We start from the raw sequence: 223,406 nt of genomic DNA, 5'->3' as shown, positions 1-223,406 counted from the left end.
ATCTCAATTACAAAAATATAGTAAAGAAGGTAGCAACCTCGCACAATATACTTGCTCAAGGAATTCAGTAACAATTAAATAGTTCAAGTATGCACAAGCTTGCAGCTGAACTGACACACAGTGGTTTATGAAGACTCCTAATGGGACTCTAGTCCCTAAAGGGACTAAGTCCTAGAAGTCCTAAAGGAACCCTAAGCACAAACCAGTCAAAATTCAGTCCTTAGAATTAACTAATAACAGGCACCAATAAATTAAAACCCAAAAGGAAATGGACCTAAATATAAAAATCTCAACACTTGCTTTCACCACACTGGAGACCTTGCATATTTTTTGGCATGCTCAACAAGAAATACAAAATTTTATCAGTGAAGGCATTGAGACAGCAGGACAAGAAAAACAGTCCAACATTTCTTTTTTCAACTGACAGAACTGCATACTTAATGTTGTGGGGTTTTTTTGTTCCTTTTTTTTTTTTTTTTTTTTTGAGTTGAAAATGAATAAAGTTATTTTAAGAACTTATGTTGATAGAAGTATAAATGCTTACTTCACCCTAAGAAAACAGCGCAGCACACCCACTTAAGATATTATGAAACAAGCATCACCTAGTGCTTATTACCATATTCTGAAATTTGTGACACTATGGAAAAAAAAAAAAAAAAGGAATGACATGGAAAGAATTCTAGCACTGAAAACTCTATCTTAATAATATGCCCAGAATGCAACTTTCAAAAGTTTATAAGACTGAACTTTTTCATGGAATTCCTCATCTTCCAAGGCTACACACATCCTTTTACTATTCCATGCAGTTGCATTTTCAGTTTTTTTGTTTGTTTTTTTGTTTGTTTGTTTTTTTTTTTAATATGCATGTTTCAGGCTTGTTCTAGAAGTTACATGAAACAAATGGTGAAAAACATTTTTTATTCCAACATTCATAATAGAAAATGCAAAAAGGATTTTTTTTTTCCAAATTAGAACAGCACCCTTGGCAAAGATCAAAATATTTCTGAAGTACTATGAGTGAAGAAATCATAATCAAAACTGGATTATAATCTTTGAAAAACCCTTTGTGCCCATAGAAAGATTAACCAATAATTGTTTTAATTTTCTAAATAACTTTTAGAGTGTTATAATTGTTCCAATTGACAATGTCTTAAAATACAGAGAGGGGTAATTTGCTTGTAATTATTATGTATATGACTTATTTTTGAATGAAGAAGCAGAAAACTATCCTTTAAAAATTCTGTTAACCTTACATTTTTATATCCCTTTGATTTTCACTGAGAATGTCATTACTATCATGGCACCCAACCTCTGGCTATGTATATTCCTCAGAAGGGAAGTACATGGCTTCCCTGTGAGCAAATAAAATCAGTGGGATGGTTATTTGGGTAATACTGACAGCACTTCCCACAGGACAGTATGTAAGTTGATATGCTAAGCCTACCCAGGAGCATGGAGTAAGATTCAAAAGTCTATCTTGTAACATGGGAGTCCTACATACCAGTGTAGCACACTGTTGGAAGCCACTCAGTCAACTAATTAAAGACAATTTTATAGCCAGACTACTTATTGTCCTTATCCCTCACACACATAGAATAGCCTAAAGGGAGCAATGGCTCTCTAGGTATTAAAAACAAACAAACAACAACAACAACAACAACAACAAAAAAAACACTCTTTCACCATATATCTTCAAATATAACTCTTACATTTACATGGATACGCTGCAACAAAGCTCTTCAGTAACATTAATATTGATTAACAGTATTTTTGAAAATAAGAGGTGGAAACTGATTTGAAGGTATTAGTGCAGCAAGACCGAAAACAATGACTAGAAGAAAAGATGACCTAAATAAATGAAAAGTAAATGATAAAAGACACCCAGTGGATTTTATCTAATACCATGAGGATAAACAGCCCTTTGGATCTAACTTTGTTTTTCTCTATTTCTTAATTCAACTTCCAACAGTATATTATCATATTTCTGTTTTCATATTATTATCATAATACCTTCTGAAATATGCCATTTTGTAGATTATTTCATTAGTAATACTATCAATAAATGATGAAATAACATGACTATATCATGTTATCTAACATATCATGACTAGGTGTTAGGACCAGTCAGGGATTTTCTGATATATTATTTCTCAGATGGAAGGTGTTTTTCTATTAAAAAGTGTTCACAGGAACATGGTGATTTGTTTTAAAATGAAAAGCATTAAAGTTAGGGTCAAACATTCTGATCAAACATTTGCAGACTAAACATTTTTTTAAATAATAACTGATTAAAAACTTATTTTAATATCTATAAAATTTGAAGTAAAAAAAAAAAAAAAAAAAAAAAGCACATATTCCCTTAATTTTAAGCTTTCTGCATTGTGACAAAGGAAAAAATATTGTCATTCCAGTAAAGGAATTTCAAAGTGCCCTTCTATATATCTGAGAAATTCACTTTTAGTTTATGATGAAACATTTCTGAAGCTGGTACAATGTTAAAGTACAGTGCTAGAAATACCTATTTACCATCATCTTCTTATATCCAGTATCATCCTTCAGTTAAATAAATTCATAGAAAATCTAGAAATGTTATTAGGTGGTAGGGGTATTTTTGCAGAAAACTAATGTTAATTAATAGAATGAGGAAGTTCTGATACTGCTAATATTTCAAAGCCAAAAGAACTTCAAAGTATCAGTATTTCTGTTAATGCTTTGGATAACAAAATTGAATGCATTTATCAAAAGTATAAGTCTGTATAGGTAGATGTATGAATTTCAAGATTTATACACCTGCCTTTCATCGTGTATACAATAGCAAATACTAATTAGGTCAAATTTTCACATTTCAAATGAGTTTTGGTCATTCAAAATGTCTTGCTCAATCTTCAAAAACCACAGTAATCATTTTTACAGTTACTTTAACTGCAAGTACAATAATCACATTAGCGGCAGAAAATAAGAACAAGCAGGCTTGTTTTCAGGTTAAGAAAACAAGGCACAACATAATCATTCTGAACGTGATCCAATACTCATTATGAATTGTTATGTCAAAGAATTCTTATCTGTGCATTTAATACCACGCATATCAGCACTGAACCAAATGGCAATGTGATAGTTTGGGGACCGTACTCTCTCTGTAGAACATAAGGTAATGAGACGCTATAAGAGTAGTTACAAATAGCAAAGTGATAAAATATGCCTGTAAGGTATGACTTCATCATTATACATGTAAATTTCACCACATTTAGTAGCATGCACATCAGTAAAACAAAAGTCACACCTTGCATTTAGCTGTGACATTTGTTACATTCATGTGTCACAGTCCTATCTTTTGGCAGCACTCTTTCCTGTGATAAGACAAAGTCAAGGAGGTCTGCAAAAGCAGTGACTCAGCTCTCCAGCCAAACCACACAATGTGTATTCCTACAAGAACCAGGCACACAGCTTTTCATCCTATTTAATCCTGGTCATGAAAAGACTACTTCCATCCCTCAGTGCTCCACAGGAATCTCCTCAAAAAAATTTCTTTCTCTGTCAGGATCTTTGCTAAGGCCACTAGTTTTTTATGCAGCTTCTCCCTTAGCAAAACCATTCTTCAACTCCATTTTCCTTCACAGTGATGGCAACAAGGGCCGTTAGATTTCTCATCAAATTTCTCACCTAGTTTGTGTCCAGTTTGTCTCTTCGTAAGAGATTGTTTTTATGGATATAACAGTACCATCTAGTCTCCAGAGGAAAGAGGCCTCTTGCTCAAAGAAAGATGTCTATACCTTTTTTTTTTCAAGCCATTGAAACCCTTCTTGGCAAGAAGTTTTTCTTTCCTCTTGTTCTCGCTTACTGGCTTTTATTTACCTTCACAAAATCTAAAAGTCAGCACAAAAAGGACACTGAATTGGACCTTTGCATAGATCTCAGACTGGATTTTTCAGTCTTCCTAGTCTTTCCATTCCTTACTGCATCATTCTTGTCTGCATAAGGTGTGAGGGCTCATACCTGTCCATCTTATAAGCAAGATAATGAAGATGATTGATAATTCTAAGCTTGAAATGGTATGGTCAGCTGTGTACCTCTAACATTTTGTATTGACACAAACATCTGTATTTCTCCCTAAATTGAAGGAACTACCAATCCATTCAATTTTCAGAGTCAAAAGATTGTTTTCTTTTCCTGAATCAGACAAAACATCTAACAGTGATTCTCCCAGATTAAATGATACAGTTCATGTTGAGTTGCTTGGGGTTTTGTTTTCACCTTGCCTTTGAAAACATATGATGTTACCATGTATATCCATAGCCTATTTAGAAAACATCTCCTTTCAGTTTTTGCACTTCATGACACTTGGAGCAAAGTATTATATTTTTTTGACCTATCAGGACAGGTGATTCTCATTCAGTACTATATCTGACTAGTGTTTCTAGATGCCCTACATCAGAAACTCTTGAACCTGCCTTCTATATACCGTATTCCAGAAATTGGGGTATTGCTTTTTTGGTGTAGTTTGTTTGTATTCTCCTCATGTGGGCTAATCTTATGAGGGCTGCTTTTTCAGCTACCCATATCTGACCTTAGAAATAGGCACTGTCTTGTCTAACTACATTATCTACAAGCAGGGGATTGAATGGCCTCACCTATATTCAGACCTAGAGACACAAAGACTGTGAAAACTGAACTAGAACATATGCTCCTTTACTACTTCAGCAAACCAGTTTACATCTCCAGACTCTAGCTAAGAAAGCCTCATAATCATTGTACTACATTATCTGAAGTTGGAACTTATATAGAAATAGTTTTATCCAAAAAACAGAATTGAAATGTTTTTTCACTCAACCCACTAAATAAGAAAATATGTCTTTACAATAGGCTAGGTAATAGACTTTATCTAGCAGCTTAGATTATTTGATTTTTACCGTCAGCAAAAAATTCTGAAAGCTGTCCAAGTGAAAATTTCAAGGTAGCCACATTAGCCATCCTTCTAAAGAAATGGTCCAAATTTTACAGATCATGTATAGCCTCCTTGAAGAAGCTGCCAGAATTTACTTGGATTTTTACTGAATTACCTATAAATGCTAGTTCCAATGTCCTATCACACTTCTCCACTCACTGGTACTAGGCCTTCTGCTCATTTCTGTTGGGTAATAAACACTGAAGTCCCTGTTGAAATTTTTTGATTGTCCATAAGGTACTGAAGGCTTTGCTGGTGTTATTGCTTCCAGTTTAGTTTCATGACTACTAAGAAAGTGAGAGTAAATGAACTAAATGTTAGGAGCGAGAGAGAGAAAGAGATTTCTAATGTAATATATGTATACGTATGTATAGTATAACTATATAGTATGTATGTATAACTATGTATAGTATCTATAGTACAGGTGTATATATATATAATATTATATATAATATTTTAACAATATTTTATAATATAATATTATATAATATATATATATTATATAACATTATATAATTTATTATATATAATATATATTATAATTATATAATTATATTATATTATTTTATTATTTATTATATTAATATATATTAATATAATGAATATATTAATATAATTTATTAATTATTATATTGTTAATAATTGTATAATATATTATATTAATACAATTAATATTAGTATTAATATAATAAATATATATATTATATATATTATTGATATATAATATATATTATTATATAATGATATATAAATTATTATATAATAATATATATTATATTATATATAATATATATATACCTATGTATATAGGAATTATACTTTTAAAATTTCTTAATACTTCTAAACATTTTTAAGTGGATTAGTGGGGTTGGGTTTTATAGAAGTTGTGAACAAATGCTTTTATCTGCATTTCATATAAAAATAATGAAGAATGACATTAAAATGATGAGGTAATAACAGAGTAAATTGTCAAAGGGTAACAGCGTGTGCCTCCATTTCGGCTGCATGCCTAAATGGAGAGATGTCATCACAGAGACCAGCAATGCATTCCAGTAAAAACGAAAACAGGCTTTCAAGCATGCATCAAAATATTACTACTTACATTTAACCACCAAAATCTTGGCATAATCTCATTACCCCAACATTACTTTAATAAAGAAATACTGTTAAGTGCTCTTCATATAATACCCACAACTCAGCGTCAAGGGAAAGTGGGAGTAAAGAGAAGACAGGATGAAACAGAAAACATTAGGAAAAACAAATATTGGTGTTGTAGCGAAGGAGATAAAAATCTACCTCTCCAAAAAACCTTACAGGGTGAAGATAAGCAAGTTGACATACCAGCAGGTAATTTTGACCTTAGAATTAATTTAGCACAAGACAGGAGACAGTTATGTTATTCTGACAGGGCCAATATCACAGTGAAAAGTAATAAAGTAGCAATCTCTATTAAAAAATACAAAAATAAAAAAATATAAGTTCTCATTACTATTTCCCTTTCTTTCAAACCCTGAGTACAGATTTTGAGAGATAAAGCAAAATACATTTGCAACAGAATATTATGTGATGCAGTGCTAAGACAAAATAAAAATCAGTCTAAAAGTTCTCACTAGCATGAAAGAACTTAGATTTGGTATCACTGTAGAACACTTTGCATCATCTAGCACCATTGACAATAACTCAGAGTCAAGAATGTAGATATGTTTACATAATTTTCTAAAATATATTCTCAGTTCCCCAGAGGTTTTGTAATTTCAGCATTGCACCATAGCTCTGTTAGTACACTAGACATAGGAAGTAAAAGTTAATAGTAAAGAGAATGTAATTGAGCAGCTTAATTTACCTAATCTATTCTAAATCAACTGAGAAAAGTACAAAGTGGGCATAAAAGTGAAGAATACAAGATGAAAAGTGAATATTTAAATTATTTTTCAAAAAGCTACAATTGCAAAAATATTAACCTTGGAATGTCTTCAGTGAAAACAAAGCTTTTTATTTCTATTTTCATGTAAAAATGAAGAAAACTACATACAAAGAACTAGGCATTTTTCCATTTTCTTAGGAAAAGAGTAAATATGAAACCAATGCAGAAAACAATGTGAAGAACTGTATTGCATCTGATTTCACAGATAGTTTTTACTCCTCTGTATTTTATATTTTTGTTTCAAATGGCTCTGATTCCTCATTAATATCTACATAAGGTGTGGCTCCCATCTTCCTAGTACCAACTGCAGCATTTAAGATCTAGATAAGAGCCCTATTATGTAGTAACTCCTGACAGTTCAGAAACAGCTTTATCCAAAAGACCAAAGTTGGGCTGCTACACTATCAAGATAATTGCGTGCACTGAGCAATATTCTTACAAGGAAGTGATTAAAAAGGAATGGGAACTTACTGATGGTGATCTTAGTCAAAGTTATCTGAGATTTTATTTGTTATTGAACACTTGGTGAAAAGGAAAGGATTTTCAAGTCAGCAGAAGCAATGACTTTTTTTTTATCCTTTTCCTTCACAGAGGTAACTACAAATCAAAGGGAAAAAATAGGGGAGAGAAAGCATACAATAATCCTAAACATTAATGAAAAATTAAATGTAAGTAAATGAACCATTTTATATAATTCTCCTAAAATAATTTATTTATTCACAGAAATACAAAAGTCTACTATGGAAAAATAGTAATTCATTTCACTGGAAATATTTTCAAACTTTTGATTAAACTGGTATCTTTTTACATATAAAAAGAGCCAAAACTAACCAAATAGTTGCTTCAGTTCTCACATAAAGAAAGCCAGCTCTGATAATACTCACTTCAGAATCCTTCAGATCTTTCTTTCTAGTCTGTAGCAACTGTTCATATGTTTTTTCTTCACGCTTGAACCTTTTTTCATATTCTGCTAGCTCATCTTGTAGATGATTAAATAATATCTGCACATTTTGCTGTTTATACATCACATCACTTAAATTTTTCCTTTGAAAGAAAAAAAATAAATTCAGTGAAGTGATCAAGATTATGCTACACTATTTTAGTCTTTATTTATATGCTTAATGTTTAATTTTATAATAGATAAAATAGGTGGTCTTCTCACAAATAATGTTACCCTGTAAAAGAAAAAAAAACAAGCTCACAAACAAAAAACAGAGAAAAAAAAAAAAAAAACCAAACAGCTGCAAGATGGAGCTTATCATGACTGTAAATACCACTTAAAGACACTCTACTTAACAGTAGGTCTCCTTATCCAATGAGTTTATTGCGATACATAAGTCTCACAATTTTCAGGAACAGCTTGCATTTTTAAAAATAACTTTCTGAAGAATGGACTGGTTCACTCCCATATCTTCTGGAAAAATGATATTCTGAGATCCAGAATGAGCTCCTGATCAGTGACATATTGGGTAACCACTATTTTATTACTTGTTAGGACTGGAAATGGGAGCTTCATACCATCTGTATATTTCTTTTATGTTTCTGTCCTTATCTAGTATTGTTTCTTTAATCTGTAGGAATTAAATAAGTAAAATAAAGCATTTTTCACAGGTTTCCAGTAATTACTAAATTTCTGTTCTCCCTGGATTTGTTCTTCTGATGCTTTTAGAAAGGAGAGTATTTAAACGAAAACTAACAAACAAAAAGTATATTTAATTATTTTTCTGCAACGTAACCTAAACTAGAGCCTTTTTAACTCTTGGCTGCATAATAAAGACTGTATCACAATGTGCACATGTGCATACAGAAGAAAAATCTCAATAGACAAGTTTAAGCCTAATTTTTCCAATATTCAGGCTTTGTTGTGTTACTTTAGAATTATTTTAATACCAAAATAAAATATTTTCTAATTTTAAAACAAATCTAACAGTCTGGAAAAAAAAATCTATTACATAAAACTTATTACATAAAAGGTATTTAAGGGTTTTAGATTTAGTTCTAAATTCTGGAGGTCACAATATCCTCCTCACAGTCTCTTCTGAGACTTTTTGCAGCAAAACAACCCTCTTTGCAGAAAATTAGAGCATCTAAAGCCTCTTCTAAATCAGTGCCTACAAAAATCTCTTTAAAGAGGGGCTGAGTAAGTGATCCAGCAGAAACTACCTGGAGTTTCTTTTCACTGAAACACCCTTCCACTCTTCCTAATCTCCAGCACATCCCCTTAACTTGCTTCCCACCCTTATTTCCTTCTCACTGGGTTCACATGGTATGTGAATTGATGCATATCAGTGGTAGGGGTTCCAATTAAGCATGCTTCTAACACAGATCTCAAGTTCACAGGATTTGTCCATCATCCTTAAATTAGCACCACACTTCGCTGAGATTTAAAAAAATAGAATGTGTGAATGTATTTCATGTTCATTCTTAACTTCATATATGAGGACATATATTTATCTCTTCCAAGAGTACATAAACAATTTTTTCCAAAGCCGTTGGTATAAAACACTTTCTAGGTGGGATACCTGCAACACAATTTTCCCTTGTTTAGCAGGTTAGTCCAAATTTTGCAATAACCTTTGGAATAACCTCTCATTATCACTTTTTATTGACTTTATCACTTTTTTTTCTGTGAGTCTAAATACAGCATTTCATTGATATGAAACTACTAACTAGTGGCTGAAGAGATGAGGAAAATATGAAGAGATCTCCAATTGTGGAAGGATGCCTTCAATTCTTGAAGTAAGTTTAGTAAGTTCCACTGCACACTGAGTGCCTCCAAATCATTCTGTTTGAATCAAGAGTTGCAAAAGAACATATCCAGTCCCACATATACAGCTATAAAAATGTACTTATAAAAACACCTTTTTTTTCCCCAGCCAAGAATTTAATGCAATAATCTCTCAAAGTTCTTTCAACACTGACAATACATTAAGTGAGTGAGATGACAGAGAAGGAGCTGTATTATCATGGCACCAGGATGGCTTTTTTATTATTTAGCAATCTTGCACAACTCAACAGCCCAAGCTATTTTCTCTTTGACATTGCCTGGCAGGTTCACCTTTCTCCTTAAAGAGTAAGCCTGCTATGCAATCAACATACATGGCCCTCCAAGGCTTGAGTGGCCTAGAAGGTAGTCTGCATTATCAGTTGGATGGAGACCTCTGAGACTATTTTCAGTACTCATCAGTCACAATAAGCATAGGTCCATAATTCTTAGACTAGAGAAAACACAGGATGCAAGGAATTCTCCATTAATTAAGGATGCAACTAACCATGAATATTATTAGATTTCCAGAAGTAATTCTGATACACAAAATTCAATTTGGTAGGCAGATAATGTATCATGAATAACTTCTACAAATACCTTGAAGCAGTAATCCCACAAAAACTTTCAAATTATTGAGGAAAAGTGAATTATATTTCCTAGAAATAATACTGTAAAATAATAAAACTACCTGTATTAATTGTAATAAGTAAAATTATTAAAAGTAATAAACTACCTGTACAAGTTCATTTAAGAGGGAGGTCTTACCGTAAATCGACAAAAGATTTTTCTGTGTTTTCCACCTGCATTTGCTTCATGTTCCGTAACACAGCAAGTTCTTTAAGTTCATTTTTTAAATTTTCCACAGTGTGAGAGTTTTCAGCAATTTTACTGGAAACAAATGATTTTTTTTCCTGGAATTAAAAAATATGTAGCATGTAAACTAGCAGGGCTAGACTTCCCAATACTGCAGTTTAAGAATATGATTATGGACAACAGTTCATGAAATTGTATACTCAAAGAAGCAGAACTGCTTCTAGAGGGGGAGCTGAAACACTTAGTGCAACTGGAATAATTGCATGTCTGTTAGGGCATGATTTTGCACATCCAGTTGTAGCCTTACAATTTGTCACACATCTAAAAATCCATAAATATTATTATGACACTTCTGTTTTTGCAGTTGCCTATGTTGTATATGTATGAATGGAAGTTTGTAGGCCACCTTCTTGATAAAATACATATTGTCTTTAGTTTTTGCTCTGATTCATAAAACTTTTTCAAATAAACAGTAGCTTGCACAGCAAAAATGTTAATGACAGTGAAAAGGAGAAATTTTCATATATGACCAAGTTTGGACCTATTTATTTCAGCATATCCAGAGTCAATGTCTTAACTGGCCACTTTTATTGCTTTGTATTGCTTACACAATACAAGTGTTTTAGGCAGATACCTAGAAAAATGAACTTTCAGGAAAAATTGTATTTTTAGATGCTACTGACTTGAGGCAGAATGCAGTTTACTCATTATCTCTGAAAACTGGCATTACTCATTTAGTTGCTTAAAGAGAGAATTTTGTTCTTTTGGATACCATTTTTTTTTTTTCATAATGTAGTTTCCCTGTACTCCATACAGAAGAGGACTGAAGCACAGAGGACAAGACTGCTGAACTCCTGCCTACCTTCCTCTTCTACAAGTACAAAACTTCTTAGAGAGATGCTGACATTAAGCTGCTGAAAAACATTACATTAAAAAATCACTAAACTCCCTATTCTGCAGAAAGGATATTAAATTGTAATTTTTTTTTTTTTCATTCCAAAAGTGACTGATAATTACGGGACCAAAAAATAAAAATAAAAGAATAAAAAAATAAAAAGGAAAGATTCATGACAGAAGCAAACACTACTTTCAATAACAACAGTATCTGGTAAACAAAGCTGCAGTTTCTTCCGAATGAAAAAGGCAAATACCAAGCACTGTAGTGGTACTATAGTATTAAACAGGTGGAAGTCTACTATTTGGGTGATACTTCTAAAGTGGTCTTACTGCATTAGATTTTGAAACACATACTAATGTGATGTATGCCGCTATGTAAATGAGTTAAAGTAAGAGGGAGGAAAATACCTTTTGATTATTTTATAAGGACACATACACATATATAGAGATAATTTACATATGCACACGTATAAATACAGAATTTTAAGAAATCACAACTTAGTAGACAAAGAATGCACGTCAGTATTTAAATCAAGGTCAGTATTTTAATTTTTTTTTCTTTAGATGCCACACCATTTTTCTGAATCAGTAGCCTGGTGCATAGTCTAATTATCTTTTTCCTTATAAATGAAGTGCTTCATAAAAATATACCTAAAAGGTAGCTGAAAAAGCCAGTAACCAAAGCTTTTGTAACAGATGTGAGCACATAGCACAGAAGTGTGTGAGGTACCACATGCACATGAAATTTTTAAGGCCTCTGAACTTTCTGAAGTGTAATATGCATCTGTATAGGATTAGGTGGAAATTTCAGGTTTTCTGCAGAAACATAGAATCATTAGAAGGAAAATGAAGATATGGTAATTAATGCAAATCCCTGTGCAACTGAACCGCCCATAGAGAGTCTCAAACCTCTGAGGAAAATCATATTAGTTTTAGGCTCAGCATCAGGGGTGAAGAAATGTGGTAGCCTGTGATATATAGAATGTCAGAGCAGATTACTTGTTTGGGCCTTAAACTTAATCAAATTATGAAATCCAAAATGATTGAGGTATGAGGGTCAGATATAAAGAAAGAAGTCATGATGAGTTGTTTTGTTTTTGTTTTTAATTATTCTGTTTCATTAAAAATAAAAAAAGTCTGTGTTAGAACAAAACTGCCAGTGAAAACGAGTTTTGTTACTTTGACATCCTGTACTCATTTCAGGATTTTTTAGCAGATAAGGCAGATAAGAACTGGAAAACCTTCCAAGCATAGGTAATAATAGCCATTGACTCAGTACATTCTGTTACTTATTACAGAAGACGGAGAACTTGCAATCAGATTTTAGAACAAACAAATAAAAATGAGTTATGCTACATTCTGTAATCTAAATATTGATGGACTGAATATCCACCCTTTAGGGTTTTCTGTAGTGGATAACAGTCCAGCATCCTGCGTAAGTTGACTGAGTCTTTTGACACCGGGATGTTATCAACTGAACACCATTCATCATTCTTCTCAGTTGCTGAACTAGACTACCAGTGTATTATGAGGTAGAATTCATATGCTCTTATCATGATATCCAGCTTTTAGACATTTAAATGTCAGCAGAACAAACTAAATCACTTCAAATTCCATGGTAAGATGCAGTAGCCTCCAGTGTGTGATTTATCTTGTCCTAAGACAGATAAACTATGAAGGACTGGGTGAATTGCTTGATCAGTTGGAAGTTGGAGGCTCTATGTTGCTCCTGTACTATGAATACTGTGGAATCATTGCCATTTCTTCCATAAAATCATTTAAGCCAAGCACTGAACAAGCTTTAAACATGACAATGTCATATTCCTGAGAGAGTATTAAAATCTCTGAATATATCTTTAAATAATTTCCTTAAAAACAATGTAACATTACAGAATAATATAGCGTGCCCCAGCATAGTTAGAAATGTAATTTATTATTAAAAATGTGACAGACGCTTTTATAAAGCCCTCCTCTTATGAAACTTCAATTGCTACAATCAAGGAACTTCATCAGGCTCTAAAAATGTAGTATTTAAGGTATCCAAGTATTGTTACTCGTTCAGTACTCTAGAGATCTCACAAAATAGGCTTTGTGCATTATTTTATTCCACTTACGCAGAACACTAACTTAGATATTGCTAAAGCAACTAATGGAGATAGTTATTTACAGTTACTAGGAAAGGCAGCTTTAAAATTAATTTTTAAAAGTATAGAAAAGAACTGTACTTAACAACAATGTAGAATTAATGAATATTGGTATGCTGATTCATGAGTCATTTCCACATAATCTAAGATATGTTGGTTAACCTGCAGTTAGCTAGAGCACAGTCTTTAACAGAAATGGATGTATAAATTCTGTCTTCCCTGCCAATTTTAGAAACCTATTGAATCAATTAATTCCTCAGTCCCTAATTTAAGATTATCATAAATAGGAAGCCTCAGAGTTTTTTCAGTAGAAATTATTGGATTCATGACATTTCTATTCTGAACAACGTGAAAGCTTTTTTTTTTTTTTTTTTGAATCTATATGACTCATCTTTGAGACTGTAATATCTAACTTAGGTTTATACAATATACAAATGGAAGTGTAATAAAAATGAACAGACTCTTAGAAACAAAATGCTTGTTTCTTGTAATTCTTATATCCATATTTATATACAGCATAGTGTTCAGTAATGAATTTCAGTAATTCCCTCAGTGGATTATACAGCTTAGTATCTGATACAGGAGATACAAGCCATCATTTACAAAAAGATGCCATCTGCTGAGCAAACATGCAATCAGCAGGCACTTTCTATTACACTAGAATCCTTTTCGTCCTTTATTGATTTTCTTCATTGTGTTTCCAGAGCCCCTCAAGCAATCTGAGCCAGTGCAGCAAATGAAGAAAGCAAAGGACTTTTCAATGACCCCAATATCAATTCTGCTTTGTACTTTACCCTGTCTCAAGGCTATGGACCTCATAGGTTAGTACAGCAAGAAACTGAAAGCAGTATGTACGCTATATGTATGTATATAGGTCCAAAACAATTGTGTAGAAATGACGGTCTAAACTTTGAGATTAAATGTATGTCAAAAAAAACATAAAAGCTTTATGATTCACCTGTATATCTTTTAATTGTTTCAGCAGAATAGCTCTTTCTTTCTCCAGTTGTTGTTCTGTTTGCTCCTGTTGTTTATCTAGCTCTTGTAGTCTCCGATCTAAATAGGAAAGCTTCTGGAGAGAACATTCACAATGCGATGTGTTAGTATTCAAAAGTTATTGTCTTTCATTCCAGAGAATTCAGATAATACATTAGTTGTTAAATACTTTAACAGTCACCATGCTTAAGCTTATTTTTGTTTACCCCTAAAACCCTATTTTTCCATCAACAGTATGCTTATTTGTATGTTTATTTACTGTACACTTTGAATGAAAAATCCACAACTAAAATGCAGCTTTGCAATATTTATCAGTGTCTATAAATATTAAATATACAGCAAAATATCACTGCTTACTCTTCTTCCCATGTGTCTTTACATTCCTTTTGTTAGGAAGCTACATATAAAGTTCTGTAACCAAAACAAATATTTTGAATAGCTTCCATGGAAGTTGTATAAAGGACAAAAGAAATGTTTACTACTTATTATCACTAGCTCATGAAAAATACAGCTAAAGACAGCTAATGGGAAGAGGAAAAAGAAGGAAAATAAATGATTGGGATATCTCACTTTTATATTTTTCATCAATCCATTCTGTTATTAATTAGTACCTCAAACAAAACAGAAGTTCTTGTCTATTGTATTAATTTCATTTGCATCATTAGTATGAGCACCAAATATTAAATGATAGAAATTATTATTAATACATGTAATAAGGACAATTTTACATTATGAAATATACTTATATAGATCATATAATAGATACATTATTAAAAGCTTTAAATTCAATTTCTTCTATAATAATAAACATTAAAATCAGTACTAGTATTTCCATTCTGAAACACTTGGAACCTTTAATCAATAAGAAAGTTCCTTCTTGAAATTACCAGTATCTTTCACACATCATTCACATACAAATCTGCTTGGGCAAATTCTGTTTCCGGGCTTTTAACACAGAAGCAAATACATAGCTATAGACGATGATATATAACTTATACCACACCTCTCTAGGTTTCCAAGAAACTAATGATGTGATCTTTGTCACATTGTTTCTACTCAGGTTTAGCTGGGGAAGGGCTAACAATATTAGTCACTGCCATTAATGTGTTGTTTTGAAAACACTATTAACTATTAGAGGAATCTTTTTTTATTATTTTTTTTATTATTATTTTTCAATTTGACTTATTAAACCTGAATCAAAAATAAACTATCACATAATTCATTATCTCAACTAAAACTATTCAACATTCTCCATTGCATCTACAAAAGAATTGAAGTATTGCTACCTGCAGACTATATCAAGAACCCTGCAAATAGAATAACAATAAAAACTGGAGAAGATCTCCAGTAGCAAGCTATTTACCAGTAGGCAAATAACTCAATCATAAACCTACAGAGTGATGCTGCTACAGCTTCTTATAGATGAGGCAGCAGAAACTCTTCTGTCTGGGCTTTTACCCCAAATAAAAAACCCTGTATCTAAACTAAATATGTTCAAAAGATGTTGACCTTGCTTGATTGTGAGAATGATATGGAAGATGTATATGGATTACAGAAAACTCCAACTTTTGTTCTAGACAAAGACCATCAATAGCTAGTTTTGTTTAGCGTTGATTTTGAAACAAAAATGAAGGTATTTTGCTTTTGCTTTTATGACAGTAATGCCCTCCTCTTTCAGATACTTAAGAAATAAATCCTTTTACACTGATTATTACATTTTCAGGTTCAGGTACAAAGAAAAACCACTTATTTCCTTTGCCCCCTTTGAAAGGGATGCCACCCAGAGGGACCAGGACAGGCTTGATGGGAGGTGGGTTTCTAATCTAATGTAGTTCAGCAAGGCCGAGTTCAAGGTCCTGCAACTGAGTCAGGACAATACCAGACATGAATACAGGCTGGGCAATGAGTGGACTGAGAACAACCCTGCAGAGAAGGAATTGGGGGTACTGGTGAACAAAAATCTGAATATGAGCTGGCAATGTATGCTGCAGCCCAGAAAGCCAACCATATTCTGGGCTGCACCAAAAGAGTCATGACCAGCAGGTTGAGGGAAGTGACTCTAACCCTGTACTCTGTTCTTGTGAGACACCACCTGGAGTGCTGCTTTCAGCTCTGAGGCCCACACTACAAAAAGGATATGCAAGTATTAGTACAAGATGTGGAGGTGTTTTTTAATCAGAGAGTGTTGTGATAGGGGTATTATTTTTAAATGAAAAGAAGGTACATTTAGATGAGGTATAAGGAGTAAATTCTTCACTCAGAGGGTGGCAAGGCACTGGCACAGGCCACCCAGAGAAGCTGTGGATGCTCCATCCCTGGAAGTGTTTAAGGCCAGACTGGACAGGGCTTTGGGCAATCTGGTCTGGTGGGTGGGATCCCTGCCCACAGCAGCGGAGTTGGACCTAAATGATCTTTATGGGTCCCTGTAAGCATCAGTTTATTCTTATTTATATATTTATATTCAATAAGTAATAGCACAAATTAAATTACACTACAAAATGGTCCAGAATTTACCACTTTTACCTCATGGTTTTCTTTAAATAATTTTTTACTTCTTTTGTACTTTGTTTCTAGATCAGCTACTTCTCTCTCCCTCTCTCCTATCATCTTCATATCTTCATCTCTTTTCCTCAGTTTCTCTTTTCGCTCTTCCTCTAGCTCATCATATATTGTTTTAATCCTGGCCTGTTTATTAAAATATATATAGAATTTGCTTTCAGTATGAAATCAGAAGCAGAAGTTAAACATGAAAAATCTGAATCTGAAAGAACATCAAGTGAATACTATAAATAGACCAAAAAAATCCATATACAAAAATAATTTAACAAATATATCATAAGATGATTAGAAACGTCTTCAGAATGAAGGAAAAGTTGGCCTTTATGTCAGCATATGAATAGTCTGAATAACCAGCACTACTGTCAAACAAACACAGCAGACGAACCAGCAAGGAATATTATGAAATGCAAATATTACACTGAAGCAGACAATGAATTTACAGTAATACTTAAGCAAACAGTAGAATAGAATTCCATAAAAGATGGATTAAAATTCCAAATACTAATGCCAAGAGCAAAAATCTTTTCCAAGGGGAAATTTTATCACCATAGGCATGTTCTTAAATTAAAAAAAAAAAAAAAAAAAAAAAAAAAAAAAGAGAGAGAGAGAGAATGAAGACAACAAAGAGTGGAAAATAAATAAATAAATAAATAAATGAACGCCCTTCAATGTTGGAAAATACAAAATACAACAACCAGGCTACATTCCACCTGAACCTTCTCCCTGCCAAAGAAATAAATAAAGAAAGAGAAATGTTATATACAAGACATGTTCTTCAGGAAGTGCAGGCAGGCATTACATACATTTTCAATTTCTAATACATCCAATTCACCATCACTTGAACTCAAATAATTATTTATCTGTCTAGCACTGAGTGAACTTATAATATGTTATATTATATATGTTTTATATATATATATATATATATATATATATAATATATAACATACAAGTGGAATGAAACTGGTACTATTTTGACTTCCTTTCATCTGTAGAACCAGAATGAAAGATGCCAGGAAGATAATTGAAAAGAAGTCTGGGAATGACCATACATATGACTTAATCTTTTTGAAGTTTTAAATCATAGTCTACCTATTTATCCTTACTTGGAGTATTTCAAGTAGTAAATGCAGGAAAATTTCTGAATTCCTATAGAATGGCACAATATTAGATGAAGTTATGGATAAAGTTCCAGATGACAACATTGTTGGTAATTGGAATGGACAAGCTTTCCAGAAGACCATTAGCATTTCTGGAGCTCTGGTGCTTTACACTCAGATGGCATTAGGGGATTCCTTCTAGTTATGTTAGAACAGACCCTCATCTAAACTGCTGTGCACTTGTAGAGTCACTAGTTAATGATAGTTTTTGCTTCTTCAACAGCCTTTCACATCATAATTTTGTTTTATTAGTAAGAAAAATGTGCTTGGGATAAAGGATATAAAGTTCATCTAACCCAGAAAAATTAAGCTTTGGAAAAAAAAAATAGAAAAATTTGTTTTAGTATAAAAAAAAGAACTTAAAAATCTCCTTAAAAGAATTATAAGATACTTACAAAGATCATCCTCTTTATTCTGAAAACATATGGACTACAATGACAAAAGCAGATCTGAGAAGCAAATTTGTTTCCCATTAGGGAAGTGTTCTGTTCCCATCTGTAGAAGGGAAGTGGGCTAGAATTGCCACTGAGTGGTCTTTGCAAGACTGAGAGAGAAGAAGAAGACTTTTTGTTCCAACAAATAATCAAAATTATCAGCACTAATTCAAAAAAAAGTAAGGAAGATGTTTGGAAGCACCAAATCAAACCTGTCATGATGCATCAGTCAGATCCTTCAGCCTTCTCTTAGGCAAAGACTGAATCAAAAAGAAGTTGTGCATCAAAGACAAGTACATATGGCAGAGACCTTGTTCAACACATGGCTTAGAAGAGGAGCATTCAGCACTTCCTGCTAATGTCAGGAATGGAGAGGAACTGCAAAATCTCTCTTAGAGACTGTCTTTCTAGAAGTGCGAGATATAGATACTAGATTCTGCTGTTGAGCTCTTGCAAAATTGAAGTCACAAAATGGTAAAGAACAGGCTTTGTAACTGAAGAAAGATGGTGACTGTAAATATCCACAAGCAAATAAAAAAGGATCAGACCTCTCAAAAAAATTAAATGGGAATAAAAGTCTCAGAAGGAGATATAGTCATCACAGTAAATTCAAGGTTCATTTCTAAAGAAGAAAAGCATTCAAGACCTCTCAAATTACATCTCTCCTGTCTGAGACAACTGCAAAAGAAGGCAGAAAGGGATTCTGAGTTAAGAGGACTTGCAGTAAAGGACTGCAATGCCTCCAAACAGTTCTGGCTATGTTCTTTAGATTAGTATCTACATACATGGATCAGAATCCAACATCAGAACACTCACAGCATGTGAATATTCATTTCAGGATGAGCCGCAAGGATCAATGGAACCAAACAATCTTGCATCTCACAATAGTGAGGGTGTGCATATTAATACTAGACATATTTTTCACAGAAGTATTACAAGTCTCCTTCTTAGGAAGGAAGAGGTGAATCTCAATGGCATTCATTTACCAATTATGAAAGGGCTGTCTGGATATTTTGCCTACTGCTGTGCTAAATATGCATCATAAGAGATCTTTTCCAGTATCAAAGTGGTCTTGGATAAGAAGAAATTGATTAATTTTGCTCCTTAGCTGCTACCAATTTTAACTAAGAAGAAGGCAATTCTTGTACTGCTTGCAAGGGATTTGATTCAGTTTGTGTAGGGTGGTTCAAGTTTGGCAAGATCATTATCGCTGTATCCCATCTCCTTATAGAAGATGCCCAACTGTAATTGGTTATATACCGCTTTCTGTTCTCTTGTCAGCAGGAAGCAACAATGACAAGGACTTTACCAACAGCCAGTTGGCATTTTGCTAATTTTTGTCTGTATCATGGAGGTCTCTGTGTTACTGGATTGCAACTTTGAAAAAAACATTGATTTTCATCTTCTTGCATAATAGGGGATTATGTAATGAGCTCAGGAAAGTTTCTCAGACTACCAGAGATCTCACAGAAGCTAGAGCTTGGTTCTGATAACCCCACCTTAAGTCCTCCTGTCTCTTGCTGGTGACACTAAATGCAGAAAATTAGGATTTCTTCAGAAAATAGTCTTGAAGCTTCCACTCAGTGTCTTGCTCAAGGCTATAATACTTTATAGTTACTACAACACATTTAGTATGACCGTTATGCGTGCTCTCATAGGAGACACCTGAAGGAATCAATTTGCCAAAGGATGGAAATAGATGGAATATCCTTTTTGGTGATGCCATTATTGGGATTTCAGTCAGAAAAGCTGAAGAAGTATCAACACTTGCCTGAGGATTATTGAAGAGCATTACTGAAGTCCAGAGAAAAATAAATTCTTTACTATGGGATTGGTGAGGCACTGGCACAGGCTGCCCAGAGAAGCAATGGACACCCCATCCCATCCTGGTCTGGTGAGAGACTATGGCAGGGGGGTTGGAACTAAATGATCTTTAAGGTCCCGGCTAATTCAAGCCATTCTATGATTCTATATTTGACTACCAAAAAAAAGTAATACAAGCATGTCTTGTGCAAATTCAGCAGTTCACACCAGAAGAATATAAAATGGTGTTAAGGTAGCCTATTTTATATATGCGTGTGTCAATATAAGGCATAGTAAGTCTGATTGCACTTTCTACAGAAACTGAAGTAAGAAAAACTTACAAATTCAAATTACAGTGTTGCTGCATATATATATATATATATATATATTATTACTGGAAGTTTTTTTGTTTGTTTGTTTGTTTGTTTTCTTTCCTAGCAAATTGGAAATTATTGTGAATAAGTAGGTTATAATTAAATATACCATGTTTTCATAAGTATTAAAATTTTCCTAGTTGAAAACAAAAAACAGCAAACATTACTACTTAGCAAAACCTATTAGCTTTCTATGTGAATTGGTTAGAAGTTACTCTAAGCTAATTTGTGATTGGAATTAAAAAGAATGTAGAAGAATTTAGATTTAAATAAACCAGTTACTGTCATGTTTACCTGAATCAATTTCCAAACTTCTTTTTCATCTTGAATTTCCTTTTTAAGATTCCATTCTAAATTCTTGGAAAAAAAAAAAGCCATAAGCAACACATAAGAAAACAAATTAATGAACAACAACAAAAATTTAACACTAACATCACATTAAGGATGACCACAGATTTTAAATTTTCTCTCAAGTATCTCAAAAATATACAAAAAAGGAAATTACAACACCAACTCAGGCACAATAGGTAAATAAATATAGATTATACTACATGAAAAGAAAAAATATTTTCTTAATTTGAATAAATATAAAAATAATTTAATTTAATTTTGGCACCTTAAGATAATTAAATGCATGAAGAGCTGAATGAGTTGGCTTACCTAATTGGCTATTGAACATCAAATGCTAAAATTTAAAAATATCTCAGTACCTTCTGTATTTTATATGATGGAACTTTTTTTATTATTATTATTTTTTTTAATTTCTACTAAAAATTGGAACATTTTAGGCCTTTCTTGTATGAGCATCCTACTCATACCACTTCTAGGATTACAGTTATATAGAAAATTATTATAGATTGCACATCGAAAACCTCTAGTTTAATGGGTCAGATTAGCAGACAATCATAACTATACCTGATTATAATCTAAATCAAATCCTAATTAGGGCTGTTAAGTGAATTAAGGGACTGCAAAACTGATTACTTAAGCAAAACTAGGTGCAACATGGCTCAATCACTTCTATTTTTGAAAAGTACTTCTTGAATATGTTTTATTCACATCCATGTCTGCATTACAGGAGCGCATATGCCATCTACACTCAGAGAGGGAGGTTTTTGCATAAGCAAGTCATAAGCATTTCCCAGATGCCACATACATAGCAAAATACAGAAGCAGGTGACAAACAACCCCATTTATCCTCAAACCCCAAATCACAAAGATTATTAGAAACTTCAAGGGAATAGAAGACATGGAGATCAGTGTTCATGTGGAAAGTGCATTGCAAGGAAATCCTCTAATCAATGAGCTTTTTTTCTCCAGATGACAGTTCATACATTTGCTCCATGGAAAACTCTGAGCAACAACCTGTACCATGGCCCTACATTTCCCCTCACATATGCATACAGATTCTCTGAATCTAAGTCTACTTAGTCTACTAGGTGGAGTCTAGCTCCAAAATGCAGCATTATTTTAAATGACTAACAATAACACTTGGTAATTGTGTGAATACATTCTTCAGTCTGTTCAGTAGCCCACAGAAACAGATTAACTGGTGGTTACAGACAGACACTTTTATCAAACACACCAAGGGTTGATTGGTCTAACAAAATAACAGCAGAGACCAGGCAGTCAAATTAAATATAAATATAAATATAAATATAAATATAAATATAAATATAAATATAAATATAAATATAAATATAAATATAAATATAAATATAAATATAAATATAAATATAAATTGCACCTTTGTTTATATGACCATATTCAAAATTCGTCTCTGCTCAACTGTTTCTTAGACAGAGAGGTATCTTAGCTTCTCTTGCACTCTATTCTCACTAAACTAGCAACTTCTGGCCACCTTCTCTGTGTGTGTCTTCATATGCTGTTAAATTATTATAACCACAGTGCTTTTGCTAAGTTACAGTAGCTGAGACTAACTATAGGAACATTAAAGCTGATAACAGAATGATCATTCTGCAACTGTTAGTAATGGAGGTATTCAACAACAGGGGTATTGAATCTACTTGAGTGGTGCTGGAAAGCTATCTTATCACTGGAGATGGACCATTAGCAATGGTTTAATGTAGAAGTTAAGTCATGATAACACATACAAAATTAAATTCCCTTACCATAAGTGTAAAGCATTGAGATACATTTCTTACTGACTACTCGTCCAGGATTCCAACACTATTTATGACTTGAGAAGGGACATTAAAGAACAACAAAATCCAAAAAGTAATGCTGTAGTCAATTTAAAAAAAAAAAAAAAAGATTTTTTTTTTCTGAATACTTTATTAAAAGCATTACAAGAGGCAGTCAACTATTTGCATGTCAGGCAGAGATTACTTATATATCTTAATTAATATAATATTGGAGACCAAAAGCACATTCATGTCAAGTTTTCACAAACAGTCTGGAAATATCAAAAATAAAATCACACAGAAGAGAAGCTATTAGCAGCTTGACTGTATGCTCCAAAATTTGAAATTATGTCTAAAAGAAGAAAAATATAAAAGATCCTGAACTTTGCCAATTTAAATCTAAAAATAACGCCACACAAGTAAGAGTTTTTAGAAAACCTACAAAGAACATTAGAACTAGTAACAAGTCTTTTTCCAAACACATCTGAGTAGGAAGGCTTCTAGAGACAATATAAAACCAACAGATGATCAAAAGCATTGACATACATATTTGAACATGAAGCATTCAAAATATGATAGAAAAAAAACAAAACAACAACAACAACAACAACAACAACAAAAACACTAAATCCCAAAGCAAATAAAAAATTAAAAGCCCTAATTGGCAAACTGATAACATGTATTATTATGAAAAAAATACATATATTATTTATGACTGGAAAGCAGTGCTGCAAAGTCATCAATTTTCTGAAGGATGTAACAAGTATGTGGAAAAGAGAGTCTGGTGATACAGTCTACCTGGACTCTTAGCTGGTATTTCATAAAGTATTATATAAATGACTTCATAAGAAATCAGTCCTAACATGAATATATAATGCATTCAAAGGTAGAAGACCTTCAAAGGTAGAAATAAATCATCAGTTTTCAGAGCATCAGAGCTACAATTGGGTCCTGCAAGGTCCATGCTGGATCCTGTGGTTTCCAATTTATTCAGAGACAATGTGGAAAATAGGATATTTTGCAGAATGACTTGGTAAAACCATCTGGGTTTTGCTAACAGTAGACAAAATTCAATTAATGTAAATGTAGATTTATACATTAGGGCACTTTTTAAAATGTATTTTTTTATACAAGACTGGATTTTGAGGTGGCTAGTAATCAAACAGGAACAATATCATAAAGGTAAAACAGACAGTTCCATGACACTGTGAATAAAATTTTCCACTGCATTTAAAAGAATAAATGTAACGTTAAGAACTATTAAGAAAGGGAAAGATGACAAAAAAAGAGATCATCTTTATACCACTGTACATGTATATGCCACCGTGTGTCTACTTATTGAGTATTCTATGCAAGTTCTAGTCCTGCTTTCTTCCGCCACAATAATAGAACTGGAAACAGTACTGAACAAATAGAATGATGACAGATATGGGGCAGTTTTCATTCATGAAACAATTAATGGATCAGGAGTTTTCAGCCTGAAAAAGAGCAAGAATATAATAAAAGTAATGTGTGACAAGTGGAAAGTAAATATAGAATGACTGACTATTACTTCTTTGAAAATAAGAACTGGGGCCTTACGTGGATAGGGCATCCAAAGCAGAAAATAAGGGAAAAAAAATTGTCACACAACATTTGACTTTATCACAAAATGTTACAGATTTTAAAAATTCAAAATATAACTGAATATAATAGCTACATGAAAAAGATAAATCAAGACAAAAAAAGACATAGGACAGCAAATAAACAGGGGCTTTGCCTGAAATTCTTCTAAAACTCTTATTTCTCAGACTAATTTTTAATCATTTCCTAAATAACCATTAAAAAAAATCAAATAAGAAAGAGTATAATAGACTCTCCTGCTTGTGCAGTTAAACATCTAATTGTGTAAAAATTTCAGCACACAACACCGAGAATGTAGAGAAAGTGGTGCTCATCAAATTTATACACAAACAAAACAGCGCAAATTTAGCATTACAACGCATGTCCACAGAACAGCATAATATACCAAAAAGATGATTTATAGGCCAAAACTACATGGTGAAAATTCAGGTATCGCCTACAATATAAATTGAATCCAAGAGAAGACAACTTGGCATAGTGCAAGGCCTTAACAGCTCCAAGGTTCTCTAGCCTATGTTTTACATTTTTTTGCTTTGGCTCCATACGTCTTTCAACTGGTTCGGTTTTAAATCACATCCAACAATTCCTCGTTTATTTTTAGAAACAGAGTCTGGTACTTAGATGTCCAAGAACTTAGGTGAAAAGGAATGCAGGAAAAATGTGGAGTGCCTAGTATGCCAATTTATACTATAAACTGGAAAATGCTATGATGTTCTTAATTTTACTGATTAAGTCAGGAAATCTTAAAATTATTACAGAGAATAAAACTGTTAAAGTCTTTTCTTCCAGGCAATCTATACTATACATACAGTAGAACACTAATGAGGAATATACAAAACACACTGGCATAAAGACCCCTGAAAATTCCCCTGATTATTTCTTTTCTGTATTTCTGAATGCCGAATTTTACACCTTGCAATAACACTGATAACACTGATATGTACAGTGTTATCTATTAAAAATTATGTAAAGTGAAAAGACAGAAAAATACTTCTCAGTCTCATAAGCCTTCACAATCATGTCAAGACTTGTGGATGAATTTCATAAGGATGAATTTCAATTTCAGTTCTAGATAACTAATGACATCCAAGTGATAATTAAATAATTTCATTTGCAATGTTTACATTTACTAACAAGTAAAAATATGTTGACTTGCAAATCCTTGTAATCATGTAGTTACAAAAGAACAATATGGTTATTTGTTACTATCCATGTTGAATCACCTATGAATAACAAAATCTTAGTAGTCTTTAAAATTTGTCAACTTTAATTTTTAGCCTGTCATTACCCATGACCACTTAGTAACCAATTTATTTTCTTTTTCAGAGGTTATTATTTTCCACATTTTCAAGTGTTTTAAAGTACATGTTAAAACACAGAAATTTTACATTATTATTTGCTTAATATTAGGTTGCTTGCTCAATACTTCTCTGTTACAAAGATCTTTTTTTCCTAGTCTTCCAATCTAAAAATGAATTTAAATTAAAAATAATAATAATAAAAATCACAACCTTGTAAGAGATTTTTTCTGCAGTTATTTCTGTTTGGATTTCCTCATACTTTGCTTTTTTTTCATTATAAGACAGTTCATTTTTACAGAGCTCTTCATTTAGCCTTTCTATTTGTTCTTCAGTCTTCTGTATGTTTTTGCAGATAGTTTGGACTTGTGACTGATACGACTTCTTTTTTCTTGAACTGTTAAAATAACACAGACATTATCGTACATAACCTTTTATAAAGTACAGTAACTAAATGGAAAACCCAGTATCAAACTGTAAAACAAAAATATTTGAAAATCAAAACCAAAAGCAGTATTTTAGACCCTTTTATTTGATGCTGAATACATGAAGCTCTTCCTCAAAACTTTAAGCCTTCTCTATTCATGACTGTAAGCCCTGATTGCTCATTCATATCAAAGAATTATAAGTACCTATTTTTTATTATTTTCCTACATATCCATATTGTTAACCTTCATCACAGAATCACAGAATGCTTAAGGTTGGAAATGACCTCTGGAGGTCACCTGCTCTGACCCCCTGCTCAGGCAGAGCCACCCAAAGCAGGGTGCCCAGGCCCATGTCCAGGTGGCTTTTGAAGATCTCCAAGGAGGGAGATTCCACAGCTTCTCTGGGCCACCTGTGCCAGTACTCAGTTACCCACACAGTCAACAATTGTTTCCTTATATTCAGAGGGAACCTCCTGTGTTTTCATTTTTGCGCATGGCCTCATGTCCTGGCACTGGTCACCACTGAAAAGAGCCTGGTTACATGCTCTTTGCACCTTCCCATCACTTATTTATATACCTAAAAAAGATCCACCACAGACCTTCTCTTCTTCAGGCTGAACAGCTCCAGCTCTCAGACCTTCCTCACAGGAGAGGTTCTCCAGTGCCTTTCTCATCTTTGTGGCCATACATTGGTCTCTCCCCAGTATGTCCAGGTCTTTCTTGTACTGGGGGGCCCAGAACTGGACTGAGCACACCAGGTGTGGCCTCACCAGCACTGAGCTTTGGGGACTGATTACCTCCCTCAACCAGCTGGCAACACTCCTAATGCAGCTCAGGATGCCATTAGCCTTCTTCATGGCTCGGGCATACTGGCTTCCACCTACTCTAGTTTGACTAAGATAAAAACTTCTTAAATGTTCCCTTCTCTAAGATTATACAGAACAGTTAAAATGAGGTAAGGCAAGCACATATTCCCTCCTCCCCCCCCCCCCCCCCCCCCCCCCCTTTCTTTTCCCTATTGAAAACATAAAGGTTGAATATTGAATACTGGAATGCACAAAGAAACAGCACGAAGAAATTATGAGAATGACAAAGAACATAGGAGACATTGTTGGTTCATATTGATTCATGGGTGACCCCCAGCATGTTCTGGTGCCTGGGGTTGTTCCTCCCGAAGTGCAGAATTATCAGCTTCCCCTTGAACTTCATGATGTTCCTGTCAGACCATTTCTGCAGACTATCTACATCCCTTTAGATAACAGCACAACCCTCTGGTGTGTCTGCTACTTCTCTCAGTTTTGTATCATCTGGAGTCTTGCTGACGGTAAACTCTGCCTTGTCATCCAGCTCACTAACAAAGATGTGAAACAGGACTGGACCCAGTACTGACCCCTGAGCTACACTGCTCATTACTAGCATCCAGCTAGACTTCATGCTACTGATCACCATCCTCTGTGCCTGGCTATTTGACCAGTTTTCAGTTCGCCTCACAGTCTGTCCGCCCAGCCCTTACATCAACAGCTTTTATATGGGGGTATTATGGGAGGCAGTGCCAAGAGTCTTACCGACGTCTAGGAAGACTATAACCATGGCTCTCCACTCATCTACCAGGCTGGTAATTTCATCATAGTTTATCATGTTCATCAAACATGACTTCCCTTTGGTGAATATATCCTGACTACTCCTGATGCTCTGGAGGTATATAAGAGGCATGTAGACATAGAATTAAGGGTTTAATGATAGGACATGGTGGATATGGTAGGTCTGGTTGATGTTTGAACTTTTTGTTCTTGAAGATCTTTTTGAACCTAAATGAGTCTATGATTCTGTGATGTTCCTGTCTTTGTGAAATGTGCCTGGAAAGTGGTTTCCAGTATAAGCTGCTCCATCACCTTCCCAAGGACCTAGGTAAAGCTATTAGTGAACACATCAGAAATGGCTTAAAGGGTGTCCCCATCAAGTTCATGAGCAACAAGTTTAATCTTCTCTATGAAAGAAGATCCTTAATAACCTTAACATCTTCCCTAATTTCTTCAGAAATTCTATAGCAATTTCATAAAATGGAGCAATTCTACCCTAATGCAAAAGAACATACAGAAATCACAATATACTCAGAAAGGAGTGTGAAAAACAAGGCACAATTATATTGAGAATGTTTGTGGGAGGCTACAAAATGCTCAGACCATCACACTAATGATCTGATATGCAAAATATTTCCAATATAATGCAAGAGATTAATAGAAGATGAGAGAATTTAAAGGTTTCTGAGAATAAACATTCTATTTCCTCCATGATACTTAATGGCAAAACAACCAAGAGAACTATAATTATTTGTAGCCTTTAGTTAAAACACACCTATTTAGCCAAGAACTCCAATAAGATAAAAGATTTTCAATTTCTGTATTACCCAGACAAAAATCCATACTAACAACATTATTCCTTTCTGTCTTGCTTGTATTCAGTAGAATAAGAGGAATGTAATTTATCTGAAATTTTAGTATAGATTAGCAACTCCTTTTTCTCTAGGAATTAATACTTCTCATGCGAGGTTACTGGTCATGAAATTAGGATTGAGAATAGGCAAGGGTTCTATAATAAAGTATCTCAGAAAATCCTTTTAAGAGTTAACTAATCATAGGAAAGCAATATACAGAGATCAGGGATTGTGTTAGGCTGACTAAGAATCCTTTTCTTCCACTAAAGCAAGATATATTTTTAAAGTGTGTTTTTTTTTTTTTTTTTTTTTTTTTTTTTTCCCTAGTGAATTAACACTTTTCTGTAAAAAATATTTAAAATTGAATAAGCTTCCTCTCATTGGTTTCTAGGACTAAACTAAATAGCTGTCTAGAAAGGTATTTCCCCTTCAGAATGTCTTCAACTCATCCATTGAAAAAATAAAAAGACTGAGTTCCTGGAGAGCTTCATTACTAGGTACTTGTTATATTGACTGTCTGGGTCTGTGATCCAAACTTTAGCATGCATTTCCTGAATTCCTGAACGTGTGGAAGGACACGATAATCACGACACACTCAAAACAATACTAATTATATATTAAAAAGATAATGCTTAAAAAAGATTAAATGCAGTTGAAACTAACAAATTTGTAAAGGTAAATAACCAACTTTTAATTCTAAAATGTTCTTAGTAGTAGTTCTGTGAATATCAGAACTCTAATGAAGCTTGGTTTCATACCCATTTGAGTCCTATGGCTGATTTGCTTGATTGTGCAAGGTATGAGCTCCAACTTGGGAGCATTAACAGGGACAGGAACATACCTTCTTCTCTTTTGCATCTTTGTGTTTATACCCTCCCTCCCCTCTTTCCTACATCTCTTGTATAGAATTGTTGGGGTCTAGTAAGGAATGTTTTCATGCTGACAGTATGTCTATTGAACTCAGTTATTGATTTTTACAGTACTTGTGAGAATACAATTATTTTCAAATTTTTTTTTCTTTTCAGTGACTTTGCAGATCCAAAAGATCACAAGATCAGGAGGATAAATAGCAATGTGTCAAATACCTAAAAACAGCATACACCTGATGTCCAGATGAAGAAGGAACTGAAAATTGGTTTTATTTATTTTCTATTATGTTATTAATGCACTGAGAATATTAAGCACAATATAGTTTAAAGTACAGCTATTTGGAATAAATAAACTGAAGAGCTAAAAAAAATGTGCATAATGTCTAACAAGAACTCGAAGAAAGTAGAGAAATGTAGTATTTCAGATTCTATTTTATAAAGATCATAAATAAAAATAAAATCCATACAAGCTTTGCCAAAATGTTTTTAAGACTGAGTTTTTTTCTAACAAAGAGAATTCAGAATCTTCCTTGTTTAATTTTAATTGTCAAACTATGTACATACTCTTTGGCAGAATTTTAGCTTTTTTTCTTTCAAGTCAAGGTCAAAAAATCTCAATGATAAATTTCTGCCTGAAGAGACTTGAAATTACTGAAATATTAATTATAGACAGACTTAAAATAAAAGCAAGGTTCTGTTTTATAGGCATGTTTTCAGTGAAAAAATAATGCTTGTTTCCTATGTTAATGTTTATATTGTTAGTATTACCTATCTCTGAATTCTTGCAAAAGCTCTTCATTTTCTTCCTCAAGTCCTTCATTTTCATATTTCAAAGCACCCAGTGCTTCATCAATTTTGAGAAGCTTTTGCTTTATATTCTGTAGATCACTTTCTCTGGTGGATTTCTAAGGATCATTAAAACATTAAGACACCTTTAACATAAGTCAAAATAAGTCAGGTCAACACAGAAAATAAAAGTTTGCAAACAAAAATGCAAACATTTTTGTTTCAGTTACATAAAAAAAAATAAAGAACTTACTAATTCTTCCATAGCTTTAACCATTTCAGAAGATGTATCTGATATTTTTATGCTCTCATCAGTTTGGGCAGCTACTCTGTTATTCATGTCTTCTACCTAGAATACATTTTAAACAATTAAGTAATTAATAATACAAACATCTCCTACATTTCTTTGTAAAATTTGAACAATATATCTTACATTAAAATTTGAAAGGAAGGCTATTAAAGAGTAACTGGAGGTATTTCATGCTCTGTTATTTATATGCATATTCCAATTGTTATGTATCCAAGCAGAATCTTTGGACTTCACGGTATCAGTAAGAACACACTCATAGCCTGCAAATTCATACATGACATATGGTGTGCAATTGAACAAAATACCTTTAATTCCTCTCAGCTTCAAGATTTTCCTTAATATCCTGAAATATCTATCAAATTAATACAGAGATTAATACAGAGATTCAATGATGGACCAACCAACGGAACTAAAGCAAAATGAGGATGTTAGGGAAGCAAGCATCTACAGGATAAGGAAAACATTTAAAGTGGATTTAAGTAGGTAAAGGCATACCTGCTCACACTGAGCTTAATGAACTGTGCTTTCTTTCTCTCTCGTTCCTCTGCAGAGACTGAAATAACAGAGCTATCCTGACAGAGCCTACCTATACATTCTCTATAGAGATATGGGTCTAACTGGCATATGATAAACTAGAAGCTGGTATATAATCAACAGGATGAAATTAAATCCAAACAAATACAAAATGTTACACTCAGGAAGTATGTGACAGACAAATTCAGAACAGAAAATAATTGTAGAAAGACCAGTTTTACAAGAGAGACAGTTGCAAATGTTCGTTATTAAATACAAAATAATCATATAATTTTCTAGGTCAAAAAAATCTATTTAATATTTATAGAAATCAATAAAAACTACTTCATTAAAGCCTGAGGTGTAGCAAGTCCTCAACTGAAGTAGTACGTATATTTCAGGGCTCCATAATTTAAGATATAAATATACTGTGAAAGTCCACAGAGAAAGAAAAATGGTTAGGGATTAGAAAACATGGTATATTTGGAAAGACTGAAAAGAAGCACCTTTAGCAATCTAGAAAAAGCAGATCAAAAAGCAATGTCTTTCAATATGTAAAATATTCTAAAAAATATACAGAAATCAACTATATTTCAAGGCACTGGGGGAACAAAAAGAGAAACTGGTTACATTTATAGGGGAAAAAGAAACAGATTATGAGCAAAATTTCCCAATTTTTAAATTGCTAGTACATAGAATATTTTAGAAATGTTTTTCCCTTTTTCATATGTTTTTAGAGCAAATATTTTGACAAGAATGACAATAAATACTACCACACTGTGCAAGGTATATGGTGTGACTATTTTCAGGATAGTCTCTTGAAATCCCTTCTAACACAACACTTTTAGTACTTTCAAAAATAAAGCAATGTTTTTAATACACAGCATAATAAAAAACAAAACCAAAACCAAAAACAAACAAACAAACAAACAAAAACTTATAATGACCTCCATCTCCTAAATTTATTCATTTTCCATTTGTCTGTCGTTTAAGCAGGTTAGGTAGTTTGCAAAAACAAAGGCAAGTCTTTAAGCTTCTCACAAATTAAAAGCAGAAATCTAGAAAGACCCAACTGGAGCATAACACAGAACTGTTGCTTGATCTTTTATGTGCTATGTGGCTTTCCAAAGGAGATCTAAGGTATAAAGGTATATGTTGTCAATTCAGACAACAAATACAGACGTATAAAACCACTATTTGTAAAGCTCATTGTGCATTTGAGCATTATGAATACTGTTCAGTTGTTACATCTCTTTTTCATCACATAACCGCCTCTTAGTTTTCTATCACTATGTGTGAAATATGGTGTTAAATCCAGTTATGGAGTTAAATCCAGCTGGTGATTAGTGGTGTTGGGGCTCACTCACTTTAATATCTTTACTGATGATTTGGACGAGGGAATTGAGTGCACCCTCAGTAAGTTTGCAGATGACACCAAGTTGAGGGGAAGTGTCAATCTGCCAGAGGGTAGGAAGGCTCTGCAGAGGGACCTGGACAGGATGGATCGATGGGCAGAGGCCAGTGGGATGAGGTTCAACATGGCTAAGTGACCGGTCCTGCACTTTAGTCACAACAACCCCATGCAGCGCTACAGGCTTAGGGGAAAGTGGCTCAAAAGGTGTGCAGAGGAAAAGGATCTGGGGGTGCTGATTGATGCTCACCTGAACATGAGCTGGCAGTGTGTCCAGGTGGCCAAGAAGGCCAATGGCATCCTGGTTTGTATCAGGAATAGTGCAGCCAGCAGGACCTGTACTCTGCTCTGGTGAGGCCGCACCTCGAGTACAGTGTTTAGTTTTGGGCCCCTCAGTACAAGAAAGACATCGAGGGCCTCGAGCGTGTTTGAAGAAGGGCTATGAAGCTAGTAAAGGGTCTAAGAGAACAAGTCTCATGAGGTGTGGCTGAGGGAACTAGGGTTGTTTGGAGAAGAGGAGGCTCAGAGGAGACCTCATTGCTCTCTGGAACTACCTGAAAGGAAGGTGTGGGGAGCTGGGGATCAGCCTCTTCTCACAGGTAACTAGTGATAGGACTACAGGGAATGGCCTTAAGTTGCACCAGGGGAGGTTTAGGTTGGGAATTAGGAGACATTTCTTCTCAGAAAGAGCAGTCAGGCATTGGGACGGGTTGCCCAGGGAAGTGGTGGAGTCACCACCATCCCTGGAGGTGTTTAAGAAAAAGGTAGAAGAGGTACTTAGGGACATGGTTTAGCAGGCAATATTGGTGGTACACGGATGGCTGAACTAGATGATGATCTTAGAAGTCTTTTCCAACCTTAATGGTTCTATGATTCTATTATATCTGTCCTCTTTTAAACTATATTATGAAGTATTATTACAGAATCCATTTTTCTTAATTCCTTCTCCATTTTTCATCATACTCCAGATAAAAAGAAAGGAAATTCTAACTAAAACCTCTCCTTGATAGTTGTTTACTTTCAACTATTTTGATGTAGATTTACTGCTCCACATAGCAAAGAACTTGAAAACTTAATTTACACTTTTTTTTTTTTTTTAAATCTGTGTAAGAAGACCAGATAGTGTTAACATTCTTGGAAACAGAAGTAAAGATCTGGAATAACTTGACTATTAAAGTCATTAAATCTTTGCACTTCATGTAGGCAACAGTTTATCTCTTTTTTTCACACTTTTCAAGCTGGTCCAAAAGAAGCTGTTGAATCACAGCTACTTTGCAGTTCTTCACAATAAGATATAGTGTATATAATGACTTAGAATAAGGCAACAAAGTCTTTGAGAAGACGTAAGATCAGACTGAATAAATTTATTTTGTCTAGAGCAGGGATGGCAGAGCAGAGACATTACAAATCTTCAGGCATATGCAATATGGTCATAGCTACAAAGGGAATAATCTACTATTTGTACCTGATGTAGCAAGGAAAAACAAACAAACAAACAAAAAGGAGTAGACCAAATTTTACAAAAGCATATTAGAAAAAAAAATGCTTCTTTTAATTGTTAAGAGCATCTGTATCCTGCTTATGCAGGATTTACAATGTCCTTCAGAATTTTTAAGGGCAGAAGACCAACTTGAAGGGGACTCAGATACAAATCCCTTGGTCCTTTGCTCCAAATAATTTGTTGTAGATTGAGTAGCACCTTCAGATGAAGAAGTCTTAAGACTTCTTAAGTATTTTAACATCAAATTATGCCTTTGCATAGATGCAACAAAGATATGAGCCACATAGACACTAACTACAACCAAGTAATACTTAGTATCTGATACTTTTCTATCACTTCCTTTGTTTCTCAAGAAGTATCTCAGGATAAACCTTTATTTTTTTGAAAACATTTCTAGAAGTTCCCTGTACAGATCATTAAAAGTAGGTTTGCAAATAAATCAGCATCCAAAATTTCCTAAGTCTGATTTTCTATATACACCTACCTCATAACTTTTTGTTTGTTTGTTTGTTTGTTTTTTGTTATACAGAGCATTATAAGGAAGTGGGTATGAAGATACTATATTTATATAACTAATTTGTTAATGGGCTGTTGTCTGCCTCAACCATGTCTACTATATTATTCAATGCCCAATCTCTTTCTGCTGCTAGTGGAAACAAAAGAGCATTAATTTTGCTGCATTACTGTATTAGGAGGGCATTGATTCCCCTCAGTGCTTGGAAAAATATTTTGATGGCAGGCTACCAAATGAATGAATCTTAAGTCTCCACCAAGTTTCAGATTCCAAACCCTCTTCCATTAGTTAAAGGGTAGGAAAAAAAAAAAAAAAAGTGTTCTTGAATTGTTGGACACCAATGAAGGTGACAGAATAATGGAGATGTAGGTAAATGTGAGATTAATTTTATGAGGAGGCTTTTTTCTCATCTTTGAAGAGCTATGCCCATACAGATAGAGAAAGGTGGTTTTGATGCATACAGATGCCTGTCTTATCACAAACCTCAGCAACATGGAAAAAAATAACACTCAGATTTATCCTTATACTGCTAAAAGTTGTAGCATTTACTAAACAATAAACCACTCCTACTAGATCATGTCAAATAAATAATAATAAAAAAGCATTAATCAAGACAAGGGAAAAAAGACAGAAAAATATTACATCACTAATTATGTCTTCAGACTTGTTTCTTGATAATAAAATAATGATGTATGTGACAGTTAGCATGTTGCAATTTAGATCCAATTCAAACACCACTTAATTTGCTAAAAATAATCACAATATTTTCTCATTACTCCCAAAATAATTCCATTCTCCCACAAATATTTCCATGATGATCAGAAAAATCACTTTGAGCTTTCTGAAAATCCTCAATTACTTCTAAAGGTTTACTAGCTTGTAAAGGTTTAGCCATGTTTTTGAATGAAACTGACAATAACAGCTCAACTGTGTGCTAAGCCTAGCTCTTATCTTCAGCATAAACTAATCAAACCAGAAGTGGTCACAAAAGGAACAGTTCCATGCTCCACCTTATCCCTGTTGCACATTTTACCTTCTCCCTTGTTTCGGTTTTAATACCCAATTGGTACCCACAGAAATGTATCAGACCAGGAAAAAAAAAAAAGATGGAAAAGAAATCCAGGGTGGTGGGGGGGGAAAGGTTTACTAATAAGTACTGGTTCAATTTGAGAAAAGCATTTTTCTACATACCAGTAGCAATTGCTAGTGCCAGTAACAGTAAGTAAACTGTAATACACAGTTGAGTATTGGAAAAAAAGGAAAGAACATATCTATCAAATATCTGTCTAATATGCCTGTATATCTCTACCTTTTTTGGTCATGCTAAGCAGTTTCAGTCTCTTGGGGAATGCAGGAAACACTCCACTTAGATTCTGGACCTCACAATCTAGATGCACAAATTATATTAGTATTGGGCAGGCACAAGAGAATGAATTTCACAGAATCATGGGATGTTTGAGGTAGGAAGAGACCTCTGGAGGTCATTTAGTCAAACATCTCAGACCAAGATGGGCCACCTAGAGCAGGATGCCCAGGACCATGGCCAAACAGTGTTTGAATATCTCCAGTGAAGGAAACTCCAAATATTTATTTTTAGAGTTATTGTTATTTTACTGTTATTTTATTTATACATATACATGTATGTACATGTACGCATAGGTATAAAAAATTACAAGTTCTGTTGTGTGCATATAAATCCTGTTTTAGGCACCTGAACATTGCTTTGGGCCTGATTCATCCTTTTCTCTAGTGGTCCCACACATGGAGCTGTAAATTAATTGAAAACTCCTCGTCAAGCATCATAAGGATCTCCAGTTCATGTTTCAAACTGCTGTGTACAGCAATACAAGACTAAAAAAGGGATACCCAACAAATATAAGATAAAACAGGAATTTTAAGTAAAAGAAACTATCATTCTGCATGATGTAGAAAAGGGTATGATATGCCAACTCAGGACAAAAAATCTACTAATTCAATAGGACAATCATGTTGTACTGTTAAATACACACTTCCAGATGACTTAAGAAGATAAGCAATATTAGGCAGATATGCATACAACAACTAAAAATGCACAGGTCACTCAAAGCAACATAAGATGACTACAACATTTTTCTTAAAAAAATGCTGAAAACTGATAACAAAACACAAGAATGAATAAGAGAGTTTTATACAATTCTACCATTTTTTATTTTTAAATCAATACTTGTATTTTTACTTTTACAGAGGACCGTAACTCTTAAACACACAAAAATATTCAGGCATTCATGTACTTTTCAATAAAAGATACTCATTTACTTGCTTGTTTATAAATATTCAAGACTCACTTTGCTGTTCCAACATTTTGCATCTTCCTGGATTTCTGCTTTTTGCTTCACTAACTCCTCAAGGTGTTTTTCATCCTTTATAATCTTCTCCTCTGTTTCTTTTAACTTCATACAGTATTCGGTCCAAATAAATTCAGAATGCTTTAACTCATTCCTAATAGAAATACACAGAAAGTGAATCAATCTATTTGGAAATATTCCAAGGTAGTCCCTCTCTATAAAGGAAAATGTAAAGCAGATCTGAATTAGTAAAGATTTATTTTGATTCTCTACTACGTTTCTTGAACAGGTATGCATGAGAGACTTTCAAAATATCTACCCTGGCAGGTTCACACAGTTTCAGTCAGAAATCAAAACTAATCAGGCTACCAGTTCACTTGTACTTGAAACCGTTTGCCAACACTGAAACTTCTAATTGGACCTCTAAACAGGTATCAGTGTAGTTGAGCAGAAGACTTTCCATCATACCTCAACATATTTATTAAACAAAATGGGAGTCAACTTCTTTTTCTACTAGAGGCTAAATATAATTTAGAGTTATTTTCACTTAATCAAATTACTTCACTGTCATTTTGTGGACAATTGTCATTTGTGAAGAATATTTTTTTTCTGTAACCAGTATTGTAACCAGTATCTTTGGTGCCACCATGCAAGTAAAATGCCAGTTCTTCATGCAATAAGGAACTTGCATAGAGTAAGCAAGGTCAAAGGAGGGGATAAAGACCTTAATTTAGCTCTGAATAGCAGATTTCTCAGCATACACTGCATTTATCACAAGGAAAGCTACTCATAATTACAGAAAGAGGTAGTAGTAACTACAACAATAGTCAGGACAACACTCCCAGGAGACACTGTTAGGCCTCTTTATAGGCTGCGCGCAGGTCTTTTGCTACAGCTGTGTAAGAGAATGGATTTGGTGAAAGGCAAAAGAAATAGAGTGATGTCAGGTTAAAACTTTACAATGATTGCTGATGTTTTTCCACTATTTTTGTTTCAGCAGGTAGAAAAGAGTCTCTCCCATGCTCCCCAGAGAACTAACTCAGCCAATAACATGATTTAAGCAAGCACACCTTAAATGGCAAAATAAATCCACCACAGCAGAACTAAGGCCAACAGTAGCTGTATTTTACAAACATCTACTGCATTACAACCCCACAAAAAACCTTGAACAAGTGTTGCATACCTAAACACAGTAAAAAAATAAATAAAACAGTATGACAAAAAGACTTCAGGACTTCAAGAGCCATTCCTACAAGATTACTTGATAGACACTTCCTTTATTTGCTTCCAAGGTATCTATCCAGTGATAAAGACTTACTCTGCAAAATCACATTCCAAAGGTCACAGAATATGAGCACGAAACCAACAATTCAAACACGTCTACTCTCTCAGGTCCCACCAGTCATGATAGACATATAAATGACACTTGGAATTATTCTGATAACAGAAATTTAACAGACATAGACTGTAATTTTCTTCTCATACTGCCTATCAGCCACAACTTTTCTGAGTACAATCCCATGGAAAAATACACTATTATCAGCCACAGTGAATGTGCAAAAATAACAGACTGTGCTGTGTGATGTACCCCAGCCTCAATATTTCAAGTTTCATCATTCATCATTATCTCACTTATGGTATTGAACATAAAGAAAAAGGTACCATCTGAAGAGCAGTCTTTTCAAGACTATGCCATCAGAAATTTGTCTTTCTCACACCTATACTATTCTAATCCTCCTTAGACAGCAACTGAAGGGTCTGCTTCTTCTGGAATGTAAGCCATTCTTTAATTAATTCTGGCATTCTGGTTTTAATTACGAGTCTAGCAAATGGATGGAAAAAAATACAGTAGACAAAAAATTAATTTCTTCAGTGAAGGGTAGAAAAAAATATTCTTGACTTTTTCTTGTAAATGCTGATATTCCCAAAATCACTGCTATCACAAACAGGACAGGTTGTAAGATGCACAACAGTCCTCATCATTGCCATGTTGTACAAATACAAAATCCCTTAACTAGGTGAAACAGAAAACATACATGGTGTATTTCTATCAACATGAGGAAGTTGAGGTATTAGTTACCTATTGCCATTACCATAGGGATTTCACTTCATTATGATTGTTTCAAATGAACAGAGATTTTTATTTTTTTTTCTGTAAAGCAATGTTAATGCTCCCCAGAACACAGGCTTGTGACAAGAAAACTGACAAGTGACAATTCACCAGTAACTACCTGATGATCTAGACTAATGCCACAATTTCTTTCCATTAATATGAAACAAATTCAAAGTCTTGATTTCCACCAAGAATACCAAAACAAAACTTGAAAACTGCCCACACTGTCCTAAAACTACTAAATAAGCCAACAGCTGTGATGCAGTGAGAGAATTCCAAAGAGAACTGAACAAAATCCTGCATAAAAGACTATTAAAGAGTAAAGTAGTTCTAACACAAGCTACAGAATTCTAATACTAATGAAAAAAATACAGAAGTAAAATTAAATGGTCAATTTTCATTAAAAGAATAGGTCAATAACATGGTATCTCAACATCCCATATCTGCTGCTTTGTTATATTTACTAATGATCTGAAAGGGCAAGGTGTAGTGAAATTAAAAGTCTGCATGTAACATGATTTAGGATAGGCAGGGCCAAAAGAGCTATGAAGCTTAAGAAAAAAATCAAGATAAACTAAACTGGGGAGAACAACAGCATGTAGCATTTAGTGTCCATACTCAAAAGAAGTATAAGACTGGAGAGGCTGAACAATCCGTACACATCAAAATTCTAAATTAATTATTTCAAATTAAGAAAGACATGCACACATTTCCATAAACACCCTGAAGCTCTCCTCAACATTTAACAGATATAAAGAAGCTAAGGGATTAGATTAGGAAATGGAATGAAAAACATTAGAATAAAAAATGAAAGCAAGACATCCCTGTTAAAGTCATTGGTATGGCTTCATTTGGAATATTGTTTGCATTAGCTTTTAACCCATTTCTGAAAAGCATATCACAGAAATGAAAAACTCAGAAGACACCCTGGAGAGGTCTGAAAGCACACTGAAAATAGAGAAAGTTTATTTAGAAATGAGATAGGAAGAAGGCACAAAGCAAAAATCCAAAGTCACGGAGGATATATATATATATATATATATGATGGAAAGTGAAGTCACATATTGTTTGCTCTGATATTGTATAATAAAAACATGTTCAGCAGTGGATCACCATAACCACTAACAATTCTTGCCAGCAGCTAGTAACTTAGACAAGAACATTAACAGAACATTAAATAGGCAAGTGAAATACTAAACAGATTTGCAGTGAATCTGAATACATAGTAATAAATCACACTATATTTTTAGTAATACCTCTTACCTAGGATCTGACTTTTCCCATAATCAACATGAGGTTGCAATGAACTTTACCAGTTGCAGAATGAGGGCCAATGCTGCCAGATTTCTCTCAACTGGAACCCACGGAGAAGCTAATAAGCATGTGATCAGAACATCTCTCTATATTTAAGCTAAAATTAAATTCCAAATATTGTGAAGACATTCCAAAGCTTGCATTCACAGCCTCATACCCATCAAAAATAAGTATTGACTCCTACCCTTCACACACTTCTTCCTTTGTACACACATAGTGACTTTTAACTGGAGAATCACATGATTTCCAGAAGTTACACCAATTTTGACAGGTATTGATATTACAGAAATCTTGTCTCAGGATTTGTATATTAAAATATTTGGGATTTAGCTATATTTCTGAATATGATTTTCATTTTCATATATTCTTTCCACATTTTCTATTATTCTTGCAATTCTAGATTGCAAACTAGACTCTGGAATGAAAAACATTAAGCTTTAGTTAACTAAACTAAACATATGTGAATCCCTTTATTCTGATCAGAAATAACATTTAATTAGCATAAAATAATAATATAAAGGTGAAAAGAATATAGTGTCAAAATTATTCTGAACTCAAGTAAAGTAAGAGCTTTACTGAGAGAAATTCATAGTAAAGGTCAGAATCAAAAAAGGAAAAAACAAAGACAAACAACAACAACAAAAAAAACCCATGCTGACGAAAAAAGCAAGTCAGACAAAGAGACTTGTTTTTTCTAGCATTGAATAGCTAAACTATTAATCTTCAAGAAAAATACATTTTTATCCTACTCTGACTAGACCTCACTGATGTCACACAGTTTATATCTCATTACAAGACACAAACACTTTGTGAGTGTTACAATTGAAATTTCTTGAGTAGCAATGTCATTCGGGGAAATACATGTGACCTGGGATTCCTTCTGCTCCTATATTGATGTATAAACATATGACAGGAAGAGCTATGATCTTTCTTTGATTCTGATGTGGTTCTGAAAAATGACCAAGAGATCCACAGTGATGTGGTATATCTCTAAAAGAAACAGAATGATTGCATCTAAATAACCTTTCTTTCTCAGAATGTGTCAGTAAGGCCTCTGTTCCAGCTGACTGGCAAGCTCAGATTTCCCTGAATAGCAGACATCAAAAACACCAGTCATATTAGGCAACTTAATGATTTACTGAGGTTGATCTCTTCCCCAAAATACACTGTGAGACCACTCTGTTTTGCAAAAGTTGGTGTTTCAGATGCAGGCTTAAAGACTTGCAAAATTCTAAGGCAGGCAATAAGTACTCCTTTTACGGGCCTGAAAGAGGCATTTCAAGTTCCTGAACACCAATTATTTTTTGAAATTAAATTGCTGAAATGTTAGAATGCACAGATATTCTTGGTCTTAAGTGATTAAAAGAACCAACCAGCAACCAGCCGCGAGTGTCCCTATAGTTCTACTTGATAAATCAGGGGTTAGTAATCTGACCAGAGGTGACAGTGAAGAGACTGCAACATACGTCATTTTACAGAAGCTACCTTCCAAGCCAATTAAATTATATTAATGGTGTTTGTTTGTGGGATAAAAAAAAAATGTATTTTGATAAGGTAAAAAGTACTTCTTGTCTAGAATTGTTTTATTTAACATGCAAATTCAAAATTAGCTATGGTACTATGACACTTCAGTAAGTGATGCTGTTCAATGCAAGTAATTTGTGTAGTCAATAAGAATTATAGCAAAAAAATCCTGTGAAAGGGAAAAAAAATCATAATTAATTAAAATAAGGCAAAAATATATACTTCAAGATCTTCATGGAACCTTACATTTGTGTATATTTGTGGACACCATCCCTTCCCTAGTTTGCTAATACAAACTAAGACAAAGCAAACACATATTTTATGTAGGATTCTATTAACTTTAATTTTACAAAAATAAAAAATTAAAATGTTTTCTACATGAAAACTCTCTATAGTTTCATTGTTACTACTAAAAACTAACACAAGCATGTAACACGATTTGACTATTTGAATAGCTCTTACTTGTATTGACTTAGTAGCATCCCAGAATATTTAATTTTCTCATACAAAGATTTTATCTTCTTTTTCCCTTCTTCATCAATTCTCTTCATTGTCTTTTGGATTTCCATGAGCTCAGAATGAACATCGCTATATATTTTTGATGCCTAAGCAACAAAATTAAATAAGTTTTCTGAAAGATGTTATATAAAAATACTATATAATATTAAAAAAAATCTAGATTTGTCTGATTCTTTGCAATCTTAAAACTGAAGTTTGAAGTTGAAGCAGTATTTTGTGATGCCGTAACAATGAATTTTGCATGGTCTGCAAAGACAACAGAATGTGTATTTTAAAACTGCATGACATCAAGAAGTGTTATCAAGAGGCCTTTCGCTCTGTAGCAAAACTTACAAGTTATTGTGAAAAGGTGGCTACTTCCACGGGAAGATAGTGACCTCTGGAGCAGAAAGAAAGAAAGAAAGCTGAAAGAAGCCATAGAAGTTTCACTGCCAGAATCATTAGTTAAGTATATCCCAGAGGATGTACAAGCCCTGCAGACACCTGTGTAAAAGAGGGGCTTGAGACAATGCAGACAATGAACATTTTCACTAGTATAAACAGCAGTGCTCCTATCAACTTTGGGCTATGCACAAGCCTATTGTCTTGGCTTTTGAAAATGTTACAAATGTCAAAAAATGACATGATATAAAATCTTTATTACAATCTAGCATTTACCTGCTCAAACTAGTTATCTGGATTTTAAAAACGAGAGCTTCAAGAGTAAATTTTTTTACTTGCAATGAAAATTCAGTATTAGCTGCTTTTTTTGCTTTTTTAAGGCCATAGGATGAAAAAAAAAGAGTAATGTACAGCATATTAATTAGAGCACAATAAGAATCATAAATGTTTCATTTAATAATTAGAGGTTTTGTTGAAATTAAATATACAAATGAAATACAGGAACAGTAAATCTATATTCTTAAGACCTATAGTCACTTTTTGGAAAAAAAAAAAAAAAAAAAAAAAAAAACAACACTGAAAAAGTATTCATTTAAAACAGTCTTTACAAATATGTGTGTATGTATGTTTTAAGCCAGTTTCCTAAGTAGTATTTTAGAACAGCTCAATTTTTGACTGCATAAAATGTACTCAAAGATAAGAAAAAAATTATATAAAATAAAAATCAAAATGACTGATTTTAAACTAACATTTTAGTATTAAGCAATTAGTATTTTGTATTAGAATTTAGTATTAAGATAGCAATTAGTATTTTGAAAATATATCAGTATATATCAGCCAGTATTTTGAAAATATATCAATATATCAGAACTACCAGACATTTTAAATGTCAGAATGACGTGTAAGTTTTAGTGTGCAGAAATTTTTTTCCAAAAATATAGATATAAGGAATTTTCAAGCTGTAATTCATAAGGAATTTTCAAGCTGTAATTCTCACACTGTCTCATGATCTAGTCCTGCTGATATTTAACAAAGAAAAAGGAAAAGAATCAGAAGGACTTTATAACAATTATCATATTATTTATACGATGTAATATGCAATTAACTCTTTTTAATTTTAGAAGCACATTTACATGTTTTTTGACTCCTCAAAATGTGAATTAAAAAAATAATAATTTAGACCAAGAATTTTTATTAAGAATCACCCACAAGCATAAAACATTTTTAATGTAAATATAGCATCTTGAAATAGATTCATCTCTAGGTTTGCAAATAAAGCAACAATAAAACATATATCAAAAGTAATTAGTATTAAAATCTAAACTTGAGTTAACACAGTATCTCTCATTTTCAGACACCAATTTTAAACCACCTACAACATTGCTAAACTTTGATTGTTCAGTCTGAAATTAAGTTAATTTGGCATTTATTGTCAACAAATAAGATATGGTTATCGATATTGTTATCAATAAATACTGCCAACAAATAAATTAGGGGGAAAAAAAAAAAAAAAAAAAAAAAAGAGACACCAGCACTTGAAAAGAATTAAATTTTAGTTTGTTTTACAACTTCTAACACCTATACATGCTGGAAGAAAAAAAAAAAATCTCTGACTGTGAGAAACCTGAAAAGAATTTATGCAGACATCAGATATATGACATTTATATTTCTTTCAAAAAAAAAAATCCACATGGAATCAACTTACAAAGTTAGAATTATATTACACGTATGCTTGTGAAGCATTTAAAGGCCAACAACATTATCCTCCCTGGATTCTGTCTACACTGAGTACCTGTATGTAATGGCCTGTATGTACAGGCACACAATTCTCAGCCTTTGTGTACAAAATTTACAACAGACTAGTAATGCCAAAATACTGCTGTTCTCTAAAAGGATATACACTTATCTAGTGGAAAGGTCCTAATAGAAATGTCTTTGCATGATTTGTATTCACCTTTTCATAAGCCAGTAATACATCCTTCACGGCTTCACCTTCCAGATTTAGCTTTTCTTCCAGCAGAGGGCTGTGTTTCTTCATGAAGTCTATATCCTCCTGAATCTTTCTGTTGACTGTTTCTATCTTAAGTATTTGGGTTTCTACCTGTCGCAGCTGACAGCTTTTACAATCAAAATGCCATCGTAGCTCCAAGGTGTCTTGAGCACACATTTCATATTCTGTTAAAAAGATAATTAGCATAACAAAATGTGTATCTGAGGGAAACCATGAATACTTAGTGAGATTAGGAAATATGTTGTTATAACAACGAGTACAAGACTTGCAAAATTTTGCTGTAAAATACTTTAAAGGCCAACAGAGGACATCGCTTACAAACGACATCACCAAATACTGTGTTAGCAGTAGAACCATTTAGAAACTCATATTTAATAATTTAACTACATCATTCAAGCAAATTGTCAAAGTGAGAGGTGTTTTTGTGTTTATGAAGGAAACTAAAAACACCTGGCATCAACTTATATCCTGAGGGGGATATTACCACACAAAAACAGCTGTACAGAACTTCTCTGTCACCAACAATGGACATACGTTGATGCAGAAGAACAGGACGAGTATATATCCTAGATCACCTTAATATGCCAACTGTTTTCAGTTCAGGGACACTTCCTGAATTAAGGTGGCTTCAGAAAAGCTAGACTAAAGATACACATTTGAAGCCATCAAATAGATCATGTTCATGTTGCCACACAGAATTGTGTCAGTCTTAATTCACTTCATTGCATTTACTTTTCCTACTCCAGCATAAATTTCCTAAGGGTCCTTACAAGAAAATATGTAACTAGATCATTGGTTGCTGAATGACAGCATATATTTTATCTTGCTCAGAAAAAAAGGCTTATTACAGACTGTGTCGTAACAGTCCTGCAGCAGTTCATGTTCTACATAGAGAAAAAGTATTGGCATGAATCTAAGGAAAATAAAGTAAGATTATCAGATAAGAAAAAATATATATATTCAGAAAATATCTCAGCAGGAGTAAACTGCTCCAAATCTGAGAGAAAGCATACATTTCACAGAGAAAAACAGCTCGCAAGCTCTAAGAAGTAGCTGTGGAATATCCAGTGTAATCCCTTAACATTGGATAAAATTTGCTGCGTTAACAGGACATAAATCACAAATTTAGATATTTATTATTTCATTGCCACTAAAAGTTAAAGGGACTTTGTATGAATAAGTGGTTTTTCTATGTCATACTAAGTGATGCCTAACAGTAAGATGAATAAAATGTGTATTACACTGGATTTTTGTTATATTTCAGAGAAGGTCAGTTCTGAAGATGGGTTATGTCACTGCAATTAGTTGAATGTGTTACAGTACAAAAAGGCAGCAGGAGCTAGCAATAATGGAAATCAAAGGAAGTCTGAAGAAATAACAGGATTCTGTGCCTACTCTGAATGGGTCATGCAAACTCTTAATTAAGAATCTCCTGGGTTTGTAATACTTAGATTAGGGATAATTATAACATCCCTGAGGGTCTTTTCCCTTTATCCTCAATTCTGTTTTAACATAATTTTTGTCTTATAGATAATAGTGTGAAATATTAGAATCCTGAAAATGACAAATTTACTCCAAGGACACAACATTGTACTACCATAGTCTACTCATAAATCAAGGGGGAGAGTTGGTTAATCTTCACAGACAAACTTCATGCTGTTTTGTGCTTTTTTGTTTGTTTTAATAGATATGGTGTATCATTATATATATGAACATAATGAACATATATATTATCATAATGAACACAATGTGTTCAGTATATTCTACTATTCCAAACTTTTGATTTTTTTTATATTTGCAGATAATGTTAAACAGCAAAGTAAGAGTAATAGATCGGTAGAGTATCACACACATATACATATATATGTGTATATATATATATATATATATATATATATATATATATATATACTGCTTTTTGCATCACTGCAATTGACTTGTAACATCCCTGCAGTTCAAATCATGAAATACTGTGCTAGAGAATGAAGCTCTATCATTGACCTTATCTTCTTGAAGCTTTTTTTGCTTCTATAATTTTGACCTTTCAGTTGTCACAGGATTTTCTCCTGCAAGCATTTTCTAACGTCCCTATGAATGAATTTTAATTCTGGTTCTTTATTCAATCTCTTCTTTTGTTTTCAGGATGTTATAAATTGCCCTTTAGAGGAAACTGATTAAAAATGAAAAAGAAAAAAAACAATCTCTGCAAACTGGTAAAACCTTAACATGTTTCTTGTTTCCAATTAGAGTTAGTTATTAGCTAAAATAAATAAATAAATAAGAAAATAAATATAAAACAAAAAAATTATTCTCACATATTGTCAGGGATCTATCTGTCCAATTTCATATTTTGTCTTTCTAGGGAAAAAAAAAAAAAAAAAAAAGTACATGTTTGGGACTAAAAAAGTACTGGCTTGCCTTCATTATGCACTCATTTTCACGCAGTGTTTATCCATCAATAAACACAGTTATGAAAGACTCTTGCTCCATAACCATATGGATTGTTACTGGATTGTGAGGGAGGTATTTGTCAAAATCTTAGGAGGTTGTGCACCAGAGTATGCGCCTTAGTACTGACTATGATTTCACATCCAGGAACCTACTATTATAAATTATGCCACTTCTTTTCCTCTCCATCTTCATATCTCTTGTGGCTCCTGATACCATTCTGAAAATGATGGGAAGATTGTAGAGAAACCACTGCTATGTTTTTCAAATTAGTGTCTGGGAATATTAACAGGTGTTCCACCACCTCTAATTTTAGTGCAGCATCACAGTAACAAACAGATGTAATGGAATACCATGATGGTTCAGAGCCTGTATTTTCCTCTTCTATGACTTACTTAAACAAGACAGTAAAAAGTAGTCAAAAACACAACTGGGAAGATTGGACTGACATTCTCTGAGGCCTTTTTCTTGGAATAGTTATAAATATTGCTCTACTGCTCTCAGTGTAAGAAAGGCACTGTAGACTGAAAGGATAAGATGAAGCTCTATAGAGCTAAAATGGTTACAAATCACATGAAAACCAGTTGAGTGAAGACACATTGACCACTGCATCTCTAACATCAAGAACCTAGATTTTGTCAGAACTCAACAGTTTTCATTATGAAAATAAAAGATAGTTTGCCAGCCAAAAAATAAGCATTAGCATAGAAAGTTTAATGTCTCATTTCCTATTTTTAAGGTCCTTACTCTTGTTTGCTGCTGTGGTATATTTTGTTAGACATCTGGATATAAAAATAATAAACTACCCCCACAGCACCTACAGGATAACCTGAGGCATTTCTGTAAAAAGGAATTGGGAGATTTATAGCTGTCAACTGGAAGACTTAAGAGAATTGTGTACCTTCACATAATGTGATGTGTTGCAAATGTAAAGGAACTAAGAACAGGACCCTAAAATCAGAAATAAAGATACTATACTTCCAAGGCTGATTTGGCAGCCTCCAAGATAGCCACTACTCACTGATAATAAACAAACATGGTATCTTGAAATATTATGGTGACATATTGTAGAAAAAGCTGAGAAGTTTGATGGCTTGATGTTGTTATTGCTTATTCCCTGGCTATAGGAATATGAACTATACATTTATATCTATACATGTAAATATATAGATATGAATAGAAAGTTAGGAATATGAACTATTTAGAAAAAAAGAGGGTGTGTGTTAAAATAAATAGTCAAAATAGTCAAATATGTATGTGGGTTGCCAGCCACAATATGTTGATTTACTGATTTTACAGATATTGTGCATTCTTATGCATTAAAGGGGAGGATCATCCTGTCCACATGATCTTTTGGTATACTTTGGCACACACCAGCCATTTCCACTATTGTGAAACTTCACCTTTTACTAATGAAACACATATCATCCCCTTCATTTTTTTTTTTTTTTTTTGTGAATTTTTACTAATATTAGACAAGAAGAATTAAGACTTCCTTATAAGTAAACAGCCTATTTTATTCATTAACGACATTGCAAAACAAAGCCAAGCAACTCAAACCAATAAGGTTAAGAGGAATACAAAGGAAAAAAAGTTTAGAGATTTTAGAGTCCATAACCATGGGTTCACTACCATGATGACATACATACACTTCTTCCCAAGAAAAAATAAAGAATTTGGTGGAATTTGGTGGTTAACCTAATATGACACTACTCAGGTATACTACATCAAAAATTTTGCTCATCAATATTTGCCATTCTCTCTTGGCACTGAATAGCTTGAAATATACAGACAAATGGTATTCCCAGAACAACAACTTGAGCAGTTTTTTCATCATAATTAACGGACTTTCTAAATTCAGTGCAGGAAAACATATTCTGAAAGGAAAAGTAATCCACCATTATGGAATCTGTTCTCCAAGACAGCCAGTCATCTTTTTTTCTTTTTTTTCTTTTTTTTTTTTTACATCTGTTGACTGCCCTATCATCAGCATCTCTGTTAGAAAAAGACTCCTCTAAATGAAGTAGAAAATTAATTACGTTGGATCCTGCATTAAACTGACTTCTGTAAGCTTCTTCAGAGCTTCCATTCTTCTCTCACTATAGCAAACTCCTCAGTTTGACAACATGAATATGAAATCATTAAGCATGTCCTCTAGTGTTCATTTTCTTTAAACCATTAAGACTGACATGCACCTGAGGGTGGTGCTTGTGTCCATACAGGTCTGAAACTCCAAAGTGTCAACTACAGAAGGCAGACACGTAACAGTTTTTCACAGAAGCTTTGTTTCAAAACTTTGTTTTTCTTTTCTTCTTTTGCTTGGCTATTCTGGAGTATTGTGCAGTTAAGTTTCTTTACAGTCTCAGAGGCCAGGAGCTAGCTGTCATTTGAAGCTCTCCTTAATACTCACTCACAAAAGGATTCATTAAAGCTTGAACTTTGATAGAAAAAATCAGGGCTCTGGTAGACTGCACTGTGACTTACACACTGTGTTGCCATGTTTTGTTTCTTTAAACACTGGGATGGAAGGTATTTGATTCTCTTAACATCTTAAACTGGGCAGAATATCTGTTTCACAAGGCATACAAGAGAAGAACAAGCCTTGGTAGTTCCTAAGTAGTTCTTTGGTAGTTCCTAGTTGGAACAAGCGTAGGTAGTTCCTAACAATGGTCTAGTACAGCAAGTGCTTCATTATTGGTAAAAAGTTTAAATTATTCAGAAACTGAACTGTAATTCCAGTAAGAGCTCTCAAAATTATTTTCCTTTTTCCTACAAACACCTAATGTGATTTGTTAAATAGCTGTGTGAGATTCTTTAGACTACCTTGATCATATTTGCACTAAAGACCAACATTAACATCTATAGAAAATAAAAAAAAAGAAAAAAAGCCAAGGTGAAATGTTGTTGCAGAACCATACACATCTTTTCAATAAAAAACAGTAATAAACATGGTCAAAGAATAGAGAACAGATCACAGTACTCAGAAAGAAAGATCAGGGAATAAGTCTCAAGAGCAAAGAGACAGTAACCTTAAAAAAAAAAAAAAAAAAAAAAAAAGTGATCACAACTAAAAAGAGGTGATTTTAAGACTGCTGTCATCATTTTTCAATATTAAGAACACATACACACAAAAGCTGTAATAGTTAAGTGAGAATTTGGAAAGAGTAATCCACCCCCAATCATAGCATCTATGACTGTCAATGAATATGAATGGCTTTTGACATGATACAACACTGATAATGCTAATGCATGTTTATAATTTTCCTCTAGATATATGTTTTCCCCCAAGCAACAGGCTATAAGTCTAGGTTCAAATGCTACCTATTTTCCGGTATGCCTTGTGACTCAGAAGACAACAACAGCTGCAAAGTAACTGCTTTTTTTTTCCTTTTCTTTTTTAATTCTATAGTGTAGATGTCAGTTAATCACAGAATATCTTAGAATGTCCATAGAGTCTGAGATTTCAAGGAGACCTATTGATGGTTACATCAAACCATTCATGTAAATATGTTATGCAAATTTATCACATTTTATTAAAAAAAACAAAACAAAACAAAAAAACTATCTTTTTAATTTATGGTTTAATATACAGTTTAGCACATTGCATTATTTTGTAATTCTTCTTAAACTTCTTATTCCCTGCCACAAGCTGAGTATCTCTCATAATCTTCAGTGTCTTGTTTATTCTTAAGCTATTTCTCAAACAATGTTGACTATTCTGTTAATGTACATTCTGTGTTGTTGTTGTCTTGTTGTTTTTTTGTTGTTGTTGTATTGTTTTGTTTTGTTTTGTCTTCCCATGGATACATATTCAAGCATACAAAATTCAGAAGCATAAATATTGTAGTTCTATTACACTAAACACAACTATAGTCATAATTCTTATTCTTGGTAACATACTTACTGAAAAATAACAAATATTCTTAGTTTCAATACTGATACCTTTTTGCACAGCTGCAGGGAGCTGCTGCAGCCTCCAGAGTGATATACGATCTATTTCCATGCCAAGCTTTTTCCTTCGCTGTCTCTCTCTCTCCAAAGCTTTTTCTGCCTCCTCACGATCGGCCTCCAGTCGCTTAATTAGCTCAGTAACTTCCAATAGCAAAGCTTCTGTTTCGCGCTTCAAGGTTAATGTCTTGCTGTCTTTAAAAATACATTAAAAATTATTTTCTTAATGAAAGCTTAGTCATATGCTTTTTATTCCAGCTTCATTCTCAACACAAAGTTGGCCTATCCCCATGTATCATGGTAAGCACAATTAGTTACATTGCTTTTAAAAAATACATTATAATTACTTCTTGTGAAAGCTTAAAAATATACTCTATTCCAGCTTCATTCTCAATAGAAAGCTAGCGTCAAGGCAAGCACAATTAGTTGCAAATAAAACTTGCAATTTCAGTAGCATTTTCCTCTGGCTTAAGTCAAATGCAGAGTACAACAAAAATACATTAATAAAGATGGTACCAAATTTTCATTTTTGCCATGTTGCTTGGGTCAGTAATCAAGTTCCTAATTATCTCAATTTTTAAAGAATACTTGCTTTGCTCTATTTTATTTTATTTTCCCCAGGAAGTATCAAAGTCTTCAGATTTCTAACAATATTCAGTGTAATATCTCAAAAACAAACAACAAAAAAATGTTGGGTCATCTTATTTTGTGAAATGTGGCTATCAAGAATGCCTGAGTTATTTGTTTCCATACAAGATTTTTTGAGGCCGTCTTCCATTATCCCGATCTAAAGAAGCTACAGAATTCAAGACCTTTACATTTAGATCTCACAGTCAATAATCATTAATTTCCCAAATTATTCTGATTAAAACTGTGAGCATTGAAAAAAAAAAAAAAAAAAAAAAAAAAAAAGATAACTACTTAATCTACTTTCACTGGAAAGAACTTTTGGCTTTGCTGGCATCAACAAAAATGTTATCACACAATTTACTGCAGACAGGATTGCCTCAGGCTAGCAGTAATTAAAATGTAGTGTGGCTTAAAAAGTGCATATAATCTCTCTAATACTTAAAATAATTTTAAAAAGTATAATCTGAATAAAGAAGCAAATTGTAAAAAATAGAACTCTGTCTCAGGAGTATATTATGAAAACCCTGCAACATTGGTGCAGATATTTGTTTTACTGAAATTAAATGGAAAAAAAAAATAATCTAGATTTTCCAGCAACCAGTGTAACTAGTTTTACCGGTTCAACTCCTACATGTGTTAAAATGCAGTATGAATCTAAATACAGAAATGTAAATTACTGTCTTGCAAACAGGATGATTTAATAGTACTTAATATAACATTTTAAATGTATGTCTTTCAGCTTGACAGAGAATACACAGACAGATTTCAAAGGACACACTCATCACTTACATAAGATATACCAAGTAATTAACAACTATTATTAAATGCAAAGCATATATTAAATGAGGGTAAGTAACGATAACCACTCAGACTGAATACTATAAAACATTTTACCTTCACAAGATACATTAGCTTCTTGAAAATCCAGTGACAACCAGGTATCTTCATTAGATTCAGCACTGACCTGTTTTGTTATCCTGTAGATAAAACCCCCCACCACTAAAATTTTAGACTGAATTTAAATTAACGCTGTTACATAAATATTATTTTCACTAAGTCAAAAGTGTATCTTTTCAGTCTTATACATTTAAACATTGGTTTAGGTGAACGGAATAATTGCTAAAAAACACTGCAAGTCATACAGAAGAATTCTTAATTGTACAATTCCCATATAAACGCTTTTCTCACATTTATTTACAGAAATACAAGAAAGAGATTTCTTTAATATCTGAAACTGTTGTGAGAAACTGTTCTGGAAAAGTTGTTACTCTTTCCAAGCCCTGAACTTGGCAGAGCAATATATACTTTCCAAACTCTTCTAAACAGCAGAAGCACTGAGGGTCACTATGAGGCACAGACATATTTTACACTGCAAGTTAGATGTAGTTTCACTTTTATCAGTTTAAGGTAAGTCATCACTGAAGGGTCACAATGAAAAGTATTAAAGATTTTTTAGAGATACAAAGTTCTTCATCAGTTTCCAACAGACAAGCTTTTGAAATCCTGGGAGACTCAAAAGCAGAAAAGAGGAGGGCATTGTTAAAATGAGATCAGGACAAGTTTAACCCACAAGTGACAGAGGGAAAGAAATAACTGAAACAGACAAATTAGAACACAAGCGAACCACAGCTCTCATGTGACCTCACGAGGCTCATTAGCCTGCTGGAGTTTAGAAGAAAGAGGATGAAAGATCACCACCACCCATTTATGCCCACATGTGCAGGTTAAAGAGCACATACAGGTCTGTCACATGCACCTAAGACAACAATGAAATCTGTTTTCATGGTACATCGCACATACATGCACAAAGTGAAAGTGCAGAGTTGAAAGCACTGCACTGAAATCTGGGGTTTCTATGAAAAAAAATAAAAATATATCTGGGGTTTCTAAGAAAAAAAAACATCAAAAAAATCTGATGTCAAAAATAGAACTGAAGCCTCCCTAGATCAACAAAAAATACATGTAAAGTACTGGGAAGAGAACAACAACAATAAAAAGATTTTTGATAGGAAAACTTCGACTAGATGATGGAAGAGATTTCAAATCAGATGCAGAAGCAGGAGTTCAATGAACAGGTTAAGTAGACTGACCACAAAGTAACTCAGTAGGCATATCTGACAGAGTGAAAATATACAGAGAAATGGAGTGATCATTGAGGAAAACAGTCAGGACAACAAGCTGTGTGCATGAGACACTTTCTCCTCTTCAAACTCTTCTTATTAATCTTTGTTATGAGAACTACATTATAAAGTAGCCTGCATCATGAACAATACGATTTAAAGTCACACAGTCAGCTTTATTTTGGGTATCTTCTAACTTGAAGCAATGAGAGCCTAAAATAAGGGCAATGAGCTGTATTTAAGTACCTGAGATTAGGCACAATTACAGAAGTACCAAAAACTGAACAACTCTTACCAACAGAAATTCGTCATCTAGGTGGGTCTTGAGACATGAGATCACTTTGAAAATTAAACACTGAATAGGAGGGATATAAGAAATACTCCATAAATACTTTAGGGCTCCTGAAATAACCACCTCCTGAAGGTACTAAAAATACTTTAGATAAATTTTATGCAACAGAAGAATTTAGTATAGTCTATAGTTCATAGAGCAGACTTTATAAAGACTTTATAACTTTATAAAGTTAGTCAGACTAACTTCTCATCAATTAATTACCTGACATTAAAACAAATACATCATTTTGTATGATTCTGTGTGTTTCTTTGTATGTTTTGTATACAATTCTTACCGTGGCACTTTTTCTTCCTTAAACACATGGTCATACTGCAAAAGTAAAATAAAAACTCCATCATACATCTCAGATAATACATACATTTCCTCTTTCCTAATAAAAAGGCCAGCACATTTTTTATCATAAGAGGATATAATCAGTGTACATACAGATGTATGTTTCTTACCATCTTAAAATAAATACGAAGTTTTTGAATTTTTAAAAACTGTGATCTCAAAAGGTTGGTAATAAAACAAAATGTTTGTAGATAAGTGTCATGTATTACTTAATTTTGTAATGTAATTTTTTAAAACTAATTTTATATCGTTAATACCATTGCTGCTCTTTTAACCACCATACTTTGTTTTTAGTCTCAAAACTATTGGAGAGTGTCTGTCTGAACTTTGTATGCTTTTTCCTCATTAGGGTTATGTTTAGAACAGTAAAAAACTACTAGGCTGTTTGGGCCCAGCAATTTTATCACCTACATCATTAGATTGTTACAAAATCTTATTGCTGCAAAATCTTATTTGCAAATCATTCCCAGTTTCCAAGCACAGTTCAGGAACTGGAAAGAGTGAGAAACCAGTCCCCAAAGCAGTGTGCACACTGTTTATCAAATTTAACAATAAGTACATGAGGTTTTCCATTTCTACTGGACACGTTAGTGGTGATATTTAATTGACTATCAGAGATGTACATAAATTCATATTTATCCTAGTAAAGTCAAAGGCTCTCTATATTTGTAGCAGTATATTCATTCCTGTAAATATTCCCAATTTTGAATTTTAGAAGCATTCCTGAAATACAGATGCTGAAGCCACCCTGTCTTTTTTTCATCTTAAGTCATAGTTGTAACGATGTCACTGTCTAAAGGCCTTAAACTATTTTTAAGCTCTGTGTATTAAGTATGCTCACAAAGTTAGAAGAGATGTGGAAAACATGCACAAGACTGCATATGCATTAATATGAACAAGTATCTAGAGTTTATCCATCTAATTCCTGTATATTGATGACAAAATTATGATATTAAAATCATTTCACTGTTCTCACGTCATTTTAAATACAGGTGAATGAGACAATATAAAATTTTCTACCTGTCTATGCTGTAAATTGAGATATTACTATAGTTCATACACCTTGGATTCTTCTACTACCTATGCTGCAGTTGCAGAAATCTCCCTGAAGCATGTTTAACAATGTTTTTGGAAGATTAATGTAAGATAGTCTTCCTGATGTGCTGCTATGATGGCACTATGGTCGATACTCGAGCTAAATTATTTAAATATAACTTGTCTGCAAAAGTAGCAATCAGATCTTCTTACTGCAGTGTAGATATATACAGAATTTATTAACATTTGGAAAACACTCCTCCAGTAAAGTGAATTATTTAAATAATACTAATCATGTTCTCAAAGAAGTTAATGGGAAGATTTTACTATACTTTAAAACAGAATATATTGCACTTTTATTCATCTGCCTACCCATTTGTAGTTCCCCCTTATTCTTGTTTCTATTCATACAAAATCTGTATAGGCTATGAAAACATCATATATTGCTAGAATCAGAAACATAGTATTTTCAAATTTACAACTCTGTTCACAGAACATAAGAATAAAGAATATTTAATCAAGGAATTTTTAAGTACTGTTTAGGAAAGAACATTGCTTACTATAAGTGACAGAAAATGGCACAGAGATCAATCTGAGTATCTAGTCAAGATTAGTATCAAGAAATATTTTGTAGACTATCTACATCATCGAAACGATTCTGTGTGCATCCGAATTGTCATATATGAATTTACTAATATATATATGATATATTATATCAAGACGCTGTGAGACAGTTTGATTTGCCTAAACCATTAAGCAGATAATACATCATAACTAGTAAAAAAAACCTGCTGGGCACTGTTTTGGACCACACATACCAGCTGAAGTAACATTTTTAAATAGAAATCACCATAGTAATCTTACTTTAAAAATATACTTGTTACACAAAAAAGCACTTGGACATTTTCAACCATAAATGTACCTGTTGAAAGCATTTATACAGCTTTACTTCCAACTCTTGAATGTGATAAATAGCTTTATTAATACATGGCAATGGAGTGTTTACAAAAGCACAGCTACGTTTCCTTATGGTGGTCCACTCGTTCTTACCTGGAGAAAGAAAGAAAATACAGAAGGTTGATAAACGTTACATGCAGGCTGATATCAGATTTTCTGATACATTATTTTTTTCCTTTACTTTGGGATTCGATAAACCTTGGTCTTGACTTTGACTAGGAGAATGTAACAGCTGCATCTATTACTATGCTGCACACTTTATGCAAAAAAACATTGTTCCTTTTCAACACAATCTCAAAAATGAGGAGAGGAAGACTCAAAAATGAATGAAGAATATGAAGGAATAATTTCAAAAAGATGAGAAAAATGGATGAAGGTCAGAATACAGTTTGTTATAATTAATTTTATGTAATTAATCCCAAATTATTTGAATTTGATAATTTTAGGCTAGTCCTCAGTGAAGATTTTGTCCAACCAGAAAAAATATCAGAAACCAAAAAGGCAAAGCTGTCAGATACTAAAACAAACAAACAAACAAACAAAAACGTCTCAAGGTCTGAAGAGGCAAGCTTAGGCTGCTCTTATGCACACAATACTTAGTTCCAGCCAGTGTTTGCTTCAACTTTTTGAAGGGATGAACAATTTCTTAAACTCTGCTAGCCTTATAATGACATAATTAAATTATACTGTGTCACACTATTAATGTTAACTAATTAATACACAGAATGGTAATCTGACTGCAGAGATCATTAATGAAAGGTGTCAGGAATCAGAACAAGACACTGAAAGCTAACAGCTAATCTATGAAAAAAATATAAGCAGCTGTCCTACAAAGATGGAACATTAACCTAATTAAGTTCAGGGGGACAAAATGCTATAAGGGCCTTGGAGATTAACCAAAAATAGCAATATTAATAATAGGGATTACACAGTAAAGCAGATAGATTTACAGAAAACCTTCATATACAGTTTGTGGGTGGTTGTGTTTATTTATTTATTTATTTACTTTTAAAGAATAAATTCTTAGTATCTTGATCTGCATCTTGTCTGTAGGTTACATAACATTCTTCTAACCTTACTCTTTTATGTAAAGAGCTTTACTGAAATGGAAAAGATGGTTTGAAAATTTTTATTTGAAAAGGAGCCCACTAAAACTGGTATTGAAAACAACCTCACAGGATCTCACTCTGCTTGTTTCTAGAGCCTTCACAGGATGCCTACTGTCCTAACAAAGCATATAAAGACTTTGGATAGTTCTTACACTCTGATCCACAACATACAAGTTCATGTTTCCAGATCAATATTACTTCAGTTTCACTTAGTTGTTTCTACTGCTATTGTTTTCACGTTTTACTAAATGAACGTTAATATTGTCATAAAAATTATTTCTTTTCATACATCATTAATGTAACTAACAATAACTTAATTTAAACAAAATCTGGAACTTATAAACAACATAATAAAAAGAGAATTTTTCTCTTACTTCTTTGGTATTCCTTGGTAAATGCAAACATTTTTACGAGTCTTCTAAACCATTTGTAAAAACAAATTAGAAATACAACTCAGTAAGAAAGTGGAATCATTCACCATTTTCTTACAATCTAAACAAAAAAATCTATATGATGTGAAATACAGCTAATTTTGCTTTTTCCAGGTAGAAAAACTGAAGTATGAACGAGTAACATCAATGACTGACACTCAAAATATACAAATGCTATGAAGGATTTTGAGCAGCATGACAGATAACCTAGAAAGAGGACTAGCATTGCACACTATTAAAATACAAAATATACAATATTTAATTATGTCTTAAATCTAAGCCCTTCTTTAAATTACTTGAAAACTGTATTATAGAAGACATCTGACATACCATGGGGTGCCTCACCACTGTCCTTAGAATAGGAAATCATCTGTGTTTCAAACATTATTGCTGGTAGTGCTTTGCAGCCTAATAATTAGAAAAATAACAATACATATATACATAAATACACCTTTTAAACACTTCTTTTCATCAGCACAAAATTCATCCTATCAGTGACATATATCTGTAGTATTTTTAAAGGTTAGCAAATCTGCTTTCCCTTTTTCTACTAAGAGAGAGACAACAATTAACCAGTTGGAATTACAAATTGCCCAGTGGAACCTACATAAGTAATGAAATTGTAATAAAATAAATAAATACACGTAAATAAATAGGAATGAGACAGGCAGATTTCAACCCATGTGTCCCAGCATTTTAAATTACACGATTTTTTTTGAATCCCACAACACTAGAAATTAGCCCTAACTGGACAGATGTGTAGAGTGGATAACCTATGAGATGAATTTTCATTACAAAACTGTCAGTGGAAGTCCATAAACCTGTCAACTGAACCACTGCCCACTCAACGGATAGATAACACAGAACAAAACAATCTATTTTGCATACAAAACGGTAGCTTTTTCCATTTCCTGAAACAATTATTGCCTGAAACAATTATTGGTGGGTCTCAACATTGCTTAAAGAAATATGCCAACTTGGCAAGCAAGAACTTTTAACTCAACGTGTGATAGTATGTCAGCTTCTTGGACTCAGCAAAGCAATACCTTAGCCTCTTAGCCACACTAGCTCCAACAAGGAATACAAAAGATTCTTAACTCTCAGAAAGTCAATGAAAATAAGTATCTACAGGCAGAATGGCTTTAGAGCAAGAAAAAAAGAGAAGAAAAAACATATATACAAAAGGATGAAATCCAGAAGAAAAAAGAAAAAAAAAAAAAAAAAAGCTTAAGAAACAGTTCCAGTTCATCATTTCTTATAAAGCCAGCAATGCATCAGGAAGGAGGTACAAAACAGACTATTATCTGATATACAAGTTATAGACACCTACTATACAATCTGATATACACCTTGTTAGGAACAAGGTGTGAACATCATTTGCCTGATGCAGAATCGTTCACATTACACAGAATACAAAAAACTCATTTCACCGTGCATGACAACCTGCTCAAACTATATTGGACAAATCCAGACTTGATGACAAAAGTCTTGTATCTGTCTGAGGCTTGGAAAAAAAATAGTCAGCACTTAGTTCACTCAGTATCTTTTGAAAATCTTAGCTTCCATATACATGTACATAAATACTACTTGTGTTCATAGCTGTAGTTATAAATATACAGATGAACAAATTTCTTTAATACTATCCTACCTAGACTAGTAAGCCAAATCTAGTGAGTTAGCACTGTAATTCTGTAATATGTATCTCCAACCTCCAGGAAGTGTTATTCTGCACAAATAATTTTACAGCATTCAAACTGACTTTCTCACTCTGCCAAAGATAACCACTATGTTAAGCCACACTGCTAGAGCATACCTTTCAAAAGCCATTGTATGCTACTTCATAAAGGAGTAAGAAAAAAAAAAGCATTGTGAATGTTTTATCAGGTATGTATATAAACTTATTAAAAATATATGTCAGATATATTATTAAATATGACTAAAGCTAAATTAAAAATACAACACAAATTATTTTCTAGGTACTTTAATAGAAATAATTGGTCAGCTGCTAAAAACAAATGTTTAATGACAACATCTCAAATAGAAAGATGAGGAACTAACAACTCTGTTAAAAGTAAAACTCTTAACAAATGTTTTTCTATGAAAGAGATTAGACTCCAGATGTTAGAATTACTGTCCATGTAACATAAATTACTAATACTATTTCTCATCATAAAAACCATTCCCCAGGAAGAGTCTGGGGATATTCATAGATACACTCCATAAATAGCCTATTCCATATGAACCTTTCTCTCATCAACTCCGATACTTACCTCTTCACCAAAACTTTCATTCATCATTAAGCAAACTATGTGCAAATTGAAATTATCTATCTCATAAGACTAACAGGTATGGCCCAATTACAGGAGAAATTTGTTAGAAGTGTTTTTGCTGATTCCTGTTTCACTGTGGTCATGCCATTTGTGTTGGAATTTTTTCTCCTTCCCCCAAATGCAGTTAGCATAAATAAAAATTATGAACTAACACATAGTTTAAAGGAGCTAACACTCCGTGAACAATCTTCATTTTATCCTATCATTTCCTGACCTCCAAGTGCTTGCTTTCTGCAAATACAACATTTTATCATTTGGTGTTAGGGTGCTAGGACCTCTTGCACAATTTCTGCTTGTCCTCAAGCGATGCAGTGAATCATTTTAATCACTGAAATGTAGCCCAGGTTTACTTCACAATATGCAAGAAACAATTAATATCCCTAGGATTATTCCCTCAAGCTACATTTAGTGTGGTATTTCAAAATAGTACACAGTGTTTTTTAAATAGTAGTTTGCAACATTAAAATGTTTTATAGTGATACCAAAGTCTCACTCTTGAAAACAAGACTTCATGCACAATCTTGTAGGCAGTCTAATATAAACCAACAATACTAACAAAGGGAATAACAAAAATTAGAATTATTTCTTTCACAGAAAAAAATCTCTGTAAAAGAAATTGTCCCTCATACTAGCCACTACATGTTTTAAGAAGGGACATAAAATCAATAAAGTACTCTCACAAACTTCTACTGTTGTCCACAACTATATATTCTGTGTCTGAGATCTTACCACTATCATATAAATATCCAAATACTTTTGATAGTTCTGTATCTAAATCAATTTGAATTTTAGTCCAGTATTCCACTATTCTTAGGGTTCACTGCAGCTATATAGTCTACAATGGAAGTGAACTTAATTCCTATTCTTTTGGAATAAAAGGCCTTAGTGTAAATATGAACTCTAAAATAAAAACCAGACAATTAAACAAGTTGAAAAACAACTGGAAATCTCTAAGAGGTAAGGGTATTAAATCCATGTGCTTTGTGCCACAGTCTTGAATGATGCACTTTGTCATTATATATTCTCGAGTTCCACCTCTGTGACATGAATCAGAAAAGAGGAATTACTCTCCTATCAAGCAGCATTGAGAAAATAAATGCCTTAAGAGCTTCTCACATTCTGTGACATGGATTCTCACAAAATGCAACTACCTTTGACTAAAGGCACTACCTAATTTGTTATTTCAATGTTCCTCCTCACACATTCTAAGGCCAGAAATGAAACAACAGAATTATTAATCTCTTCCTTATTCCTGGAAGGTCAAAGAGACCTGACAGTTGTAGGAACAATCTCTCTGCTCAAGCAAAAAACTAATTCAATTCAATTGTTAGAAATAAGCATCCGAAATTCCATTACCAGAAAAATCATCCAAATATGTTTTAAAGATGATTACTACCCACGTTCATGCTACTAAGCGTGTTAGTTATTTGATCCATCCCCATATCCATAATTAAAATATCACGTACTATAGCACAATATTTTTGAAAAGATTATTAAACCTTAAACCTAGCATTTTCTTCTGTTGTATACGTCTAAATGAAATACAGTGAATATTGGTTACCATAGTAACCACAGAACTGAAGAAATTTAGTTTTGGCATAATTGCCGCATATGTTCATACAAATCACATCTCCTATTCTGAGCATTAGATATGTAGACATTTTTGAATTTCATTTTTTTAAAAATAGAGTAATGAAGGAACAACAAAAAAAAATTGATCAAATATTTACAGATCTTGCATTTTATCAAGCCATTAAGTACTATTATCTTTTTACTTACTTATAATTAAGCCAGTTCTGTTGTTGCTATTAGATTCAAAATACTATTTTATAATAATACATAAATAGTCAAACATCCAGAAATGGCTAGAGAAATTTCAGAAAAAACGAACAAACAACAAAAAGAAACAGCCTGTGACAAACTTATTTTATTTCTTTTCACTTGCAATGAGGTTCACATTGAATAAGGATGAATTTGCTTGTTTCTTTAGTTTCAGGAAATAGTAGAAAAGGAAAAAGTGCTCTAGGCATGCTGACACTTAGTCTTACAACAGACTAATTGTCTCAACAACATTAAAAAACATGCATTCAGCAGGAACAAGTTAACTCAATTCAACTAGCCAGTGAATTAGCTACAAACTCCTCTTTACTTCCTTATCAGCTCTCTGAATGAATGAATCATAAGCATCTAAAAACAAAAACAAAAACAAAAACAAACAAAAACAAAACAAAAAAAAAAAAAAAAAAAAAAAAAAAAAAAAAAAAACACCACAACCTTGCCAGTCAGATGAACAGTACAGTTGTATGTTTTTACTTCAACACTAAAACTCCTCTGTTCTTTCCGATTCCTAGCTTTGTTTGCTCAGTAACTTCTGTACCGGCTGTTTCAGAGCTGCCTTATACTTACCAAGTTCATTGCCATCAATACCTTTCATTTCAATGTTCAGAAATACAAATATTGGAATTTCAGAGAGTTTGGCAATACCGAACAGATAAACAGGCAAATAGATCTTGCTTAAAAACAAACACAGACATCATCTCTAGTCAAAAACTTTAATTCTTGGTGACTTAAAGCATTTTCTCAATCTGTTAAACAGTGCACAAGAATCTGTAGTTATCAGCGCTGCAACAAAGGGACCCAAAGAAAAAGTCCAAGAATTTCTTTAGCACGTGCTGTCATGCTCCTAGCATGAACTACGAACAATATAGCTTTGGTCTACTTTGCCTCCTCAGACCTCCCTGGTATCTTAAAAGATCATTAAAAGATTAGTGGGTCAAGGGACTGATGGAACTGATCCAGTCAAATTTAGAAGGATATAATAGGTTCTCAAAAAAAAATAAAATAAAATAAAAAAGGATAAGAGATGAATGAAAGATCATCTTAGTATTTAGAAATGGTTACTATTTAATACCTAATGGGCTCTCTGATGTTGCAAAGAACAGAAAAAGGCCACTAAAAATATTTTACAGCTCAGAAAAGCCAGCAGTTCCCATAACCATTAGACTCAATAATAGAGCCTGGTTTCCCCTGGAATTTTGTGCAACATTCCCTCAAAGAAAGCCAGTTCCTCCCAGCGACACAGAGCCTGACCAGCACAGCTTCCCTTCGTATTCCCTTCTGGGTGTGCACACTGGATGGGAGCTTTACAGACATGTGCTTGCTAACCAAAAGCACAGTGGATTATTCAGCTGACCGCTACCCTACAGAATATGTAAAGGGCTAATTTGTAACTCCTTTCTTACAGTCGAGGGAATAATTTGGGTCTTTCTTCCTCCTACTCTGCTGCCAATTTTCATGAAACTTGGAAGAACTTTGAGACTCCCACCTATCTGTCAAATTTGGATGAAATTGGACAGTATGTTCAAAAGCTTCTGGAGGACAGGCACTGACAGACCATATACAGTGACAGACCATATACAGTGACCTTGTTTCCTTAGATATACCAAAACCCACTCTTTAAGTGGAGGCTACCTAAAATGACTGTATTCTCTTCTTCCATAATCTTTCCATCAAACTGTATTTTGTAAGGATCTTAAAAACTGATATTTTAGAAGTAATGTAGATATAGGACAAAGAAAAAGAGACATCATCTTGTATATGCTAACAAAAAAAAAAAAAGGAAAAAAATAAAAAGAAAGAAAAAAAAAAAAACAAACAAGATAAGAATGACAGGAAGAAAAAGACAAAAAAAGAACAAAGTACAAGGATGCTGGCATACTGAAGTAAAGCGGGAGAGATAAGGCATTCATGGGAACGAAGGTGTTTGCAAGGCAAAGCTGGAAAACACATTACACAGTATGGAAAGGTAACCGTTAAAAAGATCCAAAGATAACACAGAATAAATGAGAAATCTGAAAGGAAAAGAGGCTGACAAAGACATGCTGCTAAAACTGGAATGGGACAATAAAAGCAAAAAAGGACAGAGGATCTGTAAAGCAAAAAAAAGAAATTGTGTATTTAATTAAGCAGTTACCAAGTTCCTCAGCAGAACATAAGGCGTAAAATTAAGCAGAAACTTTATTTCCTCTCTAATAATGACAGGAGCATAGCAGAGCGTGAAAACAGATGCCATTTTCAAAATAATGCCTAGATGAATTGAAAGATCCACAGCAGTTTCAACTGAATCCAAACCATTTCTGACAAATGCTTGTCAAACCCAATTTAAAATATTTTAGAGACAGTTTCTACCAAATACGCAGGCAAACTTAAACCAAACTCAGCCATCATGGCAAACTGTTAGTCAGCTCTCCTAATGTATAATGTAATCTGTCATACCTCTATGAACATAGAAAATAATGGATTACCTTCATCTTGTAAACAATTTCTTAAATATTTGAGAACTGCTCTCTCTTCTTTTCTCTACATTAAACAGACCAAATTCTTCCAATCCTCCATGCCCCCAAGGTTATTATTGTTTTTCCACTATCTTCCCCCACATTCTCTGCAGCTGGTCCAGGTCTTCCCGGATGCATCCTAAAGAGGACACGGCCTTCCAGCTGATACCTCATCAGTGCTAAGAAGAATGGATGCATTACACAATGCTTTTGGCTTTGTATCCTGATACAACCCTTGGTTCTGTCACTACAGCATGATGCTGTTTTTCATGTTTGGCACTGTAAGTTAAGGATCTTTCACTACCTTACCTAGCATTTTCTTATCTTTGTACACATAATTTCTACTTCGCATACTACTTTGTACTTGTTCTTATTTATCTACACCCTATTCTCTGACTTTTCCAGATCATTTCAAACTGTAGATCATCCTGTCCTCCAGTACTTGCAGCTCCTCCCAGGAAGGAACTGTGTCCACGTTGTGCAAGAATCATGTGGCAAGCCCTTGCTGTCCCTATTACTCAGAGTGTCTCCATTCTTCCTCAGGGACATGAGTTAGACATGGCTTGTGCCTCATATGACAATACCATGCTGTTTCAAATAATAAATAAATAAGCAAATAAATGGGGAGAAATAAACATTCTAAAACAGTGATCCATCTTTATTTGATTTCCCACTAGGTTGTATGCACTTTATCATTTCATGTTTCAGAGGAGCTCCTGGTTAAGTAGTAATTTTCGCCACTATGTATATTATATAAATAGTTTAGTCACAAAGATTAAAGAAACAAAATGAGTTGAAAATTTGGCAGGTTCATACAGTCTATTTAAATTTTTAAAAAAGGAACACAACACACTACTAAATAATATGAAATTGCATCTGTGTGTTTTCTAGTTTGAAGAGAAGATCTTGCCAAACTCCAATTCAAGAGCTGAGTAACTATAAACACATTCTTTTGTTCAGTTGGTGCAAGACGCATTTTGTGGCACTGCTGAGATGTTAGCAGCTAATTAATTCTTGATGCTCTCTTGTTAAAATAAATAAATAAATAAAATGGAAAAGTAATAGAAAAACTTGTTAAGAAAGAAAATTAAGAGAGAGATTTTAATTATACATTTTCAGACTACCTTTTTATAAGCATTCAACATTAAAGACTAACCTATGCAATGCAATGCAGCCACATTTCTTGTACTTGTCCTGAAATACACCCTTAGAAGTTGACAACTCCAAGTCAAAGTTTTGTGTAAAAAAAATAAAAGTTTGATGATAGTTAAGAAATCATCAATACCCCCAGGCTGACTGGAAGTGCTGCTTGCTCAAGCCAATGCTTCCTTACTGTGTACCTTCCAAGAGTGAGATATCCTGAACCATAAATCTTTTAATTTAGGAAATGTGACTATTAGCTTCGAGCAGTTTTTGTTCAGTAATTCAACTTAATTTTCAGACAAAGCTAAAATCACCCAGTATAATGAAGAAAAAAATAATAAAACAAAACAAACAAAAAAAGCAACATTTAATGAGGCTTTATTACATATTTGAACAACAAGAATGCAAGAGAGGGGGGTTGGGGCTAGATTTATTCATTCTGTCGCTCACAGAATTGTTCTCAAGTACATAAAAGTTAACACAATATACACAGATCATGTAATGTAAATGTGCAATTTCATGTAGACACCCACTTTTTGCTAGGCAGAGAGATTTATTTCTTATTCACATGCACAGACTAGCATAATCCTTGCTTTTATTCTCCTTCATAGGAGTAATGAACTATGCCAGTACAAAGCCCTTTTTCAAGTACATAGCTAGCACAGTACTAGGAAAATTACAGTATGCACTATATATACCTCACCAAAGTTCACCACACAGGTTTTGGGTATAGCCAAGTCCTTGGAGGTTAAATAAGAAGAGTCTGAGTGATCCAAATTTTCTCAGTATTCATTATTAAGTTATTTCTTGCTTATACTGTGAAGGAAAAAGATGCAGAAAACTATAATTACTCTGCAAATTGTCTAATGTCCAGCTTTGAGATATAGAGTTCAAAAGCAGATAATTTTTTTTTTTTCCTACATACTGCCTAATCTCAATAGCTTCCTGCTGCAACTACTATAAAGATCAAAACAGTATGCAAAATCAGGAATCCCACAGAAAGCTGGAATGGCAGGCTTCTCTCTATTATGAGATTTTTATCATTTCACAAATAACGAACATTTTAACCATTCAATTTCTATTCTTACTCCAGTCTCTCTTTTAACATCAAGTGTAGTGCTTCAGTAGGCATCTTGCAAATATTAGGAATAATTTCATTGTCATTTAGATTGATTTCACTATAATTTCTATGGGATCTGAAGACATGATACAGAGTATCCATGGGCAGCTATTGCAGTATTAACTTTGGAAATTAGTGTGGATAACAATCTTCCAAATGGTAATTTCATCCAAAACTGCAACAAGTACCAAAAGAGGAATATAAAAGTTCTCAATTTCACATCCAAATTGAAATAAACAATCTCACATCACCGCTCAATAGGGGAAACGTTCCCTAATTCTGTCTTCCATCTTGACAGTTTCTGACCTACTTGTCCTTTATGTAAGTTATGAAACATGAGACAGTTGTCTAGTTGTCATTACTGCTACCATGCCCTCTTTTTACTGAACTCCTTCCAAAAGCTCCTTACAAAACAGCTAGGTAAAATGCAGACCATCACATCTACATCATAAACATAGATCTTAGAGTCAGATACTTTACCAGCAGAAAACTCCAATGTCTATTACCTCACATAGGCAATATGTGAGAAAAGATGAGAACATTAAAAAAAATAAAAAAAAATAAAAAAAAAAATAAAGCCCCTCAGTAGGGAGGAAAACTTAAGAAACACATGTATCAATTTTGTAATCAAATGATTTATTTATTTAATAATGGTACTATCTCACTAACAAGATAACCGGGTTGCAACTCCATAAGGAGCAATCTTAAAGGACTGCAGACCAAACACCTCCAAACACCTAAATTCCTGGAAGCATATTCAAAATGCATTTCGTTGTGTTAGCAAATGTATTCAATTTTCCAAGCAAAACAACATGAAAGAACAAGATTAGACCTATACCCAAAACAAATAGATTCTGGCTTTTCATTTGGGATCATGATCAGCTTCTCAACTTCCAAAATACATCTCAATATGACCAATATGGAAAAGCTTACAAGAAACAATTGCTGCTTGGGGTATATTGTGCTGAAGCACAACAGCCAAGACTACAGTACTTTATAATATTTCTGATATATATTTCTTCAATATATTCACCTAGGCTCCCACCACTGGAGTGTGACCAAAATTCCACAACCTTGTGAGCTAAGGCAAGTCCACTAAACCTGTCACAAAATCCCCTATTCCTCATTAACTATTTCCCAAAGAAATAGCAAGACCAACAGAAATTAGAGACCAGTTACCATCATTGTAGTAACAGCCACCCCTACTTTCTGTAAGCTTTTCAAATTTTTTTTTTTTTCAAAATCTACTTCAACTACTATTTTTTTTTCAAAGTCTACTCAAATGTTACTAAGGAGTGAAACAATGGGACTCCATTCTCTTCTCTGCCCTTGTGAGGCCCCACCTGGAGTGCTGCGTCCAGGTCTGAGGCCCCCAGCACAAGGAGGATGTGGGGCTGTTAGAGTGGGTCCAGAGGAGGAGCATGAAGATGCTCAGAGGGTTGGAGCACCTCTCCTATGGCGAAAGGCTGAGAGAGCTTGGGGTGCTCAGCCTGGAGAAGGCTCTGGGGAGACCTCATTGTGGCCATTCAATACTTAAAGGGGTCTTACAGAAAGGATGGAGAGGGACTCTTTACTTGGGTAGCTAATGATAGGACAAGAGGGCATGGTCTGGAATTAAAAAAGGATACTCACGGCTCCGGGCGGGCAGGAGGGAGGCAAGCAGCCGCCCGCCGCCGCCCCGGCCGCGGCGTCTGTTGGGGCCGGTTCCTCGGTAACGGAGCGACAGCGGGGAGCCTCGGTTCTAGGCCTTGGCTCTAGGCCGGCTTAACGGGACCCCCCGCTGGGGTGCCCCCCAGCCCGCTCCCGTCCAGAAATCCTCGGGAACCGCTGCCTGGGAGAATAAAGATGATCCTCGCCCGTGTAATTCATCCCCGTGTCAATTATCCGTTCGCCAGCCTGGTCCTGAGCAGTCCCCCCACGGCTGCTGTCTGTCAGTCCTGGTCATTAAAATCGACCCCTGCAAATTCTTGCACAGCGGTATAATGATGTGAGAAGCTATTTCACTCAAATTTGACTAGAGACTACGGCTCCTATAAGACTTAATTAAATCTGGGTTTCCCTCATGAGAAGTATTCTCAGCCTTCTGTACTTCTCCCTCATTTTAGAGTAGGAGCACAAAATTAAGATGGGGAAGTAGGAAAAGGGTGCCTTGGAACTGATACAGGCTTATATTTTCTCCTAAAATAACCGCTGTTTTCTATTTTAACACCTTGTACCATATCAAAACAAACAAACAAACAAAAAAGTTTGAAAAATTGAGGACACAACCAAAAAATCCATTTCTCTGTGTGTCCTCATCACTTCCTTGTGCTTTCTGTGTGTTTTAGTATGTTCAACACCTATGTTTTTGAAGAGAAAAAGAAAGGGCAGTGGGGGGTGAAGTGTTTGCCTTACCTCACCTTACGTCCTCAGTATAATCTTAGAGAAGGGAAGATGTAAATGCTTTTTACCTTATTAAAAGTGGACCAGGTGAAAAACAAAGTGCCCCATAAAGAAGACTAATGGCATCCTGGGCTGTGCTGGGAGGAGTGTTGCCAGCAGGTTGAGAGAAGTGATCCTTCCCCTAAGCCCAGTGCTGGTGAGGCCACACCTGCTGTGCTGGGTCAAGTTCTGGGCCTCCCAGTACAAGAAAGACCTGGACATACTGGGGAGGGTCCAGCAAAGGGCCACAGAGATGAAGAAGGAACACCTCTCCTATGAGGGGAGGCTGAGAGACTGCTCAGCCTGGAGGAGAGGAGGCTCAAGGGGGATCTCATAAATGTCTGTAAATACCTGAAGGGATGGAGCAAAGAGGACAGAGCCAGGCTCTGTTCAGTGGTGTCCAGTGCCAGGACAAGAGGCCATGGGCACAAACTGGCCCACAGAAGGCTCCTTCTGAACATCAGGCAGCACTGCTTTATGTGTGGGTGATGGAGCAATGGCACAGGTTGCCCAGTGAGGCTGAAGATCACCTTGGAGATCTTCAGAAGCTACCTGGACACGGGCCTGGGCACCCTGCTCTGGGTGGCCCTGCCTGAACAGGGGGTTGGACTAGATGACCTCCAGGCATACCTTCCAGCCTCAACCATTATGTGATTGTCTGATTCATGCAATGAGATGGATTAATAATGTTGGCACACTGGAATTCAAAAGTACTCTTATCTCTCTAATAGTACTGCATTGAGATAGATATCTCAAAATAACTACTCTTTTTACAAAGAACAAAAAAATACTCTTCATTACTGAAGAAAACTATGGGACAACAATTTTCAGAATGTTCCTAGATTATTTGCTAGGAACATATTTCTTATGTTCCTAGATTATTTGCAGGTTTTGAAATCATAATTTTAACCTTGAGATCATTATTTTTACCAAGGCTGAAGAGTGGAGATACATAAAGGAGAAGATAGTGCATTTTTACTTTTTCAGGCAAAATCCATGACTTCAGACCCCAGACTGTTGCACATTTCTCATATTATGATTTATCACTACTCATTTGGCAACACACAACTTCTGCCTTCTTCTAGGCTTTTGCAAGGAAAAAAGAAACAACTCTGGAAGCAATGAAGGGAGCTTCACAAATATACAAGTTTCACTGTTACTGTGTTTGATCTTGCAGAGTAGTTACTGATTTTTGTAGCTATTGTGAGACAAAGAACATGTCTAATCTTTTGATTGCTATTGTAAGACTTCTGTGGTCATCCTTAGTTGTAGAATTTCTTGAAGAAATTAAAAAAAAAAATCATTTAGATAGCTGCCGGTTATCTAATACATTTGGAAAAGGTAGACAGTGTTAGTAAAAACTAGATTTACCCAAAAGTTGAGTGTCTTTGTAGTTAGGTCCATAATTTATTCATACTTGGGAATAAAGCTTCAACAGTGTATTAATATACACTGTTGTGTATACAACAGTTAATTAATATACACATTAATATTAATATATTAATATTAATTTTACAGAAAGTTGTTATTTTTTCTTTTAGAATAGCATGAAGATTATTCTTGCAGCTGTATGCTCTGAAAGGTAGGATCAGTGTTCAAAAGAAGCAGGACTAAGCACATAATGTTTACTCACATATGGGTATCTCAAGGAACATTTTTAAGTTTTACAATTATGGAATTATAGGTGTATATAACATGGAAAACAAACAAACAAACAAACAAAACAAAAGAAAACAAAACAAAACATATAGATCACTAACTACTCGTTAGTGTGATAACCAGTAAGTATCTCCTGTGAACATCTCTTTGCACCTCTCTTGTAATGTTTCACCCTTATAAAAGATTGATCAGGGTCTTAACAGAACAACAAAAATCCTGAACATGTACTACCCATCACTGCTTTGAGAATTTTTCACCTATTTATTTTATAGTCCACAGAATGTAAAATGATACAATAAAGAATATTGGAAAAGGCACCTTACTCTAAAATAAGGATCATTTCACTCTTATATAGGCTTGTTCCACTGTCCACAACTGCTATTTTTTATTTGGTTATTGTTAGTAAAACATATGCCAGATGAGTCTGTAAAGGAAAGGAGATGGTCTGCATGGTGTGTCCTTGTAAAACAAGGAAACTAGGAACTCTTAGTTACTAGGAAATTTTGAAAATGTGGGACCAATTCTGCCATTTATTACAGCCCACACAGACTGCAGCAAGGCATACTGAACCTTGTTAGAAGCCTTGGTCTTAGCACTGAATGCTGAGTTGCAATGCGGAAATTCAGTGTCTATTTCTTTAGTCATCTTTTCTGCAATGTAATTGAGAATATTTTACATGTATGAAAATAAAAAATACAAAAGCAAACATAGAATTAAAGTATCTTCTGCAGCAATGAAGAAGATGAAATAACAAATACTGGGGAGATGTTAGGCCATGTCAGAAGAGGCACCTAACCAGCATCCGCAACAGTATTTTTGCACCTAAGTGGTAGCTAAGAACTTAACGCAGTGCTTTCATCCAGAATGGGGTACCTAAAAACAGCCAGTCTCAAAACCTCAGGACCTGAGTTTGCCCCGAACAAAATCCCTTCTGTGCTATCTTTCTGTGTTACATCTGAATGAATGGAAAGGATTTGCCCAGTCTGATTCATGTAACTGGCTGAAACTGCTTTCAACCAAAATGTTGGTAACATAAAATCTTTCGTTCCCTTCTTTTTTTTATTATTTTTTATTTTTCCTCCTTTTGCATACTTAATCACTAATAAATTTTATTAGCTGTCCAAACTTTGTCCTTAATTACATATATGGAAAATTGAACTGTCTGTAACTTAGCACTAATTTTGGCAATGTGCAAACAGCAAGACAGTCCAACTCACCCTGCCATGCTAATAGGGATACATAAAGCTGAACGTCCATCCCAATTACTCATTATATGCATTACAATTGTTTTAGCGGATATGAGGAGAGAATGTGCTTGTTTAGCAGTGGGCTGTTTTCATTAAGTACATTTTCAGAACAAAAGCAGTCCCTAAGGTTGCCTTTTAAAGTGATTTTACATTTTCAGCCTTTGTGCAAAATTTTATTAATACAGTATTGTCTTAAGTGAGGAAAAAGAATGAGTCTCAGATTCATTTCATATTGTCTGTTTTCAACAAATAAAGCAGTGCAAAATTAATTGTATTTAACATTACCAGTTGGCCATTCCACAACTTTGAAGAACTCCTAGTGTGTTGGAGGGATGTTTAAGCTCTTCTTATAACACTCTAATAGCTCATCATGTAATAAGTAGGGTGGGAGAAAAGAAAGTGTACTGCAGGATATACTATACTGCCCCATCCCTGGTTGTGGCAATTGCATTGCAACAAGCCATATCATTAAAATGAGCACTTAGCAGAAGCAGTGTTTTATATAAAATTGTGGAAGAACACTACAGAGAGATTTTTATGCAGAATTTTATTGCAATCTTATAGGTTATTCTACCAAATGTATTTGTCATTTTTAGAATGGTGTGCAGTAATTATTTAAATTACATTAATAAGGGAGAAATACTAGTCAAATGTAATCAGAACAAGACACTTCAGATCATTACTTAGTAGCAATGGAGAAGATCTTAATATGAAAATTGGAGGAAGAGCATTTTCCAGCAATTTTCATATTTTCCAGGGTTTATATTATGGTCTCAAATATTCTCTACGTTGCCCTGCTTGAGCAGGGAGATTGGACCAGATGACCTCCAGAAGTTCCTTCCAACCTCAACCATTCTGTGATTCTGTGTGAAATTATGAAATATTTGAGTAAGATTTGCTGAGACACAGTTTCTTTGAGGCATCCTCATGGGATTAAAAATGAGAGCTTGAGCTCCTCAAGGTAGAAGAAAACACTAGATATGGCAGTCTTGCATCTGGGTTGGCTGCTCCAGTACTGGCTTACTGAAGTGAAACAGTTTTGTATATGTGGGTATATGTATTCTTTTCTTTTCTTTAAGTGCCTGGAAATAAAAAATATTGTTACAGAACAAGCAGGATGTTTAACTTAGCATAAAACTTCCTTTATTTTTAGTGTGAAAAGCCACAGTTTGGTTCTTTATGTCTCATTCCCACCACACGTATTTTTCACTTTGGCTGTGAAAGCAAATATTCAATTATTCATGCAATGCTCTAGAACAAGCTGCAGTTATGACAATGCTGAAAAGCCAAATATTATGCTTAGAAATGGTGTCTTAGCTGCCTAAATTAATACCCTTGCACACGAAAGTTATCATGGCTCTCACAAAATTATCTTTTTTTTTTTTTTGTGCTGAAACACAAGTTCTGTGATGAACAGAAACATTTTATAGGGTTAGTATCTCTATGTACATAAGTGACATCTCTGTTGAATTAGCTAACTATGACAGGAATTTTGCAGGGTACCTCTATCTAGCCAGTTGCTGTTGATTCCTGTAAGTCTAACAGAAACTGTCAGTAAAGGAATGAAGTTACACACTTGAGCCTAGTTAGTTTGTGTTGAACAAGTGATAAAGATCATATCTAGTATCAAAATACATGGCGTAGTGAGACAGACATTGTCTTCCCACCATGATGGGACAGCAGATGCAAATTCTTGTGACAGAGTTGTTAATAACTCAGAAGCTGCTGTCTTGAATTTAAATAGAAGAGTTCTCCACTCAGATCGGAGCATGAGAACAAGATGAGGCATGTGAAGATAATGCACACAAACACATGCTAGAGGCTTAATGCACACAGTAATTTAAAAGAGACAGTAGCAACCAAGACATTAATAATAGATATGGAAATGCATCACTGCGTGGCAGGGAAATAATACTGTTTGTAAAACTATGGTTGACTTTATATTCGTTTGAAGGTAAGTTATGGATTAGAAAATGCTGAATCTAAGACCTAGAAATGACATAAAAATCAATTTTAACAAAATAAGCAAAAACAAAACATTGATTTAAACCAGCTGAGGGCTTGGATCTTTGTTTCTTCCCCCAAAATACATCTGTGTATGAGAAATACTAAAATATGGATCTGTGTTTCTACATAATCCAGAAATATGCACATTAAAGTATGATTGTCAGCACTCCTAACTAGAAATTACCCATTAGCAAAGCCAATTTCAGTTGCTGTTTCATTGACTCATTGCCATTACTTCCCTTTTTAAAATTCTCGCTTTGCAGCAATATAGCATCACGAATCTTTATGCACAATGGCATCCAAAGACCACTGAAAGCATAGAAAAACCTTCCACAGGCTACTAGTTTGTGAATTAATCAATGTACACCCCCACATTCAAAAACAACTCCACACGGAGAAACAGACAGACAAACAAACAAACAAACAAAAAAAGAAAACACAAAAATTTTTAAACCTAAGAGACTTTGTTCAAATTAATACAGAAAATTTTCTATATTCTTTCCTGTTTGTTTCACAACGGAAAAACAATACCTGGTTGTGCACTGTGATACTCAACCTGCTTTACCATCTACAGGCTTTGCCAACCATTACTGTATCTTATTTATTAGACACTCTCCCTAACTGGTCTTCAAATGCTGGTGCCACCCACTTCAGCTTTTTTCACATGAATTAGTTGTGTGAAGATTTTGGTTTTGGTTAATGTTTTTATTTCCCTCAAAGAAGACATTCTTAATATTTATTTCTTTAGCATATGTCTACGAATATTTCTATCAATGCAAATAATGGCCAGGTTGGATGGAGCTTTGGGTAACCTGGTCTAGTGGGAGGTTTACCTGCTCATGGCAGAGGGGGTGGGCTTAGATGATCTTTAAGGTCATCTTGGGTTTCCAGCCCAAACCATCATATGATTCTATGCAATGTCCAAAACTCAGCTAGATGTAGCTGTATAACCTGGTTTACCTTTGAAGTTGGCCCTGCTTTGACCAGTGGGTTGGATAAGGTGACCTCCAGAGATCCCCTCCAATCTAAATTATTCTATAATTCTTCTGTATGATTCATTCATTCAATGTTTCATTCGTTAATTTTTATGTACCAAAACAGAGGCATTTTTTTTAATTGTTTTGATTTTTCAGTTTGGAGAAATATTTTTATACGTGTTCCATTGTCATTTCCTGTAAAAATGCTCGAAATCCTATTTTTAACAAAAAATATTATCTCAAAAATTTCAAGATGAAAAATCTGACAATTTCAAAAATAATATATCTGAAAATTTCAAAAATAATATTACCTCAAATTATTTGTCATGAAAATAATTTCAAATATTTTGACAAAGGACATATTTTGTACCCTCTTTGATATTCACCATATAATCTCCTGTTTATCATAACAGCAGTTAATTTATTTTTTTTCTCCTGAGATCCCTTTCTTACATGAGTACTCCTATGAGATGAAACTGAACCAGAAGAGGTTCCTGACTGTATCTTAGATGGAAGCTAAGTTTATACACAATATAGTACTAACAGCAGCAGAAAGCAGTGGTGTCAACTTGAGATGCTTTTTATTTTGTATTGTTATTATTTATTTATTTATTTTGTGGAATTTCTGATGAACATGAGAAAAAGAGCCAATGCAAATATCTTCCAAAGTGTACTGCTGGCAACCAGAAGTGTTTAGCAACTTGGAAGCTGCCTAAAACTGAAGTCTTGCCAGTAATATTATCTTATATGTCATGTATGGAAATCAATATTATTAACTATTTAGTATATAGCTTAAATGAAACTTCAACTAAATAATTGAAGATGAATAAAAAGAATAATTATTCTCATAACATTATTTTTGTGTTTGCTTTTTTTAAATTATTTTCAGACTGTAATCAATATACCTTAAACCATATCTCCCCTGTTTGAACTGTCATTCAAAACTTTTGTCACAGAAGGTCTAAGGTCTTAAAATTGCATAGTTTTGATTGGCTTTCAAATAGAAAGCAGATTAAACAGCTTATATTTTGTTGCCTTGTGAGAATGCAAGTGTGTTTTCTAACTATCAGCATGCTTCTTATATAATGTAAAGGGTTAAATCTTGTATACTTACAACAGCCCATGTACTCACAGCAGCAATACTCTTAAGCCCTTAATTATACTTTATTGTTTGAACTCTTATTAAAGTATTCCTCATTGGACAAGTCTGAAGAAATCCACTAAAGAGATGTTTGTTTTTTGTTTTTCTTTTTCTTCTGAATTTCAGAGATCTCTATTATGGACCTAATGAATTTTTAATTTAGTTAACATTTCATATAAGTTGAAAATGCATATTGTTTGATAACATTTGTTTTAGTTGAAGAAAGTGACATTCTTATTTTGCATCATTATCATCATGGATATTACTGAACAAAAAAATTATGTCTTTCTATTTGCAGTATATTTTCATGGTATGATATCTGGTGAGAGCCCAAGACTAAATAATATATATATAACAGATTTTGAGAAAGCATTCTAAGGTTTTCATTACATTGTAGAGAAATAGCAGCAGAATTTTCTTTGATTTATTTTGTCTGTTATGCTCATGAATGATTTTACGTGCTATCTAAATTGCCTAGGAGTATATGTAATAAAAAAGCGAAAGAGAAAGGAGAAAATGGATTCCCTAATCATATTGGTCTGTGCCAGCATGTAAACTACTACCTTTCTATCATTGCTTTTAATACTTGCTTAAATACATTCCTAAGTAACTGCAGATGTTTATTTTAAAGTAGAAAATGAAGCCATGTGGACTTGTCAAGAAATAGCTTATTACATTTAAAAGAGACATTTCATTTCTTTGCAGTAATTAAAAATGCAGTTAGTAGTTTGCACATACGTTTGGATATAACACTGTTGTATTTTCTAATATCCCCATATATCAAACAAAATTCCTTTTCTGGATAAAAAGGCTCTATAGCAAGATCCTCCCAGGACCTTTGATTTTAAAAATACTGCAGCAGAAAGAGATTAAATAAAAAATGTTATAAATTGAGTAAAATAGAACTATCTGATACACTACTTGGAATTTTCAGAAAGTGCCAACATTGCTTAGACCTTGACAATGGAAATATTTCCCAGAAGCTCTGTAGTGCTATACTTGGTATTTTAATTAAATTAAGTTCACTATTTTATCATTTGTTTTTTTTACCTACTTTGTTGGAGTGTAAGTTATATCTCAGAGGGATTCAATCTACAGGGAGCACAACAGAGTCTTGGGAAGAGGTGCTTGGCTGATGAAAGAATTATCTGAAATACAATGAGAAAGTAGATGCAGCTACTGTTATTTTTTATCTCAAATAGAATGCAAACGGGGGAAGGGAATGTCATTCTAAATCAGAATCTACAAATGCACTGTTTGTATTTCCGCTAAATGGTATTTAAAAAATGTATTGTATCAAATTGAAACCTTTTCCTTTAATAAAGGAAATAGTTTCCTGTTGATGATGTAGACCTCTTTTGCTTCAACACCAAAATGGTATTTTCAGAAAATAAAAATATTCCATTTCAAATTTAACTTTTCATTTCTCTGAAGAGCTCTTCTGTAATGACTTCACAATCTGCAAAACCAAAACCTATACAGAATAATGTTCTATTGGTTATGAGAGTATTCAGCAAAGAAATACAGTACCTATCACATCTTCATTTGGGGGCTCACAATTTATTAATAACATTTGCTCTGCAGTCCGTTTCTAAAATAGGCAAGTGTTCCCATAATAACACTGTCGTTGGTAATTTTTAGAATGGTTATATATATGGAAGTAATCTAAAACATTCACTGTTACAGGAAGTTTATATATTTATATATTCGATGCATGGAGCGCAGAGATATTTCTGTACTTTCTATGTTCTGTTACATTTAAATAATGACCATCCTTCCAGATCAGATATTTTCTTCTATGGCTTTCTGCAAGAAACAAAATCTGACCAGAGATAAAAATAAATAGAAACAATTCCTACAACATAAATATTACGTTAAAAATTTACAATAAAATTAGTCAAAATTCCCCATTCTGCCACTCCAGATTTGCTAACACTTCTGCTTACCAAATATCTAATTACAATCTGATTGTTTTATGTATATTTTCTCTGGGCTTATTTTTTGATCAACAGCCAGAGACTGATTATTCTCTTAATTGCGGGCATAATCAGGTAACTGTGACAAGATATATTTTATCAATAGTCAAGGTTTTTAAATGCTCTCATATTATTGAAATATTTTTTGTTAATGAAATTATTCCCGTGTTCATTTATGATGAAAGAAAATGAGTACTACAGAAAAACAATTAAGCATGCCAATCTTTTCCTGGATCTGATTTGCATTTTTCTATGGTGCCATTATGAAATAGTAATTTCATAATTAATACTTAATTTTCTCAAGGAATTATTTTAAATAAATTATCAATGGTATCCTAAAGAAAAATGCAAATTTAAACAAAAGGGAGCCTGGTAGTTATCACTCTCAGTAAACCCAGTCATGATATTTCAATTATATTTTCAGTTATTTCAGAGAACATGACAAATATGTTAATTTCTAGATAAAATTTTTAAATGAACTATTTTCACAAAGTGAATAGCCATGTCACTTCTGATGGAACTGTTTTTATATGACAATGAATCACAATATGCATGTAGGTTTATAAGATACGTTACGTGTGTTGACTTGCATTAGTTGTGCTTTTTACCTGTTAATAGTGCTACACTAGCAAATTCTATGCCTCATAGAATAATAGCCATGTACTATGGAAACATGAATTTCAACAAGATGCATAAAATCAACACTCTCAGGTAGTATAGGGGGGGCTGAAAAATCCTGACCTCATGAAGTCAATGGCAAAATTCCCAATGATTTTCTTCTTTTCAGTCAAATTCCCCATTCTCTATTTTGTGTTAATATCAGTTGAAAGTTCTCTGTCTTGTTCTTTGAAATATTTTCTCTCTTTCCAACATAAATTGTTGTTTTGTTTTGTTTTGTTTTTGGTGGTGGTGGTGGTAGTGGTGTTATTTTTGTTTTTGTTGTTGTTTTTAAGATGAAAACACATGTAAAACACAGTCTTAAGGAGAATTATTAAAAATACTAAGGAGAAAATACATTCACTTATTTGTGTAGTTCTTTTAACTGATAAAATTAAACTGATAAAATTATAAATAAGGCCAGATGTTTGTATAAAATTGGATTTAGATGTTGAGGAATTATTTTCAAGTATGTACAGTGCTACCTCCCACCCCCACTCACTTTCTAAAATAAAGTATTTCATATATATATTGATTGAATTATTTGGAAGCTTAAGCAGATTTAGATAACAATTCAGTAAAAATGAGCATTCATGGTCTCATGGATTAGGAATAAAGGGTAGAATTACAGAATTCCTTCATTGCTAACAAAATGTCTGCTGGTAAATTATCATGGAGAATATCAGTTCCAAACAACTGTGTTATATTTTTAATGTATTTGTCTGGATTGAATTGTCTGTCTTCAAATATATTCAGTGTGTACGGTACACATGAATTACAACAACGTTGTCAAGATGTATTGGAGGAGGACAGATCAGAAATGTAAGGAATAGGCATATCCCAAATATGGTCATAATTATTCCATAAATTACTAGACGACATGTCAACAGCACTATGAATAGTATTGACTTTCATTCCTGAGTTACAAAAATGTAATACGTTATCTGAATTATTTATTTGGAAGAAGAATGTATCAGTTTCCAAATAAAATGTCAGGGAACTGTTTGAAGTATAAATATCATAGGTGCATGAAATGCAAACTGTTCAGAATCTCAAACTTTTTGCATTTTTAATCAACCGATTATAGAACACACTGAGACTGTTAAAATATGGAAAAAATATACCACGTGGATTATAGAAAACTGGAAAACTATTGAAATTGGGCCTTTAGGATAAAAGGTCAAAACCCATAAATTCCAGAAGGAATAATACTCCAAAAGCTGAAATCCATAAATGTAGAATGTAGAACATTAGTGTCAGTGTTCAAAGAATACTAAGAACATGGATTTTAGAAGAATAACATGTTGAAAACAACAACAACAACAACAAAACAAACAGAAAAAAAAAAAAAAGAATGCCTTAAGAGTCACCATATCACATTTTATCTGTATTTTTATGCTCCCCTTTTTTGATCACAAAAAGATATTAAGTCTGGGAAGTGTCTTTTTACCTTTTCCCTTTCACTGATGGTGAAAAATAAATCCTTTGTATTAGAAAATGATATATATTTACTTGGGGACAAAATAAGCAGCATGAAGTGTTGTACATGTCTCACTGGAATCACAGAAAAGTAATGTAGACCTATTCATTACCTCTACTAGACTTGTGAGGTCTTAGTAATGGCAAGCTGAAATACAGGGCTATATAAGTTAGGCAACCCATGTTAGCTTCAAAGTTTCTGGTAGTGAAAGTAGGTCTAAGTCCATGTCTGAATTTCTCTAGTTCATATTTTAGCCAATAATACCTTTCTGAAGGATAACTGTCTTCGGTTAAAACTGAAGACCAATGTCATCTAAATTTATGCCTTTTGACTATATTTAACAGTGTCGGTTTTGTGGCTTTCAGTCACAAAATTGTAACAGTAGGGGAGGTCTGAGTTAAGGGGGCCTGTGAAATTGAACAGAATCATGATGATTTGCCTCACTATTTTCAGATCCTTGAACTCCTCAGAAAATGTAATTATTCAAAAAGAAAAGAAAAGAAAAGAAAAAGAAGACGACATGCAATTTATATTTCTCATATTTCTCATATAAAAATCAAAACAATTCTAAGTAGAAAGGATATATTGCCATTAGGACAGTAATTTATTCTGATGTTTGTATCTGTGCTGAAAATCCCTTTGTATAGAATTGCCAAATTCAGTCAGTTTTGCCTTGTGATAATATTATTGTTTGTTCACATCTTTGTGATTTTCTAGTTGTGCAAAATATCCAGAAAGCTGTACTCATTCACCAGAGGACAATTTTTCCCCCTCAGTCAGTGTCACAGTGGACCATTCCCATGTCAACATTCAGCTTTCTCCAAATGTCTGTATGGGAAAAAAAAAAAAAAAAAAAAAGCATGAGGTAATAATTTTACACTGGGAAAATTGTATTTTTCAAATATCATACAATTGCCATTTATTTTAATATATATACAAATATATATATAAATTCTTTCATGTGATAGCCTGAGAGACCAAACCTAGATCAGGTTTCCACTTTATTTCATGATGTATACATACCAAGAGATTTTCAGTCCCTGTTCTGACAAGCTTTCAATTTGAATAAGCAAGGAAGACAAACGGAGGAAGAAATGAAATATTAATATCTGTAGTCTGGAGAACTGTGCTAGTGAAAATATATATATATATCAGACTGCCAGGGGTTCAAAGAGGGCTCAGAGCCAGGATCTGAGCATTGGATTCCTGTGATGGTGCAGTATCTCAATATGAATGCTATCCTTCCGTGCCTAGTGGGATTTGACATGTGATTTTTATTTATTTATTTATTTTTTAAACCAAAGCTGGTTTGCAATCCTGACTACAGCAACCACAGTTTTTCTTGTTTAGACCAGAATAACCATCCTCCATTTACTCTGGAACTTGAAACTCTTGTTCCAATCTCTTCCCCACAAAGGAAATGCCAAAAGAAAAAATGCTTTAATAACATATGGGTAACCACAAGAGTAAAGCTAGAGTAATTTTAAGTGAAACTTGATCTAATCAAAGAAAAGCTGTGTATTCTAGCTAGCTTACTGACTCTTTTCAAAGTATAACTACAACATAAGGAAATAAAACAATGCCTTCCTATTTTTTCAGAAGCAGAGATGGAGTACTAGGCATTTGTTAAAGGATTCAATTACAGGTAGACCATTTTCTTTCACTGTATTAATGTAGATATAAATACTAAACACAACCTGGGGTCTCATTGTACTCTATTATCCTTAAGGTAGTTTTAGGCACCCTGCAAGAACACTCAAGGAAGGCACGCACAGAAGCTGTGTAGTAGCAAGCACACACGGAACTGGTGGCAGAATGGGCAGGCTCCCAGGGACTTCAAGCATTTCCAGACAGGGAAAATCTTAAACAGCTTTGGGGGTTGTGTCCTTGGATAAATGTATTTTTCTTCGTGAGTCTAATTCAGGCATCTTGGCCTTTTTTGGCCTGCAAGCATGAGAAATTTTTCTCGTGATCACCTCATGAATGCATAAAATGAATCCTCCATGCAAATGTTTACAGAACTTGTCTTAAAAAGAGTTATTTAATTAAAGGGACGACATCACATACTTGTTAGTAACCTTAGTCTGCTCCTCATTTGGAAAACTTTAAATGAACAGTTTTTCTTTGAAATCACAAGGACACTTTTAATCACAGGCTGCACGCACCTGGGACTGGATGCAGCTGCAGTGTATATGCTTGGACTGCTCAGGGAGTGCTGGATCATCTGCACAAGAGCAGTAATCTCTATCAGGTGGTAGATTAAAAGCACATCTTTGTATTTTTGCTATAGCATATTCTATTGCACAATAGCTAACGTATACTGCTATGCTGCATGCCATGTAAATGATGTATAGGTTGTGAGCTGGTCCCTTGCTCAATGGCAAACTTCTGTCTAAGACTTTAGGCAGCATATGCAGTGTTTTGTTTAAGGAAGTTTTACAGGGTGCCTTTTGCTGCTGATCTGTAACAGATTTATCTATCTGAAATATCCTTATGTATGGTTTGGTATAAATGACTTTTTTTTTTTCCTTAGTGCTTATTAACATGGAACATTGTCTAAGGCTCAGAAAAAAAAAAAATGCTTATAATGCCCTCCTTGTACCAGTTACCTTGTTTTTGATAAATAGCCAGTTTAGATATTTTAAATCAAATTGAGAAAGGCATTTGCTCCTTTTTGTGTAAGAAGTCTCATTTCCCTTTACTTCTCCCATATGTACATAGATGGTTAGCCTTGATAAAGGCATGTTGTGCATGCAGCATATTATTTTTTGCAACCGTTTTCAGTATTTGTGCCTAACTTTTTTCTTTCCCATGTCATAAATTCTAGCAGAATGAATGCAGAAAACTATGATAATATACAGATAATATATAGATAACTCTCTTAAATGCAAATTGAGTGAACCAAATTGGTCAGCTATAAAAGCAGTTGATCAGAAGTGATATTCTCACGTTAATAACGTGTTTTAGATTCTTTCATTTCCCAAAATAACTTCCTTACAGGCTTCCCCCCCCCCCCATAATTGTTGAATATAACCTAAAAACCATCTATATATAGTGATCTAAAAAGCTCACAGTCCACAAACCTTTATTACAAATTGCACACTTATAATCTGCCTTGTAACCTTTACTTCCTGTCCCTGCCCTAACCTCAGGCTCTAAAAAGAGGAGTCATCTGCCATGCAAATCCTTAAATTTTCCAAATTAGCCTTTCACTAAATTGTCATAATTTAGTGGGGGTGTTTCCAATCCATAAACTTCACAATGGCCATATAAAACCCAATGCAGTTATGTAGGTAAGTTGCAGTTCTGAGAGTGAACATCCATACATGGCTATTCTTCTAGAGGAACATATGAAATCATCCGAAGGTGTGTCCAATTCTTAAATGTTTATCTAAAAATAACTTTCTTAAGCCAAGATTAAATTTATAAATTTACATTTTTTAAAGGATGCTTTAAAAAATATATGGAGATTGAAAAAATCAAAAATAAATCTCTATTAATTATCCCCATATCTCACTACAAGATCTACAAGGCATGCTAGAAAAGTGCTACACTCTCTTTCCATTTTTTAATAGCTTATAAAGAAAAAGCAGATCCAGACATCACAGGCATGCATCTCCTCCACGTGCCCTTGGCAATCCAGCCAAATATTTTCCAATGCCCGTACCACCTTGTGCCATGCTGGAAGCCTAGTTCTACTAATGGTTTAAGCATTTCCTGAACATGGTTAGTCTCATGAACTTCATGAACACGTTTTAAATTGAAGAATGTTTAGGTCTAGGAATAGTAAGGGATTTATACTTCAGCTTGCTTTAAACTTTGAAATATCATTAGAAATATTGTTGGACATGCCAGCTGCACTGTGACATGTCCCATGTTAAATATTACAATATGTTTTAATTTGTTTTTGCAGCCTGTAATAAGCACTGTGAACTGTATATATGTAATGAAAGATTTAATTCTTACCTATAATGGGAAATTCTTACAGAAGGTAAAAGGTGATCTAAAATATTAATTTTCTTTATTTCTTAAAGGTCTGAGTATAAGTGATCTGTCATGGGAGGGCTGGACTATAGAAAATGGAAGGCTCACTGTAATAGAATTTAGGATATCCTTCTGTGGGCAGAAGTTTATCTGAGAGACAGATCAGAGAGTAGATGAGGACAAAAGCAAAACAAAAACAAAACAGCAACAGCAACAAAACAACCCAAAACAGAAGGAAGACTGAAGAAATCCAACACCAAATACTCTGACATTAAGATTTTTAACCTCATTGTTCTGACTAGCCTGTTTTTAATTAAGGCTCCTGGTTTCTAGTGTGATATAATTTTGTAACATATTATTTAACAGTTTTTAAAGTCCAATATACATAAGGCAAATGTGTGTAATTTTATCTTAAATATACATGTTGTTATTGTTGGGATGCCTACAGACCACAGTTTGATGTGGTAGCTGCACTGCAAACATACTGCCAAAGATCAGTCCCTGCCCCAAGTAACAACACATAGATTTACTGTTAATAAAAAAGTTGTCATTTTAAGGACTATTTTATTCAGCTTTCACTTGGCTTTTATTTTTTTTTTTAGATTTAAATAGCTAATAAAAGTGATTATGTAAAAGAACACTAATTCTGCAAGTATTTGCCTGAGCAGGGGCTCTTGCAATCAACGTAGAATAATCTGCTAAATTCAAAAGAAAAAATGTTCACTGTTCCTGCGCTCAGTACAACTCAAATGGCAAAATATTATATATTTTCTGAATACTCTATATAATTTCTCTCTACAACTACCTGAAAGGAAGGTGTGGGGAGCTGGGGGTCAGCCTCTTCTCACAAGTGACTAGTAACAGGACCAGAGGGAATGGCCTCAAGTTGCACCAGGGGAGGTTTAGGTTGAAAATTAGGAGACATTTCTTCTCAGAAAGATTAGTCAGACATTGGAACACATTGCTCAGGGAAGTGGTGGAATCACCATCCTTGGGGGTGTTTAAGGGAAGGTTAGACATTGTGCTTGGGGACCTGGGTGATATGGGTGGTGGGGGGATGATTGGTCTAGATGATCTTGGACGTCTTTTTCAACCTTAATGATTCTATGATAATACACCTAAACCAGAACTGCATATTGTCCTATGTCAAAATATCATATATTTTGTGGTAGAGCCAAAGTGTGTTTCCATAAAGGAGCAACAAAGGGAAGAAAACCACCCCACCATATATTCATCAAGAATCTGGACTAACACAGGGGTGTTCCCAGACTTTTTTTTTTTTTTTCTTTTTTATTTCCCACACTGGTGCATTTGACAAATGCACTCTGCTGTTTATCACCAATACTGCATCACCATATTTCTCTCCTTTTTGAGTAATTAGTGTCATTAATAAACTAACATTTTATATTTGTGCTATTTTTTGTTATCTGAAAGTTTCTGATGTGTGCAGATACTCATTTGCAACTAGCAGAAGACTGACCAGACTATCTGGTGTCATTTGCTTTGTTATGTAGAGAAGGTAAAAACCATTTACAAGGAAACAATTCAAAGTATTTCTATGTTGCCCTTGGCAAGCAGGTGCAAGCAGGTATGTACTTATCCAAAAGATAGCTTATAGATGTAGTCTTTTTCTCCCAGCCATCTTGAGACGACATAAACTGACTCCCCTTTTCATAGGTTGCCAGGGTTTTGCACTTACAAAGACAAATCTGACTTGCAGATCCATAGTACAACAATGAAAACTTTACTACTTTTCTTTCTGTTGGACTCCTTGTTTTGTCTCTGATTGTGCTATTATGTCGGGTTTAGGATCTTCAACCTAGCAACGTTTAACTCAGTATGTGTAGCTCTCCAGGCATTAGTTTAGGAAGCAATTTCAGTGATTACACAGTATGTTACTTCTAAATTTGTAATTAGTTCTTTGAGAAGGTATCCCAAGCTTTTCCTTCCAGGTTAGCTATGAAGACTTCCAAAATTTTACTGAATGTTCTAGTTCTTCATTGGCTTTAAGGTAACTTAATGTCAGTCTTTTATATATTCCTTGTTGGAAAAATTCCACATTGTAAGAAGGTAAATGGTACTAATTCTTACAGCTTTTGTTCTTGGCTGAAAACAGAAAAGAAAGTGATTATAGCAGCAGATGTCACACAATATAAATGCTGTGTTTGGTCACTTTACGATGTTGTCTATCACAGACAGATAGCTAGGCAGCCAGAGTACCTGCCCAAATGGACTCTGATGTTATTTGTTCAAGGAGAAAAAAAAAAAAAGTAAAGAGTAGGTTGTAGTGGTATGGTAGTAGTGGCATGAGTCACTTGCCTTCATTTTGGTGAGTAATTTTAAGGACACTGCAGTCCTTCGTATCATTCTGGCCATGAATATTTGTCCTGTCATTTTTGATTTGTTCTGACAATCCCCTGAGACTTGTCATGAGCACAATGTATAAGTTTTGCTTGTAATTTCTCTGGTACACCTTTATAATTCCTTAAAATTCCAAATAACTTGATGTGACATTTTATTACCTATCTGTCCTGTGCATGAAGTTCATTCTGTAGGCTAAAACATGGTATTAGAATAGCATCCATGCATTCAGGATTCCTGGATCACCTCCTAGATAGGAAGATATGTAATTTCTGTTAAATCATACACTTCAAGATAACAGCTTTAAATTCTTCTCCTGTAATTGCAGCAGTCATATTTATAATCCATGCAACAACTTCTATATAATCAACTAGATAAGCATCTGAAAAAGAGCAGATGAGATAAACTATCATCTGCTGTGTTTTTGATTTGGCTATATAAAAATGAAAGCAATCTTGCTAGCCATCTGCAGACGGTTCCTGCTCCTCTGAGTCTTTCTGCCATTAGCAGAACTGCCAGGGAGGTGTGATCTGGACGCACTTTGAGTGTGATGCCTCAGAGGCAAGTTCTCTTCCTTTCTGTAGTGGATGCACAAATAAATGTTTTCTTTCTATCACTTTTATGATACCTTGTAAATTGTTCCTGGTTCACATACAACGGACTTCTCGTAGAAGTTGTTTCCATGCATCTGGGTAAAAGCAATCTCATATTCATAGTGTGAAAAAGTGTTGGCCAGTGTGTCCCAGGGATGTGCTGCTTGGAAGGCAGTTCAATTTGAAGGTGACAGCTTGATGGGCTGTCCACACTGGGGTACCACCAGGCACCTGCTGGGATGGTAAAGCCAACCTCCAGTTAGCAACAGTTGGGTTTATTAGATCAGCTCCAATGCCACAGAAATGAACCTAAGCCTTTATCTGAACTCTTGGGGGCTATGAGATAAAAGAGATTGCCCTCCCCTCATAGCAGTTGGCCGTTTCTGGCCTGAGACAAAAGTAATGACAATTGTGGTGAACACTGAAGTGAGCAGTCTAACTACTGGCTCTATACAGTCAAAGCTTTCACTGGCAGAAAATTAGCTCTGACAATATTTGTCCCAGTTAAATTTTAGGTTTTACAATTTACTGTTCTTAGTAGTAGGAGTTCTCCAACCAACAATGGTTCTACAACCGTTGTGTCATTAGTAATAGACAATGTATATCTTGATTTTAGACCTGAAAAATATGTTTTTTTGTGTGTTTTTTTTTTTTTTTTTCTTTTTCCCCAGAGAAAGGTGAGCCCTCCTATGTGTTCTGTGACCTCTTTCAGTCCCAATGGAGAGATGGTGTGCCCAAGAAAAGACTACTCTGTGCACCCAATTTAGTATTTAGCAAAATTCAACTTCAGCCCTCCTGTATTGACATGTTGAAGTACAGCCTGTAGGGTTTGTTTTTTTTTTTTCTTTTTTTTTCATGAGCTTCAGGAGTCTTTCCAAATACAGCAACATTATCCAGATAATACTAGATTCCAAGCTTGTTATTAAGAATTACGAACATATTTGAAAAGCTCTGGATGTTGATTCAATTCTGTACAGCATATGAATAAAAGAGAAAAGTGCATTAAGTAAATGCTGTGAAACTCATGCATTCTGAATGCTTGGTAATATGCATTCTTTAAATCAAGAGTAGAAAACATACTCTGCAAATACTGTGTCAGTATCTGTAAATAGATAACTGTCAATCACAATGACTTTTTTTTGGCTTCCTTGAGTCCACACAAGACTAAATACTCGAGTTTGCTTTTTGTTACCACTGTGCTGAAATTAATTCAGAAAATGCAGTGTCTTCATTAGTATCATTCCAGGCTATTTTTTTAATTATCTTGTGACTCAGCATCTCTCATTCAATTGTAGAGAATATAATTTCCATTGTAATAGTGGCACATTAGATTGAATTTTCATGCTGTGAATAAACCCTTCTGCACATCTGGTATTTCCATGTAATAGTTGATACTATTTCTTTTGTAACAGCTGAAACTGGAATTTGTATTGCGGCAATGTTTGATTGTACTGAAGCACTGTACCCAATATGTATTTGCGTATTTACTGCAGTTTACAGATTTCTGCTTGGCAAGAATATTACTGTACACAATAAAGAATTCAGCGATATGTATCAAAAGTCATTTTTCTATGCAGGGAACAAGAAGAACAATGTTGTTCTTCAGGTAGCTTCACTAGATATGTCAAGTGTTGAGCTTCTATAGCATTGCAGGGAAATTCATTCACTGAGCACTGAAACTCAGAAGCTGGTGTCCAACGTTATTGTAGCAGCCTGTGGACATTATTCTGCGAGAAGAAAAGGTAACTGGACACAAATGCATCCATAATAAAAAACTGCTTTTATCCGCACACTCAACACAGTAACATCTAGCACTGTAACTTCACATAAATACTGCTTAGCTATAATTTCGTGATGGATTTTAATATAACGTCTTTCTGCAGTATTTGCATAGAGTTGCATTTGTGCATGCATCTCAAACACACGCACATACGTGGACACACTTCCCCGAGATCATGGCTCTGAGACGTGTGTTACACATGCTGAGCTTTTAGCCGTAGCTCCAGCAGTTGCAGTTTGAATGTAGTTCACCACTTCTCATTCTCAATTTTGCTATTGTCAATTCAGTTAGAGTAGCAATGGTTACAATCTATTGTAGTGTCAGGTCCAATTCATGCAGTAAATGCTGTCTATAATCAATAGGAAATGCTTTCTTCCATAAGCTACATTTGACCCTTTTCCGCTGTGCTTCAAGACTTACATGTGATTTTCAACTCCCTTAAAGCAGCCGTGTACCATGCTGTTGATTCCCTTGGTTTCTAGGTACTCTGGCAGTGTTTATAGGATTCAGCTACATTTATTGCAGACATCGCAGCAGCATGAATTCATTTCATTTTTTATCACGAGGGAAAGCATGCAGAATGCACACCAGCTCTCTGCTCTGATACAGTAAACAGCATAAATGGCTTTCTTTCTCCAGCAAGGTCAGGGACACATAGTATATGATTTCCAATTATTTGTATTTGAACAACAGGAGGAACTTAAGAGCACCCAAACTTTGTAGGAATTAAGCAGATGAATTCAATTGCAGTACAAAAACTGGTCCAATTTCTTCAGTAGCTGAATGTAAAGTATAAAGGATGCAATACTGTAAAGACCATTCCACATGTCTGCAGAAATACCAGATGAAAGTGTGATCCTGACTGCAACAGGAAATAGTACAAACCAATCAAACCACCACCACTAAACACACAAACACACAAATTAAAAAAAAATAAAAAATAGAGGATCCCTGAATTTCTCTTTACTTAAGGAGTGTCCTCCTCTGTCCAACACCAATGTGTCAGGACCAAGGCCCTCCAGCTTGACAGAGTAATGGACGCTCAGTTCATGTTAGGGATGTGTCGCAACTTGAAAAGCAACCAGATTGTCATCTAATTGTGAACGGACAGAAATCTAATGCAAACACTTATTTTAGTCTGAAAACAGCCTCTTACGATGAGAAAGACTGATAAACTTCCTTATGCATTTTTAGTTTTAATGCAGTTTCAACGCTGAAAACAATCAGGGCATTTCAAAGGCAGCTGTAAGGAAGTTGTTAATAACTAAAGATTTAGTCTTTAGAATGGGGGTGAGATGTGAATGATTCCTTTTTGTCATCATAAAGGAGTAGGAAGTTACTGAAGGGAAGGAAATATAAAAGAAAGAAGAAAAGTAGGACAGAGACATAAAAGGTAGAAAGCAAAGTCAATGAAACAAAGCGTAGACAATGAAGTTATCCTAATAGCGAGCATTTCCTTTCTAGCTGTTTCTAAGGTGACATGAAATATTCAGTAAATATCAAAGTTAAGGAATATGTAGCTGTTTCTACAACTGGATGATTTTAATAGCTGTTACACATTACCTAGCTCTGTTGAACCTGAAAATTCCCAGTTCCGACACCATTTTTCTCAAGAACATTTCTGAGGCAACATAGAATACCCTGGTCAACTGTGGAGTAAACACAGTGTGGAGTCAACCCAAAATTCAGAAGAAAGTGCTTTAATAGAGTTTGTTTTGTTAATGGTTTTGAGTGTGAAAATGAAATATGAAATCTGGAGAGGCATCACAGTGAGGAATTACCTTCCACGTACCATTTCCAATATAAAGATGAGGGGGATGAGGGGAATGTGTCAACAGCTGGAACCCTGCACACCACCACCTGAGTGCTTTTTGAGGGAGCACCATCAGGGAGCCACTTTGGCTTCCTCTAGGGCTGTCCCCTGTCCTTTTCTAAATAAAACAGCCTTAAAAAGACATTTAGATGTAGAGCTTAGGGATATGGTCTAGTGGGGACTGTTAGCGGTAGGTCAGAGGTTGGACTCGATGATCTTGAGGTCTCTTCCAGCCTAGAAATTCTGTGATTCTGTGAACATTGCGCTAGTTGGGACTGATATTTTTAATTATTATTATTATTTTTTTATTATTTCTCCAGTGAGCCGTGCGAGTTTTGACGTTAGGGAAACCAAGAGGGCACGCGGCTGGGGAGGGACGAAGGAGGCACTGGACAAAGCCCCAGTCATTCCCAACTCGTTTCAGCCTGAAAATAAATAAATAAATAAATAAATAAAACTCGGTAGTATTCCAAAAATACTTCACTATTCGGGGGAGGGGAGGAGAGATCGGGGAGAAAGCACCCCCCCCCCCCCCCCCCCCCCCCCCCCGCCATATCCTGTGGCTGAGGAAGGGGCACCGACTGAATCCGCAGCCTCCCCCCCTTTGCCGGGCACCTCCGCCCCACGCCGCCCGGCGGAGGGCACGGACACACACACCCGTCCCCCGGCCGCCCCATGGACCGAGCCCCGCGGCCGCCTTTGTCCGCAGGGGGACGCGGCGCCTCCGCCCCGCTCCCCACGGGCCCCCTCCAGGTAGGAGCCAACGGCAGGGGGAGGGAGGGGGCCGCCTGCGGGACAGGGGGGCACCGCGGGCGGGCGCTAGGACCCGGGGGCGCCGCCGGGCACCCGCCCCGACCCCTGCTGTCCCCAGGGAGCCGCCCCGCCCGCCGCGGGGCACCACGGGAGTTGTAGTCCTCGGCAGCGGCTCTCGCGAGGCTTGGCGGCGGGCGCGCTGCTCGGGAGCGGGAGGGGAGGGGAGGGGAGGGGGGGGTGTGTATGGAGGGGAGGGGGGGTGAGGGGGGGGGGGGGATGTTTGGTGCGGGCGCCGTTGCCCGCCGTGACGTCACAGCGCATTGTTGTGAGCGTGGCGGGGCGCCCCGCGGGCTGTCAGCTGAGCGCCGCCGCGGGGAGCCCGCCGGGGCCGAGCGGGGCCGAGCGCACCCGAGCGGAGCCGAACGGAGCCGAACCCGCCCGGCTCCCCCCCCCCCCCCAACCTCCCCTCCCTCCCCTCCTCTCCTCAACCTCCCCCCCCCCTCCCTCCCTCCGTCCTCCGCCCCCGCCTCCTCCGCCCCCGCCCCTCCCGCCCCGGGGGCTCCGGCGCTCGGTGTCACCGTATCATTGTCCGTGCGGAACCCCTGCGGGCCCCCCCGGCACACGCACACACTCACACACACACCGCACACACTCACACCCCTCCCCGGCCCGCCCTCCCCCCCCCCTCCCCTCCCCTCCCCTCAGAACCACCTCAATGAGATGCAAACATGAAAGACAAGAGGAAGAAGAAGGACCGCACCTGGGCCGAGGCTGCCCGCCTGGTAGGTGCCGCGGCAGCGTTGTGTGAGTGTGAATGTGTGAGTGAGTGTGAGTGAGTGTGAGCCTGCGTGTGCCCGTGTGCGCGTCCCGCCCCGCGCGCTGCCCGCCGCTTTGTTGCCGGCCGTTGGGGAGAGGGAGCGCGAGAGGGCGCGAGTGTGTAAGGGGGGGGGGGGGGGAGGAGTGTGTGGTGTGTGTGTGTGAGGCGAGTGTGTGAGGGAAGTGTGTGTGTGTGAGGCGAGTGTGTGAGGGGAGTGTGTGTGTGTGTGAGGGGAGTGTGCCAAGGAGGGCCGGGGAGCGAGTCCGTGAGTGTGAGGGAGCGTGCAAGGGCGGGACGGGGAGCGCGCGCGTGTGTGAGGGAGTGTCTGTGAGCGTGAGGGCATATGTGGGTGTGTAAGGGCATGGAGTTACGTGTGAGGGCACGTCTGGGTGTGTGAGGGCACGTGTGAGTGTGTGAGGGTGTGGGGTTACGTGTGAGGGCACATCTGGGTGTGTGAGGGCACGTCTGTGTGTGTGAGGGCACGTGTGAGGGCGTGGGGTGACGTGCGAGGCCAGGCAGCCCCGCACGAAGCGTGAGGCTGAGGCGCTGTGGGGCCGTGGTGTCGAGGGGCTGCCGCCGCCCGCGATGCCCATGCAGCGGACACGCGTGAGGTGTGAGCAGCCCGCTGTCCTCCTCCCGTCCCCGGCCCGAGAGGAGGAGGAGGAGGAAGAGCTGCGGCCCGTCTCCAGTGCGTGTGTGTGAGGAAATGCCTGCGCTTTTCTCCTCTTGCGCGCGCACGCGTGTGTGGGGGTAAATATCCAGGGATTGTTTCTGTCTCGGTGAGTTCATGCGTCAGATATCCCAAGAAAATCCCTCCGTTAAAGTGCGGAGAAAAGTGAAATATCCGGGAATTGCCTTTTCGTCCCGTTAGCGCGGACAGGAGGACTGGGGTGAGGGGCAAGGACATTAGAGAGAACTCTTACTGGGATTTCTCTTCACCCTCTCTACTTTCCCGGCTGAGCAGGGAAATATTCAGGGCAATCAGACCCGCTTCTCTGAAGGCTCTGTGGCTCTGGAGACCTAGTCTATTCCCACTTCATTAGGAAGCAGTCTCCTTTTCCCTACTGTATCTGTTTTCATGATTCCGTATTATTGTTTGCTCAGTGTAATAGCCCACATTGTTTATGTTGTTTTTCGGTTTCAGAGTGTGTGTGAGTTCGCTTCGTTCTAGGAATTTTACAACAAATAGTCTATGCACAGTACAGCATGTGTGGTTGTGCACGTTTCTGTGTGTGTCTCCTGCAAACTTGCGTCTGGCTCAGCTTCAACTGGGTGCACGGAAAGATCAGAAAGCTAGGGCTACTGGCTATATTGCCTTTTTGCTTTTTGTATCTACTTGAACTTTATATGTTATCTGTCTCGAATACGGACTTAATTGCTTAAGTAAAGTGTCTGTGATAATGGTGCATCTGTTCCTGGTAATGTGTTTTGATATCTTATTAGTGTTGTACTTCACAACTAGACATCTCTTGTAAAAATGTTTCTCACCTTGCTGTATGTGAATTCCTACGTAGAAGTTCAGCCTTGCTCTCTCATGTAAATAATTATGAGGTATTAGACAGGCACTACCTATAGATGTCTCTGTAAGCTGTACCTCGGTATTCTCATACAGTTGGGCAGTGCTAGATTCTGATACGGTTCGTTGTACGTCCTACAGAATTTTCTAATAACTCAGCTTTAGTGAAGATGTTCTGATACAGCGTCACCACTGTCTTCTCCCATTTCTCGTAATTGTAACAAAAGTTTATCTGCAGTAAAACACTCATCTTTGACAAAATAACGGTGGCAGGGCGTGTTACTACAGTGCTTGTTTCTTAAAGCTTTAAACTATCAGAATGTGTTCAAAAGTCTATAAAATCCATCAACTGCTTTCCTAGCTTCCCTCTTCCAAGTGACTGCAGCAGATGCCACTGTAAGCTGTCTTTTGTTTGACGAATGTACATAAAAGAATTTTAATGTGTATTTATTAAAATTACTATTCCCATGTGGTCCAATATGTGGAAAGTTTAAGAGCCCCTGGAGAACAAAGGCTGAGCCAGTGCTGAGGAGAAAGGCGAAGTCTCTCATTTTCGTGATGTCATACCACCTAGTGCTCCCCCCAGAAGGGTCATGATTTGCAAAAATCCCGTAAAAATGATACATCGCTGTATATAAGTGGTGGAGATGCACAAGGTCCACAGTGTGGTTTTGTCTAGTCTCCCTGGGGTCTGCTGTGTTACAGAGAACTTGTCCCAAGTCTGTTATGTGAATGACGCATAGTACGGTGCAGAGCAGCCAGTCTTGTACAGAGCTTTATTAACATAGTGGCATATGTTTGCAAATCACAGTGAAAGATCGAAGCCGAAATTGCCAGTCCTTACAGTGTTTTATGTTAGGACCCTGATGGTTCATTATGACTTCGTTTTCTTGGGATGCATCAATAATGTATTACTGCAAGGTTTGATTAAATCAATTTCTTTCCAACGACAAGTAAACAATGAAGTGATTGATACGCACTCATGAAAAACGACTCATGAGTTACCTAGATCAATATGCTGTAAAATTGTATAGTACTGAATTATTTTTAGAAACAAGAGGTTGAATTAATTCACACAGCAAACATATGGAAATTTTTGTGTTAAATTTTCCACAAAAGCCCTTATGTTACATCAGTATTGGGCTTTCAAGGTGAACTGCTCAAAAGGTATAAAAGAAGATAGGTAATGTTGCTTTTTCACTCTGTTGTGCATGTGCATCTGTTACAATGTGGACTTTGAATGATGTACTTGTATGCTAGTTTTCCGAGTAGTTCTAGCCTGCCCACTAGACCTGCTTATTTTTTAATTTTCTTTGTTTGCTGTGAGGTGCTGTATTTTCTGTAGACCTCTCAAAGTCTGTGCTAAGATACATTTTTCTCCTATGTTTCAGTCACATATGTAGCTATTATTAGCAACGCCCAGTAGCTTCCCAAACACAAATGTTTCTATACCTACAACATGCCTATGAAGTTAAGTATTTTGACCTCTGCTTTACCCATGCAGAGTTGAGGCACGGAAAGATTAAGTACCTTACTCAAAGCTGTACAGGAAATCTGTGGGAGAGGCAGTTATAGTACCAACAGTGTCTCGGTAGTAGTCCTGTTTCTTAGTCGTAAAATCATCTTCCTTCTGTGGCTACACTTTTGCCTCATTCACTCTCTTACTATTTCTCTCACAGTAATTATGAAAGAAATGGATATGGTCATGTCTCTATTCAATCTATATTGAAACTCATAATGCACCATGTAATAGTTGTCATGGATAAAAAGGAGTACAAAAACTGGACTCAAGCCTGAAATCATTACACAGCTCTCCATTTCCCACGTTCACAATGAAAGAAAGAGAAGTGCTTTAGAAAAATATATTACATGACAGTCTTAAAATACGTTGTAATGTGTAAGCCTAAGTGGTGCGGCTCCACACTGACAGGCAGTGTTGCATTTCCATTTCTTGTATTTGATTAAAAAGGTCTTTGAAAACTCAAGTTCCTGCAATGCAGTGTTTTTTCAAGATACTCCCTCAATTTTTCGAACCGAAGCAGGAAAGGACTCCCATTATATTCAGCTCTTGCTGTACATACCATGTTTGTGACATAGGCGGTAAAACAGGAGCTGTTGGAATGTCCTGTACTGGGACTTGCGTTTCGTGGAAGAAGTCTCCTGCAGAGAGTTGAATCTTTCTGTGTGCGACACGCTGCTTTTTTTCCTCGCGCAAGTCTGCTTATCTCAGGGCAAGGCATAACCCAGCTTACAAGCATTCCTGAGAAATGAACGCATGTGCAGGATCAGTGGAATGGTGGCATACCTCTAACAGTTCATGTTACAGAACCCATTTTATACAACACACATTTTTATGGACAAAATTGCAACCTGTCTTTGCAACCTGCCAAAGGGCAAACCTTTCTAGACCTGGTATGTCAGCTCTCAGGTACTCCTAGAAGACTACAGCAGTGTTTGTGCACAACCTTGACATTATCTCCATGCCAGTTTTTTGCTTTTTGTGTCAGATAGAGTAAGATACAACTCTTGACAAGAACAAAAGAAAATTTTGTTTCTCCTCTGTCTTCTTGTTGATCCCAATGTGATGAAGCTGTTGTTTTCTGGTCATATGTGGCTCTTGCAAAAACTGAACAGAAAGGCTAAGCACTTGAGAAGTTCAATTTATAAGGATCCCATTCACTTGGAAATAAAAACTTGTATCTGGTGAGTTTCAGCTGTTCTTAAGCTCACTAGGACTCTCAAGTGGTTCTCAAAATCCTGAAATATTGAATTCTGCCTCAATTTCATGCCATAAGATACTGCGTAAGAAATATCAAAATGAAAATTACTGAGAAGAAAATATGTCCAAGCATACTGTGCCACATAGAAACTGCTTGCAGTCTTAAACAGGCAGCAGCGATTCAACTTGTATCATTGATTTTGACTGCAAGGCAAGACCCTTTGGTTTTTGTGATCTAGAGGGCAGAAAAAGCCTTAACAAAATGAGTTCGGGCTGCTCACCTCATGAATGCAGTGCTCAGCATATGCACGAAGCACAGAATGTCTGTGAAAGGTGACAGTAACATTTTATGATAACATTTTAAAGTTGTTTTTTTTTTTTTTTTTTTTTTTTAATGGATAGCCAGCTCATCTTTATTATTGCCCTCTTCTCTTTCCTGTAAGTGGTGTTTCGAAACACACTTGAGTTAAGTTACTACCCCTAGTTGACAATAAAGCAGAAGAAAATGAGAAGAGTAGCAAGGATGAGAAAAGCAGCATTTGTTGTGTTACTCATGTGTTGGCTGCCCCATCTCCTCTCCAGTATTTTTGCTCTCTTTCAAAACTAAATTTAGAGAAGAGAAAGGTTTTCTTATGTTACTGATGGTTATGTGTGTTTTATGGTGCTATAGAGCACTCATGGTTCTGATGTGTGAATGTTGGGTGACTAATATTCATTCCTTAATTCTTGTATTTCTTGCGCTAGTCTCCTGACAGGATCCAGCTCTTAATTACAAGTTGTTCTGTTGCTCCTGTAAACTTTAAGAAAATTATGCTAATTAATTAAGGAAACAGATGTTGAAGGAAAAAAAAAAAGAAAACATGAAAAAGCAACAAAAGCCCAACGGAATTGTTAGCTTGCATGTTACTGTTTATTGGGGCTGGCTGTCCAAAAGCTGATTGTTGCTTCATCTGCTCTGCTAAGATAGTGTAGTTGAAATAAATACAGTGGTATGGAACTATTTTTGCATTACATCTTCATATTTGAAGACCACAAATGAAACAAACAAACAAAAAAAATAGAAGAGTAACTTCTGTGCAGTTAGACTATTGATGATAATAATGCCTTTGGCTTTTATCTGAAGTCTTCACTCTTGTTACTATAAATAAATTTTAAAGCATTGCAAAAGGAGCTTCATGTATCTCTGAAAATAGGCGATTTGACATGACTTTGTTTTTCAGTATTAAGGATTTCTTTGTTGTTGGGTTAGCACAGACCTACTATTATTTCCACGTTTGTTCTCAGTTAATTCTTTTTCAGACATGCAGAAACATTGTGGCTTGGGAAGTTTTGATGGCCTTTCCCTTTGATCCACAATCAATGCTGCTTTGAAGAACTATGTATTATTTTGGTTTGCTCTAGGGTTTCCTCCAATTTGTTTTATTCAAAGTAATTTTTGCACTTGTTAGACAAGGTTGAACCTGCATTTCTTTTTTTACCTTCTGTGGTTGCGTTTTTCATTTGGTTAGTATAAAATACTACAGAAATTAGTACTTTTTATTTTATTTTTACTTAAAAAATTGGTCAAAAAAATAGAAATTTCCTGTTTCAGCTCATCCTTTGCATTCTTCTAAGGCAGATTGAGAGGAACAGAGATTCTAACTCTTGAGATGGCCCTTTCATCCTTGGCATCACAGACCTTTTGGGAAGCAGTAACCCAAACTGAGAATGGAACTTGTTCCGAGAAAAGTTACAATGTGTCTACAAATCAGGGTAAAATAGGAGAAAACTCTTACAGGAATCTAAATATGAGCATTGTTCAACAACGAGATAGTGTTATCAGTGCCTGAAGGTATGATTTAATGCTTACTGATACAGTGAATGATTCCTGGCTTATATTTCTTTGTAGAGAAGAACCAATATTTTCCTGTGATGCTGCATGCTTTGATCAGTTTCACCTGAAACCTTTCGAATCACAATGAAATGGTTTCCAGTAACCACACCCGAGGCGGTATCTACTATTCACAGCTAGGGTGCTTGGGATCTGCCAGTCCAATTTACCACTTCCCTGGATCAAATTGTGTCACTGCAGCAACCTAGCCTGGATCAAGTAGCATGCTCTCCTCAAGGCGAAAAGCCAAATTCACTCTGCATCCTGCCATGGCGTTTGCTTTGTTCTTTATACTGTGACTAGGGGTTATAGTCACTTGGAGAGTCATTTGCTAAACTTTAGCTGTTGGCTTTGGAGCAGAAGGTGTTTTTGAAATGTTGCAAGTTTCAAAATGATTTCCATTTTCCTGGTTATCTGATGATAATCTTGGCATGCTTTGTAACTAGCAGTAACTAAATAATAGTCTCTGTTTCCACTATGTGTGCTATCGGGACCTAGAAGGAGGTGTGATTAGCAGAAAATATTTCATTGTGTTTCCATGGGTTCTAGTTGAAACTGACCAAAGCCTCCTTTGAGGAATTTACAGACTTGCAGATGGAATCAACCACCTTAGTTGTCATTCTGGAATGGTCAGTTTCCCCTGCAGTCATAGGAACAACCGGGAGCAGAGCCTGCTCTAAGCAGCATACCCTCGTTCAGCGTGCTCATCCTGTTAGTTCAGGTAGCAAATCACCACGGTGCTCAGTGACAAGAGATTGGCCATAGGTGACCCATCTGCTTTTTACCAACTTTGAGTGGCAGTCACCCTACACAAAGAAACCCAAACCATTGATGGTCAGTCCTCTCAGGCAGCTCCTTCCTTGTGAAGTCCTGCGAGGTAGTTCCCTCTTGTTGGACTTCCTTGGGAGGAGATGTACAAACTGAGAATGTAAACATAGTGGAGAGGTGCCTCCCTTCTTATCTGCAACTAAGCTAAGCTTTAGAGGAATGACCTGTGTCTCCAAGTACCGTACCTTAAGCCACCCAGTCCCCAGTTATATCCACTTAGGGCTATAGTACTTTAACACAGACACCAAGAGTATCAGGAGATAGATAGTAAGCCATCTGGCAGTGCATGCCTTCTCCCTAGGTTGCTTTCAGTGTAAGTGCACTGATAGGGGTTGGGGACTGCAATTAGTGTAGGAGGGATCTAGGGCAGTACCACTGGCTGGCCTGAGCAAGTTCTGGTGTTTGTGGCATCGGAACAGGAAGCGGGGACAGTCCTGTGTTTTCTGTTTTCATCCTGTGAATGGTAAGAGTTTCAGCTTGCTTTAACAGCTTGAGTTCAGCAGGATGAAGTCTCTGTGGTGCCTCACATGTAGCTTCCCTCAGTATTGTTGGAACTTTTAGGTAAGGTTTTTAATATATGGGGTCTGGCTGTTAACCTGCAGGTTCTGAATCTGATGTGGCACCCTGCACCTCAGCTCTCTGAGGCAGACCTGTTCTGTGTAGTTCAATTGAATGTAGTTTCTGTTCGACAACTTTTGCTGTCATCAACAAGCACAGTTCAGTCAGTGCTCTCAAAGCACCAGGGACATTCACTGAGTCATTGAGAGGACTGGGCTATAGCTCTCTGTAGAAGGTATTTCAGAACATTTTCTAATTGATTGTTCATGATGTAGAGCAGCAGAAAATGATTTATTTAAAAGGCAGAAATTCTATACTGAGTTTTAAAACTGGCCCTCCTACATGCATGGATTGGTCTAGCTGAGTCAGTGGTGATGAGTATCTCCTCACTGTTTGTAGAGATCATTATCACAGAGTCACAGAATGGTTTGGGTAAGAAGGGACCTCTAAAGATCACCTGGTTCCAACTTCCCTGCCATAGGAAGGGACATCTTTCATTAGACCAGGTTGCCCAGAGCCCCATCCTGCTGGACCTTATCCTGTGGGTGAAAATCCCGTTCTGTAGAGGATGGCTTCACTTGCATGTTTTGATAATGTTGCTATCTACAACTTCAGAAGTGTTCCTTGACAGACAAGTGTCTAGGGCTAGTGAGTGATTCGGTGAAATTACTGTTGAAGGTATTTTCTTTGTTTCTTGCTGTGATCTTGGACAAATATAGATACAGCCATGAATTTGGTAAAGCAGTCATCCTGATCAGTTCCTTGTATAACCTGATGTCTAGAGAGGGAAAAGAGCCTTTTTCTCCCTTTCCTGGAGAACACACCTAAATCCTGTAGTGGTTGGTGAGTTTTCTTTTGATATGTCTACAAAATCTAGTAAGTCATAGGCAATCTTCAAGTCCCATACAATATTTTTCTCATGTTTTATGATTCAAACCTTTTTTATGATAGGCTCTGCCTCAATCATTGTATTGCCTAAGCACTTAACATTGCCCTTCAGTAAGTGATAACTTTGTTTCTATTATTTTTCTTTTAGTCCCATCAGTTGTAACTGGATAAATTCCACACCCAGTTGCTTCAGTAGATCTATTGATGTCTATTCCTGGATAAATGTTGATTTTTTTTATGTCTCAAAATTCCCAATTATCAACCAGCTGCTGGGGTGTCTGTTGGCACTGCTGTACCAGGAATACAGTACTGCGTGGTACTGCATGTCACCATGTCTGCCAGTACTACCTAGCAAGGTAAATGGGAGTAAATAGTCACTGGCCATAGCTGGCTGTCTTTCTTTTGGACCGAGATTCTAGCAGCTATCTCAAAATTATGGCGTTCTTCAATCACATCAGCTATTTTCATTTCATTGGGCTTTTCTCTTGTTTTGAAATTCTAGGCAGGTAAGACCAAACAGAACCTCTGTGGAGTTCGGTGTTCATCATAATTAAACTATTAGTTTGATAATCATAGAACTGATAATCAAAGAAAGTGAGTTTGGAAAGGGCCTCAAGGTCACATTGTCTGGTCAGACTTAAAACTAAATCAGATGCCCAAAATTAGCTTTAGGTTTGTGAAATCAACAAAATCAATTGGTAACTTTCTTTACCCATTTTTTGAGCTAGGACTTCTCTGGACTTTGCCAGCATCTACTCTTTTTGTGGAATTTCATGTCCGACTTAAAAATGGGAGAACTAGGAGAAAAAAGTGATCCTGAAGAGACCCAATGGAGGTCATTTAGAGTTCAAATGTATCTTTACCTCTTTTTTTTATTTTTTTTTTTTTATTTTCCTGACAGTGACTAGACAGAAAGCACCGGTTTTATTGTTCAGATTGAGAATTCTGTATTTATTTAATGGTGCTCAGTCACTTCCTCTGTCTTTTTTTTGTGGGTTTTTAGTACTTAAAGCCTCTGGATGTTTTCAGCAGTTTTGATATAGCAATGCTGCAGCAGGTTCATACTTAACAGCAGCAGTCAGTAGTGCATTCTAGTCTGTTTCATAAGCTATTTCATTCATAATGGAGATTTTTGCAATCAATCGTCTTCTGTTTTAAAATGCAAGTACGACAACTTTGTAGGACTCATTGTGTAGCTGTGGAATAAGCTCTGTTGAAGACATAATCACCGTTGAAGACATTTTCAAATAAGTTACTTCTGGAGATATGTTAATACCTTTTTGTCACTGGTTTCAAGGTGACCAGTGGCAGGGTGTAGCGTCCTGAAGGTACAAGGGACTACCTTGTATTTGCATGGATTGTTTTTGTACTGAGCTCTCTGTTTTAAACTTTTTTTTTCTTTTTTTCCAAGAGGAAAAAAAAAGTCTGTGTAGCCAATTCTGCTAAATTGGCAATGCCTGTCAAACAGGTTGTTTGTCTTCCTTTTGTCCTGCTTCCAGGATGCTGTGCTGTCAAGTTGCATTGCATTATTAAACATTTGCTGTCTGTTAAGCACACACCAGTGGCATGGCTGGACAAATCAGCAAGTGCTTGGGTCTGTTGGGCCAGATCATAGGAAAGAAAGGGGAAACTGCAGTATGCAGAGTAATCTGTCGTTTATAAGGCTACCGATCTTTTAAAATATTGGTTTACTTCACTGTACCCAGTCTATGTGTGCAGCTGGGGGCTTTGAATGTGGGTGGTATACAAACAGTAGCCTTGTGAGCAATAGCTTACAGGTATCCCTGTAAGTAATATTTGATGGGAGGATAGAGTAAGGATTCCTGTTTTGATGTGGTCCCTCGAATTCCTGACTTAGCAGCCCAAATCTTATATGCGATGTTAAGTATTGGGTTACAGCTCTGTGAGACTGGCTGGGAGAATCAAAGACACAAGTCTGCATGCCTGGGACATTCAGTCTGCTTGTAATGAGCCCCAGCATCCTTTGGGGAAACAGATAGCACCAGCAAGAAATGGACACTGCTCTCAGCTCCTGAGTTGGTCCAGTTGTTTGTTTTTTCATCTTGCAAACTAAATTCTTTGCACTAAAATACTGTTTCCTCCAGTCAGTCAGTGCTCAGGGATCAGTTGACTCACTGCCAATTTCCCCTGTCACTTTTGAAATGAGAGTTACTCATTTGAGTGAAACTTGTCAGTGATAACCAAGCCTATGTCTTTGCTGTGGAGTCATGCTCCTTTTCCTTAGTAAAAGTCTGTTGGTGAATGTTATGGTTTACAGAGCATGGGATCAGCACTCAAAGAGTAGATGCTGAAAGAAAATGGAATTACTGCTCTCAGCTTGCTTGAACACTGTGGTTATCCTATGAAGAGGGTTCTTTTGTGCTCTTTGTGACACAGTGTTCCAAGGACTCAGTGAGCCCCTCTGAGAGGCTGTGATCTTAAAACATGCTCTTTTTTAGAGTAGCAGAAGTACTTAAGAGCTGGAGTGCTATGACTTCCCAAGGTAAATTTGGAGATTTTTATCAGTCTGACTGTGCAAGTTACTGCATGCTGTATATGTCCATTACTCATCCATCACTGATGATTCTTGCATTTACAAAGTACCTCCACAGGAACTTCTCTGTGCCTGTGCAATGAGCAGTCCTTTGCACTAAGTGTCTGACGTTCATTGTGGGTTGTTAATTTAGCCTCCAGGTCTGCAGCAGCAGCAACACTTGAGGAGGAGACTGCAGAACTCACCTAGGGCTGCCTGGGGAGGTGTACAGTAAAAGAGAGCATTAGTGTGGGAGAAGTGAATGAAGGGTGCAGGATCCATGAAGGGTGCAGGATCCGGTGCAAGAGATAAGCAATAAGAGGAGGGGGCATGTTGAAAGATAAAGTCAGTGTCTGAGCAATCATTTGATCTGTACTGCCTCATGGACTCCAGAAGGGTAATCTTCCAACTGGTCTGTGAACCACGGGCTTGAAACCTACAGCAGTAGAAGATGAAGAAACTAGGAAACATTTAAGATTCTGAAGGAATGGAATCAAGGCAGTTGACCAGGATTATTTTGTGTAGCTTTGGAAGGTGGACCAGAAGAGTGTTGTCTTGCAGTTTTTTAACTTGTTTGAAAAACTGGCAAACCAAAAATCTAAGAGGTCTTGATCTTTCAAATTAGATGGCTTTAAGTAGGATTTTTTTCAGGGACACGTTAGACTTTTTTTTTTGTAGATTAGTTTCTAATGAAAGAAGTGATATGTTCCAATAGAGAACAGTTCTGTCTCCGTTCATTTGTGGGGTTATCTGCCTTGCTTGGAGATAGATTGTTTGACACATCCTCAAAACATTCTTATCTTTCTATAATTGCTGAAACCTTTAACGATTCCATTAATTAAAAAAGTAAAATAAAAAGTCTCTAGCTGTGTGACTTTCCTTAATGAGGACAGACTTGGTTTCGTACTGTAATTTCCATATGCAAACTTAATGTATTGTGTCTAAATTGTAGGAGAATGTTTCAAACAGTTTAAAGTAATGTTAAAATAAAGTACAATAATGCTCCTATTCTCGTTTTGAGCCAGAACTGTAAAAGAAGCTGCCTGGATCACGGAGGCTGGTATATATGCATGGTGGTTGGGAAATGCTTCTCGAAGAGCTGCAAAGAGACTGAAAGTTTTTTATTTTTTTTAATAATAAAGCACTGCACCTGTTTGCTGTTATCAGCATTCTTGGAGCTGCTATGGGAAGAAGTTTCATGTGTTAGTTAAAGTGTTGTTAAATGTTGGAGTTAATTTTAGAGAAAAACATGGGTGTGGTGGGGGAGGGAAAGGATCTGGGGAGGGCATTCTGACAATTAATGTTCTGAAAATAATGTGTTGTTTTGTTTTTTTTTTTTAAATGTTACAAGCATACATAATAGTTATGATGCTTGTTACTTTTAGTACTTGCATATGTTTTCTGGGATTAGTAGAAGAGAATGAAACTGGGTTTGTGTCTGCTGGCATGTCATGTGGTAAAAAGAGAGCGTGCCTGAGTAATTCTGATGTAATCCTGCGGGAAGGATGGTAGTGCTGCATTGGGAAATGGTGAAGAAGAGGAGATATTTTTCTACCATTGAGAAATAGTATAGTGAATGTAATGGATGAGACAATCTATGACTGAAAGTGAAAGAAACAGAAGAGAATAATTCTGAATTCTAGGATGAAATTGCATTTCATTTGTTTATTTATTCTCTCACCATTTCACTTAATTAGGTAACAAATATTCATCTTTCAAGATTGGATTCTTTTCAAACTTTGGTAGTTCAAGGGTGGAAATGGAGGGGGGGGGGGGAAAAAGTGGTGTGTGTGTGTGGGAACAATACACCACCACCACCACCAAAAAATGTCTTTTCTGTAAAAGACAAAATCTTTGTTTTGGAAATGAAATGCTGTGTTTTTATTATGTTGCATTCTGTTTAGAACAATTTCCAATATGGGGGCTATCTCAGGCAAAATGGTATTGTTGAAATTATAAGTAATCTCTCTGAAATAATGGAAAAGGCCAATTCATCTTCTAAAATTTTCTCTCATCTGTTTGGTAATAAGATCTCCTACCAGAATTTTCAGAATTAGTTTCAAATGATCTTGCCAAGGTTATTTCTAGAGCAGCAAAACATACGTATCTCCTAAAGTTTGTCCGACACAATGCTTGACAATGAGACTGTTCTAGTTTTCTTATTGTGATTCTGGACACCATGGTTTATTTTCTCTTTAACCTTAGAGAACATAGTGCCTAAATCTTCTGTGTATAATTTGATGTCTTTGGATCAGATTGTCTGGCATAGTTAAAGAAGATTGCGTTCCAGGATTTGAGTCAAATCTCGTTACTACCTCAAAGGCATGGTGTGCATTCAGTAGTTACACTGGAAGCCCAAGCAGAGGCAGTGTATCTTCATGTGAAACAATTTTCACTTTTTTGTTGCTTGCTATTTTAGAGAGGAAATAGAAGATGGAGCAAAAACATGTGTTATTATCATCTTTTAAAACATTACATCTAAGACATTGTGTCTAAGCCCCATGGACATTGAAGTTATTTGCCAGTAACATTTCCTAGGAGCAGACAATTTATTACTTCTGCATTTCCAGAGGAGATGCAACTTTGGGAAAACTCACATATATTTATATTGGTGCTCATAGAAAAAAAATAAAATTAATGACTGAATATACTATCTAACAGCCGTGTTTTGCCCTTGCATGGCTTTTCTTGGGTATTCTCTCGACAGTTAACAGTTTAATCTGTTGAATGTATAGTGAAGTGTCTTAGGTAAGAAATATGCTGTAAAGTTAATGACCCTTAAAGATAGAGGTTTGCCTTGAACAGGAAGCCTAGTTTTATAAGAAGTCTCCGTATTTACATTCCTTTAGCAAACCCTTCATCTCTGTTGACCAATTACTTTGTTGTGATTCCAGAGCTTGGCATTAGCAGCTGTGTGATGGTCATTTCCCGCTGCAACCTGGCCAGTGATCGGCCAGATAGACTTTTGGGAGTCTGGCCCTGTAGCATGGAATAACGCCTTCCAGAAGGGTCAGGAGTTGGCAGCCTCCACAACTACAGATTATCCTGAATATTTTCAGGTTTTTCCCTCACGGAGGATGACACGTTCTCTGTTTTGGGTTGAGATTTGATTACAAACTTTTGGTTTAACAGTCAGCGTTTTGTCTCCTTACCAAGTCCAGTTCTGTGAAGAAAGTTCATCTTTCTTCTTCATAGGCTGCAGACGTGATTAAATCGGCTTACCTATGCCAAACAATTGCTTCTGTTGGTTCAAATCTCTAAGGGAAACAAACATCCAGTTGGAAGACAGCTGCACTGATAAGGTCTCACTGATCTTGCTCTCCTGTCCACTTCTCCTCCTATCAAGAAAAAAAAAAACATCCTTAGCTTTCATAATACTTCTCTCTTGCCCTGATGTTACACTGTTACCCGGCTGCTCTCACTGGTGTGGCTGGCCTCAGGTGCTGATTACATTATATGTGGACATAGTTAACAGCCTGATAAAAGTGTTTGAGTCAATACTCGATAACCGTAGATAAGGATAATGCTTTGTGGTGAGAGCTCTTTAATAACTTATTATAGTTGATGCAAACCAATGGTAAAGATTCGCTGTTTTTAACAGGGAAAAAAAAAATCAAGAATTAAATTTTACTCAGTGTGGCATGATTTATCAATATCCAGAAAAGGAGAATTTGAGAAAATCCAGATACTAATTCTAGCTCCATTTGGGGGAAAAATAATTATTTCCTCTTTAACAGAGCTCTTGCTTATCATGTTTTTCAACACCACAATATAATCTGAGACTTTTTTTTTTTTTTTTCTACGAGAAGGAGTTGGGAGCATGTAAACAGTGTAATATGTGTATGCTTTTTCTGAAGCAATAGGGTTTTGAAAGATTATTAATGTAAATTGGGAATGGTCAGATTGTTTTACAAGACCCTTGGGAAGAAGAGATTGTGTAACTTTTCTCAAAACTTGAGGAAAGCTGCTCCTTCTATCCAAAGTTTTATTTATATATATTTACATATACATACAAACTCAGATACAGAGCCATCACATTTCTTTGTAATCTGTCTGTATTGTGACAAATGTTTCTTAGTAATAGTTGTTAAATAGTATATTTTTCAAGGCTTTAAACAGATGCTACAAATATCACGGTAGACTGCCAATGTGCACTTCAATTCTGCAGTGAATGCTGTGTTTAACAGGACAACTGTGGGTGGACCTGGGTGATGAGGTGGGAAAAGGGATTTTGTGGAAGGACTGGTAAGGAGGGCTGAACAAGTAAGCAACATAAAATGGATATGAGTTAGTGAACCACAAAATATTCTTCTATTTTTGAAAATCTTAGATGAGTAATTGTCAACTGTGCCATCTGTAAGTAATGTGGGCTTCCAAACGTGTGGCAATTAAAACTGCCTAGCATCCCACTCCAGCCCTATGTTTTATGCTGTGTACAAGTCAGTACTGAAGGCTGATCTCTTATGACATTAATCGTCTCATGAGGAGAGATGGAATAAATCACAGTAGCCCTTCCTCTCTTCACTCATGAAGATTAATGCCATAACATGATGGCTGATCTTTGTTATGACACTAACCATTATATATTTAACAGAGATAGCAAAATCCCACTGACAGCTAACAAAAGAATTCTCTCTTTACACATTCTCTAAGAAAGCTGTATTTCTTTAGTTCAAAAATACGACTTACCCTATCTGCTCTCAGAGCAATATAAGCAGTGGATCTGCATTGTGCCAGTGAACTCAGTTCTGCACGCAATGATGTCATGATGCAGACTAATGAAAACTCATGCGAAATCATTGTGCAACTTTGGGGGAAAAAAGCACATAATGCACAAGGACTGATAAGACTACTGGTTTGAATTGCGAGTTCTGACAAGAACAAATAACTCCAATTAAAAACAAAGCAAAAAAGACCCAGCAGAGCTTTCATCATTTTTTCCTTCATGGAGGTTTTTGTGTTCCATTTTGCTTCCAGTACAGGTGGGCTCAGGAAATTGAAAGTGGGTTTTTTGTTGTGGCTGTAATTCTGTAATTGCAAGAGATTTGTTGATGTTGTTGTTGTTTTTGTTTTTTGCTTTATCATTTGCTTCACTCATCTCAGAAATTTCTTTCCAGGTTGTCTATGTGTTGGACGCATCATGGTCTTTTTTTTCTGGAATAATATTGCTAAGACAGATTCTTAGTAATTTTCTGCATCTCTTCTTACTTATTAATCCAAAGGGAGCAATGCTGTGTATCATCCTGTGAGTGAGTAACAGAGCAAACAAGTGAGTTGTGAAGTTTATGGACGTGCCCTGTGAGGTTAAGAGGATCAACTGGCACTTCTACTGGCTTTTCACCTAAGCATCAAAATGTGCTGCAGGTTTTGTGAGGTAGTCTCATGCCACCTTTCTTACAGAATTAAAATGGAAGCATAATTTTAACAGTGTTATTTATATGTTTGTTGTCATTAGCCATATTTTCGAAACATGAAGAGGAGTGCTTCTTGGTTGGTTAAGTGTATACATGGTGCATCAATGGAGTCAATGTCAGTTGCAGAATGCCACTTGTCTTGTCCATTTAGTAGGTGATTTTTACCTGGAAAAAATACTTTAAAATTGTCAAAAGTGGTATGTAAGAATATTTAACTAGAGTACATAGTTAAAATATTTTATTCTGCTAAGATTCTAGATTTTTTTTAATTTTTCTCATCTCTTTTTTTTTTTCCACCTTCTGGAAATCTTAGGTCTGTATCTTTAGGACACTGTCAAACAAGATAAGCTCTGGTAATAAAGCAATGGCAACAAAACCGGCATAACTGTCGCCTCTTGTTACATCTGGTATGTTCAGAGAGTAGCCAGTAGGAATTTTATTTCTCACATTAAAAGTAACCCTTACACATTACATTTGCCTGAGGAAGTTAAGCGACGAAAGCTTTTAAAACAAGCACATACTCATTCTCTCTATTGATTTTTATGGGAGTTTTACTCTTCATGTTTCTTTTGATTTTACTATGCTGCAACATTGAAAAAACACTGCTGCATAACCAGTGTCAGAAAAAAAAAATCTATATCAGCTTTCAATACTGAAAACAGCATATATGAAGTGAATATGGTTGGGGTTCAGTGGTTCTTAGTATTTCTGCCTTGTTCCCTGAGTAGTGCTGGACGCACTTCACACTGGTGGTGGTCCTTCCCTCTCTTATCAGTAGCACAAAGGCAGCTGGCAGGGCGCTCGCATCCATTCTTCTCTGTTAGTCCCAGTCACCTAAACATGGCCTCTCTTCGTTTTGTACAGGGGTAAGAGCCAAAGGGGAATTTTGATCCCTGCTGGAATTAGAGGCATTTCAGGATTGTGGCCTGTTTGATCCCGTAGAGCTAGTGGAGATTGGAGTAATTTTGTTGGGTGGCAGAGCTGTTTTTTGCTCCTGGTCTCCTCCCTGGAATAATGATTCCTAACTGTATACAGCTTTGGCCCATGTTTTTCAGCTGACTGCACTGATACAGAGATTGAAACTTCTACACTCATTTTGTAAACTAAATAGGCAGAGAATATCTTCTACAAGCCATGGGAGGTTCACAATGCAGTTTGTCCTGTCAGCAACTCGGAGCTAGCATGCTGCTAGCTAGCTACTTGGCACACACACATTTTGGCTACCTAGGCAGTGTCTGGGTGCCTGTGGTTGGTTTTGGGGAACCCACAGCAATGAACAGCCTCTGTATTGGTGTGTTAATGCATCAGTATGTAGAGGAGATAGCAATGTACTGCAGGAATGTATTGTGGTAAAGGGAAGGGAAGAAAGGTGTTTCGGTAGGGATGTGGAAAGGTGGGAGATACGGAGGCTACAGGTATTGCAATACCTCAAAAGATGAGAGTGTCACTCTCATATTCATAGTAATTCTGCTAATAGTGGTACCCATACCAGGGCAGAAAGTTTGACATGCTGCTCACTGGGATGTGTGTCTTTGATCCTGACCTTACACATCTATTTGAAAGAATTCTGCTTACTCTGGGTTCATCCTGTTACAGTCATTGAAGTGTTCATGGATCTGTACCGACAGATCCCCTAAATGAGGATCAGACATTTCATGTATTTCAGCAAGTTCAGGCATCTTCACATGTTGCTTTCTTGTTCTTATTACATCTTTGCTACTTTCCTTGCTTGATTTTGCTTTTCTTTCTTATCTGTAATGATGCATGAATTACGAAGGCAAATTCATAATACAGAGCATATCGTGAAAGACATCGCTGATGAAATACATCTACCTCCACTCAAATTTTATAACTTCCTTATAGTAGCTGCACTAGCTTACAGACAAAAGGCCTACCAGGAGAGTTATTACTCCCATCTTATTCTTTTAATGTTTTAGTACTTGGAAATTAGTCTTTACCTTTCTCTTAACCACCATCTCCATGAACCTTTATTTGAGATCTTCTCTTAAAATAGCTTGTAGCGCATCTTCCCTTGTTACTTTCTTCCTTCTTTGCTGTTCAATATTACGTACCCTCCCTCTTCTCAGTCTTGCTGTTTTCTTTCTCATCCATGTCTATCCAATTCCTTTCTTCCCCCACTCTGTATCCTACCCTACCCAACCGTCTCCTCTCCTAACCATTTACCCATCTTTCTTCACACAAAGGGCTTTGAACTTTTACCAGGCTGCTGATAATTCCCCAATGACTGAAGCCGTTAATCAAAAATGAATACAAAAGATTTGAGTGGGGCATTTCCCACAATAGAAGTCAGTCCTCCTGTTAACCTCACACAAGCAGCTGGAAAAGACAATGCTGGATTTATTCCAGGACGCTGTTCTTGTACCCTGCTTGGGACTCCATCTTTCAATTAACTTAGTAATGGGTGGCTAGGAAAGATCATATATTTACTGCTTAGGAGAAGGAAAGATATTTTTCTGTTCTTCTGTTCACCCTGCTCTCTTTGGGCAGTAGAGAATGTCTGCCTGTTGTGCAGTTCAGCCAGACTTGTATTTTAGCTGCTGAGTGGGAGCGCTGGCAATAGCCGTACTGTTCCTTTTTCTCCTGCTGAATTATTTAAAAACGTTCTACAGAGAACTGCTCCGCTTTGTGAGCTATGTGGCTCAGCCTACAGCTTGACCAAGCAGATGGGATAAAATGATCCTGATTTTTGTCAGCTATCTGACCTTCAGATCCTTGCAGGGAGCTTACAAAAAAAAAAAAAAAAAAAGGCTCAGCTCAGTTTCAGCTTACTGTACCGTGGCTGGACCAGCAGCACCAAGACCACTGGACTGATCTGCTTGCTGCTTTTGAACCATGGCACTGTTTCTATCCACGCTTGGTTCACCTTGAGAAGAATTGTTTTCTGCTAACATAATGACTCTTAGCTGCAGGACTGGTGGCTGCTTCTCTGGCAAAGCTTCCCAGTTTTGCAGGGCAGCCTTTATGGGGGGCAATAAAGCTTACTTTCTAGTTTGCCTTTCTTCGTGCTGTTCCTCTCTTTGTGTTCCCTCTAGTGGCCGAAGTGCAAGTGGTTGAGCAGATCAGCTTCCAGCAGCTCTATGTACGGATTAATCATTCTGTCCACTATCTAGAGGTTCTGTTCTGATTTCGTAGGTGAGCTGAGCACTCAGGATTTCCCTCTTATGCAGAGCTGAGAGTTTTGACTCTGCTCCAGAGTTCTCCTGTTACAGCTCACCGGAAAATGTTTTTTTCCCTGGCGTAGCACCTGATGTTTTTTGAGCAGTGTAAATGTATACAAGATAGATACCCTGCCGAGAAAAGGAATTGGGATTTCTTCTTGTTATATGTAACTGACGAGACTTTTGAAATGGAACTGGGAATGTCCCTGTTTGTTGCATTTGTGCAGTTATTATGCTTAAATACTGCTTAAGTTGTGGGTTGATATGTGTAGGTGAAACAAACCTCTAACAGTTTGGCTGCAACCATTGCTGCGAGTTTTGATTTCCACTGTTTGTGCTTGGTCAGTTGCCTTTCTTTGAGCTATTAACCAGTGTTTGAATGAACACCAAGAATGTGTTCAGTGCAATGACTGCTGCAGTTCCCTTCCAGATTGTCCTGATGGATATCAAATCGTTTGTCCTAGTTATGTAGTGGCTGTCCCTTTTTGAGGCTGTGGTTGAATGGCAGGAATAAATAGAGCATATTTGATCCTCTGTGATAGAGGTTGCAGTCAGTGCAAACCATTCTTCTGCCATTGTCCTTTGCAACAAAACACATCGAAACAATCGTGGTCTTCATGACAGTACTTTGGCATATTTTAATTCCAGCTTTATTAGTCACTACCCGTACATGACATGAGTGTTGGTGGATGGAGTGGGAGGAAGGAGAAAGATATTCAAAACAGATAAAGGATGTGATTACTTTGTCTGACCAAGGAGTCTATGACTTAAGTATGCTACTGCATTTTAGTATTTTATTTGCCTTAAGGGACAGTTAGTAATTCAATTTGAATTTCTAATATTTTTAAAAGTCTAGAAATGCAGAAAGGCTTGTGGGCTTTTAGCAATGCTAATGGTGAGATACAGAGGCAAAAGTCGCTTGTGCAATTATCAGTTCAGTGTATTCATTAGCTCACAGTCTCTTAAATAATACTCAGATGCTATTTTCCATAACTGGGGGAAGAAAATAATGGGATTGTCATTAAAATGTTTTTCCAAGTAATTATTTTTATTTTTTCCCTCTGATAAATGGTTAGGCTAAAGTTGTTGGGGGAGGGCACAGGATGGTAGGAAGGGCAGAAGAAGGTATCCTTGCTAAGGTTCTCCGCTAGATTAATCTTCATTACGATAAAGAAAACTTAATCAAGTGCACAGTAAGATGGTTTTCAAATTAAGTAGTGTCTGAATTGGAGAATTTATGCTTTTCAGTTTGGGTATGAACAGTTCTTTAAATAACAGTCCTCTGTTTAAAGGGTTAGATGAACAGAATTAAATTCATAGAGTATATGAACTGCAGCCCACGCTACATGTCCAGCAGTAAAATAAATCCACACAATGAGCAATTGTTTGCTCCAGCACATTCAGCCTGTCTAACATACTCTGTGTTTCAGTTTGTCATTATACCCTGAATGTGTTCACTTCATACTGTGGTATTTGAAATCTGCCTTGTGGGTTTGATTAAGCTTTCTGTAGTGGTGCTATGCATCCTGCTTGTTGGTTTCATTGTTGTTTGGTGAAGATGATCTTCCGTATCCTGTATGTCTGGCCATTGTTTCCACAACCAGTTCAGTGCAGCTTCCTCAGCACAAACTGCTCTCCCTTCTCCCATTGTCCAGAACAAGGGGACTTCTGATGTTTATGTAGTGTTATTGTTTCCTTCCCATTATTGTCAAATCCACGTGGTAATACCTGGCACGTTTTCTGACTCTGCAGAGTAGGATGTGATGTCACAGAGAAGGGGACAGGGCTACCCAAATTTTCTCACTTGCAGGGAGGAGCTGCCCAGGTGTGCTGAGGGGCCTGTACTCAGGAAGAGAAACAGGGAATCCTCCACAGTGAGTAACCCCACTTTCAAGTGCACACAGTTTCCTTCATAGCCGTGTCCAGTACAGTGTAGTTTCCTCTTCTGTCCTTTCCAGTTTGCCCTCTGGAATGTTCCCAGTTCTGTTCCGTTCCCTTCTTTTCCCTCCATTTTGGTGTATTCTCATTTGACCTTGTCCCTATTCTTCATTGTCTTTTCAAAGGTTAAACTTTCCATTTCTGTATCTTCCCACACATCAACTTCTTCTCATCCTAGAGTCTTAGTCCTTATATTCATTGTCATTTTCCCAGTGTGTTATGTGGTTCCGTCATTAATGCCTCGTATCACTTCTCATGCGTTGCTGTGCAGTGGCCCTTTTCCCAGCTCTGTGCAGTTCCTTCTGTCCTTACTCCTTGTCATGCTCTCCTATCCACTCTTCTTTCTCCTTTCAAATCACCTTTCGGTTTTCCTTTCCTGACAGGTCCCTTTTGAATCTTGCCTATCGATGTACATGAGATAAGCTCAGTTCAGCTCCCAGACCTTTCTAGCGCAGCCCTCACTTCTGCATTTTCCTTTTGCGGAACTGAAAGATAAAGGATAAGAAGCTCACCTGCAGCAAAACAGCCAAAGGATTTGGTAAACCATTTTCAATGAGAAAGGGGAGAACAGGTAGCAAGTCAGAATTATAAAATGGCAAGAGAAGGTTGAGCTGGTCAATTGGTAGTGAGCAGGGAGGCTTTGGCTTTGTGAGCTGTTTGAATTACAGCTCTGGTTAGCACCCTTTACAGTTTGGTGACTGGCATGACATGATTTGGTGGTGTCTCTAGTTCCTAGTGGGCACATATCCACATAGTAGTAGCTACTTTCACAATTGCCACTGTTTGGTAAATACTAGAGAGAAGCTCAGGATTAGATGAGTACGGAGACCAAACTGATTTCTTGTTTACTCATGGTAGAAATGCAAGGTCTGGCTCAGATGATGTTGGCAAGATGCTCTGGGAAGCTTGCATTGCTCTTGCCTGTGCTGCACCTTTTACTGCTGATTGAAAGGTTTCATTTTTTTCAGGGCTGTCAGTCTGGCACTTTAAATGAACAAGAGCAGCTGTTTGTTTAACAGCTCAAAACTGATTGGGACTAAAAGGAAGTGGAAAACCAGAAAATTCTGTTCAAGATGGTTGTATCTGGAAAGAAGAGTGGGTTGCTTTGGGCTCGATTGGAAAAGGCAAAGGAGTGGAAAACTGAGCTGAACTGGAAAAATATATTGCACGCTGTCATGTAGCATCTCGTGTGCTGTGACTGTTCTGACTACTTCATTTTTCATGGTTTCTAGAAACAAAGAACATTTGAAAATTGAAACCTACCTGTGTCAATTTTCATAGAAACTCCTACTCTATGAATGGAAACTCTTAGCTTTTGCTTTGTTCCTGAGGTCACAGTAAAACCTAAGTGTCGAATATTCAAATGACCTCAGATAGTTCTATTTATCTATAATTTTGAAAAGGAGGGTGGGAGGAAGACCACAATTAGCTGTCTCTTGCTTTTTTTTTTTTTTTTTTTTTCCTTTCTGCTTGAAAGGAATTCTGTTGCTGTGTCATAAAATTAGTTGCGTATTTCAACTCTTTATCTGGAACCTGCTGAGAATTTTTCCCAGGCAGCACAGTAGATACAGCAAGTAAACCTTACTGTTGCTGCAGTTTCCTCATTTGTATCTGGCCTTCCAACAGCCAAAGGATTCCAGTCTCAACACTGCCATTCCCTGCCTTTCACAAATGACTATATAAAGACTGCATGAAGACACAACCTTTCAGATTCATGGGACAGCTATGTCTTGACACTTACCCATTTATTATTTCTTTTCAGGCATTGGAAAAGTACCCCAACTCACCAATGACCGCAAAACAAATACTGGAAGTCATTCAGAAAGAAGGGTTAAAAGAAACAAGGTCAGTGGTCATATATTCTGTATTTTTGCTGTCTTCTTGAAAACCATCTAGGAATGGTTCACGAAACACAGTGTGTTGGTTAATGGCCGAAGTAATTTCTGGTACCACAGTGGGAAATACAGCTGAGGGGTTTTGCTTGTTCATTAGTTCTAGGCTTTTAAGATGGAAAGTGACTGGCATACCTTTGTACCTTCCAAAAGGCCTCTGTTGGTTAGCTCTAGTCCAGTAGCCTTTCTTTACAAAGAGAGTGAGATCCAGTCAGAAAGCTCAGAGCTGCTTCTCATTTTTGCTGAAAGCCCCAGGCTTGGTGGCTGTGTTGCCTATACCATCATGTGTGTGAAGAATGTGTGAGGTGGAGTTGGAAGCACTCTTTCTCTCACTTAAGTTTGTGGTCTGGCACTTAAGTAGCTGTTATGACATGCTGGTGTTGCCTGCAGCAGTGGGGGTTGAGCTGATAAAGGGTTGGGAATGGATGGAGAGCAGTGGTTGAGCACTGAGAGCTAGTCTGCGTGGTTGCAGCGCCTGGATCCTGAGTTGCTGAATAGCAGTATACATTGGATGCAGATTTCAGCTATAATCGTGAAGCTGTTAGAAGTTTGGTGGATTATCCAGAGCCCATGAAAATCATAGTTGTCTTTTGTTGACTCCAGTATTTTGAGATCAGATAAGTATGGTTTACTCAGATGAGCATGCTCCATCCGGTTTCTGCTTGGTGGGTCTTCCAGTGACCCTCAGATGGAAATTTGGGCAGGAAATAAAATAAGGAAAAACTGTTTGCTTGGTGGTTGACTCCTACAAGATGCAATTTCCTCTTCTCCAAATTATAAAATAAAAATTTTCTATTATGATAAGTAATTCTAATATGTGTTGCTGTCTCAAAGGGAAATATTTGTTTTTATTTTTAATTATATTCCTTTATTTGGTACCTAAAATCTAGGAAAAGGGAACATAAAACCTGAGTAGAGCAGTAGTAACGCATTATTTCCATTACTTCTGAATGTACTCTGTTGAGCCAGAAGTAACTGCGGGATATATTTTTACTGAGTTCGCTGTTGTTCCTAAGGAACAGAAATGCTCTGCGTGATCATTTGCAGTGCATGGCCATGCACTGCTTTGTTGGTACCCATATAACATGGTTATAATATCTGTATTTTGGTAAGAGTGCAAAAGAGATAGATAGAGTGCAAGATGAAGCTGAATTTGCCACCTTTTACAGATATGAAATGCTTTAGTTCCTGCCAAGAAATTGCTTGAAGTGTATTTGGCAGGGCCAAAGAAACAAGGGAATGAAAACTTTTGAAAACGAATGACCAAACGTGTGTTATGCTGCAAGGATTTGCATAAAGAAAAAGAAAAAAAAACACACCAAACAACCACATTTGAAAATCTGTTTTCATTAAGATACTGTTTCTCACAGCAGTGCATAGATTGCTTTTTTCTTACATCTTGTGATATGAGGCAACCACATGGGAGAAGCTTACATGCCTGATAATAGCATTTCTTTGTAATTTTAAAAATTCTTGTTTCCCTAAAAAGTATGTAAATAAAATTGTGTGCGTAAAACCTATGGGAGGTAGTGAGGGCAGCATTTTTATTTGATTTAAATATAGAAAATGTAGAAACCCTTTTTAATTGCTGCAGAATAAATAATAGGATAAAATTTCCTTTAATGAGGTTCAAAACCAGATCTTCTCTTTCATTACTTCAGTTACTAAGAAACTGAGGATTTCAGGCAAACAGGAAGGAAACTGAGATTCATTCTGGCCTGATGTTTATTCATGGTATGTGCAGGTATGTGTGAATGTATAGCTGATTGCAGGATCCCATATGTGGCGATGAGTGTCTGGATAAGTGAAAAAGGATAACATTCAACATTCTTTATTTCTTATGTGAAAAATTGTATAAAGCTGTAAGGTAGGTCATTCTGAATTGATTAGTCTAGAAATTCTAGATGCTGCAATTGTAAAAAATATTGTAATAATAAATCAAAGATGTTTATTGATTTTGGAGGTGTTTGGTTTCTCATTTAATTTCTGATTTCATTTAAAAGTTGTGTTTCTGCCACGTTTTAATACTGGTTAGTCACAAACTTGCAAAGTCATCTGAGTGTGTAACTCTTAAGATCTGATAAGGTATGCACCTCCTGCCCTCCTGCTGCACTGACCTTGGGGGCCAAAGGGCTGGTTTTCACTCCTCACTCTCCCAGCTGCTGTTGTATAGCAGTGTTTTTGTTTGTTTGTTTGTTTTTTTTCGCCTTTCTTACATCTGCTCTCCCAGAGCCCACCCAGCCTTGATCACTGGCTTGGCTCTGTGCAGCAGCGGGTCCCTTTTGGAGCCATCTGGAGCTGGCTCTGATCTGACATGGGGCAGCTGCTGGGCTCTGCTCACAGAGGCTACCCCTGCAGCCCTACTCTGCTACCACCCTTGCCACATAATCTTAATGCACCCATTTACTTCATCAAGCTCTGCAGTTTCTTTTAGTACCTTTCTACCAGCATGGTCCCTTTGCCATTACCAAAGATGATCTTTCTTGGTCTGTGCTGCAGCCAACTAAGAAGAGTGAGGGGTGTATGCTTTATGATATGTAATCACCTGGTCATAAGCACTCAAATGGCACTAGCACATTTTATTCTGTAATGATTTGTGTATTTTTCAAGTCTGGAGTTGTGCCAGCAGTATGTTACTACATTAATATACTTTACTAATTCCTTTATACTGATTATCATTGTCAGTAGAACCTTGGCAATCCTAAATGAAGTTCTTTAAAAATTCTTGTCTCTGCTGTTCCATTTATAGATGAACGAGATTAATTGGCTTAGTCATTTTTCAAATATATTGCAGCAGTAATTAATCTAAAGCTTTTTGCTGTGGTAGTAAATCTGAATGAATAATGTCTGATTTTCAGCAATTTCATTGTAGCTGTTACATGTAATCTTTAAAAGACACTGTCAGACTCTTCAGCCTTTTCTTTTGTTTGTTTGCAATAAAGACATCAAGTTCCACATTTATATTTTATTACTGAAATAATCAAATACAATAGGAGGAAAATTCCAAAGCAGATATAAGTTAGAAATTAAAATAAAAAGCTACTAACATACTGTGAGAGGTTATATACCTACCTAGATTCATATATCTTGCGGGATGTATGGTTCAATTTTGTTTTTTTAATACCTTTCCTGCTATGATGGTTGGTTGCCAAATGGCCAGCAGGCAAGTAGTTCTTTTGCTACCTAGAAGTATTAAAAACTTTTAAGGCAAACCTGTTGGGGATGTAGAAAATACATGGTGTTTTTGGGGTGAGGTGGAGACAGGTGAGAAGTATTAATTTAACATCCACGCCTGTGGCATTAGTGTGCAGTGCCAAGCCAACAGTCCTGGACACTGAAATCTCTTCACAAAGATAAACAGCAGCTAACTTCTGTGCACAGCACTCTGGATTTCCCTTCCCTGCCTCCACTGTCCCTGTTCTTTTGGGAACAATTCCATGTCCCACTGTAGGTTTCTTTGGACTTGCAGCCTGCTGTTTATGCACCCTAGCATGAGATTTTAGCCGTTTTGCTATTGTGATATAGACTGCTGGTCTGAGTATGGGCACCTCTAACCTCCGTGCTTCTCTTCCATCTTCCACTGTGCTGCAACCTTCCTTGTAATTCTCCATCTTGTATTTGTGGTGTTACTGATTCCTTTCAAGGTTTAGAATTCCCCGTGTCTTTATGAATTATATTCAGCTTTTCTGCATGTGGTTTCTCAAATTTATTAAGGTTGCTTTATTAAGTAGTTTTGTCTTTCAACATGAATGCATCCCTTCCAAGTTTATCTTTGCATGTATATTGGAAGTTGTTTCCTTTTGCAGCATTATATTTCTCTCCTTTTCTTATGAAGTATATGTGAGAAACAAGGTCCAGAAACTTACTGAAGCTGTGGTATGATACCTACACTCCTTCTTTATCTACAGGGTCTGGTACTGTGTCAGAAAGGTTATTTTTCATAGATCTGAAGTAACTTATTCTTGACAGATCTATGTATTACACGATTTCTTATCTGATAAATCCTTCCAAATTTTTATTCCATATTTCAGGGGAATTGGAATTAAATTACTGTCTCTAATTCTCTGCCTCTTCCTTTTTCCATCTTTTTAAAATCTAGTCCCTACATGTCTTCCAGTCTTTTGGAATCGCTGCTGTGCTCTTACAAGTTTTCAAAAATAGCTTTAATAATTTTGAGACTGATCCAGTCAGCTCTAAACACCTGAGAGTAAATTCAAATAGACTTAGCTGATATAAGAATATCTAACTTATTTAATTATCAAATCATATTTTTTTTTCTGTGCTTGATATTGCTTTAACTAGGTGTCATAGACATTTTTCTAATTGTGTGCCAGCAAAGAAAACGTAGTAGCACTCTTCTGATTTGGGGGTGAGTGCTCGGTGCTACCCCCTTCAGTGAAGAGCAAGCCAGTCTCCTGTCTCTTGGTGCAGTTACAGAAATGTGTTTGTGCCTGCTGGGTGAGGGATTTCTCTGGAGACTTTGCCTGTCAGTTCTCTGAGTTGCCTGAAGTTTAATTACCTGAAGCCTATTTTCTTCATTTTGTGTTTTTCCTTATTTTCCTAAAATTGAAGAATCATAAGTTGCCAGATGTTTCTTTTTGCCCATGACTTTTTTTTTCTTCCCCCCAAGGGATGCCTGCATAGTCATAATGGCAGTATTTAAGTAGGCCATGTGCTTTAAAAAAACCTGCTGATTCTCACAGGAAAAAAAAAAAAGTTTCCTTCTCTCAAATTCTCCTGGTTTCTTGGTAAAAAAGAAAGATCCTAATACTATTCTTGTTTTTTCTCCCCTCTTGAAATTGTCTGTAGGACCACAGGAAATAATCTCTCTATTCTCTTCAGTTTGGGGTAGTACACTTCAAGGAGGATAGGACTGACAGAATACAGTTTAAAATTGTCAGGCAGATAAAAATAGGACAGAAGTGTGTATGAATTAGGTGTTTGGATTAAGGAAGATAAGATTGGGTTTTGACATAACAAATCCTTGGATACGTAAAAGATGGGGGAAAAAGTAAGGGAATAAATTACCCTGTCCATCTGATATGGACAGGTCAAGAAATAAGTCCTTTAAATTGTAGTGAGGAAAGATTGAGATTAGACTTAAAGAAGATTTTTTTCTAATGGCTATAATTGAGTTCTGTCATAAGCTGTGAGAAAGATGTGACGTGTACATCTGTCTAAGAACAATTTAGTTACAGAAGTAACTAATCTGTCAGAAGCTATGTAGTTTTGGTTGATCATGCTTTGAATGAGGGGAATGAAATAGTGTATCCCTTGATTCATATTGTTCTATGAATGTTTTTAGATCAGTTTGAAGTACTGGAGCCATACATATTGCTTGAGTCCCGGAGGAAAATATCAAGCCAAATTCTGATAGATGTATGATGCTAATAGCCATAGATTATGTGTTGGCTTTTCTGTAGTTTCCTTTTCCCTTGCTTGGTAAGGCTGGGAAATTGACTCGTTGTCTGCCTTCATGTCTGGAAAAGATTAAAGCCAAAGATTTTCAGTACAAGTTAAAAGCCAATAAACTTTCAAAATGGGAGAAGAAATGTTTAATTTTTGGAGTGCAACTTTAGCCCACAGCTATGCTAGCTATTTACTTTCTTCCTCCATTAAACTCAAGATTGTGTACCCTGGTATGGGATCTTTTTCATAACATTTTTGCTGTTCAGCTGGAGCAACTGAATTTTTATAGAATTATCTAGGTTGGAAAACGCCTTCAAGATCATCAAGTCCAACCATCAACCTGACCTACCGAATCCCATCGCTAAGCCATGTCCTTTAGTGCCGCGTTCCCGGAAGAGGTTAAAAAATGCTCTCTGCCAGGTCCATTTTCCATTTTCTAGTAGGATCTTAAACTTCTTTTTCTTGGTGTTTCTTTGATCTTTATTTCAACTATGAGAATCACGGCATCAGTCCTAACTTCTCCTCCTTTTTCCTCTGCATATTTTGTATTTTCCTATGGAAGATTAAACTACTTATTGATTTATTGTTGTGACAGTAGTCTTTCAGAAGACTAAGAAGAGATGCTTGCCACTGGCAATAGTGCTGTTTCTCTTTCAGATTGTTGATAATATCTATCATGAATTATATCATAACATATTAAGTCTTCTGAGCCCAGGAAAGCAGCAAAGTATGACCCTAATAAATCTCAAGATACTCTTAGTAGGTTTACAGTCTTTGTTCAGAAATATTAAAATAGTGGGTTAGCTAGAATTAAAACCAGTTTGAATTGTTGAACAGTCATCAATGGAATAAAACACACAATCTGTACAGGGTTTGTCTTTATCTCTGAAGTGAGATCATACTCCTGAAAAATTTACCCTTACCTTTGAATCCTTTGATCTCTTTGACAGTGTCTCTTCAAGCCTTTGAATACTTCATCCTTAGAGCTATTGACTTAAAAATAAAACCCTTTCTGAATGCTGCTGTTTCTGTAAATAGGCTAAATGAGCTGACAGCTCTCTTCTGTTGTTTATCTTGAGTTCCTTGTTTTATTGTCTATGCACGTAGACAGATTTTTTTCTTTCCTTTCTTTGTGAAATAATTCCAAGATGTCACTGTGATCTGTAATTATTCAAAAGTTACAGGTTTTATCTTCCATTTATAAAAAAAAAAAATAAAAAATTAAGTGCCCTTTAATAACCAAAGGCTCTTAAAATTTCACTGAAAGAACCACAGCTTTTGTCTCAAGGCTCTGATTGTTAAAGGAAGAGCACAGACAGTTGAAAGGCCTCTGTGGTTGTGTATGTCTGATAGAATTTATTTGGGAGCTTTTCCAGCTGAAGGAATATGTTGTTTTGTCTTGAAGGTAGTTATTCCCTGCAATGGGCTGAAAGGAAGCCTTGATGGGAAAAGAGAGGGACAGCTGTTCACATTCTTTTTGCCTAGCATTAAAGGGTTGACCCTTATGTAACTACAGATACCGCTTTTGGCTGCAGAGCAGTGAAAGAAACAATCTTTCAGTACTACCTGTCTTTCTACCTAAGTTCACTTCAGACACCTCTTTGAAACACTTTTCGTCATGGTGTAACAACAAGCCACCCAATTTGATAGCTACAGTACAGCGGCTGAAAATCTCAGGCTTGCTCCTTCTTGCCTAGGTGCTCCCAGCATGGTTTATGCCACAGTACAGTTTAACCTGGTAAAAACTGGTGGGTTTCCTCCATACTGCGTTCCAAAGTTGGGACTGTAACTTCCATAGTCATACCACGTGTGATAACAAGTTCAGTTTTTGATAGTGATGTAGCCCTGAAATAACTGCAGTAGTAACTGAAGCTTAAAAGTAGCCCTGTGGGTAGGTCTGGTAATTCCCAATTCCCTGTTGCTGCGTTATGATTACCCTACAGTGAGTATGAAGGTAACTTGCTTATGTCTGTACAATGGTAATTTTGTCTTTGCACTAATTTGGAAAACTGTCGTTCTGTGCTAATGAAACAGATATAAAATTACAAAATCTCAAGTATATTCCATCAGTTAATTGCACAGATGATAGCGTTTTTATTTATTAGTGATCATCTTTCTTCCATTGTGTATACTTATAAATTTCAATATAAGATCCTTAACTATGCTGAATGCATTTTTTTGTTTGAGCACCATTAGCTTCATTTTTGCTCCATGTTTCAATTTTTAGAAATGATTTGCGGCTGTTTTTTTGTTTCAATGCTGCTCCTCTTCCTTTCATAGGACAATGGAGTCTGTTCAATAAAACAGTCCAGTAAAATCAGTCTGCATTCAGCGTGTTTGATAAGATTACTTGATTTATTGTTGTTTTGTTTGTTAGTTTGTTTTTTACATGGTGCATGTAGTAATGTGCACCCCAGATGTTACAGGCAGGCTAAACATCATACTTACGTCAAATGCAGATGCCTTTGTTAGTTTTATTAAGGTGTGGATTTAATTTTGGAAATACTTCAGATGATAATTGGCACAGTATAAATAACAAGAATCTTTTGAGTATTACTCAGAATGCTTTGGAGGATACTGTTCTTACTGTTATGAATATTAATTGAGCATATGTAAGAAGAGGGAGGAGAGAGAAGCTAAGTAATTTCTTTCAAAGTGAATGCAAAGCTAAGAATATATCCCGGTCCTTTGCTCCTCCACTCCCAATATCCTGTCTACTAAATTGGTGTTCTTGGTGCAACATCTCTTTGCATCAATGTGCAGTCTCTTGTACCAAGAGTTGCTGCTGCATGAATCCTCCCCTCCCTCTTTCTCAAATTAGGTCACCAATTCCATGGTCTCCTATTACCCCAATCTGCTGTCATCCCTTCTCACGTATGAGGACTCAAACTCCATTCATTTTACCCTTCTGTGTGGCTGAAATTATTAAAGGACTACAATGTCGACATCTCAGATTTTAGTTATCTACTTCATATTCTGGCTCAGGGCCAACTTAGCTTTCTTCTTTAGTTTGGTTCCAGGAGAAGTTATAGGAAAATAAAAACCCAATCCCATCATTCTTATCATGTCTGGTATCTTCACTATATTATTTAACAGCTTAGAAAAGTTCATATGGCTTCCCCTTTTGTACTTTGTCCCTCATTTGTCATAGTGTTGAGGCCGGTGCCTGTATGCTCAGTTGATTCTCTCCTTTTTCTTTTTTAACACATATAGTGTTCAACACTTTGTTTTTTTTTTTTTTTTTGATTTACTGAGCACTGGTACAATAGATCTATGTGTTTGGGCATTAAAACATCTATCATAATCATGTTTCCACCTTTTATGGAAATGATGGGAAATACTGCTGCTTTATTTTTTTATTATTATTTTTAAGATCTGCAATAAAATTGCATGTTTTAAATCTATTAGGAGCTCTCTCCAGAATGTCTGCAAAGCTTGGGAAAATAGGAATGCAATCTGTGTTAGACACCTGCCTCCCCAGTACTATTAAAAATATTTCTATTTTACTTGTGCAGTTACTTAGGTTTCTGCACCTTCCTCCCAAACCTAACCTGTATTTTCTCAAAGAGCACTATACCAGTGTAATGCTCTTTTATTTGTTTGACCCTTTACTGGTGAGGGAGATTGACTCATAAGATCATTAAATATTAAAGTTTAATAATTCAGTGGAAGCATTGACATCTTAAAGTTAATCTGTTTTACTGTAACAGAAAAAATGGTGGTGATTAAATTTTGTGATGTGATAAACATGTTTCAATTTTTAACAGTCTGTATGGCAAAAATATTTTATCTTTTGAATGCATGCCCAACTCTCCTTTATCACACTCTAATTTGCTGAAATTAAGATCCATGTAATATGTTAAAGCCATATTAAAGGTACTCCTTTTTTAATAAAAGTGTAAATCCAACGGCTTAACTGTAACAAATAATGGATAGCAATACAGAGGTTGATGATCTTGTAAGATCTAGTTTTTTTATACGATAAAAAACAAACTTCCTATTAGTGGACATTTTATTTTGAAGTAAATGGGCATCAGCTATGAAAACTAAATAGTGTAAATTCCTCAACAAATTCATTGCTTAATTTTTGCACAGTTGTAATAATTCCGTTCTCAACATATTTTAATGTTTAATGTAAGAATTTAACTTGTGCTTTCTTTTTCCTATTTCATGCATCTTAGTGTAGACTGCTGTTGAAAGAAACTGAAAAGTGATAATCTAGTTCAGGCTGATGAAAAGAGAAACTTCCTGCATTACAAATTGGTGTTGCCATATGTATAAAATTATCCTAAATTATATATTGCGTCAAGCCTGGCTTCCCACATTTTTCCTAGAAAGTGTAACTTTTCTTTTAGCAATGTGTAAGTATACTATCTATTTTTCTTTAATGTTTCTATTTTTCAGGTAGTAGTTCTGCATTGAATTTTCCTTCTCTTTTTCAGAAAGGGAAACTAAATAGGGATATCCAAGAGATATAAACACATTCAAAATTATCAGATACCTACAGAAGTTATAAGTAAGAAAAGTTTCACTAGATCAGTAATCCATCCTCAGCAGTGCAAGGTTTTTGTTTGTTTGTTTGTTCTTTGGTTCTTGTTTTTCCTGTTTGAGTATATTGTTTCCTATAATCTAGTGCTTTATTAAGTCTGATTTCTTTTTTTCAAGTACTGAAGAGATGAGATCTTCCGCAGTCTACATGGTGTTTTTCTGTTCCTTTTTCTAAAAGTTGGCCTGTGACTGTATAAACAGAACCATGACTATGTGGAAGGTAGATACATTCTTTGGTTTTAATACCTCTATTGGCCTGTGTTGCCAGCATCTTTTGGTTTAAGAGGAACCAGGACATAGCAGAGCTTCCAGCAGTATGCATCTACTGTTGTCCAGAGCCAAAGCTTTCTCAAAGATCGTTGTGAAGGTGAGATTTGACAGAATGTGTTCTTTTTCCATCCTGGCTCTGAAATGAAGATCTGTCATACAGGTAATAAACTAGCATTGTTGACTAAAAGACAGAAACAAGACCTGCGAGAGAGCTTAATATCAGTCTGTGCTAGTTAGAGGCAAAATGCAGTAAGAGTTACTAACCAGCTAGCAAGCTTGTTCAGCTCACTTGTGCTTAGAAAAGGCAAGAATAATCTGCTATATTTCCTTTAGGAACTATTTGGGCGAAAGTGACTCAACACAAAAGCCTGATAGTGGCAGCCATATATATATATGAAACTTTCAAACAGAGAATGATATGGAGCCTAGCTAGAAGGAGTCATCTTTTGAATGAACTGTCTTTTAAAATATTCTTAATAAAAGAATTTAATCTGTTGAAGACTTGAAGCCTGCAGTGAACATTCAAATCTGGCTGGTAACTTGAACACATGCCTGGCTTAATGGATTTACGAGCTTTTCTTGCCACATCCAAGTAACCTAAGTAGCTGTTCTCTCTCGCAGGTGTAAGATGAATTATTCTAGGTTTCAATTTACTAGTTGCTGATTTAGATTTATTTGTTGGGGTTGAATTTCTTCTGCATTTCTGTTTTGGTTTCTGCATTTCTCTTTTGAATTGAAGAGTTAGTATTTAAACCTATTGTTTATTATTGCTTTGAATTTCATTTATTCCACAGCTGACTTTTATTGTCTTTATTTCTAAGCACTCTGTCCTAAGGGACATGCTCAACATCCCACAAAATGGTATAATCTGTTTTTATGCTATTTCTAGTATTCCACAGCAACTGGGGGGGGGGGGGAAAAAGCCTAAACTGAACACTACAACATAGGCAATTCATTACAGATTTTCCGCTCAGTATTCAGTAAATTGTCAAGTACTTATTTTCATCATTAGCATATTTTTCATAGAGCAGAAGCATAGCCATTTCTGGCAGACTGAATTAAATGCATTTTACTTGAATGTGAAAGAAGAAAACATTGTCAGGCTTTCTATGAAAGCATCATTTTCTAGTAATAATTTATTTTCTGGATCAGTTTGCTATGGATGTCTTTATGTTTCTGAAAAGTTATGGGTATGTGGTTTGGCCTACCTGTAATTAAACCATTTCTTAACTGAAGGGAAAAATATCTGAACATAATTATTTTCTCTTATTTTTTTCCTCATATTGTAAGAACTGAAAATTTACTAGTTCTCTTAGTCATGCATTGGCATATTTTATTTAAGATTTTGAAGTATGTTTTTGTAGAGTGAAGACCAAAACAAACCTCATAATTCCACTGTCCAGGGACTATAGCAAAGATCAGGTATAAATAGTCAGAAAATTTGTTACAGATGTGGATTCCTTTTCCAGCAATTCCATTTTATTTTATTTTGAGTCTCATAGATAGTTCTCTTAATTAATGTAGAATTATATGATGCACACGGTCTTCATTTCAAAACAGAATTATTATGAAAAGTGCCTAAACTTCTTTTGCTTATTTACTTAGTATAATCTGAAGGAAAAGTATGTTTTAAGAAATATCTGATTTTCTTTCAGGAGTGTGAAACTCCCCCATATTCTGCTTGTAATTCATATAATTTGTCAGGGAGACAGGCTGCTTTATTGTAGCTGCTTGCTAAAACCAGCAGTTGTGTGGCTGGCAAATATTTACAGTATCAACAGAGATCTAAGAAGCAAAACATACATGTATATGTATCAAATCAAACTATAAATAGAAGAACTTTAATGCTGTATGTATCAAACTGTTTATGTGCTTGAGTGTGTAAATACACCTACAGATATATATTCACATTTATTTATACATACATATAAAATTGTAAATCACAGAACTTTAACTGAGCAGAGGACACATTTGAATATTCCAGTAGCAAAGACTGTATGGGAAAGAGCTCAAAACATTCCTAACAACTGTTTTGCTGTTAGCTCTCAATAGCTAAGAGACGACAAAGGTATTTTCCCCCATTTCTTTTATTTTTTTTCTTATTGCTTTCTTATATTTTATTATATTCTTTTATTTTTTATATTTTTAATATGAGAAAAAATAAATGGTTGATAGTAGCCCTTTTTGATGGCACATATTATTTACTACAAAAAAAGGGGGGGAGGAGGGCAAAAATAGCTATCAATAGTCATCCTATTTAGCATCTTAAAGCATCCATAACTACTTCTGTATCTTTTACAGGTTTATCTCTTTATATGTTCATCTTTTTCTGTACCTTTTACATGTTCCAATAAGATTGCTTAAAATATCTGCTATCAAGATTCTGTAGCTTTTTTCTAAAAGAGTTTCAATTGCCTGCTTTTATATTTCATTCACAAATAAAACAGGTGAGGGATGTACACAGTTATTACTCTCTCTTGCAAAAGGCCCTTGTTACTTGATATTGTTTCTTTTCTTTTTTCTCATGTTACCAATGTACCTGGGAGTTTTGTTTTATAAATTTTTAAATACTTCAGGTGGCCATATCAGATATGGAATCATTTGTGTCAAGAAAGGTATCTGGCCTCCACAATCACAAAAAAAAACAAACAGCCAATAAAGGACAACAAGAAACATCTTGAGAAGTAATCTTCAAAAATACATGACAAAGGGGAAGATTTAAAAAGACTGCTGGCTTTCAGCGTAGACACACACTCACTCACTCACTCACTCACCTGTCTGCTCCCCTTCACCCAAAACTAGCACTCCCAACCCAACCTTCAAACTTTCTATGTTTTTAGTTGAGAATGGAAAATTATATAGGTGGCTAACATGTACATACAACATTTTCAGAGCAAAGATTTTGCAAAAGCCACCTTAAGCCACCAACTTGCCTTTTGGAAGTAAAACATTACTAGTAGTGATCCTCTCTCATTTATGGTAGCCTCTTCATACAACACAGGGGAAAATAAATCTGCTGATAGGCTGTGGCTGGAAGATTTTTTCTATGCTTCTGACACTGTGGTGGGTGAAACTGAGCGTTGCCAGTAAAGTCTTAGAACTTACAGCTATTGGGTGTACAAATTAAATTCATTGTTGAAGAAATACGAATAAAAGCAATCTCCGAGTACAAACTCAAAAAAGGTAGGAGTTTGAATTGATGACATGGTTGATGCTGTCAATTGCTTTAATATTATATTAGGCTTTTAATTATTTATTTAAAAAAATATTTAGAGACCGTGATCAGAATGACTGATAGAAGACAATGATTTCTCATTAAGACTGAAATTTGATTGTGATACCACATTATATTACATTTTTCTGACTCTTTCTTTGTGTGTGTATCTCAGCCCCTACTTTTAAAGGGAGTTTATTAATGACTTCAGCAGAATCAAGCTTTCTTTCAGATGGAATGCAGTGTGCCTATCGAGTATGGCTAATCTAAAACTTTTATGTATTTGTTTTAGTTACTAATGCTTCACTTCCACAAATTATTTGATGGAATTTTTATAATTTTATTTTTATAATTTTAAAGTGTTTTCTGTGACATTTAAAATAAGATTAATTTTTAATTATACGATAAATAGACATTTAAGTCTGTCAGTTCCAGTCTTAATGAACTGTTTTAAGTCAAAAAAGAATAAGGAGATCTACTAATAGCACGAGTTGCAACAACAGCTGGATTAAGTTAAAACAAAAATAAAAGTATGTGCTTGGTGCTTTGAGGGAAAGAACCAACCTTTTGCTATGCTGTTTTGCCAAGTTAAACTGTTATGCACAACAAATATATAACTTAAACTTTTTATATCCACCAAAATATTTTAATTTGAACCAATAAAATAAATCTTGCATTGCTATATTTTTTTTAAAGATACAGAAATTCCTGTGATTGCCAGTTCTATATTTATTTCCAGGCTTTGAATACAGATACAAGCTCTTAACAAAAATATTTTAAAGACATACTTGACACTTATTAGGCAGCAAAATTATAGTAGTGGCATTTATTTTGATGTAAAGTATGATAGTATTTTCTTGCTTACAGAAATATTTTTGTAGCAATAAATATTACTAGAAAACAATAATTTGCTTTTGGATGAAATCTTTGATTACTCCCTGTCTGCATTCTTTATATCAGTGTTTGATTTTTTTTTTTTTTCCCTGCCTCTGGTGGTTTAGTAAAACATACTCACGTGCTGAATTACTCTTTAAGTACAAGAACATTGAGGAAAATCTTCTGAAAGGGAATGAACGTTTCTTTTTATTTGTTCTTCTATGTGACATAATAGGTTTTATAAAATTGTTTTAAGTAATTTTTTGGTCAATTGAGTATGAACTTAAGATGTAGAAGTAAGTTGTTTTTATAACTTCTAGCTTCCTTTTTCTTTTGGGCTGAAAGCAATGTGTTGGATGCTCAAAGTAAATACAACACCTCTGCATAATTACCCCATAATTTGATGCTTAGTTTCAAAATTAAAAATTCTGTCTCTTAGATGTCATGCCCTAATTGTAAATAAAGGAAAGAGAAAGAAACTGTGGAGATTTCCTTCAAGTTTTGTTAGTGAGAAGGAATATGAAGTGTTACCATTTCTTTGTTTTGAATAGACATGAACAGAATTTTATTAATTTCATTTCTCATTTATTGTTGTTTCATAAAAAGATTTATTACTATGGTTCTGATTTAAAAGTATAGTTTTTACAGATACAGTGTATTATAGGGTGGGGGGATAGAGGAAGGTGAGAGAGGAAAAAAAGAGTGAGGAAATAGGAGAGAAAGGAAGGGAAGGGAAATGGAGAATAGATAAGAGAAGATGAAAGAAAAGGGGGGGGGGAAGAGGAAGGAGAGAGAGAGGAACAACAAAGATGAAAGGGAAAGAAAAGAAAGAAGAGGTGTTACATGGTAAGGGTTTAGTAGTGGTTTGGCTGCAGGGGCGGCCTTTGTGAGGAGAGGATGGGGCTGCCCTGTGACAGGGCATCACTATGATAACATACTTAAGAAAGGGCAAAAAAGCTACACAGAGAGGAAGGGGGGGAAAGCAGAGCATGTGAAACAGTAGCATGGGGGTATTTCCTGAAGGAGCTGTGGCCTGCAGAGAGCCCACACCGGAGCAAGTTCTTGGCAGGAAGTTCAGCCCATGGAGAGCCCCCAGTGGAGCAGATTCTTCCTGAAGGACAGCAGCCCATGGAGAGGAAGCACGCTGGAGCAGGCAAACAGCGTGATGAAGAAAGAGCTGCAGAGAGGAACTGTTACGGGCTGACCATAATCCCCCATCCCCATGCACCACTCAGTATGGGGTGAGGTAGGGGAACTGCAATTGAAGGAGGAAATTTGAACCTGGAAAAGTGGCTGGGAGGAAGCATTTTGGTTTTGTTGGTGTTTTTTTTGTTTGTTTGTTTATCTTTGTTTCTCACTACCCAAATCTATTTTAATTTGCAATAAATTAATTTTCTCCAAGTCGAGTCTGTTTTGCATCTCGTGGTAACTGGTAAACAATCTCCCTGTCTTTGTCTTGACCCTTTTCATCCTATTTTCTCCCTGTTTTCTGTTGAGGAGGAGTATTGGGTGGGTGGCTGGGTGGGCACTTGGCTAACTGATCACAAGGGGAGAGCGAGGGGGAGGAAGAGAAAAGAGAAGAAACAGAAAGAAAAGGAAAGGAGGAGGGGAAAAAATATGAAAGGGATAAAAGGATAAAGGACAAGAGAAAAGAACAGAAAGAGAGGAAAGGAGAAAGAAGAGAATATACAGAGAGGGGATAGAGTTAAAAAAAAATGGGGGGGAATGAAGGGAAGAAAAGAGAGAACAAGAAAGGAGGGAGCTAGAGGAAGGGGAGAAGGAGGGAAGGGAGAGAAAATGGCAGAAAGGAAAGAGAAAAGGAGACAAGCAAGGAGAAAGCAGAAAAGAGTGGGAAAAAAAAGGAATAAATAAATGAGGAAGAAAGAAGGAAAAGGAAGGAGAAAAAAAAAATAATTAGAAGGAAAGAAATCCAAGAAACTCCACTGTAGCTGAGGGGTTTATAGCTTAATAGTGTTAGAAGCAAAATCAAAAACTTGAACTGACTGGAAGAACTTGTATTCAGTACTAGCTTGTGGTAAGCAAGACCCTGGAAATCGCTTCCTAGCAAGTAAAAACAGTTAAATCCTTATATTAAAATAATTCAGCCTTGGTGGTTTCAGCATTGCTGTTGAATGAATAGATAATAATCTTTCCACATAAAACCTTCCATAGGAATTGTCATAGCTAAAAACTTTCTTACTGATTTAGAAAATTGGTTACTTAGCCAGATGGATGGTGTGGCTAAATTGGCGTAATATAACAAGCTCCAACAGGCCGGCATGTTGGCACATGTCAATTTTAAAGACTGGCCAAAGTTAATAAAACTATTTAATTAGGATAATCCAAGCTTAATAAGATTCTTGCTAGTGAAAGTAAAGAAAATAAATCACTTTCAAGTTCTGCATAGCAATTTGTTTTAATGCTGTCCTGTCAGGGAGAAATATTTTTTTTTAATAAAATAATCTCGTATTACAGTCTAGTTGCTCAACATTGAGTAACTTCTACAAGATTTAAAGATTTCTGAACTGAAAAAAAAAAAAAACAACCATAATTCTAATAAAATATAAGCAGTCTTTGAAAACTGTAGAGTAGTTAGTGAACTTTGCTCAGCAGCACTGGTGGGTTGTTATTTCATTGGAATGGATAGGTATTGCTGCAGCTTAACCCCTTTCTCTGAAATATGCTTATCTTTTAAACTTGCTTTCTAATACCACTTAACAGCATGTTTTGTTTTGTTTCTTGTGTTTTCTTTCTTTTCCTGAGGTGTAGGTGGGAGATGTCTGTACATGAGCACCTATTCTAATTTTATAAACTTGCTTGCAGTTGGTTTTAATGGCAGCCACTGGAAAACTGCAGTGAAATCATGCGAGAGCAGGGATACAACCTCAGGCTTGAGCAGAGAAATGTGTGTATTGGGGCTCCTTGGTCATCCTGCCTTGGTACCTCCACCTCTTCTCTCCTCTGTGCCTTCATGGGCCAGACGTGGCAAACCAAGGGTTGCTCACAGCTGCAGCTGGCACATAAATTCAGGATTGAAGGAGGGAGCATGTTGTCTTGCTGTCAGAGGGTGAAATACAGGACTTGCTCTGAGGAGTCCGAAATGGGAACCAGTTGTGTCAGGCTGAGGCCATCCTTCTCCAGTTACTGTAAACCAATATTGCAGCTGAAAGAATGATGCTGCTCTCTCCAAGCTGCTTTTCCTGTTCTGGGCTGCACACCTCCTTGGGTGCTGGCACAAGCATGCACATGGCTGTTTGGGGAGATAATCAAGGTTTAAAGGGAAAAAGGGGTGGGAGAGAAGGCATGGGGGCAGGAACGTGAGGTTGCTGCTTCGAGTGGCAGAGCTGGCTGAAGTGACATGAGCCCAGTATTATGCAGTGCTTGTTGCTGAAAATGAAAACTACTCCACACAGGTACGCAGATGAACTATCACTGGTTTAACTCTAGTGTGGCGTCTTGTTGCTGACACAGCTGCAGTAACAAAAGCCCCTGCTGTGGCTGCTAGGAAAGGCAGGAGACTCTTCTAATCGGTCAGTGGAGGAGAGTGGCTAGGAGCTGTGGCTGCATCAGGGTTTCTTTTCTTGTTGTAGCATGCTGAAGTAGGTGTCCCGCTCAGCCTTCTGAACTAGACCTGGCCCACAATGGTTTTCTGGCAAGTTTTCTGATTTCTTTCCCCTTTTTCACTATGCAACAAAGTTAATGAAGCTGCTCTCAGATGGTCCATGGGCTTGCTCTGTGGGTGGTGAAGCAGCTCTGAAGTCCTGCTGTTGTTCTGCAGTACAATTTGCCACTCTGTTTCAGATCTGCAGCAGAGACAGCTATCAAGAGACTTAGCAGATGCAGCAGTTTCCAGGCTTCTTCAGGAAGCTTCAGTAAACATCTTCTGGGAGCTGCTGCTTCTGGGGACTTCTGGTGGGTTGCTGCTGCAGGTCAGAGCCAGGAGGTGTTTGCCTCTGTCAGCTCTTACAGACAGCTTCTGTTGACTACCTTTTGATTATGGACTACCTATGCATTTTGTCTTCAGCTAGCTCGATGGAGCAGTATCAAGAACCTGAGTGCTTGAGAAGCAGCTGTAGAACTGGTACAGAGAGTACAGCTCCCAGAGCCCAGGAAACAGGCTGCTAAGACAGACCTAGCAGTTGTCACAGCAGTTAGTGCAAGAACAGCACAATGAGGCACAGAAAATCAGCTCAGGACAATGTGGGACTTAGGACTTTGATGGTAATGATATGCCATAGGACATGTTCACCATCAACTATTCCTGACACATCAGAGGCCATGATCCAACAAGAACACTGGGCCTTGGGCTGCAGTGGGGAGTGACTTCTGGCAATAGAAGGAAGATACTCTGCCTGCAGAGAAAGACAGGCATAAGTGCCCTGGAAAGAGGTGAGAAAGATTGTCAGTGGAGACATGAGACCCAGCTGAGGCTTCACCAAACATGTACATGAATAGGAGAAAGAGGATGATAGTTATTGGAGACCCTATCCTGTCAGAGACAGAGGCACCCATCTCCCAACCTGCTATACTTGCTGTATCTGGATGTTTACATGTGTATACAAATAGCAGATGTTGCAGAGGGATACAGCTGAAGCTTGTCCAGCCCTCAGACTTCATCTGTTGTTCATCCATGTTGCCACCATGATTTTACTGTGGTGAACCTGAGTGTATCATGACTGCAGAGAGTACGGACTGCAGGGTATGTGGCACAAATGCCCAGGGAGTGTTCTCAGACCTGTCAGGGAGGGGAAAAGATGGAGGTAGCAAGGATACATCCCATAAGTCAACATGTAACTGCATGGCTGGTGTTACAGGCTGCGGTACCTTCTTTGAGGAGTAAGGACTACTAAACAGGGACAGGATCCATGGGATGGATCTGTGTGGCATCTTTGCTGACAGTCTCAGTTGCCTTTCTTCAAGTTAAACAAATGTGGCAGAAAGCCGCTAAGAGTGAGCGAAAACAAATCATGACTGACCGGCCTCATCACCTTCTATGACTAGATGACTGGTTCAGTGCATAAGAGAAGACCAGTATGTTGTTCACATTGACTTTAGCAAGGCCTTTGACATAGTCTCCCATAGTATACTCACTGTCAAATTGTTGAGATAGAGACTTAGGTGGATGGAAAACGACAATAAGTTGGATGGAAATTTGCCAGGGCTGTAATGCCCAAAGTGTTTTAATCAAAGGTGCAACGTCCACTTGGTGACCACTTACTAAGTGGTGTTGCTCAGGCATACTGAAACTTATTGTTGAATGTCGCTATGAAAGACCTAGAGTCTCTCAAAGAGTGCACATTCAGCATGTTTGGATATGATCCTCAAGTGGGCAGTGTCTGGTGCACTGGAAGACTGGACCGCTGTTCAGAGGGACTGATACAGCAGAGAAGTGTGCAAAGAGGAACCTCAAGAAATTCAATAAAGGCAAGAACAAAATCCTTCGTCTGGGAGACAGTAACCCACGCAGCAGCACAGAATCATAGAACAGGGATTAGAAGGGATCTCAAAGGATTGATGATCCTTTGGACCAAAAGGTCCAACCTTTTGTGGAAAGGGGAACCTGCTAGATGTGATTATCTAGCATTCTGTTCAGTCATGTTGAAAACTGCCAGTGATGAAGACTCTACCACGTCCCTGAGGAAGGTATTTCAGTGATTGATTGTTCTCTCTATAAAATGTTTCTTCCCGATACCAAGACAAAACCTCTGCCACTTGTACCCACTTCCTCTTGTCCTCTCCATGTGGCTTCTTGAGAAGAGAGAGCCTCTTTGTAGTTGTCCTTTAAGAACTAGAAAAGTATGGTGAGGCCCACTGAGCCTTCTCTTCTACAGCATGAAAAGATGCTCTTTTCAGTCTTGCCTCACATGGCAGGTTCTCCTGCCCTAGGACAACGTAACCAAAAAGCTGGGATCAACAAGGCCCTTCAGCCTTGCTGAAAGGAACCTGGGTCATGGTGGACAACAACCTGAACGTGAGTTAGTAGCGTGCTGCTGGAGCAACAAATCAGATCCTGCACTGCGTTTGCAGAGACGTTACTAGCAGAGCTAGAGATGTGATCATCACACTCAGTGCTTGTCAGGCCACACTCGGGACTAGTGCCCAGTTCTGCTCCCCACAGTTCAGTGCAGGTTGGGAGCTAACTCACTAGGAAGCAGCTTGGCAGAAAATGACCTGGGAATCTGGTGGTTAAGGAGATGGATGTCAGCCAGCAGCGTGGCCTTGCAGCAAAGAGGGCCAAGTTCGCACTGGGCCATGTCAGAACGAGTGTGCATAGCCAGCAGGTTGGAAAAACAGATCCTTCCCCTCTGCTTGGCACTTGTGAGACCACATCTGGAGTGATATATCCAGTCTTGGTCCTGCTAGTAGAAGAAAGACATTGACATACTGGAATGAGTCCAGCAAAGTCCACCAAGATGGTTGGAGCTAGAGCATGTGAAGTGTGAGGAGAGGCTGAGAGAGCTGAGCTTGTTCACACGAGAGAAGAGAAGGCTCAAGGGGATCTCATGGCAGTTTGCAGCTAACTAATGGGAAGGTGTAGAGAAAACAGAGTCAGGCTTCCCTTGGAGGTTGCACAGTGACAGCATGAGAGACAACAGACACACGTTGGAACATGGAAAATTCTGATTTGATACTAAGGAAAATATTTTCCCAGTGAGAGCAGTTAAGCACAGGAGGGGGTTGTCCAAAGAGGTTGAGAAGTCTTCATTCTTGGAGACTGCACAAAACTTGGCTGGACAAGGCCCTGATCCAAGTGGCTGCTTTGAGCAGGAGGTTGGACTAGATGACTTCTGGAAGTTCCTTCCACTATAAAATATCTACAGTGATATGAGAGTGTGAACCTTGGTGGAGCTTAATGTTGTTAAAAATAGCTCTCTGTGTGTGTATATATTTTATTTTGCCTTAGACTAACCAGTTATATCTCAATAACACACACAAGATACTCCAAAAGAAAGTTGTCATTGTGGCGAGTGGCCAGTTAAAAAGCCAAATTAAACAAGAAAACTTGGGATAAATTCATAGAGGTCCCTTGTGTAGGATGATTAAATTTTAGAGGCCAAAAGGCATTTGGTGATTACTATTTCTTGTTCAGCATAGTCACTTTCCACCATTTTATTTTTTATTATTATTTTTTTTCAGAGTAAGCTTCACCCAACATGAAGCCAAGAATACTTGGAAGAGTGTTTTTGCTTTCTTTTTTTTTTTTTTCTTCTTCTTTTTCGTTTTCATTTTATATATTGCACATTTTGTGGCAATGTTTTTCTTGGGCTTAGTACATTTCTGATTGTAGCACAGTCATTACTTCATTTTTCTAAACATATGTATTTAAAACCCACAAGGGCTTGTGAAATCTGATACTAAAATAAGACATTGTATATATCAAAACCATGGTTTCTTTAAGAAAGCCGTGTTTTAACCTCTACTCCAGAGTGCCTTTCATGTGGCAGGAATTCATATTTTCCTTTCTTTATAATTTTGTCCTTCGTGCTGATCATAGGTATTAGAGTAGAAAATGAAAAATGTACTACTGCTTTTTAATGAAATCAGTTAAAACTATTAAAAGGAAATGTTTTATTAAAAGAGAAAAGAAAAAACTTATTCTTGTGTGGGAAGTAGCTGCCAGAGAGAACTATATTATTTGACCAGCATATGAATTTGCTACACAAAGAAATCAAAAAGTTTCTTTCAAGTTAAATTGAATGAGGAGGGTGTTCTCAGTCCGGAGAACACTTTAGCTGTTGTGACCATCTCTGATACATGTGGATTTCTTGTTCTTTTGGTATAACTTTCTTTCTGAAACATTTTCTTTTAGGATGATTTCAAAGGATATTCTTCTAATCTTTGCCTGTGTCTTTTAAAAACACATTTAAATGCTTTCTTTTCTTTTTTTTTTTTTTTTCTTTCCCTCTTTGGTTAGCATTGCTTTATTCTTGTGTTGTCTGTAGTACATCTAACAAAACGGGAATGATTCAAAGTACAGAAATGCCTTTACTGTGTATACTTTCTTTGAGATTTTTCTTCTCAAGGCAGAGAAAGCCGAGGTTTTCCCAGGTGTTTCAGAACACAGAGAAGTGTAAACATTCTCTGTAAAACTTGTTGTCTCATTTCCTTTGTGGTTGAGGAATGCTTGTTGCCACATGTGAATATCATTTAAAGAGGTGTCATGGTGTTACAAGCATACTTTTTAGAACAATAAAAAAGGGAGATATATTTAGGGAGACCTACTCAGAGGAATGGCTGACCAAGGGGCAAGGGTAATCAGCAAAAATAATAGCTAGGAATATCTAAATTTCTGGAAAGCATGTTTGTATCCTTCTGTTTGCAGTTTCTAAGTTGGTGTTGGTAGGATAGGTTTGTGTGCTTTTAATTTTTTCTTCTCATCTTGTTTTAATATATATGTATTATATAAACCTTGAGGAAATCTATGTCTCCAAAGGTACTTTCTATGTTTTTTTGTTTGTTTTGCGGTTTGTTTGTTTTTTGAGAAAAAATGTTTTCAGAAAACTATGGCAATAGCTCTTTCTTTTCACATGCCGTGTAAAATTGTGTTCAGGTACACTCTAAATTTTAGACAGGTTCTGGAACTTCTATATATAAAGGCTTTTATGTAGGAGAAACCAATTTATTAAAAAGCAAGAAGCCTAGCTGACGCAAGGAGCACTGAGATTTGTGATGAACTTTAGTTCCTGGGGCTTTTCATTTCATTGTTTTAGATGAGTTCTGACAAAGCTCTGGTTTCACCACAGAACAGTTTTTATTTTTTTTTCTGGAATATTGCTATGGGTGTTGTCCTCAGGTTTGATACCATCCGAAGTTTTTCCAGACTGCCACTACAAGGAGCTACAATACATTTTACTCTAGACATTAGAAAGACTCATTATCAGTGTGGTAGAGTACCAGAAAGCACGTATGTCGTGGCCTCAGACCACGGAGTGTTCTCTAAAGTAGGGGTAGAAATGCTGAACTTGATTGAAATGTCTATCAAAGTCTGTTTTACAGAGCAGAGGGCAGATTTGATGTGTTTTCAGTAGTCTTTACCTCAGGAAAAGAAAGAAAAAACAGATATACTATAGTGCCACAATACAACTAAGAGGTGATAAAAGAAAAAGAAAAACAACTAAAGCTAGACCACTATTTGTAAGAGTAAGCCAAACTCTTAGCTACTGAGTCGTAGAAGAATAATCTGTGGGTAGTCATGAGATTTGCTTTACATAGGAACCTAAGTATCTTGGATTGTGTGGTCAATTGGTCACCTGTTACTGTCTGTGGGTGAAGGCAACCAGTCTGCCAAACTCCTAAACAGAGAAACAAAACATCCTTTTCTTATCAGCATCCCTTGTCTTTTGGTCTTGTTTTCCAGCAGTTTCATCCACCAGTCTGTCCACCGTGATTTTTATAGGATGACACATGGCTAGGGCTTCATTAGGTTTGTGCTGTGTTGTGTGTGCTTGTGTCACGTAGTCACTGCCCACAATGGCTCTAAGTAGACGTACAAAAGGCAGGGAGGGAGATTGGTTCACGTGGGAGGCTCCTAGAAGTGGTAGGAACAGGTCTTAAGGGTAGTGGCTTAATCTCCAGTTTTTGTTTATTACATATATCCTTTCACAGAAGACTTGAATAATATTTTGTCTCTCTGGGTGGCTGCTTGCCACTCCTCCCAGGAAAGACAGAGTTGTTTTACACTTCAGAGACGGTTTGATAACAGACAGAGGACACCTGCTAGTTCTGTGGAAGCAGCTCCAGTTCTGGCTCCTTGCCTGATTCCAGGTTTTGCTGAGCTCAAAAAGTAAAACCAGACTAGGTGAGTTTGTTAATGAGATTTCAAGCAGCTTTTTCTATTATCCTGCTAAGGAATGCAAAAAATATCCTTGCGTGATACTTGGCTTGAACTTAGTATCGACGCTGAATTTCTCTCCAGTATTGCTGCAGGTTATTTCACATTTGAAGGACAATGAAAAGATTTGTTTTCTTGGTGATATGTCAGATACTTCAGTCAACCATGATTCCAGCTGCTTGTAACTCCCTCACAAGCTACAACGGACAAGGTTCGAGTTCATCACTGGTTCTTCTGCTTTAGATATTTGTGAGTCACTACTTGGGTTAACTTCAGTGAAAGCTGAGAGGTATGCTCCGCTAGCTAGAGGCAGACACGGGGTATCTGTGAAGAATGTGTTATGTTTTAGCATGTCTGTACTGGTCTGTGTTTTTCCCATCATACTAATAATACTCTTGACTCTGTCTTCAGCTGGTCTAGAAAACCAAGAAATCTGTGTAAGGGTTGGGTATGAAGTGATGTCAGCAATATATATATATTTATATATATGGGCTCTTTCCCCATCATCTTCTGGGATTTGTTTGCAGTCTATGAGACTTTGTGGTCAAATCAGCTGTCTCAGTCTGTTTTGTTGCTTGATAGCTGTAAGCTTTCTGGCTATTTACTCAGTTCAAAAATAGTAGCTATATTTGTAATATTCTGAGGCTGAAAGTTAAGTGCCAAGTGTGAAGCATGAATAGGACCAGAGATGCAAACATTTTCTTTAGGGTACTGCCCAATTGAGAACAAATTTGATGTTAATTTTGGGTAACATGGATAAAATAGATCAAAAAATAAGCTTAAAAATTAATATCAATTTATTTTAAGATTTTTCAAAACTTTATTTTAGAATATATGTAAGTACCCAATTGGGAGATTAAAATTTACATGTAACTATTATTCAAATGGTATAAATATAAAGTTCAAATATACATATATTCTACTCATACGTACTTCAGTTCCTATAAAACCATATGAAAGAACTGCTTAAGGGTTAAGATTTTATTTATTATGACTATATTTATTATTTAAGTGGTTAAGACTTTAGAACATAACTCGTTTTGACAGTCATACCTACTGTAGGTATCAAGAGAATTTTCTGTAGTGCAAATTAGTAGTCCTTTTAAAATTCAGAAGCCAATCGGAACTTCAAAAAGAAAAATGCTTTTTTCTTGTTCCAAATTATGAATAAAAAGTTTGCGTGAGAAGCTGAGATCTACCAGCTCTGCAGTTTCACTAGTCTTCACAGAAAACTAATAGATAGTTCCCTAGCTACCTACTACTTACATAGTAAAAGATAATATTTGTATTGTTTAATAAATTATGTTGGATATGTAATATTTTGAAAACTCTCATATATTTTTTTCCTTTTTCTATCCAACATATATGTAGTGTATTTTCATTCAGTATTTAAAAGCCAATCAAATGCCAGTTTCTTTCCCAAAAGAGCTTACCACAAATAAGTACATTTTTAAGCTTTTAGTAAATTAGATGTTATTGCTATTTTAACATAAGAAAATACAATAATTTAGATTAGCTTCTGTAAGGTAAGTTAGATAATTGCTGAATGTATATATAGTCTCCTGATTAGCAAAGAGTAATATTACATTAAATGTCTATTTGTTGATTAAGGTATTTTAATAATTTTGAGCAATGAAAGAATTAACCTCTCAAAGGAAAATGAACGGAAAAAAATGCAATGCAAGATTTCAATTAATTGTTCAAATCAAGTTTTCTGTTTGATACTTTAAATTGGTTTAGTTTGGATTAATATGTTTAGCCCATGATTTTGCTGTCCGTTGAAAGAAGGACAATGAGTCTGAATGCAATTACACCTGGAACACATAGTCTATATTTTACATTGGTTGAGAAAGGGAATATACTACTTTCAGTCTTCCTGTGTAGAGATCTACAAAATAACCAGGGAAGATAGTGGAATGAGGGCAAGACTTCAGCATCCTGTGATTTGATTTATTTACATGTAGACAAACTTGAAGCTTTTGCTGCTGAAAAGTTTGTAGATGGTTGACAGGAAACTTTGTGCTGATCAGCATCATTTCAGCCACTCACTTCATGCTCTCTACTTCTCTGTGAGCCAGGAGAATAATCCTGTGGCTGTACCACTTAAATACAGTACAATGTCTTCATTTTTTTCGGTCTCCTAGACCTCTCGTGGTTCTTCCTTCTGGGCTGGAAGAGCCCCAGTGCCAAGGGCTCAGTCAAGCACGGCTGTGGGGGAGAGCAGCTCAGGAGTGGTCAGCAGCCTCTCATTGGTCTGGGCATGCAGTTAGTCTCAGGCTAAAAATTTTGTTTAATAAAGAGGTGAAGAATCCTAGGATGCAGTGCTGGACATAATTCTCAAGAGGTGATTCAATATGAATGTTATCACTGGGACAGGTTCCAGTATGTGAACCAGCCAGGAGAGGTGTTTATTTAATCCTCTGATGAAGATCATTTTACAAACTTCCTTGTCCTGTTATAGTGTTGATTAAAACAATAACAGCTACTTTCACACTTTTAGACAATCTGACAACTTTCTTTTTCTTCCCCCAGTTAAGAATGTGAAGAATGTTTGTCTCTGCTGACTTCCAACAGCATTTTAAATTCTTCTGAAAAATTACCATTAGGCCTTCTTGTACTCTTCTAGACCATGCAAATGGGTTTTCTACAGCTTTTCCCTATAAGCTGTATTTTCTTACTTGTTATCACACTCATTCTTTTTCAGTGTTTCTACTTATTGTCTACATTTCTGTGTAAATGGGCCCAGAATCAAGTTGATGGCAATTGACCCATTCTGTTAATACAGTCGGTGGTGCTTTCATTACTTTCTGACCCATTTCTCTGTGTTTTTGTGTCTGTCCCTTTGACTTGCCATGAAAATATGTGTTTTCAGTATTTGATATCATGTTCTATTGCATAGGACTTAACTATTTTGTTGACTGACTTTCATGTTGATTTTAATTTCTGTCTCCTGTTCATCAAGATACCTCTAAATTTACGCTCTTTCTTCCAGAGGGCTTGCAATTCCCCCCAAACTGGTTTAACTCACATGCACAATAAGCCTATTTTCTCTATGTGACTTCATATCAGGTCTAGAAATTAGTTATGGACCCTTCACTTTGTTTCCAGCAGTGCAGAAAATGTTGTTGCTGCCTTGTGACTATTTATGGATCTGTATGAGATGAGCAGATGATTTCAAACAAATAATAATCACATTTATGACAGCTAAGTGCTCCTCTTACAGCACTCATCGTCCTATTTAGGAGCACAGTGGGAACCCTGGGAAGCTCTGGGAAGGGGCTGCACTGCAGGCATGGGGGCTGAAGGGCTGAAATGCTGCCTGCTGCCAAGCGGCAGGGCACTTTCACTGTCTGCCGTACTATATTGTCTGGATAGGTTGGCTTTAGGCATTTTATTTTCCATATTTAAAACATCTTGTTTGCCAACATCATCCTTTTTCTCTTGGCAAGCAGTCTAGTGAAGACCATTAGAATTAAAAGTATAACTACAGAAGTTTTCTTTTTCTTTTTCTTTTTTTTTTTTTTTCTGATAAAACTGTGTGTTTGAGAAGTTTTAAATATAAAAATAAATAGTATTTGTACTTCTGTTTCACAGAGTTTTGTTGGTTTTGGGGGGAAGTATCAGCAGAGAAAGTAACAGAAATTTGTACTTGCCTGAAATGTGTTTGCAAAGCTTTGTGTATAGAAGCTGTGTAGGCTGGTGTTAGGATTTAGGTATCACCGGCTTCGTGACCAGTAGAGGGAGCCCAGAATCACAAAATATTGGAGATAGTTTTGGCTGGAGGAGTTGGGGTGAAAAGCTTGCTTTTATAATGTGCAGGAATTTTGTGATATTTGGAAGGATGCTTGATTACTGCCAACTTACAGTGACATTGGGGAAGAGCGTATCTGAAACTTGAAATGTGTGATGTCTTTTAAATGATCAAATTTTATTAAGAACTTTTATATTGGAAGGCTAATCAGTCATTTTTTCTCTTTCCTATGTCGCTGGTTGTTGTGACTCCATATCAACTTTGCAGAAAGTAAGTAACTTTTTAAAAATCTTTTTGAAAGCATGCAGGTATAAGTGTACTGCTTTTATGTAGGTAGGTATGTATATATAAAATAACGTACCAGCAGGAAAAAAAAAAAAAAAAGAAGCATGTATATATAAAATAAATTACCAGCAGAAAACAGTCAATCTTAAAGACATTCTGCTGCAAAAGGTGACTCCACATATGACTTTAAGAATATCACAGTGGTTTAAAGCGACCTCACCTGAGAGATGATAAATAGTATGGAAGTTCTGCATCTGAAGACTGTAAATGTTAAACATATTCCTCATATGTAGACTGTGGCAACAAAACTCAGCATATTGGTTTTGAATATGTTGTGGCCGTGAAAATTCACAGATATTGAGTTGCAAAGTTAAAAGTTATTGTAAGCAATTTGATTTTATGGAATCAAAGTTGAACTGATGTGGAGTGCTTCAAGAACTTAGGTCAAATTGTATAACCTTTCACATTCAAAGATACTTAGAGCCTTGTATTTGGCCGTGCTTGGCTGATGTATTAATATATGCCAGCAGTTCTGAGAAGAGTGAATATGGCCTTAGGCTGAGGAGAATTTAGAAAGCATGCAATAAGTAGTATGGATCCTTTAGAAACTACCCTATGATTCAGACATCAGCCTGCACCATGGGACCTTTGATTGCTAGGTTTTCTAACCGCAGTTCCCTGTGTTGTGATAGAGTATACTTCAGGCATTTCCAGCATCCCTTGTGGGTAATGTCTGGGAATTTTAAAGTTGCCTGTACTGACAGAAGAATAGGCAAGTGACTGGTTAATATGAGTCAAAATAGCAGTGACACCATGGGATTTCAGTTTGAGCTGCAAGCTCAAAATAAATCCTACCCCACAATATCCGGATTACTACTTCATTTGCAACTTTAGGATTTGTGTTTTGTTTTGTAAACCATTATAGATATATGCAAGTCCACTTTTCAAGAAGGGTGGACACAGCCCTTTGGTTACAGTAATTTGGTTAAGTAATTTGGCTACAGCCAAATTACATAGGAATTGCACATATCTTTATGAAACAAGCATAACAGTAGTTAAAGTACCTCTTGGCTCAGTAGCTGATACGGATTTCTTTGTAAGTCAGAGTAGTTTCTATTGTCCACTTGCCAGTTGGCTAGACTTCGAAGATTAAGATATCTGCTGTGAACACAGTAGTGGTCATGAGATATTGCCAAATCCTCTAGTTTGGGTTCATTCATCATGTATCATTTTAATTGCTTAATGATACCTAAAAGTAACTGAGGGGTCCAGAATTTCTATAGAGGGATAAGAGAATGAAGCAGATCACTGCATGCAAGCATACCCAGTTTTGTTTCTTGTTGATGTATTGAGTTTGTCTTCCACTGCAGAGTCAGCAAGTTCTTTCTATCTTGCAGAGAAATCTTAATCTGTGATAATGTTTCACTAAAAAGATCCAAGACTGTGAGGGTCTAAATTGCTTCATGTTATGTATGCTACCATATGGAAGAAATTATGCAACTAGAACTGCTCTATTAAACGCCTTGTGTCTTTGCTTGTCAAACATTAATACAATAAGGAAAATGTGTAAAGAGATGTATACTACTTATTCCCAAACTTTTTAAAGTAATTGTTAAACTTAACTAAAATGAAGTCTGTTAATATCTTCTTTGCTACTGCTAGCAGTATCATTATATTTCTGCAATACTTAGTTTTATATTATGTTACAGTATTATATCTAAAACAGATGTGGAATTAGTTTCTTTTCTTCTTTTTTAGAAAAAAAAAAACAAAATGGATAATTTTGCATATTGCATGGTCATGTTTGGACATGTGGACATTTTAAAATCCTTAAAATATATGTGTTAAATATCTGATGCTTTTTTAGCAGCATTTTTACCTGTACTTTTTGGATGTAGTAATGTGACCAACAGTAAATACATTATATTGGACAGGACTTCCAGTCCTGAGGACACTTTATCATTGTTCAATTTTTACTGGAAGAGCAATTACCACATTATCTGTCTTACCATTAAAGGAATATATTTATAGTAAGGACGAATTTTGTTGTTACAGAGCCATGGAATGCAACAGAAAGCACCATCATCATATGAAAGATGACAATTTCAGTCCAGTTTTATTTTTAAGAAAAGATTAGTCTTGCAATTTTCAACAAGGACTGGATGCTTTCTTAAAATATTGCATAATAAAGAGCAGTAGTTTTTAATGGACTTTTGAAGGCCTGATCCTGCTTTATAGTTGAGTATATAATTAAACCTGAAATACTCAGCAGCACACTTAATTTAATGCGCAGGCATTGTTCCACTTAACCAAGTGGAATATATTTACGTGGCTAAAGATAAGCGCGTGTGCCGGCTGACGACCCCAGGGAAGAAGCACAGTTTCCGATTCAGTCCCTGAGTACGCCATGTACAGTAGTCAGTAAATGGGGACAGAGATGTTATAGTACCTCTCTAAATCTTGTACAGCAATTTAATTTTAAAAATAAAATGAAGTAAAACAATTTATGAATACTTACATCCCCAGGTTTCTGAGATCAGTTTTTCACAATAGTGTATAAATAGTGTATAGGTTTATTTAGGGTAGAAACATTTGCATTCTTTTTCTGCTGTATTAAAACATATTTATTATAGGGAGGTTTGTGTACGAGTACTCTTTTTTTTTTTTTTTTTTTTAACATGTTGTGTTCCTTTTTAAATAGTCTCTTAACATGCACGGTAATTTCACAACGGTATTGCATTTAATTACTATCTTGAGTAGGTTGATCTCTTAATCTTTAAAACAATTATAATTTGGAAAGATAGTTCTTTACAGAAGGTATAAATGTACTTATATTTATATATAGTAATCCATGTTGACCGTGTTAAGCCAGGAGAAGGCTTAACTATATATCACTTTTAATTTTAATGTGTTCTTCCTGGGCTCTTTATTATTCTTTTGTTGCCTTTCATCCTATAGGATGCAGCTGCCCTTGAACTTGGTACTGTTTTGATCATTCATGTGCAGCAGCCACGTTGTCTGTAACATTTTAAAAATGAGGCTTCATGGTGTTATTTACGAAGTAATTTCACATAAATATTTGGACTTTGGTTCTCTTCAAATGTGGAGCTGGTTGCTGTATGAAGAAAAGCATAATTATAATTCACAGACTTTTTGCCTCGAGCCTAGGGGACAGATGCATATGATTAAGTTTGAAACTGGCCTGTTATTGTAATGTAGATGTTTTCAGGGTTGAGAGAATTAAAAAAAAAAAAAAAGCCAGGCAAGCATGAGTTTAAAAAAAAAAAATAGACCGAGGGAATAGTTTTACAAGAGGCACTCAATCTTGGACTGCTTTATTTTTGCACAATTTTATTTTTCAGTGGAACCTCTCCATTAGCTTGCCTGAATGCAATGCTTCATACTAACACTCGTGTAGGTGATGGAACATTCTTCAAAATCCCTGGGAAGTCGGGACTCTATGCTCTCAAAGTAAGTTTAAATTTTGTGTATAGAAAGTACATAGTGCTATTAATCCATTTTATGAATGTCTCAATAGATAGAAAGGTAAACAGATTAGATCCTTTGGAGAGGAAATGACCTGATAGTCCTTCTAACTGCTTTCAGATGTCTTTTAAAAGGATTTATAATGAAAGTAAACATTGAATGTTTTATCCTAGAAAGCATATACATGTTCTTGAATTTAGCATATGGTATAAAAAACATGTAGCTTAGCTAAAATGCTGATTTTTCAGAGTTGTTCAGAGAAAGGCCTTTGTTTTATGAGCAGTGAGCTCAAGAGAATCACAGACTTTCTTGTTAAGTAATCAGATTAATGTTTTATTTTTACATAGTGGAAAATTGTTTGCAAGTCTAATATAAATCAGCTTTAAATGTACAGGTTGTGTCATTACTTTTGACAGGGAATTTAATTATAGTGGTGGAATTTTGTCTTTATGCTTTCTCTTTTCCTCTTTATTTGTCTTTTTTTTTTGGTGTGTTTCTGGTGATTTCTATAGATAGATTTTTTTTCTTTTATTGTACATGATCAAATTTAGAGTGGTTTCACAATCAGTGCAGGAATGTGAAGTGGAGGTGAGAAACAAGAGAGTGAGATTATATGTTTGGCAGTCTAAATGTAGTTAATTGAAATTTGGGGCTAGAGGGGTGAGGGAAAGGATGTTTTGTAATTTATGGCAGAAAAAATATGTATAAAGGTTTTAAAAACATAAAATCATACAGATTTGCTTGTTCCTGATAATTAAAAATTCTTTATGCAAAATTGAATTAATAGATTTCAGAAGCTCCATTTCCTAATTTACTAAAACAAATGCTGTTGTTTTGCTTTAAATGTGGAGATATTCTTGGCACAAATCCAGGTATTCACAGTCACTCCCATGCTTGTGAGCTCCAGGTTGCTTTAGCTATTTGAATTCAGGAAACAGGCACAAGCTAAAAAGAAACATTAAAGGATTTGTGTTTTGCTGCAGCATTCTGGACACTCAACTGGAAGACTAGGATTTTTAACAGCCAAACAAGTCTGTTTCTGTTAAAAAGATAAAAAAATAAAAAATAAAAAGTGGAAAAACTTGCATTTTATTTGACAGTTTTTAAATAAAAATGTTATGACTTCACAGAGTAGCTTTTTTGGTTTTGCTTTGAAAGTTGTTTCATGAAGGTCGCTTTTTATGTCTTTTTCTGAAATAACTCACAAGCATATTTAATTTTATTCTGTGTTTTGAAATGTAAGCATATGAATATACTGCAGCAATCTATTTTTGGAGATGCAGCAGGAATAATGTGTAATTTTTTCTTGTTAATTTTAGTTTTCTTTTTCATTTTAACCATAGAAAGAAGAATCAACATGCCCTACTGATGGAACATTGGATTTAGGATGTGAATCTGAGTTAGATGGCACTGAAATGGCTGAGACAAACAATAATAATGGAGAAGAAAATGGTGGTAGGTGTTTTAATTTCAGTGTTAGAGGATGTATTTGGGGAAAAGATAAAGTACTGTTTACATAAGATTTTCATGGTGTGATTTCTATAGAGTAATGTTTTGTGCGCAGTAGAATTATTTTTTAGTAGCTTCTCTCTTTTGCCTTTATAATTAAATCAGGAACACCAAGTGCCTTTATTTGATTTCGTTTTGTAAAAGACAATGAGTAGTGCTGTTAGGTGTATGCTGAGTAGATAATTTCATGGTTTATCATTGTTCTAGGCCTTACAGCTAATGAGTAATTTGCATTACCAGGCTTCAAACTTGCAGTGGCCAGATACTGATATACCCCACTCATTTAAGCATGGACCTGTGGGGTCTCTCAGTAGTGTTCTGGGCACAGGACAAAGATGAGGTTTTTACTTATTTCAGGCAGAGGTTCTCCTTGATGCCATGTTGGTTTGGCATAAAGACATATTGAATTGAATCCTGTGCATTTTCTTTTCTTTTCTTTTCTTTTCTTTTCTTTTCTTTTCTTTTCTTTTCTTTTCTTTTCTTTTCTTTTCTTTTCTTTTCTTTTCTTTTCTTTTCTTTTCTTTTCTTTTCTTTTCTTTTCTTTTCTTTTCTTTTCGTCAAATAACAACAAACTGAAACATTGCAAGCACTTAAAATGTCTTCAAACAGTTTTAGAAAATCAGTGTTTTTATTTTTGAAAGGTATAATTGCTCATAAACAAAAAACAGTTCCTCAGTCACCTAACGTAACTTGCAAGTAATAGAAATTAATATTCTTATTAGAGGTACACTCATGTAGTGTTTGTAAAGAAAATGTTTTATTAAAAAAAAATAAAATAAACTTTCGAGGATCTCTGAAATAAATCTTCCCTTAATCAGTTCTGCCCACCTGCTCAGAACCTGTCCCACTGCTTGCCTGCAGCTGACTGTTCTGGGTCACTTTGTGTATGGTGAGAGGGTGTCCTGTTTGTAACTAGGACATGAAAAGATTCATGCCTTTTTTTTCTACTACAGATTGCCTTTTTTGATCTTTGGTGGCTCACTTGGCTTCTATGCTAGAGCTGTACAGGACTGATACTGTTGTTTAAGTATTGCTCATTACAGCATTGAAAAATTACAAAATATTCTATGATAGGAGTGATGGGATTGCGTAAGACAGGTTGAAGTCCGTCGGTTTGTTCATCCCAGAGCAGAGCAGGCTGAGGGGAGGCCTCATGGCAGCCTGCAGCTCCCTCACAGGGGAGCGGAGGGGCAGGCGCTGAGCTCTGCTCTCTGGGGACAGAGACAGGACCCAAGGGAACAGCATGGAGCTGGGACAGGGCAGGGTCAGGCTGGGGGTTAGGGAAAGGGTCTGCACCCAGAGGGTGGTCGGGCACTGGGACAGGCTGCCCAGGGCAGTGGTCGCGGCACCAAGCCTGCTGGAGTTCAAGAAGCATTTGGACAATGCTCTCAGACATGTGGTCTGATTTTTGGGTGGTCCAGTGTGGAGTTGGGAGTTGGACTCAATGGTCCTTGTGGGTCCCTTCCAACTCAGGTTGTGTTGTGATTCTGTGTTCCTAGGTTGTTTTGAATCTGCTGGTGAAGTTATGAAGCTTGATTGAAAAACAAATGTCATAAATTATTAAACAGCTTTACATCTTCTTTGTGATATTTTATGTTTAAAAGTTAAATACTGCAACACTGTGTTTTTATGCTTATGTAGTCTGTACTGCATGTACATGTATAAAGTGAACATACATATTTGTAGTTCTTCAACAATTCCTGTCCGATATTCAGTTGATGGACACTTCCCTAAGTCACAGGAAGAATCCAGCAATGAAAAGCAGTGTAAATAGTCGCATTTCAAGTCATAGACAGGAAAGCAAGTTTATGTTGCTACTTAAAAACAAACAAAAATAGTGGCAAAACCCTGGCAATTATTTAGGATGGTAGGATGTAAATAGCAGTGCCACAATGCCAGAAGTAGAAAATTGTTGGGTTTGGACTGGGAGGAGGCTGAATACTATTTTCACAGTTTACAGTGATAAAAATCATTCTAGCACTTAGGGTGGCATAAAAGAGCAGCTGCTAAAATTAAACATTTTTAAATATTTGTGGTAGAGCAGTAATTTACACCTAGATTGTATTTAAAGCTGAGAACTTTCCCTCATATTTTGCTCTTTAACAAATTGTGATATTTTTAATTTTTTGAAAACATGACATTTTTTAATTTTTCTAGTGTTATGAAGTTTGTATATTTAACAAAAAAAAAAAAAAAAGAGTAACTGGGATGGCAATAGTGAGTCTATATTGTATTTAGAAAGACCAAGGCTGGGTGTAATCAATAAGGAATTGAAGACAGCATATCTTGTATCAGCCAGCTGATACGGGACTTAGTTTTGTTAAACATGTTTGATAATAGCTTTTCGTCAGACTGAAAGTTTAGTTGATAAAGGCATCTATTGATATATATTTAGAATTCTGTAAGTGTACGTTTGCAGTGTGTAATGCTTGGCTTAAAAACAGCACCGTGACCAAGAAATGCAGCCAATTCTAAGTGGATTGAAAATCGCAAGTTAGTAGATCTGCAGAGGAGTAGGAATCACCATCCAAAATAGGTATTTTTGCTGTTCTCTTGAGGACGTGATTTGATCCTTTTTCATTCAAGGTATTTTTCATTACTTTTTGAAAAGTGTAAAATCCTTCCTGATTAAATTTATTGATAATAAATAAAAATGTTGAGATGCCTTCTAATAGCCTTGTAAATGATTAGAGCAACATGAATTTTATTAGAATTTAAAGTAAATTAAAAAGGTTATGTTTGTGAAATGGAGATATTTTTCCAATAAAATCAGTAAATCTGAAATGCTTTTCAGATTTCACAGTAGAAAATTAATTCAACATAAATGCAATGCTTTTGCTAATTAGTCCAATGCAGTTTTTGGACTATAATTCTGGTAATACTGATTAAAGTGTATAGGTGCAATTTTTCCTTTGGGTATAGCACTAGTTAAATGATTAGTGGTGTACTGCATTCAATATAGCTGTAAGAAAGAATTAGGGAAAATAGGAAAGGATTTAGTAAAAAGATATTAGAACTCCTGAGTGAACAAATACCTCCATTTCTCTGGGAAATTTAAGAAAGCCAGTCTAGTTAGTTTATCAGAGATGAGATGACTTGATCATTTTGTAAATATTTTTAAAAAGTTATTTCTATAGAAAATATTTGGTCTAGCAGAACAAACCTAACCAGATGCCTATCAGTTTAGCTATGCATACTAAAACTGGGATTACAGAAAAGTATTCTGTGGCATAAAAAAAAAAAAAAAAAAAAAAGTTCCAGTATAAGAAATGCTTTGTGAAATGCTCTGGCTGATGTTTTAGAAAAGGTCAATAGATACAGCAATTCCTTTCAGCCTTAATATGTATGAGACATAAAACAATAGATATTGTTTTCATGTTGTATTCTTAACTGTCTGATTGCATTTTTAATTTGCTCTCGTTTCCAGTGTGATAGAGTCCAGAAGCCCTAGTTCCAACAGAATGATCAGATGCCAAGAGAAGTTGTTTAGCAAGGGTCTAAAAGTGCCTCTTTAAAGTTAGTTAGCTGGAAACTGAGGATGAGACCCTGTCATGAACTTCAGCAATTGCCACTGTCTTTTCGTGGGCTTTTAGATGACAGTCTTCAGCTTTCTGACTAAAAAGTACCAGCTGACATTCAAACAGCAGTCACAGTATAATGCAAGCTACTGAACAATTCTATTAGCATAATAAAATACAAACTTCTCACAGTTATAAATGCATGACGTGGCAAAAGCTCTTAGTCCACATCAGTACTGTTAAACTGATAACCAGAAAGGCCACACCTCAGGATTTTGCAGATGCTGTGGAGAAATCTCTTTCCCCACCTTCTCCCAAGGCACATGTGAAATGAACGCTTTATATTACAGTTGATTTTGTTTGGAATGGGATTTCTACAGAAGGTCTCTAATAGTCTCTCGTATCTTTTTGTAAATTCCATTTCACTCAAACACAGGGCAGCAAGTAAAGGCACAGTCAGTAAAAGAATTAAAATCCCAATTACTGTTGCCTGGGAAAATGATGACTATAATATCCTCTTGCCCATCAATAGGATGTTCTGTTCTCAAAAAAGCACTGGTCCCCAGGGTTTCCGAAGCCAGGGGTAATCCATCAGCCACGGAGAGCAGTTGATTAAAAGTTGTCTTCATGCAAGCCAGTGGAATGCACAATGATCTAACTGTGGAGGAGGTAGCAATCCCTGCGGTAGCATGCCTTCCCTCCCCAGGCCCAACCCAAACAGAGGGCCTGAAGTTTGCCCAGAGCTGAGCAATATAATTTCCTCTTGAGACGCCGTGGTTTGCAGCACTTCCGAAAACTGGAAGTTCTTCAATATAAAAATGAACTGGCAGAATTAATCTCTTAGGCAGTTTTCTTAGAGGTAGTAAATGGATGATAGAGGATCAGATTCTTGCTGAATCCTGAAATTTTGTCTTTGTAGCTGCTGTGATCTTGGATGCCTTATGCTTTTTGGACTAGGAAGCTGCTAGGATAAATCCTATTGGGAGGAATGAGCATTCACCATTGTTTGAAAGCTGAGTCCACGTTTATGTATTCAGTTTCTTTCTGAGAACAGAATTTCTGGCAGTTGAGGGAAACCTGTCATCCTTAGCATATTGTTTCTTGAGAACGATGCCGCTGCTTCTACTGAGCATGTCTGTTGTATGTGGCAATATCTGGATGCTAGGTAGGCTCTCTAAGCTGTAGAGTGGTAAAGGAATAGGAGCCCAAACATACTGAGGTTGGGAAGACACATCTGAAAGAGACTTTTCCGGTTTTTTGCTTTTTGTTTGTTTGTCTTTTTCACCACAAGTAGCTACAAAACAGAAGTACTATACCTGAGATTAAGTTTAACTTCTGTATGTTGCACTGCCTCTGTGGCAATAAGGCATAAGAATGAGAAGATAACATAGAGCTTGAGGGAGAGATCGTCTCATCCCTTTTTTTTTTGTGTGTGTGTGTTTTGTTTTTTCTGTACATTAGCAGTTATGAGGCCTTAGAAACTGGTGACTTAGTGATGACAGACTACATTTTCAGTGGAAAATGTTGACTTCCTTTGGAACGAGGATTCGCAGTTTTCAAAGATTTATTAAATGTCTGGGCACAAAATTCTCCTCAGATTATTATGTGATTCAGTGCAAGCTACCATCCTGACAGGGTATTTGATGTCTATTTCCAAAACATGATTGAATGTTACTCATCATTTCACAGTGCAAGTATTACTTTTTGAAAAGAATCTTACAGTCACAGTAGGGCCCTTGATATATGCATCTGGTTTTGCTTGCATTGGTGAACTTGTGCAATTAACCAACTCCCAAACTGGTTTTCATTTTCAAAAGCTGATGGCAACAGTCGCATTCTGAATTGTTCAGATTTTGCAAGTTGAGCTCTAGAGATCAAAGAGTGATGGAGGTGAATTACTTGATACGTCTGCGTTGGCAAAGCGTGACCATTTATGTCAATGCAAGTATAGATCTGTGTCACCCAAAGAAAATATTGAATTTTATGGATATTTCAGAGAGAGTTTTTGTGTGTATGTTTTCCTAAGGGGGTTCTCTGTGAAGTTTTGTATCTCCAGAGTGTGTACAGACATTTTATGCTTGAGGTAGACTATAGTCTTTAGCATATGGTAGCAATATTAATTTGAATTTTGTAATGTGGCCATTAGTAAACAATCCTTCTCATCTGCTGTGGTTTCTATAACAAAGAAGGAAGTGAACTGGTGTTGATTTTACTGGTTTGATTTTAAATCAGTATGGTCTGTCTGAAATCAGAATTAATTGTGCTATTTATTTGGGGAAAATAAGCCCCATAAAGCACTCCAGGAACTTTTCTGTCCACCCAGTTACATAAATCTGTTTATAATTATTCCTAATAACTTTCTGTGACATTGAGACAGAATAATTTTAAGTTGTATTATTACAAAAGACTGTTTCTTTGAAGAAATGTATCTTCTAATATGGTTTAAGTAGGTATCATATTTATTGGGGGTAGGGAGGTTGTAGTAATATAAAAATATAAAAATACTGAGATACTTTATGAAATTTGAAATTAAAAAGTAACACTGCTGATTTTTACAAATCATAGCTTGTCACAGTAATTACCAAAACTGGTCTTGGAAAAATGGAAGAGAGGAGGTTATTTTAACTGGAGGTTGTCAAAAACATTTTTAACATCCTCTTTTCGTTAAGTAATTCTAATTCTATCATTCATGTTAACACTCCCTGAACACTCACTAAGGAGGTCTTATCTTCAGAGACCCAGCTGCTCTTCCAGCTCGTAACCTAACAGTTTATGGCTTAATAGTTGCTTTATTTCTTCACTCAGTCCTGGCCCTTGAAGAAGCTGAATGGAGCTTAATTATTCTCCATTAAAGCGAAATGCCTCCTGTAGGCTTAAAACTGCTCTTGTTCCCTTTTTCTGCTGCAGCAATAATGGTGAATCCTCTTTATTTGCTACCCAAATATTTTTGCTTAGTCTGTTGCATTCTTTCAAGGTTCTTTTCTTCCTCCCCAACATCTAGTTTATTTTTAGCATTCTTTTCTGATAGAGTTTTTCAAGGTAACATGGATCTGATAATATTCATGCATCTTCAGTGCTTATGGACAAAGTAGTTCCAGCTTTCCAAAGTTGTACATATGTACAAAGTCCACTGACTCTTCTTGAAATTGTTTTTCTTTTACTGTGTTCTTTGGTTTTCATAGCTGCAGTCTTAAGTCTTTGTTTTTTTTCACTAGGACCATCAATTTTTACTTCAAACACTGACATATTTTTCTATCATGTTTTTCCCTTTTTTCACTTCTGACTCATGCAGAGAAAAGCAGTTGGACCTTATCCATTTGAATGAACAAATAAATACAATTTTCTGTGGTCGCAGCCTTTGTAGTATACTGAGATTTTGGCATAGATTGATTTAAATCACTAAGCAGCACAACTTGCTTTAAAGAATAAATTTATTCATAATCTCATATTTGTATTTAATTTCCTAAAGAAAATTTTAATTTATATTGTTTTGTAAACAATTAATATCTTGATTTTCTTTGGTATTATTTTTTTTTTACTAATCAAGAGAATATACTGTATAAACTACCAAGCAATTATATAAATTAACATAATGTATTTAGATTTTTAGTGTTTATATCTTCTATTTTTGGAAAATAGGCAGTGACATGTCTTATTAACTGGATGGTTAGGTTTTTACCCATGATTTGTATCAAGCTGCTTTTAAATGGAAATAGAAATTTAAATAATCATGGAAAACAATATTTAGAATAACTTCTTAATATTTTAAGCTACAGGATATGTGAAGGAAACTATTTTTAATGTACTAAATATATCTTAGGAAGGAAATATTTATTGTTAATAAATTAAGTTGAGTTTCTCTAATCACAATGCCATTAAAAAAATTTAAGCAGTGGATTTGAGCTTCATACATCTATTTCTTTAATTATAGTTGACAGGAAACAGAAATACTTTGTTCTCCAATTATTTTCAGAAATCTGAAGGACGTAGTTTTGGTTTGCACTAAACTGAACCATCATACATTGAGGTACCTGCAGAACTGATCACAGATATGGAAAGCTGGTTTATTATTTCAGCAGGTTTTAGTTCCAGTTGCTTCACCAAGTAGAACAAGCCCTGTTCCTTCATTGTCAAAGTTTTAAAGAAACAGAAGCAAAAGGAAACAATACATTGATACTGGTTTTTATGCGAAATTAAGGTAATGATAGAAATCAAGAGTATTGCCTCTAACAGACCTTGTCACGATTTCATTTTAATTCAAATTAAAGGGTTTATTCTTAGAATAAAAATGAATTAAAGCCTAAAATTAATTTAGAGCCATGTTTATATTTATTCCCATGCTGTATCACGAGTTTGACATTAACAGCTGTAGTGTTGAGCATCATCAGTTAGTGGTGCCAAACCTCTCTGTGATGAACTTTATCACCAAAATAAATAGGGAATACTGTTGGATAATGTCCTGAATCAAAGACATGAGAACCAGAATTTCCCACTTAGTCAAAAATGAACTAGGAGTTCTAGTCATCCTGGAGAACAGAAATACATTCTTCACTATAATTCATGTTGTATCCTCACTTAGAAGGGGGACTTATATATGTAATAGTTTTCCTTCTTCTGCCATTTTTAAATTTGTTCAATTCTGTTCTCCTTAACTTTGGGATTTGTATGTTTACATTATTTCTATTTTTAATTCAGTTCTTTGACTCTTAGTCTTTGCCAGAAAACAGTAAAACAGTAATATATATATATATATATAAATCTTGAAAATAAGAATCAAAACATAAGTTGGGTAATTTGAAATGTCAGGTTTTTATTTTGGTGTAGGTGTTCTGTATCTCAGGAGCTATTATAGTGATTTAGATTATATAAAATAGCTATTGTTTGTTTTCTGCTGACAATTTACTGCTCCTCTGAGTTGCCTTTTTTGATAGTAAGCATTGCTTATCATGTGGAAAACATTGATCTAACCAGGTGACACTGTAAGCTTAGGAGCTGTTTTGTATTGCATCTTTGTATATTCTTGATAAATGCTTTGAGTACATGGGAAAAAAGTGAAAAGTATCAGTTAGAAGTCTTGTGACAAAATTGGATTTGTCTTATCTGCTAATGAAATTTTTTAATCTAATGTGAAAATTATCTTGACATAATGCCAAAACCATAAAACAGAATATATTCTGCTTGTCAAATAAGTATTAATTATTTTTTTCTTTCAGTGTGGAAAGAAATGTTTAATATCCCATGCATCTTACACTGGCAATTACTTACTGAAAGATAAATTGTCTCAATTCTATCTCTTTTCTTACAAACCCAAAGAAAAAGCCATTACAATATTTATTTTATGAAGCACTGCTAGAGGCACGGGAGTTGGAATGCTACTTCACTTATCTGCTTGCCCCATTGAAGGATGGGAGGAGAAAACCACATGCGAACAGAAATATTGGGCTAAAATTCTTTTAGGCCCTTGTCTGTGCAACCTCTGCGTGTCCTCAAACTGCTGTCATAGGTTCGCCACGTATGGCAGATCTCGAGGAAAATATAAGCAGTTTGGGGACTTTCTAAAGCAAGCATGTCAGCATGCAAACCGGCTTGGGGCAGCGCACGGGAACCTAGACTTGAACCCAGTCAGAGGAGGAGGGAAGAAGAAAACTGCTCAATTTCTGGATCTGTGCTCAGTCTGTTTTAGCTGGGCTGCCTTAAGACACTGATAAGAGTAATAGTAACGCCAGGCATTAGAAGTGGAAAGGTTTTCACAGCCCTTTTGGCCAAGCTTGTTGATTACCAAGATTAACAGGATGCTCCAGGCATTTTCACAGCATTCATATCTGTTTAATAAAGCTGGATTAAAAAAAAAAAAAATCATGTTTTTAACCAGGAGACTTTTTCTGTGTCTAAGACAATATGTATTCAAGATGCTGTTTAAAACAAGTGCAGTAGTATTTATTCATTAAAACATGTGTTATTAAAAAGGCTGACAAATAGAAGTGTGTATTACCTGAGAGACCAGAGTTCCTCTTTGCAGGATATTCCAGTCTACCTGTTAAACAGGCAAGTGTGTGTTCTTACTTTTACCAAAAAGTACTTACAAAATAGATTAGTCTGGCTCCTATGACGCCATTACAATCTGGAATGCAGTTGCATACTCATAAATCCAGCATACAGGGTCATCAGTGTCTTCTGTATAAATACATGTTTAGACACATAGTAATCTGTTAGAAATGACTTGGTGAAGAAGATAATTTTTGCCTGGCTTCTGTGTGAAAACTGTTATTCAGCTCCCTCAGTTACGTTTCAGGACCTGACAGGCAAAATCTGCAGTCTCCAGAGCTGCACAGAAAGGGGCTGGTGAGGTACAAATATTTGTGAAGCAATTCATGTATTTAAAATATAACTGGATTCCCAGCTCATTTGGACCTCAAGATTAGTTGAATTTAGTGAAGAGAGCTTTTTTTGTTTTCCGGGCACTTGCTTCTCCCTCCCCCCCCCCGCTTTTCTTAGGGCTCTCCAAGATGCATAGAGGATAAACCCCATAACAGTATTCCTTTTTTTTTTTTTCTTTTATATAGTTTGCCCAAAGCAGACATCTGAAGAAATGTCTTCCAATCGTGATTCGAGCCTTACAAATGCACCAGTGCAAAGCAAGCTAGTATCTTCCTTCCAGCAGCACACGAAGAAAGCACTTAAGCAGGTAAGCACCTACTGCCTGGTCATCAGTTGGTTTTCCTCTAGCATGGGTGTCAGTCTGATATGAACATGATTTCAGCAGAATTTCAGGACATTTCTAATGGGATTTTTAGGGCTTTGTTTAGTGATGTATTGCTGGGTTTTTCTTCTTTTTTTCTTCCCCCTCCCCCCCCCCCCTTTTTTTTTTTAAACCAGTGGTGCAGTCCTGCCATTTACTGTGGTTTTGATGTGTTCCTTTTTTTTTTTTTTTTTTTTTTTAAGTGCTTTGCAATTAAGCAGAATTGTTTGTATTAATCACATCCCAGGTTTTTGTGTGTAAGCACTTAACACTGGTAATTTTATGTGAGACTTAAAATAAAGCAAACATTTTGAAAGAAGTTCTGCAGATAGGTAAGAAGCTGGGTATACTTGCTCTTTAGTTTTTCTTTATGGTCTGTTTAGTAATAGTTTGCGTACTGTATCTGACATTACAGTGTATAAGAGTGAGGTTGTTTTTGTTTCTTGAATAACCTGTGATTTGGATGATTTAGGTTGGAAGATATGTAGTAAAGTTTGGCAAAAGTAATCGTGTGTTCAAAGTCAGATGTTAACAGAAATCATAACTGTGAAATTTGTTTTCCAACAATGCCAAATTAGTTCAGCTTACAGCAGGGCAAATGAAAAACTAAAAAAATTATAATTCAAAATATATATATATATCAGTATTTCCTCTCAGTTGTGAATATGTAGGAATTGTTTTAGTCATGTAAATACAGCAAAAAAAAAAAGAAATACAACCTTTCTAAAATGTTAGTTTAACGAGATGATGTTGCTTTAATTTTTCTGGTAACTGGTCTCTTAGTTATGTTTAACTGAAGTATAGTATTTCATGGGGTAGTTTATTGCAGAGTTGTTGATTTAGGCTTAAATTGAGCAAAGCCTGTCCACATCTCCTTCTTGAAACACTTCAGTATTTGTGCTTAGTTTTTCATGCGGTTTAAGTGTACATCCACTAAAATTAATAGACCTTTATCGTTCATATAAGGTTATCTTTTACTGGCGGGTTTTGAGGACTGGGGAGGATTCTTAGATTGGGGTCTCACAACTGCTTGCTCAGGAAGGTTGGGCAGTGCACAAAGCAGCTCTCTAGCTGTTTGGGTAGTTCAGAGAAAGGCACGCAACTTTTTGGAAACTTCTGTATAGATCTTTTATAATATGTAAACTTTCTGAGGTGTGGAGGGAGCAGGGGAAGGGAAAGGAGGAAAAAAAGCAAAGCTATGAGTGTTTGAACATGTGTAAGCTGTTTAAACTCTGTCATTTGTCACTTAGCAGATATATGGCACTGAGAATAATTTTTAAAAGGGCAAACTAATCAAAATAGCTTAATTAATATAAAAAGTCATAACATTGATGGAAATCTTTGAAAACATTCCCTAAGGCAGTAGGGTTAGAGCAGAATTGGAAAGTTAAGTAATCAATAGAAAGAAATCAGTTTTAATTAAGTTAATGGTAATTAGATCTTGTACTTCAGAGTATGAGATTATTACACCTATCAGTAAAATGTTTTCTGTATGTACAGTATTAGACAAATGTACAATTGTATTGCAGAGTGCTAGAGGGTTTTTCCTTTGTTTTAATTTTTCTCGAAAGCTTCAGGTGTTGGCTACTGCCATATGCATGCTGCAGATTTGATTTAATTTGATATTGCAGCAGAGGAGGAAAAACTTCAACAGTGATTTCCTTTCACTTCGCAATCTTTCTATTGATTTTATGAATGCACATAACACATAAAATTTGTACAAAGAAGTGCCTGTACTACCTTTTGAATACACAAAAAACTGCATACAGTTGGATTCAGTGCTCCTCCAACTGCTGCTAACTTACGAGTTCTGTGCTAAAGTGACAGAAGATGAGCCATCAGCATACTCTCAGCAAGAAGTGTTTGTAATGTATAAACATATATATATACTTTATAAATGTCAGAAAGCAGTCTTCCCTAGCTATTGTATTTTTTCTATTACTTAACAGTCTTCACAGAAAGAAAACTGACAAGGTAGTCTTTCAACCACTTTCCAACTCAACTTATTTAAAAACAGTAAGTTTTGATTAGCTTAATTTTGTGTGTTTTTGTTTTGTTGTCCATTAAAATTAAAGTGAGAGGCAAGCTGATAATGTGAAGTATTGCTTGAAGATCAGAACTAGAATTAGCAGATTTTCTCTGTTTGTCTACTTATTAGCCACTCTAGTCATATGCCATTCTCTTTCAAGTGTTATGTTGGATTTACGTATGATATGATTTTTAATGAATTCTAGAGGTATTACTGGGTTTAGGTTGCAAAGAGCAATCTCACGTTTCCTTGTAACATTTTAGGATGCTCTCAAGAATCAAATTAGTCACAACACTGCATTTCTTAACCTTATTCTAGTAGCTTGGATGACAGGGCATTTTCTGAGCCCGGGCTATTGGTCTTGACTTCTCTCAGGTAGCAGGGATCCAGGGTACTTTGCAAGGGCCAGGGAGGTTTGCAGTTCCAGTGGATTCTCAAAAGGTCTGCTTCACAGTTCAGACCCTATTTCCTCACTTTGAAAGCTTGGGCTGCTGTTCTAGTCTGGCAACTTTCTAGCTTCACGACCTTCCATCATGTCATTTTGCTGGGAGAAAGACTGAATGTTTCACCACTGAGTGTATTTCATGTTACTTTTTTGGTTTTTGAGGAAGTTTCAGTTTTGTTCCTGAATAGTATGAGTGTAAAGTCCAACAAAATAGTTCCCACTCATGAGGGCTTAGACAAAAGAGTCTGTGGTGTAGAGCTGCCTTTTATGCTTGTCTTTCTGGTGGCAGATTTTAAAGATTTCTGTTTCCCTTTTGCTGTTGGAAGTGCTTGGGTATGCGTGCCCAGCTGCTGCTTATCTAGTACCATTGAAAGAGGGGTTTATGGCACGCTGTCACGCACTGATTTCCCATCAGTACTGATCAGTTCCACACTGACTTACCTCATTTTCACACTTGAGAATTTTGGCATGCAGACCCATGTCAGGACCTCTTACCAGGAAAGTACTGAACTACATCTGCATCTGCTAACAGTGGTACATGATCACACTACTGTGTGAATTATTCTTGCTCTGGACAAGGCTAACTCAAGTATGGACATCAAATCATGGCGTAGTGTCTACCATGCTCCTCTCTGGTCCAGTTTCTGTTCCATTGACTTGAGGTGATACTTTTTTGGAAGTCTTCGCTATGTACAGATTTGTCTGTATCTATCAAGATGTTCTTGGAACATTTCTCAGAAGAAACGATCATACCTGCAAACTGGCCTCAAGTAGGTAACACTGAGCATGTGTGAATATCCAGGACATTGAGGTGGTGTTAGTGTCTGTTGGACTCTGATAGCCAAGTATAAGAGCACCTTGTCCATCAGTGTACCAGTTGGTTCCTGGGGCAGTATCCAAGAGAGGATAAAGAACTTGAAGATGCGATATAACGATGTCTGGGATGATATTAGACCTCCCAGACATGGAAGAAAATCCTGCCTCACTTTTGGCACTTTGGAATCAGCACCAAGAAGGGTACCCATAAATTTTCTGTTGGGAGAAGAGAAGGATACTTCATTCAGACTCAGAATCTGAATACAGACCAGGACATGTCTGAGACTGTGCTGGGCATCCAGATCTCTTTGTAGAGACAGAACTCCAGAGACAGCAGCCAAGTGGGTTTGGGAGGAGAGAAGCTCAGGAAATAAGGGAATCTACACAAGGTATGTTACTGCTGCTGCTTTGTTTTGTTTTTCTTAACTTTGGGCTTTGTCTGCATGCTTGGTGGCTGGGTTCGTAATATGTGCCACTATTTTATTCATAAAGTGGGTAGATGCAGTTTTTCATGGAGAAGGAAGCACCCATCCATATAATTTGTTCTTACAGCAAAAGTGGCAACTGTATGCCCTTTTTCTTTTTTTTCCTTTTTTTTTTTTTAACATTGGATGCTGTCAGGCCCCAAGCAGTAAGAGAGCTATGGGGGAAGTTGCAGTTTGGCTCATGTATTGCTCCTGAATTACAGTACATGAGACCTGTAAAGCTCCAAATAACGTTTCAGGCTGAATTTTCAAGCACATCCATAATTATTACCATTAAAAACAAATCTACAGTCTTTCTGAAGCAACAGAAAACTAAATTTCAGAGCAGAATGGCAAACAGTGTAATTTAGCCCTGATTTGCCCAAATTCACAGGACTAGTTTATCAGGTTTTTGTTCATTTGTTTGTTTGTTTGTTTTTTTAAGGACACAGGCATCCAAGTGCCTAGGTTGGCACTGGTGGTAGAATCCTGAACTCCCTTGGTGCTGGTGTGGATTTGCTTTCCTTTCTTCACCTCAGGCACACCGCTTATCTTGCTTTGGGAGAAGAACAAGAGCAAACTCACCAGTCTTGCTCCCTCCACACTCATTCTGTTAGGACTTCTCTCCTTGAATACAGCCTTGAATACAAGTTATCCTGAAGCATTTTGCTGTCCTTGGAAAGTAATCCAGTATGAGTCTGTCTGTGGTGTCTGTCCTTTGACTCACTGAAGAACTATTCACTCATATGTTGTGATGCAAGCCTGATATATTTGCCTGCCCTCCTTTCCTTTCTCCTCCCCTGAAGAAATAAAGATGACAGAGGAGATCGTTATGATTTTGTCCTGATCACAAAGAGTTTGAGCAACGGGTGTCTTCCTGAAAGTCTTTGAAATTCCAGTGTGAACTGAGAGAGATTTCTTGTACTGAATTCCTTGGTAATAGAGAGTTTGTTGCACTGTCTCAGTGTCTGTGTTAACCATTTTCCTATGTTTCATTTCAGATACTACAGATTTACCAAGGACACAATTGGAGAATTCTGGCTCCCTAGCTGAAGCATTTGATCAGATGTCTGGCAACATAAGTGACGATTCTTGACAAATTTTCCTGTCAACAAATGGAAAACAAGAAAAACATGTTGCTTTTTGACTACTAGAGAGACATGGGAAGGGACAGTGGAATTTACAAAATGCGTTCAGGAAAATGGAATTTTGAAGATGATAAACTAAACTGATTTTCTGATTGCCAAGACAAGTCTAGGGAAGAGGACAGAGAAACTATGGCAGGGAGACTGCATAATGGGGAAAAGAAGCTGGAAGAGCAAGAGTTCCAGCAGGAGCTCTTCAGGGAGTACATGCATTGCCCGAAGGCAGGCTGCACGGTATGTCCCTCTAAAGGTCCCTATGCATGGGCAGCATGTACCAGCTGCTCAACACAGTGCTTTGGTAAGACACAACACAGTGTTTATGGGACTTTCTTCTGGGTCATCTCCATGGTCCTCAGCCCTTACTTGTGATGGAAAGGAAGGGGCAGGAATCCACATGATCCCTGTATTCTTTTTGTACCGCTTTTTAGTAATTAACTCCCAGTTGCTGGGGCATTTTGCTTGTTTTCCCTGTGGGGTTGTTCGCATAGCATGCTTTTTGCAGCTGTCCTGCATGTTTTCTGTTTTAATAAATGTGGTTTTCAGAATTCATTACTCTGAGAAATATTTAAGAATTTTAAAGCAACTTTATATCACTACCATGTTGAAGCATTGTCGCCCACTCTACTTCACTGTAGGACAGAGCCCCTCACCTAAAATATGCCCGTGAACATTAATTTTGGTTACATTTACCACCCCTACATAGTGGAATCTTCTTCCCAAATACATGTTGAAAATTCATGCGTAGTTCTGGTATGTAGCTGCTGTTTCTTGTCCCAAGTCTCAGTCATCCAAGCTGATGGCAGTGGTCAAGTTATAAGCAGTTCACTTTTCTGATAACGTTTATTTTAAGTAACTTAGGGTACTATTTAAGATGGATTGGTCATAACTACTGTCCTAATGACAACTGCCATCACTGTAGATGAGACTCGCATTTTGTTGGGTACTGGGCACAGTAGTCAAGCTTTTCTAATGATGTTGCATGATTTTTCCATACACTGGTAATGAGTCTCTAAGTGAATATCTTCTGCTGGGCCGTATGTAAAGCACAGCTTTTGATTTAAATGTTCTATAACATAACATAGACCCAGGAGGAAATGAATCTGGCCTCAATTTTTGAAGTGCAATGGTTGGCCTTTTCAGGGAAAGACAGGAGTTGCAATGACACACAAATCTTCAGGCCTCTGAAAATGCTGACAAGCAGTGATGTACCAGTGCTTTTATAGGAACTTTTGGGTAGGTCCCCATCAGACTGTGTACTCAGGGTATAGGGCATGTAGAATGCAGGCTGGAGTAGGAATGTCTGGCATAAAGACATTACAGTTTAGCTGCTTACATTGGTTCAATGTAAATTGGTGCCTGTCTCATTGAGAGGTAGTGCGAGAGGATGTTTTTGTCAGGAGAATGGTAGGATGGCCTTGTAGTCCCCTCACTATATTTTACACCTTTTGCAAGAGTATATTTGTAAATTTGACCTGAAAGAAAACATTGATAATTGTTTCAAAATTTTCTATGGATGTTGCGGTTTTTATTTTGTTTTTTAACTGCTTTATGCAAACTGTTTTCTTCGCTATATGTGTTTGTTGTGCAAAGAAACAGGCTTTCCCATAAAGCACCTTTCAGCTGATAGTTGTTACTAGTTTAATACATGATTTTGTTTATTTTTTAAGCATGCTTTTCTCTTCGGAAAAAAAGTGTCATTGAGTCAATGCATGTGCCATCATCATTCCCATTCACATGCAAGTCAGAACAGGCATTGAACACATTGTGCACTTTTGTCCTTCTCGTTTGGTACTGTGGTTGGGAAAGCAAAACAAAAAAAAATGTACACTTTGCAGTTGATTGTGATATGCAGCAGTGGTAGCTGTGAATGTGTTTGTTATTGTACCCCTATAGAAGATGGTAATGGCTTGCAGGTGTAGGGACATGCACAGAAATGCACGTATTCTCTCTGCACTACGTACAGATGGCCAAGCACTTTACTTCACTGTTGGTTAATACACAGAAAAAATATTCAGTTGTTAATGTGTACTATAACTGTGTGTAAAGACTGACCACTATTGGGACCTAAAGAACAAATATGTGGCAAGAAATTACTTCTATTCCAAAAAAGAAGTGTCACGGGGTAGGAGGATTGTATTGGACAAGCATAGACACTTATTCTAAAAGTGATTAAAAGAATTTGAAAATAAAACCTAGGTCTCCAAACTTCCAGTTATTCTGCCACTGCTTTTCATCTCCAACTGTTCAGTTGTGTACACTTAGCACCAGTGCTGTTATGTTTGGTGTATGAGTCTGGCTGGGTTTGGTATATGAGTCTTGCTGGAAGTGTACTAATCTATTCTGTGCTTTAGGAATGACACTTTGTATTTTGCAGTAGCTTCCATGAGAAATCTTTATTATTGTTTTAATCATACATTTGCATGCTTATAACTGCTTTTAATATATGTTTACTATAAGAAGTGGTGGCATCGCAAGAATAATAATGTTATAGAATCAATGTGTTTACTCTTCATGATTTGTGGTGCTTGCTGTTTTATTTTAACTGCTCTGTGTACCCATGGAACAGGTTGCCACTGAGATTTTAATTTAAGAGAGATGTGGGAATTAAAGTCTGTCTTAATTTTACTAACAAAATGAGGGTGAAAGAGAGGACAAAGAGTGAATTTTATTGTGGTGTTAAGTGAATCAGTGATAAACTATAAATTCGTTTCATCCTTGCCAATTCAGGATCCATGACCATAATGTAGAGTTGTTATTTATTTTGTGCAATAGACTTTTCTCAGTGTATCATAGCTTGTATTTTTTACATGGCAGAATGCAAGACTTCTATAGCTTTATGTTTCTGATCCATAATGTGTGAAATTTCAAAGGTTATGTTTCACGATACAAGTTTCAGAATGTAGACCTGACATTTATGGAACAAATAGAAATCTGGGACTATGTTGCTTAATGCAGCCAAGTGTTACATATCTTTGTTGTTAATAACTTAATTTTTAACATTCTCAGCATGTCATGCATTTAAGCTCAAATGAAAGTAGTTTTCTGCATTAATGGTTTATCTGTATGCTGCGTTTTTTCATTATGATTTGAGAAGATGTGGGAAAGAAAAGTTTAAAAAAAATCCTAAGCAGCAGTAAAATGAAAACATAATGCCTGACATTTTGCTTCTGGGGCTCTTTTGGGGGTGTATTTTTCCCCCCTCTTCAGTTGCCTTTCAGTCTATATTGTTTCCTTTCATTCCTAGTTCAGGAAAGACTTTTTTTTTTATTTATTTTTTATTGAAGAGAGTCTACCATTTTGTCACATGGGTGGAAAAGTCTTTCCTATGTCAAAATCAACTATATATGAAAAGATTGTTCTTAAGAACAGGTAATGGCATTCATGAGCCCTCCAATGCACTGCTACACTCCAGCGGGGGCATAAACTTCCCCAAAATGAGGAGATCTGCTCTTGTAACCTGTTTATGAAAACCATCTTGGAATTAGAATATCACTGTTAATTGCATGATGTTTTTCTTTTGGCATATATCTTTCAAGTTTGTGTTTTCTTAAAACTTTTTTTTTTTTTTTCATGTTATGTTGAGTTCTTTGAATGAAAGTGGATTAATAGGTTTTTGGCAATAAAATAATTTTATTAAACAAATTAATTATGCCAACCCCTGTATAATGACCGTGGCAGTGTTATTCAACAGATGGTCACAGGTTCTGTTTTATGAATGGGAATATTGGGAATTCTCCATACTCATTATGTACAAGAGATTCACAGATGTCCTTTGCAAATCTGCTTGTGAAAAGCTGGATGTAAGTACTATATTTTGGTGGAGATTTTAATGTTTAACTTGTATACCACATGACATTTCATTTTCCTTTTCTCCTGTTTTATTTATGTGCCATACAGATAGGACGACAGGAATGTTCTACAGACTACTTTAACAGTGATCTGTTCTAGGAATTTACATCTCACAGCTTTTTTTTTTTTTTTAACTGAAGCATTTAGCACGAAGTGGTTGAATAAATTTGAAAAGTAAACAGAGTTTCATCTCATTAAAGACAAATATTTATTATGTAAGCTATCATACATGCTCTATATGTTTCTATCTTACTTTCAATAGTAAAAGTGACACCTTATCATTTGGTAGTTATTGGCTCTTTCTTGCAGATCCATGGGCAGTTCAGCTAAGAGGTCATTTATCTCTAAATATAGATGAGCTGCAAAATGTTCTGTCAGTAAAAGACGCTGGTGTAGTTTGTGTTAGTTACTGTTTCTGTTTCTACAATGAGATCTGGAACCATTTTTCTTTGGAATAAGTCATAAAATTTCTCATTTTCCTCAGTGGTAGTTACAAATTTTACTCATCTACTTTGTGTTTATTCCCTTCACCAGAAGAGCTAAAGCTAGAGATTTATCTGATTGTGGAGACAAGGAAAGCACTAAATTAGTTTGGTACACTGAAGGCTCAATATAGCAAAGCATTTGGTGTGTGTTTCACTCTGAGTAATCCCATTGACTTCCAAGCTAAGTAGAATTAATCTTGGGATACAAGATTCTTGTCTTATCCTACAGTAGTCTTGTATCCTAAAATTAATATCCCTCAGGCGAAGTGTAGAGCAGTTATATATTCGTCCTCAGCAGAGACTGCACACAATGTCCTTGGTTTATACTTAACTCCTTCTGGTGTTTGGCTTTACTAGAAACTAGACTTCAATCTGCATCTTCTCCATATACTGGCTTGCTCTTGGTGTTTTGTTTTCATGAAAAGATTTGTCTAGCATCAAATTTGGACCCTGCAGCTTTACATCCAAAATAAAGATACCAAAAAAAAAAAAAAAAAAAAGTTGTGATTAGCTAGGAATAATTTCTAGGAATAATTTCTCCCACTAAACAGAATGACTGGGCAAAATCTCAGTCATCTCTTTACCATACATGTCAAATGTTAGATCATTTACTTGATGCTTAAATACTCTGCTCTTCTGCCTCCTATCTTTCCTTTGACAAATGGAAAGATAGAGAGGCATAGGGATGATTATTATCATCTTCTCTAGGCGCAGCATAATTTGTTGGCATTTTGTGATAAAACTTTGACTTAGATTTTCATGTTCACATAGTTTTCACTTTTTTTGCCATTATACAACATGACTTTTGTCTGTCCATGTGTATGTGTCTATTCTGCCAGCTTGGGTCATCCTGTACAGAGCTGAACTTAACTATGGGCCCTGCTTTGTGGACATGGAGGAGGCAGTAAAATAATGAATTTTAGGGGAAAAAGGAAACCCTAAAAAGCAAATATATATCAAAGGGAAACATCATATTTAAGGTTTGTGCATCAGTCTCTCATGTTGAGGTGCTTAGCCCCTAGCGCAGCAGTGGGCTGTGCCTCAATGTGAATGGTTCTGGTAGCAGCATCCGCCTGCTCTCCCCCGTGTTTCTTGCCTTTGTGGCTCTTGGGGCTCGCCCAAGACATGGTGGGATGGGTAGTTTGGTTCTGTACAGCCACGCGAGCACAGCATGCTGCCTGGAAGTGCCAAGACATGGCCTTCCCACAACTTGAGAGAAGGTAAGTGAGAGATTTGCATGGCAAACACTGGGTCCGGCAGCGAGTGCGTCACCTGGGGCGGACAAGTGTGGCCTGCCTGTCACGATGGAGGTGTGCCACGTCCTGCTCCCCCTCCTTCATGGCAATTGGGTCTAAAGCACGGATAAGTGGCTGCGAGGCTTTGCAAGGGATCTACTTTTGTCACAGTGGTGGTATAAATCATTAAAATGGTGCTTCCCTAAGATGCTGGCAATGAGGTTGTGGTCCTTGGTAGAGGTGGAAGTTGTCTTGAAAGACCAGAAGGAGGCTGGAGGAGAACATGGGGCATTGTGTGGGCACTTACTCCTTTGTCTAGGGAGGATGTCACAGAGGATGGATGATTTTCTCTTTGTCATCATGTAAATCAGGCCATGGGGCAACAATACAATGACTGGGCTGTGGTTATACCAGAATATTGTTATCAGAGCAGTTGGCTGTCTTTTGACTTAATTTTTAGTAGACTATTTGTTACGCTCTAAGTGGCATTACTGTTGAACAAGGGTCACCTGGTTTGACACCTAGCTTGGCAGGACTGTGCACTGGAGTATGTTTTTGGAATCTGGGGGGGGGATTTACTACTTGAGAATTTTTAATGTTTTTGAATTTTGTGTCCATGAGTCTGGCTGTCCTTGCCCAATACCAGTGTGAATTTTCTGTCTCAGAAGTGTTTGAAGTATAGGCTGTTCTTTATTGCTTTCTGCTTGCGTCTTTGGTTCAGTGCAAATCTGACCAGCTTCTTCTCTTTGTTTGATTTCGAGTGTTGTAATTTGCTTTTTATTGCACAGTGCTTATGTGTCTTTTAAGAAGTGTACTATAAAAGGGGTTAATCAATGAAACAGCTTTTATGTGGTTTGGTGTATTTTATGTTGTATAGTGTGTTATTTAGAAGAATAGAGTGATATTGATTTCTTTTTTCAGGAATCTTTTTTTTTTATTATTATTATTATTTTTTAGCTGAACATTTTGGAAAGATATTGCAGATTAATTGAAGTTACAGATTTTAACCTTCTAAGTCATAAGTCATTCATGCTCATAAAACTGCAGGAATAATTTGTTTCAGATATGTTCCTTGTTGATATAGTATTACTTTAATAAATCCCCTCCCTCCCCCCCCCAAGATCGTAACACAAATCGCAGTTATAAAAAGAGAGTGCAGAGTAAGACTGGAGGAAAATGGGAGGATAGAAGAGATCGGTATTAAGCCCAGCCCATTCTGATTAATTCCAGAATTTTAATGCTTGCAAGTGTATTAATAGACAAGCATTCGTATTTGTATATTTTAAGATCTTTTGAATGAGGTATCATTTTCCACGTAAAACAATCTGGCAGGTATTTGTTATTTCTAACCTTTAAATATTTGGTATTACATTATCAACCCTGTAGTCGATCCATTTATGAAACACAAAGCACTCCCATTTGTAGAGATTTATTCTTGTATCATTTTTCCCGAGATTTGCCAGAACACCATCATGTTCGTGTTCTGAAGGTTAATGCCCAAAGTCAAGCAGGCAGAAGCCAAGTGCTGCAAGGTTTCCAAGATTAGGACTGATTCCCTTCACAAAAATAAATGATTCCTGCCATGTTCAGTGATTTTGTGCAGCACTACTCACGGCTGAGTGAGTGCATCAATACTGTAGTCCTTACATGCTGTACATACTGATGACACTCTGTGTTAACTTGATTGACTGAGCAGTATACTGGAGAGGATGCACCTGCGAGAGATGTGCAGACATATATATTTTTATTCTGGTTTTGAAACATTTATTTTACGTTTTTTTTACTTGGAAGTCTTAGTTTCACATTCCATGGGTTATCATGTTGTGCTGTTAAGGTAGAGCAAACAGTTATGTGCTTCTTTGTTGTCAAAACTGTATTGGAAAATGATCTAAGGTGCATCTTCTTTCTCTTTATAACCAAAAGCCTGATTTTATGTTTTAAAGGAAAATGACATAAAGGGGACGAGTGTGAAGTCTGGCAAGTCAGTAGCTATGTAAATTATGCTTATTTTAAGAGATTCAGTGTAATGGTAGAGAAATGTCTCATGTAATTCACTTACAAGCAGTGTTTTTTGTTACATTTTTATGTTTTGTTATCATTTTTGTAGGCTTTAAGACAACAGCAGAAAAGAAGAAATGGAGTCTCAATGATGGTAAACAAGACTGTTCCTCGTGTTGTTTTGACACCATTAAAGGTGTCTGATGAGCAGTCGGATTCACCTTCAGGTAAATAGCTAAAGGACTATTTGCAAGATCAGTGCTAGTCACAGAGCCTTCCTCTGAGTCAGATGTGTAGCGTGCAGAACTAGGGACTGCTGAAAATGATGTTTCCACTTGGAGGCTTTGTTTAACATCTTTATTTCCTTATAAAATCTGTGACGCAAGGACAGGGATTTTTCTTTAATTTTAATAAAGAACTGAAGGCACACAGTAAAATGGCAATTGATAATAGCAGCAGCTTTAAAGGAATGCAAAGTAACATTTTGTTTGGCTCTGGAACTCTAATGGAGGACCACATGCTGGTATTCAATGCCATAAAAAGGAGAGGGGGAAAAAAAGGCAAGCTTCTTTACGAATGTGAATTTGTCTCTCAATTCTGTGTTGCAATACTAGGATCCTTTTGTTAGCTTTTCTTGTTCTGGTGCTGTTCTTATCACCACAGCATAACCTTGACCTTTAGTTCTGGTTGTTAAGTTTCTTCATTTTAAGCGATTTCTATGTCTGTGTTTAACACAAATTGACAATTGTATTTCCAGGCATCTCTCTTCTGTGAGTGTTACTTCACAGAAAAATGATCTTTTTTTACCTTTAAATTGCTTTACTGCCCTATAACTTGGGGTTAAAATATTTTTAAAGATATCTCTTGTGCATTATAGGAAAACATTATTTTTATTAGATCAGTGAACATTTTTATTGACTGTAGTATTCAGTAAACTTTAGTTTTTGGCACTTAATTGATTTATTGATCTTTTTCTTCCATTTCCTCTGATGATGAGAAATTGTATTGTGACCAGAAAGGTGTGTTGCCTTTCAGCAACTAGATGTCAATTTTTTTTAATCCTATTTTTGCTTTGTTTACGGAGGGGGAAGGGGGAGAAGGGGGGGCTGGTGGTGCAAGTGCATCAGTGTCATGTTTTGGGTGTTTTATTTTTTCCTAAGGATCTGAATCTAAAAATGGTGAAGCAGATGGTTCTGATAAAGAGATGAAACATGGGCAAAAGTCTCCAACTGGGAAACAAACAAGCCAGCACTTAAAGAGGTTAAAAAAATCTGGTTTAGGTGAGTAAGAGTAGAATAAATATCTTATTTGTTATCTTAATGTTGAGATGTTTGTAAACTCAGTGTTCTATTTAAAAGTTGTATTTTGCTGGTTTATGTATGTCCCTTTCTCAAACTTAAAAGTTGACCCTTTTTCAAGGAGGTATCTTTCTTTCTGGCTACCTGTAAAATCCATTGGCTTTTTTTTTTTTTTTTCTTCCCAGAATGCTTTTCTGTAGTTGCTTTTTAAATTTGACAGACCTAACCAACTGCAGACAGAGAGGTCATTTAGCAGTTGGCTTCTGATTGCTGCATTATGATTTTTGGGTGGATGGCAAGGGGTGGGTTAGCAAATATTCTTTCTTCCTGTTAAATTTGCTTGCAGTCTAATACACACTTAATCCCAAAGAGAATAGCATCTTTTCTTACATATCCGTCCTATTAGAAGTTAACCCTCTTTTCCTCACTTGCATTATTCCATGTCCTATAGAGATTTGGTACATCATTTTTGATTGATTCTGATTCTTTGGTTGATTTGTTTCTTCAGCTGGATCCTTAATTATTTTTGAAGCTACATCTCTTGAGGTGGTAGATATAGTTTCTGGTTCTTATTTTCCATGTTTTTAGTAAGATCCATGGTTGTTGATCTGTAATTAATGCAGAATTTTCTCTGAAGAGATGCAAAGAGAAAATTCTCAATAGCTCCATGTGATAGGCAGATTTTTCTGCTCTGCATGAAACATAATTGGAAATGTTCCCTAAGGAACAGAAACAGTAGTATTCACTAAGACTCTTGTCTCAGCTAAAGTAAAGTAGAATAATTACATAACTGTTTCTTTATCTTTACAAAGGACCTTTGCATTCAGCAGACTGCTGAATCATTTAGAGAAATATTTTTGCTATGTGGCCGTATTGGGGAAATTAGCAAACAAGCTTTTCATAGTAGCTGGATAATCCTAAAAAATATTTAATGTCTGTTTTTGCGGTGATAAGATTGTTTTTCTTTATTAATGACCTGACCTAGTTCTATTTTTATATATAACAATTCTGTAAAATAGCTTGAAGATATTTTACTTCCTAAATATCATAGGTTGCTTGTTAAATAGTCTATTGCCAGTTCCTGGTGAGCTGTTTCATGCAACCTTATTGTATCACAGCCTCCCATGAAATTGTATTTTGCTTTTATATATTATCTTCCTGCAGAATATTTATCGATCTCAGATGGATACCTAGTGTCTATGTTGATCAAATGGCATTACTCAAAACTGAAAATACTCTTTCAGTATTACAACTTTGCTGCACAAAGATATGTTTAATTTTAGATTATTTCCTGTACCTTTTCTCTAGATGTAAAACTGAGATACATAATTTAATGTATCCGTTCTTCCCCAACCCCAGATATTTCATCAAAATGGCGTCTGGTGCCAAATATGGAGTGAATACATTAGATTTTTTTTTTGGATTTCAGGATAAATTCTCCAGTCTTTGGGCACAATCTTTGGAAAGTAGGGAACATTGTGTAAAGTTTAAGGTGTTCAGTGATTTCTGTCCTTTTCCAATTTTGATTTTCATACTTTGATGTAGAAACATGGTGCTCCCACACTTCTCATAGGTAATTCTTTATATTGGAGATTAATCTCTTTTCCAAATCTGTAAGCTTGTGTTTCTCTCTCATCTTCCACATTCTGTTTCTGATCTGGCCAGTGGTTCCCCAGACTATGGTAGCAGCTACATAAGGATTCAAAATGTCTGTCTTTGTAGAAAAACAATATGAAAAGCACTGGCATATGCTCTGTCATAACGTTCTCTCCCTCATAGTTACAAGTAGCTATGCGGTAGAGGCGTATGGTCAAATTCCAGAGAGTGGCTACTTTCCATGCTACTCTCAAACATTTCCCTAAATCTCTCTACAAACTCGAGACCTACAGTAAAGGTCCTAAAGCTAGGAAGGGTGCAGGAGAGAGAATTTATTCTGGTGGTATATTTTTGTTGTTGTTTGTTTGTTTGTCTTTCCTGTGGTATTTGGTTGGTTGGTTGGTTTGGTTTGGTTGAGCATGGCAATGCTGGCTATGTACAGTGATCTGCTGGCCTGTTATGTTAGGAACAGTATACATACTTCTTCAACAAGTTGGTAAGCTACCTTAGTAGCCTGTAAGTAAGTAAGTAGCCAGTCAAATAAATCAGAAAATGTGTAACTCTGGCACACAGAATTAAGCCTGAGTTTCTATTACTCTCTTGGTCTCTTCATGCCATTAAAATATCTACCAATGTAAGACGTTACTGACTTTGCAATCATATATTTTGGTTTAGTTTGGATCATCTACATATGCATGGTTTTCCTTAGAATATGAAGCATTAGCTGGGGAAAATGTTACTCCAGTTTGGAGTTACTTAAAAAATGTGGAAATGTATTCTGTACTGATTAAAGAAAGGAGTATACATACAGGCATTAAATTTGGATACATCATACTACTTGTGTTACACTTGGGGATTGTGTTCTATTTGCATTTATATTTAGTGGGTGGAACAGATGGTAAGGACAGTTTACTGTGATGCATTCATGAAAATGAGCACTTCTACACAATTGTCGTTTCTAACAGGGCATTCATTTGTTTGTAATGGAGTCTTTGCAGTACTGAAATACAGTATGTTGAAAATATGTGTTAGAAAAGGTTATCCTATGCTGAATGCAAAGCCATCCTTGTCTAATTCAGTTACTGTTGTTTGCTAATAAGTAAAAGGAAATTGCAAGAATGTTTGTGGGAGGCTGTGACTGAAGGGGAGCATATCAGTTGTAGTTCTTGCTGCAAAGGGCCATGTGAATGTTGAGTAACATCAGTGTTGATAGCAGTGGAATATTCACTACAATTGTTTTTTTAGCAATTCTGCAGGAGTTTGTGTATGACCTAGTCAAGACCCCTTTTATAGCATCATTGAAATATTTGGAAGAACAACAAACCAAAGCCTGGAGGAGTTTCTTAGGAAGTGTTAGAAGTCTCAAAGTTGTTCTGGCCACCTGTGCTCCTCACGTCTTCCATTTCTGTGTTGAGTATTGCAGTATGTTAAGACTGGAAGGCAAAAAGACTTATGGCAGTATGTATATATCTTAAGCAACACTAGTTAGTTGCTTTTCAAAGGACTTTATAAGGTATCTTGTAATATTATCATAGAAATAAATCAAAATGAGGCCAGGCAGGACATCCAGTGGTCATCTAAATTGTTTGTCAGTCACAGGGCAAGATCAGTTATACACCTGTCACTCCTGGCAGATATTTCTCTACAAATTCTTAAAAGTTTTCCACTGATGGAAATTGCAATTCCTCCCTATGGATTTAGTCTGATGTCTTCTTGACATATGTGGTTAAAAGCTTTATTTTCCCCATATCTTACCAGTAATGTTTCTTACTGTGCAAGAGTTTAAGCTCATTACCTTTGCTATCTGCTGTGGTCAGTAAAAAGACACTGATCTTTACCCCTGTGCATCAGACTTCTATATATTTTCCCCTTCCCTCTGCATAACCTTAGTCTTATTTTTCCTCACAGACCCTGTTTTGTAGACCTCTGGTAATTCTTGTTGTTGCCTTCTCTGTGTTTACCATTTTAGATCACAAGTTCTTGCAAAAATTTGAAGAAATGCATATTTTCAAACACTAAATTAACCCTGTAAATATTCTCTGTGATCAGTTTATTCACACAGGTAGTTTCTAGCAGGTGGAATGAGTTAGGCAGGCCATAGTGCTCTGTGGATGCAGAGCATAGGCCCAAGAGCAGCTCTCTGTAATGATTGACATCAGCCTTGTAAAGCAGTCTTTTGCTTGGAAATACATGTAGATGCACAGAATTATGTTGATGACATTACAAGAAAATTTGCTGCTTCTGCTGAGTTGAGTTGATCTCTTGAGCTGGAAGTAAGGATGTGTCTGTTGTGATGCTGACTGGAACATACCAAGAGCTCAAGAAACAAATACAGGGAATATAAAAGAAGCTGTTACACACCTAGAAAAGGCTGTTACCTCTCTCAGAGTACTCTTTCTGTGGACCTTGCTATACTATACAATAAAAGCTAAACTACTGGAATTGTTCTTGTCCTCATCCTTTATTTATGTTTAAAGTTATTTCTTGTTTATTCACTCCAGGACATTTGAAATGGACCAAAGCTGAGGATATTGACATAGAAACACCAGGATCTATTCTAGTGAACACCAACCTGAGGGCTTTAATAAACAAACACACCTTTGCTTCTTTACCTCAGCACTTTCAACAATACCTCCTTCTTTTGCTTCCAGAAGTAGACAGGCAGGTAAGTAGAAGCATGCAAAATTTCTTTACGTACTTACCAAGACTATTTTAAAGTGTGTTTACTTGGGTTGTCTTGATTGACCAGGAATTGTTCTAGAAAAGAGTAAGAAGAAAATTTCTTCATTAGGTAAATACTTTATTAGGTAAAACTCTTAGAGGTAGAATGAGTGTAAATTTTACCTCGGCATCAACCAGATTCTGCTTCCCTTCTTTCTGGAAATTGCTATTCCCTGATTTGTCAGAATAGAAACTGGCCAGCAGATCTTCCAAACTTGTCAAGTCTCTTAATTAGCTTTCTTTTATATCTACAATATTGTAAATAAACTTCTCATCTTCAAGACTACTACATATTTTCATCTTTGACCTTCCTGGGAACTCTACCAGCAATGCCTAGGTCAGTGTTAGTTCTGTTGGCTTGTTCTCCTCCTACCCTTCTACACATGCCTATATATGTGTCTGCTCAGTTCCAGTGCACTAAGTTCATTTGTTCACATTTTTTACAAGGAACTTCTTGTTCTAGGCTCACTGCTTTTGGCTCATACTGGTTGTTAATCAGTTATGTCAAGGAGAAACATTTGAGGAGTAAAAGCATTGAAATAAAAGTACAACTTTGTGTAGATTCCTACAGTGTTTAGTCCTTTGTGCATTTGTTATTCAGATTGCAGGCTTCCCAGAGCAAGGAGAAATCTTTGCCACATGTCTAGCAGTTAAAATAGTGCAGAGAGCCAGCACCAATTTCAGTCACACATTTGTTTGACTTCCAGGGGTAATCAGGGTTACTGATCTCAGTGGGGGCTACTCATGTACTTTTTCAGATACATTCTTAGGCAACCTACCCTATTAGGGCATTGAATTTTTTGCAGATGGTCAGTATCTTACTTTGTATTTATTAACTAGAGGATGCAAGTCTCTTAAAAGAGTGATTAAAACCCGGATCTTAAATCAGTAGAAAAATGGCATGAATTCATTCCTTAAGCTGTTACTCGGTAGCTTCTACCACAGTAACACAAGGGAAAGCATTGTATAATAAAAAGAGAATGAAAAATTGTATTGATGTGCATTTATTCAGCCTCTTACCCAGTTACACACTGTATGTTATGGACTAAAATAATGTACTTTCATAATGGAATATTTGTAAGAGAACATTAAAAAACAAAACCTCAGGAGAAACAATATAAATGTATTTATTCTCAAGCTCCCACGTGGTGGGCAAAACCAGTACTGACGAATTTTAAGAAAACATTTTCCCCTGCAAAAAACAGATTTTAACTTTGTGCCCAGAAAACCTTTTACTGAATATCTTCTAGTTAAAATCATGTTTTCTCTCCAAGCATCATAAATTACAGTGTTCAGACATTCAATTGCAGGCACTGTGGCCTTATTTATAAAGTTTCTTACTTGAAAATTTATTAAAACACAGAGGCTCTAAAACTGACAGGCCATTTCCCTTCTTAATCGGTTTCTTACAGCACAGATTTTGGCAAGAAAATCAAGAGAATTAATTTAATTATGTCACCACTAAAAGGCAATACGTTTCTTTTTAATTAGTATTTCAGAAAATGTTTACATAACGCACACATTTCAAGTGTTATTTCAAAGGTTCAACATTATGTAAATGGACAGTATTACTTCCCAGGAGAACTAGTCACAAAAAAGAGTTGTCATGCGACACGTACAGGTGTCCTTCTATCTCTGTTCTTCTCACAGTATTCTGTAGGTTTGTACAGGATACTGTATTTTAAGGTACATTTGGAAGGCAGAAGTCTTCCTTCCCCTCTGGTGGATTAATGTAAATGTATGGCCTCCAAGTGTGATAGCTGAAGGATTGTTACCTGGTGGGGAGTAAAGTAGCAATCATCTGCCCAGTGTTCTCACTTTGCAAAGGCTGTAATAGAGAATTTGATCCCTTTTTTTGATATCTGAGATTGTGTCCTTTGCTATGCCTAAAGAGTAACATCCTAGATACGGACTGATGAAAGCAATTGAACTGATGTAGTTTTCCTTCCTGTGGAAGTAAGGTAAGTGGAAAACACCAGTGTGATGCTCAAGGATCAAGTGAGGACAAGAGCAAATTCCAGCCAGGAAGTTCTGGTGAGGGTGTCTGATGTTAGTTGTTCTTACCAGACACGCCAGGGTCTTTTGGTCTTCCTCTTTTAATTGTGCTCTCTAAATCAAACGGGGCATCAGTCAAGCAAAAATCCTGTAAAACTATTCCTTGTTTTAGCTGCCCGTCTCTGAGCATTCAGTTTCATTATTTTTTGTTGTTGTTTTCTTGCTTCATGTGAGCATTGCTACTTCTGCTCTTCTGGCTGTGGTGTGTTTCCTCTCCGTGTGCTGCCCTGCAGTCAGTGCTGCTGTCTTCCCCAGAGAGAGCTGCGTTTCTGTGTTGTCATGTGGATGTAGTATGTGAAGTACTGTAATGAATGGCACCATAAAAATGTAATAGAGTTATGCTATTTGTATATATATAGTGATCTGTGAAATAAATTACTAATGAAGTGCAGTCTCATTTAGGCTTTATTACTGCTCCACATAGAAAAGCCCTATGATGAATGATCCTTTGTCATTTCTGTCATAAACACCATTTTTCTGGGCGGTATAACTCCTCCTCCTTAAATCGTACTGAGCTGAAACTTGTCACGCATATGTCAGTTTGAATAAGCATTTTTAGAAACCATTAGTTAAGGGAGTTGGGGCTTTCTTTCTTTTTTTTTGTATGTATGAGTGGTAATTATAAATAAATAACTTTCCTCTCTACCCTTGTTAGACTAACATGTTCAAAAAAAAGTTTAGGTTCAATTCAGAAGCTTCACAGGGAACGTTTTCAGTTTTTTCTCTGTCTTTCAAGTTTTGCAGTTGCTGTCAGGGAGCCTGTTATGGCTACATGGAGCAAAGAGCTTTAGGAAAGTTGTCTCAAAATGGAAGAAGTTAATAAAAACTCTGCTTATGTTGTCAGTATTATTTTTCCTGCTCCATCTAGATGTTTGACAAAGTGGAAGTGCAAGATCTTTCTCTTCCCATAAGACAAGATAAATTACATCATCAGTTATTCGTACGAGAAATTGATTTCAGCTTGTATATTAATTTAAATTTTATTTCAGTAGCAATGAGGCCTGTGTGTAATTCTCTGTATTCAGAATGCCTGAAAAAGAAATTGGAACATGTTGACAGTCATGGTAGTAATGTTTCATCAAGGATTCCATTTGCTTTCATTTGGGTTTGGTGTGAGGTAATATGTGAATGTTGTTCACAGAAGCAGCCATGACCAGACTTGTCTGTTTAGTGGGCTACTCCAGAATTTTGCATCACTGGATACAGAGAATTTCATGTCTCCAATTTGGACATCCTGATTTTGAGCTCTTTGTCAGCCTAAACGGTCTGAAGGGCTCAACAACCTTAAAGCTCAGTTGATGCAGAAGCCTCGTGTGGGATCCCCCCATGAGAAATAGGTGTCTGAGCTGTCAGTAATAAAACATGTAGGTGTAGAATCTATGCGGAAAGCAAAGTTCCTGCAAAAAGATTTCACTTATCAGAAATCCCAGCAAAGAATTTTTCTGATCAGCTCCAATTAGAATGCTCTGCAGCTACAATGGAATTTTCTTCAGAGAAATACGTACTTCTAATATTAATACATCAATCTGATATGTTGGTATAACAGAAGCTTTCCTGACCACCTCTCAGCAAATATTTATCTTCAAAGCAGGAAGTTTCTGTCTGTATCTAGATGCTCTGTTGCATCAGCATCTCTAACTATTAATTGAACAATGAATATCATGCAAGGATAGTAACATGTCTGTGTGGCAGATTGCTGAAAAGGAATGGCAACTGACAATATCTTTTCTACACCAGCTTCCCATGTTGCTGCTACTGGGCAAAGGGAAGGCAAGTAGGTACATTTAGTAAGCTGCCAAGAAATGAAGTACTGCCCTATCTGAACAGTAGCAGAAAGCTTAAGTGATTTTGCTCATCCTTAGAGAGTTACACAAAATGTTCTTTCCTGATGGCTCTGAAAAAAACGTGTCTTCACAGAGCCTACAAATGCTTAAATAATTCTGATCTTTGAAATTTTAACTCCTGTATTTCCTCTTCTGGTAGCACTGGGTTCTTGCGAGCTTCTTACAGTTTGCACCTGCCCCGCCCTCTCACATAGGTTGGGAATTTCAGGAATTTTCGGTATGTTACTTTGTAGTGTCCTTTTACCTGACCAAACCTATTCATGAATAGCATTTTATAGCAACAGAAGATACCCTGGCAAAAATTTTACTGTCTGAGCTTTACTTGTTTTATGGAAGAAACTTAGCATTCTCTTTTTCTGAATCAGTCTGCAATTTATAGATAGTCGAAGTAGTTACTTAAAAGCAGAACTGTAAACTTAAATATTCTCAGGGAAATACTTAAGCCATGTAGTATTGTAGAATTGACTGTATTTCATGTTTATACTAAGCCAATTTACTAAACAGAAAAACATGACTTACAGATGAAAAGATTCTAAAATGGGTCAAAACTCACCTTAATCTCTTTTTTTTTTTTGTTTCTAAATCAGAGAATCTCTAAATAATTACTGTCTCGTGGGTCAGTGCCAGTATTGTTGTTACATGATACCATTATGACATACCGTCATTTCAAGGTCAGCTCAAGGTTTCTGTCTTCACCCACTCAATTTAGGTTGATGCTGGCACTTCAGGTTGATTATATCAACTTGGAAAGGTTCGCTCTCACCTTGAAGTGAAAAAACGCACAGGTTGATGCCAGCCAGTGATTTTCTTTTTTCTATTTAAAATAGTTAGAAGTAAATTTGGGGAAGCTATCTACAGAATTCCATTTCAAAACCTCTTTGCTTTCATGTAGTTTAATTTAGTTTAATACCTGTTCCTATCATTTAAGCGACAGTAACATTGTTTTTGTTATGCCCAAAATATTCCTACTCCGAGACACATCAGTTTGAGTTCTGCAGGGAAGAGAGGGTAATGAATAATACAAAAAATGTCATACATTCATAGAAGACAAGGAGGGAAGCCTGGTATCTCCCATTCTGACAATTGGTATTTATTTTAGTCATTGAGTTCAAAAGAATTAAATAAACGCTGTCTAGTGTATGTTTTACTGTATATTAGATTTATATTAAAAGAGAGAAGAGGAGCTTTATTTTCATATTTCTTTCCTTGTAGCAGTGTAACCATCTTCCTGTTCACTTTCTTAACTTCATCAGTGCATTAAGATACTTGCCATTGGACCTTTCCAGCATTTTCTTTGTAGGAAATCAAACAGTGCAGAAATTAGTCCTGTGTGTGTTATTTACTCCCAGGTTGTTTTTTTTTTACATTTCTATCTCTGCTATTAAAGTCTAGTAGTAGCTCAATGGTTACCTTATTTTACTTTTCTGCTAATACTGCAACCTCTTAGCTGTCCTTTTCAGTTCTCTATCAGCAGAAAACTCAGTAGCTTTTAAATATTTATTATTATGTTCCTGTACGTTTGAGTTTTACACTGAAATAGTTTTACGGATATGACAAAAGCACTCAGTTCAGAGGAAAACATTTGAGGAAGAAGGTGAAATGTAACATGTTTTCTGCATGTAAGTGTATTAAAAAGCTGTTAAATTGGCATCCCTATGTGCATAGTAATTGAAGGTCATTTTCTGCCAAATGTCTCCTTTTAACTGACATTTTTTTCTTTGGTTTTATTGGTTAACGTGGATAGCGTAGCATTGTTGTAATGTGCTTTATTTTTACAGCTTTTAGGGTAGTTTTAATGTAGGTATCTTATTGGATGGATGGATGGATGGATGGATGGATGGATGGATGGATGGATGGATGGATGGATGGATGGAGAAATTCCAAAGCATGTAAACTGCCTTTTCAGTAAGGTCCCGGAGCTCTGATTCCTGAGCTCTGCTAGAGAGCACCTCTCTTCAGAGAGCCTGCTTCCCCCCAGCTGGCCCCTCTGTCCTTATGCTGGAGTTAATACCTTTTTTTTTTTTTTTTTTCTTTTTTTTTTTTTTTACCAAACACAGCTGTATGGATACATCAGCACATTTCACAGTCATGAATTAACAACAAACATCAGTTTCACTTTACGTGAATTGAAGGCTGAAGGATTTTAGTTCAACATCCCTCTTTGCTTTAGCTACAGAAATATCCCTCTAGCCTCCCTAGTGCAGTCCAGTGGGGCTCACTGCAATTGCAATGCAATCTGGCTGCTCTGTTGGAGGCAGCAATGGAATGCTTGCTCACTTGTTTGCAGTAATTCTCCAAGGTCCTCCTCAATATCAATGCTTCTACATACGTAAATAGAGAGTTTCACATTTCTTATTGTGTCATATTTTGTTTTGTTTTTGTAAGCTTGGTCACTGTATTTCAGAAGTATGAACTAGTGTTTTCTACTGAAGTCGTAGCTACAAGCTCTTTTCACACTTAGAGCATGTCTCACCTTCACAAACAACTATTGCAGTGGAGTTAGCAGAACTGTTGCAATTGCATTTGTCTGATGCAAGGCTCAGCTTAAACCATCTACTAGGCCACAGCAATGGTGCCGTGCCAGCTGGAAGCCTAAATCCAAGAGCCGTGGCTGTCTCTGCCGTATCTCTTTCCACGACTCCTACTGGTGTGTGAGGGACCCTGGGCTCATGTTTGTTCTCCAGATACAAACTAATGAAGCTTTGTTTCCCTCTCCTTCTCTTCAAATTTTATAAAGTACAGTGCACAGCTTTAAGTGCTTAAAAGGAAAAAGAAAAAAAAAGAAAAAAAAAAAAAGAGAAGAAAAAAAGAGGACATTTATGTGCCGTAGCAGTTCTGTTTGAATTTGATATAATTATTAGTACTTTTAAAAGGCAAAACAATTGATAAAACAACTCCCCTTGAACTCTCTTCCAGTAGGGAAGTACTTACATAAATGATTTTTTAAAAGACATTTTACTACGAGCTGTGTTATGAGTGTTAAAGAGGGTATAACTAAAATGTGGACATAAGCGGTAACATATATGGACACAAGGGACTGGCATGCTTCAAATTATACGTCTATTAAGGATGCATTGCAGTGCTGCGAGGTGTAGTGTTTCAGCTGTTCCTTCCTTGCAAAGTGCTAATAAAGTTGGTCTGCAGTGCCTCCAGTGTTGCCACTGTAGGGCTGCACTGATGTTATGTGGAGAACAGAGCATGCCTCGCAATTCCAAGTCTGAAGATAGAGGAGGACTTATAATAGGGTGGTGGATGGAGGTGCAGTGAAAAGATGAGCAAGCAGAAGTGATCCATCTGTGCTTCTGCTACAATCGCTCTCCCTCTTTTTTTTTTTTTTTTTTACCCTTTCTTTCTCCCTCTCCCTCCCCCTCTCTTTTTAACTCTGTCTCTTCCTCCCTCCCTGCCTGCCTGTCTCCCTTTGTAACTCAACATCTCTATTCACTATATTTGCCTTGTTTAAAGAAGGCAAAAAGAGGTTGAGGGTTTTTTCCCAATTATTTCAGAATATTACTATTCTTTGTCTGTAAATTACGTCAACTCAGATTTCCTTTAGCTTGTTCTCTCCTGTCAGAAGAACATACAGCCTTTTTTTTTTTTCATAGGCAGGCAAAATTTTCTAATGGCTACAGAAATGGGATAGGATGCAGGATTTTCATTTATGACACATCAAAGTAATATACTAATTTTAGATGTTTACATATAACATCCCCTCGCCTCCTGTTTCTCTGGACCAAAGGCATAAATCTTTTATTTTTATCAGAAGCTAGAAGAGTAGACTCTGGCTTTTATATTGCTTTTTCTGTGCCTTCTCCAACATTATTGTTGGGTAATTTAATAGTTTTTTTTTACTTTCTCCAAGCCTACTTTCTGAAATAAGTTTTGTGTATTTGTATTGCGCATTTGTAAATACTTGCTGTTTGTTACAAGTTCTGACATGCTTGGGATTGGTAATCATATGATGGATGTAATCGAAAAATAAATTTTAGTCAAAATTTTCATAATTTGAATGCAGTTAGAAGGTACTCTTGGCTGCATATTCTGATTTTCCTTACATTTTACTTGCTTTTTGCTTCATTTTAAAACATGCTTTATCTTTTTCATTTTGCTGGGTTCATTATTCTCCTTAAATTCTTCATTTAATTTCTTGCATCTGAGCCCAACCAGATTGGATTCTATTGTCGTTCTTGACACTACAGTGTATTGGAATGAATATAGCTATCCCACTTGTCTTCTTGATTTAGACAAGGTCTAAATTAACAAGTCACATTTCATTTCGAAAACATATGTTTGCAATTCTTCAGTCTTACTCGGCATATTTCCTGCTTTAGTGAAGATGGAAAAGGTCTTTGTTTCTTTCTTTAAAAGACTCTTCCTTTTCTTCTCCTCTCCTCTTGTTGTCTGAAGCAATTATCCCTATGGTAGTAGATATTTTCTTTTTCGTCTTTTAATATTTTACTTCTAAGTTTAGTCTGGTTGTTTTTTAAAGGACTGAAGTAATATTTAGAATTACTTTCACCATCTGTCTTCAGAATCTGTCTTTTCATTTTGCATTCAAGGACAAACTGTCTGTGCTATGTTGGTGGTCAGATGGGAATGACAGAGTTTTACTTACATGTATAAGGACTGATAACTTCATCATCAGGACTAAATAAAATTTAGCCATATTCTGGGTCACTCTGCTGCTAAAATGTGAGACCCATGGAAGAGAAATCACAGAGTGAACATTAGCGCTCAAGTTGCATTACATTAGTATTGCTATGAGTTGAGAGGTATAGCATAAGCAAGTATTTCTCCATGTCATCTACCTAAAACATGAAGTTAGACTGGCTGAGTTTGTTGCTCTGGGAGCAGCTCTTAGGTCAGATTCATGTGTTGCTGTCTACCATAACCCTTTATGTTGAATGTATCTATCTTATTATTCTTGTACTTCTCAGCTTTAGTATTCTGTGTCCACAGCAGCAAAAGGGTCGTGAAAGGTTGCATCTTCTCAGAAGCAATTTTCTTATATTCCCATATCCCTACTTTAAACTCAGAATTTCTTCCATTGTTGTTGGCTTTAAATACATGGAGATTGAAGGACAGATTTTTCTTCAATGTCATAGTTCTGTGAGTAAATGTGTGTATGCATTCTTGTGTTTGAGATGAGCCTCTAAATGTTCCTTATCTTCAGGCAAAGAAACAGTTGCTATCCTTTTGTGTCTGTGTTTTTGGCAAGTCCTGAGTGTTTTTTCAAATGTTCTGTAGCTTCCAACTGCATTACTTCTTTCACATTCGTACCATCTGTGTCCTCCAGACCTGAAATCAACATTTTGTATTAAACTTGGTAATTACCAACTCTTTTACTATTCATTTTCCACTCCCCACCCCCCTCACTTTATTTTTTTTTCTGTTCATCTCCAATGTTATACTGTGCCATTTCTCTGCACATGTCTCAGTTTCCTTTTTACCATTGATGAAAATTTGCTTCCCTTCAGGAAAGACAGGCGGGAAAGACAAGGAGATTAGTTTACACTCTATGTAAAGGAATAAAGTATGCGTATGGAGCTCTTCTGTGGGGTGGATTACAGTCTGGTTGAGAACTTGTGGGTCAGGATCAGAGAAGAGGCCAGTGGCATAGCTGACACTTTGACAGGAGTTTGTTATACCATCTGATCTAGCTCAGCACTGGTGAAGCTACACCTAGTATATGGCGTCCAGTTCTGGGCTCCCAAGTACAAGAGAGATGTGGAGCTGCTGGAGAGTTCAAGTGAAGGGCCACTGACACGGTGAAGGGTCTGTAGCCTCTGTCCTCCAAGGAAATGCTGAGAGAGCTAAGACTGTCCAGCCTAGGGAAGAAAAAGCTCAGGAGGATGTATGAGTGTGTATGAATACCTGATGGGAGGATGTAACGGGACAAGAAGGAATGGACACATGGGAGTCTGTTGGGAAGTTCTTATGAACGTGAGGTAAAACTTGACTGTGTGGGTGACAGAGCACTGGAAAGGTTGTCCAGAGTTGTTGTGGAGTCTCCCTCCTTGGAGGTCTTCAGGAGCCATCTGGATATGGTCCTGGGCAAGCAGCTCTAGGTGGCCCTTCTTGAGCAGGGAGATTGGAACACGTGGCCTCCAGTGGTCCATTCCAACCTCAACCATTCTTTGATAGGGTGAGAAAGTCAATAGACTCTTCTTGAAGTAACTAGAGGAAATCTGTGTCACAGTCTTGTTTTTTATCTCAGAATCACAGAATGCCTACTTCTCTCTTGTACTGAGGAGCCCAGAACTGGACGCAGTACTGTAGGTGTGGCCTTACTTATGGGAGACATTAACATCTCTCGTGTTGCTGGAACAGCAACACAATAGAAAGCAAACAACAAGTTTTCTGGAGGGTATCAGGATATTTCTTGATAGTGGTTAGTGGAGTAGGCTGCTGAGATTTATACACAGATGGATCTGCTGTTCAATGGCATGGAATAACTTGTTGGGGGTTTAATAGGTTGGGGGTGTATTAATAAATGGCCTTGCTAGCCTTAGTGATAGTGACTGTGGAGTTCAGGATCCTGAGGTGAGTGAATAAGGACAGTAGCAGAGTATAGACCCTTCAGGTGAACAAACGTCAGCTTGTTAAGGAAGCTGGTGAGTGGGATCCCATGGGAGGCATTTCTGAAGGGCAGACAAGCTCATGAAAGCTGGCAAGTGAGCATTCTAAGAATTCCAAGAATTAGAAGTTTTCATACCAATACTCATAAAAACAAATAAATGTATCAAGAAAACAGGTTGGCTAAGAATGGAACTCATGACCATGATCCACCACAAAAATGCAGGTGGAGGTGGAAGTGAGAACAGGCTGAAGAAGGAATTTTGAAACTGCCCTAGCATGTAAGAGTGGTGTAAAGAAAGCCAAAGCTCAGGTGGAGCTGGAATGTGAAAAGGACATCAAAATCAACTTGAACAGCTATTGCAACAGTAGTAGTAATAGCCTGGACAAGGAAAATTTGGTACCACTGCTGAATGGGGTTTGTGATGTAGTGACTGTGGCCTGTAATAATTCCTTCTTTGCCTCCGTTTTCACCAACAAGGTCTCCCTGGCCTCTGAGCTTAGTGAAGGCATTCAAGGAGAATTGCTATCAGTAGATAAGGACCAAGCCAAGATTACTTGAGAGAACTTGGCTCATAGAAATATATGAGAAGCAATGGCCTGCAGTCCAAGGGTGCTGAGAGAGCTTCCTAATGTCTTTGCAAGGCCGCTGTCTAAATCTTTGAAACATCATGGAGGAAGGGCCCCAGTGACTGGAAAACAGAAACATTGCACCCATCTTCATAAAAAGACAAAGGAACCTGTGTGTCTTGGTTGGCAAGCAAGCTGTACGTAAGCCAACAGGAAAAGAAGCAGGAAAGAAGCCTGACAGAACCCTGAGTTGTATGAGCAGGAGCCCAGCCAACAGATCAAGAGAAGTGATTACTGATAGCCTTTCTATCTAGAAAGACATTGGCATATTGAAGTAAGCCCAGTGAAGTTCTACCAGGATGGTTGAAGGACTGGAGCACAGGTGAGCTGGATTCATTCACGCAGAAGAGGATGATGTGGGAGGATATTATGTCATTCCACAGCTAGCTAATGGTAGAGTGTAGAGAAGACAGAACTCTTCCTGGTGTCATGTAGTGATAGCATTAGAGGTGCTGGACACAAGGTGGAACATGGGAAAATCTGATTTGATTATGAGGAATAATATTTTCACAGTGAGTGGCTAAACACGGTGAGTGGGTGTCCAGAGGGGCTGTGGAAGCTCTCTTCTTGGAGATACTCCAGCTTCATGTGGACAATGCCCTAAGCAAACTGCTTGAATTGGAATGACTGAAAACTAGGTGACCTCTAGAGGTCCTGTGTATGATTCTGTAGCTTTTTTCTACTGCTCATTCTTTCCTTAGTCCTGTCAGAAAATTTTATTTAGGTTAATGTGTCATGATTTCGTCTTGAGAGAAATGATTTCTTCTTGAGAGAATCATCTTGGTTAGGGCTTATTTCTTCATAATCTTCTGGGTTCTTTGTTGCCTTATTTCCTCTTTTATTTTATTTTATTTTTTAAACAGGATTTGAAATCTGTTTTCTGTGTGTGTCAATGTTTGGATATGGAAAACCAGGAGTAAAGAGAGCACATTAGTTGTTAATTAGTGAGCTAGCCTAGCCCTTTAATTTCTTGGTGTTCTTGTTTTCCTTTGTTAGTATATCACATTTTGTGCCTGGCCTCTGACTTCTATCCCTATTTAAAGTGTACTGTGTGAAGATGGTTCTTTCTGTCTTCAACTCTCATGTTGGGGCACCTCAGACAGGGTTTTTTGTTGTTTTTTTTTGTTTTGTTTTGTTTTGTTTTTAGGACCTGGTAATGCCACTGATGCCCCATACAGTTCCTTTTTCTAGATCTCCGGACTCTGCTTTCCCACCACATCTGGGGGAACTATGGGTTATCTATCATATCTACAGTTTCTTCCTGTGGACTCTTGAGCTCTGTATATTTGCGGCCATTTCTCTTACAATGTAAGGTTTACCCAAAAATGTCAGTAATCCGATACTGAGGCATTCCATAGTGAAGCATTCAAAGCTGGACATTGAAGCTTAATGGCGTTAGTGAGGCTTAAATGTAGGAAAACATACACTGTTTTGTGCTAGAAATAATGATGTGAGTTTTTTCACTGGTAGTTTCTAAATTAGACTTGTACAGAAGATATGGTCAAAATTATGGACAACTCAGCAGAAACATCTGTTTGGTCAACTATTAAGCAGCAATAAGGAGGCTGCATGAAAGAAAGAAAATGCCCTTTACTTAAATAAATAATATTAAGTCGTTATCTTGAATATTAAATTCAAAGTTCTATCAAGTTGAAAAGCTACAGAATGGGCCGTACACCAAAATTTACATGAACCATAAACATTTGTTAAAAAACAAAATTCTTGGATTTAGTCTTTTTTAATCTACCAGAACTAAATTAAATGTGAAGAGAAGCAAATTTAATAATAGTCAAGTGCTGTATTTTATCCAGTACGCAACTAATTCATGGAAGTCTTTTGTGTACTTAAAGTTAGCATTGATTGTTGGCACACTATATCAGATATAAATAGAAGATGGTTGATGCATATATAGTAGCCACACATATCTAATGTGCTGAAATGTTTATGTGAAATAAAAATCCCCTTTTTCAGTCATATGCCACCTAAGCTAAACTGAAATAGAAATCTTCCCTTTGACAGCTTTCCTAATGATTGGCCATTATGGAGTCTTTTGCAAGTTTTCTCTACATTGTCTGTTCCTTGCAATTATCAAGGGTCAGTCAAACTTCTGATTTTATCTGATACCGTCACCATATGGTACCATTCCCATACTACTGACTGCTGAAAAATGTAGTATCTTCACTTAACAATGAGCTGTATAGCAGAAATCCTGTCATCAGAAATGCAGCCAGTGTTTAACAGAACTTACAGATTTTTTGTGACAACTACAGCTGCTTTTCCTTCTCTTACTCAAGCGCTTTCACACTCGTTCTCTATTACAGACTCGCCAACTGTTACAGCATCCTTTTAGTTTGGTTCCATTTATCACAATCTCATTGAATGGTAGTTGTATAAGTGGAAAAATGACTTTCAGATAGGTAACGGCATACTTGAACAGTCAGCAGTATTCTGTAGAAATAGGAGAAACTTCCTTAACAATTTTCATACTAGAAATACATGTAGGTTCATTTAAAAGTATTTTTAAATGTGTTAGAGTTAAGTTTTATAGTTGCCAACTATTATTTGACAGGGAAAGCTTTAGCTGTGGAGAACTTGACATAATTGGTTCCTGGATTTCCTGGATTATTAGCCAGAATACTGAGCAAGAGGATCATTGTTTTGTATTATGTAGAATTCAGACTAAGATAAATGCAAGCAGACCTTGTTAGAGTTTTGGAAGAATGTGTCAGCCAGAAATTAAATAGTCTAGAGACTGACAAGCACATGTAAGTTCTTCTTCCCTTGTGTGTGCTTTCTCCAATTTGCAGTGGTAACAAGCTTTTATAGAAAATATTGGCATGTACAGAGTGTATGGCCTCATAATGCTACTCTCTGCAGCTATTCTGTGGACCTATAATGTATATCCAAATTATAATTTCTGGCTTTTAGACTTGATGAGAAGTCTGTTCTGCAGATACGTCACACTCAGACTAAAGAATAGATGGTATCTTGCCTGGCTTTTTAATATGCATCAGCTGTCAACTGCTAGTCAAGGAGTTGTTTATGGACTGGGTAAGGCTCCTCCTAGCTGTTACAAAGCATGAATGTGGTGGCCAATTTGAAAGGTTTATGTTAGAGAAAGATGGGTCCAGATACCAAGAGTGTGCAAGACAAGCAGAGACAGAAGACAGTGCTGAGAAGGTGCAATGCTCCATGCTATGACATCCACTTACGATAGTGAGGAGCTAAGTACAATCTAAGGTTTAAATAGTGTGCTGGCAAAGCTAAGCTATTATCTTATGAAATCACAGCACTTCTAACAAAAATAATATACAATAATAATAATAATATAAACAATTAACAATAACAAAACAATAATAAACAATAGTTCACTAAGAAAAGTTTTGAGTAGTTCTGCAGCTACTTAATTGCAATTTATAAATCCTAGATTGCTTAAGAGGATGTCATGTGACACACTATTGTTAAAATCAAGATATAAAACTTGTGCATTTTCTCTTCTATCACAAGGCTTTTCATGCTGTCAGTAAGAAAGTAAATTGATTTGACATGATCTGTTCTTGACAAATCTATGTTGGCTGTTACGTTAACTTCCAAGCAGTTGTTTATAGTGTGATATCTTGTGCTTTAATCATGGCACAAATTCTCCAGAGCGTGAAAACAGAGGGAGGAAGCAAGATACTTACCCATAGTATCCATAGGCTTCTTGTACCAATCGAGACAAGTGGTATGTAGTCTAGTACCTAACTGCTTCTTCGAAAGGGTGTAGGTCTCCTGTAGCTTCTGGGTTATGTCCACCAAGGATCAACCCATACAAATGTCTTTGGATACCCTAGGTCATCTCAAAAGAGACTATGTGTAGGCCACAGAGGTGTCCTGAAGCTGGCATGGTCTGTAAGGCTAGGTGTGCTTATCTCCCCCTATTTGCACACAGGTGACACATATATGCTGTATACATAAAATTATATAAACTTGTATATTTTTGCATTTGTCCCAGACCCTCTTTGCTGCTCCATGTGTTCACGAAATATGTCTTTTAGTAGTTCTGAAATAGATTCTCAACTGGGCATTTGGGAGGTTGGTCCATCAAGCCGAGCTGTTTTGAATATGTATAAGTATTCAGCTTCTTTCTTATTCAAGAGTAAGATCTTAGCCTTTTGTTGATGTCATTTATTCCATTAAACACCTCAGATATTTCTGGTCAAGATGGAGGCAAAAAAAGGCATTATGAGCATTAGCTTTGTCTATGCATCCCTCTTGTTTTTCTGCTGTGTTGCACAGTGGACCTTTTTTTTTTTCTTTTCATCATCTTCTTGATCCTAATATACTTACAAAATTATTTCTTTCAGAGATTGATATGTCCATTGCCAACCACATCTCATTTTAGCCTTTTATGTTCTACTGTAGTATTCTTGCTTAGTAAGTTGACCTCATTTCCATTCCCTGCATGATGTGAGATCAACAGTGGGGTCTTCACTAACACAATCTGGTCTCATTGTACAATCCCAATTAATCCTTTGTAGGATACTTTGCACTTGGTATGGCCACTATTGTTTATTTAGAGATCTGTGAGGTTTCTTTAACTTCTTTTTTTGCTTGCATAGGGTCCTTGGGGGATTCACCCAACTAATTCTGCTGTTATGAAAGTATGCTTAATTGAAACACTTTTTTTTTTTTATTCTGCTATCATTAGTATTTTTTTTCACAAACAAGCTTTAGTCTTTAATATTACTATGAGTTATATGAATTACCATATCTCCATTTTGCCTAGTAAATCAAAATATTGGTTGTCAACTACATCTTCCAAGACCTTCTATGTACCATTTGTAGTACTTGCATTAGTGTTCAGCCATTAGAAACTGGGCTAAGTTTCCACTGTCATCATATTGGCTCCTTCTTTAATGCCTCCTTTTATAAATAAACTTGGTTTGGGCAGAGATGCATTACCTAATAATCATCGTGTGTGGTTTTGTTGATTTAGTTGTGTACTTTACCAGGGGGCTTGACTATTCCCTTATGATTTGCCCATATTATTGGGCCACATATATAAATACAGCAGTAAGATTTGAAGGATTTAGCTAATCATCACAGCATGTTCCTTTCTTATGTGAGGACTATTTTCCATCTTTGATTACCTATTGCCTTATATCTAAACATTCTTGGGCATCCTGTCATAGGTAAAGATGCCAAAGCCAGTCTGACTGTAACAGCTATTCAACCACAACTTCATGGTCACTCTGTGCTGTTAAAAACATCAGCAGATCCCTAGGCTCCATGATGAGTCTTACAGCCTCCTTGGCACTTCTGATCCAGTCACTGTCATTTCTCACTGCATTCTCAGATCAAAGGTAGATGGACATCCAAATTTAATAATCAGTGAAATGGGTAGATTTTACAGTCATCATACATCCCAAGATGTTATTGAGGGTCTCTGCTGTCCCTCATTCCACTTCATTTCCCCCTCTGAATCCATTCTGAGGTGGTAAATCTCTTGGATGCTGTGACCACTTGCTTTTCTTTCTCTGTTGTTGGGACTGGTTCCTGTCTTTTGCCAGAACAGGTTCTGATTTTGACATTACAATTCTCTGTGTATAAAGATTTATGAAGGTTTGAAGGGATTAGTACACAGAGAGCTTTTTATTCTCTGTTTATGTGCTTGGGTGCCATTGTTCTTTGGTATCTGAATTTTAGACTTGCCAAACATTTACACATGTAAACTAATTAATGTTGCCTCAGACTGACTACTTAAATTTTGCTTGTGCCCATTTCTAATATGCTGTTTCGAGAGGGATAGGAATGTAATATTTTTTGCCTTGTGCAACAGCCATGTGAGTTTATAGTCCGTCAGGTCAATCCTCAGGAGCTTGTTTGTGACTGGTTAGATGGGGAACATTTTATCCAAATGTATCTGTGGAGCACATATCTAGTTCTGCTCTGTGTGTCATGGTGTGTATTTTTTTTTTAAGTTTTCAGCAGTTAATGACAAGGTAGGTGGCCTTTAAGAAATGCACTACCTTGTCTCTTATGTTGTTTTATGAGCAATTAACAGAAATTAATTTGGTCAGTGCCTTTGTTGTTACAGTTTTCATTTGTTGCAGTGTGTTACCTCTTTGTAGCTTTCTTGCTAATTTCTGAGCTGTTTGACAAGGGGAGGGTGGCATAACCTCCAAATTAAGACATCTAAATTTGGATGTGCAGGTGTGCTAAGTGTATAAACTCCCTTTAAAGACAACACAGATGTAGTCAATGCATGAAAAACAGAGCCTGGAGAGCTGTTTGTCTCTCTAGAAAGCAGTTGCCAGCTTACTGGTCATCAGAATAGTCCTCTAGGCTCCACTGAGCGCACTGGCTAGACATCCATTGACATTAATGGGAGATAAGAAATGTAGGCCATGTCTAGACATTTACGTTAGTTGTTTTAGTCTCAAACTGAAGTCCAGCCAGGGACCCCTCCATCTGTCTCTTTTTAAGTTGCATTTGTATAAAGCTGTAGTGTCTAGGCTTGCATGCCTTTGGTACTGTTACCGTAGGTATAAATAGCAGTACTAGTGAGCTAGTGAGATCTTTTTCATTGAATGATCATCTATAAAGTATGAGTTTTGATGTTGTTTTTGTTGTGATGAATGGTTCTCCCTTTCTATTTACCTCTTCGGAGAATCCCAAAAGCACTTCCAGTAGTGGCATACTGCCACTGATGACAAATGTGCAGTTTTGGCAGTGTATGCTGGTATTTGGTAGTATCACCTGGCTCTTGCTTGTGCATTGGGTCAGAATTATTTGTGCACTTTCTGTCTTCCATTCCACGTACTGCTTCACAAGTCTTGAAATAGGCTCAGGCCTAAGGTCAGTTGATAGCTAGAAATTGTTGTTGTGTGCACCTGTACTTGGGTGGCTAAAGTAATCTTAGTAGATAGCCTGTTGTTTTGAGAGTAGAGATTTTAAAAGAGAAGGCAGTTCACTCCAGTTACAACATGAACCACCTAGCTCGATGATAATGACTGTGAAATCTGTGGTTGTTGTTTTTTTTGTTTTGTTTTGTTTTGTTTTGTTTTGTTTTGTTTTCCTGACAAAAACCCATGCTGGACAATTCATGCATCAAACTTCATGATGACCAGTAAGAGGTTGTGGAAATGTGTGGTATCAAAAAATATGAATTTGTGCATGTTTGGCCTACCCAGTATAATGGTTGTGTAAGAAAAGCACAAAAATCAGTCATCAAAATATGTGTTACAAATTACTCATCCAGTTTACACTAGTCTGCATTCAGAGGATGTCCATTTGGTAGAAGTTTGTGCATATTGAGCTGTGTAGTTGCAATCTGTTCTAAAGCTTCCCATCACTTTTCAGCAGATTTGGTAGAAATTTTTAATTCTTTTGTGATTGTGTGGAGCAACAAAGTATCTGGCACATCACAAATATTTCTACTGACGTCATGTTTCAATGTAGATGGAGAGGGTAGGAGGAGCACTGTTTCATGCTGACTAGTTTAGGTTGCAAGTGTAGAAGCCCTGATTAGGAATCTGATCTTCTTTAGGCTTCCTTTACTGTTGGTGAAGACAGAGGAGCTCCTTCAGGCTGATGAATAAGAACATCTAAATAGGTGTTTATTTCTGTGTGCTTGTACTCAAACAGTCCTTTTTCTTGGAACGAGTTCCCGTTAGTTTTAGAGATCTTTGGTGGAAAATACAGATACCAGTCTTCCCTGCTGCATGTGGACTTTTGCTTTGTGATTGTCAAATTGTCAAGAGTAAAATGAGCCAAACCTGTCATGTCATCCATCTAGCCATCTTTCCAAAGTGATTGTCTCTGTAACATTACATCCCAAATGTGGCTGATTTAGTTTTTTGTTAGATTTCAGCATAATGAGTGTGCTAACTCGATTCCTGCCTCCTGCCCTTAACTGAAATTTTATTGTGAGAAAATGAGCTGCTATGAGTGCCTTATATGTGATTTTCTGCTATAGGGCTAGCTTTATCTGAGTCTGTGTCTCTATTCTATAGATGAAACAAGGGAGATCGTAACATGTTAAGAAAGTCGGTCACTAAGGTTGTCTCATCTTCAGAGTCTGGTACTTGCACTATATACATCTCTCACAGGTCAATTTGATGCTGGTGCCCAGTACTGGAGAAGTGCTTTTGTTCCATGCTACAAAATAGCAGTGGTGTGTCTCCATATACAGAAACAAAATACATTTTTCCTGTGTGTAATAAAAATGCTGCTAAGTTTTTCATTTTTAATATTTTGGAATCTGTAATGCAAAGGTGTCAAAATGTATTTTCTCATAACTTCCGTCTTTTGCACATGATTCCTTTTAAACACCTTTGGGAAATTCTGTGAATTATAGGACAGTTCATCCCTCAGGACAAAATATAAAAGCACAAAAGAGGTTTAGTAGCTGTTTGTAAAAAGCTTATAATTCCATAAGTGATGCAGAACACTTAGTTTGGATGAATTTTTACTTGTCTCACTGATTGCTTTTTGTTTGTTTGCTTTTGTGTTGTGAGGTATGATCAAATGATGTGGTATTCACATGTAAGCTCTCATGTAAGAAATATGTGATACTTCATAGCAACTAGATGTAGTGGGTCATTACTATTTTTATAAATAGGGAGAGGTTTGAATCATTTGAAAGGAAGACAGAAATAGTAGACTTGCTAATTTCTTGTGTTCTGATGTTCTAGCCAAGATAAGGTAACCTACTCATATACTCTCATGCAGCGCTTGCTGTATCCTCACTAAAACGAGTATGCTTCTTCAAGTAGAACTGCAAAATTAACCCTGGCCTTATTGTCACAAGAGATTTTTCAGTAGAACTTGGAGGAATATAATGGAAGTAGCTGTTGGTGGAAAAATTACCCAGTTCCTTGAGAACAGCATTTGACTTTTTAATGCTTTGTAATGCAAACAGATGTTGTTTTTTTAGCAAATATTTTTGAATTGGGTGTTTTTTGTTAGCTTTAAATAAAAATGAGGAACTTCTAAAAGCCACCGTGAGTTCTGCTTAGAGGTATTCATTCTGAGACATAATTCTATCACTGTGCTCAATCAGAATTTAAAGCTCAGTAGAATACAACATAAACTTCTCAAGAAATGTTTGTTGTTCCAGCTCATTAACACACTGTCTCTGCTGGACAGCATTTTTTAAATGCCATAAAACTTAATAGTGTATTTAAGAACTGCTTTATTGGCATGTTTCTACAAATTCTAATTTAGAAGTAGTGGTTAATTATGCTGTCCCCGTTGTCAGAGGATAGAGAAGTAAATACACCCTTTGGCTTCAAAAATTTCAGTTTCCGCTTAATTTTTTTGGATTAGGTGAATGTGTATTCTCTGAGTGAGATAAGATTTCAGTAGAGGATATGTTAGCTAATATTGTAGGAAGAAGACCACTTGGTCTTTCCAAGTTTAACAGCAGAAAAAAAAATGTCAGCCTAACGTCACCTGACTAGTGTATTGAGAAAAAGAGTAGAACATCTTTGTTAGTATCATTGTTTCTGGTAGACAAGTGTTCCCTGTTGTTTTTGTTTGTTTGTTTCAAAATAACTAGATGTACAATTACTAGTTTTATGACTGCTCAAACTTGTCCTTTTTTTTTTTTTTTCCTGTGTAGAAATCTTTAAGTGAATCAAAAATAGCTAAAAGATTGTACTTCTTGGTAGTTGTTTTAGCTTTTGTTTTCTTTCATTTGGTAGTGTGTCTGTTTTCTGCTTAGTATTTTTTTGTTCCCCTATTACATTTTGAAAAATTCTCTCATTCACTTCATTTCTTAAGCCGTAGAGCTCCTTTAGCTTTTTTGTTGTCATCCTTTTCTCTTTGAGCTTTAACTGAGTGAATGCATTCTTCCTGTTCCATTCTTAGCACAGGTGTTCTTTGATCTCATGTTTCTGAGCATGTTCAGCGAAGTCACTGAGGTCAGCCAACTCTATATTTTCCTGCATTTTTGAAGAAGAAATTTTGACTGCTATGCATTAATTTAGCTAAGTTATGTGCTGATTTAGGAGGGTTCCAAATCCTATTTGATTTAAAAGTTTAGTCTTGTTACATTCAAGTAGAATTCTCCATTTTAATCTTATTTGTTCTCTCTTAACTTAAATTATGTGTACCGTGTTTACAAAATAGTGCCTGCTTTCAACATCCCTCCATTTTGTTTTAGTCTGAATTCTTCCATATTGTGCTAAAATAGACCACTGGAAGCTTCTCCTCTAATTATTATTGTGTTTCCACCTTCTGTATCATTATATGATTTCCTGTCTAGTTTTTGGTTGTTCCAGCTATTTAAATCTTCCTTGATTTCTGTGGCTACCTGAACACAAATCTCAGTATAGCTTTTCCCAGTTGACAGTTCATCGGGGCAATGACAATGATGTAGTCAGCAGTCATTTTTCCTTAAGTTTGTTTTTATTTTTTTAATGTAAGCATCCTTATGTTTTTGATCTTGGAAATATATTTTCCTAATACTTTAAAGCTGTAGAGCTCCTTCTCTGGAGATATTTAAGGCCCGTCTGGACACCTACTTGGGCAACCTGCTCTAGGGAACCTGCTTTTGGCAGGGGGGTTGGACCTGATGATTTCTTGAGGTACCTTCCAACCCCTACAATTCTGTGATTCTGTGACAAATAATCTAAATTGGTCCACAAATGACCTGTTTTTCCATTGCTGCTGGTTGACCTATACCAGTATTTCTTCTTAGGCAAACCACTGCTGTCTTGCTCTTATCCCCCCTTGTTTTTTCCCCTAAGTTTCTTTTTCCCCTAAGTTTCTTTTTTTTTTTTCCTTCCACAAGTACTTCCTCCTTGTTTCTCTTCCTGGTCCATAGAAGTTAATAGCCTTTTACCTATGACCCTGCTAACATTTTATTTCTGTTCTGCAGTTCCGCCCCATCCATTTCTGTTATGTGGTCTAGTTAACCTCTGTTAGGTTAACTCATTTAGCTCATTTAGCTTGGAGTTTGCATTTCCTTTTGAATACCTTGTAAGAAATTTTGCTACCAAAAGCTTAGCACTTTTTCAACTACAGTAGCCAATATAATAAAAGATGCAGTACCTCTTCCTACAAACCTTTCTTTTCTCAAGTCCTTATGATAACACAGTTACAACAAAGCTAATACTGTTCTTCCTGTATTCACATGGTAATCTAACTTGACAGTCTTCATAATGCTCTTGATTTATGCAGCCCAGTGAAGTAGCTCAATCGCAGTTGGCTACAGTTTCATATTATATTTAATGCAATCTACAGGTGGATTGCTGCTCTTTCCACCTCTTGCAGTCCATTCCGTCTTTGCATGAAGTCTAATGATCGTATGGGTTTAGGATAAATTGGTTCATCTTGCTGATTTAACAGAGAATTTGTCTCTGTAAATTATTAATTTCCTGTGAGATTTGTTGATCTGGCTAATAATGTGACTTCACTGTTTGCCACCAGCTAAGCAATGGGGTTTCAGGAGGACCTTGTATTTACAAGGTAGACTACATTTAAGCAAGGTTAAATGACAATAATTTCATTTTTGTATTATTCTTCCCTGCAAAACAATGTCAGATTTTGGGATGGAAATTTGATTTTATTGAAGTTTGTAGTAGAACCTATGTTGACATGAGTGGGTGTCATTATTTCATCTTCTTTTATGTTGAAATTGAAGGTAGCTTCAGAATCCTTCTTTGGGGAACAAAAAGTGTTTATTTAGTTACTCGTGATTATTTTCTTTATAACTTCTCATCTTACCTTTTTATGAAGTTGTGCAAATTCTGGTTTTGACCAACTGCTGATTTGTTTATTCAGATGCAAGAGACAACAGTATCTGAAATCTCACTTTAATATACTAATTGGGAATTTAACTATATCCCCAAAAAGTTCAGCTGTGCAAAGAAAAAATAACCAGTTTACTTTATACAATAAATACATGTTTCTGGTCTTTCACAGATTTTATTTTCTTGCTGTTTTTGCTGCATGTTTCATTGCTTCTTTCCATTTTTTCTCCAGTTTCTTTAGTCATAGGCAATCTATAATTAAGGTGTTCTGCAACCCACATCATGAGAAGCATGGAGGCATTATTTATCCACCCTAATGAATACAAGTCCTCTGACTTGTTGGCAAAACAATGCCATCTAGCAGGAGATCACAGGCAGCAATACTGTAGGTGTGTATCCCACTGAAGGACCCTGATACCATGCACATACAGGTTTCTGGATGGAATCAAATGCCTTTTGCATTGCCTGTTTTTCAGAGGCCATACGTCTGTTTCTCTTTTCAGTACTTCACATCTTCCTGTTTTACTCCTATGAGATTATTACAGGACAGGATGTCACCTAGGAAATGAGTAAATTAGCAAAGGCTTTTCTGAAAGCAAAGACGATGTTATCTGTGAAACATAGACCTCAGTGAGGGAGACATGGCTAAATATCATTAAATGTTCTGACGCATCTGCTGCTTTCTGCCTCTGGTATGAAACAAGTACTGAGAGTTAAGGGATATTACATAGCTAAAACACATGTTAATATGCTGGAAATATGGTATCTTTTTTTACTACTAGATTACCAATGGCATTTTCAAGGATTTATTTGTTATTAACTTCAGAAGACGTAGAATGACCTGTAGTGAGAGTGACTGTTCTACTGATGTTATCTCTTCTGCTGTTTCCATTCTTTATTTACTACTTTATTTTTATTGTCTGCTTATTATGCTACAGGTGATATCACCACTTACTTGTTTTTGTTTGTTTTGTTTTGTTTTTCCAGTTATTAAAATTCCTTCAATTAGTTATTAGAATTCCTTCAACAGTCAAATATACCCTTCCAAACTGAAAATTAGCATCAAGTTTTATGGTAGAAGAAAGCTTAATACTTGGATTGCTTTTCAAAACTATTACAGAAAATATTGTAATTTAGACTTTTAATGGTGTTGTATCACTGAATGGTTGACAGATGTAGAAAGTAAAATAATTATAATGTTCTTTCACACTTTTGATGCCTATAAAATTATGCATATGGCTGTTTTTGCTTTTAGTGTTGCATTTACACTAGTTATTTTGTTAAGGTTACTCATCATCCACTCTTCTGTCAGTACAGCACATTAGCTAGCATGACTGTTAAGTGTGTTTACCATTGAGAAATATAGCAAAGTTACTCTCCTCATTATATTTAATTAATTTGTTTTGTACCGTATTCCAGGCAGATGCACAAGTACAATAACGATCTTGATTTTTGCTTGTGCACCATAGCTCTGGACATACTAGGCTCAACATAGAGAGCTGTGATTAAAACACATCAGTTGTAAACTGAGTTGACACCAGTAATAGTGATGACATTACTGTTGAAGAGAGCACAGTGATGCTGGATTAACTCATATGCGTTTACAGTAATGACCATAATGAAAATTTTGTTTTAGTAATAGGAGGTGATTTCCTTTTTTATTTCCACTTTCTATCCCTTCCCATTTCCCTTAATTGGAACTCCATTTTTATGTAATCCTGGTTAACACTGTTTCTGACAGTATCTTCTGCTACCATCGGCTTATTTTCTAGATGGGAAGTGATGGAGTTTTGCGCCTCAGTAGTTCCGCTCTAAATAATGAATTCTTCGCATATGCAGCACAAGGGTGGAAACAACGATTGGCAGAAGGTAACTCTTTACTTGTTCTCAGATTTACCAAAGTTTAATTATTTTTATGAAGAAGGCCTCTGTTTCTACATTTGAGAAATACTTTTAAAATGGAAAGTGTAATACAGCAATAATACAGAAAAAGAAAAATTGCTACTTCCATTTTGAATTTAGTATACCGTTTTACAACTTGCTGTGACAGTTTATTTTGACAGTTAAAAAGAAAGAAAAATGTTTTCGTCGTTGCCAGCTGTGGAAGCATAAATGCATGTGACTAAATCCCACCAATATACTTTGAGATAGCAATGTTATATGGTAAATGTCACACTGTCTTTTGTTTTTTAAATATATTTATAGGGGATTGTTGGATGACTGTAACAGAAATCACTGTACATCATCTGTGTATCTGTAGTTTATAATTATCCATTAAACTAATCCTTGACAACTTTTGTTCAATATGTTAGTATTTGTTTTTTAGGGGAATTTACTCCAGAAATGCAGTTGCGCATCAGACAAGAGATTGAAAAGGAAAAGAAAACAGAACCTTGGAAAGAAAAATTCTTTGAAAGGTTTTATGGTGAAAAGTAAGTATTGAAGCAAATACAAGCTTTTTTTTTTCATTTTCTTTTAGGAGCAAATGAAAATATAATTCTCTGCTTCACATAGCACAGTCATATGCTGTAAAACTTAATAAAGTGGTTATCAAAGGCAGTCATTCCCTGATATAAGAAGTTGTGAGTAGAATTATAGCAGCATGTCTGCACTTGCATTACAATTGCATTTTTAAAGGTTCGTAACTCATCCATAAAAATTCATTCCAAGGAAGGCTTAAGACACAAGGCCTAAGCATGTGAGTATTTTTCTAATTATCTTTTAAAAGATGGCATTACGGCAATTCTTCCCTGTTGCAAAATATAAAGACAGCTTCTACAGACCAGAAGACCAGCAGAAATGTTTTTGCAGATTGTTTATATTTATTTTATTTTTTCCTAATCAGGATTATTTTTTTATCACATGGTTCTTTTTTTTTGACTGATATGGCTTTTTATGGGATTATAATACACAACAGAAGAAATACTGGCTACAGTCATGTGAATATGACTAGTCTAACTTTAGAAGTGAGATGCAAAGAATAAATAAATACCCATAACTGGCTAAAATTAATTAGATGGTATCACTCCATGTACAAAACAGGGAAGAGTCACTGTGATTTGATTGATCCTTACCCATAGATGACATTCAGCAAAAGCTGAATTTAGTCCTTCAATTTTCTCTTTTTAAAAATCAAAATTTGAAAGAGATTGACATATTTTTAAAATTCTGAAATCTTCCTTTTAAAAACTGTTTTTTAATCTATCAATACTTTAAATTGCATCTCCATTTTTAAAAATATTATTTAAGATACTAATAATCTGTAATATTAATCATTATGAAGTATAAACTAATTCTTTAAAATGTATTAGTTTTTCATTTTCAGGTATCTTTGAATGGAATTTATGAATAACATAGTAGACAAAAATATACCAGGGGAAGCATCATCACATGAGTTTTAGTTTTGTTGTTAGATGCTTTTTACTTATGAAATCTGGGACACTGGAAAATCTGCATGTAAAGATTAAGGCATTAACTAAAGTGTTTCTGCAGTAACAATGCTACTTCTCACAATCCACTGCCTTGGGAAATGTGGTGAAAACAAAGCAGGAAATGTACAGATACATTTTAATATTTTATTTTTTTCCCATCCTTGCTAGGTGTTTTCTTCCAGTGTGTATACTACTTCTACACCACTTTATCTTCAAATATAATGGAAATTCTAGGGTCTTGCTATTGCAGATTTTCTTATTATCAAGTGGTTCATTTGTTACTTAAAAGCTTTGAGACCTCAATTTAGTCCAGCCATTGATCCCTTTAATATCAAAAAGTATTTATTGGGTTTTTAGGTAAGGAACAAAAGGGCTTCTCATTATGCATGTCAAGATAAAAGTCAGTTACCTTCCACAACAAAAAAAAAAAGTCAGGACCTTCCACAACATGCAGAAGTTTAGTAAGAGCTTAGCATGAGCACTTAACTCTAGCCGAAGCCTGTTGTAAAGTCACAAATGACTGTCATATGCAGAGGGAATGATACTCATAATTTTACAGAGCCAGCAGTCCTGCCATGCTAGCTGATCGCTGGACACTAATGGTTGGCAGATCATTACTCAGTCTGCAGTGATACGTGTCATTTGGGATGATAAGTTCCTGACAGCAACATTGTTACGCAAAATGTCATATTGCACATAATTTCCATTTCTGACTACAGTGTTGAATCTGGTCCCTCTTGCCTTTTCCCCAGCTTATGTCGTTTGACTTGCGTTCTTCTTCCTGGCTAAAATATAGGCAGCTTCTACTTCTTTGCTGCTTATAATCACAGAATGCTTTGGGTCGGAAGGGACCCTAAAGATCCCCTACTTCCAAGCCCCTGCAGGGACAGCTCCCACCAAACCAGGTTGCCCAAATCCCCATCCAGCCTGGCCTTGAACACCTCCAGGGATGGGGCATTCACAGCTTCTCTGGGCAGCCTGTGCCACTGCCTCATCACCCTCTGAGAAAAAGATTTCCTCTAATCTAAATCTCCCCTCTTTTAGTTTAAAGCCATTACCCCTTGTGCTATCACTATACTCCCTGACAAAGCTTTCCTGTAGACCCCATTTGGGTATTGGAAGGCTGCTATAAGGTCTCCCCAGGGCCTTCTCTTTTCTAGGCTGAACAAAACCAGCCCTTTCAGCCTGTCTTCATATGAAAGGTACTCCAGCCATTTGATGATCCGTGTGGCCCTCTGGACTTGCTCTAACAGGTCCATGTCCTTCGTATGCTGGGACCCCAGAGCTGAACACAGTGCTCCAAGTGGGGTCTCATGAGAGCAGAGCAGAGGGGGAGAATCATCTTCCTTGAACTGCTGGCCATATTTCTTTTTATGCAGCCCAACATACAGTTGGCTTTCTGGGGTGTAAGAACACATTGCTGCCTCATGTTGAACTTCTTGTCAACCAACAGCCCCAGGTCTTTCTCCTCAGAGCTGCTCACTTGCTTGTCCTGAAGTATATTTCCAATTATTTACTGTCTCTCTGGTAGCTTTTGCTATAGTTTCCACCTTGTATAAGTTCTCTTACCATTTTTTTACACTGTTTTTTAAACTTGCTATGCATATGATTGTGCTTCATCTATTTTCAATTATGTTGATTCAATGGAAGTAGCAGATTTTGAAAGCTTCCTGAGCTATTTCTCAGATGCACTATCTGCAAAATGGATCTCGTGCAGTCTAACTTACTCACTTGCCAGTTGATCTGGAATCTTACTCTGACTTCAGCTCATTTGATTTTAAATATCCCATAACTAAGTTCAACTTTCACCTTGTACCTAGAGAATGATCATTAATGGACATAGATTCTTTGATATATGTTTTTACATGCTCTGTAGTTGATAGCATTCAATGGCATTACAGTGCTTCTTTCGTGTAGGCTATGTGCATTATGTTTTTTGTGTTTGTTCATCTCTCTGCTCAGGCTGTTTATCATGGGACTGTCAGTTGTAGTTTACTTCCATCTGTTTATGTTCTCTTTCTGCTTTTTCATCATTGTTCATTTTACCTCTCTTTAGCTTACTTTAAAAAGCAGAAACTTCATTCTGCAGTCATTTATCCAGGATCAGCTGATGCATGTTGCCAGAAGTTCACATTTTTCCAGCTGTTGCCTCTAGGATTATAAAGGCTACATTCTATTGTCTCAACATTTTCTTTTCCCACCCTTCAGAGAGTTATGTGTCAGGATGGCCCTGCCAGCTCACTAAATCAAAGGTTTAAGTTTGGGTAGACCTCCTCTGAATTTTATTGCTGATTTAATCCTTCATTAATTTTCTTTTAATTTTCCCCAGTCCTTTTTACCACAGCACTAGAGTATCAGCATCCATATATCCTTGAGTAGCTGTTTGAGTTACCTTTTTTTATTATTATTATTTAATAACTGACTGCCCTTACTTTATCAGTTGAATCATGTCCTTATGAGCACTTTCACTAATGGCTGTTTACTGCTGTTCTCATATTTTTTGCTGTTTTGCAAACTTTGGATGTCTGTTTCTCTAAGGAGGAAGACAGATCAGCTGTTTATCTGGCAATCTGGGATTGCCTTAAACATGCTGATCTTGAGCCTTCTTCTCTTGAAAGTATTTTCTTCTTCACTGCAGTGTCTTCTTAAGATAGTAGTTATTTCCAGTACTTCCAGTACTGCATAAAACTGATTACGATTCAGTGCATATTCTTCTGGCCTTAATCCTGAATTATCTTTTTTTTTTCTTATATTTCTTCCTTTTTGATACATTACTGGAATGTGTGCATTTGCGTAGTGTCCATGTGACATTTGCATTGACCTTTATCCTGTCCTTCTTTCCTTTGTTATTTTTCATTCCATAAAGAGAACTAGCAGGCAATATCTCTCATAATTAAGACAGCTAGAGAAAATAGACCACTGGTTTAATTTTTCAGTAACACAGTGCATTCCCCGTTGTTTTCCTGAGATAACTTTTGTTCATTTGCACATGAAACTTTAGAGGAAGGACTTTACTCACCTAAATGTAGGTAAACTGAATTTTACTCAACCAAACTTACTAATTTATTCATCTAAACTTAAAGTCTAAACTTAGACTATATAAAGAACCTAAAGTCTATATAGAAGAGACACACATCTTCAGAAATGCATTCAAGGTGGGGATGCAAATGAGCTGTTCTGAATTGCTCTCTGGAGGATCCTCCCTCAACGTGTTGATGGCATAGGCAGACTTTGTGCATATTAAGTGACTAGCAGTAGGCAATATTAATAACTACCCTAAGAGTGCTTTTTTTGGGTACCAGTTAAAGGCTGCGCATTTTTTTATTTTTTTTATACCTATCAGTATGAATAACGCATCTAATGCATCTATTTTTAAAACGCACAATCACAGATTTCATCTTTCTACATATTAATTCTGTACTTTCATATACACAGACCTTTGTGATCTCTGAACCCTCTGGCTGCACATTGGCATGTTATCCTGCTTCCATAATTTCTAAATATCTTTCGTGCTCACTTATTGCCATATTATTCTTCAGTTACTTTGTTTTCTAATCAAAATGAGAACAGAGATCAAACTCCTGTTGATTAGGTTAGAAGATCGTTAAGACAGTGATTTTTTTTTTAAGGCCTCCAACCAAGCTTTTTCGTATTTTGTACTATCGTGGAATTGCTAAGGCACAAAGTCTGCTTGGAAGATCTTACTGAAGGTGCTGAAGATCTGTTGAAATGTCCAAAGAGGGAAATGAGGATGTCAGCAAACATTTTTTAAAATAACCAATTTTTTTCAGCCATTGGCTTTTTTATTATTATTATTATTTATTTATTTGAAGTAATGAAAATGTATACGAACTAATATTTTCAGGACCAAATGCAAGAAAGTATTCAGAAGGCAGGTATATATTGGAATCATTTCTTTGCATTTCATCCCTGAAAATGAATGTATAGATTATGAATGTCTCCTTTTATCTCCTTAAGAATGTTAAACTTCTTTTTGATTATAGTGAAACCAAATGAATAATATATACATAGATATGTTTCATTTAGGATAAAAACTATTTCTAAATAAGTATTTAGTTTGCTGACAAATGGAGTGAAAACACACAATCTGTCAATTGAGATCTTAATAACTAACTCTTGACTGGTAAAATGAGGCTGAAGCAGAGTGATTTTGATTTTCATGATAAATATGAAATGACTATTGAATTACAAAACTGAAATGCCTCTTCTGCTTTATTGGTTTCAGATGCAGCTTTTTCACATAAGTGTAGCTTTTAAGCCATAGTGCTGACTGTGTTGACCCTAGATGTAGATGATAAAAATGAATTTCCTTTAGAACCTTTACTGACTTAAGAAGATACAATTGTCCATATACTCTGCAATGGTGGCAGTGTTAGCATTGCAGATATATTAATATCAGCAATATCATAATTGCTGATATTAAAAAATAAATGCCAAAATTTAAGCATAATATGAGTAGCTGTGAATCTGTATAACTTGCTTTTTTGCTTCATTGAAGTGTTGAATAGTTAAATAATGAGGAATAGATTGTTTATTTAAAATATTGAAGTTTCTTAGCACTGTTAAAGTAAGTAGGGTAGTATGTTTTCCAAAATATATAAAGCCGTATATACAACTATATAAATCAGCCAGCCACCACTTAAACAAACCACTATTTTAAACTGGACAATTTTTGTAAATGGAAAATGTGGATGACAAAGGTGATCTTATTCCTTTAGCATGTCTGTGATGAAAAAGCCTTTTTAATTTACGTCTTTCTATTTAGATTGGGAATGTCAAGAGGGGAATCTATGAAGCTGACGGCAGTGCAGAACAATGATGAAGATGAAAGCAATTCTTTGTGTGGATCTTCTGGCACACCTGGTCCTTCTAAGCAAGCAACCGTTGAAGACCATGAGCAGAAAGGCACTAAAATTTCACCATTGCCAGAGAAAGAGTGTTGTCCACCTCTTTGTAATATGGAACAGGTTCCTGTCAAGGATCTAATGGCAGACTCAGAGGATATACTGATACCTGAAGAATCAATTATTCAGGAGGAGATTGCAGAAGAGGTTGAGACAAGTATTTGTGAATGCCAGGAGGAGAACCATAAAACAGAGCAAGAGTTTTCTGAGGAGTCAGTAAGTCCAGCTGGCACAAATGAAGAAACAGAGGCAGTGCAGCTTGCAGACAGCACTGAGTCTTGTGTCATGATGAATGATGTAACTGATACTGTATCTCATGTTGAAATTAAAGTGGAGTTGAAGTCAGAATGCCCTCAGGAGGACATGTCAGTTGTGATAGATCAGCTGGAGGATTGTGTATCACCAGCACGATCAGCTTCATCCACAAACTCTGTCAGTGATACAGCAGAGAAGGATTCCGAGTCTACAAAAGAGCTAATTGCTCCAGAAATGCAAAATGCTGCTCTGGAAGGCTCCTTGTTCACTGGTGGGGGCATTGCAGTGGATATGGAGCTTCAAAGTGACCCCGAGGAACAATCATCTGAGAATGCTTGTATTTCTGAGACTTCCTTTTCCTCTGGAAGTCCAGAAGGACCATGTGTTTGTATTGCGTCTCCTGGAGGAGACACTCAATCAACTTCAGAGGAACCCTGTACTCCAGCATCTCTTGAAACAGCTTGTTCATCTGAAGTGTCCAGTACTGAAAACATTGAAGGTGATATTCAGCAAAAGGCCACTGATGAAAACTTGCATACACCTTTAATGTCAGAAATCTCTCCAATGTCCACCTCACCTGTAACCTCAGAAGCATCTCTGATGTCTAATTTACCCTTAACGTCAGAGGCATCACCAGCTTCAAATTTACCTTTAACATCAGAAACATCTCCAATGTCTGATTTACCTTTAACATCTGAAACGTCTTCAGTATCTTCTGTTCTCCTGACTTCAGAAACATCTGTTGCAAATAGTTTGCCTCTTCCATCAGAAACATCTCCCGTTTCTAATTCCCCAACCAACGAAAGACTTATTTTGCAACAACGGAAATCACCAAGTCTGTTGGAAGACTCCATCCCCACTTTGAAAGAAGAAAGCTCTACCATTCCTAAGGTGGTTCAAGAAGAGAATTTTGTTGTTCAGCCAAAGCAACTTCAGAGTGCACCTGAAAATTTGAAAGTTGGTCCACTAACAATTATGCCTGATACTTCAGCATTGGAAGAGCCCCAAAGCAAAAACCTCAGTCATCAACCATGTAAGTCACATTCCGAAATGGAGAAATCCTACATCGCTTCCATCCCAGACCACACCTCTCCAGAGGTGATCACAATTAAAAATCACAGTATTCAGCAACGAGGTGACAAGAAAGGTACGCTCTTGCCATCGGAGGTAGCTGTCTTACCAGAAGGATCAGTGGGCAAAAGTATTGAGCTGCTTCCATCAAAGCCACATGAAAAACTATATACCTCATCTCTAGAAAAATCTTCGTTCTCTGAAGTGTGCAGAAGTAAATCTCACAAGTTAACAGGCAGCAGCCAAAGCCGACTGGAGAGTTCACATTCTTCCAAGTCATTAGAACCCACAAAATCACCTGAAGTGAGGAATGAAAGCAGAGACCCAGAGATCCCAAAGAGGAAAACAGCAGAACAGCACGGTTTTGGAATCTGCAAAGAGAAGAGAGCTAGAATAGATGATGATCAGCCTAATCGTAATGCTTCATCAACAAGTCCTTCTGAGAAAGATCAGCCACTCAGAGAAGAACCCCGAGTTCCACCCCTTAAGGTAAAGTAATGAAAAAACAACTGACTCGGAAACTAAACGTTTTTCTCCTTCCTGCTGACTGCATGCAGACAAAATGCATGTTGGGTTTTTGTGATGTGAGGGGCCTTAGTCGTGACCTTTTAGTTTACTATTCCTACCGTGCCAAATTACTTCTTATGTAAATACCTGTAGTTTTTCAGCCAAGGTCGTAGCTATAAAACAGCTTTTGTGTGAGGGAAAGTTTTCTGAGATGTATGGCTTAATCTAATTCAAGAGCTTCCATTGTTTACACAGTACTACTTGTCTTTCTTTCTAATTGTCCAATTGTATTGTCTGCTTGTTCTCCCACAGATAACTTCTTCAGCAAGCATGAATAACAAATGTTACCATACCCATACTATACCCATAGCCGAAGGGGGGGGGGAGGGGGGAAACTACCTTAATCCAGCCAGAGAACCTAGAGTCAGAATACTTGGAGATCCCTTTGCAAGCCCAGGGCTTGGGATAGGCTGGATTGTAAGATTTCACTGCAGAATTAATTAGAAGCAGAGACCTGGCCATCAGGAGCAAGTATCTGATATACGTATAAGTAGCTATTGATGGCAAAGCAAAGCAAAAGATAAAAGAGATACAGCACCTAAGCAAATGTTTATATGTATTATTCTTTTGTGTAAGAAAATATATTCCAGTTGAAAAGTTTTTTTTTTTTAAAAAAAAAAAAGCAAAAACAAAAAAAACAGGGGGATCTGTAGATTTAGTCATATATAGTCTCAGTGTTTTGACCCTTTTAATTTTCTACATGATGACATCAGCCAAGTTTTAGATCCAATTTGCTGAATTTAAGCCACTGACTTTGCAATACTAGTTCCTGATTATTCAGAAATGTTCTTTTCTGCATTTATTTTTAACTGCTGCAATCACTGAAAATTGTTAATGTGGCCAGGAGGGCAAATAGGCTAACTGTTTTAATCACTACTACAGCAGCTTATTTCAACTAATTTATTTTTATGATCAGTGATGCAATTGAGATAGTCTATTCTAACTTAGTGATATTCTTTCATATTTGGACAGTCTCCATCTAACCTAATGAATTCTAACCATTTTCTAAACACAAAGGAAAGTAGATCACTAGGGAAGAGAAAAAGTTGTGACTATAATAAGAAAAACAGTCAAACACTGAAAGTTTTTAGTAGTTCTGGTGATACAAAGTGGAAAATGAAAAAAATGCTACTGAAACAACAAGCAGAATGCTTTGAAGTAATTGTGAGCAAATATGTTAACATAATTTTTAATTGAACTGCTAAACAGCAGAAGAGGAAATATGATGATGCAAGACATTAGTTAAAAATAATGACTTATGTAATGTGACATCTGAAAAAAAAGTGATAACCAAATTCAGAATTGGCCTTCTGATGGGTGCTTAGTGGCATGAATCAAATGAAGTGAATCTCATTCCAGTTTCCTTGGAAGAGGCTTTCACAAAGCCTCACAGTGTTAGGCATTAGTGTTTATTCATTAGCCAGAAATTTAACCGCTAGGAAGAGTGAAGTATTCCAGCCCTCCACATGAGCCCACCAGTTGGGCCGTGTGAAGAGACACTGCCCTGGTCTGTGCCATAAAAATGGCTATATGTTACAATACCATCTTTATATCAATTTTCACTGGTCTTTTAAGGAAAATCAGATACTGTCAGTCTTGCACAGTCATATCAAACAAATCTCCCTTAAGCCTCCAGCCAGCGAATGAGGATACTGAAACATGTCAGGCATTTCCAAAAATAATTTTGGACAATCATTTCTATGATTATTTTTTTAATGTAACAAATATTTAGCTTTTGGGTTATCTCTCCAATAACCCCCAATGCTTTGTTATTAAAAGCGAAAAAAGAACCCCAGTTCCCCCTAATCATTGTGCTGTAAGGCTCTCACTTCCTGTCATACCTTATGACTACTGTAGCTACAAAAACTACCTACCTTTCTTCTCAAATCTTTTCAGAAGAGAAGTGATAGCACTAACCACTAAGTCCTACACTTATTGTAAGAGGTGTCTAAGGGATATACTAAAGCAGGTCTCTTGAAACTGGGAGTGAGGAAGGGAACGGTGTATCCTTGACGATTCACTTGTTTTATACCGCTACTTTAAACTGCTCTGTGGTGTAACATGAAAAACAGGCTCATTGGCAATACGGCTACATCCTATCCAAAGGCAAGATTTGTCACCTGATATATAAGGAAAGACTGGCAGTTCCTAACAGCTTAGGCATTGGAGACCAAGGAGCAAAAGCACTACATGACTATTACTTTTTCACACATTTTCTGCAAATGCTCAGTAGTGGGCATTTTCCCCAGTATCAGTGCATCAGGCTTGTTGATCTTCTCAGTTAGATACACTGCAGATAAAACAGGTCTGACAAATTGTGTCAGATAAGCATCATGTTGTCATCCAGTTCAATTTTTCTTCCTGTCAAAAGGATCAGTGTGAGTAGGCCAATACAGGTGTCAGATATTCATGCTGGAAGATGACAAAATACTGCAGTGTAAATATCATTACTTTTTAGCATTTTTCTGTCCAGCTGCACTGAGTGGTAATTTCCTTCATTACATTGCTCTGACCCTTTTAAGAGACAGATGGTGACTGTAGTGAGTTGATGATCTCATTCAAATTATTGTTTTCTTTCTTCCTTTAGATTCAGCTTTCAAAAATTGGACCGCCTTTTATTATCAAGAGCCAACCTGTTTCGAAACCAGAACCTCGAGTTTCCCCAAGTACATCAGTCAGCAGTGGAAGAAACACTGGGGCTAGAACTCTTGCGGATATCAAAGCAAGAGCTCAGCAAGCAAGAGCCCAAAGAGAAGCTGCAGCTGCAGCAGCCGTGGCAGCAGCTGCAAGCATAGTCTCTGGAGCAATGGGGACCCCATGCGAAGGTGGGAAGACAAGAACACTGGCACACATCAAGGAGCAAACAAAGGCCAAGCTATTTGCAAAGCATCAAGCCAGAGCTCATTTACTCCAGACTAATAAAGAATCAAAGTCGCAGTTCAACTCAAAGGAAAGTACCTCATCTCTAGAGATACCAGCTTCTACTGATACAAAGATTGAAGGTTCTACCGGTGTCATTATAGTTAATCCTAATTGCAGGTCCCCTAGCAACAAGTCTGCTCATCACCGTGAGACTACCGCTTTATTGCAGCAGTCGCTTAACACAGCTACATTACCAGAAACTGCTACTGAGATACCCGTTCACAGTTCTGATGAGAATATACCTATGCCACAGTTGTGTGAGAAAATTATTTCATCTACCTCTACTGAAAGTAACAGTGTGCCAGTGCTTTATAATAAAAATTCAGTCTCTGTGTCTGTTTGCAGCACTGCTATGTCTGGAGCAATTAAAGAACTTTCTTTTGCAAGTTCTGTTGATAAATCCTCTGTTTTAATGTCTGTTGACAGTGCAAACACAGCAGTTTCAGCTTGTAATATAAATATGCTGAAATCCATCCAGGGGGCTGATACTCCATGCATAGCCGTTGGACCAAAATGTATTGATAACAGTAACGTACCAGTTTCCATAGACAGTACGGTCTTATCAAACTCCATCGATGACAAAAGGTTGCCAATACCAAGTAGCAATGCGAACAATGCAGTCTCCAGTCATTATGCCACTGTGCCAGCTTCATCTATTGCAAATAACTTGCCAAATCATCTCCCTGGTAGTTCTGTACTGATTCCACCAGTGGGGACTACCAACAGATTTTCTTCTGATAAGATAGCCATAACTGGGTGTAACGAGCAAAGCACTGTCTCCATCCACACTACTGCTAGGTCAGCTTTAAGTTGCAGTGAGGCTGTTGCAGTAGCAGATTCTGTTGCAAGGCCACCCATTTCAATGTTTACTGGTAACATGGTGACAATAAGCTCCTATGATAATGCTACTAAATTAAACGCTGATCTCTTAGACAAAAGCTCTGGAGCACGAAGCCGCGTGGATCTCTCGGGTAAATCTCAGCCGGTGAGCTATACGCAAACTGCCATGAATAGGTCTATACCTTGCAAAGTCATTGTTGACCACACTACAAATCTGAATTCCAGTCTGTCACTTTCTTCTTCTATTGAAAATGCAGACAACAGCACTGACCTGCAGAGCAGACCTGTACGGACAGAAGCTGCCTTACAAAGTATAACCTGTCCTCAGGTGTCTGTAATAAGCAGGCCCGAAGTAGTTTCTAATGAAAGCCTTGAGCACAGTTCCAGCTTTATCACCATTACAAAGCAAGACAGCAAGAACTTGCAGGCAGGTTGTTCAAGTCTTCGAGAAGTGCCTCTTGCTCCCCAGGATAAATTAATTGAGGTGGTTACTCCCAGCCAAGGCTTTGCTGAGCAGTTAAGAGGTCCTTCGGCATTTAAAAATGAAGCAGATGCTGCCTGTGCCAGTCAGTATAACACTAACAATAGAATTTGTTGGCATGATGAAGAGGCAATGAGCACAGACCAGCCTGTGGTCAGCCATCTTAACACCAGTAAGCATAAGGAATACGCAGAGCAAAACTGCTTAAAAAGTGTCAAAACCGAACCTTCCAGTTACACGCAGATGTCAGAACTGCAATCCAGGAGTCTTTTGACGAGCCTAGCTGTTCCTGTTAAATCAGAAACCACCGAGTCTGACAAGTGCTTCAGGATGGACACGGAGGACTTCACAGGCCCTGAAATGGCAGCCCAGCCTGCAGAAATCACCCCGAGTGCACAGCCGACGCAGACCGCCAAGGCGCCCATGGCAGATTCCATGGATGACTCCCTGTCTCTGACCACAGAGACCCTAAAAAGAGTCACGAGTGCTGGGGGCTCAAGCTGTCGCCTCTCATCGGTGGAGGCCAACAATCCTTTAGTGACACAGTTACTGCAAGGCAATCTGCCTTTAGAGAAAGTGCTGCCGCAGCCCAGATCAGGAGCCAAACTAGAAATTAACAGGCTTCCCTTGCCTTTGCAAACTACCTCAGTATGTAAAACAGCAGTGTCCGAGAGAAATATTGGTGAGCATCCTTCCAACTCTCCTAACCCAGATGGTAAAGGATTTACAGCAGGCAGCATAGCCCCGCTACAAATCAGAAAGCGTGAAAACCATCCGAAAAAGAGGATGGCCAGGACTGTAGGGGAACACGCTCAAATTAAATGTGAGCCTGGGAAGGTGTCAATGGACACAGATGTTAAAGTGGCTCCTTGTGTAATTAGTTCCAGCATGAACCAGCTAGGGCATGGTCAGCCATTTAAACAAGAGTGGCTGAACAAACACGCCATTCAGAGCCGCATCGCTCACAGCCCGGAGATCAAGCAGCAGAAGAGGCCGTTGCCTTCGTGCAGTTTCCAACAGAGCTTGTTTCACATTGATAAAAACGGCAGCTTTCACGCAGAAGCTAGTACCTCACACAGACAGCATTTTTACCAAATGTCCATGGCTGCAAGAGGCCCGATTCCTACGGCAGCTTTGTTGCAAACTACTTCAAAAGGCCCACCTGGCTGCAATGCGTTTGCTTTTAGCAGACACCTGGAACAGAAGGGCTTGGGAGACGTGAATATTTCTACAGCGGCTCACCAGCTGAGGCTAGGAAGTGTGTTTTCCCCCAGTATTCAAATTAAGGAAGGTGATGACATTGCCAGTGCCTCTCAGACTCTCCAGAGTAAAACGTTAGTGCACCCCCCCCCTCCGCCCCCACCCCTGCCCCCTCCTCCTCCTCCTCACCCAAATGCAGACGTCCCCTCTGATCAAAAACAACCGACAGTTACTATGGAAACCACTAAAAGACTTAGTTGGCCTCAGCCAGCAAGCATCTGTAGCAATATAAAATCCGAACCCATTTCTTTTGAGGAAGGTTTAAGCAGCAGCTGCGAACTGGGCATGAAGCAAGCTTCCTATGATCAGAATGAAGTGAAAGAACAGTTAAAAGCATTTGCATTGAAAAATGCAGATTTCTCTTCCTATTTACTCTCTGAGCCACAGAAGCCTTTTACCCAACTTGCTGCTCAGAAAATACAGACGCAGCACCCACAGCAGCAGCCGCAGCAGCCGCAGCAGCCGCAGCAGCAGCAGCTCTGTGGAAGTTACCCAACAATACACTTCGGTAGCACAAGCTTCAAAAGGGCAGCATCTGCAATTGAGAAATCGATTGGGATTTTAGGAAGTGGCTCGAACGCTGCCGCGGGCCTGTCTAACCAGAGCGCGCAGATGCCGGTTCAGAAATTTGCTGACAGTAGCAATGCCGATGAACTGGAACTGAAATGCTCCTGCAGGCTGAAAGCCATGATCGTGTGCAAAGGCTGCGGAGCCTTCTGTCATGATGACTGCATAGGGCCTTCCAAACTGTGTGTAGCTTGCTTGGTTGTACGGTAGAGACTGTCAAAGATGCAGTATCCCTTGTCAGCCTGGGAGAGCAGGATGGAGGGATTGGAACGGTGTAGGCCAATGACGGTTTGCAATTAGTCGATTGGGTTTTTATTTTATTTTTTTTTTCCCCTCATGGTGCTTTCAGAATTTAGCTATTGCGGCATGAGTGCCATTCCCAGGAAAGAAGAGGAAACCTCTAGGATTAGTTTAAAAAAACTGACAGCGTTGTCACTGAAGCTTCTGTGATTTCTCATGTTGTGAGAAAGAAAAAGAGACAAAAAGGCATTAATGCATGTCATCCCTAGCTTGTATTTATTTGCACAAAGTGCAGCACATTTTTCCCCACTCTTCGATGGTTGATAGCACCTGCTGGTTAAAGATCAGTGGAAGAATAACTCTACAGGCAGTGGAGTAGCTATGCAGAATGAATAGCACGCCGAACACCGACCGCCTGTCTTGAGCAGCGAGGTGGAAAGGTGTGGGCCATCAGCCATGGTAGCTTCCCAGTTGCTTTGCAGTTTTTATGCTGATACAATTATTTTCTTCAACAGACTTCCACTATTAGGGCTAAAATACAGTCCCTTCACATAGCGATAAAGGAGGAATTTGGATCACTAGAGGAGTTTCCTCACTTGTCTTGCCAGGGATTATGGAACTGAAATCTTGCTTATCATCTCTTCTCATTGATTCCTTGAGAAAGATTTGTATCTGTGATGGGTTAGTGGGACCAGCACTGGAATCACATTGCCTTCAGTAGAGTCTGGAAAAAGTAACCTCTGCTGGGGCTTAGAAACCTCTTTCCTGTTTCCTACTCAAATATTCTTTAATTATAGTTGTCTCGCTAATCTGTCCACTTGGTTTGTCAGTCCCAAATATATATATAGGGTCAGACATACGTAATAGATTCTGGATGTTTTAGCCTCTCTGTGGCCTAAAATTGGTGCGTTCTTATGATGAATGAATAAGGAAAGATTCTAGTCGTGTACTGATTGAATGCTAGATTACCAGTCATTTTTCCTGTTATATGAGTTAGTTGAAATAACATCTCTCAGAGTTTTGTCATTTAAAGTCATTCTTAAAATTACTTACAGCACTATTATTTTATTTTATTTTTTTCCTGAAAGGAATTCAGACCCCTTGCTCTACCTTTTAGAAATTTGAAGCAAAAAGGCTTTTTTTTTTTTTTTTTTTTAAAGGGATACTGCATCTTTAAAGTGATTTTCAATATTTATCCAGTACTGTATTTACATTTAGGACTATAGCTGCATTCCAGATGTGTTAGCCACCGTAACAGCAGAGAAAAACAAAAATAAAAATGGGGCCCTATTCACCTATAAGGAAAATATTTAAAGGGATAAAGCACATGCAGTTGCTGGGGAGATGAAAATACCTTGTTGGTTTTTTTTATTCCCACTTCAAGAAAACAAAATGTGGAGTGCAAGTTGTCCATCTACCAAGTGCAAGTTGTGGTTGGGTCTGCCCAAATGTGAGCATCAGAGAGAAATGTTATTTTTGCCATTACAGTAGAACCTCACTAACCTAAACATCTTTCAGTCTGCTCAAGAAAACTGGTTTTCTTTCCATTATTCTCAGAGAGCAAATGTATCAGCTGTAATAATGTTTGGATTTCAGCTTTATTTTAAGGATGTAATACTGCATTTACTGTGGCATTCCGAAATATTATAGTGAATGAATTTAGAAAGTTAATGAGTTTAGGAAACCAGTATACCACATTTTACACCATACTTTTTTTTTTTTTTCATGATCTTGGTTTGCGTACTTACTGGTCTCTACTTACAGCTGTAACTGGTCTCCCTGACACTGGTATTAGTGAGGTTCTACTGAATAGAGGAACCACATTTATTTTCTTGTGTCACCATTTTCACAAAAATGATAAATGCCATTTATTGTCTTAAAAGTGAGCTGGAATATCTACAACATACATTCCTGTCATAGGAAGCTCTATGGTGCACCTTGATGTTCTCTTTTATTGTAATTAGCAACATATCAATATTATTTTTGACACTGTGTGATACAAAGGCCATTTATAATTACACTAACAAATTTGTTGCTGATACAATAATATATTTTTTCTATACAAAAGTGCTCCTTAATATGAAATGTGATTTTAAAAAATGGCTTCTCAGCACTTTCAGGTCTTCTGCTTAGAAGATATGCCAGCCAAGCAAAAGCCCAAAAACAACCATATGAAAATTAACATTCACTGCTATGCCAGCTCCTGTGAAAAAAAAAAAAAAAAAAAAAAGAAAAAAAAAAGTGACTGGAAAATACTCATGAATAAGCATGAGTATAGCCAGTTAATGCATATCAAATTCGTATTTGAGGAGCCTTTGTATCGGAATTGTATTGCATTGTATTTATACTTGATATAGGTAGAATACTTCTATTTAAAATGAAGAGAGCAACCAGTCTTAGACTTCTAATAACCTGTGTTTATATAAGCCTGCTGGGAATCCTTATTTCTAGCTCAGGTTTTCATGTCCACAGCACATAAGTCAGTATTTTTTTGTACTTGCATCTCATACTATTTCTTGTATTGACTGACATAATACAGAAATAAATTCTGGCCACAGGAAAAAAAAATAATTACTTTGTTCAAACGATAAGAGTGTGACTAATGTGATAGGTAATTCATTCATGTCATACCGTCATTTTTGTATCAGGATTGCAACTTGCATGTGTGAGGTCATGATAAAACGTTATTTAAAGTGGCATTAGACTGAATGGTGCTATGTTATATTACACCACTGACCAAACTCTTCCATAGTGCAGTTCCACTCATTTCATTCGTGAGTCACTGGAGTTGCACCAGGAATAAATTTGACCTATTAGTTAGCTACAGTCATGAAGTATTGTTACAGATAATAGTTTTAGGTTATTGAAATATTTAAAAGCAACTGCGGTGATATAGGAGCCTGACTAAATCCTAGTAGGACTGAAAATCTTACCTGGATTCTTAGGTCACACAAATGCTTGGGGAAAAGTGACCCATGGTCTTGAAGAAGAACACAGTCACCTTTCAAAGTAAATTTTGAATGACTCCTTTTTTTTTTTTTTTTTTTTTTAAAAAAAATTGTCCAGGCTTCAGGCCCAATGTCATTCTGTTTTCTAATGACCATGCAGTTTGCACCAATGGGTGTTATCAGTTTATGCACTGAAAAGTGGTGAAAGAATTGCTTAAGAACACAACACTCTGTGTTTATGTGTGCGTACATATGTGTCCCGATGTGCAGCATGTATAAATTACTTTTTTTTTTTTTAAACCTCCAAAATTGTTCCCCCACTCCTACCCCTGGAACAGCACTTTTGGGTGAGAGGGAGAAACGCTCCTTTTTTTCTTTCCTCCCTCTTTATTTTTTTTTTAATTGCATACCTGTGAGATATGCAGATAACATTAGGGCATTTGCAGTGTGTGTGTTTGTGTGTTCCTGTTCTGAACTAATTTTCCAAGCAGAAATTCCCTTTGAAATAATGTAAAAAAGAAAAAAAGGAAAAAAAAAAAAAGAAGAAGAAAAAAAAAAAGAGAGATGGTGAACTGGATGCTCCCTGTTTGCATTTTATTTACCTGCTGAGGTCTAGTACACGAAATAATGTTTAAAAGATAAAAATCAAGGTTGAGCCATAAAGCAGAAGGTATATTCTCTGTACTATAGACTTTTCTTCTTGAGGGTGGTGCATGTTGTCAGGGTAAGCTACAGAACGTGCAGATGGTTTTTCAGGGCCCTGCAATTCCTTGCCCAGTTTTTCAGCTGGTGCATATGGTGCTTTATAATGCAATTTCTGAAGTAAAATTACCTTATGCTGCACCCCCTTCCCCTTATAAACACACGCACAATTTCAGAATAGTTATTGTAGCCTCTGGTTGAGCAGTTTCTCCAAGGTGTGGTGAAGTACCAGGATAAACACTCCAGACAAGCTGAGAAATGTCACCAAAAAGGATCATTTTAGCTGATACACGGGAAGGGCCCTGCTCCAAACACTGAATGACTTCTACAGCCTCCTGGCAGCAGCACAGCTGGTCGTCTTCTGGGGCTCTGCAGGACACGAGAGGGGGGAGACCAACAAAATATTCAGTGGCTTTATCATGGACCTGTGTAGCTAAATGTTTCTGAATCTATGAAATCCTGTTGTCTTCGGTCATCATGCTTTGTCACTGTAAAACCAACAACAACAACAAAAGCATTTTTTTAGTCTAATTTAAGGAGCTGCTTCTTTTATAGCACATAATATTTCGCTTTGTACTATATTTGATAGTTAAAGAATAATTTAGTCCGTAGAATAACTTTGTTGTATTTGTACTGTTCATGAATGTTACAAGAAAAGTGCTTTACTTTGTTGCCATAATTCTCTTGTACTGCTGTAAAATATTTTTTCTGCTTTATGGAAATTTAACACAATTCACATTTTCAGTACAGGGTTTTTTGTGTGTATGTATTTTTTTATTTTTATTTTTTGTCAGTATTCTGAATGTTTACATCTGTTCAACATTAGCCATTCTATGCCTTTATAGGGCAGTATTACTCCTGCAGTATAACAGCAATGTGAAATCCACTCATACTAAACATGCATGAGAAATACAGAATTTTGGGGGAGATCCCTAACGTGCATAGGTATTTTTTCTATCCACATTCAGTGAAGTAAATACCCTCCTTCAGTCCTCTACCAAAGAAAATATTATTCCCACAGGACAAGCTCAGAAAATGGTTCTCTGAATCTTCCGAAGGGGGTGTAGTTGATTTCAGCAGGATAGCTACAGTTTAATGCTGTTATGCTTCGCTTTGTTACCCGACTGGATGTGACTGGGTGAAACAAGCATTTTGGCATTTTTTTTGTTTTGAGACAGTGTTTCGTTTAGAATTCAGGGATCATGCTTTCTTTAATGGTGCTGGTTTTTTGTTTTTGTTTTGTTTTGTTTTTTAAGAAAACATTTTGTTGCCTACAGAAGTGACCATTCACAAAACCATAAATTAAATAAAATAATTTGTCTTCATAACTTCTCTCTTCTCCCTTTCCTTTTCCCCTTTTCTGTCCCTTGAAAACTTGGGCTTCAATATTAAAATATTCTGGAAAAAAAATAAAGAGATAAAATAATATTTGCCATTTGTTTATTTATTTTGAGTTCAGTGCCTTAGGCAGGAGATCCTGCTTGTGCACATCCATTGTATGTACAGGTTGGTGAAACAGAAATGTGAGAGAAAAAGCAGTCCTTTGTAAAGGATTTTTAAATGACAATGATGTACGACATAGTCTGAATGACGTCTGATGTAACTCAAGTATTATCGTCTTATACTAGTAAAATAAACTAGGTGTTGTGTATTAAGTTGTTGTAAGTAGAATAGTTTGTGGATGAAAACAATTATATTGCCTCGGATGGTTAATGTCTGGTGTACCTTAGTGTTTTGCCTCCATCTTCAACCCTGTCCAGAATGCATGTAACAAGTCTGCATCCAGGTGTGCACCTCTGGCATCTCTCATCCCCATGACAGAACAAATTAAATGCCCACAGTGCAGTTATGCATGCAGGGTGACCTGGACAAATTGTATATCTCAAGTAATTTATCCTTGAAGTCTGGAAGGCCTGCCTGAATGAAGTGGAATTGAGTACCTGTTATGGTGTGTTATTTTTTGTGTTTCTTTTGTTTGTTTGTTTTGTTTTGTTTTGTTTTGTTTTAAAAAGAGTTTTCAACATTTTACTCTGCAAAGACAGCTTTGAGTAGTAGTGGCTTTAGGGTGAAAATGGTAGATTGTGGCAACAAATAGCTTTTTTTCATAGGCCTGCATAGAAATGCTCACGACGGTGCCTCTTAAACATCATCTTTTACCCAGCCTCTTATCAATATTTGAACTGTGGTAGCAAATTATAGTCTTGTTCATGGGGATTAGCAGCCAAAATTTGTATAATCCAGAAAGAAGACAGTACCACCGTCTGTAGTTCAGAATCTGGTGACACCCCCCCCCCCCTTTTTTTTCTTTTTTTTTCATATCTGATGCCCATGCAGCACACTCTTCACCTAGTACTGTCATGCCTGTTATTTAACTTATTTAATTCTGCTTAGATATTTGCATGGAGCTGTGCAAAATCAGGGACCAGTCTGCTTCTGACAGTAGTAGCTTTTCAATCTATTTTTTTTTTTATAATTTTTCATTTTAGCAAACTGAATTCAAATCAATTTCTTAGATCTGCTACAGCTAAATATTTACGTTTTGTTTATGTTTCTTCTGTTTACTTTTTTAAATCTGTAAAATGTTTCTGCACATTTTATTTCATACTAAAACACATGTATTTGTCTTTTCTGTGCTGTTTCCTAAGGACCTTATAAGTAATAGCAAATTAAGCCATGTGATTTCTTTCCTGTGTGTGTGGTGCGTGCTCTCCT

At 36.5% G+C, this 223,406-nt stretch overlaps 2 protein-coding genes across 6 annotated transcripts in view; one reads left to right on the top strand and one right to left on the bottom strand.

The window, feature by feature from the left end:
• Positions 1-65,034, bottom strand: part of CCDC178 (coiled-coil domain containing 178) — a 173,297-nt gene extending 108,263 nt beyond the window's left edge. Inside the window, exons 1-18 of the mRNA XM_068672826.1 lie at positions 64,901-65,034; positions 62,933-63,039; positions 58,527-58,604; positions 56,622-56,749; positions 54,606-54,640; positions 52,751-52,833; positions 51,221-51,421; positions 44,774-44,994; positions 42,382-42,524; positions 36,969-37,122; positions 30,649-30,744; positions 30,378-30,514; positions 26,092-26,275; positions 21,108-21,170; positions 17,007-17,168; positions 14,446-14,559; positions 10,399-10,544; positions 7,751-7,910 (exon numbers count right to left, since the gene is read on the bottom strand). Of these exons, the coding sequence (XP_068528927.1) occupies positions 7,751-7,910; positions 10,399-10,544; positions 14,446-14,559; positions 17,007-17,168; positions 21,108-21,170; positions 26,092-26,275; positions 30,378-30,514; positions 30,649-30,744; positions 36,969-37,122; positions 42,382-42,524; positions 44,774-44,994; positions 51,221-51,421; positions 52,751-52,833; positions 54,606-54,640; positions 56,622-56,749; positions 58,527-58,604; positions 62,933-63,039; positions 64,901-65,034 (2,346 nt within the window). The remainder of the gene's footprint in view (positions 1-7,750; positions 7,911-10,398; positions 10,545-14,445; positions 14,560-17,006; positions 17,169-21,107; positions 21,171-26,091; positions 26,276-30,377; positions 30,515-30,648; positions 30,745-36,968; positions 37,123-42,381; positions 42,525-44,773; positions 44,995-51,220; positions 51,422-52,750; positions 52,834-54,605; positions 54,641-56,621; positions 56,750-58,526; positions 58,605-62,932; positions 63,040-64,900) is intronic.
• Positions 65,035-92,175: 27,141 nt separating this feature from the next.
• ASXL3 (ASXL transcriptional regulator 3) lies at positions 92,176-222,122 on the top strand. 5 transcript variants are annotated; one of them, XM_068671778.1, is made up of 13 exons: positions 92,176-92,754; positions 115,995-116,077; positions 125,868-125,870; positions 147,672-147,780; positions 149,139-149,250; positions 159,386-159,507; positions 172,137-172,254; positions 173,188-173,307; positions 177,423-177,586; positions 202,258-202,354; positions 202,812-202,917; positions 208,703-210,656; positions 213,322-222,122. In XM_068671778.1, exons 1-13 carry the CDS (start codon positions 92,701-92,703, stop codon positions 217,012-217,014), a joined length of 6,735 nt encoding a protein of 2,244 aa, XP_068527879.1. In that variant the 5' UTR covers positions 92,176-92,700; the 3' UTR covers positions 217,015-222,122. The 5 variants fall into 5 exon arrangements, with proteins under 5 accessions (XP_068527879.1, XP_068527876.1, XP_068527875.1 ...); XM_068671775.1 differs by lacking the exons at positions 92,176-92,754; positions 115,995-116,077; positions 125,868-125,870 and having other exon boundaries at positions 147,636-147,780; positions 149,139-149,247; XM_068671774.1 differs by lacking the exons at positions 92,176-92,754; positions 115,995-116,077; positions 125,868-125,870 and having other exon boundaries at positions 147,636-147,780.
• The last annotated feature ends 1,284 nt before the right edge of the window (positions 222,123-223,406 follow it).

The sequence above is a fragment of the Anas acuta genome, chromosome 2, assembly GCF_963932015.1.
Source record: "Anas acuta chromosome 2, bAnaAcu1.1, whole genome shotgun sequence".
Classification (NCBI taxonomy): Eukaryota; Metazoa; Chordata; class Aves; order Anseriformes; family Anatidae; genus Anas; species Anas acuta.
Note: the sequence above shows the minus strand (reverse complement) of the source record. Positions and strands in the feature narration are given on the sequence as shown.

Bases quoted from the DNA above. Each gene is read 5' to 3' on its own strand.
- ASXL3 (XM_068671778.1), top strand. From the start codon at position 92,701: ATGAAAGACAAGAGGAAGAAGAAGGACCGCACCTGGGCCGAGGCTGCC. The intron at 173,308-177,422 runs GTGAGTAAGAGT...TATTCACTCCAG, and splicing joins GTTAAAAAAATCTGGTTTAG to GACATTTGAAATGGACCAAA. The intron at 202,918-208,702 runs GTAAGTATTGAA...CTTTCTATTTAG, and splicing joins GAAAGGTTTTATGGTGAAAA to ATTGGGAATGTCAAGAGGGG.